The sequence below is a fragment of the Cydia splendana genome, chromosome 6 (genome assembly GCF_910591565.1).
Source record: "Cydia splendana chromosome 6, ilCydSple1.2, whole genome shotgun sequence".
Lineage (NCBI taxonomy): Eukaryota > Metazoa > Arthropoda > Insecta > Lepidoptera > Tortricidae > Cydia > Cydia splendana.
This window is the reverse complement of record NC_085965.1, coordinates 23,034,364-23,303,378: the sequence shown is the minus strand read 5'-3', so window position 1 is coordinate 23,303,378 and position 269,015 is coordinate 23,034,364. Positions and strand designations below refer to the sequence as shown.

General features: G+C 37.9%; 2 protein-coding genes and 1 non-coding gene across 3 annotated transcripts; all 3 read left to right on the top strand.

Annotated features, from left to right (window-relative positions):
- The first annotated feature begins 27,667 nt into the window (after nucleotides 1-27,667).
- LOC134791529 (uncharacterized) lies at nucleotides 27,668-31,563 on the top strand. The gene is made up of 2 exons (XM_063762576.1): nucleotides 27,668-28,727; nucleotides 31,517-31,563. The coding sequence occupies exons 1-2, from the start codon at nucleotides 27,881-27,883 to the stop codon at nucleotides 31,546-31,548; spliced, it is 879 nt and encodes a 292-aa protein (XP_063618646.1). The 5' UTR covers nucleotides 27,668-27,880; the 3' UTR covers nucleotides 31,549-31,563.
- Nucleotides 31,564-54,681: 23,118 nt separating this feature from the next.
- Nucleotides 54,682-233,594, top strand: LOC134791629 (uncharacterized). The gene is made up of 6 exons (XM_063762677.1): nucleotides 54,682-54,825; nucleotides 144,802-144,971; nucleotides 188,829-189,000; nucleotides 196,615-196,754; nucleotides 231,123-231,354; nucleotides 233,494-233,594. The coding sequence occupies exons 1-6, from the start codon at nucleotides 54,786-54,788 to the stop codon at nucleotides 233,592-233,594; spliced, it is 855 nt and encodes a 284-aa protein (XP_063618747.1). The 5' UTR covers nucleotides 54,682-54,785.
- Nucleotides 110,956-111,030, top strand: Trnat-ggu (transfer RNA threonine (anticodon GGU)). The gene has a single exon. It is a non-coding gene; the product is annotated as a tRNA-Thr (tRNA).
- Nucleotides 233,595-269,015: the final 35,421 nt, after the last annotated feature.

Below are 269,015 nucleotides of genomic sequence, written 5' to 3'. Positions count from 1 at the left end.
ATAACAATCCCATCAAAAACATTACATGTAATAAAAAGTATAAAATAAAATAAATTAATTAAAAATTAAAAAACACGTCTGCGAAAAAGCGAACTGAAATGACAAAAATAATTTTTAGTTGTGTTAGTTACTCAACTTAATGAATGTAAAAAATTATTAGAATATGAGTGTTTAGTGAAGGTTATAAACAACAAACGCAAAAGTTTTATGCTCATTTAGGATCGTGACTGTACCTGTGTATTTTATTTCAATTGCAGTCGGGGACCTTGATGTATTGACATTTTCCCATTTAAAAGGTCCCCGACTGCAATTGAAATAAAATACACAGGTACAGTCACGATCCTAAATGAGCATAAAACTTTTGCGTTTGTTGTTTATAACCTTCACTAAACACTCATATTCTAATAATTTTTTACATTCATTAAGTTGAGTAACTAACACAACTAAAAATTATTTTTGTCATTTCAGTTCGCTTTTTCGCAGACGTGTTTTTTAATTTTTAATTAATTTATTTTATTTTATACTTTTTAGAATTTTTACATTCATTAAGTTGAGTAACTAACACAACTAAAAAATATTTTTATATTTTCAGTTCGCTTTTTCGCAGTCGTGTTTTTTAATTTTTTATTTATTTAATTAATTTTGGGGTCATGATTTCGTTAATAATCATTTGAAGTCACTTTATATTACTTTTGCGAGGGCGTCCTCAGTACAAAAAGGCACGCAGAGCGCCGCATATATCGGGCTACGCCCGACTACTTTGGAACGCGTACAGTGCGCCACGAACGTCGGGCTACGCCCGACGCTTTGAGCAAGAGGGCACTGAAGGCGTCTTGGTAAGGGTACAGCGTGTCACGTATGTGGGCCTACGCCCGACACATAGTATGAGAGAGTCAAAGGCGCCTGGCTTTGGACCGAGTGCAGCGCGCCACGTACGTCGGGCTACATCCGACTCTTTTACCATTAGGGCGCCTAAGGCGCCCGGCTTTAGAACGCGTACAACGCGCCTCGTACACGCCCGACGCTTTGAGTATGAGGGCGCCGAAGGCGCCCGGCTTTGGTAAGCGTACAGCGTGTCACGTACGTCGGGCTACGCCCGACACTTTTAGTATGAGAATGTTGAGGGGACTGGCTTTGGACCGCGTGCAGCGCGCCACGTACGTCGGGCTACGCCCGACGCTTTGAGTATGTGGCCGGCTTTGGTAATCATACAGCGTGTCACGCTACGCCCGATACTTTTAATATGAGAGAGTCGAAGGCGCCTGGCTTTGGACCGCTTGCAGCGCGCCACGTACATCGGGCTACGCCAGAACCTTTAAGTGTGAGGGCGCCTCCCGGCTTTGGTATGCGTACAGCGTGTCACGTACGTCGGACTACGCCCGACGCTTTGAGCAAGAGGGCACTGAAGGCGTCTTGGTAAGGGTACAGCGTGTCACGTATGTGGGCCTACGCCCGACACATAGTATGAGAGAGTCAAAGGCGCCTGGCTTTGGACCGAGTGCAGCGCGCCACGTACGTCGGGCTACATCCGACTCTTTTACCATTAGGGCGCCTAAGGCGCCCGGCTTTAGAACGCGTACAACGCGCCTCGTACACGCCCGACGCTTTGAGTATGAGGGCGCCGAAGGCGCCCGGCTTTGGTAAGCGTACAGCGTGTCACGTACGTCGGGCTACGCCCGACACTTTTAGTATGAGAATGTTGAGGGGACTGGCTTTGGACCGCGTGCAGCGCGCCACGTACGTCGGGCTACGCCCGACGCTTTGAGTATGTGGCCGGCTTTGGTAATCATACAGCGTGTCACGCTACGCCCGATACTTTTAATATGAGAGAGTCGAAGGCGCCTGGCTTTGGACCGCTTGCAGCGCGCCACGTACATCGGGCTACGCCAGAACCTTTAAGTGTGAGGGCGCCTCCCGGCTTTGGTATGCGTACAGCGTGTCACGTACGTCGGACTACGCCCGACGCTTTGAGCAAGAGGGCACTGAAGGCGTCTTGGTAAGGGTACAGCGTGTCACGTATGTGGGCTACGCCCGACACTTAGTATGAGAGAGTCGAAGGCGCCTGGCTTTGGACCGAGTGCAGCGCGCCACGTACGTCGGGCTACATCCGACTCTTTTACCATTAGGGCGCCGAAGGCGCCCGGCTTTAGAACGCGTATAAGGCGCCTCGTACACGCCCGACGCTTTGAGTAAGAGGGCGCCTTCGGCGCCCGACACTTTTAGTATGAGAAAGTAGAAGTCGCCTGGCTTTGGACCGCGCGCAGCGCGCCACGTACGTCGGGCTACGCCCGACTCTTTTAGTATGAGGGCGCCGAAGGCGCCCGGCTTTGGAACGCGTACAGCGCGCCACGTACGTCGGGCTACGCCCGACGCTTTGAGTATGAGGCCGGCTTTGGTAATCATACAGCGTGTCACGCTACACCCAATACTTTTAATATGAGAGATTTGAAGGTGCCTGGCTTTGGACTGCGTGCAGCGCACCACGTACATCGGGCTACGCCAAAACCTTTAAGTGTGAGGGGGCTGAAGGTGCCCGGCTTTGGTATGCGTACAGCGTGTCACGTACGTCGGACTACGCCCGACACTTTTAGTATGAGAAAGTAGAAGTCGCCTGGCCTTGGACCGCGCGCAGTGCGCCACGTATGTACGTCGGGCTACGCCCGACTCTTTTAGTATGAGGGCGCCGAAGGCGCCCGGCTTTGGAACGCGTACAACGCGCCACGTATGTCGGACTACGGCCGATGCTTTGAGTATGAGGGCGCCAAAGGCGCCCGGATTTGGTAAGCGTATAGCGTGTCACGTACGTCGGGCTACGCCTGACCCTTTTAGTGTGGGGGCGTCTTTGGCGCCTGGCTTTGGACCGAGTGCATATACTTGGACAAGTTGCAGGAAGCGCACATCTTTCTTACGCTCTGAGCCGTAGGCCCTACGTGGAGCTCACCCTTCGGCCTTAAAAAAAATGTCATCATCATCATAAATGTTAAAATTAAATCAAACCATACGGTTATAATGATACTTTCACGATTTGTTCTGCCAAAGTCGGTGCAGAGTTAGCTTAGACGGACTCTGTATCGTATCGATTAATAAATAGAAGTTATATTTTAAACTTTTCGATTCCATAAGCGCAATTACGAACATGTTTTAAAAACTATGAGTAGTATGTACCTACCTAATATAATATAATTATATTTTTTTATGATCAGCGATCAAACCCTTTCCTTTTATTTTAATAAGTATCCCATTCAATAATAATATCGTCGTTGAGAATGCCAAATCCGTTATGTGCACGATTTTTGATTGACAAATAGTTACCTAGCAACAAAATACATAAGGTATTAATTAATTTGATTAAAATCGCGCACATACCGTATTTGGCATTCTCAACGACGATATTTGGTTTTATGAGATTAGCTTAATTCTCTTAACATATTTTGTCAATTCTTACTTTCTCAAAATGAAACTTAAACCCACATGTTGCATATATAGTATCAATCGGCTTTCAAAGCCCTTCATTTTGATACCCTACTCGATAGGTTTGCACGATATTTTTTTCTAAAGGTTGCGTAATATGGCGTATTAAGTCCGCCATATTGTTTTTATAATGACGTCACATAGCCTATGTTACCCGGGATGACGTAAGGATTCTAATGATGTATCATACGTCTAAATCGGTTAAGGCATTCAGAAGTTAAGGTGGAATAAAGAAACTCACATACATACAAACATGAACGCTGAAAACAATACACTCTTTTTGTTTGGGCTATGTACTACAAAAAAAGTTTTGAGATGTAATGCTAATGTGAAACCAAGTCGGTTATTTTAATCAGTGCCGGGGGTGTTAAAACCGTATCAATAAGATATCTTTAATTTGTAATACGTATAATGACTTGGCCATCGCACGGCTGCATAATGACATAAGGATCATCGTCACCTATTAAAAATAATTCTAATTGAACATAAAACTAGTATAGCGCTAATTGCAGTTTGAGCATTACACATATTTACGAGTACGGTACGAGTAAAGCATTATGTGCGATTGCCAAGTCATTACATGTATTACAGATTAAATATATCTTATTGATACGGTTTTAACACCCCCTGGCACTGATTAAAATAACCGACTTGGTTTCACATTAGCATTACATCTCAAAACTTTTTTGTAGTAGAAGCGTTGCGAGACTTGCACCTTTTTACACGACTGCCCAAACAAAAAGAGTGTATTGTTTTCAGCGTTCATGTTTGTATGTATGTGAGTTTCTTTATTCCACCTTAACTTCTGAATGCCTTAACCGATTTAGACGTATGATACATCATTAGAATCCTTACGTCATCCCGGGTAACATAGGCTATGTGACGTCATTATAAAAACAATATGGCGGACTTAATACGCCATATTACGCAACCTTTAGAAAAAAATATCGTGCAAACCTATCGAGTAGGGTATCAAAATGAAGGGCTTTGAAAGCCGATTGATACTATATATGCAACATGTGGGTTTAAGTTTCATTTTGAGAAAGTAAGAATTGACAAAATATGTTAAGAGAATTAAGCTAATCTCATAAAACCAAATATTATTATTGAATGGGATACTTATTAAAATAAAAGGAAAGGGTTTGATCGCTGATCATAAAAAAATATAATTATATTATATTAGGTAGGTACATACTACTCATAGTTTTTAAAACATGTTCGTAATTGCGCTTATGGAATCGAAAAGTTTAAAATATAACTTCTATTTATTAATCGATACGATACAGAGTCCGTCTAAGCTAACTCTGCACCGACTTTGGCAGAACAAATCGTGAAAGTATCATTATAACCGTATGGTTTGATTTAATTTTAACATTTATGATGATGATGACATTTTTTTTAAGGCCGAAGGGTGAGCTCCACGTAGGGCCTACGGCTCAGAGCGTAAGAAAGATGTGCGCTTCCTGCAACTTGTCCAAGTATATGCACTCGGTCCAAAGCCAGGCGCCAAAGACGCCCCCACACTAAAAGGGTCAGGCGTAGCCCGACGTACGTGACACGCTATACGCTTACCAAATCCGGGCGCCTTTGGCGCCCTCATACTCAAAGCATCGGCCGTAGTCCGACATACGTGGCGCGTTGTACGCGTTCCAAAGCCGGGCGCCTTCGGCGCCCTCATACTAAAAGAGTCGGGCGTAGCCCGACGTACATACGTGGCGCACTGCGCGCGGTCCAAGGCCAGGCGACTTCTACTTTCTCATACTAAAAGTGTCGGGCGTAGTCCGACGTACGTGACACGCTGTACGCATACCAAAGCCGGGCACCTTCAGCCCCCTCACACTTAAAGGTTTTGGCGTAGCCCGATGTACGTGGTGCGCTGCACGCAGTCCAAAGCCAGGCACCTTCAAATCTCTCATATTAAAAGTATTGGGTGTAGCGTGACACGCTGTATGATTACCAAAGCCGGCCTCATACTCAAAGCGTCGGGCGTAGCCCGACGTACGTGGCGCGCTGTACGCGTTCCAAAGCCGGGCGCCTTCGGCGCCCTCATACTAAAAGAGTCGGGCGTAGCCCGACGTACGTGGCGCGCTGCGCGCGGTCCAAAGCCAGGCGACTTCTACTTTCTCATACTAAAAGTGTCGGGCGCCGAAGGCGCCCTCTTACTCAAAGCGTCGGGCGTGTACGAGGCGCCTTATACGCGTTCTAAAGCCGGGCGCCTTCGGCGCCCTAATGGTAAAAGAGTCGGATGTAGCCCGACGTACGTGGCGCGCTGCACTCGGTCCAAAGCCAGGCGCCTTCGACTCTCTCATACTAAGTGTCGGGCGTAGGCCCACATACGTGACACGCTGTACCCTTACCAAGACGCCTTCAGTGCCCTCTTGCTCAAAGCGTCGGGCGTAGTCCGACGTACGTGACACGCTGTACGCATACCAAAGCCGGGATACAAAATTTTAAATTTATTTATTCTTTTAAATGGGAAAATGTCAATACATCAAGGTCCCCGACTGCAGTTGAAATAAAATACACAGGTACAGTCACGATCCTAAATGAGCATAAAACTTTTGCGTTTGTTGTTTATAACCTTCACTAAACACTCATATTCTAATAATTTTTTACATTCATTAAGTTGAGTAACTAACACAACTAAAAATTATTTTTGTCATTTCAGTTCGCTTTTTCGCAGACGTGTTTTTTAATTTTTAATTAATTTATTTTATTACATGTAATGTTTTTGATGGGATTGTTATTACCATGGGCCCAACGTTTTCTGTTCTCTTTCACGTCGCAGCAACTAGTATCATTTCTCTCTCCTCGCTCTTTTAAAAATGCCGTTTGTCAAAAAAGGACAACCATACTGTTGACAAGGTGGACTTCAAATCAAGTGTTGCCTTTCTTGATGCGCCCAGGCTGTGTATGTGTGCGTAAAAGCGTATATGTGTGCTCTTTTAGGGATGTGAAAAGTCGATTTTAATCATGTTATATATCGATAAACGCTACACAGCGGAACGAAATAGCGTTTAATTGAAGCTTCAATATCTTCGTTAAACATAAACATAATTGAAATGCTAATGGATAATGAATATATTATAATATAATAATATAATTCAATTATTGCGGAACACCTATTTTAGGACGTATTCATGTATTTTAATTAAATATCTGAACTTTCCCTTGGTTCCCTGCTGGGGCGTGACTATAAAATTGTGATCTGATAACCACAATAAAGAATAAAAGCGTTTTTGGTAATTTTAGGTATCGTTAAGCCTTTGAAGTAAAATTAAAATTGCAAGAAATGTCGATAGTTTATCGATATGACTTTATCGACATGGCTACAGCAACGTGGGCCTCATTATTAATCGTACACTAAACAAAAGTGGCAACAGTGACAGCTCGCTGAGACACCGTCTCTATACATATATTATAAGTCTATGGTTATTACTATTAGTATGGTGGGTGGAGATAAGGATAAAACTCTTTTAGGAGAATATTTGCAAAAGTGTCCAGCCGTCAGCTGTAAATAACAGTTTCAAATCTCTCCAGAGTAGCGCTAGAGTAGAGCAGAGTAGATAACGTAGGCGTTATTGACGGAGTTAAGTGCGTTGTTAATGATTTGAATTTTTTTTATCAAATATTCTATTTAGAGTTTTATGACGGTAGCTTTTTGATACATATAGATTGTTTTCCTTATACCTTCCATAGTTATTAGATTAGGTTATTTTATCTGATGTAAAATGGGTGCGCGGCAAACGCATCGAATTTAACGCTGCGTTTATTGCATTAAAACAACCGCGCGCTTAAGACTTTTCCCGAATCGTATTGCGGCCCGATTCGAACTTTAAGATACCTACGTCAAATTACGTCTAGATCAGGGGTCGGAAACCGGTATTTTCTCCATACAAAAATACCGGTATTATTACCTTCTTTTTCGTTCATTGGTTTATTGTTTCATTTTTAACGGGACAATGTAATAACAAGTTGTTACTTAAGTATTACCTACATGATTCAGTCCTACGTAAATTATATTGGGCTATTTCGTTTTTTTTAAATACTGGTTCCGAGCCCTGGTCTTGATACCAAAAGTGACGTTTTTGTTTGAAGAAACATCACTTTTGACACTGACATAGATATGTCAGACACTGACATAGATATGTCAGACACTGACATATATATATTATGTATGTTTGTTTATATGTATGTTTTATGGATTAGATAATCCATATCGTATCTAGACGTAATATTTTACTTAACTTAAAGTTCCAATTGGGCCGTTGGTTGGGCGTAAGTAAACTAATCAGCTCGGAGTAAATATCTATGGAGTAGAGACGCGCACTAATTTCTATCTGAAAAATTCTGTCGTTTTTGGCGCGGGGGACGAGGTAACGCACACAAATAATGTTAACACTAATGCATTTTTAGCATGCGTCGCTACACACGCACACGATAAAATTATCAAACACTAGCAAAAACTATATTCACACAAGTACAAGAACAAACACAGACAACCCTGTCCGTGAACGAGATGACGTCAGTTCTAAGTAAACCTAGATAGTGCGAGGGACGCGCCGATAATATTGTCGATAAAATTGACAATGAATTTTAATTTCTGATTTTATCAATTATAATAATAATACAATATCAAGTCTTTGTACCAGCATTTTACTAACTTTCAATTTTTGTATTGTTTAGATGTTATTTCTAATAGTTTGTCAATTTGTTTAGGGCGAATCTTGCAAGCTGATATAGAATGATTTTTTATTATCAGTTCATTAGTTAATATTTTACATCTTGGTTTACTTCTGAAAGCAATGCAATATACTATCGAGCATGCAGATCTGATGACAGAGATGGAACGCGGCCATAGGATGTCATTTAAGGGATATTGAGTAGGGGATAATTAGTATATATATCGGCGGTAGATCGTAAAATCGGGCATATCGAGATATTCCTAGGCATATCATGAAACACCGCCATTTAATAATCTGCCTTTTGCATTTTTTGCCACGGCTAGTGCTGCATTCTATGTGGCATTTGGAGCAGAATGCGTAGGTACTAGGTAGGTACTAAAATCATACGCTACCCAAACACGTACTATAAGTAGGCTGTCAAGCCATTTCAATGGTTATCATTTGCTAAAATTAGGACATCCTACTTATTCGATATGCCTAAATGTTGAGGTTTGAACGGTATGGCTGGTGGTCACTAGTCAGATCATGACATGCCGGCGTTTCACGATCTGCTTAGGAATATCACACCTTGAAGTTAGCACGATATGGCTGGTGGTCACTAGGCAGATCATCATCTGCCTAGGAATATCACTCCTTGAGGTTTGTACGATATGGCTGGTGTTCGCTAGGCATCATGACCATCTGTATATTATTCATTATGTTTATATCGATTTTACCGATATTGGTTTTTATGGTGTCCCATCACTAATATAGGTACGGTGATACCAGAGTAATAAATTAAAAGTGCCTATTTATGGAAAGTGACAGCCGTAAATACCTTAAATTAATAAAATATTTGACATGTTAAATAAAAATATATAGCTGGTCAAGCAAATCTTGTCAGTAAAAAAGGCGCGAAATTCAAATTTTCTATGGGACGATATCCCTTCCTGCCTACATTTTTCAAATTTGCCGCCTTTTTCTACTGACAAGATCTGCTTGACCAGCTATATGTAGAAACTAAAGGAAAAATTAATTAAAAAAAAAGAGTCTATCGGTAATTTTACGTTATTTAGGGGTTGTGCACAAATCACGCGAGATGTTTTCGACTACTTTTTGATCCCCCGTCCCCCTTTTCTTTATTCTTATAGATCTATTTATTTGATTAAATAGATTAGGTTGATATGAAACTAAGGTGTTATATAAAAATAATGTGTTACATAAATTATATGTGACGTCCCACGGGTAAAGGTACCTTATGGGGGTTGGCGCTTACGCTATTATTAACACCGCTCCAATATTATTGCGGCGCCATGCGACGTAAGCGCCGGCCGCCATAAGGTACCTTTTTCCATGGAACGTCACATATAACAAAAAGCAACGCAAATAGGGCATATTACTGCAATGTTCTGCCGCCAGAGTGTAGCACTAAGCTAGCTAGTAAATTTTCTCTTTTCTCTTTATCGCTCAAATATGTAATAGTATAACGAAATTTAAATTTTCTTGTTCCGCGGCGGACCCCCAGATTGTGATGGATTGTGGTAGTCGCGCCCCCTACGCAGAGTTTCGCATAATATTTCCTATTAGAAATTCTACTCGTACCTAATTAATATTTAGAAAGTCTTCTTTAGAATTACCCTAAAATAAATCTAATATCATATCACTGGTATCACTGTCAGATTGACAATGTTTTTTAGTTATTTGCAAAGTTAATGCACTATTTGATAATATTTAGATGTAATAGTACTTACATATGATAAGAAACGTGTTCTTTTTGTAGACTAGACGTTTCCGATCTCATTTTGCATGAGAAAACGCTGCAATTCGGCATTTTCGGCTCCTATCATTCCGCTTAGACTGACGTTTGCTGAATGGCGTATGACGTGTGGCAACTAGTTTTATATAACCTCCTTGACCGGCGGCCGCGATCTTTTTGCAGAGGGGAACGCCTGTTAATGGCCGCTCCATAGCTAATCAGCGACACAACTCAGCTGTGATAGCTCGTAAACCTTAACAGCCTAGTGTTGCCTCGCGGAACTATTTCGTCGGTACAGAGTAAATATTTGAATGTGTGTGGATTTATTGGTTTTACGGCGCGATTCGGGAAATGAATTAGAGATTCACTAGATATGAAATAGTAAATATATGTGACGTTCCACGGCAAAAGATACCATTGCCCCGGCTGAATATTGGAGCGGCGTTAATAATAGCGTAAGCGCCAGCCGCGATAGGGTACGTTTTGCCGTGGAACGTCACATATCTTTACTATTTTATATCTAGTGAATCTCTAAATCATTTCCCGAATCGCGCCGTTACTTTGCGAAATCCCAAAGTAATTCATGATAGATAGCTTTGTTTTTCCGTTAAGGTCAATGTGGCTAATTCCGTCATAGATACTTTCCGTCCACGTTTTTCTTTCGTATATACCTATGACATACTATATATTTCAGTTTAATAATTTTTCATCACACTTGCTCGAAAAATACCTTATTTCATGCAGGTGTACTGAAGGATAATTTGTTACTCGAGTCTTTATATCACTTCAGCCTACGGCTGTCGTGAATATAATATACTGTCTTGGGTGGGACTTGAACCCACGACCACCGGATCGCTAGCCTGTTGCTCTTTCATCTGAGCTACCAAGACCTTATTCAACGGAGCCCCGCCGTTTTGTCGCCTAAATAGTGTTTAGTTTTTTTTAGTTTAAGTATAAAAATGCATATATATGTTAGTCTGTAAGGTATTTGTAACATGGGCCTTGTTGCCTGATTTAAAATGTTAAATAAATAAATAAATAGCATCGTTCGCAGACGTTTCCGCTTGATACAAAATTAATTTACAGACAATGTTCACTGAATTCCCTTATAACAGCTACATCTAAAACTTCTCATACTTTGTGCCGAAGCATTGTGCCGAACTTGCCTCAAAAGGAAGTCTTCGAAAATCTCCCCTAACTCGACCGCTGTTATCTAACTTTAAATTTGCGGTTTCTTGGACCGATTCATTCAGATCTCGTAACTACTATAATTTGACACGTATAATTTTGTAACAAATATATGTTATTGGGTTTAAAATGTACTGGTTTACAAAGATACAATTTGTGTGGAACTTTGTGAATGGTGTAAGCACGAGTAAGAGTAGGTAGTTAGAGTATTATGTTCCAACATGTGTAGATTAAAATTATTTCGGGAAGTATAATGAGCATACATCGGAGTTTTTGGTGCGGGAATGTTTTACACTAGCCAAAAAATAGGTAGAAACTGTAAAACCGATACTATTTTCCCATTTCCAAGCACATTTGGAGCTTACTTTTCAAGGAAGGTTAGATATGTACCTATAGGTAGCTAATTCGCTCTTTTATTTGTTAATAACAAAGTTCTATAAAAGTCACTCACACGCTTAGTATTTCTGCAGCTGACTGTATTCAAACCTATATGTTATCTCTTATACTGAAATTATTAAATTATTTCAGTCTAAGAGGAACTAGTTACCTATTACATAAAAATTAGGTACTGTGACAATATTTCATATATACCAGCATATGATACAAATAACCTATTACATTCCAGCCATCAATGATCGTTACTCGTGGCCAATTGAGAGCAAACGGTTATAAAACTCGTTATTGGTGAAATGTACCAACCAGGGATGTTGCGGATGCAGATTTTTTGACATCCGCGGATGCGGATGCGGATGCGGATATTTAAAGCCTAACATCCGCGGATGCGGATGCGGATCTCAAGATTTGGTACTTAAAAAACGTCAAATATTGCATTTTTAGCATTTTTTATTTAAACGCTAAGTATTTGAGCAAAAATATAGGTGCGTTTTATTTAATAAACAGTAACTTGGCCGACTTTTCGGGATCTAGACGATTTCGTTATATATAATGACGAAATTACCTAGCACTTACGCCGCCGGCGCCGCCGCTAATACGTTTCTGTTACCGACTTGGTCGACATCCGCATCGATTTTATGCGGATGCGGATGCAGATGCGGATGTTGAAAACAATGCGGATGTTCCGCGGATGCGGATATTGGCAACACCCCTGATTACCAACCTATTCGTCCGTCCCCGGTGATGTATTAGTTCTGGAATATGTTAATTGTTTCACTTGGCGGATTATGGGCCACAGTATGAGCGATTTGTTCTTGTATAGCCAACAAGTAATCGCTGTCACAAGGTCGTAAATGCCGGCCCCGCATTGCTTTGTACAGCCAGGAGACAGTTGTCCCTGCTTAGGTACAGACGCTACCTAAATCATCTGTCAAGGTGTTAAACTCCTCATGGTGAGTGGTACAGAAGACTATCATGAGTTCGTGCCACTTTTAATCCCCAGCAATGCTTCTAGCAGCGTCTCTCCGGCTCATTTTAATCATTTTTAAACACTATACCCGCGCCTCGTTCTTCTCTTTTTTCGTTTTCCCGGCCACGGTCCGTTTTCTTGCTCAATCTTCTCTACTTTGCAAGGTCTTCAAATTCTTAGCGTCTGTCATTTTTGATCGATTATGCACTACATCTGCACTATTAGATCAAACAAATTGAAACATTTGATCAGAAAAGTAGCGCCGCTGTAAATGGCGCCCCGCGCGCGCAGCCAAGCAGCGTATATTCAAAACGCGTATTAATGAGCTGTGGGACTGGATTGTTCCGATGTTTGACTGATCGAGATTAAAGCCGGCGCTTGTCAGAATTTTACGGGAATCCACATTTTTGTGGGACAATAGAGGAATCTCTTGGAATTTTATTACGCGGATGGAATCTGGATTGACTGATACTCGTATTATCTAAGTATAGGTTACCATTAAAAATATTAATGTGAAAACTGAACCCAATTCAGTTCTAAGAATATTATTCGTGGATGTCAACATCACCGTCATAAAATTGAGACCAAGTTTTGTAAATAATCAGATAACTTGTCTAGATAATGTGGTTAACAGAACAATTTTAAAAATCGCAGCACCGGACGTCGCTCCGAAGTGCGGAGCAGTGTCATAGGTAACCGCTAATACTCATTAAAACCGTAGTTTGGAGGAAATTATTCAAATCGTAAAATCTTATTTTTGTCTGACTTTCAATTACACAATTACCCGATGGGATGTCAAATTTAATTTTTTTTAATACGGAACTTGGGTACATATGTAGGTATGTACTTAAGTTTTGTCTATATGCCCATGTTCAGATATCACTGATATCAGTCACCTATAAAAGTCGATAATTAGTGTATGAGGGGCCGAATAGTTATTCTTAATTGTTGGTGATATAAACTGAATACGGGGGTGGCCGGCCTTCACATTGGGGTCTGTTTAATGTGTATTTATATGCAACGCCAGTTCCTTTTCCTCGAACTTGGCTTGACACACTACCGCGCTAGTTATTTGTGAAACAATAAGGGAGTATTTCTTGGAATTCATTTGGGACCCCATTACACGTGGAATGAAATATGGAATGATTGATATTATCTATATATATCCTCCTGACTCCCACGGTTAATTATTAGTTATTAATTATTATTGCTTCGACTCCCTACTCCACAGCTATATATGGGAAGCGCTGAAAATGCAAAACGTCAAGAACAAATATATAAGAATAATCAGCAACATATACAAATGCATAACAGCAAAAATAAAACTAGAAACAGTAGGCGAGGAATTCAAACTGAAAAAAGGAGTGAGACAAGGAGACCCACTGTTACGTAAACTGTTCTCAGCAACTTTGGAACAGGTATTTAGAAACCTGAACTGGAAAGAATATGGTTTAAAAATAGATGAAAGGTTGCTGAGCCACTTGCGATTTGCTGATGATCTCATACTTCTCTCGGAAAACACAGATGACTTGCAGGAAATGCTTCACCAACTGTCTTATGAAAGCAGGAAAGTGGGACTGGAAATCAACACCGAAAAAACTAAACTTATGACAAATGGACAAAAAATTTAAATGTCAATAAACAACAACATAATAGAATATGTAAATGAATACACATATTTAGGACAGATAATTTCTCCAGAACACCAGAATGACAAGGAAACAGAAAACAGAGTGTGTATTGCATGGAAAAAATACTGGTCATGGAAAGAGGTTATGAAGAACCCGGAAATCCCACTAAAATGCAAAAGTAAACTGTTCAACTCTTGCATCCTCCCTAGCATGACATATGGTTGCCAAACGTGGGCCTTAACACAAAAAAATAGGAAATCCCTAGAAGTATGTCAACACAACATAGAGAGAAGTATTCTCAACATCAAAAAGAAAGACAAAATAAGACTAAGCACCATAAGAAAACACAAAATTAAGGGATGTATCCTATGTAACAGATAGCCTAAAATGGAAAAGGACTGGACGCATGCTTAGATAGCCAGGACAAAAATGGTCAAAAATTGTTACAACCTGGTACCCCAAAGACGGGAAAAGGAAAAGAGGCAGACCTTACCGCAGATGGGAAGACGACATTAGAGCTATCGCTGGACCAACATGGACATGGACAAGAAGAGCAACTAACAGAGAGGAATGGAAGGTCTTAGGGGAGGCCTATGCCGGGAGGCAAGTCGACCGATGTCAACTCTAACAAAAACAACAAAAAGAAAAACAAATAATAATAATAATAGTGTAATATGTTTGACTAGTATTACTAATTTGACAAATATTCAATAACATGACAAAACTGTGCCATTTAAAAATTTAAGGTCGAAATAAAAGGCTATTTTATTTTATTATATTTTATTTTATTAATTCAAAGATTCAAAGATTTATTTGTGTATAAATTATTATTGCTTCATTGTAATTTAATTTAAACCATTTTCTATAGAAGCAGAGTTACATTTCTTCGGTTTCGTTCGATCTCAAAACAAAGGAAATTCAACTGTATCTTTAATTTACACTACTTAAGGATGACTCACGTTGGACCGGGCCGTGTCCGGGCCGGAGCTTCCGGGGCTTACTTTTAAGACATACTTAACGTGATGCTTTCCATAGAAAACGATGCGCCGGAAGCACCCGGCCCGGACACGGCCCGGTCTAACGTGAGTCATTCTTTATACTTATAGATTTCAAATTCAATTGCCGATTTTCTTGTATGGTAAGCGTTAGGATGCTATTTCAAGTGTTGAGTTGCTTATTTTATATTCGAATATAGGTTAGGTAATGGAGACATTGTATTGTCTCAGAGCCAGACCAAGAAAATTCAGCGGGAAAGGAAAAGTTGTATCACTTGTTAGATCGATATCTTTCAACGCGTGAATAATGGTTTACGAAGGGTTTCCTTTGAAAAACGTATATTGTTAAGGAAAACGTGGTTTTTAAGACCTTTTAGAAAATAGGCACCGAAACCCTAATTTGTGATGTTTCCGTACCGAAATCCTTAGGGAGTTGGGGATGGCAAACGAGTTTTTAAATGCAAGAGTTAGAACAGCTGTTTTCCGCGACAAAATGTTTTAGATTGTTTGGATAAAACCTTGGCTTAACCAAAGAGAATTTGAAATAGAGAGTTACTGTCTTGGTAAATTGTGTAGCTACAGTATATTTGAAAATGAAAATGAAAATTTATTAATAACATTAGGTTACAAGTCAAAGATTACATAAAATTTGAAATATCATTGTAGGTAGATATAATACGTAAATTACACTTATTAATTATTAATACTTATGTCTCGTAGTATACATGTTTATTTATTACAATTAATTTTATTTAAATAAGTACATAATCAATTTTGCATGAAAGATATTCATCAATGTCATAAAAATGTCACAAGCATTTAATGTCAGGTGGCAACTTAATTTAAATATTTCTACACACATAGCAGGGCAGTTTTTGTTAAAAATAGCAGTGTATATGCGGGGGCCAAGCACATAGGCCGATCGTCCGCTTTTTGCTAACTTATGTGGCACAGATACCAGGCAGCCCGCGTTCCTGTTACTACGCAGATGGCAATTAGGATTTACCTGTTTCACAGTAAATTTGTTTGAGTTGGTGTGAGTGAATATAGCTATTTGTTGAATAAGTACACAGGGTAGTGTCAATATACTGTATTCTGTGAAGGTGGTGTCAAAATTTTGCTCAGTGTACAACCAACCAAATATTCTACAAATTCAAAATGTATTCTGTAAGTAGGCCTCTTAGGGCTCTTTTACAAGTTAATAAAACATTTACAATGGGACCATACAGTGACATAAAAAATACATAGGAACATTACAATGTGCAACAGTCAATAAGTACCTGGGTAAACACTAAATACAGTAGGTATAAAAAACTTAAAATAAATAATCACTACAATATAACAGAGATGTATAAGTCTAGATATGGTTAACCAGTAACCTTGGTCTGAAAATGTACTTAATATCATGACAGGCACGTGCCTCTCAATGCCTTATTATTAAGATTAAAATAAATACATTCCAGCAACGTACCAACTTCCCGGAATCCCGAATTATGATTAGTACCCGGAAATCCCGGAATCGCAAAATCACCATGATTCCGTGTCGCTGAATAAAAATACTCTTGACGATTTCCTTTGAAAATGTAGTTGTATCATTTACTTTTTTCGAAAAACTCCCTTTAGGTTATTTCTACTCAGAATCGCGAGTGCTATCTATTTTAAAAGAAAACAAAAGGTCCGAAATAAATCAGTTTTGTGACGCATTTTTGAAACTGATAACAAAAATTTGTACGAAATACTGGGGACATGTTTTTCTTTATTTTAATGAATAATCGTCGTGGTTCTGAGTCGAAATAACCCAAAAGATGCTAGTTTTTCGAACATGGTACACTTTTTCCTGATCCCCAAGATACTACAATGGAAAAAGGTGACATTCTGATACCAACTGAAGCTATCTTTGCTGCAATGCTGCATTTCTCTGCTCTGTCAAATGTCTTTAACACAATTAATATCAATTTATAAGCTTTCCAGTGATGTCAAAATGAGATCAACATATGATCGTATATCGCTCCAGAGCAAAGGGAAAAGTAAATAAAACGGCTCTCAATTGTTTCCCAAAAAGTTTTAAGTCATAATGTATTGTTTGGCCGCATTTTCGTTAGTCATAATTTATTTATCTATAGGATAACCTTACGAAAATCCTGAAAAGTTAACGGTTTCAGTTTTATGACTAATGATAATATGACAAACAATACATTATGTCTTAAAATTTTATGGGAAACGTAGGGTCCCCAAATAAAACAACTCAAACGAAAGTTTACCCTTATCACAAGTTATTTGTCCCACGTAACTTGTAACTTCGTTATAGGGCTATTACAAGACCATTATAGGACTATTAAAGCGAAGACAGCTAAAGTTTTTACAAGACGTTAAAATATGGATATCTGAAATTTTAACGCTATAATGGAGTCAAAGCAAATCTTTCAATTCAATCAAGTTGGGAGTTGGAACTTTATCTAATTCAACTTGCAAATGACAAGTAAGGCGACGCATTACAGAAAAATCCGCACGTTTATTTATAACAAGTATTTTTGTTGAAAATTTAATTTTCGATACTAGTTTTATGGCCGACTGTACTTTTTCGCAACCATTTTTTTTTTTAATTCTAAAAAAGAGTACTTAGATGTTAGATTAAAAAACGAATTTGAAATGATAATAAGTACCTTATGTAGAAGTTTCGTATGTGCAACTGTACAGTTAGCATTGAAAAGTAGCGTGTCAGAGTATGCTTCTCTACCCGGACGCTTTCTCGGATAGCTTAATGTATTTATATATCGGTAACCTAGTTCACACTCTTACTAATTAAGGCGAAAATTTTGTTGTAGAGTTAGACTAAGAAAAGTCTACAGCGATTTTGATAGCCCACGCAGTGCTTCAAGTGTTATTTTAAACGTCAAACGTCTATGAAATTATGACGTATAATTAACACTCGCACTGTGTGGGCTATCAAAACCGCTGCACACTTTTCTTGGTCTAACTCTAACTAGTTGGACGAAATGCGTTTTGGACGAAATGCGAATTGAAATATCATTTCGACGAACTGCGTATTGGACGTACAGCTAACAAATCAATAACATAGTGCACAAATAAGAGGTCTTTATTACAACCAAATTCTTATTTTAAAATAAGCAAAACACAAAATCAGATTATAAATACAAATAAACAGATTATCTATCTATCTATCTACAAAATAAACGCGCAACTATAAACGCGGCGTTTTCCCCGCCCTTCCCGTATATCCAAACCCCAGTGATTAGCAGAGTACACTCAGCCTGATTCCGAGTTTGTCTTGTTTCTCGGCTGGTTGACTGTACTCGGAACCTTTAATTTGCTCAGTGTACCCGCGCAGAGTGACATGAATATGTAATTTTCAAACCTCGTTATTACGTAGGCAAAACTGTCTACCATAGGAAACCTTCACTGTTGTTGCCCAACTTCGCCCAAGTAAAATTTTCAAACAATTCTACCAAGAAATATATTATATCCACTGAATTCACAATAAATAAAACTGCGTAATAACTATTAAATTAAAAATGTAAAAAACCCATACGCCATATGCCAACAATAGTGTGTAATGTGTATTTAAGGGCTGTAAACAAGAGTTTAGCTCATTCCATCTCAGTATGCTGGCATACTATAACGCCGTTTACGCGCAAGTGTGATGAAAAATCAATTTCATGCCAAAAATGCCTTACATCATTATTGAAAAGGGCTGATACTCTTCAAACCGCCGGATCAATTTCTATGAAACGTAGCTAAGAAGCACCGCTATCACGTAAAACCGTAATCGGTTCGTCCGTTGGAGAGCTACAATGCCACAGACAGACAGACAGTCATTAGCGTCAAACATATAACATCTCTCTTTTTGCGTCAAAGGGTAAAAATAATTTTTAAAGTAAAAAAACTAAACATTCATGAAAATTAATGGTTAGTTTTTGGTTATTTTTTACTGAAGTTGGGGACAACCCCCAACTTCCCCTTATCATTTTTTTTCAATCACGTAAATGTCATCATACCAGTAGCTAGCTTATCTTATCTTTCAGAGAAGCTTTGTGCTTCTAATGGGCAAGTACATTCCGGTCTAAGACAAAAAAACCAAGATAAATAAAAAGTAAAAGTTGGAAGCAAATGAGGCACGTAACGGATAGAGCGGTTACAACTGCTAAGTGTGGCGATTGGCTCTTAAGGGTCTCATATATCCTCCAACTTTTGAGAGGATAACAACCGATTGTACACTGTCAGTCAAATATACTACTGTAGGGCTAAGATGGTCGGCTCTTTATCATTTGTCACCATGCCTGTCATGTTCTAACAAACATGTAAGTGCGAAAGTGACGCGTGGCATGACAGGTGATAAAAATGCGACCATGATACCGCTGCTGGACAAAGATCTTGACTAAGAAATACATTGACTTATACATTACTTCGTAAAGACGGGCCTTACGGGCACTAAGAATGGTGCCAGTACAGCGGTGTCGAGCACTAGTACGTTAGTACGTTTACCATTGAACTGGAGAAACCAATTGCAAATGAAAATACACCGTTTTGAAGCCACTGTAACTAAACAGTCTGTAGCCATATCGCCCCAACCGGCGATTAAGAAAGAATATTACTAATAAAATAAAGAGTTCCCCAGTTATCGCCCAAGTTGGTAATCCGCTCGAACTTGCCGAGGCGTGAGCGAACTTCGGAAAAATGCCATTTTATGGCGGGTTTATGTCTGTTTCGATGGCTTTTAAGTGTTTTATAGCGTGTAAATTGGATTATGAACATATGTTTTACGGACGGTCGCTTAAGACCGTCTGTAACCGTAACAGTTGGTATAATGTTCCTGTCCTGGTTTTAAAGGCTATGAGTTATGTTATGGGAATTTAGGTCAGTCTGGGGAAATTATCAATTCAATTATTGCTCTACATTAACAGACATTGCCCTTTGACAGCCCTAGATTGACAGACAAACCAGACACATCTTCTAGACACATACCTACAAGTAGAAAAGTCACAAGTAACTACATATACGAATAGCTACGGGCAAAAAGAATAGATAGTATAGAGGGGTCCTGTCATTGTAAATTTTGTAGTCACTGTAAATTTACTGCCATCTATCGACACACGACTAAAACTCAAAATGAAAACGTATAAAGTTATCAAAAAATGTATATATATGGATAAATGATTTTATTATTTTTATATCATTTTGATCCATGTTCATTCACTGATATCTATGTGTTAAAATTGTTAAATATGAAACGGTGTCGTCACGCCATCTAGCCGAGGATAGGCTAAAGGTATGTGCGGCATCTATTCGAGAATGACTTTTACTTGAATTCCGAGGCACGTTTTTTCCTTAGACTTTATTCGTCTTATACGAAGTTACATATGTCTTTGCTACGGGTAAACGATCTCCAGAAAAAAACTATACGTATATCTCTAATTTATTTACAAGCTAGCTAATAATTAATGTACAGCCGGAAAGTTTACATAATTGCTAAGTTACATTGAAAATATAAAAAAAGTACTCATAGCTTTGTATGGAAATTGAAATTTTCGTGGAGCGCGAGACATGGAGCTGCGTCCATCGCTGAGTGGGGGTCCTTTATAACGTCCATCTGATCTATGTCTTGTTGTAATTAACTGGTTTGGTTTGACGTAAATAAATATATTTCCTTTATTTCTTTCTTTCTTTCTTTCTTTCATCGACGCATCAGTGCGGAATCCTAGCGGTCCGTATTGTAATTTCTCGGTCACAATGCGTCACATTTCGAAAGCAGTGTAATACCGCCTTTAACCAACTTTGCTCACCCGTAAAAAATCTCCGCAAAAGGGTCCCTCGATAAATCATACGCGGGTCCTTTCGACCGTTTTGTCTGTTTGTCTGTCCTGATTTATGTCCAATCTACGTTTCAATGGCTTGTTATTTATATAATCGTATTTCTGTGATTGTGGTTTCCCGGTATTTCTGTAGGAGGATATTTTTATGGAGATTTTGCTGGATGAATTTTAATTGTTTTGACACACGACAAGAGTAAAGAGGGTTGCCAATTAAGAGTCACGTGAACCTAGCCGCCGCCATACAATCTCAATCATCATCTTTATGTTAATATAATATTTGCTGCGACTTATTTTCCAAAAGTGTTTTTCAATAAAAAGACTCGTCAAGATTGCTTATTTACCCTTTTTCTAATGCTTAAAAAACGTAAGTATAGTTTGTAATACAATATTTGTATTTATCTCGAGTGAATAGGGTATTTTCCTACTAGTCAAATCAGTTACTTTTTTAGAACTGTCAAAACGATTTGCTAATATGGAATCTATATGAAACATTACATCGTGACGTCACGGTCAACTCACCTACTTTTTATATTTCTATCCGATTTATTAAATAGAACTTGTGTTTAAAAATAACTCCTATCTGTGTTTTTCTAATAATTATCTGGTGCTTTATTTCATGCATGGTGTAAAATAATTTATTTTAAATACAGTATAATACCCTATTCGCTTTCTTTTCTGTTAATAATGTACCTTACGCTGTTAGTTCAAAATTATAACATAATATTTTTCAACAGTTCAATTAGTGTAATAACCAATAGAATAACAGAAACTCTTTTGAAGCACTTTTCTCAATATCAGTCGGAATCAATACGAAGGCGCTCTGAAAGTACAGTCATGCACGAAACAAAAGTTTATTTAATATGGCGGACGAGTCAAAGCGAGGGAATTCCGAGTCTCTTTGAGACGCCCGCGGAGGGTACTTGTGGAGAAAAGTGCATTGGTTTTATGTTGGATGTTCCTTGGAGTTATTGTGATGTTGTAGTGGCCTTTCATGCTTCGAGTACCTGCTACGTTGACGTATACACTTCAGTTACATTTATTATCTTGGTAAATAATGATTATAAGTGTTTTGTTAGTTACTTTAATTCAATTCCCCCCGCAAAAATGGTAGAACGATTTGTACAGTAAGATATCGTTTGGGCTCCTCCCTTCCGACGTGTCGGAAGCCGATGTTGCTCGAAGATGCCTAGGGATCATATTATTGTCACTGGAACAGGGTACGAAATGGTACTGAAATTTAATTCCTTGACAGTAGGTACATCATCATCATCATAATTTAAGAGCCTGGCTCTTGTCGGTAGAATAGACGCCAGTTCTCGTAGTCCTCGGCCAAGTTCTTTAAGTCCCTGTAAGAGACGACATTTGCTTGGTCTTTTTCCATGGTCGTACCTGTTTCTTATTTTATCGTAATTAAATTTAGGCATGTTATTATGCACTGCTAAACAAAATAAATTAAAGATAATATATTAAACTTGAATGTGTTTCTAATTTAGTGTCTTCCAGCCTCCGGTTCTGATGATATATTTACACTCTTAACGTTTTTATCACAACGGCAAAGGCAGTCACTTTACTCAAACAATTCCCGACTAAAAAAACACTGGTGAACGCAAGCGTACAACTGAACATCGCCCGCCCCGGGACCAGAGCAAAATTGTTATGTAAAAGATGACAGCGCTTCTGTGCGCGCCTGTACTTTGCAGTAGTGCAGCTGCAGCGTATTTTCGTAACACTAGATGTGCTCGTGTGAAAAAGTACTGGGAATAGTGGGAATATTTTAACAATTGACAGGGAAATGCCTCGGTTGAGTTTCTTTGTTAAATATTGTTGTATAGTCTACATCCAAAGTAGGTTCAGAGTACGCGTCAAAAGGAAGGGATATAATTTTTCTCAAAAATGGACGGCAAAGTCGACTTTGCCGTTTAAAAAATACGTCGCGAAGCGCGTAGTTTATGGTCAGTCAAAAATTAAAAAGTTAAAAACATTGCAGTCTCGATTTTGGGACTGCAATGTTGCATACAAATTCCATTATTTGTCGAGTTCCAAACTTTTTAAAAGTTGAAATGGCCATATCAAATGAAGGCACAGGCCCATTAAACAGCCAAACAGATGATTAGTACCGCGACTATTTAGCTGTCTCAAATAGGTTGGCGTATTTTCGGCAGAAAAATACACTTCTATTTTTTTATTAAAAAAATAAAAAGGCGGCAAAGCTAATTTTTTCAATTGTTTCTACTTTTTTCTGTGAAAATATATACGTAAGAACGTTGCTTTTGTAAAATATTTCTATGATATTTATATTTCTTGCACCATTTTTGAGAAAAGCACTATATATGACTCGGCTGGAAGGCTACTTGCTGGCTTCGGATTCAATTAAACGGACTCCCAAGGTCGTCCGTTTAAAACGAATCCTCAGCCTGCAAGTAGCTACTTCCGAACCTCGACAATAATGTACTAATGTATCTAGTAGATTAATTAGACTGTGAGATACATTTCTATTTTGGAAAAGTATATTTGACAACATGCCTGGCCTAATCGGTAGTGACCCTGCCTATGAAGCCGATGGTCCTGGGTTCAAAAAATTTGCTCCCGAGTCATGGGGCCCGATTCGGATTTTGAAATAGACACCTTTTAGACATCACCAAGATACGATAACGATATGTTTAAGATCTAACCTGTCAAATTTGACATTTGCGCGAGTCTGGAGATACTGTTGAACGATTTCCATAGGATGTTACTAAGAGATCCAATTCACATCTAATAGATATCTTACTCTATCTAACGTAAAAGTGACATTGGTTGCCCGAATTGCGCTGCAAAAGAGAACTAGTTGATATCTAAACTATAACGTATCTAGAATGGATCTAGTACGTGTCGTCTCTTCTGAATATCTTGAAGTTCGAATACGGCAGATGGGTGTTTTCTATATATTTATATATTATATAACATCAATATTATCCTCATCCTCGCGTTTTGCCACGGCTTATGGGAGCGTAGGCACTAGTTTTAACGAAAGCGACTGCCATCTGACCTTCCAACCCAGAGGGTAAACTAGGCCTTATTAGGATTAGTCCAGTTTCCTCACGATGTTTTCTTTCACCGAAAAGCGACTGGTAAATATCAAATGATATTTCGTATAAAGGAAACCGAGAGGAGGAGGAGAGGGAGGGAGGTTCGTGGTTTCGGAGGTCGTGGGTTCAAATCCTGGCTCGTACCAATGAGTTTTTCGGAACTTAAGTCTCTTAAGGAAGGAAAACATCGTGAGGAAACCTGCATACATCCGCGAAGAAATTCAAAAGGTGTATGTGAAGTTCCCAACATGAGGCCATCGTGGGGACTATAGCGTAAACCCTCTCGTGTTTGAGAGGAGGCCTGTGCCCAGCAGTGGGACGTATATAGGCAATTTTTTATTTATTTATTATTATTTCGTACAGAAGTTCCGAAAAACTCATTGGTACGAGCCGGGGTTTGAACCCGCGACCTCCGGATTGCAATAATCGCACGCTCTTGCCGCTAGGCCACCATCGCTTCTATGTCAATATCAATAACAATATCAATTTATGATAAAAATATAGTGTAGGTAAGTAATTGGCCTTCGAGTTGAAACGCTCAAAAAATAATTTACCTCGTCCTAATGACTATCATACAATATACATAGTAACAACCACAACCTAAACAGGGCATTAAGGATGACTCACGTTAGACCGGGCCGTGTCCGGGCCGGAGCTTCCAGCGCTTACTTTTCTATGACATGACAGGCGATCACGTGATGCTTTCCATAGAAAACGAAGCGCCGGAAGCTCCGGCCCGGTCCCGGCCCGGTCTAGCGTGAGTCATCCTTTATGTATCCACCTCGTCCTAATGACTATCATAGAACACAAACAGTGCATTATCCTCGTTAACCCCCAAGTTGAAAACCCAAAAATCCTAACTATTTAGGCAAAGCAACTAAATCCCGAACACTTGGAAGTTGAATCCAACCCGAGTTAGAACCCGAACTAACTCGCTGCGAAGTTTCTATCGCAGCATACGCATAGTTTGAATGCGCTGAAGAATTGTTTGGAAACAAAAACTCAATGCCAATATAATACCAATTCAAAGAAAATTTATCAAGGCTCAGTACAGTCAAGGAATTGATTCCTGTGTCACTTTGTACCTTGCCACAGTGGGAATAGGATGCCAGCTAGTAAATTCATATTCTTTTTTCGAACTGTCAAAACTGTCTATGAAAACAGAACAATTGACGTCACGGTCAAGTCGCCTACTTTTTTCCTTCTAACCGATTTATCAAATAGAAATTGTGTCAAAAGATAACTGCTGGGTTCGTTTTTCTAATAATTTTCTGGTGCTTTATTTCGTGCATGGCGTGAAATAATTAGTTTTTTAAACATGTAACACCCCCATTTAGTATTAATCTTTAGTAGGGATCTCATAGGATTATCACGGTGACAAGGTATGAAGTGCAATAGGGCGTTTCTCAGAGATGACCTTCGGTGCCTGACTTCGGTGCCAAATTTTTTTTTTAACTTATTTGATATGCGACTTTATTTCCTAAAATCTAGCCTTAATATAAAAAATATTGGTAGTGGAGGCCTCCATTAGAACCTTATAGTTTTTAAGATATTTGAGATTTAAATAACACCGAAATCATGTGCAGGCACTGAAATCAATTGGCGTCACCGAATTCAATAATGCATACACAAAAATCACATTTCAATTTTATATCTCAACCATATTACATTTTAATCATATTTTTCATTCTTATTTGATTATAAGCGATGTAACAAGGCTAATGATGTCGAAAGCTTACATAAATGTAATAGATATAGACCCAAGATTTTAAAGTAATCTAATTACGGCTTGTAAAACAACATCTCTAGAAGATATCCCACACTATTTGACTGTCCTCATATAATGAAATGAAATGTAATGGGTTTATACCTTAATAAATAAAATTTTTATTTTTATTTATTTATTTATTTATAATAGGGTGATGGGCGATGTATGGTCCTGGAACGAGTTTCAGACATGACGACCACAAATTCGCACATTAGTGCCATAAAGGAGAAGGTGTTTGTTTCACACAATCCGACCGCACACGCATCAAAAAGAAACTTATGTTACCTACACCCGATAAACAAGAAACTTTTGATCAATGCTCAAAAAATATATAAAGCAATGTGATGCAATACGGAAAACAAGTATTTTTGAATAACAGAGTTTTAAAGCGTGAACTCCACCAATTTAAAACTATTTGAAGTGGTCGACTAATGCCTGAAGATCTAATTACCCGTTAATTATTTGAGGGTGCTGGAGATCTCCAGCACCCTCAAACACTTGAGCTAATTTGTAACTCCTATATTTAGACATAAAGACATAAGACATTGAGGATTGTTAAAACATTTGCTATGTTCAATTTGGGTCTATGTCTAGGTCTCATTGCCTTTGAAGCGATCTCGACATTAGAAGGCCACTTTATTTTTAATCCCTTGTTCTGATCATCCTGTCCCTTGGGTGTGCATAGTACTTACATACACAAGTTATTGTAAAAGAAGTGGGATCTAAGTGACTGCATTCATTTAACATGCCTGACACGTTTAAAGGTATCGAGGTGTAGGGCCTCAGGTGATACAGAGGACAATTAACATAATTTACTTCATTGGTTTGAAGAGAATATCAAGACAGAGAACGAAACATTGGGTCTTCAAGTTTCAACACACGTCTGGTTTAAAAAACTACTCATAGTAAACTAGTGATCTTTTGTACCTATTATGACTTAATTTATTTACAAACATAATTTTACGTTTATACCATGTATCTTGCACTTTTTAAGTGTGATAAATTAGTACAACAAACTAGGTTACAAAGCAGGATTTGAATTCAGTGATCACTTTTTTGATATCGGTGGTCAAAAAATCCACCGAATCCAAGGAAATCAACAGCAGCGATGTCAAAATTAATCGCTTTTTAGCAATTACAGAAATAGCATGAGTGATACAGAGGAGATGTAATAATGATGGATTTACGTACTTTCGAGGATTTCTTAATCACTTGCATAACGATAAATGCACTAAAACTTTCGGAGTAAATTGCACCACCGATCTCAAAAAAACATAGAACCAAACCCACCGAAGGACGGTGAAACCTTTAAAAAATCACTTTATTATACTGTGACTGTACCTCTGCTCTATTCAACGGTTAAGGCACAACTAAAGCATATTATGTTTGAGACACTGAGTTCCTGGTTTACAACTTTGAAGGAGTACCGACATGTTTTGCAAATTACACCGAAATCAGGCACTAGCCCGGGACACATCGTAAATTTGGTTTTATTCAATGAGTTGAGCAAACACATTATTGTGATATAAAGAATATGATAAGTTAACTAATACCCTGTGCGTGAATACCCATAATAACTCCGATCTAATGCCCCATCTTGAGTAATAATTTTTTGTTTCATAAAATCTGGGTGCGGGACACTCCCACCGAACATCATTTTGGGCATTTGAATTTTTTTTTCTTGTATTATATAAATAATAAATAAATAATTTGATAGTGCCCCAGACAGAATATAGGCTGAAGATCATGCCTAAATTAATTCAGATTTATTGAACAGTAAATTCAATCATTTATTGCCCCGGACACGTAAAAATGGCCCTCCTGCGAAATGCCCAATAGACTGTTAGAATTTGACAGCCATGTCCCGATCCTAAAATGTGCTCCAGACGCGGTTTTCTGGCATCCTTGGAAGTCATAGGGTCAAAAATCTCTTCTTCTTTTGCCTGTGTTAGGTTTAAGATATCGGGTAGATGAGATTTTCACGCCAGCCGGTTGCACCCGGCAACAGCCTTGTCAGTCGGAATATAGCTATACGATAAACGGCCGTGTCTCATTTCTTGGCACCCTTTTCCCTCCAAAATAACAGTGGCGACGACTTAACGGACTTTACGCGTGTGTTGGTTTTATTCGGTGTTATTATTAATCATGGCTAAAATGTCTGTTGGATTTTTGAGTGTGTTCAATCACGAAGAACAGGAGTGGTTATTATATAAGGGCCGCCTTGAACAATGGTTTATAGCAAATGACATTAGTGAGGACACGGACAAATCGGGCGCAAAACGTCGGGCTATTTTATTAAGTAGCTTAGCAGAGCCGACGTACCGACTCGTAAAAAATCTCGCGCTCCCTGCCGAGGTGGGATCGCTCGAGTTAGCAAAGTTAACGGGACTTCTCGACGGCCATTTTAAAACTGGAAAGTGCGGGTTCGCGGAACGTTTCAAATTTTATAGTGCCGTGCAATCATCGGGCGAGTCGTTAGCGGATTGGGCGGCGCGAGTTCGTGGTTTATCATTGCATTGCAATTTCGTGGCGGCGAGTTTAGAAGACACGCTGCGAGATCGGTTCGTGCTGGGCATGACTGGAGGCCCGGAGCGGGACCGGCTATTCAGAGAACCTCTGGAAGACTTCACACTAGCGAAGGCACTGCAGTTAGCGGAGAGCATCCGCTGCGCGAGAGAAGGTGCGCAGCAGGCGAAGGTGCGCGACGCAGCGGACGTGCACAAGGTGACAGCGCGGGCGGCCGGGCCGCAGCAGCAAGCCAACGCGACTCGGCAGAACGGGGTTCCGCAGGCGAGCACCACGCGGGATCAAAAGGGTTCTGTACAGTGTTCAGTGTGCGGATACTTTAACCATGAGGGCAAGAAGTGTAGATTTAGAAATGCGTCGTGCAAGTTGTGCGGTGTTAAAGGGCATTTAATGCGCGTTTGTAACTCGAAGAATGTCCCATCTAATCACCATTTCCTACAATGTTGCACGGATGAAGCCGATGAGGGTGAGTATTTAATATATAATATTCGTACAAATCGAGGAGAACCAATGTTGGTGTCGGTAACGGTGGATAATGTTCAGTTAACATGTGAATTAGACACTGGGTCTGCAGTGACAGCAGTTAATGAATCCGTGTATTTTAAACATTTTTCGAATCATCCTTTACGTAAAAGTCATAAAATACTTCGTAGTTATAATCACGGTATAATCGGGTTGGCTGGAGTGATAACGCTGCCTTTTGTTTACAATAATCAAACCGAATTTATAGAAGTCCATGTAGTAACAGATGGCGGACCTCCGTTGCTAGGGAGGGACTTCTGCTCAAAGTTCCACTTAGAGGTAACTTCGAGGGTAAATGCGTGTAACTGGGATGAATGTGATAAAATTTTGACAAATTATTCGCATTTATTTTCCGATAAATTGGGTTGCTGCAAAGACGTGGAAGTAAAATTACATTTAAAACCGGATGCGATTCCGATTTTTAAAAAAGCTAGATCGGTGCCGTTTGCAATTCGACCAAAACTCGAGCTAGAATTAAATCGCTTATTGGAGTTAGGTATAATTGAACCCGCCACCTCTTCAGATTTCGCGAGCCCCATTGTCCCCGTATTAAAACAGGACGGTAGCATTCGGTTGTGTGCGGATTACTCTGCTACTCTTAACAAACAGCTGATTATAGAAAAATATCCCTTGCCACGTATTGACGAGTTATTTTCGAAACTTCACGGCGGACTGCAATTCACAAAGTTAGATTTATCGGGAGCGTATAACCAGATTAAATTGCACCCCGACTCACAACCTCTGACCTGCATCAATACACACAAAGGCTTATACATGTATAAGCGATTAATTTTTGGATTATCCAGTGCTCCGTCTATTTTTCAGCGCACCTTAGAGAAAATTCTATCGGGAATAGATGGTGTACTCCAATTTCTGGACGATATTCTGATTACGGGAAAAACTAAGGATGAGCACATTGCTAGACTACGGGAAGTATTTAAGCGACTTGAGAACGCGGGATTAGTTCTTAAAAAGGAAAAATTTAGTTTCTTTCAAGATTCCGTATCTTACTTAGGTTATATAATCGACAGGCACGGATTACATAAGTCACCTGAAAAAGTAAAAGCAATCTTAAATGCGAAACAACCAAGAAATGTTACTGAATTGAAATCATTTTTAGGGTTGGTGAACTACTATAGGGGATTCATAAAAAACGCATCTACTATATTACATCCGTTACATGGACTGCTACAAAAAAATGTTAAATGGCAGTGGCTTCGGGAGCAGGAGGACGCGTTTGTTGCTATAAAAAATGCACTGGCAGCGGATAACACGCTTGCGCATTTTAACCCGGATGCACGAATAATTTTGACAGTGGATGCGTCACCCTTTGGACTTGGGTCCATCTTATCACAAGTGGGGGATGATGGAGTTGAGCAACCCATATCCTTTATGTCTAGAAGTTTAAATGCCGCGGAAAAACGTTATAGTCAAATCGAAAAAGAGGCAACTGCAATCGTTTTCAGTATCACGAAATACCACCAATACCTGTATGGCAGAGCAACACCATTTATTTTACGAACGGACCATAAGCCCCTTTTATCAATTTTTAATCCCGCGAAAGGGATACCGGAAGTGACCGCAAATAGACTTCAGCGGTATGCCCTATTCTTGGCCGCATATAATTACACTATCGAGTACGTTAGCAGTGCGCACAACACGGCAGATTTTCTTAGTCGCTCCATGGCGATGACGTCATCATTGCAATCTGAGCGAAGCGGCGAGGCGGTCGCGCCAGGGGCGGCCGAAACTGATCGCGCATCCTATATTCATTTCGTAGCAGGAACCGGTTCGCCGCCCGCTTCCGTTTGTGACGTACGCCGCGCTACAGAAACAGACTCTGTTTTATCACGAGTAGTAGGTTATGTTTTAAACGGATGGCCAAATAAAATAACAGATAAAGCGATTAAACCATATTTTGACTGTAGGATCGAACTCTCAGTGGAAAACGGTTGTGTAATGAGGGGCGCTAGATTAATAGTTCCGCAAACCCTAAGAAGCCAAGTTATAACGGATTTGCATCGAGGCCATTTAGGTGTCGCTAAAATGAAGGCAGCAGCGCGTGATCGGTTCTGGTGGCCCGGGCAGAGCGCGTGCATAGAACGCGCGGCCGCCGCGTGCGCAGTATGCACGCAGCTACGCCCCGCACCCCGCCGCGCCCCGCTTACGCCCTGGGAGTTTCCACCTGATTTTTTTTATAGAGTACACCTCGATTTTGCAGGCCCGATTAATAATAATATGTTTTTGATAGCTGTCGATGCTTATTCAAAATGGGTTGAGGTTTTCGATGTTAGCAACGGTTTCGGTTCGGGAGTTGTCATAAATTGTTTATGTGAATTGATGTCTAGGTTCGGGTTAATAAACACAATTTGCACAGATAACGGCACATCGTTCACATCAACAGAATTCGCAGCGTTTTGTAATACGAATGGTATTTCTCATGTCACAATTCCTCCATACAACCCGGCAAGTAACGGTCAGGCGGAAAGTTATGTGAAGATATTTAAAAAAGCTTTGAAAGCCATTCTTCTGAGTGGTGTTCAAAAAAAGGAGCTAAAAATGAAAATACACGAATTTTTGTTTCAGTATCGAAATTCCAAACATTCATCCACTAACCGATCACCGGCGGAGGTTTTGTTCGGTAGGAACCTACGATGTAGATTGGACTTAATGAATCCAGTACCGCGGGGTTCATCCGATGCAGCATTGTATGAAACCGTTCGGAAAAATCAGTGTTCTCAGATGCAGCAGTACCGTGGCAGTAGGAACATTAATTTTAAGCCGAATGACGTTGTTATAGTGAAAGTGTACCAGGGACAAAGAGCATTTTGGTCTAAAGCGTTGGTGAAGAAACAATTAGGGAGATCGACGTATTTAGTTCAATGTGAACAATCGGACCGCTTAATAAAAAGACATAAAAATCAAATGTACAAGTATATGGGGGAGGAAGATGCCATAGGGCAATCTGAACCGGAAAACCAAGATGTTGCCCGCCCGGGGCAAAAACCCTTCGCCCCCGATAACATGCCAGCTATAGTTATAGACGCTGCTCCATCACATACTCCTCAAGTGACAGCGGTACCATCAGCTGTGGCGGCCCCAACGGCGCTCGGTAACCTGCCCGCTCCAGCTGCGACACCATCAGCGTCATCGACCACGACAGAGTTAGAGGAATGGACCGATTGTCCAGAACAACAGGAACCTTGTATAAGCGATTCTGTCAAGGTCCCCACGCCGCCACTACCGGCAACGGAGACGGCGCTTGATGAATCCGCGGGACAAAACGTGGCCGCAGGAAAGACCAAACGCGCACGGAACCTGGTGGATTATAGACAATTTTTCTAATTTCAGTTCTTTTGGTTGTAAAAACTACTGGTGGAGGGATGTTAGGTTTAAGATATCGGGTAGATGAGATTTTCACGCCAGCCGGTTGCACCCGGCAACAGCCTTGTCAGTCGGAATATAGCTATACGATAAACGGCCGTGTCTCATTTCTTGGCACCCTTTTCCCTCCAAAATAACAGCCTGGCTCCTTCCCATTTACTTGGGGTCGGCCCTTCTAATCATGCGTCGCCAGGCCGGTCGGTCCTGGGTCGTCTCTGGTCTTAGATTTCCATTCTTCATATCTTTTCTTACAACTGCCATCCAGGTTGTCAGGGGTCTCCCTGGTCCCCGAGCTGCAACAGCCATATCCAGGACTTTTTTGGTCATGTGTTCTGTTGGTCGTCGCATCACATGGCCATACCACCTTAATCGGCTCTCTATGAGTTTTTCTGGGATAGGTTTCACCTTGAAACTGCCTCTTATATAAGAGGAAGTCATAGGGTCAAAAATCCCATCTAAGTAAATATTTTTTGTATTGATCGGTATCTCAGCATTACGGACATACTTAATAAATTGGTATACACATTGCTGGACAGAACTTTAAATGTCCGATCTTCATCGATCGGACATTTAAAGTTGTATAGGCTTCATTAGTGCTAGCACGTAGGATAGGGACAGCGCACAATCTAATTCGATGACGATATTATTTTGATATGTCAAATCAACATTTGAGAATGAGACTCAGTTTTTGGGAGGATTTCCAATAGTTATGCGTTGTGTGTTAAGAGGAAATGCGCTTTCGAGTTTCGTTTGCACATAACCCTAAATATAGAGCTTTGGCCTTTACAAATTTTTTTTTAACCCCCGGCGCAAAAAGAGGGGTGTTTTATGTTTGACGCCAATGTCTGTCGGTCTGTCTGTCTGTCCGTCCGTCCGTCTGTCCGTCTGTCCGTCTGTCCGTCTGTCCGTCTGTCCGTCTGTCCGTCTGTCCGTCTGTCCGTCTGTCCGTCTGTCCGTCTGTCCGTCTGTCCGTCTGTCCGTCTGTCCGTCTGTCCGTCTGTCCGTCTGTCCGTCTGTCCGTCTGTCCGTCTGTCCGTCTGTCCGTCTGTCCGTCTGTCCGTCTGTCCGTCTGTCCGTCTGTCCGTCTGTCCGTCTGTCCGTCTGTCCGTCTGTCCGTCTGTCCGTCTGTCCGTCTGTCCGTCTGTCCGTCTGTCCGTCTGTCCGTCTGTCCGTCTGTCCGTCTGTCCGGCTGTCCGTCTGTCCGTCTGTCCGTCTGTCCGTCTGTCCGTCTGTCCGTCTGTCCGTCTGTCCGTCTGTCCGTCTGTCCGTCTGTCCGTCTGTCCGTCTGTCTGTCCGTCTGTCTGTCACCAAGCTGTATCGTCATCGTCGTGATGACAGTTGAAATTTTCACAGATGATGTATTTCTGTTGCCGCTATAACAACAAAGACTAAAAACAAAATAAAATAAATATTTAAGGGGGGCTCCCATACAACAAACGTGATTATTTTGCCGTTATTTGCGTAATGGTACAGAACCCTTTGTGCGCGAGTCCGACTCGCACTTGGCCGGTTTTTCTAATCAATCAAACAAATCAAACTGAAATAAAATCACACAGGCTATACTTACAGCCAGGAATTTTGCAGGCTCACAAACGTGATTTTTCCCGGGATTAACCGAAGCTGCGATAACGGCTCTCGCCGGTAAGCTCTCTACGCGAAAAATGCGCAAAATGTGTTGTTTTCATGCTATGTGATGTGAAAGAACGCAATGAGTATGAATTTGCGTTTGTTTACATTTATATATTTTTTCTCAATTAGCAGAGCGCCGGTGGCCTAGCGGTAAAAGCGTGCGACTTTCAATCCGGAGGTCGCGGGTTCAAACCCCGGCTCGTACCAATGAGCCTACGTCAAATCATGGAATTAGTTGTCAAGCGGACCCCAGGATCCCATGAGCCGTGGCAAAATGCCGGGATAACGCAAGGAAGAAGAAGATATATTTGAAGAGTTGAAAAAAAGCAAACCAAGTTAATTTAATAGCCTACTATACCTTTTACCTTAGGTACTCTGAACCTGCTTTATTAATTAAAAGCTATTATAATTTCCCTCATTGACAAAATCTAAACACAATGTAATTTCTTTCATTGATAAATTGTTGCTCCCATTGATAAATTATAAACTCAAACATATCAGTTTTCGAAGCAGGAAAACGGCTGCATTTTACTTTCACAACCTCCAAACGCTAAGTAAATTCAAAGCAGAGTTTCGTTACAATTACCAATCGCAAAATAAATCATTCCGCCCCAACGGAGCAAATAAAATGAGCGGGTAAAGGTACCATTCGGTAACAGACTGCAACAGCATAACTGCTGTAGTATTCAATCAATCAACCAAAGCATTTATTTTCAGGCAACTAAGGCCCATAGATACATACCTTACAAAGTAACATAATATATACAATAAAAAAAGCAGCGCGACGTTACTGCGGTTAATGTAACATTCCATTTCTTACCGCAGCTGCACTACTAGTACGAACGCGTCGGTGTTATTGTCAATTTCCATAGTAAAATAAATGGTAGTGCTGCTGTCGTTGGAAATGGACTGTCACCTTAAGGGTAACATTCCATTTCTGACCGCAGCTGCACTACTGGTACTGAACGCGTCGGTGTTATTGTCAATTTACATAGTAAAATGAACAGTAGTGCAGCTGTCGTTGGAAATTGCCTGTCACCTTTACTGTTGCGACATTCCTGCTGCGCCCATTACGCGGGCGATTTATCTGTCAATTTGATTGATGAAATGAGTGACGTTCGCCGCCGCAATTACTGCACTCATTTTATCGCGGTGCAGTAAAGTCGCAATAATGCTGCAGCTGCCAGTCTGAACGTCACCTTAAGGGTAACATTCCAATTCTGACCGCAGCTGTACTACTAGTACAAATGCGTCGGTGTTATTGTCAATTTCCATAGTAAAATAAATGGTAGTGCTGCTGCCGTCGGAAATGGACTGTCACCTTATCGGATTATAAACAATGCTTAGCTCAATCCTACCCAAATTCATTTTATTATTAAATCCAATCATTTATTCAGTGAACAAGTCGAGCACGGCCAACTCTTTTAGCCGATGAAAGGGACGGAGTTATACGATTATATCTGTGTCCTTTTCTATTGGCGCCGAGGTTTTAGGAAAGGGGGGAGTCGGGTAATCACTGACGTATTCAAAAAGGTTGACGCAATCATGAGTTGATCTTGAATATATTGCTTCTTTTCTTAGAAGCCTGGATAAAAGTAGCCATCTGGAAAATGGAAAAACGCTAAGGACCCTCTTTTTGAATGGCACATTGTCAAAATTAGTACCGAAGTGAGGTCGCGCTAGCTTACTTGAAAACTATTTACTTGGCAGCTAAATAAACTAAATAACTGCATTCCCATTGCCAGGGAGGATAATAGCAAAAAAAATTACCCTCCCATAGAATATGGACCAATAAATTTTTTTTCGCGATTTTGGGGTTGGTCCCATAGTAAAAGTTGCTCAGTATAATCCCAAAACCTCCCTGGCAATGGGAATGCACTTATTTTTTAGCCACCCTGTATATTGATTTGTATATTATTGCCTGTAAAATGAAAAGTAAGAATTTTCATTTACTTATTGAATTTAAAATTGAGACGGGAAACAAAGTTTACCGCGAGTAATGGGCTCAATTTTTAAACCTAAATATTTTAGTTATCATTCAATGTTCAGAATTGTCCGACTTTCCCCTAGATTAGGAAGCGGTGCCACTGGCTTGGAAATTATATCGTTTAACTCGAAAAGAAGCACTGTTCAGTGATTTTTGCGGATTGCAGATTTGCATCGGTTTTCGGTTTTCGAACGGACGTGTTTGTCTATGGATGTGAACGGGAAAAGCGTATTTTAGTTGGAAAATGCCGTCGCTTGCGTTTATGTGTGACGCATAAAGAGATAAATAGTAGTTTGTGTTACAAGGGATCAAAATGATATATTTCCGTCAAGGGCGCACATTGAATCCTGAGCGTAATGAGGGACTCAAGTGTTAACGCCCAAGACGAAATAATTTTGATACCGTGTGACACATACTGCTTTTCACATCAACTATGAGGAAAATAAAAAAATAAATAAATGAGGAAATTATCATGTATCAAAACACTATTTAAGCTAAAAAAATTGTATGTAAAAATGAAAAAAGAAAATGTGTCCTAGAACAGAAAGGTACAACTTTGATCCCTCCTAGCAGGGAAGAAAAGTGCCAATTTGATCCCTCCTAGCGGGGAAGAAAAAGCCCTTTTCCGAATAGGTGCTGTGAAAAGATAGTTTATTTTCCAAGTAGGCATATTACAATGCGCTTATGAACGTCAAAAAAATCCCCGGGTCGGAATATCGCGCGCCAGCAAATGTGTTCAAGATTTTGAATTTCACTACTCAGTGGTCCAAAAGACACTTTCCTTATACTGTGATATCGGTGAACCTTGCAATAAGGGTTACAGGATTGAAATACTCTCAATTTTATTTCAAAATCGCTTGAAGGAAAATGTTAGAATATAAATTTTAAGCCACGCCGACAGTGCCAAGATAAAACGGGGCGAGTTTCGGCACAGATAAGGAATTCGGAAGGAAGTTTTAAGATTCTTTGTGGTATTTGATATCCTTACAATATTTTATGTTGGTTGGTTGGTTGGTTGGTTATGGTAGGTTGGTTGTATGAGTTGTAGGTCGGATGAAGGTGGTTCGCTTTCCATGCAAACAACAATTGTGTTATATTAAGTAATTACACACTATTACTACATAAATATGTGCGCATCTATCTACTTTCGAATGTTTATATATATGTTTGCGCTAAATTGATAGTAAAACTTTGTTTTATACAGAAATCATGCAAATAAAAGTTTTATTTTTTATCAATGCAATACCAAAATAACGTTTTTGGTTTATGCTTTTTTAACCTAAAAAAGCATAAACCAAAGTAGGCTATAGTTTGGTTTATGCTTTTAAAGGTTAAGTAATATATTTAAGGTCAATATACATATTCTGAATCAAACAAAACCCAATGACAGAGCACCATAAAGAGCTACTTGATTCCTTGTATGTTCAGCGAAAATCAACTGGCCCCAAACCGCAGGGACTTAGACTTACCATAGTTTATTATAATCTTATTGTAGTTATTTCACCCGCAGTTTATGTAAATTTATTCGAGTGTTCTTCCATAATTTACTCCTTCTTCTTCCTCGCGTTATCCCGGCATTTAGCCACGGCTCATGGGAGCCTGGGGTCCGCTTGACAACTAATCCCATGATTTGACGTAGGCACTAGTTTTTACGAAAGCGACTGCCATCTGACCTTCCAACCCAGAGGGTAAACTAGGCCTTATTGGGATTAGTCCGGTTTCCTCACGATGTTTTCCTTCACCGAAAAGCGACTGGTAAATATCAAATGATATTTCGTACATAAGTTCCGAAAAACTCATTGGTACGAGCCATGCAGGGTTTGAACCCGCGACCTCCAGATTGCAAGTCGCACGCTCTTACCGCTAGGCCACCAGCGCTTCTCCGCTAGCGCGCTTCTTCCATAATTTACTAATATAAACTAAACTTTGAATTTATAAATCAGTAGGTAGGTTAACCCCTACCCCTAATATAAATTTCATTGGTGTTTTCTATGTATATAAGTATGTATTTATCTATATAAGTATGTATATCGTCGCCTAGCACCCATAGTACAAGCTTTGCTTAGTTTGGGGCTAGGTTGATCTGTGTAAGATGTCCCCAATATTTATTTATTTATTTATTTATTTATTTATTTATTTATTATTTATTTATTCGATAGTGTGACGTGACGTACGCGTTTGCGTTATTCATTTTGTATGGGATTTAGAGTTTCCAACACGTTCCGCTTGGCGCGCTGTTTAAAATCCCATACAAAAATAGACATAACGCAAACGCGAACGCTCGTCATGCTATCGAATGAAATTTACACTAGGGCAGTGTTTTTCGAACTTTATGGTGGCCCTTTATGACTACTAAAATTTTTTCGCGACCCCCATACTACGTTTCTACGTTTTTCTATGTAGTACATATAACAAAGGAACCACAGACCAGTGTTTGGAACGCACCTTTCTATCATTCACTTAGTTACATATGCGTTTTGGAACGCACTCTATATTTATTTTTATAGGATGGTAGATTCTGTTTCACAACCTACCCATTATTTTTTTATCACGGGAGCAAAAATCCGTAGATAAGCGATTTGGATATTATTAAGTAAATAACAAAAATGGATAAATATAAAGTTAATGGATTTAAAGTAAAAATTGAGTTATGGACAACAGTATGCAGTTTGATTATTTCCTTTGCATGGCTAAAATTATTTAAGATATATCATCATATCTCTCAGCCTCATAATTTTATCATCAACCCCTAGTGTCTAGGGGTTCAGTAAAGTATGTCACCGAGAGACGCGTAACGAACGCTCCACTTCATTATAACGATCGACGATGTTTGGTTGCAACACTTTACATTTTGCCGATTCATAAAATAAAACATGCCACGGTGGCCGATTCTGGTTGAACCATTCGATATGGTTGTTAACTTATTTTGATATGACCTCGTGTCAGCGCATGCCGCTGCGCCAAGCCGCGCTGCAAGCGGCTTAGCGCTGTGGCATTTTAAGGTGACAGTCCATTTCCAACGACAGCAGCACTACCATTCATTCTACTATGGAAATTGAAAATAACACCGACGCTTTCGTACTGCTATGGTCAGAAATGGAATGTTACCCTAACGCTGACTGGTCCTCACTTAATAATGAGACGACGGATATGGCATTTCGCTCGTATTTATTGGTGCGCGTTATATGCTGGCTCTGGATAGCGGTAGGCTCGTGAATATCGAAATTCGCAAATTGCGAGGGTCTTTCTGTTTTACTCCAATGAAGGCGTAATTACAGTGACAGAGAAAGATGCCCGCAATTTGCGAACTTCTATTTTCGCGGTTATAGCCCCGATGATCTATTGTGGTCCGCGGCCGCTGCAGAGGATCATTGAGTGCGCCGACTTCTGGCCGTAGAGTGTCGCGTTTCGGAGGTTCCGGGGCAAATTGTCGAATCCGGTACAAGACCAGACGATTCAACGAAGCCACACCGTTCGGTCGTTAGTTTTAATTTTATGAAATTTTTATTAATGTTAGTATACATATAAGGTATTTGTAATGTGGGCCTTGTTGGCTGAATCAAAATTCAAATAATAATGAATAATACACCTAGTCAGCGGCGAGTCACCGCCTGCCTCGATGACGGTGTTAACATTGTTATGGCAGGTGTCCGGACCTCTTTTACAATAGCCCAGTCTCATTGTCCACCCAAACATCAATCCATAGACCGGTATACTGTTCACTTTTTCTACAATAGTCCCAATGCCTGTTGCGACCGGTTCATTGGGTGTCTATTGTTGCGCCTGTGAACGGGTTCCAGCAAGCGTTCTACATGACATTAAAGCTCTCCAATGGGCCTCTTCGTGTTGGATCTATATCCCCACCAAGTTTGGCTTCGCAAGTCACATTAGAGCGTTCCATCTTCCTAATTAAAACATTTGGAGGGGTCGCCATCGTCGGACACGGCGAGGAGGACTATATATAAATATATATCCCCACGCAAGCCTATCAAAAGACCGGGATTTATAAGTCCGTGAAATCTAAGGAGATACAAATAATACAACTCACGGTCTGAAATCAAAACCATATCAAATCGTTATATCAGAATCAGCCTCCATGTCTTGATTGGAGTGGTACTCTATTTGCTGTGGGAAAAATATACTGAGTTTCTCAATTGGATTGGAATAGCAGATATTATAACGGGTGTAAAATCTAGTCACTGGAATCGCAATCAGAATATAGATAATACTAATTTATGCAACTGATACATGATAACTGTGGCCTTTAAGAAAAATATGTTCTTCCACTTCTAAATATTTTCCATTCTCCATGGTATTTTAGCACGTTATTGACACAATGTAAGACTAGGTTTTTCTTTTTTCAAAATTTTCTATAAAAAATAAATTAAATACTTAGTGAAACCTAACACAATAAATCAAAATCAAAAATTTGTTAAGATTTAGTGGACACCGTTTTCTCCCGAAATGGAAATAGTATGAAAAGAGTACCTATTGTCTGTAGCTATTCTTCCCTCTTAAAACAAGCGTGTGGTTTTCGAAACTAGAGTGAGTTTCATAAAAAGTTATTGTAATGCTGTCTACGGTTTCTGAACGAATTTGAGAGTATTTCGTGAGGATATAAATATAGTTGGCCAAGCAGATCTTGTCAGTAGAAAAAGGCGGCAAATTTGAAAAATGTAGGTGCGAAGGGATATCGTCTCATAGAAAATTTGAATTTCGCGCCTTTTTCTACTGACATGATTTGCTTGACCATCTATAAAATAAAAATAAAAAGCGTTTTAATTCCTTAAAAAAAATGAAGTACCTACATAAATATGCATTCATTATTGGTTATTTTCACAACAAATAAATTATCACTTATATCATTTGTCAATATAATTAAAATTAAATTAATTTAAAATTAAAATAATTTAAAATTTGAGAGGATATAGGTGTAGATAAATATTGTAACAATATTTATCTACACCTAGGAAATATAAATAAATATATAATATGGAGAAGATCGTCTACAAGTGCTTTCAACGGTTTTAAGTTTTGAATGTAGAAATAAAAATTTCCAAGCCCCTTTTCACCTCTAGTCTATTACGCCTTAAAGGGGCCCACTGATTAACAGTCCGCCGGACGGTATCGGCCTGTCAGTTAGAACAAAATTTTGACAGTTCCAACAACTGACAGGCCGATACCGTCCGGCGGACTGTTAATCAGTGGGCCCCTTTATCTACCCATATCTGTTTCAGGTCACTTACAATAAGTACTCATGTTAATAAGCTAATTCATTAACGAAAATTAAATTGCAAGTAATTATGAAAATGAACAGGAAATTTAGGAGCTAAAATTACTAAAAGCATTAACAAAATTAGGTAGGTGCCTACTGTTTATTTTCCTTTAACGATATCATTCAATAGAGAACTAAGGCCACGCCTTGAAATGAGCGGTGCTAGTGTTATGAAAACTAGCCTTTAAGGCATCATATCAAGAGGCTTAGATTGATAGAAAATAGTTTCTGCCCGCTATTTCGTCTGCGTGTAACTAAAATACTTAAACGAGGTCAAATCGTAAAAACTCATATTTAATTACACAAACGGGTCTACCGCGATATAATTCTTTCCGTGACCACAGCTGGTGCAACTCAGCTGAAACGTCGGAATTAAAGGTAAAAATAATGAAATTATATCGCGGTAGACCCGTTTGTGTAATTAAATATGTGTACAAAACGCGAGAGTTTAAAGTGTTATATCGTAAAAACTCAGCCTCCCATTCGCAAACAAAACAAAATTAAAAGACGTCTTCAAATCAAATCAAATCAAATCAAAAATATACTTTATTCATGTAGGCCTAGCAACAAGCTCTTATGAATCGTAATTAATCTTAATCTAATTATCAGAGCAATTTATTGATGTTAATATTATTCCATAATAAAATTGGATTATTATACATATCAAATTTAACACTAAGAATTTCACAAAAGGATCGTCAAACATTTAAAAGATTGTATAAAAAATACTAGTCTAGAATTTCTAGAATAAAATCTAAATGTCAAAAAAAAAGCATAAGTAACAAAAGAAGTAGATAGTATTACATCGGAATATCCATTTCCTCATCAATAATCAAATATATCTAATAAATAAATAATCATTTCGAATAACAATTAATCCCACGTTGTAATATCATTCATGTAGTCTTGTGTGGTATAATAAGCTTTAGAAATAAGTTTACGCTTTACATAATTCTTAAATTTATTAATAGATAATTCAGTAATATGGTTTGGAAGTTTATTATAAAATCTTACACAATTACCCATGAATGATTTTTTAATTTTATGGAGCCGAGTGAAGGGCACTGCGAGCTTATGTTTATTTCTAGTATTAATATTATGAATTTCACAATTTTTCCTAAAATTTACAATATTTTTATGTACATACAGAATATTCTCATAAATGTATTGACAGTGCACTGTCATTATGTCAATTTCCTTAAATTTATCTCTAAGTGAGTCTCTATGGTTCATTTTGTATATTGCTCGAATAGCCCTCTTCTGCAGAACAAAAATGGTATTTATCTCTGAAGCACCGCCCCACAGTAAAATACCATATGCCATAATGCTATGGAAGTAACTAAAATATACTAATCGAGCTGTTTTCACGTCAGTTAACTGACGGATTTTGCTCACTGCAAAAGCTGCAGAGCTCAGTCTATTCGAAAGAGTAGCAATATGGGGACCCCACTGGAGTTTAGAATCTAAAGTTATACCAAGAAAAACTGTACTATCAACTAATTCCAATTCCTCATCCTTCACAATGACACTTGTTTGCACATGCCTTACGTTACTACTAGTGACAAACTTAATACATTTAGTCTTTTTCTCATTTAACAATAAATTATTAACATTGAACCAATTTACTACTTTTGAAATGGCATTGTTTACATCATTGTAAGCTTGTTGCTGTCGTTTGACTTTGAAAATAAGTGAGGTGTCGTCTGCAAACAATACTATATCATGGTGGGTCTTAACAAGGAATGGCAAGTCATTTATGTAGATAAGGAACAGGAAAGGCCCCAATATTGACCCCTGTGGTACACCCATAGAGACCAATGACCCAGGTGATCGCTGTCCATTCACATCGACCCTTTGTATTCTACCATTTAAGTAGGACTTAAGTAAATTCAGTGCCGATCCTCTAACTCCGTAATAATGAAGTTTCCTGATTAATGTTTCATGACAAACACAGTCGAAGGCCTTAGATAAATCACAGAAGACACCTAAAGCATCTCGTGACTCCTCCCAGGCATCGAAAATATGCTTAATTAGCTCAACACCGGCATCGGTTGTTGAGCGACCCCGTGTAAAACCAAACTGCTTATTATGCATCAAATTATTAACGTTAAAATGTCGTACTAATTGAGAAAGAACTAATTTTTCAAAAATCTTGCTAAATGTTGGTAGCACAGATATCGGTCTAAAGTTAGTGGGGTCAGAGCTGCTACCAGATTTAAATAAAGGAATTACTTTACTATGTTTCATTAGATCAGGAAACTCGCCGCAATCAACACTGTTGTTAAATATAACTACCAAGTCAGGCGCTACAATTTCTACTAAGGATTTGACAGCATGGACAGAGACTCCCCAGAGGTCATTAGTTTTTTTGACATTAATTGATTTAAACGCCTTTATTACATCTGAGGTACAAACATGTTCAAAATGAAGGTCTCCACAACACTCTGGAGCGTTATGTTTTAATAATGTAACAGCAGATGAGGGTGATGAATTTAAATCCTTAGTTGTGGATACTGGTACCTCGGTGAAAAATTTTTCAAATTCTGTAGCTACTTCTAAATTGGAATCTATAATTTTGTTATCAATGTTTAGTTTAAGCTCTTTAATTGTGTGTTTAGAGCGACCAGTCTCCACATTTATAACTTTCCAGGTTGCTTTAACAATGTCGGAACTACTTTTTATTTTCTGACTTAGATAATTTCGCTTAGCTATATGACAATCTACTTTAAACTTCTTCGAATACTCCTTCACATGTTCTTTAAATTCATCACTCTGATTAAACCGCCGTTCCTCATATAAGGCATACAGTTCACGTCTTCTTTGATGTAAGTCCGCAGTAGCCCACTCACTAAAAACTGATGCACCACTAACTACGACCGATTTTGAGGTGAATATCGCATTATAATGATCCATAAAAGTGTGAAAGAATGAATTATACATACTATTAGGACTCATATCGGAAGACAAAAAGGGTAGCGCCTGAACTAAACTTAGCTTCATTCTTTCCACGCGGTCCGAGGTTACTGGTACAAAAGTTATTTGTTTTCTCATGGTATTTTTCCTTAATGCCTCAAATACCATTAATTGACCTAAGTGGTCTGATTCTAAATTGCTGATAACTTTTTTAGCAATAGGAAAAATATCTGTGAAAATATTATCTATACAGGTTGCACTAGTAGCAGTCACTCTAGTGGGCTCCATAAACATGTGGTTGAGATTACAAGATTTAAAAAGATTCAATAATCTACAAGACATTGTTGAATTTTCCATAATATTTACATTAAAGTCGCCGCATATAAGCAATTTCTTACTAGAAGATGATATTTTAAGTAGGGCAGATTCCATTATGTTTTCAAATAATTCAAAATTACTTAATGGCGGCCTATACACACAGACAACAATAAATTGCTCTAATTCTACTGCACTTAGTTCTATAGTCCGTTCAACAGACATGGATACAATGTCCTTACGTTCCTTAAATTTTAACTGACTATTTAATATAATTAATGACCCACCATGTATGGAACTAAGTCTGGTGAACGAACTTCCCGCCTGGTGATTATTAAATTGGGGCATTAATTCATTATTATTTAACCAATGTTCAGTAAGACATAAAATATCAATATTAAAATCATTCAAAAAAAGTTCTATCTGTAAATTTTTTCCTCTAATACATTGAATATTTTGATGCACCAGGTGGATATACTTTCCATGTTTGCAGTATTTTTCATTATATTTATTTAAAACTAAATTGCCAGAGACAGAATCTTTTGTCTTAACACCTAGTTTAAATCTATTAAATCATTGGTTATGACTGGAACCAATTCCATGTTCATACTGGGCTGCTCAATAGGAGCAGAATTGTCTGCCAAATTCTTGGCAGAAATGTCAAGTAAATATGATAGCGATAAAGCTATTTGTCTTTTGTAATAATTTGAAAGGCAACACTTGCCTTTAGTCAAAAACACCATAGGCATATGGTATTTACTAACAAAATTGTTAGTGTCAATTATGCTAAACTTACTACTATATGTACAAAGATTATATAGAGATATATTTAACTTATGTCTAGTGGTATTTTCTGCCTCTGACATTTGCTCACAATAGGGGAATGTGAAGAAAATAATTTCATGCACTGCAAGCGAGTTTAACTGTTCTTTTACGAAATATCATTAAATTTTAAACTACAATAATGTAACTAAAACAAATCGCATTATCTTCAAAATATTCTCTATTAGCTTCAATACACATACACAAACGTAGGTCTAAATTTTAAAATTCTGTTATTTATTTGGGAAACAAACATCTTTAAGACTTGAATGACTACACATCGGTAACTCGTGGCATTTAGGTAGCACTTAAAATATTAGTGATGAGCACACATCGGTAACTCGTGGCACTTGACAGTTTCTAACAGACTAGTGATGTGACAATGTTCTTCCTATACGAGTCGAGAAAAAGAAACCACTAAAAAAGGAATTAATTAAACTAATCTTTTAAGTGCTACCTAAATGCCACGAGTTACCGATGTGTAGTGATGATTTACGCTGGAACGGTCCGGGCCCGGGCCACGGCGTCTGACATTTCGTTTACTATGACGGGTGATCGGTGAATCTTTCCATATAAAATTAAAGTGTCGGACGCTCGAACCCGGACCGCGGACCCGGACATCGTGAGTCATACTTAAAGCGTAGATCCTCAAGAAGTTTTGTCGAAAATTGAAAATTTTAATAAATTATCTAGTTCGGCTATATAGGTCGCAACACAGCGCGGATTAGGAGATAGAAAAAGGTGAAAAATTAGGGGACGCATCGGCGGAGATTACGGCGCGCTTAGAGCGCGTCATTTATCAACTTCATCTGGGACACCCCGCCGCGCGGGTGGTCCAAGCTGACGCGAACAGTAGTCACTAAATAATATTTAAAAACTGGTATCGCAGACGTGGGTGTGAAGGCCGCCAAGCTCAAATGGGATTGGGCGGGACACATCTGTAGGATGCACCCGGACAGATGGGCCAAAATAGCGATCGAATGGGCACCACAGGCCCTCGAGGCACTCGAGGCAGAGGCAGACCAAAAACGAGATGGCGAAACGACCTGGACTCATTTTGTGGCGACTGGCGGGAACATGCACTAAGCCGTGACGAGTGGCCGAAGACTGGGGAGGCCTTTGCCCAGCAGTGGGACACAATAGGCTATTAAAAAAAATTGGGGACAATCTTACTAACAAAGAAAACGTTATATGAGCCAAGTAAAATCCATACTAATATTATAAATGCGAAAATGTGTCTGTCTGTCTGTTACCTCTTCACGCTTAAGCCGCTGAACGGATTTAGTTTAAATTTGGCATAGATAGACAGTGGAAGAAAAATATTTGAGCCCTACATGATGGAAAGAAGAAGAAGATACCTATAGATAGTTTGAGCCCCGGGGACGGACATAGGATAGTGTTTATGTCCGAAAACAATCCTAAAGATGGTGAAAAGGGGGGTGGAAATGACAAAATAAATGAATTGCCTGTATGCAATTAAGCATGTTATGCTCAAAATTATTGCCATTAAATTTTATCCAGGAGTTATACTTAGTCTAACTGCTGCTGGAACTGATTTATACTAGCTTTTGCTAGTATTTAAATATTTGGAGACAATCTTACCAACCAAGAAAAAGTTATATAAGCCAAGGAAAGGAGCATGTAGGGGCCGTGTCGTACCAGTCGAATAGCGTATTTTGTCAACTTAATACGCGTTCCCTGTCTCTTGCACCACACCCCAAAGCGTTGGCAGTGACGCACCAGTAGCGTCCGATATCCGACCTAAATAAAAAAAAGGACTATTTCAACTTATTATTCAGGCATTCCGTAGCTTTCATTACGAATTCCTCACGATCTGAACCAATTGGATTCAGAACCAATTTCAAGTTTGAAGTTGCTAACTGCTATATCAAATTGAAATGTTTGTTGTTTTCAAGAAAAAACTATGCAGTGTGGGAAAAAATATGGGCCCTGGAGGGAAAGTGCCTAAAACCTTAAGATAGCTCATTTTACTTAAAGGAAACATTCTTTTATTTTTAAAAAGAAACATAACTGCATTCAAAGATTTTATAAAACTCGCTTGTTTTTTATTTTTCGTTATAAATTTTTTCCACACTGTATATTAAAACCAGCTTGAGATGATTCTGATGTGGGGTTTTTGGTTTCTAGACCTTTTCTCGAGGCACGAGAATTCGCGACCAGAATTTCTCGAGTTTCTCGCACATTTCCAGAACTTTTTAATTTTTGAAAAAAAAAATACGATGTTTTTCTTAATTTTGTTCCTTATTACTAACAAGACTATTTACTAGTAGGTGCTAGATTTTCGCTTCATTTCGCATGCACCAATCAGCGTGAACGGTCTTCAAGGTCGTTTCAAAACAACAAAACATATTGTTAAATCTGAATTAGCCCCAGGATCACTGCTTACATACTATGTAATACATAGTGCATAGTCGGAAATGCTGGTTTCAATTTTATTATTAGAAATATCTGTAAATTCAAGTTAAATCGAAGTTTACAAATAAAATACCAAATTACAAAATTATTTATTTAAAGAAATACACATAAAATATGATGCAAGGGCCATCCCTTGCATCATATTTTAGCTATTTTAGCTACCCTGTAAGCAAAAATATACCCGTGTTGGGTAACACCGCTCTTCGCTATGTAATTAATGTACTTAGGTATACAATTAAACTAGACTAATCTTAAATTCCAGGAATCAGTCCGTACGACTAAATTACCTGGGTTCAGTGAAACGTGCATTTACCTAAGACCCCGTACACATTTGCTTGTAAGTTTCCAAACTCGCTTGACAAGTTTCCTATTCCGTTTGTGCAAACTTAACCTAATTAAGTGTTCCTTTGAAGTGGATTACTGCTCCGAACGTCGTTGGAGAAAAACTTGTACAAAAACTAGACTATTTTGTTACTAGTTACTAGGTAATATCATAGGGAAATATAGCAAGAATAGAGTGCTCACTCCATACATCAGTTTTGGTACCAAAACGACTATTATTTTCGCAATCGACATCTAGCATCGAGTAGCGGAATTATCAAAACCGCTACTCGATACTAGAATTCTCAAGTGTCTCACGAAAATTGTATTGAACAACAATTTACAACTAATATTGAAAGCAAAAGTCGTTGAAAATAGAGTTCCGGTTAATCCGGTTATAATATTAGCTGAAAATCGTTGAGCATTAGACTTTTCGGTCGGTGCAACATCTATTGTCAAGTAGCAGTACTGATAATTCCGCTACTCGATGCTAGATGTCGACTACGAAAATAATAGTCGTTTTGTAAAACTGAAGTATTTAGTGAGCACTCTATGTATTTTTTTCTCTATGGTAATATAAACATGGTGAGAGGGTTTACATCGAGAACATTTTTTTAAACCCCGTCGCATTAAAAGGGTATTTAACCCCCCCATATAAAAAGAGGGGTACTATTAAATGTTTGGCGCCAATGTCTATACCTGTATGTGGCATCGTAGCTCTCTAACGGATGGACCGATTTCGATGCGGTTTTTTTACAAGAAAGCGAGTTTCCTTGCGGATGCGGATGGGTGGGTGGGGTATCAGCTCATTGCCAAAATGATATAAGGCATTTTGGCATAAAGAGTAGCCTGGGATTTTGGCATAAAGAAGTAGCCTGGGGTTTTGGCATAAAGAGTAGCCTGGGATTTCTTATATTTTTAATTCAATAGTTATTTCAGTAAGGGGCTTGAAATTTCCTACGTTGTTATAGACAATCAGGCCTATTCGGATTTCGAGATAATCACAAGATCTTGAGACGATTTAGAAATCAACTAGATCAACATTAGATATCGACTAGATATGACTTGGATATCTAAGTCATAACTTGTGTAAATCGTTCAAGAGGACCTCCAGAATCGCGGAAACGTCAAATTTGACATAGCTATCTTACAAATATCTTTAAATTATCCCATAGTCTAATAAAACATGGTCTTCTATTCCCAGAGTGACACAGGCCTACGTCACAATAACATGGCCGCTATATATAGCGCTATCGCATATTATCATATAGCGCTGTCGCATGATGACGTAGGCTTGTGTCAGTTAGGTGACCTAGAAAAGACGGGAATGGAGTACCAGGCGGAGTATATTATTATACCATGAATTATCCGTATCGTAACTTGTTGAAGTCTAGTAGAAATCTAATTCATTTTCCGAATCGAGCCGAATGTCAGAAAAATTATTAACAAATTATTATGAACCCTTTTGTTATCTTTTGCTACATAAAGGTGACATTCCATTTCCCACTGCAGCTGCAATACTGTTCATTTTACTATGGAAATTGACAATGACAGCGACGCGTTCAGTACTGGTAGTGCAGCTGCGGTTAGAAATGGAATGTTACCATAATGTTCTATGCTCATGTAGAATATGTATATACATACAACCAACATACAAATCCACGCGTAGGTACGAAACGAATTACTTAAATATACCTACCTATATTACATATGTAAATAGTTAAATACATACATAGAAAACATTAATAACTCTGAAACAACTAGGCTAGGGGGCGGTTAATTTCAGTAACATTTAGGAGTCTGTTTCTGTATATGCGCTCATAATATACCTATATCCGGTGTGATGTCAAGATAGCGCCGAGATATGTTGGTCGGCTGCATATCTTACGTATACAGGGTGAATAGGAAGGCTGTTTTTCAGTTGTTTCCCTATTCAACTAGGGAACAAAAAAATTATGAAATATTTTTTGATTCGTAAGTCGTTTTTTTTCTAAGTAGTTACAATACTATAGGTATACTTAGGTTAGGGCATACTGAAAATTCCTGGCCACTAAAAAAATAAGTCGTCTCATATATCAGAATCCAGAAACTTTCAGTATGGCCGTATAAATTATAAACTTAACTAGATATCATAAACTAAAGAAAAAGCCTCGTAAGCTGAAGACGCGGGTTCGATTCCCGCCTCGGCCAGGTGGACTTGCTTCCCTATTCTTCTCAAATACTTCTTTACTATTTTTTTTCTATTTATTTCACTATTCAATTTAGTTACACAGCATTACACTATACTACCAAGGCACTGCGAAACTATTTAACAAATGAAAATACAAAGAAACAAAATAGTTACCCAATACAAATAAAATAAACCCGAAGTGCGAGTTGGGCTCGCGCCCTAAGGGTTCCGTACTTCTCACATTTTTGGGGTTGATATCAAATATTTTTTATTACTTACCCTTTACAAAATGTCATTAAATATTTAAATGACAATAATTTAACTAAAACGAAACGTATATTATCTTCAAAATATTCTCCTAGCTTTGATACAAGATCGCAAAATTATCGCATCAGTAAAAAAATATGTCACGTATTTCTGGGCCACCCTGTAGTGTATGCCGCATATGTAGTGTATCTGTAATGAGACTGCAGGCGACGCATAATGCACATCTGCATATAAAGTGCATGCGGTAGGCTAATAGGTTAGTATTTTTACTTTCAAAGGAATACTTACTTGTTTCTGTTTGTTTTATGTTATGCTCCGCTTCGTATTATGTTCGTAGAAATTATTTGTATTATTGGAATAAAGAAAACAAAATAGATTGACATATACTCGTATCGTAATGTACTACTGCCAATATTGCCATACCTCCCATACAACGCTTGTGTTGTGGGTACTCAGACAACGATAAATATAATAATACAAATACTTTAATACATAGAAAACATCCATGACTCAGGAACAAATATCTGTGCTCATTACACAAATAAATGCCCTTACCGGGATTCGAACCCGGGACCATCGGCTTCACAGGTCACTACCCACTAGGCCAGGCCGGTCGTCGGTTATAGCGATAGCGGTACAGCCTGAAATTCGGGAATCAGCTGCAAATGGTGTTAAAGGTATGGAAATCGGCACGATTAATCTTTAGGCCATTTGAATCAATTTGACCCGTAGCACCATAAAAAAAAAAACAAACGGAAAGGAGTTATGACGTCATCTTTTTTTTTGGATGGAAAATAAAAAAAAATTGTTCAGAAACCCATCGTGTGTGGTATTAAATAAAAGGGCATTTTGAGCCGGTTCTAAAAATATATCACATTATTATATTTCCGTCACTTGCATTCAATTAAAATAAAAATAATTTTCAAAACATACCAAGTTTGGGCTCCTCCAGATACGAAACCGTTGCATTATTTTTTGTAAAATATACCTCAAGTAATACCCAATATCCTCATATTTAACCCCAAGAAATTAATTTCGAAAATATTTAGTTTAGGAAATATAATAATGTGATATATTTTTAGAACCGGCTCAAAATGCCCTTTCATTTAATACCACACACGATAGGTTTCTGAACAATTTTAATTTATTTTCCATACAAAAAAAAGATGACGTCATAACTCCTTTCCGTTTTTTTTTTTGGTGCTACGGGTCAAATTGATTCAAATGGCCTAAAGATTAATCGTACCGATTTTCATACCTTTAACACCATTTGCAGCTGATTTTGGTCAATAGCTAGTACTATTATTAGGTAACGAAACTGATATGATGGAGTGAACACTCTACTGGGGTAGAGAACACGTAGTAAACACGGAAAGTCTGACTAGACGTGACGTGGTAAGGGGCCCACTGATTAACAGTCCGCCGGACGGTATCGGCCTGTCAGTTAGAACAAGATTTTGACAGTTCCGAACAACTGACAGGCCGATACCGTCCGGCGGACTGTTAATCAGTGGCAAGCATTACGTGATTTAAGGTAAAAACACTAAAAAACAATGAAATCATATCGCGGTAGACCCGTTCGTGTAGTTAAATATGTGTACAAAACGCGAGAGTTAAAAGTGTTATTAAATATGAGTTAAAAGTGTTATTAAATATGAGTTAAAAGTGTTATTAAATATGAGTTAAAAGTGTTGTGTTATATATACTTTTATACAATTTAATGTGTATTGGCCATAGCAATCCCTCTTGGTTTGTTTTTTGTTAAGATTTTTATTATAATAAATCTATTTTATTATAATAAAAATCTTAACAAAAAACAAACGAGGAGCTTTTAAAATTTGTGTGGAACTTGTTTTTCGCTCCTCTTCTAATTTTCAATAGATAATAAAAAAAACTAATAGAGCATACGTAGCTATAGTTAATAAACATCTAATTTTATAGAAAAAAAATAGAGACTACGTTTGTAATGGAGAACCGTTCCTCCCATTTCCACTAAAGCTATCGAAAAAGAAGAAAAATATTATTTATGATGGTACAGTCACCTGCTATAATATGTTACACAACAAAACGAAGGCCGCAAAAATATCTGACACGAATTTATTTGTAGACCCGTAAGAGCGTGTCACATATTTTTGCGGCCTTCGTAGAGGAACATATAATTGCAGGTGACTGTACTACGCAATATCTATTGACTACTGAAATATTTATTAGTCCTCGACTCGATCAGAAAATACTTCAAGTAAAATTCTTACAATTGTAATCAGTTTCTTGGTGATGTTCGGGAAAGTTATGTTTATAAACAGACATAGGATTCTATGGGGCAGAATTTATTGACAGCTTGGGAGTTCCTGTATGTATATTATTTGTAGTAAAATTTTATTTTTACCAACAAAACTTGGAGCGATCACTAGTCCATGAGAGAAGCATCGATAATTGAGTTTATCGATATAAGAACTCCCTAGCTGTCAATAAATTCTGCCCCATAGAATCCCATGTCTGTTTATAAATAATATATATTTATAAATAATATATCCTTTTTGGAACGATCTGAGCCTTAATAGAATATACTAAGGGCCCGATTCGAACAATCCTTCTAAGAGATCACAGCGATACGATACCGACCTGTCAGTGTCAAAAGTGACGTTTTTTAGTCGAATAAATGACACTTTTGACACTGACAGGTCGGTACCGTATCGCTATGACTTATTATAAGCATTGTTGGAATCGGGCCGGTAGACTTGAGGTAAATTTTTTATTTAACTTATTTTTCTAAACTATTAAAACTGTGACAAACCAGTGAGAATAATTAGTGAAAATTATAATCATAATTATGTACATTTATTTTTGCGTTGCAAATGTACACTCGCAACGTAAAATTATTACTTATGCCATACTTATACATTTTTATGCCATACTTATACTTATACATTTTATCACTTATGCCACGGATGCCAAAATCAGAATATGAAATGAATTTAATATAATTCAAATTAGGAGGATATATGTATCTAGTTCCGTTATGTATCTAATTTGCGTATTGAATATATAAATTGATTAATAGTAAGTACTTGAACTGTTTGGACCCAAATTGAATTGCCCTCTGTCTGACAAAATAAAATATTACTCAACTTTAATAGGGTATTTTCCTACTAGTCAAATCAGTTACTTTTTTAGAACTGTCAAAACGATTTGCTAATATGGAATTTATATGAAACATTACATCGTGAAGTCACGGTCAACTCACCTACTTTCTATCCGATTTATTAAATAGAACTTGTGTTTAAAAATAACTTCTATCTGTGTTTTTCTAATAATTATCTGGTGCTTTATTTCATGCATGGTGTAAAATAATTTATTTTAAATACAGTATAATACCCTATTATGTCCCGAACCGCTCAAAGGCAAATGAACGTTCAGAAACCACGTTACAACATATTTAATTACACAAACGATACAACAACCTCCAATTACCCAAGTAATGCGAAACTAAAAATAAACAGGGCTTTATTAAAAATGTCATAGGTACAGAACGCACGCGCGCCGGCCGGCGAGAAGTAGCTATATAGTTGCCAGCGGGGAGAAATTACCCGGGTTTGGGGTAAATTATGCTTTACGAATTGCTTACATTTACACACATGGTCAAAATAATTGAACAGTTTGTTTAGTCAAGTAGATAATATAATCTTAATAAACTATAGACTACACTATATAACACTAATGTTTTAAACAACATATAAATTGAGAAGATTTAAAAGGAGGATTTTTGAATATATAATTTATTTGCTAACGCAACAATTGAAATTATTATATTGCTTTTTTTAACATTATATACATTACATTTATTAGTAAAACATAAAATATTAAAATCACACACGAAGAACTAACCGTAGGTACAAGAATGTACTAATACAATAATTTGTTTTAGTTCTTCAACTTTTACAAATTTAAAGATGATAAAAGTTGCTTATTTATATTTTGATCGTCAGATATTTTCTTGTATTTTTTTTACGAATTTCATGTTATATTTTTACACGACTGCCCAAAAAAAGAGTGTATTGTTTTCAGCGTTCATGTTTGTATGTATATATGTGAGTTTCTTTTTCTGAATTTATTTTCGTGATGCACATTTAAAATGTTCTGATTTTTTTCTGCTTTTATTGTCTGTCCATGTTTCGTCACGGATCGATATCTTTCTATATTAATCTTACTAGAAATGTATATCAGAAGATTGTCTTCAAGTTCAAAAATCATATACCTCTAATTAACAAGGCAACTCATTAAAATATTTCGTTTTGTCCGGGAAAAACCATCAACTTAACTGGCAACACCATCCATATCTTATCACAACCAAGCTCAGTGTAGCCCGGTCTCTACAGGGGTGCGCGCGTCACTGCCCCACAGTCGCGAGTGTAAACCTGTTCGGAAATGTGAGTAAGCGTGGTAACTTTGTGCTTCGGGTTTCAGTGATGTGGGTGAAGTGAACATGAAAATGGTAGTGGTTTTGTTATTGGGGATGTTTCTGGGTGAGTTTTAGATTAAGTTTATTAAGGGCTGTATATAGGTAATAAAATTAAAATGCAGTTTAAGTTTCTCGGTTAGCAAAAAAAGTATTCCCAGAAACAGTTGATTTGTTTTTGAATTAGGAACTCTTAGTTACTCTATTAAAGTTCTAAGTAGATTGTAGAAATGTACTAGTTACACTAAGAAAAGTCTGCAACGATTTTGATAGTACACGCAGTGCAAGTGTTATTTAAAACGTCCAACCTTTTTGAAATTATAGACGTATAAATTACACTTGCACTGCGTGTGCAAAATCGTTGCAGACTTGTCTTGGTCTAACTCTATCATTTGTATGTGAGGTCTTAGATGGAAAGACTTTAATTTTTATCATAAATAATAGGTACATCAACTAATTATACTTATTTTTTTATGCATATAAAATATAAAAATATGGATAGGTACAGTCCAGAAATTTTATTTCTCTGCCACTTTGTGCCTAGTCATAGTAACAATTAAATAAATTTTTGTGGGGGCCCATCTTGTGAGGGCGAGTCACCGTCTGCCGGAAATAAAATTGCATACCGTTTTATTAGGCAGGCATCCGGTTTTTTACCCCATAGCTCAGTTCTTAGTCCATCCTTTTCACCCAATAACCTAGTTCATTTTAGATTCCATCAACTCTCAATAGTCCTTACACCCTGGCGGGTGCTGCCTCTGCGTGCCTCCCATGACACGGGCAAGGGCAGCCTCCGCTCGGTGTACCCCTTACATTTCATTAAAGTGTCAAAAGGGCCTCTACGTGTTGGCTTCGGCTCCGCGCACGCCTCCCAAAGGTCCGGAACACCATTGTTCCGTGATGGGAAAGACATACAAATAAATTAATAAATATTAAAAATCTTACACAAATCGTGCTAGTCCCATCGTAATAACTAATAAATAATATGGCTTGTGTTGTGGGTACTATACCCCGATTTTTTCAGATTATAAACTTTATAACCTCAAAAGTAGTGGTAATATTTTCTTTAAAATTAAATCTTAGTAAGTATGCACTGAATTATAGTGTCGTTTACATATTATTGTACTGCAATATTAGGTATCGGTTAGTAATTGCTGCATATACCGGATGTCTATTGTAACACGAGCAAATAATTAAAATATATATTGTACTCCTCAAACGATAAAACTTTTGTTCTCCTTTTAATACAAATTAAATATTATTTTCAATGTGGACTATTATCAGTATAATTGACGTTGCTTACACATACAGATACACATAACAAAATTCGCGATACCTTGCGCCTTACAAAAAGCTTATTAATTTAATCGTATGGCATGCATGATTAGGCAATCAGAGTACAGCTTTGAGGTTGTTAAGCCAGGCAACTACGTCGGGTGCCAGGGCATCCAGATCCTCAACTGGGCCAGGATAGGAGTGAAGAAAGCTTTAGCGTGTATTAAAAATCAAAATAAAAGTTGTTTAAAAGTCGCTGAACAAATGTGGGTCAGTTTGAGGAGTACAGTCTACAGTTTAGTTTAATGCTCCTGTTACAGGCCACACCCGGCGACCACAGCGAACGAAGCTATGAGGGTTTGAACATGAGACCCAACTGTTTGAAAAAACCGGGCAAGTGTGAGTCGGACTCGCGCACGAAGGGTTCCGTACCATAATGCAAAAAAAAAACGAAAAAAAAAAAAAAAAGGTCACCCATCCAAGTACTGACCACTCCCGACGTTGCTTAACTTTGGTCAAAAATCACGTTTGTTGTATGGGAGCCCCATTTAAAGCTTTATTTTATTCTGTTTTTAGTATTTGTTGTTATAGCGGCAACAGAAATACATCATCTGTGAAAATTTCAACTGTCTAGCTATCACGGTTCGTGAGATACAGCCTGGTGACAGACGGACAGACGGACGGACGGACGGACGGACAGCGGAGTCTTAGTAATAGGGTCCCGTTTTTACCCTTTGGGTACGGAACCCTAATCAAAATAAAAGTTATGTTTAAAAGTCGCTGAACAAATGTGGGTCAGTTTGAGAAGTACAGTTTAGTTTAATGCTCCTGTTACAGGCCACACCGAACGAAGCTATGAGGGTTTGAAAATGAGACCCAACTGTTTGAAAAAAGGTAGTGCCCTGCCTTTTTAGGGTTCCGTACCCAAAGGGTAAAACGGGACCCTATTACTAAGACTTCGCTGTCCGTCCGTCCGTCCGTCCGTCCGTCTGTCACCAGGCTGTATCTCACGAACCGTGATAGCTAGACAGTTGAAATTTTCACAGATGATGTATTTCTGTTGCCGCTATAACAACAAATACTAAAAACAGAATAAAATAAAGATTTAAATGGGGCTCCCATACAACAAACGTGATTTTTGACCAAAGTTAAGCAACGTCGGGAGTGGTCAGTATTTGGATGGGTGACCGTTTTTTTTTTGCTTTTTTTTTTTGTTTTTTTTTTTTTTGCATTATGGTACGGAACCCTTCGTGCGCGAGTCCGACTCGCACTTGCCCGGTTTTTTTTTAGTTCGCTTAGATATATTGACACACACACTCAACAGTTAAGGTGACAGTCCATTTCCAACGACAGCAGCACTACCATTCATTTTACTATGGAAATTGACAATAACACCGACGCGTTCGTACTAGTAGTGCAGCTGCGGTCAGAAATGGAATGTTACCCTTACCTACCTACTGTAAAACTAACCCAACTATATTCCTAGGGCCGTCTTAAACTATGCTGGGGCCCTTGGACACATAAGAATTTGGGGCCCTTTTGGAAAGTAAAGAAAGCGAATTAAACTAACATTTTTCTACAATGATCTTCTATATATTATGCGTAATCAAATATACTGTGTGTCCCTTGGGGCCCCCCGAGGATGGGGGCCCTGGGCACGGGGCCCGTGTGCCCTTATGGTAAAGACGGTACTGTATATTCCAATACTATAACCACAGCTATAACCATGGTCCACTAGTTTCATACGTAATTAAATATCAAAAAATAACATTTGTTTTCGTTTTGCCTGAGTTATTTCTCTCATTTATGTAAATATTTTGACTCATTAATGAAGAAAATTGATATTATACAGCGCCTGCGTCACGACCGCAGCAGTTATGTCGCGACAGTAAAGGTGACAGTCCATTTCCAACGACAGCTGCACTACTGTTCATTTTACTATGGAAATTGACAATAACACTGACGCGATCAGTACCAGTAGTGCAGCTGCGGTCAGAAATGGAATGTTACCCTAAAGCAGTTGCAGTTGCCATCCGAACGTCACCTTTTGATTAACGATCGTACAGGAAAATCACTTAGCTAAGGTATATAGCAAGGTAAGCTCAAATTAAAAATAATATCGTCATCTTCACACAACATTTACCCGTTACCCAAAAAAGCAAAGTCTGATATATTCACAAAATAACATAAACCAATACAAACAACAAACTTCATTTGTAGCAAAATAGAAACTTTCCCAAGTGTAAACAGATTTGCCGCAGGCACCAAACTAATTTCCTATTTCTTTCACACATTCGTATTTTACATGATTGAATCACTGTAAAATCGATTCTGCTTCCAAATAAACAAAGATCATTTCAATATAACAATGAGGGATAGATACGACAATTCAAAAGTAATCGGCCAATTTTCTGTCACTTTTGCCTTTCTTTATTTTCAACTCTATATCTAATTTCACAAGGTACAATTTCCTGCGAATCCTTGAAAGTAGTTGGCTAATATAGTGCTACGAGAAAGCTACAACATGTGCTACGCGCGTAGCACTACGGTGTAGCTTCATTGAAATATAATGAAGCGACACGAAATAATTAACGTATGGAAACTTGTGAATAGGGAATGCAAATCGGTTACTTTCGGTTATTTTTTGTATGGAAATTATCGGTTATTGACCGAAACCGCGGTTATTTCCATACAAAAAATAACCGATTTGCATTCCCTACTTGTGAAACTGAGAGCTTCATCTACTTAAATGGGCCATTTTATTTAAAGTTGTCCCCTACACTTTTTTTTTTAATTTGTGAAATTTTATGTTATTTCTACTCAGAATCACGAGCTCTTTCTATCCTAATAGGAGAAAAAAAGTGTTCCAAGGTTTTTATTTCCATTCCGTTACCATTTTTCATAGACTTTGTATAGCGGTCACGGAATGGAAAGATCGGAAATTGTATGTAAATTTTGGGACACTTTCTATCTCCTATTAGGATCAAACGAGCTCATGATTCTGAGTAGAAATAACATACAAAATCCCAAATTTGAAATAAAAGTGTATGGGACAACTTTAAATAAAATGGCCCCAAATATAAAATTAATTCAGTGGAATTTAAGAGGGTTTTTCAAATAAACGATTGAACGTACTCCAGATTACTTTAAACGTACGAGTAAATACAGCCTACTAATTGTTAGGAATTGACATAAATTGTAATATATCAAGGAAATTAACTGCGGTAGCGCAGTCCCCTCGACAACATCACAACAGTGAAGGTGACGTTAGGGATTTTAACTGCAGCGGCATTAAGGTGACAGTCCATTTCCAACGACAGCTGCACTACTACTGTTCATTTTACTATGGAAATTGACAATAACACCGACGCGTTCAGTACCAGTGGTGCAGCTGCGGTCAGAAATGGAATGTTACCCTTAAGGTAACAGTCCATTTCGAACGACAGCTGCACTACTGTTGCGACGTTACTGTCATTAATTGTCTTGTCATTAATTTTACTATGGAAATTGACAATAACATCGACGTGTCGGAGCAGTAGTGCAGTTGCGGTCAGAAATGGAATGTCACCTGCATTAGCAATGGAATGTCCCTTACTGTAGCGGCGTCAATGTTGCTGCCGCTGTGTCTGTCAAATGATAAAATGAGTGAAGTTCGTCGCTGGAATATCTGCCGCGATTACGATGTTCATTCCGTCACTCACTTCATCAAGGAAATTGACAAATTCAGCGATGGCAACAATGACGCCACCACAGTAAGGGTAACATTCCATTTCTGACCGCAGCTGCACTACTAATACGTACGCGTCGGTGTTATTGTCAATTTCCATAGATAGTTAAATGAATGGTAGTGCTGCTGTCGTTGGAAATGGACTGTCACCTTAATTCAGCTGCAGTTGACATCCAAATGTCACCATAAACGAATAAGCAACGCAGAGCTCGGGTTTAGGTATATTATGTTAAACAGAATGCAGATTTCACACTTAAATCACAGAGAATTATGCTAAACAAAACATTTTCCCGAACACGTAACGTATTTAACACATAACTTAACCTCTATGAGTGAAATTAAAAAGTTGCAACTCGTTATTCAGTCGCGGATCGTTACCCTGGCAACTTTTATAACGGAACCCTTTTAGTACAGAGCAATTAACCTATTTCCCTCTTTGGGAGAGGGGGAGGGGAGTTGTGTACGTGCATATGGTTGTAAACAGAAGTTTTACGTCTTTTGGGAACGATTGCGATGAGGAAGTTACAGACAGGTCGATTCGAACGTGAACTGAGATCAAACTGGTATTAGAATGATATTGGCATCATATCAGTTACCTGCCGTTCGCGTGGATGTCTTCCTCGCACTAATATTTGTGCGGACAAGCGAGCAAAATGAACGTCCGAATAGCAATGAACTGATATGATTCTAATATCGGTTAGATGTCAGTGACGTTCGAATGCCTGATTTACTTATACCTATCTGCAGTTAAATTATGAACTTAGTACCTACCTACCTCGTAAAGATAAATTTAAAGATAAAAGTTATTATTGCACAAACAAAAAGAAAAGTTACACAGAGATATTAATAGGCTAATTCACCAGTAACTGGCCACTGTTAGTAATTGGCCACCCTAAACTAAAAATGAATTCTATTCACCTATAAACAGGTTTCAATAACTGGCCAGCCTTCAATAACTAGCCACCTTATACTAAAATTAGTTCTGTTTAGGGTGGCCAATTACTAAGAGAGTTACTATGAGTGTGAGTAAATAAGATGCAAGATGTTAAAGGCCAGTTACTGGCGGATTACCCTAGTAGGTATTAATAGCAATGCGCATAGCAGTGCGTATGGGTCAAACAGATCACTGTGTTATGTCTTTCCTGTAGACATACACAAGAGTTAAGGGCTATAAAGGTTAATTTTCTCATTTAACCCTTATCCACGTGAAAAGGTCCTCCTTTTATTTAAAGAACTATGATAAAATCATTACTTACATGCCCACAAGCTGTTAACTATTGCCCACAGGAGAGAAAACTAAGGTGTAATCGCGAACAGTACATTTTTCTCTCCCGTTTATAGCCCTTAACTCTTGTGTATGTCTACAGGAAAGACATAACACAGTGATCTGTTTGACCCGTATACAGAAATTGCAGAGGTCCCCGCAATAGGCCACGCCTGTATCGCGGGAGACCAGTTTACTATATTGTGCCATGCTTTTAAGCTACATAATATATAAAAGAGAAATACAAAATAATTTCATTATTAGTACAAGCTTCGAAAAAGCTTAGTAAGTTCGTAATGAATAGAAAAACATCTCAGTTAATTATATTTTAATCAAATCATGTTGCTTTGTCTAGAGAATAGATTCTGGACCAAAATTAGTGAAACAGAGGATTCGGTTTAACAATTCAAATGTAGATAGACAAGACAAGCCTAGACAGGCCATGTCTCATTAAAATACAGTAAGCTTAAGGTTTAAGCTCAGAGAGGGATTCGTTTTTTATTTTTATTTAGTAGGTAATAGAAATATACTTAGTATGATTTTATCCCAACTGATTCTTACGCCTCAGACCCTAGTCTGTTAGACAAAAGCCAATCTGCCCGATTCGAACTTTAAGATACGTCAATTAATATATCTAGGAACGATATGGATTAGATGTGTCTGTGTCAAAAGTGACGTTTTTGTTTGAAGAGATTGAGATTGAGATTGAGATATTTATTTATAAAATCATAAATAATTTTACACGTCACAAAGCTATCTAGACACGCGGTAGCGTGTCCAGCCAAGTTCAAAGAAAAAGGAACTGGCGACGCAGCAACCGTGTGTAATATTACACGAACCATTTCGAGCTACTTTTGACCCCTTTACAACTTGAAACCTACTTAACCTACACTAATGAAATTTGGCACATGTATTCAAGCCCCTTAGCTTGTCCAAAATACAAAATTTCATAAACGTAGCTCAAACAGTTACTGATAAATTAACGTTTAAAAACCGGCATTTTTGTGACTGACTGACATATAGATCATAAACCTAACCCACTTCCAGATGACCTAGAAACTTGAAATTTGGCATCAAGGTAGACTATTAGGTGTATATAGAGGGAAAAATCTGAAAAGTGGAAATTATTGATATTTCGATGGAAAAAAAATAATTAATACTTATAGACCAAAAACCTAACCCACTTCTAGATCACTTAGAAACTTGATATTTGGCACCAAGGTAGACTATTGGGTGTATATAGAGGAAAAAATCTGAAAACTGGAAATTATTGATATTTCGAGGGAAAAAAAATAATTAATAGTTTTAGACCAAAAACCTAACCCACTTCTAGATCACTTCGAAACTTGATATTTGGCATCAAGGTAGACTATTAGGTGTATATAGAGGGAAAAATCCGAAAACTGGAAATTATTGAGAATTAGATGGAAAAAATAATAATTAATACTTATAGACCAAAAATCTAACCCACTTCTAGATCACTTAGAAACTGGATATTTGGCATCAAGGTAGACTATTAGGTGTATATAGAGGGAAAAATCTGAAAAATGGAAATTATTGATATTTCGATGGAAAAAAAAAGAATTAATACTTATAGACCAAAAACCTAACCCACTTCTAGATGACTTAGAAACTTGATATTTGGCATCAAGGTAGACTATTAGGTGTATATAGAGGGAAAAATCTGAAAACTGGAAATTACCGAGATTTAGATGGAAAAAATAATAATTAATACTTATAGACCAAAACTCTAACCCACTTCTAGATCACTTAGAAACCTGATATTTGGCATTAAGGTAGACTATTAGGTGTATATAGAGGGAAAAATCTGAAAAATGGAAATTATTGATATTTCGATGGAAAAAAAAGAATTAATACTTATAGACCAAAAACCTAACCCACTTCTAGATGACTTAGAAACTTGATATTTGGCATCAAGGTAGACTATTAAGTGTATATAGAGGGAAAAATCTGAAAACTGGAAATTATTGATATTTCGATGGAAAATAAAATTAATACTTATAGACCAAAAACCTAACCCCTCTTCAAGATCACTTAGAAACTTGATATTTGGCATCAAAGTAGACTATTAGGTGTATATATAGGGAAAAATCTGAAAACTGGAAATTATTGGTAATTTGATGGAAAAAACATAATTAATACTTATAGACCAAAAACCTAACCCACTTCTAGATGACTTAGAAACTTGATATTTGGCATCAAGGTAGACTATTAGGTTTATATAGAGGGAAAAATCTGAAAACTGGAAATTATTGATATTTACATGTAAAAAAATTAATTAGGTAATACTTATAAACCAAAAACCTAACCCACTTCTAGATCACTTAGAAACTTGATATTTGGCATGAAGCTAGACTATTAGGCGTATAAAAAAGAAAAAAAATCTGAAAACTGAAACTTTTTAACAATTGACCGCTCGTTAGCTAGGGTCTCCTTTTCAGCTTAGGCAAACTGCTTTTATGATGAATACCTACTATAGTAATTTCTGTACAAAAAGTAATGATATCCCAACAAAAACATAAATGTGAAATGAGAGCCAAGTTTAATATTAAGAATATGTGTCGTTGTTGACTCGCTGACAAAAGAATTGAGATCTATAGGGGTGCCAAGTTCTGTGTTGTGTAGAAAATCCTGAAATTATAAAGGAGTTGTCTTGGCTAGTTTTTACGTATAGGCTACTTTTCTAAAATTTGGTTTGTTGGTAAAAACTAGCCAAGTCAAATCCTTTATAATTTCAGGATTTTCTACACAACACAGAACTTGGCACCCCTATAGATCTCAATTCTTTTGTCAGCGAGTCAACAACGACACATATTCTTAATATTAAACTTGGCTCTCATTTCACATTTATGTTTTTGTTGGGTATACATTACTTAATTATCAATTTATCACTAGATTAAATTATTAAGTAGTTACATTTGAGTTCAGTTCTTATAAATAAATAATATCATTTTTAGAGATCAGCAGTTCTCGACATAAATTCACTTATAGTGTAACAAGCTAAACCAGTTAACATTTTCTTAAGTTTACTAACAAATATTGCCTCACTAGCTGAGTTAATGACCTCTTTCGGAAGTGTGTTATACATTTTTACACCCATGACACCGAGTGACTTCCGAGCCTTGGCCAGTCGGCAGCGCGGGACCAGCAGGAAGAAACGTCCTATTTGACATTGACATATCTAATCCATTTCGTTTCAAGATCTATTAATTGACGTATCTTAAAGTTCGAATCGGGCCGTATGTTTCTTTTATTCACAGGTTTAATGGAAGATTTCATTTTTATGCGAATGAGAATCGTTTGACATCTTTCCAATAAAATAATGAATGTAGCAAAGAGTTTGATCCACTGCGAGTAATTTATATAATTTCACTAGCGACCCGCCCCGACTTCGCACGGGTAAACCTTAACAATTTATACACGTAAACCTTCCTCTAGAATCACTGATAGGTGAAAACCTGAAAACAGCATGAAAATCCGTTCAGTAGTTTTTAAGTTTATCGCGAACATGGAGACGCGGCGCGGCGGGGAACTTTGTTATATTATAAGAATTTGCTTTATAATGTTGGGTTATTACCGGGTTGATGATGAAAACTATTACTTGTACCAATATTTTAACATTATTCATTTGTTACAAACATTATAACAACCAATTTACAATCAATTATTCAAGACGTCTTCACTCTAACTTGTCCGTACTCGAACTGGCCACTTGTCACTGCTATACCGGCCTTTTTATAACAATTCAAAATGGCGGGAACCAGTGACAAGTATGAGTCAATTGATACTCTTTTATAAGCTAATCATAAATAAAAGTGAGAATGATCAAAATATAAGCTATTAATAAATAATGATCCTTACAGCTCGGCCATCCTGTTCGAGGCGAGACCCTTCGCCAAACCTTAATATAAAATAGTTAAAATGATAAAAATAAAGACCAATTTATGAAAATAATGAATCAAAATGTATACATTAAAACAAACCAAGATTCACTGATCCAATATTACTATGTAAATGATATTTATGCACATAATATGCATATTAAATAATAATAAGTAACAACAGAAAATAAAATTACAAACACGTAATACTCATGTGCACTCATGATTTCACGATATACATATACTATTAATAAGATTATAATTATAATGTGTAATATTGTTAATTATTAGGCATTAATAAAATGATAATTAATGATAATTAAGAAATAGGTGGCCGATACCAAAACATAATATTATTAATCGTTCAAATTATGGTTTTCGAAGAATTTTTACAGGTCTGTTATCAAGGTTAAAGAAACTATATGTCAACATAGAAACGAATAAATTTAATTAGTTCGGCCTGCAGAAATATATTAAACAATAGAAAATTCATACGATAAGCGTAATAGACGGTACACTATGTTTCATTATCTGTAAGATTACGCAATCTAGCATTATAAAATTTTCTTTAACACTTGTTAAATTTCAATAATTATGATCAAGAAATATAATATAATATACGTACACAACACCATTCACTTTTGCACGTAAATATTCAAACCGCTATACATGGATCACTTCCCCAACAGAAGATAGTTGCGTCACCGCGGGTTGCGCCGTCTGCCTAACCGACGCCACGTTCTCATTAACTGCAATGGTGCCACCGACCACGCAAGTTCTGCCCACTGCGATAGTGCCATCGACAAATCTGAAGCTATCCTGGATGAAGATGCCGCCAACCACGCTGATGCTGCGCAACACGGGGCACCGGATCTCGTGCCGCTACTAGCCGCAGCTTCGCGTGCCATGATGCCAGCATTTGAAGACTCTGCGGTGTAGTCAACGATCGTTACGTACTTCTGCGTAGAAGCACCTTAGTTCTGCTAAGGAACAGGAATATCATTACCCTGGCCATCTCACCTAGGCACTCTTGGGTCGGAAGTGATTCCACACCCCGACCCTCTCACCTGGGCACTCCTGGGTGGTAATGGAATACCAAACCCTGGCCCTTTCACCTGGACGCTCCTGGGTCGTTCTGAAACTTTCAAGACTTTTTTTTTAGATATATGAAATTAAAACTTCCTTTTTTTTAATTATTATTGAATACTCGTTTTTTTGTTTCATTGATTTATTTAATCGTTATATCGATTTAAGCATGTTATGAATTTATTGTTTCACGTTTCAATTATTTTAGTACATAAACGACATGGCTACCAAATTGTACCTAATTTGTATTAATTATTATAATATTTGTAAATAAAATAGTCCACAATTCACTATATCATGTATTGCGCAATAAGGTTTAATAATGAAAATAGGACATAAGTGTCACATCTCTATAAAGAATGCATGGTTCTGATTTTATATCTTCGGGCCCAGCCCGTAGTTGACATGAATGCAATCATAATTATGCCGAGATATAAAAACATCTTGATAATAATAATGTGACAGATTATGTTTTTTTTTTCTTTTTTTTTTTGGGCTACTGATTATCTGATGATATAATATGTTGATTTAAATTAACACAAACTTTTGATATTACTTCGAACGTTACCTGTTGCCAACGATTTTTTTTTATTAAGATATTATGACTGAATTCGTTTGAAGAGTCTAATTGATAAGAAATTAATCTTATTGTAGAGGTAGTTCTATTGTCCTTTAACCTGCTATTATCAACAGTCAAAGTTTTATATTTTAATATGAATGCGACCGACTAATCCTCATTTGAACTGCTTACACGCCTTAGGTCATAAATATAGCCATTAAAGATCCATCAAGTAGGTATAAGAACATAAACTAAGTAACCGTTAGGTTTTGTAAATTTGAATGAACGAATGAATAATTTTATTACAGAAGTTCATAACTTCATTACAAGAACAAATTCCTCATCACATAAAATGGATTTAAACATCAGACATAAACTAGTTAATTAATTATTCCACATGAATGATGAACATCTACATTGCGATTTATTTTTAAAAGTATTTGGTCATTATAACAATACTCTTAGCGAATCTAGATCGAATAATAGTCATGTTACAAAGTGACTAAGAAATACTATGTTTTTTTTCAACAGGTTTTATCTGAACCAACAAGTTTATTATTTTAGTTGAGTTTGAATACCAAATATTTAATTTCCAGCTATAGTCGTGTTTTTTTTTAAGGAAACTAAAGTCTAATAGGTATTACGGTGCATTTGTTATCCTAATTCCTTATTCGGACATATCTAAAGAATTAATGATAATACTAATTAAATCAGATTCGACAATTAATGCATGTAATTATGTATGTATGCTTGGAGTATGTTTATTATTAAAATTATTCTGGCTATACGAAAATAAGACTTATTAATAAATTAATTCGTTAGTCACAAGGAAAATATTATTACTGTTATAATTCACGTATAAAACCCTGGACACAATAAAGTGTGGGTATATAGAATACAGTTTATCTTGCATATTATTTATAATACTATTTTACTAGATCGAGATATTCGTATTATCGTAATTAAGGACCGTTTTCTGAAGCCTCATTAAATAAAAACTATATATTTAATTTTTGTAAGTTTATAACTTGTATTGAAATTGACATTCAAATAAATGGGACTTTCTTATGAATTATCGATTATCGAACACGGTATTAGAATATAAAAATATGTAAATTCACATATGCATAATAATCATGTTTAATTGTCAAGTAATATTGAACAGTTTGACAGTATATTAAAAGCGAAGCACCTTATCAATTATTATTTTATATATAAAAGTTCATAATGATGTTGTACTATGGTGATTGAAATAATGGAAGAAATGACTTCCCGTGTAAATTTAAAAGCTTTACTTATGAATTAAACATAACAACATTTTATTTCTTTTGCAGAGAATTTACCGTATATTCCTCAGTAATACACATTGGTTTTATATATATTTTACATTATGAATGTCTAATCTCTATGGCTCACGCGCCCAGCCAAGTTCAAGTTGATAAGAAAACAGGTATCATTAATCTACGCGTGTATCGATTTCCATTACATGTAATTTTATATTTACGAACGAGCGATAATCGTTGTTTCCTTTATTAATCAAGTGTCGGTTTCTAATTCCTTCGTCTCTTTTTTTTAATTTGTGAATATAAAAGTATTATTAAAATCTTAGGATTTTAGCAACTCGTGTATAACACACATAATATGATATTTCATACCGTTTTAATCTAAACTGCACTCAGATGAGAACTCAACATATTAGTAATAGACGTGTAGAAATTTTATTAATTTTTCCTTGCTTATTATTATTACTGTTTATTATGTTTTTATGATTAAATTATACTGATATATGGTTGACTAATTATTTTAAATTGTTGTAAATATATTTATGAAAGTTGGAATAAAAGTCTAGCGCATTCATCCACGCGCGTCAAAGTTTCACACGTTCATCCACGTGCGTTAAAGTCTCGCACGTTCATCAACGTGCATTAAAGTCTCACACGTCCATCCACGTGCGTTGTATATTGTGTATACCTACACAAACACATCGATTCCACAAGATTAAGATGGCGCTTCCTATCTACTGATACTAGCGTCTGGACATACGTCATCGACTCTTTACATGAAAACCACTCAACGTATAGCTATGTATAGCTCTGACTACATATGACTCTACATATGACTCTACATATGACTCTACATATGACTCTACATATGACTCTACATATGACTCTACATATGACTCTACATATGACTCTACATATGACTCTACATATGACTCTACATATGACTCTACATATGACTCTACATATGACTCTACATATGACTCTACATATGACTCTACATATGACTCTACATATGACTCTACATATGACTCTACATATGACTCTACATATGACTCTACATATGACTCTACATATGACTCTACATATGACTCTACATATGACTCTACATATGACTCTACATATGACTCTACATATGACTCTACATATGACTCTACATATGACTCTACATATGACTCTACATATGACTACATATGACTCTACATATGACTCTACATATGACTCTACATATGACTCTACATATGACTCTACATATGACTCTACATATGACTCTACATATGACTCTACATATGACTACATATTACGCATAAGCGTAGTTTCCAACTTTACAGTACTACACGCAACTTTCAAAGATATCCACAGAATACACTATTATTCCAAATTAAGGTCTTTTGTTTTTCATTTAGGTAAGTATGATTTACTACTATTACAGAAACAAACAAAAATAATAAAATGTAGCAAACGTTACTGTCAGATAAAACACTGAAATTATGATTCACATGCTATAAATAAAGGGGTATAAATAAGGGGGGAGCTTCTAAATGTTTAAAGTATGCGTATCTCGCAATCAAATATTATATCAAATAGTTAAGCATATCGATTTTCCATCGACCTCGTATTTCTCCATGATCATCATGGTAACACACATAGATTTATATACATTGATTAAGTACTCGTGCCAAAATTACTGGCCCTTACAAGGGTGTTATGATAAAGCTGATTACATTAGTTAGTCATAAAATTTAGACATGATGACATAAAGTTATACAGTCTAAACAAAATGCGACCTGTTATTAAATTGAATCCATTGAGATTCAAGTTCACGATATCTAGTATGTGTAAATTGACACAAAAAATACTTTAATGCTCTACGCACAAAGTTACGAGTTACGTATCTTGAGGAGTGGGCAATAGAAAAACAATAGAAGCATATTACATAAGTACATCGTGTATTCAACAAACGACATACGCTCCATAACCTGGAGATTTAATATAGATGTATGTCCATACCAGAGTTGGGCAAAATTAGTTAAATTTAAAAAAATGAGACTGGTAACGTTAGTTTTAATAACGGCAACTTATTTTGTAAAATTTATCATGAGTTTACCAATTAGCTTGAATTCGATATGACACACTTATGATTTTATCATCGATCATGGTTTGAAAATATTTTAATTATTCGAGCAGATGGTTATTATGGTTACTCAAACTAACGTTTTAGTTGATACAGTTAAAATAAGGTTCGTTTTACGACCGCTACTTTATTCCTTATTAAATCATGTGACTAAGCTTTATTTTAGTTTAATCACAGATTGCAATCATAAGTGCCCAACTCTGATTCATACTATTATTACGTTTAACATCCAACATGTCATAGAGGTGTTGTATTTCCATACAAGAAGGGAGATAATTATAAACACGTGTTCTAGTCATTTAGCTTCATCGAGGCTAGGCTTTTTAAGTAATGCTGCGTTGGATAGCGTCGCTGAATGAAAACCGGTATCAGTATAAAACCACTAGGTTAAAAAAAACATATTAATAGCTAATAGCATTAAGTACACAAGTTACATAACGTAACCCTGCATTATGGTTTCCAATTTGAACTTAGATCGACACGTCATTTTCTTTTCTTGTGCGCATTGATTCGCAATATTATGAATAAACTTACATAGTGATCAGAATAATTTTAAAGTGGAGTTCCGAAAGCTCATATATTATAATGCCCAACATTCTAATAAAAGCAATCTCTTAGATATGCATTCGTAACAATACTAAGTTATACACTGACGCAAATTGCGTTTAAAAACTTCGTACTAGAGGCATTGCTAATACAAATGCATCAGGGGTTTACTTCAGAGGTATTCAATTGGCAAGATTTTATTTTTAGTTTACTCATCGGTTTCACATTTCCAGTGTATTCATACAATTTTAGTAACGCAAACTGACCTCAAAAGGTCGTATCGTAAATCTTAATGTACATAAAACAATATCCGACTATAGTCGCAAAACGCAACAAAACTAAATAATGAGTCCTTAGCCTGAGCTTGATATAATCGATGTGGTACACCATCATACAATCGAGTTTGATAAGATAGAAGTATTGTGATTTCTTAGAATTAATCATTATAATAAGAGTAGGTAGTTATATATTAAGGTTAATTTTGAACGGTACCTTGCCGTCATCACAACTTTATTCTTAAGTATAAAAAGGGTAGTTGGAAAAATTAAGGTGTGATGGTGGGGAGTTACCGTTGGCGGTTGAGCCGTAGGCCGTTGGCGGCAGTTGGTGATCATCAGTGCTAGCGTAAGCGTTAAAAAAGAAAGATTAGTAATTAACTAGTGCTAATAGTTTGTAACCTTAATCTGTTGTGATCTGAAATATAAAAATCATTCAGACGAGTGAGGAGTTTTATTACAAGTCAGAAGTGGGCGTGAGCTTGCGTTGCTCGCCATGCCGGACGGAAAAAGTGAGTAACTTTGGATCTATTATTCTTTCATTTGAAATGAAATGACAGCAAACAATTTCATCGCAAGGTTAGGTGTACACGAAAAAGATTGAAATTACATGACACGAAGCAATCACTTTATTAACTATAAAGTAACGCAACTAGTCGTATAGAATTAATTTGTCAGTGTACCTACCTATATGCGATGGATTGTTTGTCCAGTTATAGAGTGAATTAACAGTCATATGTAGATGTATTGTTTATGAGTGCGGCCATGTGGGTGTGCTGCCAGAGAGCGTTAACAGCCATGTAGGTGTGCTGTTAATGTGTGCGGCCATGTAGGTGTGCTGCCAGAGAGAGTTAATAGCCATGTAGGTGTGCTGTTACGAGTGCGGCCATGTAGGTGTGCTGCCAGAGAGCGTTAATAGCCATGTAGGTGTGCTGTTAATGTGTGCGGCCATGTAGGTGTGCTGCCAGAGAGAGTTAATAGCCATGTAGGTGTGCTGTTACGAGTGCGGCCATGTAGGTGTGCTGCCAGAGAGCGTTAATAGCCATGTAGGTGTGTTGTTAATGTGTGCGGCCATGTAGGTGTGCTGCCAGAGAGAGTTAATAGCCATGTAGGTGTGCTGTTAATGTGTGCGGCCATGTAGGTGTGCTGCCAGAGAGAGTTAATAGCCATGTAGGTGTGCTGTTACGAGTGCGGCCATGTAGGTGTGCTGCCAGAGAGAGTTAATAGCCATGTAGGTGTGCTGTTTATGTGAGCGACCATGTAAGTGTGCTAAGTCTAAAGAGTATAGAGTTTAAAGAGTCTAAAGAGTTTAAAGAGTCTAAAGAGTTTAGAGTCTAAAGAGTCTAAAGAGTTTAAAGAGTCTAAAGAGTCTAAAGAGTCTAAAGAGTCTAAAGAGCCTAAAGAGTCTAAAGAGTCTAAAGTGTCTAAAGAGTCTAAAGAGTCTAAAGAGTCTAAAAGAGTCTAAAAGAGTCTAAAGTGTCTAAAGTGTCTAAAGAGTCTAAAGAGTCTAAAGAGTCTAAAGAGTCTAAAGTGTCTAAAGAGTCTAAAGAGTGTAAAGAGTCTAAAGAGTCTAAATAGTCTAATGAGTCTAATGAGTCTAATGAGTCTAATGAGTCTAATGCGTCTAATGAGTCTAATGAGTCTAGAGTCTAATGAGTCTAATGAGTCTAATGAGTCTAATGAGTCTAATGAGTCTAATGAGTCTAATGAGTCTAATGAGTCTAATGAGTCTAATGAGTCTAATGAGTCTAATGAGTCGAATGAGTCTAATGAGTCTAATGAGTCTAATGAGTCTAATGAGTCTAATGAGTCTAATGAGTCTAATGAGTCTAATGAGTCTAATGAGTCTAATGAGTCTAATGAGTCTAATGAGTCTAATGAGTCTAATGAGTCTAATGAGTCTAATGAGTAATGAGTCTAATGAGTCTAATGAGTCTAATGAGTCTAATGAGTCTAATGAGTCTAATGAGTCTAATGAGTCTAATGAGTCTAATGAGTCTAATGAGTCTAATGAGTCTAATGAGTCTAATGAGTCTAATGAGTCTAAAATGTCTGAATAGCCTAAAGAGTCAAGTCTAAAGAGAGATGAGTTAAAGAGATGAGCGATTGGATGTTTAGACCCATAAGTTTAGGGAGTGGGTTTGAGTAAAGAGCATAAAATGCGCTTGACGTGTTTCAGATGATGACGAAAGTCCCACGCCGAGGCGCGCCAAGCGTAAGCACAGGAGAAAGAGGTCCACGACACCAGAACACGCTGGCAAAGCTTCTGACGAGGAGCAGAGTTACACGCCGAAGCGCCCCAGACGTAAGCGCAGGAGAAGGAGGTCCATGACACCAGATGAAGCTGGCGAAACTTCTGGTAAGAGGAGCCGAACGGGAGTAACTGCAGATGAACTATTGAAGATAGTTACTGCGCTTCAAGGAGTACCAAGTAAGACCACTTCTAATAATAATGTTGTTCCGGAGTTCGACCCTAACAACAAAGCTCAAGACGTCGAACGATGGATTAAGAAGGTAAACGAGTGCGCCGAGATTTATTCTTGGGATGAGAAGCAAATAATACATTATGCGCTCCAGAAGTTACGTGGATTGGCAAAAAGTTGGTACGAGTCCCTGCCATCCCTCAGCTATTCGTGGGAGGTCTGGCAGAGTAAATTAAAAAAAGCTTTCCCGAATGATGTCAATTATGGCAAACTATTAGATGAAATGTTAAACCGAAGATCTCGCACGGACGAAACTCTCAGAGATTATTTTTATGAGAAACTTGCGTTATTGAGTCGGTGCGAGATTGTCGGTCGGAAGGCAGTTGATTGTATAATCTACGGAATCAATGACAGCTCAGTTAGAAATGGGGCCCAAGCCCTCAAATGTGAGGAACCGGAGGACCTGTTAAATTATTTAGCATCACAACAGCCCTCGCAATCTAAAGACGCATCACGGGGCCCGTCAGCTTCAAATTCATCAAAGAGACGGGACTTTCGTAGTAATCCTTCTGACAAAAGCTCTGCTAGTAACAGGGGAGTAGACTCCACTTGTTATAATTGTCATGAGCGTGGCCATGTTTACCTGAATTGTCCCAAGCCAATCGTTAAGTGCGGCAAATGCCACAGGCATAATGACGAGAATTGCTCTAGGAGACCATTACAAACGCAACCCCGTAATACCAGAAGCTCTAGCAGTCAGCCTACTGACAAAAAGGTCTTGAAAGTATCAGTAGATGTTGATGAGGTCGAAAGAAGAGCATCCTTTGACATAAAAACATCAGAAGGTTGTTCTAACACTTCTAACCATGCTAACCATTTTAATGATAGTGTAGATGATTCCGCAAACGAGAAGTTTCATAAGACTATTTGCGTTAATGGACAAATGTTAGGCGCTTACATTGACTTCGGTTGTGCGCGTAGTCTAATTCGGTATACAGATGCGGTCGCGTTGGGATTAATAAAAAGTGGAAGCACATCGTTGCCCACCTTAAGAGGTTTTGGTCATTCGGCAGTCGTGCCTAAAGCGGAGGCTACTGTTCATGTTAGGATTGACGAAGTTGAGATGGAGTTGAATGTTTTGGTTGTGGATGACGCGTATTTGGAAGATTCGCTGATGATCGGAAGGGACTTTACAGAAAAGCCATGTGTAACAGCATTGAAAAACAATAAGCAATTGTTCCTTTATCATACTCCCTCTGAACTTTCCGAAAATCAAAATCAGGCTATCGGTCTTTATATCTTAAAAGATGCTACAGTAGTAAAGGGAGGTTTATTGGAGGTATACACTAAAGATAATTACACTGGCAATGTTTACTCGGACGGTGGAACCAGGATGAGTCCCAATCAAGAATATCACCTACATCAGGGTTATTATGAGGTGAAGGAGAGTAGAGCAGTAGTATTTGTAACTTCGTTAACTAAAGCGCCACTCAACTTTAGGGCAGGGACATTGATAGCGAGAGTCAATCCAATTACAGAAGTTAAGACTTTGGTCGTTCAGTCTGAATACAATGAAAGGGAAATGAAGCCGATTGAGCAATCTGAAATTAGAGTAGGCAAAGGGGTCGATGAGGAAACTCGCGAGAGACTTCATCAACTCCTCCAAAAATATAGATCTTGTTTTGCCCAAAACCTTAACGAGCTAGGACGTGCTAAAGATGCTAATATGAATATAGATTTACATGACAAGACTCCGGTAGTGTATAGGCCCTATCGAATGTCGCATCCTGAGCGTCAAAAGGTGAGGGATATTGTGGATGAACTGGTTAAAAATGATATTGCACAGGAGTCGAACTCAAATTACGCTAGTCCAATATTACTGGTTCAGAAAAAGAATGGAGAGTCTAGGCTCTGTGTCGACTACAGAGCTCTCAATAATAAAACCATCAAAGACAAATATCCCCTACCTTTAATTGACGATCAGTTGTCGAATTTGAGTGGAAATAAATATTTCATTACGTTGGATCTAGCTTCCGGCTATTATCAGATCCCAGTAGGAGAAGATAGTCGACATTTGACGGCCTTTGTCACCCCGGACGGGCATTATGAATTTAAACGGATGCCCTTCGGGTTGGCAAACGCGCCAGCCGTTTTTCAAAAAATGATGAATGGGTTATTGGGTTCGCGGAGGTTTAAGAGCGCTTTAGCATATATGGACGACCTTCTAATTCCGTCAGTGTCAATTAATGAAGGATTTGAAAGACTAGAGGACGTATTGAAGCTTATTCAAGATGCTGGTCTAACCCTTAAACTATCAAAATGCAGTTTCTTTGATACGAGTATCGAATATTTAGGTTACGAGATCTCAGCTGAGGGTATAAGACCGAGCGAAAAGAAAATATTGGCAGTGCGGGATTTTCCTGCGCCTCGTAATATCCATGAGATTCGGCAATTTCTGGGTTTAGCGAGCTATTTCCGTCGCTTTGTAAAGGGTTTTGGCGAAATCGCAAGACCTCTGACTATTTTGCTGAAAAAGGATGTACAGTGGCAGTGGGGGGACAATGAAGTCAAATCCTTCGAGACTTTAAAGGAATGTTTAATTAGACGTCCTCTACTGGCACTGTACAACCCGGAACTAGATACTGAGGTGCATACTGATGCTAGCTCGCTAGGATTGGGAGGCATACTGATGCAGTGGCAGTTGAGTCCCAGGGTATTGAAACCCGTGGCATACTTTAGTCGGCAGACCACGCCCGAGGAACGTCATTTCCACTCATATGAATTAGAGACCTTGGCGGTGGTCTGCTCTTTAAAAAAATTCCGATCTTATCTTCTGGGACTCAACTTCACAGTGTACACGGACTGTAATGCGCTTCGAACGACCCTTACGAAGCGTGATTTGATTCCGAGGATTGCGCGCTGGTGGCTTACCATAAGTGAATATAACTTTAATATTGAATACCGACCCGGATGTCGAATGAGTCATGTGGACGCTTTGAGCCGCAATCCTCCACAAAACAAAGGGACGATACCATCGGCCAATGTTTTACACATAAGTACTGATAATTGGATTTTGTCATTACAAATGGCTGATTCTAGGCTAGAGAGAATCTTTAAAATTTTAAAACCAAGCTTAGATAAAGAGGTTTCTGATGTCAAGAACAACTTTGTTGTTAAGAACCATGCGTTACACAGAAAAACGGAACAGGGTTTACGTTTGGTAGTTCCTAAAGATGCTAGGTGGCAAATCTGCAGGGCGAACCACGATGATGTGGGTCACTTCGGATGTGCTAAAACGTTGGAACGCATTCAGAACCGTTATTGGTTCCCTAAATTAAGACGTTTTGTGAAGAAATACGTTGCGTCTTGTATCGACTGCGCGTATAATAAAGATAATGCAGCTCGAACCAATACTGGCTTGTTGCATCCGATAGAGAAGGTGGCACAGCCGTTCCACACTCTGCATCTGGACCATTTAGGGCCATTCGTTAAGAGTAAAGCTGGCAATTGCTACATTTTAACTATCGTAGACGGTTTTACTAAATATGTCTTCGCTAGACCAGTCAAAGACACAAAGACAAATAACGTAGTCAAGGTATTGGATAGTTTATTTAATGACTTCATGATACCTCGTAGGATTATTTCGGATCGTGGGACTGCGTTTACTTCAGGCCAATTTAAAGAGTTTTGTGCCAGCAAAGGGATCAAACATGTACTTAACGCAGTCGCTTGTCCTAGGGCAAACGGACAAGCCGAGCGATTTAATCAAACGATTATTACTGCTCTATCTACACAGAATTTTGAAAGTGATGAACGTGATTGGGACAAGCGACTGGGTCAAGTACAATGGGGTATTAATAATACCATTAATGCTTCAACAAAAAAGAGTCCGTCTGAACTCCTCTTTGGTGTTAAGTCGAACTGTCCCATCGATAACAAATTGTCAACTGACAATGATGCCGTGGAAATTATTGATGAGTTAGCGTCAGCTACAAATGTCAGAGGTACTGGGTATGACGTAATAGTTCGTGACCCTTTGGTAGATGACGTCTTAGATGAAGGTCAAGGGATCACTTCGTCTTCTTGTGTTAGTGCTTCCGGTAATATCGATGAATCTGCCTCCTCGCTGACAGAAACTAACAGACGCGTCGATGAGATTAGGCTAGAGTCTTCAAAGAATATTAAACACAGTCAAGAACGCCAAAAAGAATTGTATGATTCAAAGAGAAAGCCAGCGGTTTCGTACTCTGTCGGTGATTTGGTGAAACTTACTAAAACCAGCTTCTGTAACAATGGAAAAAGTAAGAAGCTCTTGCCTAAGTTTATCGGCCCGTACAAAGTCACTAGTTGTTTAGGTAATGATCGCTACAGAGTTTCTAACGTACCAGGGTTTAACACAACGAAATATGATAGTGTGATTGCATCTGACCGAATGCGTCCTTGGATTAGTGTGCAGGCACTGCAGGTTAATAGGTCATCTGGTTCTGAGTCATCGGACTCTGACGAGTCAATCTCAGAACAATAAAAAAAAAAAAAAAAAAAAAACTATGTATGGAATAATTAGTATTAAGTTAAACAAATATTGTATTCAGATATTGTGTGTAATTCTGATTAAGTCAAGTATCAGTTGAGAAGTGTTGTGATTTAGCGTGCTCCGGAGATAGCACGCAGTCGGATGACCGAGTGTTGTGATTTCTTAGAATTAATCATTATAATAAGAGTAGGTAGTTATATATTAAGGTTAATTTTGAACGGTACCTTGCCGTCATCACAACTTTATTCTTAAGTATAAAAAGGGTAGTTGGAAAAATTAAGGTGTGATGGTGGGGAGTTACCGTTGGCGGTTGAGCCGTAGGCCGTTGGCGGCAGTTGGTGATCATCAGTGCTAGCGTAAGCGTTAAAAAAGAAAGATTAGTAATTAACTAGTGCTAATAGTTTGTAACCTTAATCTGTTGTGATCTGAAATATAAAAATCATCCAGACGAGTGAGGAGTTTTATTACAGAAGCATTATAATGACATTTGATCTAATTTTCACTAACTCATATGTAATATTTAAAAACGCTTAAATGACAACTGTAAATTTTAAATTTCGTATTTTTATTATAAGCGAGACTACCTGTCATCCGTTCGTACGTTCTTTCTACACATACATATACCAAAATTGGGCAAATCATCATCATTATCTTGTACAGTATATTTAATGACGGTAGGTTATGAAACCAATTTTATTTAAAATAAAAGGGAGTTAATAAAAATATAAAAAACTGACTTACCATAATTTAATACACTTTCCGATAAACATTGTTTACTCACTGATACAAACGAAAAAGAAAAGAAAACCTTACGTTCGTGCGGCGTGGCAAAAATCCTATCGATTTTTGTTGGATCCAACTTCTGAGTTGTTGGGTTATTACCGGGTTGATGATGAAAACTATTACTTGTACCAATATTTTAACTTTATTCATTTGTTACAAACATTATAACAACCAATTTACAATCAATTATTCAAGACGTCTTCACTCTAACTTGTCCGTACTCGAACTGGCCACTTGTCACTGCTATACCGGCCTTTTTATAACAATTCAAAATGGCGGGAACCAGTGACAAGTATGAGTCAATTGATACTCTTTTATAAGCTAATCATAAATAAAAGTGAGAATGATCAAAATATAAGCTATTAATAAATAATGATCCTTACAATAAAGGGGCCCACTGACTAACAGGCCGCCGGACGATATCGGCCTGTCAGTTAGAACAAAAATTTGACAGTCCCGAACAACTGCCCGGCCGATATCGTCCGGCGGACTGTTAGTCAGTGGTCGGCTTTAAGGTGTAGAAAGAATAAAATAAGTATCAAATCCAGTTGAAATTATGAATGTCTGAATACCTTTCCAGTAGTTTGCGAAAGCCAACACGTTTCTAGTTATCCGTAGATTATTTTCCCTCGGGAACCTTTATTTATCCGGGATAAGGCCGATACCTGCCTCGTTGGGATTCGTGCTGACTAGAACTTCGCCAAACTATGTGTTACACACATTATTCAGTAGGGCGATTCTCAGTCTTTGATTTGTTATTGATGTTTGTCTTTGATTTGTTACCGTAAAAGTGTATAACTTTGCCCTTTAACATAACTTTGCCCACCGCGTCACAGTTCAGTAAAAGCAAAGACATATGTAACTTCGTATAAGATGAATAAAGTCTCAGGAAAAAACGTGCCTCGGAAATCAAGAAAAAGTAATTCTCGGATAGATGACGCACACACCTTTGGCCTATGCTCGGCTAGATGGCGTGACGACACCGTTTCATATTTAACAATTTTAACACATAGATATCAGTGAATAAACATGGGTCAAAATGATATAAAAATAATAAAATCATTTATCCATATATGTACATTTTTTTGATAATTTTATAGGTTTTCATTTTGAGTTTTAGTCGTCTGTCGATAGATGGCAGTAAATTTACTGTGACTACAAAATTTACTATGACAGGACCCCTCTATACTATCTATTCTCTTTGGTAAAAGCGAAATAACTTAAAAGTAGTAGTACACTTTTTTCACTTTCTTCGGAAAGTGTATCTGTAACTACTTACTTTTAATTTATTTCGCTTTTACTGAACTGTGAAGCGGTGGGCAAAGTTATTTCATTTCATTTATTGCATAGTCATGAACATAAATTACATAATAAGATGTTACATACATTGTAAAAGTCAACAAAAGATAAATTAAATAACATTCCATACATTAAGTTTTTAGCAATAGTCAAAGTAATATAAAAACATTTCATGCAATAATTTAAAATTCAATGTCACAATAAATAATAATAAAATAAGAATTATAAATGCTATACTTGTTTATATAAAGCAATGATGTCAAATATTAATAATCGAATTTAAGCTGTGTGTTATGTTAATAGGGCAAAGTTTTATACTTTTACGGTATATATCTACATATGTATATGAGATGTAGTATTACCCAAGCATTTAGGGTAAAGCCTGAAAATTAGATCAACTTTAATTTGTAGGTATTCGGCGTTTACCCGTATACCCTCCCAGTGTTGGGTAGACCTAGATGGTCTACCCAACACTGGGAGGGTAATCTAAGAATTGATGATGCAACACCTAACATTACCCACAGCCAGTGTTGGGTAAAGTGTCATTCTATGAAACTTGCTAACTATGTAAACAAAAGTCACTAGTAAATTCATCATTCAGAGACAATTTCAATATGGCGGTTTGTTTACATAGTTAGCAAGTTCCATAGAATGACACGTTAGACCTAGATGTGTACGAGTAAACGCTGAATACAGATTAAAATATTTCTGAGTATACCCAAAAGGCTCGGGTAATACTAGTTATAACAAGGGTTACCTTGTTATCAAGTGAGTTGAGTTATCAAGTGAGTTTAATCAACCTTTTCTAACTTTACCAGTAACATATACATATACAGCTCGTTGTAATCGAGATTATTTTTCTGTCATCGAGTGATTTAAGTAATCCTTACATATTCTGTCCTATCCCTGTCCATATAGGTACATATTCACTATTCATAGTGAATAACCATTCAGAGATTCACCCAACTATACACAACGTGTAAATACATGTAGATGGATTAACTTCCTTTACGTAAAGCTCGTCGGAGATAACTAATCAACTTGTTCACTATTCATAGAAGGCAGATGTTTTGTCTGTGATAATTATGTACATGTACTACTTACTTGCTTAAAGGGGCCCACTGACTAACAGTCCGCCGGACGGTATCGGCCTGTCAGTTGTTCGGAACTGTCAAAATTTTGTTCTAACTGACAGGCCGATACCGTCCGGCGGACTGTTAATCAGTGGGCCCCTTAAGCGCTGGTGGCCTAATAGCGGTAAGAGCGTGTGACTTTCAATCCGGTTCAAACCCCGGCTCGTACCAATGTGTTTTTCAGAACTTATGTACCTTCGAAATATCATTTGATATTTACCAGTCGCTTTTCGGTGAAGGAAAACATCGTGAGGAAACCGGACTCATCCCAATAAGGTCTAGTTTACCCTCTGATTTGGAAGGTCAGATGGCAGTCGCTTTCGTAAAATGTAGTGCAGATCGGTATCATATCGCAGTGATATCTTATAAGGATTGTTCGAATTGGGCCGTAAGACGTGCGAACCATCTACATAGCTAAGAACCTCCGCAAGAAAACACGCTTTCACGTCATAAACGCATCAAATTCGGTCCATCCGTTGAGCTACGATGCCATAGACAGACAGACATTGGCGTCAAAGATTAGATTAGATTAGATATATTTATTTCTTAAATAAAAATACCCTAACCTAGGTATTGTCGAATGTCAAGAACAAGAAAAGACAAAAAAAAACCCCGAGGGGTGTTTTTGCGTCGGAAGTTAAATAAAACTTTGTATACAATGAATTCTCAGACCAGACCGCTAGTCCGATTTACATTTTAAAATGTCCCCTTACCGTCTTTCAAGCACTGCTCTATAAATTATTCTCTGTGCTCTTTAAACTATTTTCTTATTTATATCACAGACCTAACGCTGGCCTTTAGCTGACCAGTAAAAGGCTGAACTCCGATTACCGTAAAATGGGGTGAGTAGGGATTGCGCGGAGAGTCGGGTTATGAATGGGGAGAGAAGGGATGACAGGGGGGTGAGATGGTTTTTAAAGGCTAACTGCTACTGGCTCGTTGGGTGGACGACATCCGGAAAATTGCGGGTCACTTCTGGATGAGATTAACTCAGGACCGGGAATAGAAGAGAGGCCTATGCTCAGCAGTGGGCGATAAAGGGCTGATATGATGATGATGATGATGAACTGCTACTGGAGCTATAGTAATATTCATAATAAAAAAATCGATTCAACAACGTTTCAAAATCACCTTTTGTATGAAATCTCACCCCAACTACGAGGGACTACGGGGTGAGGAGGGATTTTGTGTTTATCGTTTAAGTTATGAAATGGAACTAACCTAAAATCATAAAAAAAAATACAAACGGCCGGAACATTTATTAATAAAATTAAGTTTGCATAAAATGGATAAATAAAATGTTATCGAGGTTTGAATGTCAGTTTTGTCCCTACTCACCCCATTTTACGGTATTGTATTTGGACCATTTTGTGTTGATCACAGTTCTGGAATGTATAAGATTCCCTGTTAATTATCAAATTTATCTATGATCTATTATAACCATCATTGTCGCTAATAAATGTATTTCTACATTGAGATTATTACTAATAGAGATGCCATACCAAACAATGAAATTGTCGCAATTGCAACCTGTACCACGCGACCAAAACGTCGTAAGCGCCGTACAATTCATGGCGCTTACGCGTTTAGGTCGCGAGACTCACGCTCCGCTTCTATGGTTTGTTGTCAAAACAACATCAACTCATGGCGCATAATACTGGTTCTGTGTGCCGGTTCTATACGTTAGTAATAATAGTTCAATGTATTTATATTTATATTTCCGTAACCATTGCAACTTGCAAGCAAAAAGTTGATTTTATTAATACAAATAAACACTTTATTAATGATTTCAAAGTCTCATTATACCTACTCGTACTAGTTAGGGTTCCGTACACAAAGAGTAAAAACGGGACCCTATTACTAAGACTCCACTGTTCGTCCGTCTGTCTGTAACCGCTGTATCTCACGAACCGTGATAGCTAAATAGTTGAAAATTTCACAGACGATGTATTTCTGTTGCCGTTATAACAACAAATACTAAAAAGTACGGAACCCTAGGTGGGCGAGTCCGACTCGCACTTGTCCATTTTTTTTATGAGGCTAAAGGCTAGGTAAGTGTAAATGATAGCCATGCATTTTGGTTACTGCATTTTACTGCTGCTGATGCAGATTTTGTCCAAAGAAGGTCTTAAGTCCGTTTAAATCTAATATATTTTAATACCTTTTTGGTACTTAACTTGCGAGTCGTCTCTTGGCAACTGAGAGAGTTATGCTAATCGGGAAGTTAAGTGCCACTTTGAAAGTCATAACGAAAATAAACAAAATATATTGTCGAGATTGCAAATAATAGGAAGGGAAGGCTAGGCGTCGCTATATAAATTTTCTTGGCTTTAATAAGTTTAGATTTTACTTCTAGTCATCAAAAAGGTTAAACTCAGTGCCTATAACCTGTCAAAGTGTCCAGAAATAGGATTTACGGCTCAGGAAACGAGAACATAATTTTCACGATTCACGATACGCCTAGGAATTTCATGATCTGGCGGATATTACGAACGGCCGCCGACATATCGATAACTCAGATAAGCTCATTTATATGTCCACGATATTTTCGCGGATCTCAACAACGGGACACGACGGTACCATAAATCTTTGTCACCCGTCAATATGTTGCGATCCAACCATATATCAATATGACGTATCTACAAAGAACGTGCTTGGCTGTTACGCCCTTTGATAAATATATGGTATAGTTTCACGTTCGTTTTCTATCGCAACGTCGTATCTTATGCACTTTCAATTGAAATTGTGCTTTATTAGGTTAGAAATAGCGTACACATTACAATAGGGTAAGGGATATTCGAAATTGGGAAAATAAGTGCATAATATTCGCAATCCAGGGCGCTTGGTTACAAATATTAAAATTTTTATTTTGAACTCTAAAAGTATGACGTTACGGTTAAGTTTTGAGTGAAGATTTTTGAAGTATGTCTTTTTTTGGTGGAATATTATGATATGGGGTGCTCATATCAAGTTGGCATTTGGTGACGGTCACGATTGCTCGCCTATATACAGGGTGATTTGGGAGACGTGATCTGTGCGAATAAGCCGCAATAGGAAATTCAATTGGAAACTATTCAAGTGTAGGTATACAAGTTTCTAGGATAATGATAATCATTCTTTAATTTATGAATCGTAATAAAGCATCAAGTATTACAAAAATATTTATTTTTGAAGATTGGAATTACAGTGAAAAATGTGCGTCGGAGCTGACACACACACATTTTTTTACGTTTTGGTCACTCTACCACTACAAAATATGCTATGATAGCATAGTGTCAAAAGTCACGAGTAATCATCTTTTGAAATCGGATATCTGCCGTTGGTCATCCTGTATATAGTTACCCAGTAGGTACTTTCAGAGTGTAATTTGATACTGATTTAATTTCCAATCACTGAATGTATTATTAAAACTATAATAGGATTTAATATGCTGCTGATTTGATATTGATGTCATTGCGCCGTGCTCTAATAATACTAACATTGTTTGAAACCTAATGAATTTACGAACTAATATAATTAGAGTTTATAATAATTTCACGCTAAGTTTTCAAGCCGCTTATAGGCCTAAATGGGGTAAAATACCCAATAATTGGGTCTTATAGCAAAATATAACTAATATGTAGTTAAAACAACTTGTTGAAATTCTAATATACGTATGTATATGACATACGTATATTAGAATTTCAACAAGTTGTTTTTTAATTTTTCAGTGGGTTATAAATATTAAAAATATGTAAAAATTTTGGATATATCTTGGGTAAAGATGCAGTAGTTAAGATTCTTAACGACTGTAATGAAATTAATTTTTTTACCGTGTTAAACCAATTTCCATATTTGAATTTGCACTTAAGAATCTTACCCAAACAATACATTAATATAATATAAGCGTGATTCTGTTTTTGATTTCTCGTTCTGAAACTGTTATGTGTCTGTCAGCTGTCAAAAGTGACGTCTGTGGGCTTTCGCTGTACAAAGTTACGCCTTCCGCTCTACGGAATATTACGCTATTTACGGCTCTATTCGGGAAATGAATTAGAGATTCACTAGACATGAAATAGTAAAGATAATTGTGACGTTCCACGGCAAAAGGTACCTTATGGCAGCTGGCGCTTACGTCGCATAGCGCCGCAATAATATTGGAGCGGCGTTAATAATAGTGTAAGCGCCAACCGCCATAAGGTACCTTTACCCGTGGGACGTCAGATATTATCTTTACTATATAGTATCTAGTTAATCTCTAATTCATTTCCCGAATCGCGCCGCTAGTTGTTATGTAAGTACAACTATGGTCCAGTTTTTAACGTTTATTCTTAACGAGCCTGTCGTATATAGCTAGGAATCATGCATGTTTTACTGTAATCTTTTACGTTTAAGTTGTAATAATTTTACTTTTGTGTGTGTATATTATGTTAATGAATTGCGTGGAATGTTATGTACCTAGTTACAAGTCTAGGATCCCTGTTCCTTTCATACGTGTTAATAATTAATGAGATTGGCAGAAATAAATAAAACTGACTCTCCAAGATACACCACTAGTTGGTGAAAAAGTACCTTATTATTTTAGTTATCTTTCTGGTACCTTGTTGTACATTTTGCTGCATTTGTCACCCTCTTTTCACTTTCTCTTCTCATCTACTCAAAGGTTAACTGGAAGAGATCCCTCAAAGGGATAAGTTCGCCTTTGTACTTCTTACTAATTGTATGTTATTTTTGATATGTCTTTTTGTACAATAAAGAGTTTACTACTACTACTACTAGTACCTACGGCCGGACATTTCCCTATATAAACCCGAGCCGTTTGTAGCTTATTCAGAGTTCAGAGACATCAGAGAGCTTCACTTACTCACTAGCCTGAACACTCTCCAGTAAATAAACTTAAATATGTGTTTTTATTTCACATAAACACATATCCTGGTAAATTGGCGGTAAAAGCGGACTTCGAGGCAACACAGCGGCCAGCGCATTCCAGAGGGCAGTTTATACGCTTCACGACGAACATTACATTTAAAAAGCTACAGTCTACGCTCCACAGAGCCTTTATGATTTGTACTCGTTACATTTATTTTGGTGCTTAGATATCGTCACTACTTTGAAAAAATCTCGTATCTCAAACTGCTTCTCAAAGTTGAAAGGCAGTAACTCTGTATGCATCCCATACATAGATAACACATTTTTCTTACATTGACAGAACAAGATACGAGTCTATATTAAATAATCAGCATAATTTAAAAAATACTTATACATATTTTACTAGAACTTGAATTTGGATCATAGTTGTAAGTTATGGTCTAAAGTTACCTGATTTTACGGTACTTAGCTCTTTTGCCCACCGTTTGAAAAGAGAGCCATTGCAAGGTGGAATGTAGCAATGAAATCAGTTATTACTGAATTTTACAGCGTCAAAATAAATTTAAAAATAAAACAGGTACCTATATAATTCTAATTTATTTTAATTTTAATGTAAATTAGTTAATTTAATGTTAATCTTAATTTTAATATAATAAGTCAATGTAATATGATCCTAAGTTGGTCGAAATAAACGATTTTATTATTATTATATCCAGCTACTAGTACACTTACCCCCATTAATCCTATTGAAGGCGCTGATCGGATAAAAGTAACTTTTATAGTAACTGTTATACCTCCCGCGGCCAGACTTTGTTATTATTTTAGTTGCCTTAATTCCTCTCTCCGAGACCTACGAGTATATCGGAAAGTCTGAGCTAGCTTTCTGTAAGTACTGGAACTAGGTTCGTGAATTTCAGAATAACTTGGGAGCGGAAACTATGAAATTGGTATTTTGTAATGCATAATTAAATTGTTCATACCGGCTTTGTCTTATGTACATATAAGTGTGTTTGTTTAGTTAGTTTACGTTCTTTTGCATGTAGGTACAGTCACCTGCAATACTATGTTACACAACGAAGGCCGCAAAAATATCTGACACGGGCTTATTTGTAGAGTCATAAGAGCGTGTCACATATTTTTGCGGCCTTCGTTGTGTAACATATTATTGCAGGTGACTGTACAATCAGCAACACTCTTAACTATTCATCGGTGGACCTTATGCGTTTTGTAATCACTACACATTATAAAACAAAGTCCCCCGCCGCGTCTTCTGTTGTGTGTATGTATGGGCCAGATTCGGATTTTGAAATAGACATCTATTAGATATCTTTTAGACATCACCAGCCGGCGTATTATGGATGGCTTTATCCAACTTTATCCACGTGATAAAATAACTGTCATTTTCAAAAATCAGCTGAAAGTATACTTTTTATCTCTGCCTTAAGTTGCCATTTTATATATTGTATATATGTAAGTATAAATATGTATTATGTATATATATATTGTATATTTATTTGTGTATTAGGTTTTGTTGTAATACTAATATAAGTAGTTTTGTAATATGTGTGTTTGTGTTTAATAGTCTCCATATTTTGCTCCGTGCACTACCTGTTGACTTTTGTTTGAGTTCTACATTTCCTGCTACCCAAAGGTTGTCTGGAAGAGATCGCTCTTTAGCGATAAGACCGCCTGTTGTTACCTGGTTCTATTTTTCCGTTAAAATTTCTTTGTAGTTTTACATGTATGTAAAATGTATAATTATTGGTGCAATAAAGAATATTTACTTACTTACTTACTTACTGTCACTTTTTAACACCGTGGGATAGAAAGTGACGGACACCGTTTTATCACGCTTTCACGTAGACAAGAACCACCATCATATCCGTACAGGATACGATAACGATATGTTTAAGATCTAACCTGTCAAATTTGACATTTGCGCGATTCTGGAGATACCATTGAACGATTTCCACAGGATATGACTTAGAGATCCAATTCACATCTAATAGATATCTTACTCTCTCTAACGTAAAAGTGACATTGGTTGCCCGAATTGCGCTGCAAAAGGGAACTAGTTGATATCTAAACTATAACGTATCTAGAATGGATCTAGTACGTGTCGTCTCTTGTGAATATCTTGAAGTTCGAATACGGCAGTATGTTCGCGATAATCTCGAAAACTACTGAACGGATCGGAACGGATTTTCACCTATCTATTGAGGAAGATTTAAGTGATTAATTTGTTAAGGTCTTGTATAACCTGTGCAAAGCCGGGGCGGGTCGCGTCACTAGTTTTAAACAAGGTAATAAGGTTTACGAACTGTCAGTTAACAGTTATAATATTGGCAATAATACTATGTTATCGAGTACCAACGAATGTCAGACTTTGAGTCTCATTTCTGACTTTTATTTTCCTTAATGCAGTTGGTCTCATATAAAAATATAGGTACCTAATCCTCAAAAAAAACGAGTAGCTAGATCAGTGCCCCAAAAAACGGGACCGTTACAAAAAGCAATTTTGAAAAATGACCAAAAAATTAATCGGCAAAAAAGTCATATATCAATGCACACCAATTTTCGTGTGAATCGGTTAAAAAAATGCGATCTGCGGGCTCAGCACGGTTCCATTTTTATCGACTATCACTATGCGCGTCCCTTTCGCACTTACATATTTGTCAGAACGTGACAGGCATGGTGACAAGGGATAAAAACGCGACCGTGCTAAGCCGCCTGGAGTTGAAATCAAAGTTATATTTGAAGTAATAACAGTTTTTGGTGCAAACTAAACTAATTTAAACAATTTATTTTTTTGAAACAAAGAATTTTGTATCTGTATTTCATTCATATATGTAGAGTAAAGGTTTATTAAACTAACTAGAACATAAACAAACATAACTATACTGGCACAGGAATGCACAAATATTAATACAACTCGCAGACTCTCGGTCCAGCCAAGTCCCTTGGGCAACTATTTAACTTAATTATTGTTCTAAAACTGCACCCGACGACAATGAACGCGTCGCAGTGTAAGGAAATTTCCATACAGAGTGATCCGGTTTTATTGCTTTTGGGTGTAGTCGGCGGTATTGTTTGTTTGGAGAACGTATTTGACAATTGAGTTTATAATCACTGTTAGGGCCGGTACAGACGGACTGCAAAGTCTGCAACCCGACTGCAATTTGTATGGGAACTGCACACCGACTGCACGCAACTGCAACGTCTGCAGTTCCCATACAAGTTGCAGTCAGCAGTTGACGATTCGATTGTAGAAACGAGTCGTCAATGACAGCTAACTGATATGATTCCAATAGGGACCGTGCGCGTTGGAGTGTCTGCCATCTTGTGGCCTGAATCGGAAACATATGTGCACATGTACATTGCCAAAGCAAGTGCTACCATCTACCGTTCTCGTCGGTACGTTTCCTTGTGTATAGTAGGTTCTGCCATCTTGTGGGCTACATCGGAAGCATAAACGACACATTTACGCCTCGCGCTAAAAATCTGACGGCTCCTATGCTGCCCCCTATAGTTCATGCAAGGGGCCTATATCATTCTAATATCAGTTTAATGTGAGTGCACGTTTGAATAGGCCTTTAGGGTATTGACATTATGCACTGGTACAGACGGACTGCAACCCGACTGCAACTTGTATGGAAACTGCACGCCGACTGCACGCCAACTGCAACGCCGGCGTGAGTTCCCATACAAATTGCAGTCGTATTGCAGTCCGTCTGTATCGGCCCTAAATGCGAATGTACTTAAAGGCGAATTTAGGGTACGTATTTTTGTCAACCCTTGTTTTCAACTAACTGACACATTGATAACGGGCCTTGCTAAACTACATTTTGATTCAGTCCTATGAAGGCCTCATTCTCAAATACTTATTTGATGTTTCAAAATTATTTTAAAATTCTATTGGTTTTGGCGCTTACTCGTTCTTTCTTAGTTTTAACTAAAGTTACTTGTAAAAAAGCTATGAATCAAGCAGCACACAAAACACACTCTAATACACACCTTAAAGTTCGGAATCACATATTACTAAGACGGCATAGAATTGGCACAGTAAACCAGTATTTTGCGCCATTAGTTGATGTTGTTTTGACAACAAACCATAGAAGCGGAGCGTGATACTCGCAACCTAAACGCGTAAGCGCCATGAATTTTACGGTGCTTACGACGTATTGGGCGCGTGTTATTTGTCATTGCGACAATTACATTGTTTGGTATGGCTTCTCTATAGTAATAATAATAACTCAATGGTGACGCCACCAATAAGAAGGTTAGGTATCTTGTGGATTGATGATCCCCGTGTCTCCCTGGCGTGTTTGAAAATTGACTGAACTAAATTAATAACTAACTAACTATTTTGCCTCAGCGATCCAAATAGAATCTTGGCCTCCGAAACGAGAGCATGCCACCTGTCCCGATCCTGCGCAAACTAAATTAATAACTAGAATAAATCTAAATTAATTAAAAATTAAAAAACACGACTGCGAAAAAGCGAACTGAAAAGACAAAAATAATTTTTAGTTGTGTTAGTTACTCAACTTAATGAATGTAAAAAATTATTAGAATATGAGTGTTTAGTGAAGGTTATAAACAACAAACGCAAAAGTTTTATGCTCATTTAGGATCGTGACTGTACCTGTGTATTTTATTTCAATTGCAGTCGGGGACCTTGATGTATTGACATTTTCCCATTTAAAAGGTCCCCGACTGCAATTGAAATAAAATACACAGGTACAGTCACGATCCTAAATGAGCATAAAACTTTTGCGTTTGTTGTTTATAACCTTCACTAAACACTCATATTCTAATAATTTTTTACATTCATTAAGTTGAGTAACTAACACAACTAAAAATTATTTTTGTCTTTTCAGTTCGCTTTTTCGCAGTCGTGTTTTTTAATTTTTAATTAATTTATTTTATTTTATACTTTTTAGAATTTTTACATTCATTAAGTTGAGTAACTAACACAACTAAAAAATATTTTTATCTTTTCAGTTCGCTTTTTCGCAGTCGTGTTTTTTAATTTTTTATTTATTTAATTAATTTTGGGGTCATGATTTCGTTAATAATCATTTGAAGTCACTTTATATTACTTTTGCGAGGGCGTCCTCAGTACAGAAAGGCACGCAGAGCGCCGCATATATCGGGCTACGCCCGACTACCTACTTCGGAACGCGTACAGTGCGCCACGAACGTCGGGCTACGCCCGACGCTTTGAGCAAGAGGGCACTGAAGGCGTCTTGGTAAGGGTACAGCGTGTCACGTATGTGGGCCTACGCCCGACACTTAGTATGAGAGAGTCAAAGGCGCCTGGCTTTGGACCGAGTGCAGCGCGCCACGTACGTCGGGCTACATCCGACTCTTTTACCATTAGGGCGCCTAAGGCGCCCGGCTTTAGAACGCGTACAACGCGCCTCGTACACGCCCGACGCTTTGAGTATGAGGGCGCCGAAGGCGCCCGGCTTTGGTAAGCGTACAGCGTGTCACGTACGTCGGGCTACGCCCGACACTTTTAGTATGAGAATGTTGAGGGGACTGGCTTTGGACCGCGTGCAGCGCGCCACGTACGTCGGGCTACGCCCGACGCTTTGAGTATGAGGCCGGCATTGGTAATCATACAGCGTGTCACGCTACACCCAATACTTTTAATATGAGAGATTTGAAGGTGCCTGGCTTTGGACTGCGTGCAGCGCGCCACGTACATCGGGCTACGCCAAAACCTTTAAGTGTGAGGGGGCAGAAGGTGCCCGGCTTTGGTATGCGTACAGCGTGTCACGTACGTCGGACTACGCCCGACACTTTTAGTATGAGAAAGTAGAAGTCGCCTGGCCTTGGACCGCGCGCAGTGCGCCACGTATGTACGTCGGGCTACGCCCGACTCTTTTAGTATGAGGGCGCCGAAGGCGCCCGGCTTTGGAACGCGTACAACGCGCCACGTATGTCGGGCTACGGCCGATGCTTTGAGTATGAGGGCGCCAAAGGCGCCCGGCTTTGGTAAGCGTATAGCGTGTCACGTACGTCGGGCTACGCCTGACCCTTTTAGTGTGGGGGCGTCTTTGGCGCCTGGCTTTGGACCGAGTGCATATACTTGGACAAGTTGCAGGAAGCGCACATCTTTCTTACGCTCTGAGCCGTAGGCCCTACGTGGAGCTCACCCTTCGGCCTTAAAAAAAATGACATCATCATCATAAATGTTAAAATTAAATCAAACCATACGGTTATAATGATACTTTCACGATTTGTTCTGCCAAAGTCGGTGCAGAGTTAGCTTAGACGGACTCTGTATCGTATCGATTAATAAATAGAAGTTCTATTTTAAACTTTTCGATTCCATAAGCGCAATTACGAACATGTTTTAAAAACTATGAGTAGTATGTACCTACCTAATATAATATAATTATATTTTTTTATGATCAGCGATCAAACCCTTTCCTTTTATTTTAATAAGTATCCCATTCAATAATAATATTTGGTTTTATGAGATTAGCTTCTCTTAACATATTTTGTCAATTCTTACTTTCTCAAAATGAAACTTAAACCCACATGTTGCATATATAGTATCAATCGGCTTTCAAAGCCCTTCATTTTGATACCCTACTCGATAGGTTTGCACGATATTTTTTTCTAAAGGTTGCGTAATATGGCGTATTAAGTCCGCCATATTGTTTTTATAATGACGTCACATAGCCTATGTTACCCGGGATGACGTAAGGATTCTAATGATGTATCATATGTCTAAATCGGTTAAGGCATTCAGAAGTTAAGGTGGAATAAAGAAACTCACATACATACAAACATGAACGCTGAAAACAATACACTCTTTTTTTGGGCAGTCGTGTAATAAAATAGGCCCTTGAGACATTGTACCAAGGACGCTGGCGGCATTTCCTCGGTGTATCGCAATGCTGATACGTTGTGCAAGGAAGCCGCCAGCTCTTCGGTCACCAGTTACGTCAGCCAGACGCTTCGCGGTTTCTGCAAACAACACATTTTTTTATCACCCACGAGTTTCGTAGGTAGTATAAACACATGAAGTTTCTGAATAAAGTCCTGGTTTACTCAAAGTAATGAGGTCTTGACCCTCTTTCCCTTTCTTTTCAAACAAAGTTAAAAGAATCAGAGCGGCGCAAAGGAGCTGTTAAATTGAATATTGGAAAAGGCTTTCACACTGCCTTGGTTAACACTGTTTTATTGACATTTATAGGCTAACTTTGTCCTTTGAGACTTTGAAATATTAGTAACATTCTTGGTATATGTTACCAATATGGAATGGAAGAAATGGTCATCGCGCGGGTTTTTACCTTTTAGGGGATATTCATAAATTACGTCATTTCAAATTAGGGGAGGGGGGGTCTGGACATCGGATAGCATGACGTAGGAGGAAACTGGGTCATTCGAAGCATGATTTTTGGGAGATTTTAGGGGAGGGGGGGTCAAAATTCGTCAAAAAACGATGACGTAATTTATGGACAGCCCCTTATCTCAATTACTCAGATTACTCAGAAAACATACTTTTGTTAAAATTTTGGCTAGTGAGATGCCTGGGCTGTAGGTACCACTAGCTCAATGGGCCTTAATTCCATTCGGAGGAGGTAGAGCATACCTACATATCCGTTGTGTATGAAGTTCTATTACTTGAGTATCTCAAACTTCCAAATTAGCCGAGAACCTTCTGCACTTTAGTACCAGTACACTTATTGTGACTGCCCCAACTTTGAGTGTCCCAGACTATTTCGAACTGTCCACAACTTCATGCAATATCAGTAAACTGGAGGCTGATTCAAATTTAATGATTTCTTACGGTTTTGATCTCATTCTGATACGATCTTAAAGATCGCTAACGCATGCGACATGATAGCTATAAAGTATTAAAAGAAAACTATTATTGTTTAGAAATTTTGCCTTAAACTAACATATTAATAAATAAATAATAAGTAAACCTACAGTAAGTATACAATATATTCATATTCATATTCATTTATTCATAAAATTACAAACTTTACATGTCAAAATGGTTATTAATTAATTAGGTCAATTTCAATTAAATTACAATTCATTACATCCCATATACCTACAGTTTAAATTTAAAAGTTGAAAAACTACTGTCTCGGGTGAGACTTGAACTCACGGCCTCACCCAAGACAGTAGTTTTCCACTTTTAAATTTATTCTAAGCTTAAGCTTATTAATAGCATAGTTCGCAGACGTTTCTGCTTCTTAAAAATTAAAATTACCTACAGTTTGTTCTGTAATCTGTATAGTTTAGTTTATTTATTTATTTATTTTATTTATTATTTATTATGAATTTACACAATATATTATTTATAGTTTAGTTTAGTTTTATTTTATAAGGTACATAAATAGAATTGAGAGCGCACTATTTGCCAACAAATTGTCTTCAGTTTGGCGAAAATATTGTACACCTAGTCCTAAGTGATTTTTTTAAATATATTTTTTTTTTGTTCTGTTTTGAACTGCCATCAGTCGGTAACGACTATAATCAGTTTTGCTGTATATAGGTATTAAAATTGGGTTTTGGAGACCATCGTCTCACTTAACCTATACTTTCATATTGCACGATGTGCTTCCTTTTAAGTCTTTGCACTGTTTCAGTCTTGTCGAGTAATTTTGAAGCCAGTGGATTAGGATGCCTTGCCAGGCGCTCAATGTAATTCTTAGTGAATTTTTTGATCTCTTCCTTTATGGTGGGCATATTGAGATAGTCGTGTACTTCATCGTTACTAGTGAACCAGGGTGCATTGGCAATCACGCGAAGGATGGCGTTCTGTGCTCTTTGAAGACACATTATGTTACTGTCGCTAGCAATTCCCCATAGTTGGATCCCATAGGTCCAGATGGGTTTAATTATTGCGTTGTATAGGAGTAATTTATTGTCCGCTGAGAGGGTTGAGGTGCGTCCCATTAGCCAGTAAAGATTTTTGTATTTTAGAATCATTTTAAATAAATAAATGAAAAATAAATCGTGAAAGTCGTGCGTGAGCGCGCCAATCACCAAGACGTTCGTCAGGGTCGTATCAAAACCACCTTTAAACCGTAACAAATTGTAATATCAGAATTAATCTCCATTGCATTATCTGCGAACTTCCTGCTATTGTACCCCTTAATTACTGCAACCCATTCTTGATTGTGAAGTTTGAAGTCGGAGTTTCGAAATTTCTGGAACTCTGCCGATAAAACTGAGTGCTCTGATTGGCTGTTCGGGTGAAGGCGAGTCGAGGACTGCCATTCGCCAGTGTTACTCGACCTTTTCCTCTGCTTAGCGCTTAGTTGATTAATAGCTTATGGACACACGCCAGTTAAAAATAAATAAAAAATATCGGTACTGACAGATGTAACGAAAATTCATGTCATAATTTCCATACTCTACACTTCTGTTGCTGTTTTCTTTATGTATTGTTTTTTTATTGAGGTGTGCAATAAAAAGTATTTGTATTGTAATGTTCATTGTTATAGTTTTGATTTGCATTTTATATAAACGACTGTCACTTGTTTAGGCTCCCAGTTGACTGTAACGTAAAATCGGGATACTTTAACCTAACTAATGGTATCTTTGGCCCGCATGAAATTCACATAATTAAAGAATAACCCTCAGTTTAGTTGGGTTCGTAACATATATAAGGAAAATCACATATAGGGATTATAGGGGTTTAATAAAACATATAAAAACGATGATGATTAGATAAAAGCAACCATAATGACAATGTGGCATTATGTCAAAGCAATAATACATATACTGTGCATTGTATCGCAAAATATAAGGCTACCCATCAGGGCCAATGTAACCCACTTTATCGGTTCGTATGTTAACACTATGCTATGTTTAACGGCCTCCTAGCCTAGTCGGTAGTGACCCTGCTTACGAAGCAGGAGGTCCCGGGTTCGAATCCTGGTAAGGGCATTTATTTGTGTGTTTATCACAAATATTTGTACCTGAGTTATGGATGTTTTCTATGTATATAAGTATCATATATACCTATGTATTATATATATCGTCGTCTAGTACCCGCAACACAAGCCTTATTGAGCTTACTGTGAGACTAGGTCGATCTGTGTAAAATTGTCCTGTAATATTTTTTTTTTTTTATTTATGCTGGAAATTACACCAGACACAAAAAGAACAATGGTATTGAGCGATGGCGTTTAGTGTCCACCAAGGTGTTAGGCTCTACTTTTACTGCCGGCGTATTATGGGTGGCTTTATCCATCTTTATCCACGTGATAAAATAACTGTCACTTTTTAACACCGTGGGATAGAAAGTGACGGACACTGTTTTATCACGCTGTCGCGTATACAAGAACGACCATCATATCCGTACTGGTTAGTACGAGTATTGTACGTAATGTGGTAGGGAATAACACGTGTTGTAAACAAAGAAGTCTTAACTGTGGGTCCGTAAGGCGGTTACGATCTTTTAGATGCGACACCCTACGAACATGTGTAGTCTCAAATAATGTACTTGATTTTTAAGTTTTGGAGTACTTTCTATCCTTTACGGGTCTGGGTCGGTCTTGTCTACGTGACAGCGGGATAAAACGGTATCCGTTACTTTCAATCGCGCTCTGTTAAAAAGTGACGGATAATTTTGTCACTTGGATAAAGCCATCCATAATAGGCCTGCTGGATTGCTAGATCATAAACAACATGGCGTCCATTGCGTGCATATGTTTGATAAACTGAGATATTTGTTATCATCACGTGACAAGTTTTTATTACAGTTTAACTGCCCCTAAATTTTGTTTTAATTATCCTTTCACGAATAATCTTGACATAAAATTCTGTTACGTTTTTTCATGCACTTGTAAGCTTTATATATATATTTTTGATCAGCATTTCAATTGGATTTTTTATGTTATTTCTACTCGGAATAATAAACTCTTCGAAAAAGTGTCCAAAGATTTTTCCTCATCGTTACCTTCCTTGTAGAATTTGTATGGCTGTAAAGGAATGGAATGACGGAATATGAATAGAAAAATTGGGACATTTGTTTCCGACAATAACGTTGCGTTTTTTTGTAAAGATATTTTTGTCCTTTAAATTGCTTCTCAGTTCAGAGTGGTATGAAATGTAAGCTCTCATAAGTTGACATTTTAAGTTGTACAAAGAAACATCACGAATTCCCATCGATTTTGTATTTAAAAAATAAGGAAAATGTCTACAGCAATCACCTTCATCGTAAAAATTGCGGGGAAAATTTTCCACAAACATGAGCGAAGCTCTTGAAAGGTTTCTAATTCTGAGCTTTGCGTTTGGTCCGCTCGAGCACAGATCTCTACTTACTAGATAAAGTAACAGAGACTTATTATAAGTTATATTTACATGGCTTACAAGGTTGAATCTCAGACATTGTTGCATTGCTTTTTATTGCTTTCAAATTCAAATTGAGAAGTTCAATGTTGTACTTGAAAATTTGACGTACTATACGTATTCCTTAATCTTTTCTACATGTTCCCAATTCTTGTCACTACGTTTACTTTGTACCTATTCCATTTTATAAATTTGCCTGAAAATCATTGATATGCACTATACATAATATATGGCGAGATTTTGACTGAAACTATGACCCTCAAAACAAACTTAATTTTATACCAATATCGCTTTTGACGGAGTATTTTGTAAAATACTCCGTCATACGACATAAAAAAATATATTTGTGGTGACAGCGAATCTTAGTAAATTCTTCATAATACGCGGTCTATGGGAGAAAGTCGCTAGTCTATCGCACCGAGCGTTTGAATACGAAGCAATAATATTAAAGTTCTTTGCGAATGCTCGATGTCGCATGCATTTCTTGTATAAAAGTCATGAATAGCGCTGAAAATTCTCGAATGCCTTTGGGAGTTTTCAAAATAAATGCATTGCTGTTTTTGAATGCACGAGATTAAAATGTGAGGATGCCAATATTGTGCTAAAAACTTTGACAGAGAATTTAATAGAAAATACAAATACTGACTTAACTGCTGTGGTGCAACGACCCGAATTGGATCTTTGTCTCCTACACCAAAGACCGCCATGCTACCTACTCTGTCCAAAGGCGTCGAGTTTGCTTAGGTCTTTTTGCACTTCGTCTCACCGGCGATTTCTAGGGCGTCTAGATGGTCTTCGGCCAGTCGGTACTCCAAAATACGCCCTTCAAACAAGACAAAGAACGTAAACAAATGGAGTCCTGGGAATCCAAAGCATTAGGGCTGATTTAGACGGCGCGCGGACTTACATGCGATTTTAGTTACATTGCGGATTGTTGGTTACGTCCAATTCAACCGACTGATCAAACCGCAATGTAATGAGACTCGCATCGTCTAAATGAGCCCGTCACGAGGGACCGACAAAGAAGACCTTTAACTGGGTACAGCTGCGGAATAAGTAACAAATATCTACTATACGAGTACAAATGCTTTGGCCTTATCTGGGATTGAATTTAGGCACATATATCACGTCCGCGAGTGATTTAGTAAAATTTATGCGTCAAATAAATTCAATTTTCAACTGGGATTCGGAAACGGTCGACGTTAAATCTACTATGACATAAATCGACAGCGATACATTTAATATTTAATCATTTAAGGGGTCAGTAGGTAAGTATTAAGTACTTTTCCCCTTGCTTGTCCCTTGAAAACCCTCTGCGGCATGGGTCGAATTTTCACGAGTATTATGAAATCTCTTAAAGGCTTACGGCACCCTTTGAACAACCCTACCCTGTGATACCCTATGGTATATCCTAATCATTTTAGGTGATTCCGAACTTTGTGTTTTTTTGTTGTTATATTAATAGCAGCGCCATCTCTCTCGCCGCGCTATACCGAAATCACCCCCATGCTCCTTTGTTTGAGCTATTAAAATGTATACCTAAGTTAATCAGTTTTTCGCTAGCTCTTATAGTAATAAAAAAATCGAAATAAGTCAAACGTATAGTCATAACTAGCTATGGTTAATAACTGATATAATTTCAATATTTGAATATTTATTTTATAATATCAATATTAAAGAAGGAAAACGGGGATACAGTTTGTATGGAAACGAGATCGTTCATTATCGTTTTACGATTAACGGCCTGATTCTAATTTTAATATGCATCAAAAATTTGATCTAGATACGATATAGATCGGATCTCTCATTGTCAAAAGTGACATTCTGCCCAATTCGAACTTTGAGATACGTCAATTAATAGATCTAGGAACGATATGGATTAGATATGTCAGTGTCAAATGTGACGTTTCTTCAAACAAAAACGTCACTTTTGACACTGACACATATAGTCCATATCGTTTCTAGATCTATTAATTGACGTATCTTAAAGTTCGAATAGGTACGGCAGACTATTGCTTGAAGGATTCACGAAGAATTTGAAACTAGAATCAGACCGTGTGTTCTTATATGTATATCTGAATCGTATAATGAAACTCCTACCTGCGACCCTCAAACTCTCTAATTGAATATTCGATCTAATCTATTCTGTCCGGTTTTAGCCAACAATGGCAAAATGAATTATGGAAAGCCAATCAAGCTTTAATAACTAGGTCAACTTTGCCAAGCGATTCATCATAGTGCCTCATTTAATTACTTCACAACTTTGCCTACTAGCTCTCATAATTAATTCCGTGCAATTTACTTTCGTTATTTGTGCGGGTACAATGAGCCCTTAGGCAGGGTGTATACTTATTTTTAGGATTCCGTAACCAAATGGTAAAAACGGAACCCTATTACTAAGACTGTCCGTATGTATGTCTATCTGTCTGTCTGTCTGACACCAGGCTGCATATCTCATGAACCGTGATAGAATGCCGTTTTTTGCTCGATATTACGGAGTGATACGGAACCCTTCGTGCGCGAGTCCGACTCGCAGTTGGCCGGTTTATTTTTTATTTATTTATTTAGGTTTGCCAACAGATGCAATAGGTACAAAAAAGGCCATAATACTGTAGCAGCAATGCTGGTGTAGTTTGAAACCGAACGATACCTTAATGTGCGTCCAGATCCAGCGAATGCTCCGAGAATACGCTCTTTAGTTCGTTTTTGATTGCGCGCTTTTTGCGAGTCTTGCATGCCGTTCTCCTTTTTGTATAGAGAATATTCTCGTTCGAGTATATTTCCTAAAATAAACGGAGATTGTTTTCGAGACTGGTACATCTCTAAAGATAGACCAAGAAAAGTCTGCAGCGATATTGATAGCCCACGCAGTGCAAGTGTTATTTTAAACGTTCTATGAAATTATGACGTATAAACAACACTTGCACTGCGTGGGCTATCAAATTTGCTGCAGACTTTTCTTGGTCTATTAACTCTATGGATGCGTAAATTAGGTGTGAAATGAGTGCGAGTCGTCACTGTCAAATTGTTACACTTTATTGGTTACGAGATGCATTGCATATCATGTCTTGACATGATATGGACCCCGATTCAGACCTGGATGATCGCCTTGGACCTCCAAGCCCAGCTTGACACGAATCTCATGCACGATTTTCACTTGATTTCGCATGCACCGATTAGCGTGAGCGATTTTCAAGGTCATATCCAAATAAGATCAAAACTATATGTAACAAGTTATTAAAACTAAAATGAGTCCATCAAGGTCACACCATTGCAATACCAAAACTAACTAATTGTAATATCTGAATACGCTCCCTACCCATGAAACCACAGCCTTTGTTTGTACCTACTAATTAAATTCTATGTTTATGTTTCCCGTTTGCGTTTGTGTTACCACTTTTCTTTAAGTTCTTGTTTAGTTTACAATTAAAACCAACTGCGATTGCCATTTTAATGATAGTTTGATTTTTCTACTTTTTAAGGTCCCTTTAGTTATACAGGATGGCCAAAAAATAAGTGCATTCCCGTTGCCAGAGAGGTTTTGGGATTATATTGAGCAAGTTTTACTATGGGACCAACCCGAATTCGCGAAAAAAGAAGTACCTTCCCATAGAAAATGGACCAGCCAAAATGTATGAAACATCCAAATTACTTTTTTACGATTTCAGGGTTGGTCCCATACTAAAAGTTGCTCATTATAATCCCAAAACCTCCCTGGCAACGGGAATGCACTTATTTTTGGCCTCCCTGTATAATATACATATTATAATAATATTATAGTTACGAGACCAAATCAAAAGTTAAAGTTGCAGCCAAAAGCTTCAATGAAATCAATTTCCTTGACTTTACAAGTTTACATGCATGTTATTATGATGTAACTTGACTGGTTCCAATATATCGGCTTAATTATTTACAAGGCAATTTTCCCTTCACATAAATAAAGTAGAAGTTACTTAGAATCGGTCTACAAATATTTAACGAGCCTATGTGGTATCGTAATGGGCACCATGAATTATACAGGCGAATATAATGGGGTGTTTTCCAGAAGCATATCAACATTTTGCGAGGGCAATTATAAGGCCTACCGAGTAACTTTTACAATGGGACTAAAATTGCAAAAAAAGGCTTATCCATGGAAAACATCGGTATTGATTGGATCAGCTATAATGAATGAAACAGCATTTTTTAAGATATCTGATTGGCCATACTCGATTACGAAAATAGAAAATAAATCTTGTTTGATAATTATGAAAGAAACAGCGAATAATAATTCCTCTTAAATACATAGCCACTTATGAAATCGTAACTACGAAAATAGACTAAAGGGTAAAAGCAGTTTTACCTATAAATTTATTATATTATATCCATATCCCATAATATGGCTAGCTACTAATTGAAACAAGACGTTTAAGGGAGACCGAGGTGAGTTGTGACAGAGGAGAGTTTTGTTGTGAAGTAGTCGATTTTTACAAGCTTTTATTTAGTTTCACCTGACCGTTGTCTGTAATCAAATCTTGCAAGTTAAATTTGATCCACTCCCCGGTTTCCGATTGAGCTGAAATTTTGCATACATACGTAAGTCGGGTGACAATGCAATATTATGGTGTCATCGAGCTGATCTGATGATGGAGACCAGAGGTGACCATAGGAAGTCTGTGATGAAACAACGCAACCTAATTGTGTTAGGGGTTTTTAGAATTGTCTCGATGAGTATTAGTTGTCTGTCGTAAGAAAAGTACAGTCAGCGATAAAAGCTTGTACCAAAAATGAAATTTTTGCCGAAAACTTATTTAGAATCTATTGACTAATAACCAGCTCGCAATAGCGCGTGTTGTTAGTTCAAGTTACTAGCTAACAAACGCGCACTGTTGCGACCTCGGTATTAGTTAACAGGTGGATGGACTGTGTGAGAGATGATATGAAACGAACGCAAGTGAATGATGAGATGACGGGCGACAGAGAGGTGTGGAAGAGAAAGACATAGCTGCGACGACCCCAAGTGAATGGGACACAGGGACAAGGGCAAGAGAATGATGATGAACATTATGCTCTACAAGCACACTTTTGGCATTGACGAAACCATCACGATGGAAGCCATTTCGTTGGTGCGAATGAAAAAACTGTCATGTATTTTTAAGCTACTTCTCAGGAGACAAAAAAAAACTGTTTGTTTTCCTGTTTGTAATATATATTTGTTGCACCTGTATTGTTTTTAATAGATCAATGGTTTGTACATGATACTCACGAAGAAAATAAACAGTTTAGTTCGTAATATTTTACAATAAGTATTAATTATTTTAACCAGAATTTTGCTACATAGTGTCTTAAATTTGGTTCACTTAAAATCGTCATGTGTAAAGTTTACACATAGCGATTTGTTGCCAAAGTAACGTAGTACGAGAAATGATATCGTAATCCACTCTACAATAAATCGCCATGTGCAACATTATCGCCATGACCCTCGACGGAAAACAAGGCATTTAATTTCGTTATGTGCTAAAAAAATCACATAGCTATTTTTTTGTACAAATGTTGTTCTGTGTTCACATAGCGCAATTAGTTATTTTCAAAACTAATACAGATATAAAAAATAATATTATTGTGGATAAAAAAAAGGAAATTAAATATGCCAAAATCAAAAAATCTAAAAAAAAACAAATAGCGATTTTTTTATTCGCACCGACGATTTGTCAAAAGAAGTAGAAATCCAAAGAAATACTTGCCGTTATACAAATAATGCATAGCTAATTTGACTGGTTACTACTTCTATCACTTTTGCTGACTGTACCTTTACCTGAGGGCCTACTGCGAACGACGTTCGACGTGTTGTCTCCCTGTCACACTTACGTACGAATTCACAAGTGCGACAGAGAGGCAATACATCGAACGTGGTTCGCGGTAGGCCATTTTACGTGTTCGCGTGGCTCCCCCTATAAAATTCCTGTATGATTCACGACTGTAAATAATAGTGGTGTGGGTAGGGTTTTTATTGTAGGAGTTTCCGTTTCCGGGTTATGTCATTTTATTATATCTATTTATCAGGAGTCCAATTCTGTTTCAAAAATTTGATGTGGTTTTGATATTATTTGATTGTTACAACAAATAACAACAAATTTGTTAAGTAATTACTTAAACATCGTCATTGCGAAATAATAACGTCGATGGCGATTTAATAATCACATTCGAATTTCAAACACCTCTGAAAAATAAAGGATTTTAATTCGACCTCATTTCTGGTATCAGTATCACAGTGCAATTCGAGTATTAGATCTATTTCTAATATGATACTGATCTGTCAGTGTTAAAAGTGACATTTCTTAAACCAAAAACGTCACTTTTGACACTGACAGATTTAATAACTAAAACTCGAGTTGGCGCGTCAGTCGAGTTGGCGGTCGTAACATGCGGTTCCTAAACACAACCTTAGAGAAATATAGTAAGAATAGAGTGCTTACTCCATACATCAGTTTTGGTACCAAAACGACTATTATTTTCGTAGTAGGAATTATCAGTACCGCTACTCGATACTAGATGTCTCTCGTGTGGCGACTCACGAATTGTATTGAACAACAATTTACAACTAATATTAGAAGCAGAAGGAGTTAAAATAGAGTTCCGGTTATAATATTAGCTAAAAATTGTTGAGAATTAGACTTTTCGGTTGCCGCAACATCTTTGCGTCAACCGTTCATCGTTCCGTCAAGTAGCAGTACTGATAATTCTGCTATTAGATGCTAGATGTCGACTACGAAAATAATAGTTGTTTTGGTACCAAAACTGATGTATGGAGTGAGCACTCTATGTACTTTTTTTTCTATGACACAACATAGAGAGTTTATAATGATTGTTGGCATAATTACGCATTAAAACACTCGTGTGATGTTTTTAAACTCACACTCGTATTTTAATGCCTTTCATTATGTGGCAGTCACATAAACTACTATAAAACGGAATCGGCCATCAGGTAAGGGATCGTTTGAACGGCCGTGTTTATTGGCGAAGCACTTTTCCAATGTCCTTGGGAATTTGTGTTCCGTGAAAACTTTGTGGGCGAATGGTTTTTATTTCTGAGGTTATTCAAGGGTGTTTTTTGTGTATATTCGTTTATTTTGTCAATGCACACATACTTTCATTACATGTCAAAAATATTCTGAAGTCACCGTCTCACGGCACATATGCTGGTCGATGCGGCGGCAGGAGCGGCCGAATAAATAATGAAAACCGGACAAGTGCGAGTTGGACTCGCCCACCGAGGGTTCCGTCCCTTTTAGTATTTTTTGTTATTGCGGCAACAGAAATACCTCTGAAAATTTCAACTGTCTAGCTATCACGGTTCATGAGATACAGCCTGGTGACAGACAGTCGGACAGACTCTGACAGACTGACAGACGGATAGTGGAGTCTTAATAATAGGGCCTCGTTTTACCCTTTGGGTACGGAACCCTAAAAATGACCAAATCTAGAGGTCTCGGCGCCGAATACAATTTCGTACCTTTTGGCGTAGAGACCCTTGGCCCGTGGGATCCAAGTGCCCTTAAGCTTATTGGGGAACTTTCCAAAAGGTTAGGTTAGGTGTCCGCAGAGCTGGCACTTGGCAGTTTCCTCGCTCAAAGAATAATAATTAGTCTTGCAATACAGCGAGGAAATGCTGCCAGCATCTACGGGACCATGCATTAGCATAATTGTTTATTTTTAGATTTAGGTTTTAAGTTTAATGGTTTAAATGTAATTGAAATATGTGTTAAATTAGTATGCAAATAAATTTTTGAAGATTAAATAATAGAAAAAAATTCAATTGTTACATTTATACGTTTTTCACTGCATAAATGTTTTATTGTTATAACCTTTATTAATAAAAATATCTGGAACGGTACTCATTTCTTAAATTCTGATATGGTTTTGATGTTAATATATTCGTCTATACTTGTCGATGCGCACAAAATTCACTGCGACTCGTGTTATAAGGCATCTCGCACGCTCTTATTAGTAACAACAATAACACATCAAATAACAATAATTATTTATTTATATAACAAATAAAAAATAATATTATAGAAATTTACAGACTATATAGGGTCGATAGGTACCCGTGTAAATGTGCCTAGCACGCTGCTGGCGTTGCGTCTTTGAACAGCCAGCGAAATATGCTGGACTAAAATATGCGCCTCCAGGTTTGAATATTTATCAAATTGATATTGTAAGAATAATAATAAGCGTAGAATTGTCCTCTTCAACACGCGTATTTCAATATAATCTCAATAAGTCATCGTCAAATGGGTCCCTCACACTTGTCCCGGTTTATTTAGGGTACTTATCGTAATTCCATTCGAATGGCTCGGCACTTGAGCAGGGCTCGACTTGATACACGCACAAAGGGCTTGAGATCGAGTATTCCGGTTGCCGTGACAATTGGGACAATGTCTGGAGATAAGAGTGGGGCTCTAATAATACTAAAGAACCTATTTATTCTCAATGATTATTTATAACTCAAGATATGTTATAGTCGTTCCAAAAGTGAAGCGCTTACCTTGTGACAAATTGCACAAGTTACCTTGAGTCTCACTAGGCAAGCGAGAAATGTGCCAAGAGCTCCCTCTCACCGAAAGAGAAAGAGACGAGTTCATGTTTAACAATGAGTATGACAAAGATGAATGGAATGCGAGAATTAATCAAAAGTAACACATTTTTTCGTAGGTATAGAAATAAATATGGAAATATTTTTTCACGCCACTGTTCGGAAATGTGGCAATAGATGGTCTAAAACCAAGCTGGAAAGTAGGCAATAGCTGTAGCACCTGAACCACCACTACTACAATGTTTCATTGTTATCATCATCTGTCATTGGTAATGGCTCGCTACAGCAATGAGTATTATTAAAAACATAAAAATCAATAAAAGGTCTTTTGTGGCGCAACTTTTTCCTTTAAAAATAAAATTAGGTTATTTCAAGGACCAATTTCTTGTTTAAAAAAAAATACGTCAAAACCATTCATTCATTCAGTCAGTTCATTCGGTTCACGCTTAAGGCGTTTTTTACTTTTGTAGCTGTTTGTGGTTTTTTACCATAAACGCTTCTAAAGGCCGTAACACACTATCGCACCGCACCGCGACCTTGGTGCGATATCTCTTTCTCGCTCTCACTTATGGGTGCGACGCACCAAGGTCGCGGTGCGGTGCGATAGTGTGTTACCACTTTTAGTTTAGTTTAGAGTCGGTATGAAGCAAACAACAGAAAAACGCCTCTTAAAAGTGATAAAAAAAGTAAAAAAGGCGGGATCGGAAAATACTGAATTGGATAGTGTAAATTGTGTTTGACTAAAAAATACAAGAAACACGTATCTACGCTCGCTATAAAAATTTGTTCTTCTAGTGAAGAAAATTATATTCTTACGCTGACGCCTACCGAAATTCAAGAGACAACACAGGCAGTGGCTAGTAATTTGCTAGCAGAGAAATCGCGGGCAAATACTTATAGTTATGCAAATGTTTTCTTATTTCCTCGCAGTAGTCGTGAAAAGCACTATGTGATGCCTCGGCCGGAAACGCTAAAGATGGACTCGTATTATTTGAGGGCCTCCACTAACGTGCCGGCCCTCAAACTCACTCGTCCATCTTTTAGCGGTTTTCCGTCCTCTCCTACAATGTACTATTGTGCTCCTCATGTATAAGTATAACCTATCTATAGTCATATAATGTCATTGTTTATTCTACAATTATTGTTGAGATTTAGAGAATGCGTCGCGAGTAGGTATCTAGGTATACAGTATTTGTTCGCAAGGCTCGCATAAAGTATGCAATCTTCAGCAAACATGCGTGCGCAGACGTTGTGCATTCATTTTTGAAGTGAAAACTTCTTTAGCGGCGCTGTGCACTTTTTGTGATGGGGAAAAAATGTTAAACTCGCGACAGGTCATGTGACCGACAGATTCGTAACACGTAAGACGGACACGTGACCTGATCGAAAAACTATTACAATGTCATTGAGTTTTCACTTCTGCCGGCACTCCCGGAGTGCAACCCGTTGTTTTTTTTCTTAACCTGTTAGTTAAGATTACTGTATTACTTACTAGATATTTAAGATTATCAATCTCTCCTTCACGGGACAGGCATTGCCTAGTGTGGAGGTCAGTAAAAACTGTATCCAAGTGAATATTTTTCGGAAACAAAGTATTTTTTTTATATTCTCCCACTGCTGGTTAAACGCTTCTCTCCTTGATGCCCAGAACTCCAGTTGGTTTACTTGTTCCGGCCAGTTACTTATTGCTGAAAGTAAATAAGTCTACCAAGTAGAGTCTACTAAGAGCCACTTGCCCCATCCCACTAACCCGGGGTTAACCGGTTAAACCTGGAGTTACCATGGTTACCAGTACAATATGACAATGGGGTAACGGGACTAACGGGATACCTAAGTGATTTAGGCGAGGGATTTGTTGAGCAAAATTTTCAGAGTAATTGAGATAAAAGGTAAAAGCCCGTGTGATGGTCCAGTCTTTGCAAGTTTCGCGCAACGCGTCCACGCCATATCTTTTGTCTCTTTCTAATACGCCCCCCCCCCTCCCTAATCTCTCTACGTTCTCTCTTAAGGACAGTTATTTTCTTACCCCCTTATTCATAAACGCTCTACAAACCTCAATTAGCTAATAATCGTTTGTCCTTTGACTATTTTTTTTATTTATGTATTTGATTTGAACATTTCGACTTATGTATTTGACAGAAAGGGATAAAACATAATTTAACTAAATGAGTACCGTAAAGTTTTATGAATAAGGGGTTATTCATTTACACTTCATACAAATGTATTTTCAAAGGGCCTAAACGCGGCACAATAAGGTTATGATTATGACATCTCGAGGCGAGAATTCCCAATATCACCATTTCTGCACGGAACCTCTAAATGGGGTATTGTACGTAAGAGGCTTTTATCTATATCGGATAGACCAAAATGAAAATTGGGTTACGAAGTCTCAGGAGAACATTGTGACTTATTTTATGAAGTGCCTTATGAAGTGTCTTCGCTGGATTCTAAGGCACTTTTGCGTGAAATCTAGACTTGTATGTAACTAACCTTATTACTATCAGCTATATTAAATAAAATTGCAAACTTTAATTTGAATCAAACTCACTTTAAGGAGGTCCTCTACAAAAAATAATTTAGGCAACTAGAGTCAGCCCAAGATAAGTCTGCAACGATTTTGATAGCACACGCAGTGCAAGTGTTATTTTTACGTCATAATTTCATAGAAGTTTGACGATTAAAATAACACTTGCACTGCGTGAGATATCAAAATCGTTGCACTTATCTTAATCTAACTCTAGCTCTATCAAATGTAAAAAAAGTTTCGTTTTTATGGCCACATTCAAGATATTGCATGTAATATTCAATATATTGAAAGGTTAAAGAAGCTATTTGCATTTATTTAGCATCATTTCGCAACGTTTTGTAATTTATCGGGCCATTACGCGTCATATCACATTACCTATTTAGCATCATTCCCCTTTTTGTATCGTTTACCGTCATATTACATTGTTTCGCATAGTTGCGTTTCATTTTTTCTCTGTTTTCGCGTCATTTCACCTAATTTTCTGTTTTGCTAAGCGTCTTATCACTACGTTTTATATTGTTGCAGATATAGGTACAGTCAGATCCAATGGTAGCATTCAAAATTATCTGCTACAGTCGAATTGTTCTACATATAGAGATATTTGGCCCGATTCCAACTTTAACATAATATGTCAAATACTACGTCTAGATGCGATATGGATTAGATACAGATTTAATGTATTTTAATGTTCGAAACGGGCCGTTTATGTGTTTTAGTTAAGCTGTTAGATAATGGTACCTAGATACTTTTGATTCGTAGTTTGCTCCGCTATTTTTGATTCTGAGTAAGGAGTGAGTGAGTGAGTTATCTATTTGTACCTACCATATTTAATCACCGCGTCTTTGGTAGCATATTTAATAATTTTAATTTTAATTTTATTTTATTGTAATTTTATGGAAGTTCTTTCTGGAATAAACAATTTCATTTCATATTTATTTGTTAAGGCAAATATACATGCTTTCCCCTTCCACGCAGTTTTACATGGCCAACACTGGAAAGTGACCATTTTTCACTGACACTGGAAAGTGACCGTCCACAGTGGAGACATATTGTGCAGACGCAGGTGCGTGAATTTGAAGCCAGGCGACGCACAGAGCTCGACGTTAAGCGTGACGAGCTAAAGGCCAGACCACCTGTGGCCATCACGTATAATTACGTCGGAGGGGTGCTGACATGCAGCGAATGTGGCCGCACATTTGCTGCAGAGATTGGCTACGTCAGTCACCTGAGAGCGCACCAGCGACGCTCTCAGCTGTAGCAAAGCAGTCGCTGTAGCCGAAAACGGCTAGGAGATGATGATGATGATTTAATCACCGCGTCTTTGGTAGCATATTTAATAATTTTAATTTTAATTTTATTTTATTGTAATTTTATGGAAGTTCTTTCTGGAATAAACAATTTCATTTCATATTTATTTGTTAAGGCAAATATACATGCTTTCCCCTTCCACGCAGTTTTACATGGCCAACACTGGAAAGTGACCCTTTTTCGTTGCTTTCATGTGTACTTGTGGGGCGATTGTAATATCCCACAGTCCCGGGGGAACCGTAACTTTTATTCAAATAATGGTGCGTCGACGTAAAGAGCAATTTGATGCCCGCCGCTACTTCAAAACCGTCGTATGTGCCTTTATAACCTATTCTAATATGGACCTTATGCTATAGGTAAGAAGGTACACAATCAAATGGATACACTTTTGCAGTTACGATAGTTATAGGGTGTTACACACGAAAGTGGAAGTTTGTAAGGGTTTAGGAATTTTGTGATCTTCCCTTTAGTTAGCTGAGAAATACTTTGACCTCTCAAACTACGAGTATATACTGACCTGGGGCCCATTTCTCGAACGATATTAGCTTCGAGCAACACCGGCTTCCGACACATCGGAAGGGAGGGGCCCAAGTGATATCTCACCGTACAAATCTTTCTGAAATTTTTCGCGGGGGGAAAGGTGCACACAGTCGCACTTCTCACACACTTACATACAAAATCCAATCTGTAATGACGACACAAATACATAGAAAATGACACACGTCAAAGACAAATCTTGCAAACCTCGATCTCTTTTTGTGTACGGACGAGTGACAATTAAGTGTCACAACACGCACACTAACACATTTTCGTTGAAGTATGTTATTGTATTCTGAGAGATGAGAAGTCGGATTTGTCGCTCGACCGATCCGCAATTTGTACTGGGCGAGCAAAATCGATAAATCCAACAATTACATGAGCCTAAAATATAATAATTGTGTTTGAATGTAATTAAACGTATGATATGTAAAAAAAATATTACATGTGAAATGTAACACTTTCTTTTTGTAAATTTGATGTCCCCGACCTCTTTTTATAACAAAAAACCGAGCAAACAGGCATTTTTGTGCAGCAGTGTTCACGCGCGCGTCTGGACTCGGTCTAGTGAAAAATCCAAGTGCAACTAGTTTTATTACCCGCGCTAGATTAGATTGACGCGCTAATCTTGTACCTCGGCAGAGGGGAAATAGTGCGAATGCCGCCTCCCTTCCGTGTTGCTCGAAGGATATTAGTCTAATATTATTAGTGTGTTGCCATGGTAACTATCATACGACTTGACAGTTAGTGGACTAAATGGGCCCCTGAACAATTTTTTTATCAAGTAGAAACGTCTGCGAGCGATACTACGAGTACATTTTTTTTATATTACATCTTACATCTGGTAAGCCTCCGTAGCTCAATTGGCAGTAGCGATTGGACCGGTGTTCCAATGGTCGCAAGTTCGAGTCTTGCCGGAGGTATCATTTTTAATTTTTTCCTTTAATATAAAAAATCATACCTAATGACCTGGTTATGGTTGATTATAGTTCAGTAGTTTTTATTTTAACGTCCTCCTCCAATCTCCTTCGTGGGTCACTACTGACCCTAAATTTTGAAACTTTCAGTCTTGTATTTTTATTATCATACCCATTAATGTTTTAAGTGTCAAAGTTATTGTGATAAATTGCTCATTTTCTATTTATTGAACTAGATTTTGCTATAAAATTGAACATAATTGTCATCATCTCTATTCTAAAATAAACAACAATGATATTAACAAAAAAATTAATCCTTCAATGATATTGGAAAACAAGCCAATCTTCATTGATATTTATTAAGCCTGAATTTCGGTAAATTGATAAAATAAATAATGCTAAGAATAAGTGGAATAAGCCGAAAAAGACTGACCGAAAAATTGCGAGGAAATCAAACATGAATCGACTTAAATATCTACCACAAACAGATTAGTTGAATGACATGGTTGATTTGGAGATGGTTCGGTTTAATAAAATAATACAAGTAAACGGAGATTACGTTACGACTTAGACAACTTCATTAATAACTGGCCGGAATAAGCTCAAAACCGGGAGTCGTGGAAATCAAGGGGATATGCCTTTGGCCAGCAGTGGGACACTATAAAGGGCAACTATATATATAACTATAAAAAAAACACATTAAAGTATAAGCCTATAGTAAAGCCATACTTAATAAAAATACTATAGTTCGTTTTTTTAGCATTAGAAAGAAGGTAAGCGATCTTGACATGTCTTTTAATTGAAAAATGCTGTTTAAAAATCAGTAACTATTACTTATGAAAGCAGAAGAATATAAAGTCATCCTATTAGATTCATAATTGTTACATATTTACCGTGACTTACTTTTAAAACGTGTTTTTCAATAAAAAGACACATCAAGATTGTTTACCTTATTTCTAATGCTAAAAAAACGAACTATACAACGTTTAGACGGTTCGCTCTTTTATGATACCTATACAGGGTGGCTAAAAAATAAGTGCATTCCCGTTGCCAGAGAGGTTTTGGGATTATACTGAGCAACTTTTACTGCGGCTACATTTGGGCTGGTCTATTTTCTATGGGAGGGTAAATGTTTTTTTCGAGATTTCGGAGTTGATCCCATAGTAAAAGTAGCTAAGTTTAATTCAAAAACCTCCCTGGCAACGGGAATGCACTTATTTTCTAGCCATCCTGTATAGGAGGCAAACGAGAAGATGAATCGCCTGATGGTAAGCAATAACCATCGCCCGCGGACACCCGCAACAGCAGACCTACACCTACACTGCCTTAGCAGTGTCAAACTAAATGACATATGTGCTAACGTCTGCGTAACGTACTTTCTATACCATCTTGCTCGCACTAATAGGTATGCGAGTACGAACAAGATGCATAGAAAGTAAGTTACGCACTCGCTAGCGAATGTCAGTGTCAAACTGATGGTAGCCGTACAGATGTAGTGGATAATTATTTTTCATCATACGATAAAAAAATACTTTCAAGAACTTTCTACTTGAACTTCAAAAATACTTTGAAAATACTTTCAAGGAAACTTACGAACGCGTCTTGCTATTTCAGTCAGTCTCGGTACAAAAAGTACTGACAATGACTGAACTAGCATGACAAATACGAACGTTTCCAAGGAAATATAATAGAAAACAATTATGCAATACATCTCTACTGTTATATAGTCTAGCTATGCGAGGTAGGAAATTAAAATAGATAAAATCAAAATCAAAATCAACATTTATTCAGCAAATAGGCCACAAGGGCACTGTTACACGTCAAGATTGAATTTACATACAAGCAATAGTAGATTGTTAACCAAGGGTTGAAAGGCACCCATTTCTGTCGAGGTAGTTTGGCGCTCGAACGCAGTGAGAGCGCCAATAGTCCGAGACGGAAATGGTGCCTTTCACCCGAGTTAAACACTCTACTTTTCATATCGAATGCGAGGAAACCAAACAAGACAAGGCAATTTCGCAAAATCACTAATTGAAGTACTTACCTAATAGACCTACGGCCATCATTTTTTTCCTTAGGACTTACTTGCAATCGGAGACTTTACATGTGTGAATATTCACCCCTAGCGAAAATCATTTAGATTGCAATATTCACGAAAACACACATTTTTAACAAACTGCAGTAATTTTAAAATTATTTGTTCATTAAAGTATGAAAATCAGCGGGATTGCCTCTTACTTTTTAATTTTATACTTTTTCGTTCTAAAAGCCGCAACAGACCACCGGACCGCACCGCGACCTTGGTGCGCCGCATTACGTAATAACATAATAAAAGTATTTTAAATATTAAATAACAATTTAATTAATAATATAAGACATTTTTATCTTGTATTTTATTTTATTTTCATGAATATAGTGCTAAATAACTTTAAAAACCAATTTAATATCGTACACACGTTTAACTGTGGCTGTATAAGATTTTGCCTTTGCTCATTTACGCAAGTGTGAGGTTTAAAAAACATTTTTGGTGTATTCCTTTTGGTTCCCGCCTTATGAAATCGAGTAAATAGAATTCAACGAAAGAAATCAAGAATAATTTGTTTTTAAGAATTTACTTACCTACATCATTTTTTATAAAAAAAAGGATCAACGTGGGATTAGTAAAATTAAACAATTACCAATTGTTCCAGGCGAAGAAATAAAGACACTATTTTTTTCCATTTTGTTTCCACACAGTTGTTCGTGGGACGGGGACGCAGAGGAGTACACCACTTTTCTGCACTAGAGCATAAACGTATCACTTTCTGCGTACCTTTTAGAACAACAACGACCCATTTTCAGAGCATGAGATATGAAAAAATAATAACAAGACATTAACAATTTTATAAAATACAACTAACGTATTACAATTACTTAGAGATGTATATGGTCTATTAATGTCGAATTACATAAAAAATACAGATACAAAACACAAAAAAAATCTTTAATATTTAGAGGTGTAAATGTCTATAAGTGTCAGAACTATAAGATTATATAGTTTATCAAATTATCCTTAGAGATGTATAAGGTTCTCCAAGAGTCAATATCCTGTATAATTAACACATTAATTAAGAGAAAAGAAACATAGAGCAGAGTGAGGCGTCTCACTGTAATTAATTAATAAAAATAAAGTTACTAAATAAAATAGTTACTAAGTATAAAGAACATGGATATGTGAGAGTCATATTACACCAGTCCAGTCACCTTGGACAGTCGAATAGATCCGGGCTTAGAACTGGCCGTCGCTCGTGTTGAATAATTGATCAGCAGGTCAGCACTATAAGAGGCGGGAGACCAGAAATAAAAGATAAGAAAAGAAAACAAACTGTCTGTCCTTTCCTTTGTTGAGAAAATATAGTTATTTGGTGGGAAATTGAGACTTGATTACGTCAATGAATAAATTGAATAAAGTCAGTCCATGAAAATTCTGCAGCGGATTTGATAGCCCGTGTGCACGTGTTATTTTAAACGTCAAACTTCTATGAAATTATGACGCATAAATGACATTTGCACTGCGTGGGCTATCAAATCCGCTGCAGACTTTTGTTGGTCCGACTCTAGGTATTATCTTCTCACAGTTTTCTCATCTTTTGAGTACAAATAGCTTAATTTGGCATTCATAAATTAAAAAGTTTCGTAAACTAAACGTTTACTGGAGTAAGGTACCTGCGCCAAAGAAGGCCCATCGTTATATTTTATTTTCCTTGTTTAACTTGCAGTTTTCTCTATAATATTAGTTTTGAAAGTATGAACCAGACCTTTGGCGTCGTTAGAGCATGATTCCTACCGGCTTGTCTAATTTTATGTCAGCTGAGAACTTTTTCTACTACGGCTCTAAATATAAGAAAATGAAAGCCAAATTATCTCATCAGGGCTTGCCTGATGCCTTCTAAAATTTTTGAGGGGCCACCACATTCTGCCCAGGGCACCAAGCCAAGGTAATAATTGTACATTGACTAACGCCGAAAGAGAAGAAATGTATCGGGGTGACAGGTGCTTATCAAAGCCACGTGACCATTCCCATACATTTTTATAAGTTTCGATTGGCGTTTTGCTATCATCGATTGTCATTTTGGCTAGGCTCTAAAGTACCTATACCAAACCTTAAAATTGTTCACTCCAAACTTCAATTCTTTCGGTAGGCAGTATTAACGCCCTTGAAATGACATTCTCATAAATCTAGAAAGTTCTCATTACGCGTCTGACGCGGTTCCGTTGTTTTATTCAAGAGCTTTAGAGCCCGCAGACTACACGGACACTGTATTACGGAGTTGAATTGTATACATTTTATACAAATACTAGCGACCCTCCCCTGGTTCGCACGGGCTACACAAAACCTTAACAAATTATTCAAGAATCACTCTATTGATAAGTGAAAACCGCATGTAAATCAGTTCAGTAGTTTTTGAGTTTATTGCGAACATACATTACACACAAACAGACAGACGCAGCGAGAGAGTTTTATTTATAACGATAAAGTATTGCTTTAATTGCTTTCGTTCGTAACAAATCGACCTGTTTCATTTGTCATTTTAGTTTAGTTTGCGAAGCTGCCGCATGGCGCTAGCTGTAATATCAGGCGTAATGTACGGCCAAGATGAGTTTGACCTGATAATATAACAGCTATTTTGTACGGAGTAATACCATACATAATAATTTATTGTAATGTACTAATCTCTTCTAATGTTACTATCTTTGTCTTTTGTATTCTTATTACTATTATTTCTTTTTTGTATATATTAATTTTGTTGTTATTCTTTATGTATAAGTATTAATAATTTTCTTGTTATTCATGTTACCTGTCGTGATTGTTTCACCGGATGGTCTTATCGGAAGATCAGCGCTGGAAGTCGCCAGCAACATGCTGAGGTGAGACCATTTCGTGGCACTCTCTCCTTTTTTATGTTTTCTCTGTTCAGTTTTAAGTTTTTATTTTGTGTTTGTGCTCACGAATAAAATTATTTATATTATATTCTATTCTATAAGGTGTAAATGATAACAACCCATGTTTACAATTAGAACTCGATTTTTGTAGATTTTATTAGGGTTAAATGACTTCAAGTGTTCGATTCAAATTTAACAGTTGTTATGACTTTTAACTTGTTTCGATACCTTGAGGATACGAAAACAATGCAAAACATATTTAAATATTAATTTAGCAAAAAATTAACTTTGTTAAAAGATGTTGTCGCTGATTGTACTTTTCTTTCCACAGCCAAGTAATCGAGATCGAGACAATTCTAACAAATCCAAACACAATTACTCTGCGTTGTTTTATCACGTATATTTCATCATATCACGTATAATTCAAACGCAAAATGAGAAGATTACGTCCCAACAAAAGCTGATAGAAAACCAAAAGACGGTACTCGACGATTTATTCTCCCGTCTTGATAGAGCTGGCGTGTCTATGAGTGTGTCTGCACCAGTACCAGTGCAACCAGTTCCGGTAACAATCAAGAGCGGCAAAGATATACCGGCCAATACAACTAGTAGGAAGAGCATAACGCTAGCCAACTCGACGAATGTCACCGATCGTGCCCGAAGAGCAGCTGGTCGTGCAACCAAGACGCCCGTCAGTAATATGCACCAGGTAAAACAAAAACCAAATACGCCAGCAGCGAGTGCGAAACAGACAACAACATCGCCCCTACCTGCACCCGTGCACCAGGAGATCACATCTGAATCACCAGTGACAACACAAAAAGAGCTCGTGGTCGGGCCACAAAACAGGCCTGATCGAGCGGTCAGCGCAAATAATACACATGAACGACTGACGTCTCCAAATACCGACTTTAATGTTGAGACAATAATCGAACAAAAATGTACTGACACCGACGAAGACTTAAATGGTAAATGGCAACAACCCCGTCGTAAAAATCGAAAATCCAAACCCTCAGTAATAATTGGAATCGGCAAGAAAGATAACATCTTACAACCTGCAGAGAGGTGTAAGTACATTCAGGCTTGGAATTTCCAACCAGACACCACTTCCGACCAAATTACCGAATTTTTAAATACCATTCATGAGTCGAAGGAGTATACAGTTGAAAAGAGAGACATACGAACCAATAGGCATGCGGCATTTATAATAGGTTTTCCAGAACGCATGTATGAGCGCTTAAAGTCGCCAACTTCGTGGCCACACGGAATACGTTTTACGGACTGGTTTCTCGTCAGACCCCGCGGGCAGCGGGGCGCGAGCGACCAACGGCCCGCCATACCAGGCCAGTCACTGCGCGACAGCGCCCGCGATAACAACACACTCACAGGATGATACCAACAACGCACCGATTATTGTATGCCATCAGAACGTGCAATCACTTAATAATAAGGTAGATAAGTTAGAAGTGTTGCTTAGTAACGACTTAAAATGTGACGTGCTCGCCATTACCGAACATTGGCTATCGGACGTAAATCTAAAGTGTATTCACTTAGACAAATACCTTCTGGTATCATCTTTTAGTCGTAAACATTCGATTCACGGCGGGTCATGCCTGTTTGTAAATAGTAATATCAAAGCTGTTAACGTACCTGAACTCGAGGACATGTCTAAAGAATTAATATGTGAAATATCAGCGATTAATTTGTTAGATTTTAATTTAATTATAATTTGTTTGTACCGAACAAATTTAGTTGATACGAAAGACTTTTTGACCCACCTCGAACGTGTGCTCGAAAAAGCCAACGAATTTAATCAAAATTTTATTGTAGTCGGAGACATGAACATCAATTGTATTGGGGAAAAGACCCCTGACTTAAAATATCTAGACGAGGTTTTGACGTCCCAGGACTGTAGGAACGAAATAACATTCCCAACTCGAGTTAGCCACAAATCAGCTACCGCACTCGATCACGCTTATACGAATGTAGGAGTAGGGTCAGTAACGGCGTCCCCGGTAGTGACAAATATCGGTGACCATTATGCGGTCCGGTTAGAAGTAACAGGTCAGCACAGAGTACCTTCAGCACAAACGCGCCTAACTAGAGATTATTCGCAATCTAACCGCGTTAATTTCTTTGTCACGATGGGTAGCATAGACTGGACAAAATTATTATTTACTAATATTTCGGCCGAAACATTATCAAACCAGCTGTGCACTATCTTGACGGAGAGAATTAAAATATGCTTTCCTCAAAAAAGGAAAACACATAGAAAAAACAGCGAGTCTTGGATTACTCAAGATATCTTAAATACCAAATCGCTATTGTTCGACTGTATTAAATTAGAGAGTATATTTCCATCCAACGACGCTCTAAAAAATCGTATCGATATTTTAAATACGAAATATAACTATGATCTCAGACAATGCAAGACTCGGTTCTATTGTGATCAGATGGCTAGGACACAAAATACGAGCAAAGCTATGTGGGAGGTCGTCAATAAAGAGAGAGGCAAAACTAAACGTTCTGCCGTGGACTTTACTGAGCTTGTTGAGGCTGCGGATGGTACAAAATATAACACAAAAAAGGATGTGGTCGACGCCATGAATACTAGATTCGTGGGCGCGGCGTTGGCTTGTGGAGCGCCTCGCGCTGACCTTGGGCGCGCGTGCGCTCAGCTGAGCGCGGTGCGTGCTCCCGCGGATTCCTCCATGAGACTCGCAGCATTTACTCCCGAAGAAGTCCGCAATATTATCTCTAAGCGCATACAACACAAAACCACAAAAGACTTCTACGGTATATCCACGGAACTACTTGACTCGATAGGCGACATCATATCACCTGCACTATCACATCTTTTTAACATCTGCATGAAAGAAGGCTGCTTTCCCAAGTCTTTGAAAATAAGTAAAATATCCCCGATATTCAAAGGTAAGGGTAAGAAGGAAAACATTGATGGGTACAGACCGGTTGCTGTTATACCCACGATAGCTAAGGTGCTAGAAAACGGTCTATGCTGCCGACTAACAGCGTTCCTTAGCTCAACAAATGTTCTGTCGGAGCGTCAATACGCATACAGACCTGGACGTTGTACTGCTGACTTAGCGCGCATGGTTGTGCGAAAAGTAATCGGTGCTTTGGAGAGCAAACAACAGGTAGCTATGATTTGCTGCGACCTCTCCAAAGCATTTGACGTAGCAGATCACAGCGTAATCGCCGCCAAACTACTCCACTACGGCGTATGTGGTAAAGCGCACAGCCTCTTCGTGGACATCCTGCACGGTCGATCTCAAATCGTGGTCGGGGACGGAGGGCAAGCCAGGTCTGACCCATTAACCACATCAATAGGTGTAGCGCAAGGATCGTCTGTGTCCAACATCTTATTTTCATTACTTCTTAATGATTTACCTGAAGCCGTTCCAGCAGCCGACGTCCTAATGTATGCGGACGACGTAGCCGGCATCGTCATCGCTCCTAACTCTGATGCTCTTCAATCTAGCCTCAATGACGCAGCAAACCAGTTGTCCAAGTGGTTTGGATTGAACGGATTGGCCCTCAATCTCACTAAAACCCACTTCCTCCACTTCCACGTGGGAGGCCGGACACCGATGCCACTAAGGGTCCAAGCCAGTGGTGTAGCCGTGGAGCAAGTGGCAGTCACCACTTTCTTGGGGTTCACGATTGACCAAAAACTAACATGGGCCAGTCATATTGACACGTTGTGCGGTAAGTTAGGTGGAGCATGCTTCGCACTGGGCAGGCTCGCGCGTGTCGTACCACGGCATGTCGTGAGAGCCAGCTACTTCGCGACGGTTCACTCGCTGCTGCAGTACGGTGCGGAATTATGGGGGCGCGCGGCGGACTGGCAGCGAGCATTTAGGCTACAAAAAAGAGCCGTGCGTTCGGTAGTGCAGGTGGCCCAAGATACCTCGGCGAAGCCTTATTTTAAAGAATTAGGTATTCTAACTTTACCCTCAATTCTAATATACCAGATAGCAATCTACGTACACATGAACCAATCTGGATATAAAACACGCGCGGACTCCGGTCGCCCTTTACGGAACCCAAGCAGACTGCTTCCGGTACAAAGAAGACTCGCACGGTCGAATAAGGTAACACACGTAATGGGTCCAACTATTTACAATAGGCTACCTGAGACAGTCACCTCCGCTCCTTCATTGATTAGTTTTAAGTCAAAACTAAAATGTTGGCTTCTTGAGCACACGTTTTATAGTTACGACGAATTTATAAATGTTTAGTTCATTATTTTAACTATTTTATTTTATTAACCCATTTACAGTTAATAAATAAATTGTATTATGATTTGACCTGTTATATTGGAAATATAATAAATAATATGACTATGACTATGACTATAGTTCCCAAAGCCACCTCCTGTCTCCATCAGATCAGCTCGATGGTACCATAATATTGCATTGTTACCCAATTTAAATATAGGGTGTGGCCTGTAATATGAGCAAAAAATTAAACTGTAGGCTGTACTCCTCATGCTGACCAACATTTGTACAGCTACTTTTAAAAATAACTTGTGGTTTGGTTTTTAATACACTTTAAAGTTTATTCTAAGACGCAATGTATTGCGAATTTTGTTATGTTTAAGGCGTGACAAGCAACGTCAATCACAATGATATGGCGTGGCGATGGCGTCCATTGAAGATAATATTTATTTTGTATGAAAAATAGGGAGTCTAAAATACTTCATAATTTTTAAAAGTTGTTGAACAAAAGTGTCACCGTTTGAGGAGTACAATCTATGTTTGAATTATTTGCTCATGTTACAGGCCACACCCACCTATGCAAAATTTCAATCGGCAATCGGGATGTGGGTCAAATGTAGCTCCCACACAAAATCACATACAAACCTTACCTTACCTAGAGTAAGCATGTAAAAACCTTACCTAGGGTGCCGCCAATAGGGCAATTCCAATTCTATTTATAATGACCAACTTTTATTGCAGAATGGACTCCTCGGTTTAATCATTGACTATGTTTTGCAAATAAACAATGTCTATTATTGTTTAGTTATGTCAATAAACAATGTTCGTGTATTTTGTTAAAATAAACTCTGTTTCGCCGAGTTAAAAGCTTGCAAATTTTACAACTATATATTTATATTGGTAACTGGTCGATACATATATAATTATTTAGTGGGTTCAGCCAGCAGACTTTTTAGGGTTCCGTACCCAAAGGGTAAAACGGGACCCTATTACTAAAACTCCCCTGTCCGTCCGTCCGTCCGTCCGTCCGTCTGTCACCAGGCTGTATCTTACGAACCGTCATAGCTAGACAGTTGAAATTTTCACAGATAATGTATTTCTGTTGCCGCTATAACAACAAATACTAAAAACAGAATAAAATAAAGATTTAAGTGGGGCTCCCATACAACAAACGTGATTTTTGACCGAAGTTAAGCAACGTCGGGCGGGGTCAGTACTTGGATGGGTGACCGTTTTTATAGATAATGGTACGGAACCCTCCGTGTGCGAGTCCGACTCGCACTTGGCCGGTTTTTAAATAAGTCGTAGGTAACGATTTTTCAGATCATAATACGGTTGCCATAAAATATGAAGAGTAATCTGGAGTCCTTTCTCTAGTATTAACTTCATTGATTTGAGACCATGAGGGCCTACTCGACGTGTTGCCTCTCTGTCGCACTTGTAAATTCGTACGTAAGTGTGACAGGGAGACAACATGTCGAACGTGGTTCGCGGTAGGCCCTCTGATTAAACAACGTTAGGTCAATAGAAAAAAATCTGACATACCTAGGTTTAAAAATTGTAAGGTAACGGCGGCTATTAACGCGGGTATCAAAATCGACGTCTAACACCGCGGTGTTTACAAATACGCATTTTGCAAGCAAACAGATCTATTCCCTAAGAAATAAAGCATACACAAAACAAGCTCATTCATTGGTCTATCGTGCCCAATAGTGTGAATTTGTGTAAGTGTAACAAAAAACTCGCGATTCGTCAGTTTGTGCGACGGCGGCGCAAGAACCGATTATTCCATACAGACGCGTGACGCCACAGGTAAGGGCACTCCAATCTTACTTAGTGTTTTACGTAATAGTTATGGCAAATAAACTAGTGCAATGCCTTTTAAGAGGTTGTGTATTGTTTTCTACACGATTTTGAATTACTTTTAACTTAGTTTATAACCGGTAAATACGTTTAAAATGGAAAATAAAATACAGCGGTGATAGGCGCCAATTACTTCTGTGGTAAGTAATTCCGTGGTATGCCACGGTAATAGAAAAAGTGGTAGTTTTGTTATTTACTCTTTAGTTTTGGTACAAATTATCAGTTTTATAATTTCTTTTATTTATTCCAATATTGATCTATTCACGCTATTAAAGAGCTATTTCCGTGGTATGGAAAGTATTCAACTAACCCTTAATTATTAAGAAAAACTTCAGCACCGATTTCCTTGTTTCTATGGGAACCCTTAATCTGTCAACTTTTTTTTATTTTGAGATAAAACCTAAAATTTACTTGCCGGTTATATGATTTTGTCTTTACAAGAAGCTTGTAATATACGTGTTTGATTTGATTTGAAAAACCATCTGTGTTTTATTCTTTTTATGGATCGGAATTAGGTTTAATCAAACTCCAAATTAAGCCTATTACCGATGGTATGATCAGATTACCCTCGGTGATAGAATGTATAGAAATCTATTACCGACCCAGAGAAATATCGAATGGGTCGGTAATAGGCTCTTAAAGAGTTATCTATTACCGAGTGACTGTTTGGTATTGTATTTTTGGTATTTTTAAACATACTCCTATAGTTTTATTTTTTATTTTTGTATCATTATTAAACTTAATGACACAAAAAGAATATACAGAACCCACGTCGTTATTATTGTTTTAACCCTCGGTATTAGGTTTCGAATTTTGAGTTTGGTTTCTATTAACGAGTGCAGAAAAATCATGCCAATTGTACCCTCGGTAATGAAAGCTCAATTCGCGATAATAGAATCACAGCCTGTCCCTTGCCACGGTAATAGAAGATTTGGTCATTTTGGCTTCAAAAAATATTTTAATACATATAATAACCGAAAATGAATCCAAAAACGTGTGAAACGGAAAGTTCATTAAATGCTCTGATGAAAAAAAAATATTCCTGGCTGTTAGACAGCATTGATACCCTTAATTTTTGGATCTCTTTTGAAAAGTTCCTTAACTACCACGGTAATAGGTGCCTTTACCTTAACTAGTTTTAACATGAAAATTGCTTCTAAAACTGCGTAATGATAGCTTTGATTGAGCTCATCGACTTTATTTTGTTAAAAATAACTAAAAATGCTATATTCACTTTAAAGTACGTTGTACGTCATCTTTTTAGGGTTCCGATTCCGTACCCAAAGGGTAAAAACGGGACCCTATTACTAATACTCCGCTGTCCGTCTGTCCGTCTGTCTGTCTGTCACCAGGCTGTATCTCATGAACCTTGATAGCTGGGCAGTTGAAATTTTCACAGATGATGTATTTCTATTGCTGCTATAACAACAAATACTAAAAACAGAATAAAATAAATATTTACGTGGGGCTCCCATAAATCAAACGTGATTTTTTGCCGTTTATTGCATAATGGTACGGAACCCTTTGTGCGCGATTCCGACTCCGATCTTTCGGATAGAATGTAAGCATTCAACGTGAGTATATAACTAAAACAAAGAAAATTAATTATAAAGAAACATCCCTAATGCCGACAGCAGATTGGGGTCGTCCAATAATGATTAATTTTCTTCTCTAATCAACCACGTCCCTCTAATCCCGGCCCTATAACCTTCCCTAAAGCAACAAGCTTCTAGAGATGCCGTGAATATTCGGAAACTACTCGGCGTTCGGCCACTTTTTCCGATATTCGGTATTTGAGTGAAGATAACTTTGCCCACTGCGTCAATATGTGGTAGGAACGGTGATGCGGTGGGCAAAGTTATGTTAAAGGGAAAAGTTTTATACTTTTACGGTACCGAACACTTATTGCTACCTACTTATAGATATCTATGTATTAAAACATAATTATAATACTGATGATAGTGTAATTGGCCTGTAAAGGAGTATCCAGATGAGTAAATTTTTCGCCAATCTGATTAAATTGTCCGATCGAATCAGGCCGTGCGGACGTAAACGCCAATTTGGCTCGCCGAATTCAGCCGCCGATTATGACCGATAAAATGGAGTGCGGACGCAAGAATACCAATTTATGACACTCTAATATCACCATAAATCTAAAATTGGTGATTAAATTGAAAATTGATGCCAATTTAATTTCTGATTAAATCGGTCGATTTGATCACCACGTCTAGAATCCACTTAAGTCAAATGTGTTAAATCGCGTTCTTCTTCACTTTTTTCAGAAAGTGTATCTGTAACTACTTTTAAGTTATTTCGCTTTTACTGAACTGTGACGCTGTGGGCAAAGTTATGTTAAAGGGCAAAGTTTTATACATTTACGGTACTGTCGAAATATAAAAGATAGTAAATGTATACATTTGTAGGGGAACAATTTTCATATGTTACACATTTTTTGCCTAATATTTGGCGTTTTGGCCGAGAGCCACAGCCGATCTTCGGGGCATCTCTATTCATTACTTATTTAATATTTACCTGGGCCTATCAGCACACCGGGACTTATCGGGCTTACCCAGCCTCGGTCTAAGCTTGGACTTGATAGTCTGGGAGTGATTTGCTGTTTCCATGGATACGTAATCCGCCGTAGGGAAGAGAATGGGCTTCTGAATATTAAATTGTATGAATTTAAATTTGTCGCTGCTGGCCTAGCGGTAAGAGCGTGCGACTTGCAATCCGGAGGTCGTGGGTTCAGCCCCGGCTCGTAACAATGAGTTTTTCAGAAGTTATGTACGAAATATCATTTGATATTTACCAGTCGCTCCTCGGTGAAGGAAAACATAGTCAGGAAACCGGACTAATCCTAATAAGGCCTAGTTTACCCTCTGGGTTGGAAGGTCAGCTGGCAGTCGTTTTCATAAAAACTAGTGCCTACGTCAATTCCTGGGATTAGTTGTCAAGCGGACCCCAGGCTGTTATGAGCCGTGGTAAAAATGCCAGGACAGCGCGTTTATATATAGTTTATCGCGAACATACATACATACAAATAGACACGGCGGGGGACTTTATTTTATAAGGTGTAGTGATGTTTTTTTTTTCCCTACCTAATATATCCATACTATGCGAGGTGATTAGGTAGGTTAATCAACTTTTAATATGCGAGTTATTTGAAAAACATTTGCTGTTTCATACCTATCAGCTGTAAAAATGTTATGTACGTTATACCAAAGAGAATAAAGTCTATAGAGACGGATTGTCAAAGTAAATTATGTAGCCACTGTAAATTTACTGCCATCTTTCGACAGAACATAAAACTGTTAGAACGCCATTTGACTTTGATCCTTATTCTTTCAGTGATATGTGTTAACTTATAAATATTAATATTCACGCCATCTACTCGACTATAGGCCAAAGGTATAGTTCCATGTTTTCGAGCGATGGCGCCACAACCTTCAGCCTATGCTCGAGTAGATGGCGTGAATATTAATATTTAAAAAGTTAACACATATCAGTTAACGAATAAGTATCAAAATCAAATGGCGTTCAAACAGGTTTAATCTTCTGACGAAAGGTGGCAGTAAATGAACTGTAGCTACATAATTTACCATGACAGTAACTCTCTTCTTCAAATCCTCTTTGGTTATACTAAGGTAATTTTTTTTTCGCGCTTTCGCGCTTTTTCACTCACTTGCTTTTGGTAACTGTAGCTACCAGCTGTCACCCTTATTTTATTATAATAATAGAGGTCACTGAAAAATATCAATCATGTGAGTGGTTAAGACCATAGAAAGTCGTGTAGTGTGACCCACATTTACAGAATGAACCATAAATATTGCAGAATATGGTAAAGGTTTAATTATATTTTATTGAAAAGGTATGAAACATCCTTTACAATCACAGTAATTTTGAATAATTTACAAATAACATTATGTCACTTTTAAGAAGAAGAAATACATTTATTTTAACGCCACATCATAGTACATCGTACTTTTCTCCTTAGTTACATTTAATTAAATTTGGCTACAAATATAATGCCAGCCATTAAATTTTAATGAAGTAATTAATTTATATGTCACTTTCTCGAATTGACGTCCATTAATTCGATAGCTCCGCGCTAACGTCCAGGATATGAATTCACAATGTTCATTTAGAATTCTGTTTTGGGGACTGTCGTATCATGTTTCAGTAATAACTTGTCTTCTTAGTAAATTAATGCAATCATTACGTTATTTGTACTATATTTTAAAAGCAAAGCAATAAAAACCGGCCATCCGGACTCGCGCACGAAGGGTTCCGTACCATTACGCAAAAAACGGCAAAAAAATCACGTTTGTTGTATGGGAGCCCCACTTAAATATTTATTTTATTCTGTTTTTAGTATTTGTTGTTATAGCGGCAACAGAAATATTTCAACTGCCACGGTTCATGAGATACAGCCTGGTGACAGACAGACGGATGGACAGACGGACAGCGGAGTCTTAGTAATAGGGTCCCGTTTTTACCCTTTGGGTACGGAACCCTAAAAGAAACAAAGCGGAACGAGTTTATACAGTCGCCATCAGATATATCCGAGCGGCCAAGGTGCTTACAAATATCTGAACACGCCTGTATTGTCAAGGCGCTAGAGTGCGTGTTTAGATATTTATGAGCACCTCGACCGCTCCGATGTATTTGATGGCGACTGTAGCTAAAGGTATCGTTCGGATTCAGACTGCATCAGCATTACTGCAGCAGTATTGTATTACTAAGTTGTACACCGTGTTTTTATTGAATTCCGTTAACTTCGGGGTATGGTTAAATACGTTTAACAGAACTAAATGGCATAGTTAATTTAAAAAAAAAAAAATTTTTTTTGTAGTTTATTTTGAAAAAAAAAATTAAGTTTAAAAAGTAATTAAATGTACCTAGCATATAGCGTTGTTGTAACACGGGCATTACATTTAACTCAACCAAACAATTGAAATCTGTGACATATCAATGTCATTTCGAACATCGATCGACCGAGATTGTACTTAAGTTTAGTAGCAAATGTATGAACTCATTCTAAACACTAATCAATACGTAAACTGGCCCTAAGGCAAGTGTACGCGCTTGTAGAGGCATTATAGGAAAAAAATAAGTTATTGATTATCTCCGAAATGGAGTTAATTAGAATATCGGTGTCTTTGAGAAAGTTACTTGATTTAAGCTCAGGAATGCACCCTTGAAATTAACGGAAATAAAAAAAAACACGGTGTATAATAAGAATAAAATATTTATAATAATAATAATAATAACCCCGCGGGGGCAGCTTGTGGCGAGCTGACGGTGAGTGGCGACACCGCGGACCCCTATTCCAGAGGGCACTTTCATCTGGCTCTCGCCTCTGTGCTTGCCTTGATTGGCCGGCCAGAGTGGAGTCGCAAGAGCGGGACCTATGCTCCAGGTTGGAAGTGTAAAATGTCATAACGCCGGCGGCCTGCTGAACGGATTACCGGGATCTGGCTACCGCAGACTCACCTCTCGACAACCTCACAGCCACTCCAAAGTGTTGCCCTGTTGTCGCACTGTGCGTGCGGCCATTGCGGGGCCCACTCAGTGAGTTGGCGAGTCACCACCTGTCTTATACAATTTTGAGACTGATTGTCACGGCAGGTGTCCGCTAGTCTCCTCCCATAGCCCTATATCCAGTCCATCCAACATTCAAATCAAATAGCCTATGACCTTAGTTTCCATCGCAGCACAAAAGTGCTGCACTGCAATAGTCTTTGCACCTGGTGGGGACCATCTCCGGATGTATCACATTGTGCGTTCGGGTATGGTATCCGCCACGTGTATCACTTGCTTTTAGATTAAATGTCTTAAAGGGCCTCTGCGCTGTTGGCTTCGGCCCCACGTACGCCTCCCAAAGGTCCGGGACCCCATGGTCCCGAGATATGGAACAGACATACAAATAATAATAATTTAGCCTATATACGTCCCACTGCTGGGCACAGGCCTCCTCTCAAGCATGAATAAAATATTTACGTATGGAATAGTTTTTTACGATACAAGTGTGAAAAATAGGAATAACCTATTCGCACATGTATCGTACAATGTTTTACAGTACATATGGCCCTTTAAATTCTCGACGTAGTTACATAATGTGCTTATTATAGAACCGGTGTCGTAATCTAGCACCAGATGTACTGTAAATGTAAGTAGGTATATAGTATATAAATTGACTACGGATTTAAAAAAAGTAATAGTACATTACTGCAGAGGCCGTGAAGTAAGGGATTGCGGTAGACGGCCGAGTCATAGACAAGGACGGATAAAGCGAGTCTTGCAATCTCTGTTCCGGCCAAGGCTTGTATAGTGCTTTTCTCAAACATTGTAAGAAAATATTATAATTCAAATAACTATTAAGTAATCAAGTAATAATAATACTTTAAACTAGTAGAATCATATAGGTAAACAAACCAAAAGTATACAGCTAAGATACGCGACTAGCCGCGATACATTCATACTGGTACGCGCCCCGGCCGCGGCCCGGCGGGTTGGTCAACGACACCTTCTCGTAACTCATGAGGCCCTGGTACTTGCTCCTTGCTAAATTCAATTTTTAAACAGTTTTTTTCTTGATTTTAGCCACCGTAGCCTATGGAGACTAACAAGTAACGCTAAGCGGTTTTCGTAGTCTATCGATGTTCCTATATTATGGGTGTCACATGTGCGTTTCTGACTTATGAAGCAATTTTGCCTACAATACAACCTAAAATATATTTACAGTACATATGGTCCTTTTTTCCCGCACTAGTGCGTAAAATAGCACTTTTCATGCGATGTCAAAAGTTTAAAGGGCCATATGTACTGTAAAACGTTGTACGATACACGTGCGAATAGGTAATTCGCAACTCGTGTCGATTTAAAACACTCCCTTCGGTCGTGTTTTAATTTATCGCCACTCGTTTCGAATTTCCTCTTTTCCGCACTTGTATCGCAAATAACTATTTTATGTTTTTATTTTAATGTCGCAATCGCAACAGAGATAGTGGTCGTTGCCTGTATGTATATTTCCTTTGTCAGTCTAATCTTAGTGAGCACATTTTAAAAAGTTAGAGCAGCGGACAATAAATAAATGAGCAACTTCATGTCTTCATTTCGTAACATTAACGCATACATTTTGGAGTATGTTTGAGAAAAGGTAATTTTCCTTAGTCTTAAATATTAAATTTAATCTTAATCAAAATGGTGCTCAAAAACAAAAATTCGGATGATTTTTTGATATATCTTTCCTTTGTATTGCCCATTATTGAAAATATTGAAGTTAAATAATTTAAACTTAAAAAAATATTCGTGAACAATTTGCATATGCACAGTTTGTGTACCTACTCAGATCGGTAATTGAAATGAATGTATTTCAATTTTATCGACATATATGTCGTTCAGTTGAAATTTTTCATGCGTAAATGAACACAAAAAGGATATTCGTTAGTCTAAAATAATATGAAAAATTGATAACAGTTATTTCAACATAATAACCGTTGCGAGTAAGCAAAAAAAGCGCTGGTGGCCTAGCGGTAAGAGCGTGCGACTTCCAATCCGGAGGTCGCGGGTTCAAACCCCGGCTCGTACCAATGAGTTTTTCGGAACTTATGTACGAAATTATCATTTGATATTTACCAGTCGCTTTTCGGTGAAGGAAAACATCGTGAGGAAACCGGACTAATCCCGATAAGACCTAGTTTCCCCTCTGGGTTGGAAGGTCAGATGGCAGTCGCTTTCGTAAAAACTAGTGCCTACGTCAAATCATGGGATTAGTTGTCAAGCGGACCCCAGGCTCCCATGAGCCGTGGCAAAATGCCGGGATAACGCGAGGAAGAAGAACCGTTTGCATAATATTTTTATCATCAAACCATATTAAATATACATATTAAGAGTGTGAGACACAATCTTAATATGTATATTTAATATGGTTTGATGATAAAAATATTATGCATCCTTTTTGCACAAGTATAAAATATATTATGCTTCGTAAAGAAGAAACTTATTCTAAGAGTTATTCGTTCAAAGTTTAGTTTCATTATTTAGTTGTCAATTCGACTCACAATGTTTAATTGTTCTTTACCGTAAACTCAGGTAACTTTAGTCCACAACTTACAACTATGGTCCAAATTCAAGTTCTAGTAAAATTTGTATAAATATTTTTCAAATTATTTTGAGTAAGTATCTAAAAAGTAAAAGCATTAGTATAGGTGTCTAAGCTCCAGAATAGATACCTATATCGAGTACAAAAAAGGCTCGTTAATAATCATCGTTAAAAACTGGACCATAGCTTTATTAAAGGACTATAGTTACCTGAGTTTGCGGAACTTAGTATTTTCTATTCCTGTTTATTTTCTCGTAGGTTTCATTTTAATTGGCACACAACCATCCACGCTCGTATGCCTAAATAGCTCGCACGAATACAAAACACTACACCCTTATTCAACATTCACACAAAAGGCTAAGGTATGTAATTGCTATTCGGGCGCGTAAACCGTATTCAGAATTTAACTGCGCCTACACCTAAAACAAACCATACTCCGGCGATAAAAGACGTTATATTCATTGAATACTCATACTTACATGAGATCTTTTAGAATGGAGTATTCAGGTCAGCCAGTCTCATTATAGGGCTTGTACATAGAGTCTACCACTAAACATTTCTCTTCCGTATTACTTAAACCTAACGGTTCTGTTTGCAGTAAACAGTGTCTATCTGAATAGTATTACTCTGATTTTCGCTGTAGTCGTTAATACGGCTTTATACTATGGGGCAGCCATCAAGTCGATGAGGTCCCCATTTGGGTTATACGGTTCGAACATCTGTGTCTACCCTAATACAATCGGCCCGATAATCGGCGCTGGGAGTTTAGAGTGATGATAAAATCGATAGATCTGGTCATGTGAGAATTATTAGTTTGTAGGATTAGGTATAGTTTGTTGGAAAACGTTATAAAAATGTGTAATTTGTATTTCTGAGACCAATACATGTATACTATTACTATTCCTCGTAGTATTAAAAAATGATAAAAAATCATTTGTAAAATACAATAAATCAGATATTTATTGACAAATTTTAATATATACAATTAAGGTAACATTTTGATAGTGACTGACTTAGCATTGTTACTATTGCAGTGTCACTACAGCAGATTTCAGTGTTACTTTTTTTGAATTGCGTTCCTCTTATTACCGCATTGCTGTCGCGATTAGAACGCTCAATCCGTCACTTTTTTTATTAAGAACATTTAAAATGACATTGCTTGCAATAAACGCTGCAACAATGCTGCTGTAGTCGCAATCTAAATGTTACCTTTATTTAATAAGTAATCATATTAGAGTCAGACCAAGTTAACTATGTATGGCATTTGCAATAACAAACAACAACAAATGTGGCAATTTCATCTGTAATGTGAAATTTGAATAATAATTAATAATTTTCGAATGACACCCCAAAGTTAGCTATTCTTCATTTCATAGTAGGTTTCTACGTAGCTTCTAGAGTTATATTGCAGCACCTGCCTCTAGTCAAACAAGCTCGTTGCGGCGCAATCGAGTTAGCACATCTCTAGGGCGGCAATGGGCACAGATCCATTGTCAATTACAGCAACGAACCCGCACGAGTTAACAAGCTTGTGCAGTTCGGAGCTATTTTGACAGATGTTAGGTCGGTGGATTTTGATTGGAGATTGGAACAGATGTAGTGAACAATCCTGTGCCATCATATTTTCTCGGAAACGTTCGTTTCGGTCATGCTACTTCATTCAACTTTTTGAACTGAGACTGACTGAAACAGCATAACACGTACAGCAGCATAACGAAATCTAATGGTAAATTCGCAAATTACAAAGTTAGGATAGAAGATGTAAATTATTTTATATACATAAGAATATTATTATTAATAAAAATAAGTACCTCTAAGCAATAAAAAAAAGTATTCGAACTCAAAAGTAATTTAAAAGTCACTTTTTTAAAACACTGTTTTATTGAAAACGCGAGTTAAATTGTACATAAACGGAAAAAATTGCAACATAAATATTATACTTAAAATATGGCCTCTCTGCCGGAGGAGTCTGCGCCGGTCCACCAACGTGGGCTCCCGATGATGCAGATTCGGTACAGAGTAAAACACGTCGAGCGATTTTCGACTTAAAGTACGTGCGCGACCCGTTTTTAATATGTTATATATATATATATATATATATATATATATATATATATGGTCTATTACGCGTTTAGAGTAGCGGGCACAGCTAATATAAAGTATAGTACCTACTATAGAATCATGCACAATGGTATGAGCACTGTTTTATTTGTAAAGTCATAAGAGAAAGTCATATTTCTACGCATTTCATGGTGCAAGATTATGATATTACTAAGCCGGTATTCATGCCGGTTACTCCCTTCCGTCTGTGTCTACAAACATGATTAATTGCTCATACATCCCTCTTTATTAAAGTTTTAATAATGCCTTGTTATGTTCCCCGCCGAGAGCGTCCCACGTATATTACTGTTTCTGAAATTGCATATCATTTAACAAAGCTTCGTCTATATAAAGCGCGCTGACATTTCAAAACAATGTAACCACTTTAAAGGTAGAATTATATTCAATATTGATACTTAATAGTACCTAATAGAGGTTTATTGCTTTTGAATATAGGTCCAAAAGGTACCTATAAAAGGACAAAAAAAGGAAAAAGGAAATGAAGGAAGGGGTAAAGTGACTTTTGATTAGAGGTGATAAAACGTAGTTTTTCATTGGACGATTACTATTAAAATTATTTCATGCTTATTGCCATGGCTCACGGGAGCCTGGGGTCTGCTTGCCGCTTAGTAACTAATCCCCAGTCCAGAATTAGCGTTAACACTAGTTTTCAAAGTGTGTAACAAAAAAAAATGACAGTTTAGTACACTATTAATGTAATTTTTATACATTATTAGAAACCCGCCACGGTGTTAACAATTCTTTCTAGGTACCTGTACAGTTGTAGGATGTAGGTTTTATAATGTAATGAGTGGCTGTGTTCGAAGTTATAGTAATTTTAAACATCTTATTGAGTAACATTTATTGGCGTTTTGATTTTTTCTTTATTATTTTCTCTTTTGTAATTGTATTCGACTCGCAATTCATCATCAAAATGAAGTAAATAATGTTACGGGAAAATTTAATAGAAATGGAGCTAAGTAAGCTCTATAAGAAATGATAAATAACACATTTACGTTATCTACTGAATTACTAATGCCCAAGAGCAATCTTTTAAGCCAACTTGAACGTACACTTGATGTCAAAACTATATCTAAATAATGTCACAGTTGGTTATCATTCGCGCGTTTATTTCGCCCAGATTTGTATTAGCGCGAACAAGGCGTACGGGCCAGTGATAACTAACTGACATCACTCAGATATCGTATCTGCCAGTTAAAAAATAATCCGTTTTCTTACCGCACCAACTAGTCCGTGACTCACATAAATCATGCAACAAAGCTTAGAGTCATTTTCGACGCGCGTTCCTACTAATCGGTATTCGCAGGACGCAGGACATTTGTCCCTTGTGTCCGGGGCAGCTGGCGCATCTAGCCCGGATTAACTTGACAGCCTTAATACTTTGTTACAACATAATATGTTAGTGGATAACAAAATATTAATGTCGTTGGCAAGTTAGACAAATAGGAGGTTTTAAGGGGCCCACTGATTAAGAGCGGTTTCGCACTACGTCCGATCCGAATTCGATCCGAACCCGTGAAAATGTGGCCCGTTGTAGCCGTAGAACTATTTCTATGGTAAGTTACGCACTAGATCCGATCTCCGTCATCCGATTTCTTTCCGTCATTCTAGAATCTCCATTCCGGAGAAGATTTTTGACGGACCGAAGTAGCCTTAGTATTACTCGCGCATTGCGTCCGAGTTAAAGCCGAGCTGCGTACGAGAGGCAGCGGGGCGGGCGGGGTATGCGGCTGGGTGACGTGAAGCGGCAGGCATCCAGTGTATTAGTTCAGTGTATAGGACTAGTGCGTAAGCGAATATCCTAATTCGGTCCGAGTTAAACCCATATTTTCACGGGTTCGGATAGGACTAGTGCGTAAGCGAATATCCGAATTCGGTCCGAGTTTTCTAGACCCATATTTTCACGGGTTCGGATCGGATTCGGATCGGACGTAGTGTGAAACCGCTCTAACAGTCAGCCGGACGGTATCGGCCTATCAGTTAGAACAAAATTTTGACAGGCCGATACCGTCCGTCTGTTATTCAGTTACCTCTATTTGGATCGTCATTTATATAAAATAATGAGCGACTAATGTTTCCAATATATTTTAAAGAGTTAGGTTAACGTTTTAATATAAATTACAATAATGTATTAGAATATTATATTGCTGGCATAAATAGCAGCAGGAGCAATTATGTAAAAATCATACTTAATAAAAAATATCTTATTTCGGATCTAGTTTTCTTACTTAGTCTTAGTTACCTGCATATACATATTCAGACATATTATAAGAACAGTTACAAACTAGAATTATTAATAAAATTAATTTTGCAGATCCCTTCGCCGGATCAAAAGTAAAAGTTTTGTAGACTTGTCTAAAGATGTCAACGTCAAAATCTTTTATAAGATTCGAGCGCTTTTATGTAACGTCTCGCAAAAACGGGAAATATTCTACTTTAAAGTGTAAGATTTTTTAAATTCAGACTCAAATATGATAAGACTCGAGGACTTGGCTCCTACCATACTTTACTTTACTACCATAATTTACTACAATACACTAGCTTTACTTGAATTTACAACCTCATCATATTTACACCATCACTTTGGATTCTGTGCCAAACCTAAGCCTAATGCCTTAAACATTGACCTTTGAGAGATTTGTTGATGCCTCTAATCAACCCGCGCGTGGCCCAAACGGTGATTGAATACAAAATAGCCAGGTGCCTTATTCCAGACTTAACCTGTCGCGCGATGCCGCTGATTTAACAAGCTTTTATTTAACTGGCCCTGTTAGTATGTTGGTGTAGGTCAAATCTTGGAAGCTAATTTTGACCCACGTACAAAAAGTTACAAGTAGTTTTTACGAATTGGCCTCTCCTCTATAAGAGACATATTAGTATAAATAAATAAATAAACTAGAAATTTACTCCAGTTTTCCGTTTTCGCATAATTTAGAATGAGCTCCATGAAGGAACAGTTAGAAACTTAAAGCTTTAGCAGCATTTGCAGGAGTATGGTTTTACGGAATAAGGGAGAGAAAGGTGAGATGACTTAGTAATGAGAGCTTAACGTATTGCTTACGGACCCCACGGCCATTATTTAGGCTAGGAGGAGGGAAAATGGGCGGGATGGGACTATGTGTTTGTTTGTTTTATTAAACTAGGTGTTGGTAAAGTTAATGGGATATTTTGATTTTTAAGTGTTCCGTCACGCGTTGAGTAATTCGGATTACCGAAGTTAGGGATCAGTGCATACTGTATACAGATCACAGCTGGGAATAGACTTCACCAGAAAAAACTGTCGAAAAGAAATCTCTCCTCATCGCCTCCGCGAAAATAGAAATTATATTATGTTATCACATACGTCAATCGAGAGCTATTTAAATGCAGAGGTACAAATCCCAAGTACCCCCTACGTAGCAATAAATACGCAGATAGATTAGTAGCAGAGCGTCACAGACTAGCGAAGTCGGCGAAATCGGTCTATTGTCTCGGACCATTAGTATTTAACCGCCTCCCGGAATGCGTCAGAAATGCAACTTCCACCGCCGGTTTTAAATCTAAATTAAACAAGTGGCTCCTTACTAATATGTTTTACGACTATAATGAATTTTTTGACATGCCACTTAGCTTATAATATAATGATAAATTGTGAATTTTAATGTAACACATAAACAATAATAAATCTTAAATATATAGTAAAATGAATGTAATATAATGATATAAATGTATACGTAATTAATTTCCAAATTGTAAATTTGTCTGATGTCTAAAAAATCCTAATTTACCATGTTTGTGTATGTAGGTGAAAAATATATACTAAATGTACTATTTAACTAAACAGACTTGTAACCATTGTTACCAATAAACTTTCATTTTCATTTTCATTTTCATTTTCATTCATTTTCATTTTCATTTTCATTTTCATTTTCATTTTCATTTTCATTTTCATTTTCATTTATGTGCCTATTCAAGAGAGAGAGAGAGAGAGAGGCAAATTGACGAACGAATGAACGAAAGAAAAAAGAGTATTGTCTTGAAAGTGGTTTGCGGTAGGCCCTATGTTGAGAAATTAAATTGCAGCATATCTGTTGGGTTACTGTGACTTAGTAAGAAAAAAAGAAAGAACGAACGAAAGGAAGAAAGAAAGAAAAAAGGAAAAAGAGAGAGAGAGAGAAAAAAAGAAAGAAAGAAAGAAACTATATTTAAAATAGATACATTAACAAATAACACACACAACGTGACACAACACAAACTAGATGCTCAAATGCTCGCTAGATGTCTCTTTGTCAAATGTAAACTAGCTAACGAAGTTTATTTCCTAAAACAATGGGGTCGAGCCGTCAAGATCAATTCAGTACTACTCTCAAACAAAAGAAAAGTGGAAGTGTTATAGTGAAAGTGCTAATAGTGAATTGGCAAAGTGAAGTGAACTTTAAAATGAAGCGTTTAAGTACCGATTTGGGACAGCCAGGTTCGAACACCCTCAGGGTCTAATTATTAATTTCAATCACCGTTCGTTTGCCAACGCACAAAGTTCAAGACACCGTTTTATCTCGACTCAGAGAAAACTAGTTTAATTGTAAACTGAAGTCTTTCTGTCAAATATTTGCCCGCTTTACAAAGAGAAAGCACTGTGATTAATGGCTCGCTTTCCATTAATTTCATATTAATTAATAAGACATTCGCTTTGTTCTGTAACTCAACAGACCAGCAAAAACGTTTCAGCGTTTAAAATTATTACTTTAGAACTGGATTTAGGTCAAATTAACGTTGAATTTACAGACTGTGTGCTGACTGACTACTTAGAATAAAAAAAAAGTATGACGCAATACACAGGGACAAATTCAGAAACGGGATAGGTCAGGCTACCGTTGGTAGGTATTGTAACAACAGAAAAAAAACCGGCGAAGTGCGAGTCGGACTCGCTCACGAAGGGTTCCGTACCATTACGAAAAAACGGCAAAAAAAATCACGTTTGTTGTATGGGAGCCCCACTTAAATATTTATATGCTAGCTAGACAGTTGAAATTTTCAGAGATGATCACTGTGATAGTCACGGTACATGAGATACAGCCTGGTGACAGACAGACGGACAGTGGAGTCTTAGTAATAGGGTCCCGTTTTTACGCTTTGGGTACGGAACCCTAAACACGCAAAAATCCCAGTTGACCTTTTAGTATTACCTCCGATGCCGACGGAATAATAATAAAGTTCGATAAAGTTAGTTTGACAGGTCCAGTAAACTTTCACAAGCTATACACCAAGGTGTGCCGACGAGTGTCAGTGCCATTGTCAAAATTTTTCTAATGAAAAAGTCGTTGGTAGGTACATTTTTTTGGACAATCTTATACAAATCGACTACCTACGGCTCGGCCATGACATTGCGAACATAGAAAATATACGTAACCCAGGAACAATGATCGTGATAGCCAAGCCGAGCCTTAATTTTTAGACCATAATTATAATTTAGAACCCATTTATGAGTCGAAAATGTTCGGTCACAGTCTACGGACACACAAACAAACTCTTAATAATGGCGATTGATAGGGATATTGACTGTATTTAAAATAAACTAGTTCACACCATGCATCAAATAAAGCACCAGAACAATATTAGAAAAACTTTGACACATATTATTTATAGACACAATTTCTATTTTATAAATCGTATAGAACTATAAAAAGTAGGTAAGTTGACCGTGACGTCTTTTGCTAGTATTTCATATTTCATATAAAGTCTATAGTGGTACTTAAATCGTTTTGGCGTTGTGGCGTGGCAGCGTTGACGTTATTTGTGTACCACAAATATGTTATTTGCCATAGGTACAGTCGAAAGTTTTAATTTATGTACCCATTTTGTACCTTGTCACAGTGACAATAGTATGAGGTCTCTAGGGACTTTCATATTGATTGTCACTGCGACAAGGTACGAAATGGGTCATAAATTAATACTTTCGACCGTACCTACTCAATAGTGCAATTGCTTGCTCAGCGCCGTCTTAAACGATGCTGGGGCCCTTGGGCACATAAGAATTTGGGGCCCTTTTGGAAAGTAAAGAAAGCTAATTAAACTAACATTTTTCGACTATGATCTTCTATTTATTATGGGTAATCAAATATACTGTTACTGTCTGTCCTTCGGGGCCCCCTGAGGATGGGGGCCCTGGGCACGGGCCCCCTGTGCCCTTATGATAAAGACGATACTGTGCTTGCTGCATGCCGTTAGTGTTTATCGGCTATGCTTAACTTTGTTTGACAGTTCCAAAGTTTGACAAGCTCCGCTAAACAAAGGTGCACCGATCCGGGTGTCAGCCACGGTCAACATGCCCGGGAAATATTGGCCGACCCGGATCATCCGGCTCTGAACCGGTAAAACACTCGACGGCAGAATATGTGGGCAGAGGGAACACTTAATAAATGATTGATTGATTCTGCTTGTGTTTCTGTTTTCTTTTATTGAGGTGTGCATTAAAGAGTAAATGTATTGTATTATATTATAGAGGTGTTTATTCATTTAGAATAGTTAAAAAACTTCATAAAATATATTATAATAAATAAATAAATATTATAGGACATTCTTACACAGATCGACTAAGTCCCACAGTAAGCTGAAGAAGGCTTATGTTGTGGGTACTCAGACAACGATAATAATATATATTTTCTTCTTCCTCGCGTTATCCCGGCATTTGCCACGGCTCATGGGAGCCTGGGGTCCGCTTGACAACTAAACCCATGATTTGACGTAGGCACTAGTTTTTACTAAAGCGACTGCCATCTGACCTTCCAACCCAGAGGGGAAACTAGGCCTTATTGGAATTAGTCCGGTTTCCTCACGATGTTTTCCTTAACCGAAAAGCGACTGGCAAATATTAAATGATATTTCGTACATAAGTTCCGCAAAACTCATTGGTACGTGCCGGGGTTTGAACCCGCGACCTCCGGATTGAAAGTCGCATGCTCCTACCGCTAGGCCACCAGCGCTTGTCCATACAACGATATATATAATATATAAATACTTATACATAGAAAACAACCATGACTCAGGAACAAATATCTGTGTCATCACACAAATAAATGCCCTTACTGGGATTCGAACCCAGGACTATCGCCTTCACAGGCAGGGTCACTACCCACTAGGCCAGACCAGTCGTCAAATATAAATTAATATTTTTGAGGACAATCTTACACAGATCGACCTAGCCCCAGACTAAGCAAAGCTTGTACTATGGGTACTAGCCGACGATATACATACTTATATAGATAAATATTCGTGATAAACACAAATAAATGTCCTTACCGAGATTCGAACCCGGAACCTCCTGCTTCGTAGGCAAGGTCACTACCGACTAAGCTAGGAGGCCATTTCATAATCCATGAGCATAAAAGATATATTATGTTGTTTTAACATCGTGAGACTAACGGCTCGATTCCGAAAATGAATCAGATTTCTACTAGACTTCAACAAGTTACGAGACGGATAATTTAATGATATTTGTAAGATAGATATGTCAAATTTGACGTTTCCGCGATTCTGGAGGTCCTCTTGAACGATTTCGACAAGTTATGACTTAGATATCCAAGTCACATTTAGTCGATATCTAATGTAGATCTAGTTGATCTCTAAATCGTCTCAAGATCTTGTGATTATCTCGAATTCCGAATAGGCCTGTTAATGTACATTAAAATGTACGTATTCGTTGCAATCTAATTTGAACCTTTGATGAACCAAATAAAGTAGCATTTCTTTTGTTTCATTGCATTTAAAACAAACGAAATTCGTTCCATTTTACTTATGGAATAAGGTTCAAATTAAAAATTGGTAAACTTTATATGATGGGTCGTACGAGGTGAAACCTAAGCTGTGTAAGGACTGGACCCTTTGCAATAAATTTAAATCCAAACTCTGTACAGGAGGAAAACATTGGTCAGAGGTTCAGAGGACCGTCATAAACGGAGATGTTTAGCATACATACCCAAAGACGTACAATATATCAGAATAGCTATAATATCGGGTGGAACAGAATGAGGGACTTTTCTGCAAACGGGGAAATTTTTTGGATACGTACTTTATTTTTCACTTATTAATCACGTTAAATGCTCGGCCACGACATTGCGCGACTGGCGGCGGCGGCGGCAACCGTAGGTTGAAGCGAGGCAGCCATCGGCCCTTTCGTTCCCATCTATGGTTGCCGCCGCTGCCGTCGCCAGTCGCGCAATGTCATGGCCGAGTAGTAAGATTTCTAACTGTTTTTGAGATACAATTTGTTAAACATTAGTGCAAAAATCTGCATGTTTCAACCCTAGCAAGTAAATCGGATGAATGACATGACATGTGTCAATTTAAAATGTTAATAACTTTGTAGGGTTGTCACTGATGTAAATTTTTTAATGATTTTGTTTTACTTTTTAATCCAGCTTTACGATTATAAATACTCGATTGTCGATCGCTTAGATAACACTATCCTTTCAGCTTAGTCTCTAGAAATGTTCCATCCTGTATAAGTCTCTACTTGACTATGTTTAAAGTGCACGTCTCTCTCCGGAGCATCTACGTCCACTAGGAGAAGATCAACAGTAACATAATTATTGTAACTAATTGAATACAACCCTTACCCTACTCATAGTTTTGTGTTCCTGCCGGTGAGTAAGGTTGTCAGAGCTCAACGAGGGTGCGGAGTGTTAGAGTTGGCAACGCGCATGTAACACCTCTGGAGTGGCAGGCGTCAATAGGCTACGGAGACTGCTTACCATCAGGCGGGCAGTATACTGGTTTTCCAACGACGTAGTATAAAAAAAACATACTCATAGTGATGTCTACAGGATGGCCAAATATCATTGAAGTAATTACCTACTTTTAGTTATAACTGAAGATTATTTCTGAAATTAGAAATAGTTCATGTCTTTTCACAGATTCTGTAAAAAAAATCATGCCTTTCCTTTTACCATTCAATCTCCCAAAATCATCGGTATGAAACCGTTGTGAATAGAACTCAATCAACTTAGAATGGCCGTTTCAATAATATAGCCTTTTCAAGTATTTTTATACATTTCCTTTAGCAATTCAGAGTGATTTCTGAGAGCAATCAATGAAGATACTCGTATCTTGAAATGTAGGGTATGGACATAGGCTTTTGTATCATTATAGGAATTTCCGAAAAGAACGGGATTTCCCGTCGAATAGAGGCCGAGATACGGATATTCTAAACGAGATAGAACTGGAACGTATAAGTAAACACAGAATTTAATTACAGTATTGAATTGTTGTTGTTAGCCGCGACCACGACCAGTGAAACCTGTGTCGAAACGTAGGTAAATAAAGGTAATTGAATAAATTTCGCGTTAGACCCGTCTATAAATGTGAGTTAGTATTGAATTGTGTGATGTGTGATGCATCTGAGGGTTGCAGGCATGTTTAAAAAAATCTCAGTTGGGTGGTATACTTGTCTGCCATGAACATGGTATAAAAAATAGGGAGTAGTCATGAAAACTGCATGAAATTATGCAAAAATGTTAAATAAAAACAATAGTGCGACATATTAAAAAAACAAAAAGTCAGAGTCTATTCTTGAACAGTTTATTGAGATATTTCGATTGGATTGAACGGCTATAATTATGTGTAAAGATGAATTAATTGATCAATCAACTAATTAATGATTAATTGATTGAATTATATATCGGCCTAGGCTAAATATGCATACATGGTCTAAATGATACTCCTATACATAATCGAAATTGAATCGAAAGTTTAAAGAGTCAAGCAGGCCATTTAAAAACTGTTTCACACTTACAAAACACACTACACACTTAACACTTTAAAACAGGTACCATAATGAGGAATAATAAAATAATTTTGAAGCACAGAATTCTAATTAAGTAAATCAGGTCGGCGTCGGCGTGGCGTTATCAGAAATTCCCTCGGAGTAATTAACAATGAAGCCGCCATTAACAGGCGTTCCCCTCTGTCGAAAATAGGCGGCCAATGGTCAACCACATGTCAACCATATGTATGGACTGACGTTTATCTGACATGACGTACCTATACATTTGTTGTGCCCCTTCCCCGCAAAAAACGGCAGACTATTTTGTACCGAAAATTTTAGACATGGCGTCTCCGTTGGTTATATCCTCTAAGGAAATTCCGTTTTAAGGATTCTAAATTTAGCTTAACGATTATTTGACCACAGAAATTTTACTTTTAAGCGCAAAAACGTTTTTGCAGGACACGGAACAAAGCGAAATACGCCTTAATTAAGAAAACTAAGGAAAAGAGAGCCATTAATTACTTTCTCTTTGTAAAGCGGTCAAATATTTGAAAGATAAGACTTCAGTTTAAAGAAAAAGTAGTTTTCTACGAGTTCGGAGGCAGCGGTGTCTTGAACTTTGTGTGTTTGATGACGGATGAAACGGATGGCGGTTGAAACACTGTACGAGCGGTATTCAGATTATACTATTTGTAGAGTTCTGATCTTGTTATGATACGGCTTTGAGTGAGTTTTGAATTTGACTTTGACTTTGACTTGCACCAATTACTAACCCGGGGTTAATTAGTTAAACCTGGCGTTACCATGGTTACCAGTACAACTTGACACGGGGTTTACGGTTTAACCGGTTAACCCCAGGTTAGTGGGATGGTGCAAGGGGCGCTAAGAGATCGGTGTTCCCAAAGGTCACAAGTTGGAGCCTATTCGAAGCGGTGAATTTTTCCATTTTTTGTTTAAATAAAAACAAAATTGTGCTTACTGTTGATACCAATACTGTGACGTCGCGTATTGGTTTTCTGTATTTTCTTGTCTGACTCCGTTCTGCTTGTCTTTCCCCCGCCACATTAATTTCGTCGCGGCAATATGTCGCAATAAACCAGCGACAACGTTGTACAGAGTAATGATTGTTATAATCCAATATAAACACAGCTCTGCTTTGGTACATTTTCACGGAAACTTACCAACGTGTCTTGCTATTTCAGTCAGTCTCGGAACAAAAAGTACTGAGGTTGACTGAAGTAGCATGACAAAAATGAACGTTTCCGAGAAATTACGATGGAAAACAATAAAATTATGCACTACATCTGTACAACTGTTGAATGTATTTAGCTGTTACATCTTCACCTTGAAAACTCCATTTTCTCTCAATAAATTAAAATTTCATTTGAATTCGCCAGCGAATAAATTCCGCGCAAGACGTAACTTATTACGCAAAACGAACAAATGTTCCGTGTAAGAGTAACTTCATAATATTTGTCTTGTCTCGGGGCACAAAAGTTTAGCGAAGGAAGTTTTATGAAGTCGAGTGGACTTATTTTTGTGGACTTGGCTCGAAAATGAATTAAGTTGCGGCGCAAAAACTAGAGGCTTATTTTACTCGGTGCTTGTATTTTCTCGCTTGCCTTGTTTTTAACGTAGCGTATACTTAATTTAAAGTAATTACCGATCTGGAAGTCGCACTAGAAATGAAGTCGCGAGCGAGAACGCAACTCATGCTAGCAGGCGGTCTAGCATAAGTTACGTTCTCGCGCACGCGCGAGAACGCGACTCATTCTAGACCACCAAGTCTGTAGTCTTACGTTAGAATTAACCTGTTTAGTAAAAATGTTTAGTACTTAGCCAGGTAACAATCAATTAATATGAATTGGTAACTACATACTCGTGCCTACATAAACAATTTCTGTCATTGAAATAAATGTGTTTACTTAGCCTAGCCTTGAGACGGTACCTAATGGGGCCAGAGGTGTGGCGTCTCGCGTCTGCTACACTTCTACTTTCTCTTATTACTTATATTTATATTGTGTGTGTGCTGTTTCTGCTGCAGTATTGCAGTGCGACATTACTGCTGACTGCATTACTGTTGTAAATGTCAAAATCGATGCTGCTGCCCGGAATTTTGATATTTGCTATAGTAATGCAATCGGCAATTATTGCCAAATAGTGCGGCAGTATTGTCGCTGCGGGCGGACCCCGAACGTTACCTTAACCTACCTACGTCATAACGCTTATAAGAGTTACTAGTAGCAAAAAGAATAGATAGTATAGAGGGGTCCTGTCATTGTAAATTTTGTAGTCACTGTAAATTTACTGCCATCTATCGACACACGACTAAAACTCAAAATGAAAACGTATAGAGTTATCAAAACATGTATATATATGGATAAATGATTTTATTATTTTTATATCATTTTGATCCATGTTCATTCACTGATATCTATGTGTTAAAATTGTTAAATATGAAACGGTGTCGTCACGCCATCTAGCCGAGGATAGGCTAAAGGTGTGTGCGGCATCTATTCGAGAATGACTTTTACTTGAATTCCGAGGCACGTTTTTTCCTTAGACTTTATTCGTCTTATACGAAGTTACATATGTCTTTGCTAGTAGGTACGAAAACAAACTAAAAAAAAAGAAAATGTTAATATTTATTTCAGACACCAGGACCCAGGTATCCATATGTAAAAAGCATGTTTTCAGCATTCAAAACTTTAAACTGTTTACTTAACTATACATTTGTAATATTGATTTGTGTTTCCATACTAAAAATGCGTTTTTCTTTGTTCCAGCTCGAACTGTGTCCCACACAATAACCTCGTTAGAGGTCCCGCGGTGGACAGACCCCAGCAAGGAGGCTGAACTCCGTTGCCAGTATACCCGGCAACGCAACGACCCTGCGTTGCACTCCGTCAAGTGGTACCGCGGCACGCACGAGATCTTCCGATATACCCCGCAAGAGGTAAGATTACGATACGTGTACGTTAGAGGGTTTTTTTTGTTTTCAGCGGGTACATAATTGACTGCGTTTGTTTTCGCGTGACTCATCCGTTGCGCTTTCGAATAAAGCATTTTAGAAGAAGAAGAAGAGGAAAAAATATTATTTTATATTGATTAAATGTGACAAATTATTAGCAGTTAAAAATTACCTTGTTGTGTAGTGTAATAGATGTAAATTCCCATCAATCCGAAAACCATTAGATTAGGTATTATTGTTTGTAAGCAGTAGGTATATAATTATATACCCAGTATCTTCTATGAGAAATTAAAAATAGTATGTCGTCAAATATTATTCATTAGCAATTATCGGTTTACATGAGCCTTTAAAAACATTTCAAAATTATATTCATAAGGTGCGGCCATTTACATCAAACATATTTCCTCACTTAAGAATTTAAGCTAAAATTTTAAGAAAACTAAACTCAAGCCCCTACAACATAGAGTTCAAAATCGACTAAAAGGCACGATTAATGTAAAATTTTGCATTTACGCCCATAAATCAACGATTTGGCTATTATTCAGTGACCGGGCGCGACGCAGGTTGCATTGTGGAACATTATCGTGGATCTGAGTTGGCATTCATGTCCCCTTCCGACCAATAGCGACTCGATTACTCAGGTTACCAACATAAGAATGGTTTTTAATTTAAGTAATTTAATTTATGTATGCCAATAGCAGTTAAACTATTAGTATGTAAAGTAATCTATCTTAAACTTGACCCGTCGAGCGACCACCATATTTATAACAAAGCCTGTGTGATTTTTACTGGTACCAAAATCAATTGAACCAGGTGAGATGGGCGGATAGTATGTCTACAGAGTATTAGCTTGAGTGTGGTGTGACGCAAGGAGGGCTTACGTCTCCCAAGCTTTTTAACCTTTATACCTATAAATAAACTGATAAACGAACTGAGTAGCACATATTCAGGCTGCTATATACATGGTGTTTGTGCCAATAATCTTAGTTATGCGGACGATATGATGCTGCTCAGTTCGTCTATCAGTGCCCTTAGGAAAGTGTTTGCGGTTTGTGAGACGTATGCTGAGACCACAGACTACCCAGACACCGCATTATGAAGCGTTCACAAAGAGCACGAGGTCACCACACATATGTACAATTTTACTTGTAAAATGCTACGAATCCAGCAGCACAATAGAGTTGTATTCTACGCTATTAGGGTTCCGTACCTCAAAAGGAAAAAACGGAACCCTTATAGGATCACTCGTGCGTCTGTCTGTCTGTCTGTCTGTCTGTCTGTCTGTCTGTCCGTCTGTCACAGCCGATTTTCTCCGGAACTACTGGACCAATCAAGTTGAAATTTGGTACACATATGTAAGTTTGTGACCCGAATACGGACATGTAACGTAAACAAATGAATTTTAAACATGGGGGCCACTTTTGGGGGGTAAATGAAAAAATGAAAAAAAAATTTTTTCAAACTATATCATGTTACATATCAAATAAAAGAGCTTATTGTAAGGATTTCAAATAATTTTTTTTTTAAATTTTCGAATCAACAGTTTAGAAGTTATTCAAGAAAATAGGCAAAAAATGACCATTCCCCCCCCCTTATCTCCGAAACTACTAGGTCTAAAATATTGAAAAAAATACATAAAATAGGTCTATACCTATAGATGACAGGAAAACCTATTAGAAATGTACAGTCAAGCGTGAGTCGGACTTAATTACAGTTTTTAATCCGACCCCTACGGAGTTTTTAAAGAGATTTCACTCACGTTTCACATAAAAAATACATTGTTAACAGTGCCGGATTACTTAGAGTAGTAGTTTTCTTAGAGTAATTGGTGATAATTTTCTGATAAGATAATCATTTTAAATATTTAACGGTCTTACCTACTTACGAGTAATTGTAAGGTCAAATTAAAAATAATGTTTAAAAAAAATGTTAAATTGAGAGCTAGCTTAAAGTTTTTTGTACTCGTCGACTTTAATGGTTGAATTAATAAAGACTTTGTAACCAATAAGCAAAACAAGCACGTGCTTAGGGCACCACGAGGCCTTGATGCGAGGCCTTCTGCCTTAATTACACTTGGGCGTGGATCCAAATCCAAGCTTTCCTCTTTCGCAGCTAGGCCTACTGCCTTTCTCACACTTCGCCAATTCAATTCCAAACTCTGCTTTCTTGCATATTTTATGCATGAAAACAACCTCGAATATCGAAGCCTAAGAAATATCGAGCCCTATGCGAAGCTAGGCTGATAGAAAACTGTCCCATCCCTTCTTCTCTCTCTCTTCTCTCTTTCTTCTTCTTCTTCTTCTCTGTATGAAATCCTGGATTCGCGCCTGGTTGGGACTAAAAGTAAAATTGCGTTTGTATATCGAAAAATTTTCGCGCTCGCTTCGCTCGCGTTTTCAATAACTTTATAAGGTATGATAAAGGTGACATTCGGGTGGCGACTGCAGCAACATTACTCTGTTGCAACGTTACTGCTGCAGTACTGTCAACTTCCGTGATAAAATGATGTGACTGATTTCCATACTAAAAGTAAAAATTTACAACTGTCTATCATATTGCGTTTTTATATCGAAAATTTTTCCGCGCTCGCTTCGCTCGCGTTTCTATTACTTTCTAAGCTATGATAAAGGTGACATTCGGGTGGCGACTGCAACAGCATTAGGTACTCTGTTGCAACATTACTGCTGCGGCACTGTCAATTTTCGTGATAAAATGATGTGACTGATTTCCATTCTCAGCTGTAACGCGGCAATGAACTTCTCTCAATTTACCAAAAAATCAATGTAATCTTGATGACCCGAGGGAGAGGGGGCACCTAGAAATCCTTAGGGCATCAACATATCTTAATCCGGCACTGATTGTTAAAAATTGTGTAATATACGGAACCCTTGGAACGCGAGTCCGACTCGCACTTGGCCGGTTTTTATACTATAATAACCCAAGAACACCCCTAAAGCTTAATAATTATAAATATTTTTAAAATACTCGAGTAGTGGTCCTGATTGTGGCCGCAACTGAAATAAGCGGTCGATCTGCCATACTAAATTTGTAAGGGAGAGCATATGTGTGGTGACCTCGATTGACTTATGTGCTCCGTCTAGTAGTTGAGGAGGTATGTGGCTGATACACATGGATTGCAGTACAACCCAAAGAAAAGTCAGGTGCTAATGTTCAAGGCTGGTACACGCCAAGCTCTGTACCCCCTGTTGTACTGCATGGAACCACACTGTCTGTTGTGGATAAAGTGAAATATCTAGGGCATAACAGAACGCAAGACCTTAATGATGACCTAGATATAGAGCGGGAGCGCATTGGCTGTAAGGTCTAACATGCTCGCCCGCAGGTTTGCTCGATGCTCAAGAGAGGTAAAAATTGTGCCTTTTAAAGCTTTCAATCAATCATTTTACTCGAGCAGCCTGTGGGTGAAGTATACGAAAAAAGCCTTAAATGCCCTGCGCGTGCAATATAATAATGCACTCAGAATGTTGTTGGGGTGCCCACATGGTGTAGCGCATCGCGCATGTTCGCCGAGGCCCATACAGACGATTTCCATGCGGTTATGCGAAAGAGAATCGTCTCGATGATGGGTCGGCTTAGGGGCAGTACTAACAGTATTCTGGAGGTCATTGCAGAGAGGCCTGAGAATCCTATCCTGGCGCATTGGATTCGCCAAGTTATAGGATTACTTAAATTTAGTTTAGGATATAGTTTAATATAGCTGGTCAAGCAGATCTTGTCAGTAAAAAATGGCGCGAAATTCAAATTTTCTATGGGACGATATCCCTTCGCGCCTACATTTTTCAAATTTGCCGCCTTTTTCTACTGACAAGATCTGCTTGACCAGCTATATATGTACATATACTCGTAGTTGTAATATTATATTAGGTGCAAAAATTAACATTAGTTCCTAAGTTATACTAACAAATATGGATGCAAATCTGAAATAAATATTTTCAATTCAATTCAATACCTACAAGTTCTACAATGAGAATCACACGGGCTAACCGCTGGCAACAATGGCTCACCCATGTTAGTCATAGACAATGGATTGCGTGTAAGTCTGTGTAAGTGCGCTGCTTGATGGAGGGTCCACACCGACCGGCTAGTTTCCTGTTGATGTGGTCCACTAAGGCCCTGGTCTCCTATTTTATGCTGTACACGGCGTCTGGCGTCAGCGTCAACGTTTTTGAACAAAAAAGACGCTGACGTCGACGTCTAAAACAGACCACAACAGTACATCTCTATAGTAAGCATCGTGACGCAGACGCTGTAAGCGGCCGATGGCGTTTATAGGAGACCAGGGCCTAATTTATTTGTTGCGCGGCAATCATGAAGAGACATTAAAGAAATGAGCAAATTATTTGAAAAACCTTTACTTGAAAACTGTATTTTTAGGAAAATGAACTCCTAAACGTATCCTACTCCTTCTTTCGAATCTAGTCGAACAAAATGTATCTATTGTCAGTCGCATCGTAATAACAAATCGATTGACACCTCATTCACTAATAAACTCAGTTTTAAGGTTATAGTTAAACATAAGTCATATACGAGTAGGTACAATACGTAATAAATAGGTACCGCTTAATTGCTTTCGGTTATGATATTTTGTCCCTGACGAATGGAGACAGACAGTATAATAATGCGTTACAGATGAAAAGAGCCTGTTTGTGCAAATTCTTATGGTCCACTTATATAATATATGTAGTTGTTGTATCAAAAATAGGTATGTGAAACTTATAACGATGTCATAGATATTCTATACTTATCTTTAACTTATTATTAGCACCAATTTATTTCTTTAACTGGTACCTAATTTTAACAATGTAGGTATTGTTTCCTTTTTACGTTCGGTCGGTTGGAACCAGTTTAATAATGAATTTTTCGCGTGCGTACAATTTGGTATGTTAACGAACGTGAAAAGTTAGCTTATTATAATTATTAAAGTATTCTAGGGCCATTATATTTTTATTTATAAGAGAGGGGAATAGAGGCGTGTTTGTGGGGTTTACTCTATTAAAACTATTTTTGTTTGTAGTGTATTTTTAGGGTTCCGTAGCCAAATGGCAAAAAACGGAACCCTTATGGATTCGTCATGTCTGTCTGTCTGTCTGTCTGTCCGTCCGTATGTCACAGCCACTTTTTTCCGAAACTATAAGAACTATACTGTTGAAACTTGGTAAGTAGATGTATTCTGTGAACCGCATTAAGATTTTCACACAAAATAGAAAAAAAAACCAATAAATTTTGGGGGTTCCATACTTAGAACTGAAACTCAATTTTTTTTTTCATCAAACCCATACGTGAATAGGTCTTCAAAAATGATATTGAGGTTTCTAATATCATTTTTTTCTAAACTGAATAGTTTGCGCGAGAGACACTTCCAAAGTGGTAAAATGTGTGTCCCCCACCCTGTAACTTCTAAAATAAGAGAATGATAAAACTAAAAAAATATTATGATGTATATTACCATGCAAACTTCCACCGAAAATTGGTTTGAACGAGATCTAGTAAGTAGTTTTTTTTAATACGTCATAAATCGTAAACCGCAATTTTATTATGTTACTTGCTGCTACCAAAGATATATGTAACTTCGTATAAGACGAATAAAGTCTAAGGAAAAAACGTGCCTCGGAATTCAAGTAAAAGTCATTCTCGAATAGATGGCGCACACACCTTTAGCCTATCCTCGGCTAGATGGCGTGACGACACCGTTTCATATTTAACAATTTTAACACATAGATATCAGTGAATGAACATGGATCAAACTGATATAAAAATAATAAAATCATTTATCCATATATATAAATTTTTTGATAACTTTATACGTTTTCATTTTGAGTTTTAGTCGTGTGTCGATAGATGGCAGTAAATTTACTGTGACTACAAAATTTACAATGACAGGACCCCTCTATACTATCTATTCTTTTTGCTGCTACGGAACCCTTCATGGGCAAGTCAGACTCGCACTTGGCCGCTTTTTTGTAACCTAATTGTCCCAACATCAGATAACTAACATGATACCAAAATAATCTCTTAAGTACACAGTGAGAAAAGGTGCTCTTAAAACACGTTCGTTTAATCAATGATAATTAATTCCATGAATACAAGATCTACGTTTAATTTTGTGTAGGTGTACATGGTTTTTTATTTTCTTCATTATTTTAATACTCCAATGGAGTATACCCCAAAACAATTTCCTTTTTTTCAATGTTATACAATTAAGGATGACTCGCGTTAGACCGGGCCGTGTCCGGGCCGGAGCTTCCGGGCCTTACTTTTCTATGACAGATGACCGTGATCACGTGATGCTTCCATAGAAAACGAAGCGCCGGCAGCTCCGGCCCGGACACGGCCCGGTCTAACGTGAGTCATCCTTTATCATGAAGCATTGTCCCACCATTTTTGCTACGGCTCATTAAGCCGGTGATCCTCTTGGCAGCCGAATTAGTGTAGGAAATCAAGCAAGTTGTTGTATGGAGGTTATTGTATAGTATGAGCCGAAACTAACATATAAATATCCAAAAAAAACCGGCCAAGTGCGAGTCTGCCTCGCGTTTCTAGGGTTCCGTACATAATTCCGACTCACGCTTGACTGCACATTTCTAATAGGTTTTCCTGTCATCTATAGATAAAGAACTATTTTGTGTATTTTTTTCAAGATTTTAGACCCAGTAGTTTCGGAGATACAGGGGGGAATGGTCATTTTTGGCTATTTGTATTTTCTTAAATAACTTCGAATCTATGTATTTTAAAATTATAAAAAAAATATGTCCATCTTTGGGTTACTAATTTTTGATCGAGTATGTTTAGATATAAGTGTTAATTACTAATAGGTTTAGTTGTATATGGTTTATGATGTAATTTGAATTGTATTGAATGGAATTAAGAAATAAATTTATTTTCTTTATTATTTACATATGTGTACCAAATTTCAACTTAATTGGTCCAGTAGTTTCCGAGAAAATAGGCTGTGACAAACAGACATACAGACGCACGAGTGATCCTATAAGGGTTCCGTTTTTTGCTTTTGAGGTACGGAACCCTAGAAACACTCCTAAGTTAGGTATATATACGTAAAAATACAAATATATTATGTTTATATAATATTTAACCGAGTAATTCCTCCGTCCAAAATTTTTTTACCAAATAAGTTATTGGCACTTCTTCTGGGATATTTTTTTTTATTTCATATAGATTGTTGCAATACGTTACATGAATATGTCCGGTGAAGACGAAAGTTTGAACGGAGCATTTTTCCATAAAAAGATATTAAAGATTTAAGACTTCAGGTATTTACCTAAATACTATTATTATTATTCTTTGGATATTTATACAATACTTTTTATTTTTTGATACCTTATTATATTGTAAAGTTTTTTCTGGCAGAGGAATTACTGCGGGGTCTACTACCTTTATTTACTACACTAAATGGAATGGAATATAATGTAACAAAATAACGTCAAAACCTGTGAGTGTCTTTGACAGACAATTTCTTTCATTTCCCTTGGGGTTTTTCCATCAATAATTAAAGCGTTAAGAACAATGCTCAAAAAAGATTCAATGATGACTCATACATAGGTACATACATATAATCACGCCTATTTCCCGGAGGGGTAGGCAGAGGCCACGGATTTCCACTTGCTACGATCCTGAAATACCTCTTTCCCTTCCTTCGCTTTCATAACATTCCTCATACACGCTCGCCGGTTTAGGGTGCTCTTGACCTGGCCTTTCTTCAGGATTTCCCCCATCTAATCAGAGAAAGTCCGCCTAGGTCTACCCCTTCCAACTCCCACTTCTACTTCTCCCTTATACACTCTCTTTATTAGCCTGCTTTCACTCATTCTTTCCACGTGTACACACCAACTCAATCTCAACATACCTCTCTCAATTTTTGTCACTACATCTTCGTTCAGTCCACACTTATCACTATCTCTATCACTTATGACTCGTATAAATACAATATTAAATTAATTTACATTTTAGTCGCCATTTTAAGCTAAAACACGTGCTACCAAAAGTACTTAATAATTCTGCCGTAATCAGTAAGCACAGTGTACAAGCGAATCAGTGGTCTCGATTTAGTATCCACGTTTAGATGCTATTCAAAAACCAACCGTAGAATGATATACACAAGGTTGATATTACGTTGTATAGTAAAAGTAATGCTTGTATAATGTTGGCTCAGTATTCAAATTGTTATTTAATTTCCCTGTACTAAATTGGAGAGTATCGGGCTACCTATGTTGATTGATTAAAAGGTGACTCACGCGTCCGGGCCGGGGCCGGGCCGGAGCTTCCGGCGCTTCGTTTTCTATGGAAAGCACCACGAGATCACTGATCAGCCGTCATAGAAAATCGGACGCCTCGGCCCGGTCTAGCGTGAGTCATCCTTAATACCTACTCATATGTAGCTGGAATAGATATTTAAGCGTCGAACCGGATTGTGATATAGGTGACGTTCGAATTCAGATTGCCCAAGCATTACCTGCATGTTTCCGCCACGGCAGACGATGTGGTGGAATATCTTCGCAAGAAGACCCGTTACGAGTTGAAAGTGTTCCAGCTGCGATCGCGACATTACGTGCACTTCAGCTCGTTTGTGGTGCGCGTGCCGCGGCCTTTGCTGGAAGCCATCGCGAGCACGGACTTCTGGCCGAAGGGTGTGATATTTCGGCGGTTCCGTGGGAATCTGCCGAATCCTACACCAGAGCAAGTGACGCCGCAACAGAAAACTGCGTCACGAAAATGATTTTTTAGTATTTAAGTTTTTTATTATTGTATATATATGTTAGTTTGTAAGGTATGTATCTATGGGCCTTAGTAGCCTGAAAATAAATGTTTTGATTGATTGATTGATTACTGCTACAGTATTGCAGCGCGACATACTTAACTGCCGCAAATGTCAAAATTCTGGTCAGCGTCGTGTTTGACATTTACGGCAGTATATTGTCGGCAGTAAGTAATGGTAACATTCCATTTCTAACCGCAGCTGCACTACCAGTACTGAACGCGTCGCTGTCATTGTCGATTTCCATAGTAAAATGAACAGTATTGCAGCTGCAGTTGGAAATGGAATGTCACTCTAATGCGCTGCAATACTGCAGCAGTACCTACTTGCTTGAGCAATCTGAAACAGAACGTCACCTTTGGGTCAAACAGATCACTGTGTTATGTCTTTCCTGTAGACATACACAAGAGTTAAGGGCTATAAAGGTTAATTTTCTTATTTAACCCTTATCCACGTGAAAAGGTCCTCCTTTTATTTAAAGAACTATGATAAAATCATTACTTACATGCCCACAAGCTGTTAACTATTGCCCACAGGAGAGAAAACTAGTGTGTTATCGCGAACAGTACATTTTTCTCTCCTGTGGGGAATAGTTAACAGCTTGTGGGCATGTAAGCAATGATTTTATCATAGTTCTCTAAATAAAAGGAGGACCTTTTCACGTGGATAAGGGTTAAATAAGAAAATTAACCTTTATAGCCCTTAACTCTTGTGTATGTATGTCTACAGGAAAGACATTGATCTGTTTGACCCCTTTATGAGTTTCTTGGAACATACCTAGGTCATGTGTGTACCTATATGCGTTTTTCGGTTAAACTAGGTTAATCTTAAATTAGCCTATTTTCCCCTCTGGGTTACAATGTGAGGTTTTTTCTGGAAAACTAGTGTTTAAGCGATGAGCTTGCTAAAACAAAACCTAGACTTCTTTAGAATGCTACTAGGAACGCGTTAAATTGACGAGAGGTATTTAAGCTTTCACATAAGTAGGAACTTGTTTTTGGTAGCCCTTGATACCTAAACAATATAGTAACCTGAAAATATCAAGCTTCACCAATCAAAATTCACCACCTCCGGCAAGACTCGAACATGCGACCTCTTGGAAAACCGGTCCAATCGCTGCTACCCACTGGGCTATTGGAGGCTTACCAGAAGCGTGCAAATTTCTATTCCTTCCCTTGCTTACATGCCTTAACACATTTATTGCCACCAGAGATATATATGAATGAATGAAAATCTTGATTTCAGGCAACTAATGGCCCATACATAAATACCTTAAAAACTAGCATACATATTATATAAAAATATATTTTAAAACTAAACACTAAATCACATTATTATGTAACTCCGTATAAGATAAATAAAGTCTAAGAAAAAAACGTGCCTCAGAAATCAAGAAAAAGTCATTCTCGAATAGATGGCGCCATACCTTTGGCCTATTTTCGGCTAGATGGCGTTGACGACACCGTTTGATATTTAACAATTTTAACACATATCAGTGAAAGAACATGGGTCAGTATGGAACAATAAAAATTAAAAATCATTTATCCGTAAACATATTTTGATTAATTTATACATTTTAAATTTTATTTTAAGTTTTAATCGTGTGTCGATAGATGGCAGTAAATGTACCGTGACTACAAAATTTACTTTGGCAATAGCCCTCTATACTATCTATTCTCTTTGATTGCCACTAAGTGCTACGGGTTGCGCTCGTAGCGGGTAGCCACGTTTTTGCCGTATGGAGCGCATAGTCGCTACGAACAGTGTACCCGACAGTCGGGTTCTTGGCCCTGAATGTGTTAAGAGTAGTTTAGTATGCGTTAGCACATTGTTTTACTGTACCGCTAGTGTAAATCTCATTCGATATCGTGACGTGACGTACGCGTTTGTTACGTGTCACTTTGTATGTGATTTTGAGTTTCCAAAACGTCCCGCTTGGCGCGCTGTTCAAAACCCCATACAAAAATGGACATAACGCAAACGCACGTCAATCTATCGAATGAAAACACTAGGTTTTGGTGAATTTTCAATATAACTTTAGACTCCGGTGCCTGTTAAGATAGAACATACTTACGGGTGTACAATACTTACGAAGTATATAATGAAATATTGTAAAACCTTGGCTTATTAAAAATATAAAGGGATAAAACACAAAAAACAGGATTATAGAAAAGTCTAATAAGGCCCTTTATTTTAACAATATTCATCATTAGATACTCTTCATCCCTTTGAAAATAGCCAAGGGCTGTCCAAAGCCCGCGAAACGACATAAAATACTCGAAGGGCCTACTAGAAGCCTCCTAGAGACCGTATTAGGGGCCCGAAGGGGTGTTATTATAAATGCTAGCCGTGAACGAGTCAAAGGCTAGAGCCCTTTCTGACACCATTGTAATTGAGAAAATTTTCTTAATTGTGAATAGCCCTTTATCTAATCCTATCTAGAAGGGAGCTTTGTGTTTCAAAATAATTTGTTTTTATTACTTACATTGCATGCTTTATTTGTTTAAAATTCAATAGGGGGTATTACTGCAATGTTCTGCCGCCAGAGTGCAGCACTAGCTCGAGTAAACCATAGAGTAACTTATACACACTGTGCTTTAAACTGTTTTTTGACAAGTTTTCACAGACAAAAAAATATGTCATTGATACATCAAGGCGGTTTGTTAACAAGGACCTACCGGGAAACGCGAAAATCGAAATTTAGTTATCTGCCTCTTTATCGCTCGAATAAGCAAGAGTGATAGAGAGGTTAGATAACGAAATTTCGATTTTCTTGTTTCGCGGTAGACCCCCAGATTGTGACGTATAGTGGAAGTGGCGCCTCCTACGCAGAGTTTCGAGTAATATTCCCTATTCAGTTTCACCGGTCCCGTTGTCTGTGTGTCTGTAATCATATCTTGCAAGTTAAGACCCACTTCCCGGTTTCCAATGAAGCTGAAAATTTGCATACATGTGTAAGTTGGGTGACAATGTACATAATATTATGGTACAGTCACCTGCAATAATATGTTACTCTTCGATCGCCGCAAAAATATGTGACACGCTCTTATGGCTCTACAAGTAAGATCGTGTCAGATATTTTTGCTGCCTTCGTTGTGTAACATATTATTGCAGGTGACTGTACCATCAAGCTGATGTGTTTGATGGAGACAGGAGTTGCCCTTGGGAACTCTGTGATAAAACAACGCAAACTAATTTTATTGTGATTGCTATCAGTTGCCTGTGGAAAGAAAAGTACAGTCAGCGATAAAAGCTTGTACCAAAAATACCCTTTTCGCCAAAAACTTACACGATTGTGATTAGCCCGGGTAACACAAACTGGTTTTCTCGAGAATCCAACCCAACTCTCTCGCAATGGGAATGACGGGCTGCTCGTGTCTTGTCAATGGGGATTCTGACAAGACGACAGCAACCGCAAAGGGTCGGGAACGCACATTTATTGGGAATAGTGATGTCTCGGGAAATATTTAAGATTTATCTATCTTCTATAAGGTATATTTAATTGCACAAATGGGTCTACCGCGATATAATTTCATTGTTTTTACCTTTAATTCCGACGTTTCAGCTGAGTTGCACCAGCTGTGGTCACGGAAAGACAGTCTTTCCGTGACCACAGCTGCAAACAATGAAATTATATCGCGGTAGACCCATTTGTGCAATTAAATATGTGTACAAAACGCGAGAGTTTAAAGTTTTATAAGGTAATTCTTTAATTTTTTAATTAGGGGCCACTTTTATTGAGACACAGACAAAATTATTAAATATATTAAGAACGGGTCACTCACGTATTTTAAATCGAAAAACGCTCGACATATTCACTGTATGCATGGCCATATTCGCTGGCCACTGTTTAATAACTGGCCACCTGGTACTAAAAATGAATTCTATTCACCTATAAACAAATTCATTTTACTATAAGGTGGCTAGTTATTGAATGATGGCCAGTTATTGAAACCTTATACTAAAATGAATTCTGTTTATAGGTGAATAGAATTCATTTTTAGTACAAGGTGGCCAGTTATTAAACAGTGGCCAGTAATTGACGAATTACCCTACATTATGAAAATAATATTTAATGAAAATATTTTAACGTGTAAGGCTACTTGTTGCGATTATGACAAGCACGACTTTCGAAAATCGTGTCGCGTTAAGCTTTATTCAAACTTTTCAACGAAAACATTTGGAAAAAACTATTTTTTACGTAATAATCGAGTTCAGTATTCCTTGGGAAATATTTATCTCGGAAATATTCAAAGACGAATGAATATTCTTACATACGGACCTACATACGTCACTACGCGGTTTATTTGGACAGTGACAAATCTTAACAGACATTGTACGTACCTACAATATACACACACAAAATCAGTGAAAACAGGACACATTATACGGAAATCTTCTTGGAAGATGGCACGTTTTCTTGGCGTTGGAGTGTACGAGTACATACACGATACGTACGAGTATTGATCAACAATTCAAACCTTCCCAGTGTGCTGTTGGGATCCTGAGTGACAGTTTACTCGTACATTTATTTGATTTATTCAAAATGGTCCGTGGTGAAATGGTAAATTGGGCATTAAAATTCAAAGTACATACATCTAAATTCAAAGTTCAAGTATACTTTATTTATGTAAGCCTAGTAACAAGCACTTATGTAAGGTATTACATCTTTTATAATGGTGAAACAAGCGTTACAATTTTGAAGTATAGGTATCCTAAATGTGGTTAGATTGAAACGAATTCCCCATTATATTCTTCTTTAATATAAAAAATGTAATTTATTCAGGTATCAAGGCATTGCAATTATAATTACTTGCCAAATATTAAATAAAAAAAAAGCCTAACAACGCATTACGAGTAATTACTCCCAGGTCAGTTGTTTTGGCCATTATTTGTTTAGGTACCTACCTAATTTTGTTATTAAAACGAAATATATATGTTGAACTGTGGAATGAGTTTCATTTATAAAACCAAACTTAAAAAATAAAATGTGATATTGAATCTCATAAATGTAATCCTGGCAAGGTCGCCATGTGAGGTGAGACGTTGAAATGATACTACTTGCTCAGAGTATACAGCTCTATAATGTCTAAAATAATATAAGTAACAGCTTATATAGTAGAACAATGTACACGTGTGAGGGTAAGGCGTAGCACATACTACAAATGTGTACGGCGATGTAACATTATCTTAAGTCAGTTAGGTTTTGATCAGTGCGTGCACAAAATTTTATTGCCAATCGCTGATAATAGTGATAATACTCGTAATTGAGTGCATAGCCAACATGCCATTCGCTTACGCTCCGTAGTGAACGAAACGAAACTGTTACTGTCGTACTAATTAATATGGAACAGTGATAGAGAGACACAAAGCATTTCGTAATCCTAGCGCAAACGATGGTCACCTTGGCTAGGCACCCTGTTCTGAATAATTCGCTGACAAAAGTTAGTTTAAAATGTGAAACACAGTATGATTATTAGGCAATTAATTATGCCCGAAACCAAAATTCCACATGAAATCCAACATGCAAATTAAATTACGTATTAACAATTAGGCATACCAGTCATTACACAATGGCTAATTAATAAAGCTTGCGGTAAAATAATTCATATTATTCATGTCATCATTTTATTAGTTGGAACATAGAGTAATATAACTAAAGAAATAGTGGTAACTGCATACATTAGTTTTCTTACCTAAACGCGTGCTATTTCGTAGTCGACATCTATCGTCAAGAAGCGGAATTTATAAGTACTGCTAGTTGACAAATAGATGTCGGGGCGAACGAAAACTTTAATGCTCAACCATTTACAGCTAATATTATAACCGGATTAACTGGAAGTCTATTTTCAACTCCTTCTGCATATTAGTTGTGTAACCGGGGATAGTCAGAAGGGTTCCTGTCACTGTGGGATCACTCACTGAAAATTGTCGTAAGGTCGCGTGCGTGCGCGGTCTCGGAAAGCAAACGGTATTGGACTGCCATTATGGCGCACGCGAGGTGATTGAGTTAGAGTGAATGTGATGAATGGTGAGTGTATGAAGATTGAGGGGTTCACAGACGTGTGTATGAGGGTGGGTCTACACGTCTGTGTGGGAACTAAGGGCTGTGCTACAGTTCTAAATTGTTTTAGTAGTACATTTTTCGTCAGTAATGTCAGTATCGACACTTTGACATCTGATGTCAAGTAGCGGTACTGATAGTTCCACTATTTGACGTTAGATGTCGAATACGAAATAACTCGCGATTTGGTAAAAAAACTGATGTATGGTGTTACCACTTTTTCTTTACTAATATTTCTCTATGGTTGGCCTGAGTAAAGATAATGTACTGTTTAGCTTTGGGCAAAATATGATACGTTGTTAATTGTTTTTGGCAAATGTTTACATGAGAGATTTGTTTAAAAGTTATTTTTGTATTTCAAGCTTCTTTATTACATGGGGGCATCCGTTTTTTTTCGTCGATATATTACAAGCTCTTTATTATTGTTTGGTTGCCTACTGTAAATAATGTTTCAATCATGAAAACCTAATAATACGATAAGGTATAGTGTTACTTGTTATTTGTTTACTATTTCAGTAATAATAATATATAATCATAGAGAAATAAGTAAGAATAGAGTGTTCACTATTTTCTCTTAAATAGAAAAAAACCAGATGACTTTTTCTTTTAAGCAATCACAGTAAGAAGTACCATTTCTTGATATTCAGCAAGACAGCAAAACAATACGACACAGTTAAATCAACCAGAAAAGGGTTTAAAATCTTTTATATTCTCTAAGTTTAGTGTACCTTTTGATCGCTAATTATAAGTGCGGAACCAATTATGCCCACAGCTGGGCGCCCGCAAACTTTGGGAACTTTACTGTTCTTTGATAACTTTAATGAATTTTTGCCGAAATCTAACCGAGAGAGATTTTTTTAGGTCACTGTGACAGCTTGCTGTTTTAGTTGTGGTCATAAAATATAAATTAATGATAACACACGGTCATAGACATAATTTACAGGTCACAAGTTACAACTATTTTACATATTCTTCATTAAAAAAAATGTGATTATTTATATTTATTATTAGTATGAATGTATAAACTCTTTATTGTACAAAACACAAATTTATGGCACAGGATAGGCAGTACAAAGGCGAACTTATCCCTTTAAGGGATAGCTTGTATTTCATTATATTCAATATTTTCCTTATAAATAAGAACATTTATCAATAAGCCGTTTTTTAATTTATCTTTATAGCTTGAAAGACTTACATACAAGAGCGTACTTCCATCTTACAGGGCGGTAACGCACTTGTCACGCACAATCGGTTACCATCAGTCGATTCGTCTGCTCAATTGCCACCTAGGTATATGATAAAAAAACCGCTCAAGTGCGAGTTGGACTTGCGTTCCAAGGGTTCCGTACATTAGCCAATTTTTAACATGTTTTTTTTATGTGGAACGAGAATAAAATGTCTTTTAAAAAAACCCTTAGGGGTCGGATCAAAAACTAAGTAATTAAGTCCGACTCACGTTTGACTGCATATTTCTAATAGGTTTTCCTTTCATCTATAGGTAAAGAACTGTTTTGTGTATTTTTCTCGAAAGTTTAGACCCAGTAGTTTCGGAGATAAAGGCCTCGGAATGATCGGACAGACAGACGCACGAGTGATCCTATAAGGGTTCCGTTTTTTCCATAATATGAGGTAGAGGAGAACCCTCAAAACGCATACATAGGTATGACGGCAAACCTATAAAATAACTTTCAAGTTATCTCAAAAAAGTTTCTATTATAATACCAATTCCATGACTTTTTTTGGCACTCTTCCTCCGGCATCCGAATTATAATAAAGTGAAAATTGGGTGTATAAATATCTGGAAAGTTATTCGAGGTGTATTCTCGCATTGGCATTGTTCCAGCTTGAGTTTAACTTGTTAAGCCAGTAAATATTGTATGTCTGATAAAGCTGATTTGATGGGAGAAACTTCCTTAATATGTAGTTCCGTGGAAAGTGTATTCTTTAGGGATTTATGGGGGGAGTATTGTTAGGGTGTTGAGTTACGTTTTTGGCGCCCAACGCGTAATATCAGATAACTATCTTATTATTGCTTCGATGAAAATTAATATAAGGTAGGAAAGTAATTTTCCATCCTACGCGAGACCAAATTGATTCATCTTGAATCTTTTTGTGCAGGTACCTACGGATGTCGTGCATAATTGTTTTCAATCCTATTTTCTCGGAATCGTTCGTATTTGTCATGCTACTTCAGTCAACCTCAGTACTTTTTGTACCGAGACGGACTGAAATAGCAAGAGTTCGTTCATACGTTTCCGAGAAAATACGATGGAAAATAATTATGCGCTACATCTGTAATATGTTGTACAGAAGTTATTTTTCAATATGATCAGGTTATAAATATGCTCACAGTTTTCGAATTACCGCTTAATTAACAAGTTATAACATCTTACTAAGTGACACGTTCGGATTCAGATTGCACCAGAATTACTGCCGTAGTATTACAGCTAGACATCACTGCAGAAAACGTTAAAATTTGTACTCATTTCTCGACAAATTGACATTTTGACGTTTCCAGCAGTGATGCAGCACGGTCGTCTGCAGCAGTGTAGCAGCGCGACAGCAATGCCGCAAATGTTAACATTACTAAATATGTTTACGTTTCCATAAATCTCGTTGTCTGAGTGCCCACAACACAAGCTTTCTTGAGCTTACCGTGGGGCTTAGTCAATTTGTGTAAAAAATGTCCTTAATATTTATATTATTTTATTTTTATATATTTATTTATAAATATTAATAAAGGAAACCACATTATTAATATTCTTTACAAATGTGTTTACGTTTTCATAAATATTAATACAGGAAACCATATATGTACTTCGAATAAAAACATCATTATGATCTCTCGTATGTGATCTTCAAATGAAAACATTTCTTTCATATCTATCTTTTTACGTATTCCCAATTCAAAGGGGAAGTACAGAAAAGTATCTCCGTAGTATACTTACACCAAACATATCGTCATATAATATTTTCTGATGTACTCGTAAATGCTAGTTCTGCGCGGGTAGCTCAGGTATTGGTGTGACGCAAGATACAGACCTCAGCGTTTTTGATACTTATTGAACTAGGTACTTGTATTATTAAGTGCCAAGAATTCAAAGGAATTTTTCGTTTACTCATAGCAAAGACATATGTAACTCCGTATAACATGAATAAAGTCTAAGGAAAAAACGTGCCTCGGAAGTCAAGAAAAAGTCATTCTCGGACAGATGGTGCATACACCTTTGGCCTATCCTCGGCTAGATGGCGGTGACGGCACCGTTTCATATTTAACAATTTTATCACATAGGTATCAGTGAATGAACATGGGTCAAAATTATATAAAAATAATAAAATCATTTATCCAAATATATTAATTTTTTGATAGTTTTATACGTTTTCATTTTGAGTTTTGGTCGTGTGTCAATAGATGGCAGTAAATTTACTGTGACTACAAAATTTACTATGATAGGACCCCTCTATACTATCTATTCTCTTTGCTCATAGTAAGTAAACAAATGATTATCGCAAGTAGGTATGTATGTAGTCGATATTAAGGGCCACTTGCATCATTCAATAACCCGGGGTTAACCGGTTAAACCTAGAGTTACCTTGGTTACCAGTACAATTTGACACTGGGTTAACGGTTTGACTGGTTATCCCCGGTTTAGTGGGATGGTGCAAGTGGCGCTTAGTTTGTTTATTTATTAATAGGACTTTTAGGAAGGATTGGAAATAAAATCAAATAAGACAAAACATGGGGAGGATCGTGCTGTGAGAAGAGCATATGTGGGGCACCCGGGCGGAAAATGTCCGTCTGGGCGTCCCAGATACCGCTGGAGTGACGAAGCCCAAAAAGACCTGTCCGCCCTCGGAATACCCAACTGGCGCGAAGTGGCGCAGAATAGGGCAGAGTGGCGCTCTCTTGTGTCAGAGGCCAAGATCCTCTTTGGGTCACTGAGCCAGTGATGTATGTATGTATGTAAGACAAAACTTGTCAAATCCACTCATCGCAGCGACTTATTAGAAAAAAACCTCTGCAAAAATAGATACCTACAAAATCTTCAGGTAATTTCCTCAGCGTATCGCTCTACACTGACACCAGGAAAGGCGTTAGCCATTCGTCACAGGATCCGGCATAATAAGCGTCGTGTCAGCGAATTTTAACACTGTTCCGTCATAATCTGAATTATACGAGGAATAAAACAGACGAGCGGATATTGCGGCGAAAATATTATTCGATCTAGTTCCGTGGAATGGAGTTAGACGATTTATTTCGTGAAATTGTATTTTTATGTAGAATTGCATTATAAGGATGTAAAGTTATGTTTTGGCGCCCAACGTGGGGCTCTAAATACTATAGGGCTTTTTTTTCTCTGCATTTTAAAAACGAAATTAAGGAACGTGAACCTTTTAAACGTACCTAACTGAAGATTTTAATTAATATTTTATCTGTCTGTCTGTTCAAATTGTTGAAAACTTTCGCAATTTCGTATTTTGCGAGTTCCTCAGAAACCGCATTTTTTACGATTGTGGAGTTTGAGAACTATTTCATCTTTAAGAATGAAATTAAATTGTAATGATTAGTACTAGGACTTTATGAATTCATGATATTACGGTAATAAAATAAAAATGTAATTTTAAGTAACTTTTTAATAAATATTACAGGCCAATTTTACACAGATCGATCTAGTCCCACAGTAAGCTCAATAAGGCTTGTTTTGTGTATACTAGATGACCATATAATATAATAGGTATATAGTAATATATAATTATTTACCTACAATAAAAAACATCGATAACCCAGGAACAAATATTGTGACGAAAACACAAAAAAATCCCTTTCCAGGATTCGAAACCAGGACCTCCTGCTGCGTAGGCCGGGTCACTGCCGACTAAGCCTAGGAGACCTTACCTTTGGTACAAGTCTCATTTTAGATAAGGGTTACGCAAGAGTGACCTCTATAAACCTATTTCGCCATAATGTTAAAAATTATACCGATCTCCATTTATGAAAATAAGCAAACCTTGAACTTATCCAAATGAAATTAAACTTTATCAACTTAATTTCAAATTGTAATAACAAGTACTAGACTGTTATGAAATAAGTTTATCTAAAGTTTCGTTTGATCTAGAACAGATTTAGACTCAATATAGATAAATTGATAAAGCAATAAGAAAGTTGCAGATAATTCTAAAAAGAGCTAGTTCTAGCCAAGACTTCATAACTCAGACAGGCCGATTATGCTTTAATAATTTGATATGGTTTTCATTTTATTTTGATACGAACTTGGGTCAATGTACTCCGCTGCACCAATCAGCGTCACTACTCCTGATCGCATTTCGTGTAGACCAATCAGCCTTAGTGAAGCCAGGTCCCGTCATCATATCAGCCAGAGGACGTCCACTGCTGGACATAGGCCTCCCCCAAAGAGTGACTCCCGCGACCTTTACCAGGTCGTCAGTCCACCTTGTGGGGGATCTACCCACGCTGCGCCTTCCGGTACGTGGTTGCCACTCGAGAACCTTTCCGCCCCAACGGCCATCGGTTCTACGGGCAATGTGCCCCGCCCACTGCCACTTAGAGAGAGAGAGAGAGAGAGAGTCTTTATTTGTGAAAACACAGGTACAATTAATGATCTTATATTACAGTTTCGTAGTCTCACCATGCTCTGCCAATAGTGGCGTACAAATACTATAATACTACTTATAAACATACAACATGCATTATTTTAAAATTTACAATTTGTAAATTAAATATTAATCATTAGAACATAGTCACAAAATTTAGAACATAATCATACTTAAGAAATAAAATTTATACATACATTTAATTTTCATTCAAATAGTCGCTTATTTTATAATAACATTTTTCGATTAATAGTGCAGTCAGTTGTTTCTTAAATTGTGATATTGGTAATGTTTTTAAACAATCAGGAATTTTATTATATATTCTGGTTGCCATTCCAAAAATACTTTTCCGCATCAATGTGGTGTTCCGTTGCTCATTGTGCAACTTCTGGTCATATTGTGATCGCGTTGGATATTTGCGGTACTCTGAGACTTTAGCGAACAAATTAGAGTTGCATTTAACAAATACTGCCATTTCTAAGATATAAATACACGGAAATGTTAAAATTTTCATTACTTTGAATAACGGAACACTGCTTTCTCCGGGTTTTTTTCCGCACATTGCTCTTACACACCGTTTTTGGGCTATAAGTACATTTTCCCTATCGACTGAGTTACCCCAGAATATAATCCCATATCGGAGTTTTGAGACTACAAGTCCATGGTAGGCCGACAGAACTGTGTCTTGATTTACTATTTTGGATAGTTTAGAAAGTGCATAAGCAGATTTGTTTAGTTGTTGACATATATCAGCAACATGAGGTTTCCAGGTAAGTTGACTATCTATTAATAAGCCTAAAAACCGTGTCGTGTCTACATTTTCAATTTTGTCATGTTTATAGTTTATGTCAATTGTATCAGTATTAATAGGATTGATACGATTGTAGAAGTGCATTACATTAGTCTTTTTAAGATTGATTATTAGATTATTATTATTTAACCACATTATAATATTATTTAATTCTGAATTAATGTCCTTTTCGTATGTAATCACTAAAGTTTAGCGTAACTAAAGTTTACTTAAGTTTAGCGTTTCGGAGGGCTACATCGGTTACTTTGGTTCTGCTGCGGATGGCCTCATTTCTGGTCCCGCTCAGGAGTCGCCTAACAGGCCAATTCGAGTTTTAGTAATTCGATCTGTTTCCTATAAGATACTGATCTTGTCAGTGTCAAAAGTGACGTTTTTGGTTGATGAAATGTCATATAGAGTCTTGAGACTTTCTCAATTTTACAGGGTCTGGGAGGACTTCTCAATAATACTTAGTATAAATTTTAGTTACCGGTTAATAGGCTTCTATTCATGTTACTTGATCTTAAATATCGCTGTCGACGTTGGCTTAATTTTATTAGAGAAATACCTACCTATTTCTTCAGACATCATTATATTTGACAGGTTAAAAGTGACAGTGAATTTGGATATATTAAAGTAATCCTTTATATATAAAAAAAATGGTTCGTCTATATTAATTATTGTTTGGAAATACTAGTGTGTTGCAGTGTTTTTAAGTTGTTTGTTTTAGCACTTAATTAAATGACTAGTTAGCCGCCCCGGCTTCGCAGGGGTTAAGAAATTATACACTTAGGTAGAGCGGTTTGCACTACGTCCGATCCGAATCCGATCCGAACCCGTGAAAATATGGTCCGTAGTAGCCGTAGAACAATTTATATGGTAAATTACGCACTAAATGCGATCTTCGTCATCCGATTTATTTCCGACATTCAACGTGTGCGGTGCGTAACTTACCATAGAAATAGTTCTACGGCTACTACAGACCATATTTTCACGGGTTCGGATCGGATTCGCATCGGACGTAGTGCGAAACCGCTCTTAAACCTTCCTCAGAATCACTTTATTGATAGGTGAAAACCGCATGAAAATCCGTTCAGTAGTTTTTGAGTTTATCGCGAACAAACATACATACGTCACCTTGACAAATAAATCGCATGTTTACTGCGGCGGCTGCAGTTAACTATAGTATAAAGTAGAAACACAACTAGAAATTAATTCATGTTTAAACCTTTAAAAATAACGAATGTCGTGGAATAGAATATTCTACTTGTTTCTAAATTATATCCGAAATGCTGGCTGTAAAATGTAAACGGCATCGGATACGAATTCTGTGACAAACATTCCATTTGCGTTAACAATTTCGTTTAAGCTTACAAGTATCATTTCAATTCGAATTCATTATAAACCTATTCACGAAGTCACTTGTCTGCTTACTGACGGTATAGTTACAATGTAAGTAGAGTGAGCTGCATAATTGCATGGAGAAATTATAAATGAATTCATTGATAAAGTCATGCACTTTTGCGGCTGATGGTACCTGCTTTGACTATAGACCGATACATAGGTATACTAGGTAGTTAGAACAAAGGTGTATAAAGTCTCTTCATTCTCTCGTTCCCTCATTCATGATGATGATGTATTTTAATATTCATTTTGTGCGGTCATAAGCCATGTGGAGTGCATGGTGACCTCTTCATAGCCGTATCTTAGGTGTCCCCTCGAGTACATCATGCGTTCGGTTGGCGACCGCATAATATATCCAAAGAATATAAGTGCACTTGTTATGACTTATGACATATTGTGGAGATCCGAGTCAAAGTATACATAAGTGGGACTTTTTTTACGAATGCTTTTATATTCTATTATTTATCTTATATTTCTTTTTATCTTGCTTTTGCTCTTTTATGATTTTATTTTAATTAAACATTGTAATAACATCTCACACTTTTTTACTCTATACTTTTTTGCTAGAAAAAAAATACTGATTGGTGATTCTAGGCTGGTGATTTTAGGCTTGAACCCCCCACACCTCACGTAATTAACAGACGTCCCACTTACACTGGCCCACCTCGAAACAGATAAACTTCGTGAACCTTCTAAATCTCTTCACTAACGCTTTTCTCATCAAATCGCAATTAAACACTTCCTTAGAAGTTTCCGAATTAAACAGGAGTTTGTTTATTGATTTAACTCTTAGATTTGTCTTCAAAAGGCCCTCGAAGTTTTGAAGGGGCTTATTCAACAATAAAAGGAATTTAGCAACCTGGTATTCGTGTTATAAGAGATACGTTGGACGTAATTCGTTATTTTGTAGTAGGTTTATAGAAACCAAGATCTACGTTTCACTTTTAGGTACCTGCTTGTTATGGTTTTGCATTGGTTTTTATACTAGGTACTTTGTCGATAGTCTTGTTGGTTAAATTAATTAAATAATTTGTTTCAAACTGTATACATTTAATTTGCATGCCACTAAAATGGTGAATTGTTCTGAGCCATGTTATTTTAAGTCCATCACATTGTACCTGACAATTAATGATTCTCGCAAATAAAAAACTTTAACTTTTAACTTCAAGCACGCCTTTCGCTTCTTCTTTTTAATGAGCAGTCAATTTCATACAGTTATTTCGTAACGTTGCTTCCATTACGTTACCTTTAACCCAATACATTTTCAATCAAGCCGAGGTACTATTTAGGTAGACGATTAATTTGTACAATCGCCTGCGCTCGCGGTGTACCAGTTAAGAAAAAATCCCTTAATCCTTGCAACCAAGCGGCTACCTGGCTACATGCAAGGCGTTCAAGCCAATATCGCTCTAAGGGTGGAACACACCGCGAGCGCAGGCGACTGTACCTATGATGAGCCTTGTCCACTGTGGCTGTGGCTAAAAAATGATAGCGATACGTTTTTAAATAAAATTTAAGACAAAGACGAAAAATAACGTAATTTTTTTTCATCATATTATAAAGGTCTGGTTAGAACAGCGAAATGCCGTACTCACCATTGCGCGTCGTACTAACTAAAGTTTGTCCTTAACTTTGACAAAGACCCAAGTAAGTAATGGCATCATAGTCGCATACATCTTTGTCGCTCTAACTTTCTCTAATATGAAGAGAAATAACAGTTCTTTTTCATGCCTTACTTGGTTTTATGAACGTACAGTGTGCGAGTAAGTCAGATGTATCACTCGCATTTATTCTATTTTCCTTTTTATGAGACAGAGGATTTGCTTCGCGGTTTTCTTGGAGAAATTCTCGGGTTCGTTCAAATATGAAGTTTTTATTTGTATGTGCGATGGTAAAGGATTTATTATATTTTTTGTGTGACTTCTATATTTCCTCAAACACGGCTTCATAAAAAGACTTCACAGGAAGGATTTCATAATAGCATATAAAAAATGTGGAACCAAAAATAGGGGGTTGGCAACGTGTGATACCTCTGGGGCTACAGGCGTCCAAATGATGCGGTTACCGCTCCGTATGAAGCGGGTGTATGCTTGTTTGCCCCCAACGTGGTATAAATAAGTAAAACCGGCCAAGTGCGAGTCGGACTCGAGCACGAAAGGTTCCGTACCATTACGCAAAAGCGGCAAAAAATCACGTTTGTTGTATGGGAGCCCCACTTACATATTTTATTTATTTATTTTGTTTTTAGTAGGTATTTGTTGTTATAGCGGCAACAGAAATACATGATCTGAGAAAATATCAACTGTCTAGCTATCACGGTTCATGAGTTACAGACAGACAGACCTGACACAGACAGCCTGGTGACAGACAGACAGACGGACGGACAGACTGACAGACTGACAGCGGAGTCTTAGTAATAAGGTCCCGTTATTTCCCTTTGGGACTTTGACTATGACTATGACTATGGAACCCTAAAAAGTGTAGTATCTGAAATGAAATATTGCTGGAACTTTTATAAGTTATTCATAAAATATATCTGGTTTTCAGAAATCTGTTAAATGGTCATATAAATGGAAGCGCAAAAACCTATATTTTATCCGTAGAACATGTGTTATTTCTTATTAGACCCACTCAGATGGCAGGTTTTGCACATAAATCTGGGTTAGTGCCTGCCAAATAAAATAAGTTCTAGAATTTAGTGCGCAAACATGGCGCGGAATAAAAACCACACTTTTAGGTGATTTATAATCGTTTCAAATATAAAACAATTTAAAAAACCAACTAAGTATCCTCTCTAACAGGCGCATCCACATCTGGCAAACGCATTGCGAATTCGTGTGTACTTTAAAATAAAAAAGACCAGACAAGTGCGAGTCGGACTCGCGCATGAAGGGTTCCGTACTATAATGAAAAAAAAAAACGGGAAAAAGATGCAAAAAAAAAAACGGTCACCCATCCAAGTACTGACCACGCCCGACGTTGCTTAACTGTGGTCAAAAATCACGTTTGTTGTATGGGAGCCCCATTTAAAACTTTATTTTATTCTGTTTTTAGTATTTGTTGTTATAGCGGCAACAGAAATACATCATCTGTGAAAATTTCAAATGTCTAGCTATCACTGTTCGTGAGATACAGCCTGGTGACAGACAGACGGACGGACGGACGGACGGACGGACGGACAGCGAAGTCTTAGTAATAGGGTCCCGTTTTACCTTTTGGGTTTTACCAGACAAGTGCGAGTCGGACTCGCACACGAAGAGTTTCGTACCATGACGCGAAAAACGGCAAAAAAATCACGTTTATTGTATGCCTCCCATGCAGCACTTAAATATTTTATTTGGTTTTCAGTATTTGTTGTTATAGCGGCAACAGAAATACATCATCTTTGAACATTTCAACTGTCTAGCTATTTATTTATTTATTTATTTTTAAACTTTATTGCACATACAAAAAGTACAACAGGCGGACTTAATGCCGTTATAGGCATTCTCTACCAGTCAACCATAGGGCGAAACAGAAAAGAGTCCATGTGGGTGCAGTGAGAAATAAACAGAAAAAAAACGTAACTTTTGAGCGAAGTAAAATATCAACATTCTAAATAAATACCTACTATATATAATTGTGTTATACCTTATGACTACGAGTACACTAAATACATACATATATATATATATATATCTATCACGGTTCATGAGATACAGCCTGGTGACAGACAGACGGACGGACAGACGAACAGTGGAGTCTTAATAATAGGGTCCCGTTTTTACCCTTCGGGTACGGAACCCTAAAAATAGTGACCTTAAATCATGAAGAATTTCGTATATTGACATGCCATTTCCTATGTTTATGCGTATAGCACGCGCATAATTATGTTGCTGTCGCAATCGCCCAGTAGCATTGACTACCGGCGTGCGATAGAGATAGGAAAGGACGTGTCAATGTACAATATTCTTCATTCTTAGCGTCCTCACTTTAATATTAAGGATCTATATCGGAATCCCTAAAGTATTTTCTCCTATCTTAGCATTCCCTAATATTGTTTGTCATAATGATTAGTTGTCCTAACACTACAAACCCTAATTTTGTTTTCCCTAACTATCCTAACTTATCCTAATGTTATTAAGCATATTTTCTTTTTTGCAAGGGTCGCAGTTCTAACCCTTTTTTTTTTTTGATGACCCAGGGGGAATCCTTTATGGATCCCACTGGCCCGGGAGAAACTCAGTGGGTATGTCCGACTTCCACAACTAACCCACTTTTGTGGCAGCAAGTTCTAAAACCTAACCATTTTTCAGAACCTTACATTATGGAAAATAATCGTTATGACAAATGATCGTTAGGGCATGTGCCCATTAGGACAAACCAGTTAGGGCAAGTGACTTTAGGACAAACGTTGTTAGGGATTCGGAATGACACCCAATATTAAAAAAAGAAAAAATACGCGTATTAGTAGTTAGTGCTTTCGCAAATAATTATATTTCTTAATAATTAAGCAACGCTACAAACATTTAATTAACTTGTACCTAATTATATAACAAGATTAACAAGTAAAGTTTTTAAGACATTACTTACACGACAAATACAACGAAATCCAGCCTACAAACTAAAGGTATAAAGTAAAACTAAAAAAGCCTTTAATCTATATTATAGGTATAAATTAATGTAGAAATTTTGAATTTTTTTTTTCGGTTTGTTACTATCTATTTTTAATAAGCCATAGAAAAGTGTGTACCTATGTACGTATAAACATGTTGCCACGCCCTAGTAGGGTCCATGACTGTACTTATTTAATTTTAAGAATAAATACCATAGTTTGCGACAAATAAATGATTAATGATTAATGGTGTTTACACGACAGAAATGAAATTATTATAAGTTTATTCGCAACTCCCGCCGCCATATTTCATCACGATAAGACAACGAAACTCGAGACATTGGCTATAAATATTTATGCCATACACGAAGTTAATCTAAGGGGAGAATTAAATTACAATAGAACTCCTAACTTCGCTCGTTTTCGCTGATAATGGTATTTTTATGCGACGCAAGGATGAAGTGGATTCCGTTTATTATTTTCTATTTCTAAAGGATCAGATGATTTTGAGAGTTAAAAGGGCGTAAGTGTGTGAAGTTATGTATTAAGTTACATCATACTTGTGTTGAGAGAGAATTTGAGTTTGAGACTAAATCCTACCAAAGCATTTCTAAGTCAAGTCGGAACTGCTTGGTTTGAAGCTATGTAAGGTCAGCATATACTAGAGGTTAGTATAGAGTGAAAACAATATTAAAATGAGCGCCCCCTTTACTAGTTAATCTTCATACATTTTTAGCGTTAAAGCAGGTTTAAATTAATGTTTCTTTGCCGTTTCTGATAGAAAATCTTTTATACTTACGTTGTTTTTTATCAAACTACGGAGCTAATTTCTATCGATTGGTTTTTCGTAAACATAATCAAAATACGCTTTTATTCAAATTATTTATTGAACTTTTTTACACGATAAAATTGAAAATGGAGGACTAAACCTCGACATTTTTTACCAATCAATCATTAGGTAAAACGGTTTTTTATTATTATTGCCGGACTGTAGACGTTGATATGAAGTAGGTATATGAAACACAAATCAAATTAAATATTATTAACAATTAATCGTTTTTCCATAATTTTCCATTTACACATATAAAAATAATAACAATACATAATAGCGAAGAGTCTCGACCAACATCTTGAGAGACTCTCGCTAGGTGGTTGGATCAAGGGTCAGATGCAGAAGGCGGTGATCTTGGACACGGCGCGGATAGTCCGCCGGTTCCTCTCTCTGCGGCCCTAACCACCGGTAGCTTGGGCCTTGCCCCGCTGCTGGCGGCACCCTAGGTTAGGTTTTTTATAATGTGTTTATATGTATTTTTTATTTTACTTTTATATTCATATTATAAATAACCTAACTTGAGATGAAAAATAAATAAAGAGAACAATACATAATATCTACGTAATACATACATAAATATGTATATAAATTCAAAATTATTTTTCTTGAACTCAATAGCGAGAAGAATATTGAACATAAAGTAAATATTCATGTAGACATCATGGCACCAGTTAGTTAATGAATTAAACAAATTAGCACTAATTAACTGTAGTTCCATAGTCAACTTAATCCACGGTACATAGTTACTAGTTATTCAGGGATCTAATTAAACACTTGTCCACTATCCGTGGCAACAGAGCGTAAGTAACGGGTGAATCCTAATAAGCCTGGTCGTTTCATTTTATTGGCGCAGTCAGTGGGATCACCGTTCCTAATGCAATGTAAAATAAACTTTATTTCGAGAGCGACAGAGATCAATTTAGTCCAAAAAAGTGTTTGTAGTCGGTAGGACTACACTATACTCAACGGACTTAAGAAAAATCTACTTTATTTCTAGAGAAATAAAGAAGATTTTACATTGTAAAAGTGTTGCCAGGTTGAATGAATGGGTGAATTAGCAGATACGTTGGCTTCGTGGTAATAGCGCAAAGTTGGATCCAAAGTTGACGAGATTACTTTGGACTGTTTTATCTGTGTAGCGATGCGAATTTGTAGTTGTTTTATTTTACTTTTTAAGGTTCCGTACCTGAAGGGTGACGATCAGAATCTTAGTACTAAGGGTCGGTTGCACCAAACCGTCTGTCACCGTTAAAGCGTTCGCTAAATTTTATTGTATGAGAAGTACGTTATGTACGTACATACTACGTTAATCAGTCCGTTAAATGTGGTTGGTGCAACTGGCCCTAAGCCTACGCTACCGTCCGTTGGTTTGTGCGCCCTATTTCAAGAGGCAAAGTTACAATGTTACGTTATAAAGTTAGGCAGTTCAAATTCTCTCATAATGTGATTTTCTATTATCACTGTAACAGCGAATAAAACTATAATATAAAATTAAAAATTTAGGGAGGCTTTTATATAAAAAGCCTGTTACTTTTTTAAGTTGAAACGGTAGGGTGAAACTTATATTTATTGAGTTTTTGATATATTATAAACTCAAATAAATGTTTAGGTATAGAGACCACATGGGTAAATATTGCCCGCTTGATGGTAAGCGACTAAAATGTTTTTAAAATTCAGTAAAAATGTTTAGTGTACGGTAGATCAACTCGCTTGCTACTTTTGAAAAGTATGGTATGCTTTAATACTGGAAGTTAAAAGCGTGACTAAAAGTGAAAGTGACTGAAATACTCGTAGTATCGACTTCGTAATACCAAAGAGAATAGATAGTATAGAGGGGTCCTGTCATAGTAAATTTTGTAGTCACAGTAAATTTAGTGCCATCTATCGACACACGACTAAAACTCAAAATGAAAACGTATAAAATTATCAAAAAAATGTATATATATGGATAAATGATTTTATTATTTTTATATCATTTTGACCCATGTTCATTCACTGATATCTATGTGTTAAAATTGTTACATATGAAACGGTGTCGTCACGCCATCTAGCCGAGCATAAGCTAAAGGTGTGTGCGCCATCTATCCGAGAATGACTTTTTCTTGATTTCTGAGCCACGTTTTTTCCTTAGACTTTATTCATCTTATACGAAGTTACATATCTCTTTGGTAATACTTTAATTTAACTGCCCCTTAGACACCCCAATTTGTGAAGACCCTCAATCTACCAACTAAATAAAGTGCTTACTGCTTAACCATAAATTGCGTCCCTAGGAACTTACCTCAGTACTAACTTACCCTATAACTTAGTATAAGAAATTTTAAGTTCAGAAACACTTCCAACTCAGTCTCAAGAGTCATCTCTTGTCCTCTTGACTTAAGAATGTTGTGCGCAATTTTAAACTTGATATTTTTGCTTTGTAACTCGCAACGATACTTTCTTAAAGTTTAATGCTACTTTGAATGTCAAAGTCGAACAATTTTCTATTTTATATGACACCAATTTTATATAACACTTTAAACTCTCTCATTTTGTACACATAATTAATGTTATTAACGGGCCTAACGCGATTGAATTTCATTATTTTACTTTATTTCCGACGTTTCAGCCAGATTGCATTAGTTAAAAAAGGTAAAATATGAAATTGAATCGCGTTAGACCCGTTAAAACATTAATTACAAATTTTATAATTCCTAGTACTATAAATATTATACTATAATTTTCTTGTCTAACCCTTATCCACGTGAAAAGGTATTCCTTTTAATTAGATAAGTATGTATCATTACCTACATGCCCGTAAGCTGTTAACTATTGTCCACAGGAGAGAAAATTTTAGAGTTTTGACGAAAACACAAGTTTCCTCTCCTGTGGACGATAGTTAACAGCTTGTGGGCATGAAGGTAATACATACATACTTCTATCGTACTATCCAAATCAAAAGGAGTACTTTTTTGTGTGGATAAGGGTTACATAAGAAAATTAACCTTTATAGCCCTTATCTTTTGGGTATGTCTACAGGAAATACGAGAACCCAGTCTTGTGTTTGACCCAAATACTTTCGATGACACTTCCGATTGGACGCACTTCTGATATTTGACAGGCAATTTTGTACGTTTCAGATATAGGTACTTATGAAAAATTAAATAACCATACCAAATTGTTAAAACAAAATCAGCCGCAGTGAAAATACCAGCCAAAGCATATTTACGTACCCTCACTTAACGTAATGAAAATTCGTTTGTTACGTGTAAGCTGAAATTAGGCTTTCAGCGCTTGGCTTTCAAATGCCTCTTTCAGATATCCCTCGTACAGATAATATGAGAGAGGATAACGTGGAGTTTATTCAGCGTGTTTAGCTGAAACGGGCTTTGTGACCAGTATAAGCTATTATAATAACAAAACTTCCGTGAGACACAGGCATATTAAAAATATTAAAAACATGTCACTCACGTATTTTAAGTCGAAAAACGCTCGACATGTTTCACTCCGTACCGAGGAGTACATCAGGAGCTTGCGTTGACGTCGAGCGTTTTTGACTTAAAAAACGCGAGTGACCCGTTTTTATTAGCGCAATTTAGGTATTTATTTTATAATTAATTATGAAATAGGAAAAATTAATCTTCTTTAGCAGCCAGTTACGAAAACCATAGTTATGAAAACGGACCAAAGGTATAAACAGCAGTAGTGATTAACGCGAAACTGTTTAAAGTAGGTATAGTATAGAATTAACCATAAAAGTACAAATTGACCTAAATGTATTTTTACAGGAAGCCTTCCAGATAAACCTAATTTAACTAAATCCATGGCGGCTGATGAGCAAAAAATTAAAACGCTTCGTTTGCTGAAACAGAAATGAGGTTTAATTTTCGCTTTATAATATAAAGGTCGATGTCCAAACAGGTTTGTTTTTATTTCAAATCATACCTTCATCAATTAAAAATTACATTTTATACCTTATGTACGTTTTTACGTAAATTATTGGATTTGAATTTAAATACGAGAGCGTTTTGTTGAATCCTTTTTTTATATTGAAAATGTTATTTTAGGGGTAAAGCATATTCTTTTGTGAGTTGAATTGATTGACTGGGGGATGAGTAAGCATTTAAAAAAAGAACGGGTAAATCAGTTAATGGCTTGTTGGGTTGTAAATTGAGCGAATATTTACTTGAAGTATATAATGTAAGATTTATTTCAGATAATATTTACAGGGAATCGTTTATTATGACTAATAAATGATACACAGATTATGTAGGTCTCATTTACGAAATCAAATAATATGTATTTTCAATAAAATAACGAATGTTTTATAATAGTTGCCATCCTATTATTAGAAATAAGATATGGACTGGTGATAGGAAATGACCAAAAAAATACCACGTAATAAAAACTTTTTACAAAAAAAAGCAAACGGACTTCAAAAAGGATGAAATAAAATATTATCCTCTTTGAAGTCTATGCGTTACCAACTGATATGTTTGAAGTCGGTGCCAAGCCAAATTTTGAAGCATACCATGATTTTGGTGCGATTCGATAAGGATGTACCTACGTTGGATTGCCTTACAAGACGACAATGAACGTACTTTCTGTAGGTACAGTCGACGTTAAAAATATGTTTACACTTTTCGCCTTATTACAAAAGAGTAAGGTGCAAAAGTGTAAATATATCTTTGACGTCGATTGTATCTAAGAACACACCTCAGAACACACGATCAAACCTTCTTGGCGCAGTCTGTACCATGTTTGTCGGCACATTAGTGGAAATCCAATGCATTTTTTTTTCGTCGTATTTTTTAAAGAGCATTTCTTACTACTAGCCACAACCGAATACAGAACCTCCTCCTTCTATGAAATTGAAGTCGGTTAAAAAAGACTCTTCCTTTTCATAATTATGTACTTTCCTTGACCTAATTAAATGAAAGCCAATGACTGCCCTCAATTCATGTTTGAGATGTGTAATTTCTTTTCCATTAAATTAAAATATCCCCCCGCCGGCTGCCTGTTGATTACCTCTGTCTTCATGTATTAATTGTGTTTCCATGTACATTTATTCTGAGGTTGTGGAATAAAGAAGATTTGTATTGTATTTAATACCCCTGTGTTCAGAGCAGGACCTGTACGGCTACCACCACTTATGACATTGACATATTAGATCGCATCTACGTAAATTACTTTTCACCACACCAGCTCGGAAAGGCTTACTTTGCACTTCAAAAACTGATAGCGAAGTTGCATTTTATTCACATGTGAGGCAAAGTAATCAAATGCAAATTTTGAGTTGTTTTCTTATGTTTGCTGGTAGAATTGACTTTTAAATGATGAATTTGGATGATAAATATTTAATAACATTCATTTGGATTTGATTCGGTTTGATTTTGTTAAAATTTTTACATTTAATATCTGCTTCGGGTTGGTGTGTAGAAAAAATTTGTGTTTCACTCGGGGGCAAATTTTGTTTAACCCTCGTGCTTTGAAACCCTCGCAACGCTTAAGATTCCATTTTTCGAACCACTCGCTACGCTCGTGGTTCAATTTTGGAATCTTTTGCTTGCTCGGGTATCAATATTAGCACGAGCGGTTAAACAACAACTTTGCCCCCTTGTAAAACAAATAACTATTTTATACATCTGGCTTGCACTAATATGCGAGTACAGACGAGATGCATAGAAAGCATGTTACTTAAAATAAGGGGCCCACTGATTAACAGTCCGCCGGACGGTATCGGCCTGTCAGTTGTTCGGAACTGTCAAAATTTTGTTCTAACTGACAGGCCGATACCGTCCAGCGGACTGTTAATCAGTGGGCGCCTTTAGTCGTGAATGAATATGTCATATCAAAACTGGTGATAGTGGTACTGAACTCACTGCACCTTAACGTAACAGAGAATATATTATTCCTCCTCCTCCATAAGTATATAAGTAGTACTCAAAGTGAAGTTCATTGTTCTAGTAGTTTGTCTTTAGGCTCTTGTACCAAGTTTTGCAGACAACCAAGCAATTATAGAATTAACGACTTATGCGAAGTTTCGTTACCCTCCTTGTGAAGGTGGTGTTGGTAAAAGGTTTGAATTCCGATAAGGGCATTTATTTGTGTGTTGAGTGTTGTATGTGCCTACTTTGCTCCTCACTGGGTAGGAAATGTAGAAATTTGGCTTGTTTTAAACATGGCGTGTTTCAATTGTCCCCGTTCTACCCTAATTAATTGTGTTCAGTTTTTTATACATGAAAACTATATCACAAACTCATTAAGTGTTACAACACGATATTTAGTTGTACTGGTCTACTTAAATCGGCATCATCATACCAACCACAATATAATAATTTTGAAATTATTTTTTAGTTATTTGTCACAAGTCCCCAATCCGCATTGGGCTAGCGTGGGGACTATAGCCCAAGCCCTCTCGCGCATGAGAGGAGGCCTGTGCCCAGCAGTGGGACGTACCTATATAGGCTGAAATGATGATGATGATGATGAATAGTTATTTACGATACAAGTGCAGAAAAGACGAAATTCGAAACGAGTAGCGATAAATTAAAACACGACTGAAGGGAGTGTTTTAAATCGACAAGAGTTGCGAATTACCTATTCGCACGTATATCGTACAACGTTTTACAGTACACTTAACCCTTTAAACTTTTGACATACGCACGGAAAGTGCTGTTTCTCGCACTAGTGCGGGAAAGTAGGACCATATGTACTGTAATAGTAGATTGTACAACAAGGGCATAAAGTGACCCATATTTACCCGAGGCAATTTTTTTGTCTGAACGAAGCGAAGACCAAAATAGTAGACGAGGGTAAAAATGGACATTTATGCCCTTGTTGTACACTCTGCTTTTCACTTCGATTGCGAGGAAAATAAAACACATTTCCACGGCAATTTACACCACGAAATTGTCGTAAAGCGAAAGAACATAATACATAACCAATTCCCGCCAACTAACTTTTTTTTTTTTTAATTCACAACATGTGGTCAGAGTTTCAGACGCTTGGTTTTCTGCCAAGTCAAACATTTCGGAGCATTTTTGAACGATAATCGACTCCTATTTTATGTGATTTACTAAATTTAATGACAGAAAATACGGATTTCTAATAAATTGTAGCAAAAATAAAATAATATAACAAGTTTTGTCATCTACAAAATTGTATTGCTCAGTAAAATTGTGCAATATGTTTTAACTGTTTGATTGTTGGGACCGATTACCTTAGTCTTAGAAGAAAATTTTACATTTATGCTCTAGAGCATACAATGCGATTTTATGTCGTCTACGCACGACATAAAGGTGCACTTTTTGAGCATGAGAAGTGAAAATTAAATTTCGAACTTTGGAGCAAAATAGACACGTTTTACTATATATTTTGTTTCTATGAAAATAGATGTTTCCATTGCATTTGTGTGTCTAAAGTATGTTTAATCACTACACCTTTGCCCCCGCCGTTTGTCTGTCTGTTTTTATGTATATTCGCGATAAACTTAAAACTCGAGACGAGACGACCGGTCTGGCCTAGTGGGTAGTGACCCTGCCTATGAAGCCGATGGTCCCGGGTTCGAATCCTGGTAAGGGCATTTATTTGTATGATGATACAGATATTTGTTCCTGAGTCATGGTTGTTTTATATGTATTTAAGTATTTATATATTATATATATCGTTGTCTGAGTACCCAGTACCCACAACACAAGCCTTCTTGAGCTTACCGTGGGGCTTAGTCAATTTGTGTAAAAATGACCTATAATATTTATATTTATTTATTTTAACTACTGAACTGATTTTCATGGGGTGATCACCAATCAATTGAGTGATTCTTGAGGAAGGTTTAAGTGTATTGTGTAACTAATTTGTTGTTTTGTGTAACCCGTGCGAAGCCGGGGCGGGTCGCTAGTTTCAGTTTGAATATCTGAATGTTTTTCACATTGATAGCTAGCGGCTCGATTCGGAAAATGAATTAGATTTCTACTAGACTTCAACAAGTTACGATACAGATAATTTAAAGATATTTGTAAGATAGATATGTCAAATTTTACGTTTCCGCGATTCTGGAGGTCCTCTTGAACGATTTCGACAAGTTATGACTTAGATATCCAAGTCACATCTAGTCGATATCTAATGTAGATCTAGTTGATCTCTAAATCGTCTCAAGATCTTGTGATTATCTCGATATCCGAATAGGCCTGTAGAAGTAATTTTATATTAGATAACTGAAGAAACTCAATTGCTTGTTTAAATAGATTTTGCCCTCATCTTATCCTGTCTAGTGGCACTTTGTCGCTGATTGCTTAAAGTCTAGACTTGTAGTTAGTGCCCACTTAGGTGTTGTTATTTAAGCACTAAAATTATTACATGGAGTGGTAGATCGAAAATAGAAATAGGTACCTATTATGATTTGATTTTGTATTGAACGAATTGTACCTACCAGACATAAATATAATGTTACCGCTTATTTTCTGTTTCAGGTAGGTACATAAAAAAATAAACTACCTTATCTACAGAGTGTCTCTGACCATGGGGCTTTAAATCCAGGGCTCGATTCTACACGCTAAACTAAGCTACTTTTATTATGGCACCAACCTCGAAATCCCGAAAAATTTTTTTACTTTTTCATACATTTTGGCTGGTCAGATGTCGACGTTTTCTATGGAAAAGCCAAAAACCATAATGTATCTAGACGTAATATTTGACGTATCTTAAACTTCGAATCGGGTCGTAACTATGCGATTGCATGTCGGTGCCTAGGTTCGCCTTAATTATTACTTGACTAACGACCTGCCCCGGCTTCGCAAAGGTTAAAAAATTATAAACCTAAGCCTTCCTCAAGAATCACTCTATTGATAGGTGAAAACCGCATGAAAATCTGTTCAATCGTTTTTGAGTTTATCGCAAACGTACAGACATACGGACGCGGCGGGGGATTTTGTTTTATAAGGTGTACCGATTACGAAAACTTCACTCGATAGAAAATTTAATCAGAAATTTTACAAGTCCTTTAACGGCTTCTTGACTACTCCAAACTCGAGTGCAGTTGATAATATGGGCCCAAGTCGACAACTCCCGTTTTATTATAATTAATTGTCTTCTTGTCACAATCAAGTGAACTCGAACACGATTCTGAAGTAAGGAACAGGGCCCCTTGGTAATCTTCACTAATATGGACCGTGCGCGTAGGAGGGTCTGCCATCTTGTGGCCTGAATCGGAAACATATGTGCACATGTACATTGCCAAAGCAAGTGCTACCATCTACCGTTCTCGTCATTATGTTTCCTTGTGCATAGCAGGTTCTGCCATCTTGTGGGCTACATCGGAAGCATAAACGACATATTTACGCCTCGCGCCAAAAATCTGACGGCTTCTATGCTGCCCCCTATACCTAGTTCATGCACGGGGCCTATATTTCGGTTTAACTTACGTGTTTTTAGTCACTCGCGTAACGTGATGAGTGAAACCGTAAAATTAGCTTAATGTTAGTATGTATGTTTCACGCACGACAGTTTAAAGTCGAATTTCTTCACTAATGTTTCAGAACAATTTTTTTTAATCCTCAGGGGCCCTTTTACTAGTCAATACAACATTTACAGTGCCATCATATAATGATATAAAAAATATATAGCAATATTTATAAATACAACAACCAATACGAGTACCTAGCTAAATATTACATTATAATAATCTTAAAATAAATGATAACTACAATATAACAGGGATCTATAGTCTAGGGTTAATGAAACATGAAATTTTGGGGACGTTAAAGGTCCCCGATTACTTGATTCGGTACGGAAAGTTTTCTATAGAATATTAAATCATAAGCTTTCCAACTCTGCCTTAGACTTTAATGGTTTCTTGCTAACTCCAAACTCAAGTGCAGTTGATTAAAACACACCCAAATAGTCGTCCCATTTCGTTGTAATTAATTGTCTCCTCCTCTGAATCCTGTTCGCGATCAAGTGGCCATCTTCACTGGAAGTTTGGGATTCGAAGTTTGTTAATTTATCAATTTGACCTTTGGGTTTGAGTTTGCATGTTGTGAAAGTTGATGTCCGTTTTGTCGATCTGTAACTTTAAGGCTTAGAACGCACTGTGATTAATTTCTTGCGGTTTCAGAATCGCTAAAAGTGTAACGTACGGCATGCTTTATAAGCGCACGCACTTGTAAAATTGAAACCGCAAGAAATTAGACTGAAACCGCAAGAAATTAGACTGAAGTCGCAAGAAATTAATCGCAATGCGTTCTAAGCTTTAAGCCACGAAAATCGTTTTGTTTACTAGATTACTCGGTAGATGTCGTTGTACATTTTACATTATTTGTGTGGAGTGTTAATGTGTAGAAGTAGAGGTATTTATACTTTAATTATTTATTTTTCTTCTTAAGCTAGGTCATTTATAATGTATGTCTTTCCCATCACGGAACAATGGTGTTCCGGACCTTTGGGAGGCGTGCGCGGAGCCGAAGCCAACACGTAGAGGCCCTTTTGACACTTTAATGAAATGTAAGGGGTACACCAAGCGGATGCTGCCCTTGCCCGTGTCATGGGACGCACGCAGAGGCAGCACCCGCCAGGGTGTAAGGGCTATTGAGAGTTGATGGAATCTAAAATGAACTAGGTTATTGGGTGAAAGCGATGGACTAAGAACTGAGCTATGGGGTAAAAAACCGGACGCCTGCCTAATAAAACGGTATGCAATTTTATTTCCGGCAGACGGTGACTCGCCCTCACAAGATGGGCCCCCACAAAAAGCGACATCTAGGATGGCTCAAGGGCAACACCGGTGTGAGCGGCTCAGGGGTGTCGAGAGGTGGTGGTGGGTTCTACCCAGTGGCTGTTAACAGCCACTGTGCCAACTCGCGTCTTATGCATATTTCACTTCCACCCCTGGAGCTTATAGCTCTAACGACTCCACTCTGGCCGGCCGTCTAAGGCAAGCCAGAGGCAGAGAATACTGTCCCACCCACCCTCCTTGCGGGTAACAGAACTCTCCAGGAGCACTCGGGTACGTGAGGTCGCTAATCCCCAACAGCTCGCCACAAGCTGCCCTGCGTTGACTGATTGCACTGGTAAAACCAGCGGGCGATGGGGTCGTCACATCCCTACGCCTATAATATTATTATGAATATTTATACCTACTTATTATTATATATTTGTATCTATGCGTTGGTTTTGTACTATTCTTTTATTTTCTTTGTTCTTATCTTGATTTTATAACATCATGATACTAGCGAGCAACGTCAAATATTTCGAAATCGATTCGCAATTTTATTTTATGGAATATAGTTCAGATTTTTTAAATAATGATTATAATATTATGATGAAAATACAGTAATATCTTCGTTTAGTATTCGATCAATAAACCCTTTTCAGAAGGTGGTTAATATAAAAAATAAATATCTGTCACCACCCACAACAATCCTATCCAGCAATAATCGAAATTGCTTCGCATCCCAAAACACAATGGACTGGCACGAATCAACTTTCACATTTCCACTTTTATAAATCTGTGGACCCTAGGGGACAAATCGGGACATTAATCATAAAGCCATTTCGTAAGACAACGTGAAACTGGAAATGGTCTTTTAGGTAAATTCCCTGAAGGTTGAAAAGTCTAGGATTTAAATGAAAGCAAGTGCTATAAAAAATGAAACAAGTTACAACCTTTTGAAAATGATAAATTAACAGTCTTTAAGCTTTATTAATGTGACAGATTACTTATGGCTTTGATGATGTTCGGGGAACACTCAGGTTTATACAAATGGAGATGATGGAGATTGTGATAGATTGAGTTTTAAAAATAGATGCCTATCTCAGGTTAGTAGATAAGATGGTAATCGATAATGTCAGTCTCTTTAGGTAGGTATAACTACATATTATAAATTTCTGCATATTTAATTGTAAAAAAAATATATATAAATTAGCAATAGGTAGTTATAGTTATTGTAAAAATAACAACTATGTAATACCTGTTTTTTTTGTTTTTTTTTTTAATTTCAGTAATCATAATGTATCTGATTTTAAACCTGAACACTCCGTTTGGAAGGAGCGGTACCTCCTGACATAATTATTGCTATACCTACTCAAACAGGAGGTATCAAAGTTACTCACTGCCCGATTCGAACTTTAAGATACGTCAATTAATAGATCTAGAAACGATATGGATTAGATATGACCCGTAATATGGTGGAAAGATTCGCTGGCTATGGATGAGGTCTTGGTGGCTCAGTTGGCAGCGCGCTGGAGTATCGATCCAGAGGCCGTGAGTTCAAGTGTCACCCAAGATAGTATTTTTTCCACTTTTAAATTTATTCTAAGCTTAGATATGTCAATATCAAAAGTGACGTTTTTGTTTGAAGAAACGTCACATGTGACACTGACATATCTAATCCATTTCGTTTCTAGATCTATTAATTGACATATCTACCTTAAAGTTCGAATCGGGCCGTCAGTAGCATGTATGTTGCTGAATCTTTACAAACCTATACAATCCTTATTATTAAATATACTTTAAATAAATCCATTATTGATACATCTCGATTGATTAACTCGCTCGTGCCCATTCGACCGAATCACAAATTATGCCTCATTATTCAGTTAAATAGGTCAGCCTATTTTGCCCAATTTCACCCAGCTGTCATTTTGGTCGTCTAGAACTAATTTATGCAATGACTATTCAAATAAGTGGGGCTCTTAAAGGCGATTAGTGGTCGATACAGGAACAGAAATGCTGGCTGCAGTCGTCATACGAATGTCACCTTTATGCAGAACTCTTAGCGCCCACTGTTATATTGTAAATGCGAATTTTAATTCGTTTGTGGAGAGCGTTCCGACTGACCATCTAGCGACCTTCACCAAGGAGGAGTTTTGGCCGAAGGGTGTCAAGCTTCGGCGGTTCCGCGGCCGGCTCCCTGACACTGCGGGGTTGCGTAATGCATCGCAGCCATAATGTGATAGGTAGTGTTTAGTTTTTTAAAGTTTAGTTTTAAAATATATTTTTATATACCTAATATGTATGCTAGTTTTAAGGTATTTATGTATGGGCCATTAGTTGCCTGAAATAAAGATTTTCATTGATTCATTCATTTCATTTCATATTTTTCTAATCACCTATTCGGAAAAGAGTTTTTTCCCTGCTAAGAGGGATCTAAGTGGCACTTTTCTTCCCTGTCACCAGGCTGTATCTCTTCAACCGTGATAGCTTCTTCTTCTTCTGTTGATGATCTATTTCTGTTGCCGCCATAACAACAAATACTAAAAACTAATTATAATAAATATTTAAGTGGGGCTCCCATACAACAAACGTGATTTTTTTTTTTTGCTGTTTTTTGCGTAATGGTACGGAACCCTTCGTGCGCGAGTCCGACTCGCACTTTAACTTAATCCTCCCATTTTTCCTCTTTGATACGTAAAAATGTGATCCTTTGATACTCGTCTCGTGGTGATCCACGAAAGACGACGACGACGACGACGACGACGACGACGAGATAATAATATGACAAAGTATCAACTTTGTCATATTATTATCTCGTTCTAGGTTGGATGAGCGCTCAAGAGCAAATCAAACAATATTATACTTTTCCATTGAACTTGGAACTTTTTTTTACCAAATCGGTGGTAATCAAGCTTTGGTTTCGTTGCACCTTAATATCATATCATTAATAACGCATGTCCTAAATTTGTTTTGAACAGGATCGGTTGAGTTATTAATCAGTTTTTTTTTCCAAAAAAAACTATTTGTATTAGTCCTAATACAAATAGATTTCTTTTACCTAATAATTAGGGTAAAAGAAAGTTAGTGTCGCAAAGATACGGGCGAGGTGTTCAAAATTACCTTAACACGCTCTAAGTCGCGTCAAGATCATTTTGAACACCTGACCCGCTTAGCAACTTCTGCTGCTGACTGTACGTTCGAACTGGTCTGAAAGCCAAACTATAGTGAAACTCGCATCAAAGCTCCGCCATGCATCTAATCAAGTTATGTGTAAACCTGCCCCAATATCCGCTGTCACCGAGTTTCACAACGACTTTGATGTTTCCATTCTCTCGATGAAGCTGAGAATTTGATGATTGAAGTTGTTGGGTCTTCCTGGTACAAATTAGATAACTAACCTACTAACATACACTGTACGTGTACAGTTAGCATCAATAGTAGCGTATGAAACAATGCGATAAAAGTATATGCTAACCTGTAATACTTTTCCAAATAGAGATAAATCTTTACAGTTTGCGTTCAAAAGTAAGTATCTGTTACAACCTGTGTCCATGGGCGGCGGTAATCGCTTACAATCAGGTGATTAGTATGCTCGTTTACCTCTTTTATCATAAAAAATCTCTTTTTGTTAAGCTGTTAGAGAATATGACATGTGAAAGATAATCTTGACGCGAACTGCCTAGGTATAACTAAGCGCCACTTGCACCATTCCACTAACCCGGGATTAGCCAGTTAAACCGTTAATCCAGTGTCAAATTGTACTGGTAACCATGGTAACTACAGGTTTAACCGTTTAACCCCCGAATTAGTAAATGATGCAAGTGGCCCTAAGTAGTTGTAGCCCTTAGAACTCTTTAACCCTATATAACAACCAATATGACTCATTAAATCGAAAAAATATTGTATTTTTAGAAGACACAATTAATAGAAACCATAAATTATTCACTCTTTGAAAAAATGTCAAATACTCCATAAAATATCTGGTATCGAATATTGGTTCCCACTTGAATATAAATTCTTACTAAGGTACAATTGATGAGATAGATATTTGTTTTCAATATTGTTTTTCCTCTTGGGCAACAAACATTTTGAAACATGTTTCGGGAATGGTATTGATATTGCTGAAATTTACTTATATGCCTACACTTAAGTACAGTCTCCTCCATATCGGAGCCGAGGTGCTCAAAAATATCTGAACCCACACTCTAGCGCCTTGACAATAGACGCGTGTTTAGATATTTGTGAGCACCTTGGCCACTTCGATATATCTGATGGCGTACAATTGCCATCAGATACAAGGTCATTTTTGGACCATTAGCCATATTGTGCGAGGTGATTAGGTAGGCCATACTGAACAACTTTTTCTATGGGACCAACTCCGAAATCACAAATTTTTTTTGGCCGTTTCATACATTTTGGTCGAGTGGATGTCGACGTTTTCTATGGGAAGGCCAAATTTTTTTTTGGGATTTCGGGGTTGGTCCCATAGAAAAATTTGTTCAGTATGACCTACCTAATCACCTCGCACAATATGGCTAACGGTCCAAAAATGACCCTGTATATCGGGCGGCCAACAGTTACCTACAGTAGCTGATCATACGATCGGCCAAAAGTGAAATATCAGGAAAGTAAATTAATAAAGAGTTTTAAGTTCTTTTTGCATCACCAGCATCTTTACCACGAGTTTGACACTGCGTATTCGCTAGCCACTGCATAAACTAACTCACAATGCATCTCCCTCGTACTGATATTGGTGCCAAGCGAGATGGACTGCGTTTGAGTTGATGCAGTCGAAAACCTTTAAAGCCGCGTAAAACTCATAATGAGGGATGAGGGTATAGAGGTTTCGAGTCCTCATGATAATTGAGGTTTCGACTTAACTCACGCTAGACCGGGCGAGGCGTCCGTCATGTCATTTTCTATGACGGTTGATCGGTGATCACGTGGTGCTTTCCATAGAAAACAAAGCTCCGGAAGCTTCGGCCCGGCCCCGGCCCGGTCTAGCGTGTCCTCCTTAATCGAGTTTCTATACACATAACTAACACCTATCATCTTTGTCCCCAGTACGAAAGCACGCAAACCTTCAACGAATCCGTGACGAACAGTTCGTGCAATCTCGAGGAGTGCCGGATCGTGGTCCGGCCGGAGCGAGGCACGGCCAAGTATACGTGTGAGGTGTCGAGTGAGGGGCCGCGGTTCGCCGTGGACCGGCGGGCTGCCAACATGACGCTAGCTGGTGAGTATAAGATTGATTTTCTACTCCAGCCTTTGAGCAACACCGGCTTCTGAGATGTCGGAAGGGAGGAGTCCAAGCGATACTTTACCGTAGAAATTTAAGGTCCCTTTTTATCGTTTTTCGTTACTAACTCTTAAACGGTGGATCGTAGCAAAAAATGTTATATTACGTAACTAATCAACATATAATGTTCTACAAAAAAGACTCAGTACTCTTCTTCGCTAGGATCAATATTTCAAAATATATTAAGGTGGGAAAAGTTACTTATAATTTGTTCTAATATCGTTTTATTTTTAGTTTTTCGTAAATAACTCGTATTTTTTTTTGCTGTGGGGTACCACAGCAAAAAAATATCTTTTACGTAAATAATCTATGTAGGTATTTAAGGTTTCTTATAAACTACGTGCTACTTTATTCGCTAGGATCAATATTAAAAAAGATAATAAAGGGAGAAAATAAATTCTAAGGTCCCCTTTTTAACACATTCGTAAATAACTCGTAAACGATGGCCAATGGCCAGATGGAATAGCAAAAAATGTTTTATTACATGAATAATTTACATAAAATTTCCTACAAAAAAGGTTATTCAAACTTTTTCGCTAGGATCGAGGTATAAAACTTAACAATAAATACGCTTAATACTGTTTTATGCAGCCCTAAATTCGCCAAAGGCGAACTTTACGAGCATAAAACGTAAAAAGTATCTATATACATTAATCACTAACGTAATAAGTTCCATGAATTTTATAAATAGAAGACTACACTGTCATATTTATATTAATGGTAACATTCCATTTCTAACCGCAGCTGCATTACTGACAATTTTACTATGGAAATTAACAATGACAGCGACGCGTTCAGTACCGGTAGTGCAGCTGCGGTTAGAAACTTAGAAATGGAATGTTGCCATAATTATCCAGTCCCTGCAGACTTCAGTGCCATCCCATCGCCCACACTATTAACTGACAGTTCATAACCCTTATTACAAAAGGCATAAGGTCCACCGGTGTACAGTTAAGAGTGTTACTGTTTGTACAAGAGTCTCATCAGTATCAATGAATGTGACGTTAATCTCGCCCCGACTCTAATAAAATGTCAGTCCGCGGCCAACTTAAGAAATAAGTTAAAATTTAAAACTTGAATACGATAACTTTGTTCGGAGACCGTCACAGTTTTTGGGTTCTGTAATTTATTGTTGCCAAAATGGGTCTTAACACATTCATTGCCACTAAGTGCTACGGGTTACGCACATTTAATAGGAAAAATTCCCTACCCTACACCTTATGTCAACAACCATAGAAACTTAGATAACTTTTTATTTAAAAAACGTTTACTTTCAATACCAATCTGAAACTACATATGTTCAATAACAAAGCTTCTGTTACTCAGATATATTCAATATGCCGATTTAAATGGGTCACTTGCGTTTCTTAAGTCGCAGTCTGCGTCGGTCAGCCAACGCTTTTAGCTCCACAGCTGAAGCTCAGTACGTGTCGAGAAATATTTGAATTGATAATGTTCCTGACAAACAAGTACCTCAATAACGCCTGTTCAGTTTTTTATCACATAGCGCAGTATTTAGTCCATCGCTTTTACAAAAAGCGAATGCGTTATTTTTAAGGTCAAGGGTAAATGCCCGCCGGCGTTTCCACCAGTTAAATTAAATGGTCAACCTCTAAACGTCGTTGACCAATTTAAATATTTAGGACATCTGGTGAACCCTGACCTTAAAGATGATGCCGATATTGAGCGTGAGCGCAGAGCGTTGTCCGTCAGAGCGAATATGATAGCCCGCAGGTTTGCTCACTGCTCAAAAGAAGTCAAAGTCAGTTTGTTCAGAGCCTACTGTACTAGTTTCTACACGAGCAGCCTGTGGGCAGACTATACGCATAAACGGTACAACGCTCTGCGCGTTCAATATAACAACGCGTACAGGGTGCTGATGGGGTTGCCCAGATTCTGTAGCGCGTCAGGGATGTTCGCGGAAGCGCGGGTAGACTGCTTCTACACCACGATGCGCAAACGAGCCACATCCATGGTGCGCAGAGTACGGGCCAGCTCCAACAGCATCCTGACCATGATTGCGGACAGGGTTGATGGCCTGTATATAAATAACTGCTGCATGATCCATGTGCGCAGGAATAAGTAGGTGGGGGGATTTTCTCTAAACTGTTTTTATTGAGAAAATCTGCTTATTTATTTATTTATTAGAAATAGTTATTGTAGTAGTTAATTAGCTAGTAAGTAAATAATTGTGTATATTATATTATAGATACTAACATTAGCCTTAAGATAAAAACTGTCACTAACACTATTGATCCAAGTTGGTCGCGAATAAATGAATTTATTATTATTATTTATTATTTACCCTTAGCTCATTTACAGCTTACGCAGCTTACGCTTAGCATCACTTTTAGCCTTAGCTCATTTACAGCTTACGCTTAGCATCACTTTTAGCCTTAGCTCATTTACAGCTTACGCTTAGCATCACTTTTAGCCTTAGCTCATTTACAGCTTACGCTTAGCATCACTTTTAGCCTTAGCTCATTTACAGCTTACGCTTAGCATCACTTTTAGCCTTAGCTCATTTACAGCTTACGCTTAGCATCACTTTTAGCCTTAGTTAATTTTAGATTCCATCCAACTCTCAATTCCATCAAGTTCCCCTGGCGGGTGCTGCTGCATGCCAAGACATTAACCCATTAGCGCCCATTGTACCCACTTGGGTACACCTGAGTTACGGCGCATGATTCCATTTTGTAGGTACTGTAACTCTATCTAACAACATTAGAAATGTGGTGGGTTTCCAAAAGTGGGTGTAGCTGCAGGCGCTAATGGGTTAAAGTGTCCGAGGGCCTCCCTCTCTCTGTTGGATTCGGCTCCACGCACTCCTCCAAAATGTCCGGAACACCATTGTTCCGTGATGTACATGTACATACTTTAAAATTTTCAAAAACTTAACTCGGAACACAACATAATAACTCGTTTGTTTCAATGGCACAAGAACCCTCCAAAGTTGAGTTAAATTTGCTCTTACCCGTCTTTTTGAAAGTTCCCGTTTTGAATTTAATTAGCGGAAACATAGCCGTAAGTTAAATTTCTATAGATTTATGAGAAGGCTTTGTATTCTCATTGCACAAGTGTGAGTGAGTCGAGGTAGACTACCTGGGAAACCGAGGTAGACTACGCGAAGAGTGACGAGCTTAAAGCCCGACCACCTGCCATAAACTACCATTTTATCGTAGGTGTGCTGACATGCGATGAGTGTGGCGTTTACTGCTAAAATAGAATACGTCAGCCACCTGAGAGCTCACGTGACAAAAACGAAGCATTAGAAAGAATTTGAAAGAAGGTAAGCGATCTTAACATGTCTTATAATTGAAAAACGCTTTTTAAAAATCAGTATATATTACTTATGAAAGCAGAAGAATATAAATGATCGCATTAGATTCATAATTCTCACATATTTGCCGTAACTTATTTTTAAAATGTGTTTTTCAATTAAAAGACACATCAAGATTGTTTACCTTATTTCTAATGCTAAAAAAACGAACTATAGCCAGTACAAACCCAGTCGCCGTGGCTGAAACCGGCCAGGACAGCATTTGTAACCTATAACATTTTTACCGTATACAATACATACAAGATTTTTCAACGATCAGGAAAATTTTGCGAGGTGAATTTAAAGGCTTGCAACTTTTATGGACCAACCTCATGCAAAATAAATTTTAGCTCTGCCATAGAAAACAAACATCTAATCAGCCAATTTTAGGTAGGTAGATAGATCGTTTTATACACTATTCCAACGTTCGTCTCGAGATTTAGAAGCGTGTGTAATCGCACTTTAGGTATCTTGGGCCCGAGCTTAGTTCACCTCAAACTAGAAGTTTTAACAATGCCTGGGATCTGAAGAATGGCAAGTTTCTTCCAGAAAAAATACAGGTTATTAAATCCAGCTCTGTGTTTAACTTTCAAGCAGTTACGAACTTGCGAATCGCCGGGGGCTATTTTTATTCTATGTCTAGCTTAAAAAAAAACAGACTGATTCTGTTTTAACACCCTGATTCAGATTTAAAAATTGGTTACGGTTGTGATCTTATTTGATGACCTTGAAGATCGTTAACGCTGATTGGTGAATTCGAAATGAAGTGAAAGTTGTCACGATCGACAAGGACGTGTCAAAACCAGATCAAAACCACATCTCGGTATAGTCGCGGACGGTCTAGAACGCAAAATGACTAGTGTAATATTTTGCCTAAGTATATCCCTTTTAGTCTACATCGCGAACGGTCTAGAACGCAAAATGAACTCTTTTTTATATCACTAGGGTAGGTTAGGTTCGTTAGTTATCTTCAAATGGCCGAAGGCCAAACAGCACAGAATAGGAGCCCCGCGACAGCGGGACTCCGTCGACATCGCTAACATAAAGATAAAACGAGTACCTAGGCATTTTGCGTTCTGGACCGTTCGCGATGTAGACTAAAAGTGATATAGGCAAAATATTTTACTAGTCATTTTGCGTTCTAGACCATCCGCGAATAACCCATCAAAACCGTGTTAATTTGTTGAATTAGTTTCGACTCCATGGTTTTAATTTCAACTTTTCTTACGACCTTGATCGTGAGTACCAATCAGGCAGAAATAGTAACCTAATCTCCGGCGTACCTATTCTGATTTAAAAAAGGAATATAATACATTTATTTAGGAATATAATTAGATTTGGATTAAATATTTATCTGATCAAAATCAGAAAACGCCTGTCTGATTGATGCACGCGAAATGTAACGAAATGTCCGTGTGAGATATTTATTGACGATCGTCAAGGTCATATCAAATATCTAATTTGTACCAAATCATTAACTCAGAACGGGCTCATTTTTAGGGTTTCGTACCCGAAGGGTAAAAACGGGACCCTATTACTAAGACTCCTCTGTCCGTCTGTCCGCCTGTCTGTCTGTCTGTCTGTCACCAGGCTGTATCTTATGAACCGTGATAGCTAGACGGTTGAAATTTTCACAGCAGATGTATTTCTGTTGCCGCTATAACAACAAATACTGGAAACAGGATAAAATAAATATTGACAACAAACCTGATTTTTTCGCCGTTTTTTGCGTGATGGTACGGGACACTTGGCCGGTTTTTTAGGGTTCCGTACCCAAAGGGTAAAAATGGGACCCTATTACTAAGACTCCGCTGTCCTTCCGTCCGTCCGTCCGTCCGTCTGTCACCAGGCTGTATCTCGTGAACCGTGATAGATAGGCAGTTGAAATTTTCACAGATGATGTATTTCTGTTGCCGCTATAACAAAAAATACTAAAAAGTACGGGACCCTCGGTGGGCGAGTCTGACACGCACTTGTCCGTTTTTTTTATGTGGCTTTAAAATGAATTTAAAAATGACGCGTATTTTTGCTGTGCAATTTTGTGAATATGCTTTGCTATTTGAAATCTCTGGTTCTCAGTTCACGTGACAAACTGAATAACAGCATTTAAAGCCAGTAAAATTGCTGCCAGACGAAAGGAATTCATTTTGTTCTAGCAAAATAATTTTCTACCGAATTCAAACATTTAATTTTGAGAGAATATTTTAGAATGCCTCATTTATGTAGCATGCAATATTGCTTGTATAAATGTTATTCTATATGCAACGAAACCTAAATACACACACGTATAACGTATATGATTAAATATGTTATAATATTATGGTAGTAAGTACACTTGAAGACAATAACCCTTCAAGTGGCGGTCAACCCGTGAATGGTCGATGCGAAAACCAGTAAACTGTCACCCACCAGTGAGTGGTTAATGAGGTGTTGACGTGTTTAGAGGTGAAATTGAACGCATTTAAGTGTAGTTACGCTCTTCTAGCGCCCAAAATTAGGTAGCGAGTTAGAGAAGGATAGCATACCATAGGAAACACAAAAACACTTGGTATAAAATTTGTAGGTGAGGACCATTGATTCGGGAGCGACCGCCTAGTCCGAGGTCAGTCTCGGTTTTTAAGAGGTTGTTTTGTAAAAGAAATTGTATCTTAGGTCCCTTTTATTTATTTAATCTTAAAGATAAAAGTCTTCCTTTGATAATTAAATAGCAATTACCTCCAATAATCAATTAGTTTAATGGTGGTAGTCATTTTTAACAAGGAAGCTGGGAAACTGTCATTCTTCCGGAGTTTGATTAGGTCTGGCCAAATGTATAAACATTAGAATAATTTGATTGCTATATTCAAATAGCCTATATAACGCTGATTCTAACAATATGTGATTTAATATACTTACTTTCAAACATAGAAAAGCTTAAAACGACGATATTGTAAAATTTTCTTAATCTGCGCTGACCACCCACCGGGGCCCCGCCACTTGACTACTTTTCGAGTTTTCGCTGGCGCCACTTGAAGGGATAAAACAATGTCGCCATCATTATATAAAACTTTCAACAACCCCTTTGAACGAACTTGTTCCAACGCGTGTATATCCTACTTTATTTTTCAGGCCAGTTAGGTGCCACTTTACTCATTTATTTTTTACTAGCTATACCGGCAGGACCTAGCTTTTCTCCCTCCAGTGTCCCCCCATTTCTAAAAATAAAGTACCGTATAGCTATTCTCAGGGCTTACATTTTATCTCTAAACTATTATACTTTTGTGTGGGTAACTACTAAAATGGGTTATTTACTGCTACTACGAGTACGATTGTAGAGTTAGACCAAGAAAAGTCTGCAGCGACTTTGATAGCACACGCAGTGTTATTTTAAACGTCAAACTTTTATGAAATTATGACGTATGAATGACACTTCCACTTCCATACGGTATTAAAATCGCTGCAGACTTTTCTTGGTCTAACTTTACACCTTCTTCAATAAAATTGACTTCAACTTTTCATATTGGACATGTCAATATGAAACAATAAGGATTACTTTCTGCTTGTGAAAGCATTGCTGCGCAAAAATTAAGTTTTCTATATGCGACGGGCGATCTCCTTGATTTTAAATTGAACAGATTTGAACGTTCCAAATGCGACTGCAATGGTAAACAACAGTAACTCAGAGGGCCTACCGCGAACCACGTTCGACGTGTTGCCTTCCTGTCACACTTACGTACGAATTTACAAGTGCGACAGAGTGAGGCAACATGTCGTTTGAGTGAACGTGTTTCGCGGTAGACCCTCAGGTTTTTTAGGACCTCGTCCGTGGCGGTATTTAGATCTTCGAATACTTTTGATATCAATACGGGATGATCGCTATTGGTCCCCGTGAAATGCACTGCGAGTTCTGCGAGGTGGTATCATAATCAGATTGTGCATGTCAGTTTACAGACGTTACAATAGTACAACAAATGAAATCCTTTATTTTCAGGCAACTATTGGCCCATAGAGAAATACCTTAAAACTGACATACATATTATACAATATATCTTAAAAACTAAAACACATACTACGGCTATGATGCATTTCGCAACCCAGCTATGTCAGGGAGCCGGCCGCGGAACCGCCGGAACTTGACACCTTTCGGCCAAAACTCCTCCTTGATGAAGGTCGCTAAACATTCAGTCGGGAGTCGTTATAATACTAGTTAAGTGTCATAATCAACCGGTTAATCTACTTTTCCCTTGTTCCAGTACTACCAGAGTACGACCCACTCATCACGGGCCTGCCGACGCTAGTGCAGACAGGCGAGCAAGCGCTCATAAACTGCACGTCAGACTATTCTCTGCCTGCAGCTACGATAGATTGGTTCGTGGATTCCGAACCACAGGAGGTAAGACATTGTTTCTTGTTAGTCTGCTAATGTTACTCTTTAGAAAGTTTTCCCAGTATGCCAATGAAAGTCAAAGTTGATGGATAATTGGATAGGCGTTAAAAACAGCATTAAATTTACGTGACTGGTCATGAGCCTGCCAACTCTAGTGCAAACAGGAGAGCAGGCAATCATAAACTGCACGTTAGCCTGTTTGCTGCCAGCAGTTACGATATATTCGTAGACTCCTAACCGCAGGAGGTAAGACTTAGTTCCTTATAACTAAATAGACTCTAAGCGTCCTGAATAAATTTATTTTCTTCTTCTTCTTCCTTATTATGAGTCTTCCAAGAAAAGTAGTAGCTGCCAAGTAGGCACACAGAGTGCACGTCAGACTACTTAGTTCTTACAGGTGGTAAGAACATAGGATCTACATCTCTTGCTCGTTGCGCTGCATAACAAACAATCCTAATGGTTGATCCACGTACGTCTCTCATCTCTGCTCATTTCAGACTCAGAAGGCAGCCTTCTTCTTCCTCGATTCCTCATGATTCCACATGAGGTAGTTATTCAGTGCACCAAAGCTCTCCATTCTGCACGATTTTCCGCCTTCCTGATAATAGGCGCCGGTGTAGCCTGGCAGGCCTTCTTTACAGTGTCCACCCAGCGGGTTGGTGGATTTCTACTATCCCGTCCTCCATCCACCCTATGAAGTAAGAAGGCAGGCTAGTGGTAGACTTTCGACGCTTGAGTCGACTTTAGAAGTGGGTCGGAAGCTACAGAGCTAATAGCATTTTTAAATTGATCCGGGCAGTACTACGAGTCTTCCAATTTTATTTTTATTGCTACTTAATTCACTGTTTCATAAAATACCTATAAAACACGGAAGAATGAACGACTTCTTTGTTTTGTGCTATAAAAGAAGCGACTGAAACTTTAGGGTTGAAGAAGCAATTCAAGAAATCAAGAAACGAAAGTCTAACATCACTACATATAATAAAACAAAGTCCCCCGCCGCGTCTGTCTGTTTGTGTGTTTGTTTCTATGTTCGCGATAAACTCAAAAACCACCAAACGGATTTTCATGCGGATTTCACCTATCAATAAAGTGGTTCTTGAGAAGGGTTTAGGTGTATAATTTGTTAACCCGTGCGAAGCCGGGGCGGGTCGCTAGTTTCTTATAATTAAATTAGTCCTGTAAATCCTGGAACTTGTTATTAAATCTGTTCGTTTCTGAAAATTGTTACTTTCAGCTCTTAATAAATGGCAATATCGAAATATTTCGTCTGAAATCTGTTTTCAGTAAAAGCAATGCTTGGAATTGTGTACGAGTATAACTGACAATAAACTTGGAGTTTAAAATGTGCTTGAACCTTTGGAAATACTTCGGCATTGCAGAATAATACCAAATTCAATTGAACAATTCTTAGCATTTCTATTTTATACCTAATATAGATAAATACGTACCTAATATAGAGAGCGCTTGTGGCCTAGCGGTAAGAGCGTGCGACTTTCAATCCGGAGGTCGCGAGTTCAAACCCTGGCTCGTACCAATGAGTTTTCGGAATTTAAGTACGAAATATCATTTGATATTTACCAATCGCTTTTCGGTGAAGGAAAACATCGTAAGGAAACCGGACTAATCCTAATAAGGCCCAGTTTTCTCTCTGGTTTGGAAGATCAGATGGCAGTCACGTTCGCTCTTAAATATTATATATTATATATTGGAAATGGGACCAAAATACGAACAATAAGGAAAATGATAAAGAACAAAAAAATACGAACAATAAGGATAAAGAAGATTTAATCGAATAGAGAACTCACTTATTTACTTATTTCTGATATCCATTCTGTACGTTTTTCCTGCAGGCTGCAATAAACTATTAATTTTACTACTTACTTGTACCTACTCCGTTGGCTCAGCGACCCAAAATGAGACTTGGCATCCGACACAAAACAGCGCCACTTTTCTCGGTCCTGTGCGATCTTTCGCCAATTCTTGACTCGAAGTTCGCGCAGATCTGCCTCCACCATGTCGCGAATCTACACGACTGTGATTCGCTCAATCCTAACCTATGGATGCGAAGCGTGGACACTGACACTCAAGGAAGAAAACATGCTGCTAGTGGCCGAGAGGAAGATCTTTCGTAAGATACTGGGACCAAAAAAAGATCGGACGGAAGCTGTTCAGTCCTTAGGAACCGTGAGATCGAAGACCTATTGGCTGAACCTAACATCATGGGGGAGACTAAAGGCCAACTCACGTTAGACCGGGCCGTGTCCGGCGCTTACTTTTCTATGGCATGACAGGAGATTACGTGATGCTTTCCATAGAAAACGATGCGCCGGAAGCTCCGGGTCGGACACGGCCCGAACTAATGTGAGTCATCCTTAAAGCTCACAGACTCCGTTGGTTGGGCCACCTTGAGAAAATGGATGAAGATCGGAAAAAGCATCAATTTTAGGTTTATTTTTATATGATATGTTAAATTTTAAAAGAATTTGCTATATCTGCTATTCCTACTATGTATTTGATATCTCGACTGCGTCGTAATCCGATTCCAATATCCCAACATTGTTGGATAAATTCCGTTCATTTCTGTAAATACGTAGTATCTCCGAGTATATTGGATTTGCAGCTATTGTACAGAATATTTTTGTGTTATTTGTTATAGGTACTATACAATATTTCTCTCATCTACTATTAAATGGTCATACGTGGCTTATTTCAAAGACAGGTCAACCATATTGTTCTTGCGCCCTGATAGATAGATAGATAGATAAAAACTTTATTCGTTTCCACAACATACATGGTACATAGATGAAAGAAGACATGCAGCTTAAAATTATCATAAAAATTAATTTACAAATCTTAAAGTAGCCCTGCAGTTTGGCAGAAGAAAAAAATCAGTATAATAGGGTTTATTTCATCTGAATAAATGATTTTTGTATGGGATTTTGAACAGCGCGCCAACCGGGACGTTTTGGAAATTGAAAATCCCATACGAATTGACACTTAACGCAAAAGCGTACATCACGTTACGCTATCAAAATAAATGTACACTAGGGGTACATGTGATTGAACCTATGCAGTCGGTAGTATGAAAGTAAGTACATACAGGGAAATAAAGACTTTCATGAAAACTATATTGAGCACATTTGGAGAAGCTTCTGCAAGAAGTTATCTCTTCGTAGTAAAATCTACAAAATCCTCCTTTTAAGACCGTCTCTTGTGACGGGCGGGCAAATACGGAGCCATACACCACACCTCGGACACTGGGGATCAAATTTGAAACAAACGCGTTCCTATATACGCACACAGTCTAAGCTCGTGTAGGTGAACGCGTACCATGCTTGTGTGAGTGAGATAAGACGTGCTAGGGTTCCCGCCATTTTGTTGTCAAGTTCGATGACCTCAATGACTCAAAACTCATTGCGCGAATTAGGACGAAATAAGAATCGTATTATGCTGTAAGGTGGGTATCTAAGCTCGATTTATACAATAGTTTCCTATTTTGAATCAGTATAAACGAAGTAACAAATTTTTTGTAAGGAAATTCAGGCCACCAAAATATTAGGTAAGTTAAAAACATGATTTTTTGTTCATAATAGATATTGTGTTGTTTTCAGTGTGATCTGATAGGATTTGTAAATATTTGTGTAATATTTGAATATTTTACGTGGCCTCCGCTCTGCGCACCGCGGCGGTGCGTCCTTGCCAGCCGGTAACTGTGAGGTAACCGAGAGCGGGTGGGCGGCACTTTCAACGGGAGGCAGGAAGTGTCCATACTGTACATTAGTACTCTTTATTATACTGTGCCTACACTGAGCACGGCCCGATTGGCACGACATGGTCTAGGCCGGTTTTTTTTATTACTTATAGCTTATGTCAAACAACAGTAAATGTAGATACTCGGTAAGGTAAACGTACTAGTGCTCGACATGCTACTTCCCAATAGATGTCACCCCTGTCACCTCTATTTACAATGACTTGAGTTTAAAGATGACATGTACTGGGACCGTGACGAGCACTAGTAAGTACGTTTACCTTATATATTAGGTCCTACAAAGATCGTTACAAGCTAAGCATTTCGATACATAATACATATAATTATATAATTCTACCTATAGCAATAATCGAATTGTTTTCTTTGTTGCTTTCCTTGTGTCTTTAGATGTAGGGGAAATGGATTGTCTTTTGGAGATGACAGGCGAACACGGTGATAAGGGCAAAAATATTCGTTGCTTAGTAAATATGTGATCATTATAATATTATGCGCTGGTGGCCTAGCGGTAAGAGCGTGCGACTTTCAATCCGGAGGTCGCGGGTTCAAACCCCGGCTCGTAACAATGAGTTTTTCGGAACTTATGTATCAGTTGATATTTACCAGTCGCTTTTCGGTGAAGGAAAACATCGTGAGGAAACCGGGCTAATCCCAATAAGGCCTAGTTTCCTTTCTGGGTTGGAAGGTCAGATGGCAGTCGCTTCCGTAAAAACTAGTACCTACGTCAATTCTTGGGATTAGTTGTCAAGCGGGTCCCAGGCTCCCATGAGCCGTGGCAAAAATGCCGGGATAACGCGAGGAAGAAGAGTAAATATGTGATCATTGATGTTGTCTTGACCTGAGTCATGGAAGATGACGCGAAGGACAAATTATCCATACTAATATTAGAAATGAGAAAATGTTTGACCCATTTCGTACCTTGTCACAGTGACAATCAATATGAAAGTCGCTAGAGATCTCATACTATTGTCACTGTGACAAGTACGGTTACCATCAGTTTGTCACTGACGTAAACGCCGTCGAGAACGTAATTTACTTTCTATACGTCCCGTTTGCACTAATATGCGAGTGCGAGCGAGATGTATAGAAAGTAAATTACGTTCTCGACGGCGTTTATGTCAGTGACAAACTGATGGTAACCGTACAGGTACAAAATGGGACATAGATTAAAACTTTCGAGTGTACCTATACGAATTGAAAATCACCCAACTTTTGGGTACTTTTACTTCAGCAAAATTCTAGGGTAAGCGTTACATTTTATTACAATCATATTACCAGCAAAACGCTAGAATTTTCGATAGCGGCATAACGCGTGGCCGTTCGACGCCAAATGGCCCGACCATGATTGCTTTGTTTCACGGAATGGCTTTAGGTCTCAACATGGCTTTTTGCTGGTAAAATTCGTAAGGGTAAACCTCCCTTGTTGCGTACCGTTTACAAAACCACTTTTAATATAAATATAATACTTGCTTTTAATGCTGACTATAACTTGTTCCTAAGGGTCGGTACAGACGGACTACAATTTGTATGGGAACTGCACGCCAACTGCAACGTAGGCGTGCAGTGTCCATGCAAGTTGCAGTCGGGTTGCAGTCCGTCTGTACCGACCCTAAGATGTGTTTTCTGACCTCTGATCTGCCACACAGCAATAAAATAATCAAATAAGTACGGTTTAATGTTCAAAAACAAAAAAAAGGGTGTATAAGTATAATACTACTACGGTGACGCAACGACCCTAAGTGAGTCCTTGCCTCCGACACCAGATCACGCCATGCCTCTCGATCTTGCGATAGCTCTCGCCAGTCGCTTTGGCCGAGGTTGGGCACTTGGGCAGGTCTTGAGCTACTACGTCGTTCCAGCGGTACCTAGGACGTCCAATCGGGCGTTACTTGGGTGTATAGCAATGGTAGTCCGAAATTCTATGACCCATTTCTGTATCCAACGTTCACATGCATAAATCTAATTTGTTTTTAATTCAAGCTGCCACATAATTCAACGCCATAATTACGCTGAATAAAAAATACAAAATAGAAACAAAACTCAACCCGGAAGCGTCAACGCACGAAATTCGTCAGGGTTGCCACCCCGGTAATTTGGCGGCCATTTTTAATTTCGACGTGACTCCGAAACGAGAAGTAGGGAAGTCAGTGGCGGCGCGTGACAGATTAATTGGTGGTAAAAGCGGAAAATAGCGGCTTTTAGCGGTTGGTTAAGCGGCTGAGTAACGGGTACACTGTAGTTCGTTCGTTAATAATGCAGTAAAATAATCATAGTCCACCGGCCGCGGCCCAACTAATGCTTCTAACCAATCAAATCGCTCCTAATTCGAAATACGCCTTCAACTAGTCACTGAATTTTATAACGAGAACGATTTGATTAAGGGCCGTGGGTAGACCGTCAGTCAATCATGATTTTATTGCATTCTTAACGCGAACGAACCATAGTTATAATTTTCAGAGGAAAGGAGTGTCGTATTGTGGTCGCCTGTCCGCACAAACGTAGTCCTCATTTTCCTCTCTGAATATTAACATTAACATTAACATTATACAATATATTTTTACGCAATTTGATGTCTATTAACCACAACTATGCCCCTTCATTGGATCTTTTTGAAAGGCAAGGAACTTTTAAATACATATTTGGAATACATTTTTCGCTCCTATAGATGGTCAAGCAAATCTTGTCAGTAGAAAAAGGCGCGATATTCAAATTTTCTATGAGACGATATCCCTTCACGCCTACATTTTTCAAATTTGCCGCCTTTTGCTACTGACAAGATCTGCTTGACCAACTATAACTCTTAGTAATAGGTATAGTCAAAACATTTAAAAAGTCAAACAAAGTGGCTATGGTTAACATACAATAAATTGTGTAAATAGTAGTTATTAAAATTACTACTTATACACCGAGATTTTTCATTCACAATTTAAAAATAATTGTGTTTTCGGCGTTGCAAACCATACATGTCATAGGTGTATTCAGATCCGACTTTCTTTGAGGAACTAAAGTCAAATGTACTCCAGCCTAATGCTCAAATAACGTACTAAAATAAAGGCTTGGAACTTTACCAACTTCGCGGGGACTTGAAACAATAGTTCAAATTAAACTGAACCAAATTTAAGTTAAAACTGCATGTGCCGTATTATATGCAAGTAGTGAGGTGACAACACCTCTTTTAAAATACGGTTTTGTATTCGTAAATGTTAACCCATATTAACCCCCTTTAACAAATAGCCTTCAAAGTGGCATAGATACGTCATTTTTGAGTTGTTGGAAATGTTGGAATTTCGATTCTATCGTAATCAATCAAATTTCAAATTTAAATGACATAAATTGCCCGGGAGCCGGTTATTGGCACTTCAAGGGATAATTATAGAGTCGGACCAAGAAAAGTGCAAGTGTTATTTATACGTCATAATTTCATAGAAGTTTGACGTTTAAAATAACACTTGCACTGCGTGGGCTATCAAATCCGCTGCAGACTTTTCTTGGTCTGACTCTAGAAATGGCTTTAATAAACTGTTTTATTACCGCATACCTAAGTAGCCATATACATGACAGTTATACCTAATATTCAATTTTATTTTAAGCTATTGAAGTTCCGATTTAAAGTTTTTTATTGAAATGTACCTACATTTACTTTTTTTCCAAAAAATAACAACTCTTGAGTTATTTGGACTCAGAATCAGGTTCATACAAAATGTAGGTATGTGAAAATCGTATCGCTATCGCTTCCTTTTTGAAACTCAAAACGAACTAACGCTCATTTACTTCTACGAACTACAAGTAAAGTTAACTTATTTATTTATTTAATTAATAAATCTTACAGCTATCATAACAGTTTCCCAATGCGATAGTGTGGGCAGGCTATTATTAGGTATATACTATAAGTACTATACTAAGCTAAGAATAACACAACACAAACAATGTAACCTTTACAAATTCACTTTCAGAACAGTTAAATACGTCAGACTTAGAACTGTATGTATCTGAGATTTGGCTACCAACTACAAACTTCCATGTGCCGTGGTAAGCATACCGGGTGTGGCCTGTAATATGAGCAAAAAATGTAACTGTAGGCTGTACTCCTCATACTGACCAACATTTGTTCAGCGACTTTTAAAAATAACTTGTGGTTTGATTTTTAATACACTTTAAAGTTTATTGTAAGACGCAATGTATTGCAAATTTTGTTATGTTTAAGGCGTGACAAGAAACGTCAATCACAATGATATGGCGTGGCAATGGCGTCCATTTAAAATAATATTTATTTTGTATGAAAAATAGGGAGTCTTAATACTTCATAATTTTTTAAAGTTGTTGAACAAAAGTGTCACCGTTTGAGGAGTACAATCTATGTTTTAATTATTTGGTCATGTTACAGGCCACACCCGGTATAATCACAAACTTTAGCCATATGTTAACTTAGTAGGTAACATTCTAATTGTAACAGCTTTGGAGCATTGCTGCATACTGTATGCTGTAAAAAATTTCAAAATGTACCCGGGATATCGACACTGTACCGTAAAATGTATCTACTTTACTTCCCACTGGGTGATTGTACTTCAAAGTTTTTATAGTAGTGACGAACATTCTACTTTTAATCGGAGTAATATACAGGATGTCCCTAAAACCAACGCCAAGACTTAAAGGGCTTATAGAACAACTGATGGGCTAAATAAGCAAAGGCCATAGTCGGTTTTCCATAGTAAGTTGGCCCTTAATCCAATTTGATTCGGGTTTTTTTTTGTGAGTACCTCTTATGGTGAAGGATATTTTTGCTGAGTATCAACATCCTACTAGTGACAGTTTTTGACTTATGATTTTTTAATTTTTTTTCTTTAATGTATTGTTTATCGGGATGTATTCAAGCGATTTGCTTATTTTTTTTTAAATAGTGTTCTTTACTTAGGTATGCATCTATACTCAAAAAACGAATACCAGTTGTTATATAAAAAAAAAAAGTTTAAAAAAATAAAACATTTTTTTATGTCGTGGTGAAGTAGTGACACCTCTAATTTTTTTTTCTAATTGTAGGCCAGACATTGGCCTACTACTTGCCTAAATATCAAAATTTTCCAAACGGTACTTCCTGTCAAAAATTAGCAATGTGTGTGGTAAGTTCTGTACTCAGTCGGTTTTTTCAATGTAGTATACAAACTGTTCGATTATGTTTCTTATCAGGTTGTCGTATTTAAGAGTAAAATGCTAATGACAACTTAATGTTTGTATACTACATTGAAAAACACCGATTGAGTGAGAACTTGACCACACACATTGCTAATTTTTGACAGGAAGTACCATTTGGAAAATTTTGATATTTAAGCAAGTAGTAAGCCAATGTCTGGCCTACGACTAGAAAAAAAAATTAAAGGTGTCACTACTTCACCACGGCATAAAACAATGTTTAAATTTTTTAAACTTTTTTTTTTCTTTTTTTTTATATGACAACTGGTATTCGTTTTTTGAGTATAGATGCATACCTAAGTAAAGAACACTATTTAGAAAAATAAGCAAATCGCTTGAATACATCCCGATAAACATTACATTAAAGAAAAAAATATAAAAAATCATAAGTCAAAAACTGTCACTAGTAGGATGTTGATTCTCAGCAAAAATATCCTTCACCATAAGAGGTACTCACAAAAAAAACCCGAATCAAATTGGTTTAAGGGCCAACTTACTATGGAAAACCGACTATGGCCTTTACCCTTTATTGAAATCTTATGTTTTTGAGATATCGGCACTTTTATAAGAATCCTGGTTATAAAAGGTCATAATGGGTCAAGGTTAAGGTTATTATGGGTCAGGGTCATGGGGTAAGGGTCCATATTATGCGAGTTTCAGGGCAATCAATATCTGGGAGACAGAAAAACTCAAAAATGCGCGTTTTCCCAGAGATAAGACCTAGCTAGATCGATGTTTCGCCCCCGAAAACCCCCATATAGCAAATTTCATCGAAATCGTTAGAGCCGTTTCCGAGATCCCCGAAATATATATATATAAATAAACAAGAATTGCTCGTTTAAAGGTAAGGTGGTGGTACTAGTGCTCGACATGCTAATGCCCAATAGATGACGCCCTGCTGTCACTTCTATTGACAATGACTTAAGTTTCAAGATGACATGTACTGGGACCGCGTCGGGCACCAGTACCACCACCTTATTAGATTAGATATCATATGACTGTAGTTTTCATGACATACTTAGTCAGTTTCGCCTCACCGTTTTTAACCGAAATGTTGGCAAAATTTTATTATAATATGCCATAAATATATTAGACATCATGGCAAAACCCAAATCCAAAATTTAAATACTCGTACTTACAAGTACAGTATTACAAGTACGGTTACCATCAGTTTGTCACTGACATAAACGCCGTCGAGAACGTAATTTACTTTCTATACGTCCCGTTTGCACTAATATGCGAGTGCGAGCGAGATGTATAGAAAGTAAATTACGTTCTCGACGGCGTTTATGTCAGTGACAAACTGATGGTAACCGTACAGTATAATACCTTCCTTTGATACGTTTGCTTATATATGTCAATAAAATATATACTTACCTGTATCTGTGAACACGGTGACGTTAAATTACTCTTTCCTTTGTAGACATCATGGTATAATAATATACTCCGCCTGGTACTCTATTCCGAGATTCGCGTATGACCTAACTGACACGGGCCTACGTCATCATGCTGTTTACAGGTTCTCAAACTTTAAAATGTGGAAGAATTTTAACCAACGTTGAAAATTATTTTAACGGCATTCTTCTTATCGTGTAAAGGTGATCCAATTTCCTAAATTATATTCGTCCAATGTTTTGCCATTAACGGCATTAATTTTAAGTTATTCATGTAGAAACATAGTAAAATAAAACAAATCTAATGTATTAAATTAAACTTTATTTATCTATACAAGACAAACGTTTAAAAAACTAATTCACAGTTACACATTAATTACCAAGCTTACGACGTGAAAAGTTTGGAAAACACTGCGACTGCTGACACTGAGCGAGAAGGAAATAACAATTAACACGCGTTCGACAAGGATGGCGGTCAGGGCATGAAGTTATCTAGATCCGAATTGTCAAATGTGACAGCGCTATCCTGTGTCGCCAGTAATGTAAACAGAATTACCCGAACGTCTGAAATTTCTTTCGTGAATCGGAAGATATTGCTAACGAATAATTAAAAATGACGTGTTATTGTAAAAATTAAGATAAAATACATTATAAATGAAAATTATAAAATTATCTATACATATAATAAAGCTGAAGACGGTCGAAAGTCTGTACATGGAAGATATTTGAAAAAAAGTTGGCTGGGGATACTTAGAATCGATAACAGAACACGTTCCAAAAGTTTTTAGAATTTTTGTCTGTTTGTCTGTTTATCTGTTTATCTGTTTGTCTGTTTATTTGAACGCGCATCACGTGAAAACGGCTGAACGGATTTTGATGAAAACTTTACTAATCTGTCGAGAAAATCCCCGGTCAGGTTATAGGCTATAAAAATTCAACCCCTAAAAGGGGGGGTAGCCACAACACTCGATTGAATTAAGTTTGCCCCTGAATCTTATGGCGCTACTTAGGAAGGAGGGGCAAACTTTTTTCAAATATGTGCTACCACTATTGAGTACCCTGGTAAACTAACAGATGGAGCTGAATTTAATACGTTGTGACATGAATAAGCCACCGAGGAAAGATTTTGCCAAATTAACTCTAAGTTTAGAAGACACGGATATCAACAAAAATAATTGAATAATTATGTTGATTTAATAAATTAATAATATATCGAAAAATGTTCACGCTCGCTTCGCTCGCGTTTTAATAACTTTCTAAGATAAGCACTACTCTGTTGCAACGTTGCTGCTGCAGCACTGTCAATTTTCGTGATAAAATGATGTGACTGACTTCCATACTAAAAGTAAACATGTACAACTGTCTAACTGTCTATCAAATTGGGTTTTTATATCGAAAAATTTTCGCGCTCGCTTCGCTCGCGTTTTCTATTACTTTCTAAGATATGGCGGCGACTGCAGCAGCATTACTCTATTGCAACGTTCCTGCTGTAGCACTGTCAATTTTCGTGATAAAATGATGTGACTGATTTCCATACTACAAGTAAAAATGTACAACTGTCTATCAAATTGCGTTTTTATATCGAAAAATTTTCGCGCTCGCTTCGCTCACTTTTTCAATAACTTTCTAATATATAGCGACTGCAGCAGCATTACTCTTTTGCAACGTTACTGCTGCAGCACTGTCAATTTTCGTGATAAAATGATGTGACTGATTTCCATACTAAAAGTAAAAATGTACAACTCTCTATCAAATTGCCTATTTATACCGAAAAAATTTCGCGCTCGCTTCGCTCGCGTTTTCGATCACTTTCTAAGATATGGCGACTGCAGCAGCATTACTCTGTTGCAACGTTACTGCTGTAGCACCGTAAATTTTCGTGATATAATGATGTGACTGATTTCCATACTAAAAGTAAAAATGTACAACTGTCTATCAAATTGCGTTTTTATATCGAAAAAATTTCGCGCTCGCTTCGCTCGCGTTTTCGATCACTTTCTAAGATATGGCGACTGCAGCAGCATTACTCTGTTGCAACTTTACTGCTGTAGCACTGTCAATTTTCGTGATATAATGATATGACTGATTTCCATACTAAAAGTAAAAATGTACAACTCTCTATCAAATTGCCTATTTATACCGAAAAAATTTCGCGCTCGCTTCGCTCGCGTATTCGATCACTTGCTAAGATATGGCGACTGAAGCAGCATTACTCTGTTGCAACGTTACTGCTGTAGCACCGTCAATTTTCGTGATATAATGATGTGACTGATTTCCATACTAAAAGTAAAAATGTACAACTGTCTATCAAATTGCGTTTTTATATCGAACAATTTTCGCGCTCGCTTCGCTCGCGTTTTTAATCAGTTTCTAATATATGGCGACTGCAGCAGCATTACTCTGTTGCAACGTTACTGCTGCAGCACTGTCAATTTCCGGATAAAATGATGTGACTGATTTCCATACTAAACGTAAAAATGTACAACTCTGTCTATCAAATTGCGTTTTTATATCGAAAAATTTTCGCGCTCGCTTCGCTCGCGTTTTCTATCACTTTCTAAGCTATGGCGACTGCAGCAGTATTACTCTGTTGCAACGTTATTGCTGAGGCACTGTCAATTTTCGTGATAAAATTATGTGACTGATTTTCATACTAAAAGTAAAAATTTACAACTGTCTATAAAATTGCGTTTTTATATCGAAAAATTTTCGCGCTCGCTTCGCTCGCGTTTTCAATCACATTCTAAGATGTGATAAAGGTGACATTCGGGTGGCGACTGCAGCAGCATTGGATACTCTGTTGCAACGTTACTGCTGCGGCACTGTCAATTGTCGTGATAAAATGATGTGATTAATTTCCATTCTCAGCTGTAATGCGGCAATGAACGTCACTCAATTTACCAAAAAAATTCAATGTAATCTTGATGACCCTAGGGAGAGGGGGCACCATGGTCTAGAAATGCTTAGGGCATCAAAATATCTTAATCCGGCACTGGTCGTTTGCGGAGTCAAATGATTTGGGACTCGCATTTTATACGCATTACCATGCATTCCCGAAAACAATCGAATCATTCCCGAAAGTCTCGCAACGCATTGAGGTTACAAGGGGCACGTGTCTTCCTCAGGAGTCTGGAGAAGACCACGGTGAGTGGCGGTCTAGCCACAGGCAGGCCGCTTCGCTTTCGCTCGCGCGCGTATACCTTAAGGCTTACTGTATCGTCCGATATACACCTCTACTACCTACTCTGTCGTTTAAATCACGTGTAAAATTTGAATAAGGGCGAAAAAACTATTGACTTTGGAGTGTAGTTTTATTTAGTGGTACCTAATTGTAAAATATTTTATCTGGACTGCAGTCCTCTAGCATATCCATCTGTCAACTTTACCTACTTCAAGTTCCGCCTCCAGGGGAGAGGAAGAGAAATTAGGATTAGAAATTAGCCGCTTACTGACAGACCGAATTCCACGCGGGCGGAGCCGCGGGCACAGCTAGTAAAGAAATATTTTAACTTATTAACCATAGGTATAATGTACCCATGTAACATGTTATGTTGAAATAAAGTGGCAATGTTATTGTGACGTAGGCCCGTGTCACTCTGGGAATAGAAGACCATGTTTTATTAGACCATGGTAGACATCAAAGTAGCAGTTGGTATTGACATTTTACAAATAGTAGGTAGGTACTTAGGTAGTCGATTTTATTTGAACAGGATAAAAACAGAGAAGGGAGGAGTTTTCATATATTTAAATACCTATGACAAATAAATAATCATGCTTCCCCAGCCTTTTTGGCGTCCACTCATAGCACGTCTGGTCTCATAGGAAATATCTTAAGGGCTTTGCCCACAAACTGTGAGATTGCGGGCTTTGAGGATGCCAAAAATGCTTTTAAAATTGCTTGCCCAGGCAAACAATTTCCAGACAACCCAAATTCACAAAGGAGTTGGGATAATGTTTACTGTGATTTAACTTACAATACTCTCCTAAACAACTGTACAGGTCCAGACCGCGCGAGGCTTTTGGCGGTCGGAGCCCGGGAAGCCGGTTACTGGCTACATGCCCATCCTTCGCCCAATACTGGTACTTTCTTGGATCCGGCCTCCCTTAGACTGGCGACTGGTTTGCGACTCGGGGTTTCGGTGTGTACGCCACACATATGCTCTTGTGGCACGGACGTGGACCGACTGGGACACCACGGATTATCTTGTCAAAAAAGTGCAGGCCGTTTTTCGAGACATGCGTCGCTTAATGACATAGTCCGTCGGTCTCTTGCCACCATCAATGTGCCTGCTCTTCTTGAGCCGACTGGCATTATCAGAGATGATGGCAAGAGGCCCGATGGAGTGTCCTTAGTTCCTTGGAGCTTGGGACGGATGTTGGTGTGGGATGCTACCTGCGTAGACAAACTGGCACCGTCCCACCTCCAACGGACTACTGTAAAAGCGGGCGGAGCGGCGGAAAGCGCCGAAATTCTAAAACGTAACAAATATAAGAGCCTCGGTAGAGAGTACCATTTTGTACCATTTGGTGTTGAAACTCTAGGTCCATGGGGTCCCAGCGCGCATAAGTTGTTCGCAGAAATCGCGAAGCGTCTGGTTGACGTAACTGGTGACCGAAGAGCTGGCGGCTACCTCGCACAACGTATCAGCATTGCGATACAGCGAGGAAATGCCGCCAGCATCCTTGGTACAATGCCTCAAGGGCCTATTTTAGATTTAAGCTAGTTATTAATTTCGTTTAGTAGTACCACTGTATATATATTGTATGTAAATAAATGTTTTATCTCTCAATAATCATGCTAAAATTTGTCTGCACGTTCCTTCTTATAATATTTTATGTTAAGTTTTTTATCATTTATATCTAATCCATATCGCATCTAGACGCAATATTTGACGTATCTTACAGTTCGAATCGGGCAATCTGTTTCATTTCTTAATGATTTAAATTTCGTGAGACATATTTTAAACTCGAGCCTGAGGAAGGACCCCCGAAGGGCCCGAAATATGTCGCCAATAGCGACTAAAAATTCAAGTTAGTGAAACCGTTGTCGTCTAAATAGTCTAAACGGATTCAAATTTCATTCGAGAAAATTCTTACTACTATTAAGACCGTGGGATACTAGAGAAAAGAGGAATATGAATGAATGAATGAATGAATGAATAAATGTATAATATTTATTTCATTATTAATAATTAATAATCCATAGGAATAGACAAGGTAATAAAAACAAAACAAATCTGGGTTTCAGAGGGATAAAAATCACAAAAAAACACAATGTACAACAAAAAGGTTCAATAACACCTCGTTAATTGATTCTCGCAATCAACAGAACAAACAAATCAATCGTACGTACACAATACAATCAACAACAAACGTTTTGCCAACACAATAGAGTACACTTTCCAATAAACATGTCAACCACTGGACCAATTTACAAATGTAGTCGGCAAAAACCTAAACAGAATTTTCTCGTACTATTTTTATGGCTGTTTGATTCGAGTCGACCAAGTTAACTCTGCAGTAATGACAAAGTGAGGGGATGTCATCATTAATATCGATTTCTATGAATACTTCTATATGACGTTTATAGTTTAATATCTGGGAGACCGGGAGACCGAGCTTTGCTCGGAAAACATATAAAACTCAAAAATGCACATTTTCCCAGAGATAAGACCTAGGCTAGATCGATTAACGAGCCCCCCATTGCCCCCGAAAACCCCCATGTAGCGGGACACAACGGGACTTACTCGCGTATATCTTAAAACTTAATTTAAGATTTACCTCCGACGTTTCGAGGACGGCGTTGTCCCCGTGGTCTCGGAGAAGACTGGCTCAAGTTGACATCAACATCTTCTAGCCGCGCGAGTTTTTCGAACTACCCGCACTTGGTCTTGTTTATTAGTTTGAACCAAAGAGAATAGATAGTATAGAGGGGTCCTGTCATGGTAAATTTTGTAGTCACAGTAAATTGACTGCCATCTATCGACACACGACTAAAACTCAAAATGAAAACGTATAAAATTATCAAAAAATTTTATATATATGGATAAATGATTTTTATTATTTCTATATCATTTTGACCCATGTTCATTCACTGATATCTATGTGTTAAAATTGTTAAATATGAAACGGTGTCGTCACGCCATCTAGCCGAGCATAGGCTAAAGGTGTGTGCGCCATCTATCCGAGAATGACTTTTTCTCGATTTCCGAGGCACGCTTTTTCCTTAGACTTTATTCATCTTATACGAAGTTAGTCTTTGGTTTGAACGTTTTGCGCACTAGGGATGTTACTCTGTCGACACACAACACTAACGATATTCGATTTATCGACTTGGATAATTAAATTCAAATTTATGGATTTGGATAACTTTAGTCGGAATAAATACATTTGTGCCAATAAAAATGTTCTAGTTTTCCGTTAAGTATGTTACGAAATTACCATACATTTTCGTACCTACCCATACAACCATTTCCAGTCGCCGTTACGACGCGGTGTTGACACATCTTGTGTCGACACCGTCTGTTTCGGTCACAATTCCAGTCGCAGAGTCGTCGCCGTGTCGACACAGTTACCAGAAATGGGGAAGGGTCGACACATGACACAAAGTGACATAAAGTGTGGTCGCCGTGTGCACACATTGTTTCGGGTTTGCGACTACTTTATGCCAAAATCATTCGTTCATTCGTTCATTTTGTTCCTGTCAAATGGAAACTGTCAGATGGAAAAATACTTAAATAAAAATAAGTGACATTAATACGCCATCTCTAAAACGGATTACAAGACGTAATTATATATTTGTCGTGTATAGCTAGTTTTTAATCATACATGTTTAGTTTTAATCGTTCTTCTATGTTAATCTATTTTTGTGTGTTTATTGTCATTATTTTTACCATGTAACTTGTGTCTAATTTTACCATGTAACTTGTGTCCATTTTTTATTAATTTTATTATGTTATGTGTATAATTTTAAGTGTAAATTGTTCCCCAATAAATTGCATACCCTTTTCCCTTAATTACGAACAATATGTAATAGACTAAGCTTATTGGATAAATAAAACAATTTCTCACTCTGCACGTAACACCCACGCCTTGAGTAGGCGTGGCCTAAAGTACCCACGGTGGGGATCGCGCCGAGCGCGCCTATATATACGCGCCCACCCTGGGTGCTTGTCACTCACTCATCAATAGCCACAGAGGCACCAGCCTCCCAACACTCTTCAAAGTTGTCTTATAAATCAACAAATGTGTTTTCATTAAACACCCTACACAGCCCCGGTAATGGTGCGGTAATCTGGAGGTAATCTGCTGTTAGCAGAGCTCGAGGTTCGTAAAGCCGCTCTAGTCGTAGCCAAAGCAGAGTCCGATACTGCCAAGTTAATGCTGCAGATTGCCCAAGTTAAGGCGCAGTCTGACGGCGGCAGTGTCGAGTCCGAGGCCGAGGTACGAACTAGAAGTTGGGTAGAACGACAAGCGACGCTACAGCGCGAGATTGCGCGTAAAAACGTAAAAATCCCGCCGCCGAAAGAGACCGCGCCGCGCGCCGCGCCCGACCGGGCCAGCAAACCGCAACCGCGATATTTAGAGGTACCACACGGTACCTACCCGCCGATGTATCACAAGCCGCCTGAGTTACCCCCGTTCGGCGGAGATATCACCGAATGGATATCGTTTAGAGCGGAGTTCGAGGACACGTCGCCCATGTTTAGTGCCGTCAATAATGTCAGTAGAATCAGACGCGCGCTTAAAGGCGAGGCCCGGACGGCCGTAAAATCGATCATGTACACTGTTCAGGATCCATACGAAATTATGGAAGCGCTAGAACGGCAATTTGGCGACCCCGAGGAAATTGTACTTACGGAGCTGCATAATATCAAACGCATGCCGCGTTTGTCGGAAGACAATGCTAATATCTCGTCGTTTGCCGCGCATATCGCGAACGCCGTCGCCACCGTAAAATCATTGCGTCAAGAAAAATATTTGCACGCGCCTGAACTAGTGAACAAAATAGTGGACAAATTAAATTTGATAGTGCGTTACGAATGGGCCAAATATAGGCAGACTAATTCGGAAACTCCCGGCTTAGCCGCTTTATCTGAGTTTCTCAACGACATTAGTACTGCAGCCAAACGCGTAAACCGCAGACCGGCTACTAGATCGCGAGCTGTAGTGAACACGGTATCTTTTGAACACGAACCTAGGCGGTCGAGCAATGCTCCCTCTAGATCTCGCGTCCCCGCGTTCTCCCGCGACTGTAGCACGGGCTCGGAGTCAGATTTCCACGAAGATTACCCACGCGAAACGGAGAGTAGATCGCGTAGTAAACATACTGTCGCACAAGTAAAACCGCGCGAAAATAACAATAAAAAAAAACCCGCGTCAACCGGAGCTAGACCCAAACAGCAGATATCGTCCGTCCCTGTCTCGCGCAGCACGTGCGCCATTTGTAAGAGCGGGAACGAGCACAAAGTCAGTGCGTGCTCAAAGTTTTTAGCCGCGACGATATCTGAGCGATGGGATCTGGTGAAGGGTGCTAGATTGTGCTACAGATGTTTGGACGTGAATCACCGTAGGCCGTTTAAGTGTAAATACGTCGCGTGCGGTGTAAATCAGTGCGAAGCCGGACACAGTAAGCTGTTACACGGACTGAACGCGGCCGCGCCCGCGAACGGTAACAGTACGCCGGCCGTATCTGTAAACAATATTAGACTCCCGCAAACGTATCTTAAAGTCATGCCTGTAGAGGTGTCGGGACCTTTAGGTACCGTACAAACCCTCGCGCTACTCGATGAAGGTGCGGCAATGACTTTAATGCTGCACGAGACAGCTGACAAAATCGCGCCTCGTGTACGCGGAGAGACGCTAGAAATTGAAGGAATAGGCGGCAGAGTCACAGACCCTGATTCGTATTCACTACAGGTCGCGATTAGGGGTTTTTGTAGCCGACATTTGGAGTTAATGGAGGTGCTCACGATAGGCGATATAGGTATAGGTTCGCAAGGCGTACCACGTGACTTAGTCGACAAGTGCGAACATTTGTCGAAAATCGCGGACGAGTTAAGTTACCCGACGTCAGTACCTACTATCGTGATAGGCCAAGATAACTGGCACCTCATCATTTCTCGGCAAGTCATAGACGGCCCGCCTAACCTTCCCGTCGCGAGTCTAACTAGATTAGGATGGGTCCTACACGGCCCAGACCGAACGCGTCGCGCCGCGGTAAATTTTGTTGGGCACGCACGGCCTAAAACCGCGGACGACGAAGCTCTAGAGCTTATGAAACAGCATTTCGACATAGAATCGTTAGGCGTTTCTCAAAAGTTGCCTCGGGCCGATCCCGACCAACGCGCGCTAGACTTATTAAAAGCCACGTGTGATAAGATACCGGGGGAGAATCGGTATCGAGCGGGCTTATTATGGCGAACTGACGACGAAAAACTCCCCGATAACCGAGCGCAAGCGTTAAAGCGGCTATTCAGTCTAGAACGTAAACTAGACCGCGACGTAAAGTTGAAAGCCGAATATACGAAACACATGAACAACTTGCTCGATAAAGGTTACGCGGAGAAAATGAACTCGCCCCCGCCCCCCGACTCACCCCGGACGTGGTACCTAGCTCATTTCCCCACATTTCACCCACAGCGCGGTAAAATGCGGTTAGTTTGGGACGCGGCTGCTACAGCATACGGACGTTCGCTAAACAGCGCGCTGTTAGCCGGCCCCGATCTGTTAGAGTCACTTTTTGGCGTATTAGTGCGGTTCCGCGAAGGTAAAATCGCGGTAATAGCCGACGTCAAAGAGATGTTTTTGCAGATCGAAATAGTAGAGCGAGATCGGGACGCGTTACGTTTCGTTTGGAGGGGGGAAGACCGTACATCTCCTCCACAAGAGTACAGAATGAAGCGGCTTATATTTGGATCGGCAGCGTCGCCGACAACCGCGTTATATGTCAAAAACGAAAACGCAAAAACGCATAGTACTGAGTTTCCGATCGCAGCTGAAAAAACAATTAAAAATACGTACATGGACGACATGTTGATCGCCCTCGACACGTCAGAGGAGCACGCCAGACGCGTAGTAAACGATATTTACGAGCTAAACATGCGCGCGTCCTTCGAACTCCGCGGGTTCGCTTCGAACCACCCTGCGGTAATTTCTGACGTAGTTAATAGCAAAGAGGAAACGTCTTTGTTAGGCGCGAGCGAGAGCGAACGTACATTAGGTTTGAAATGGAATCACAAGCGTGACACCTTAGGTTTCAACGTGAACTTTCGTAATACGCCCGAAGACGTACTTAACGGTCAGAAATTGCCAACGAAGCGACAGGTAACGAGTAGCGCGATGTCAATATTCGATCCGATCGGTTACGTAAGCCCCATATCCGTCTTAGGCAAGGCGTTAATGCAGGAAATATGGAGGACAGGAATCGGTTGGGACTCGCCTATACCCGTCTCACTCGCACCCGCCTGGCGATCGTTCATCGATAACGTACAACAATTACGAGACTTAGAGATTCCGCGACACGTGCCCGCATTTAATAGGGAGGCATATATGCATGTTTTTTGCGACGCGAGCGAAAAAATATATGCCGCGGCCGTGTATTTAGTTAGCATCAACCCCGAGGGGACTAGAACTTCCGCGTTAGTAGCCGCTAAGGCCCGCGTTTCGCCTCTCCGGGTAGTTAGCATTCCGAGGATGGAATTGCAGAGCTGCGTACTAGCTACTAGATTAGCGGAAACCATAGTCAAGGAGTCAGATTACGTAATAAAGGACAAGAATTTTTGTCTGACTCCAAAACGGCGCTCACGTGGATACGTTCGGACCCACGTAGGTATAAAACATTCGTAGCACATAGGTTAGCAGAAATCGAGAACACTACCACCCCCGCCAACTGGCGCTGGGTGCCTAGTGCAGCTAACGTGGCTGACGACGCGACTCGCGGTATACCTGCGCAATTCGGAGTGAACCACCGGTGGTTCATAGGGCCCGATTTTATACGTAAACCCGAAGAGCATTGGCCGACCGAAAAAGCGCCAACGCCCGTCGCCGATACGGGCGAAGAGCGCGTCAACAAACTCGTATGCTCAGTAGGTGTCGCGAAAAATAAGTGTGAGTACCTGCCGGAGGTAAGTAGGTTCTCAAAGTTCGTACGACTAGTTCGCGCCACCGCTAGGGTTCTGGTTGCTGCCGAGGTATTTAAAGCCTCACTGCTATCTAAGAAAACAGATACAGAAATGAATAAGGGGCATTTAAATTTAGCAGAGATATTGCTAATTCGCCGGAGTCAACATGCTGCCTTTCCAGAGGAGATTAAGCTATTGGAAACTGGGCGGCCTCTACCGAAGAAGTCTCCGCTGCATAAGATAGCAATACAACTTGATAAGAACGGAGTCATAGTGCTAAACGCTAGAATTGACAAAGACGTGCACATACCCGTTCTACACGCAAAAGAAGATTTCGTCAAGCTGCTAATACATCATTTTCATGCGCTCTTCGACCACGGCAACCACGCAACCGTCATCAACGAGTTGAAGCAGAGATATTTTATTATCGGGCTGCGCGGTAATATTCGCTATATAGCGAACAAGTGCCAATGGTGTCGGACCTATAAAGGAACCACACTCAAGGTTCCTGTAGGCGACCTCCCGCCAGAGAGGCTCCAGGCGAATCAACCGCCATTTACCGCTGCAGCCGTAGACCTGTTTGGCCCTATGCAAATCACAATAGGCCGTCGCCGCGAAAAGAGATGGGGTGTACTATACACATGCCTCACGACACGCGCTGTGCACTTAGAGCTTGCCGCCTCACTTTCGGCATCCTCTATGATACTTTCCTTGCGCAGAATGATAGCGCGACGCGGCACGCCTACAGTTCTTTACTCTGACAACGCCACCAACTTTTACGGCGCAGAGCGAGAACTGGCAGAAGCCAAGAAGACGCTGCCCGACACTTTAAAGCCATTTTTGATCGAGCGAGCCATAACCTGGAAAAAGATACCGCCCGGCAACCCTTCCGCCGGCGGTGCATGGGAACGGCTCGTAGGCAGCGTGAAAAGGTCACTAAAGGTAACACTCAAAGAGAGAGCACCTCACGAAGAAGTTCTGCATACATTACTGCTGGAAGCCGAGCACATAGTCAACTCTCGACCGTTGACACCAGTGAACCCAGACCTAGACAGCGAAGCTCTGACGCCGAACCATTTTCTCATCGGGCGATCGAGCTCAATGTCACCACTGGGCGTCTTCACAGACGCGACTATGTCACTCTCGTCATGGAAGACAGCGCAGACCTTAGCCGACCATTTTTGGAGGCGCTGGCAGCGAGAATACCGACCCAGCCTCCTCCCTCGGCCCGGTGCTCATCAGAACGTGAAGAAACTACATGTAGGCGACGTAGTCATCGTAGCGGACAGCTCCATGCCACGAGGAACATGGCCTAGAGGCGTAATCGCACAACTCTTTCCCGGCCCTGATGGCCACGTAAGAGTAGCCATTGTTCGCACCCGCGCAGGTGACGTCCGCCGCCCAGTTTCCCGGCTTATACCTGTATACTCCTCGCAATCAGACGGTGTTGACACACGTGGGGGAGATTGTCGTGTATAGCTAGTTTTTAATCATACATGTTTAGTTTTAATCGTTCTTCTATGTTAATCCATTTTTGTGTGTTTATTGTCATTATTTTTACCATGTAACTTGTGTCTAATTTTACCATGTAACTTGTGTCCATTTTTTATTAATTTTATTATGTTATGTGTATAATTTTAAGTGTAAATTGTTCCCCAATAAATTGCATACCCTTTTCCCTTAATTACGAACAATATGTAATAGACTAAGCTTATTGGATAAATAAAACAATTTCTCACTCTGCACGTAACACCCACGCCTTGAGTAGGCGTGGCCTAAAGTACCCACGGTGGGGATCGCGCCGAGCGCGCCTATATATACGCGCCCACCCTGGCCAGCCTCCCAACACTCTCCAAAGTTGTCTTATAAATCAACAAATGTGTTTTCATTAAACACCCTACACAGCCCCGGTAATGGTGCGGTAATCTGGAGGTAATCTGCAGCAGCCAGCCAGCGCGTTGCAGCCATCGTGTACGAGTTCCTGACTTCGGAATCTGCGAGCCCCACAGTAACTACGCTCGACAATATTGTTTGCATTTATATTACAATATGATTTAAATTATTATGGGGAATTAAACTGCTCGAGTGATTTGATAAACTAAGTGTAATATAATCAACGCGCCACCACATTGTTTTAGTTTAGCCGGAAATGAAATTGTTTACTTCTCAGTGCCTGTGTTCATAACTATATTATTTGAAGCATTTTTAGTACTTCGATGCGTATACTATACTTAAATAACAGAAATAACGCTTTACATACTACGAAACTTGTTAATTATGATGTATAAATATGGTTTAAGGCTGAGAAATATTGCAGTCACAAAGTAGTCGCAATGTTTCGACTTTGTGTCGACTCTGTGTTGACACATGACACGCGCTGTCAAAAGTAATAACAAAGTTACTGGTATGTTACTGGATTTGCAAAATGGCTCCTTGTGTTGATTTGTTTTCAGATATTCTCAAAGTGTAAAAATGCCGTGGTCAGAGATGGGCATTAATCGATTAACTGTTTATTCGACTAATTAATGGAATAAAAAAAGTTAATTCTCAAATTTTAATCGCGATTAGTTTAGTCGACCTAACATAGATTGAAATTGAATTAATCTGAATATTAATCGAATAAATTATCGATTAAATCTCGATTGAAAGTTGACAGGGGGCCATTTTTGTACGTAAAAATAATAGAAATGTCTTGCATGCAGATGGTAGCAAAACACTTTTTCATAAAAGTCGAGATGGGTGTCGATATATAGGTTTTAGGGAGTGCCGATTTCGAAAATAATGACCATTTTGGAATCCGAAATCCATGCACTGTATCATAAAAGTCGTCATGGATGTCGTTTTATACGTTTTAGGGGGCCCCAATTTTGAAAATGATGACCATTTTGGAATCCAAAATGGTGGCCATGCACTATGCTATAAAAGTCGTCATGGGTGTCGTTTTATAGGTTTTAGGGGGCGCAGATTTCGAAAATGATAACCATTTTGGATTCCAAGATGGCTGCCATGCACTATGTCATAAAAGTCTTCATGGATGTCGTTTTATAGGTTTTAGGGGGCCCCGATTTAGAAAATGATGACCATTTTGAAATCCAAAATGGCGGCCATGCACTATGTCATAAAAGTCGTCATGGGTGTCGTTTTATAGGTTTTGGGGGGCGCAGATTTAGAAAATGATAACCATTTTGGATTCCAAAATGGCGGCCATGCACTATGTCATAAAAGTCGTCATGGGTGTCGTTTTATAGGTTTTAGGGGGCGCAGATTTCGAAAATGATGACCATTTTGGATTCCAAGATGGCGGCCATGCACTATGTCATAAAAGTCGTCATGTATGTCGTTTTATAGGTTTTAGGGGGCCCCGCTTTCGAAAATGATGACCATTTTGGAATCCAAAATGGCGGCCATGCACTATGTCATAAAAGTCGTCATGGGTGTCGTTTTATAGGTTTTGGGGGGCGCAGATTTCGAAAATGATAACATTTTCAATTTAAAAATGGCGGCAATGCACTATGTCATAAAAGTCGTCATGGATATCGTTTTATAGGTTTTAGGGGGCGCAGATTTCGAAAATGATGACAATTTGGGATTCCAAGATGGCGGCCATGCACTATGTCATAAAAGTCGTCATGGATGTCGTTTTATAGGTTTTAGGGGGCGCAGATTTCGAAAATGATGACTATTTTGGATTCCACTTTTATGACAAAATACGTAGCCGCCATCTTGGATTATAAAATGATCATCGTTTTCGAATTCTGCACTCCCTAAAACCTATAAATCGACATCCGTGACGACGCAAGTTATCTTTATTTTCAGATCTAACAAATTGCTACAGAATACAAAGGACAAAAAAGAAGCGAGTAGGTAATGAAACAAGCAAAAATACAGATGATTCCTCGACGCAATTGGGTGATTCTTAAATTGTGTCCAGATTTTTTTTGTCATAAAAGTTTATATGACGAAACTAGTGTGTTATCGCGAACAGCACATTTTTCTCTCCTGTGGGCAATAGTTAGCAGCTTGTGGGCATGTAAGCAATGATTTTATCATAGTTCTCTAAATAAAAGGAGGACCTTTTCACGTGGATAAGGGTTAAATAAGAAAATTAACCTTTATAGCCCTTAACTCTTGTGTATGTCTACAGGAAAGACATAACACAGTGATCTGTTTGACCCATATTCCTGCCGAAGACTTTTATTTTACCTTTTCCTTCTACACAAGTTTGGCCAAGTAATAAGAATTTAGGGCTCTCAATTTTATTTTGACTTCTACAACAGTAAAGCTACGAGGCCATGTTTGGTATCGTTTTCGTATAAATTCGCAGTACCAAATTTAGTTAAGGTATCACATTGACACCATTCCGAAGTAAAAACATATAAACTTATTAAAATACTTTCTTTTAAACTCCTCTTCACGCTTAAACTGCTGAACAGTTTTAATTTAAATTTGGTACACATATATTTTGAGTCCCGAGACAGGATATAATAAGTTATCTCAAAAATCATCCTTTAAAGGTGTGAAATGAGGTGTAGGGGGGAATTTAGAATTGACTTCTTGAAGTTAATACTGTTTAAGTTTAGGTTTGAAGTCATGTTTTTTCATCATTTTTAACTAAATCAAAGATGTAGACCATCCTAAATTTCATATAAATCGGTTCAGCGGTTATTGATTTCCCATACAAATTTCCACGCCACTTTTCACACCTTCAAAAGATGATTTTGGTTATAAGATCTATCCTATGTCCTGTTCCGGGACGCAAACTATTTCTATACCAAATTTCAACGAAATCGGTTCAGCGGTTAAGCGTCAAGAAGAGTTTCAAAAAAACCGGCCAAGTGCGAGTCGGACTCGCGTATTAAGGGTTCCGTACATTAAGTCCGACTCGCGCTTGACTGCACATTTCTAATAGGTTTTCCTATCATCTATAGGTAAAGAACTATTTTGTGTATTCAGACGGACATACATACAGACGCACGAGTGATCCTATAAGGGTTCCGTTTTTTCCTTTTGAGGTACGGAACCCTAAAAAGATTTATTTTTATTTTGTGGAATGGTGTCAATGTGATATCTTAAATGGATTCAGCACCCCAGATTTATACCAAAACGATACCAAACACGGCCTAGCACCAACACTGATATAGATATATCAAGATAAAATTGAGAGCCCTAAATAAACTTTCAAGAGCGGATATCTCAAAAACTATTCAACATATCGAAAAAATTGACTGAATAAACTTGTAACAAATTAAATTAACTTTCATTTTGTATAAGTGGCCATGTCGCTGAGATGCATAGTTTCGGAGATATAATCGAAAAACTGGAAAATGGGACCTTCAAAGCCCCCTCTCTCCCCCCCGCTCAAGGGCTACGGCCGGGGACTTTTGATATGTTCACCTCCTAACTTATCAAACCGAGTTACGGAGTCAAAAATTGTGTTCCGAGCATTTCCCTCTACAACTTTTGGAGCATTCGTTGCCTGACCTAAGTAGCTTATTGAATTTCTTTAAAAACTTTTCTGTAAAAGGTTGACGGGTGTTGGGTGTTTATATGGTTTCGGTCGATTATTATCATTTGCATTGCCCATGATGACTTACTAGAATTACGAGCACACGAGACACTAATAGTAGTTTGACAAACCTTGGTTTTCAAGAGGTATTTTATATTGACATTTGCTGTCACAAATTTGCTGTCAGATTTAGTCGCAAACCGCACGCAAAGTGCACACAAATGTGTCGACACCTTGTTACGGAAAAGTGTAGACACGGCGACGACACTTTGTTTCGAAACAATTCTAGACACATTGTGTGGACTCTGTTACGACACATCTGACATTTAGTTACCACTTTGTGATTCTGCGACTGGAATGGTTATATGGGTATGGTTTGTAGTTTCAGGTGTCCATAGGCTACAGTGACCGCTTATCATTTGGTTGTATCTGACGTGACATACACTTACGTGATACACAGGCTTGACCTAGTGTGAGGGCTACTGCTAACCAAATTGTAATATTTTTGGTGAAACTGTTTTGTTAAGCCTATATGTCATGTATGCCTGGTAACGAAATAATTTTTTTGTATTTTTTTTGTATTTTTTTTTGTATAAAAACATAAATTAATAGGGAGCTCTATCTATCCACCAAATTTTATTATTAAGAAAAATCAACAAGCTTATAGCGCCACCTGCAACCGCAGATGTTAAGTTTGTAATTGTTGGTCGTGATTACGGTCAGCCGATTGAGCTCCGGTCGATTTAACCGGGAGTTCGCGTCATTGGCCAATTGGCAGCGTTAGATTTATTGGTCGTTTAGGGCTCGGAAGAAATGGACGATTTGGGACTTATGGGTCTTGTTGGGGTTTACGTCAAGGGCAATGGGTCTTTTGTATTGGGACATTTGGGACAATAGAACGTTAAGTTGTAGCGAGGTTATCTTTCGATCTTTAGAGGTAATAATAATACCGGCTATTGGAAGGCTAGCGGCCCGATTCGAACTTTAAGATACGTCAATTAATAGATCTAGAAACGATATGGATTAGATGTGTCAGTGTCATAAGTGACGTTTTTGTTAGAAGAAAGTCACATTTGACACTGACATATCTAATCCATATCGTTTCTAGGTCTACTAATTGACGTATCTTAAAGTTCGAATCGGGCCATGACGTTTTTGTTTGAAGAAACGTCACCTTTGACACTGACTTATATAATCCATATCGTATCTAGACGTAATAATATATATTTGACGTAAGTATCTAATTGTTCGAATACGGCTGTAAGTAAGGGCTCACAAAATAGGAGTACCTACACCTACGTTACCAACTTAAATTGGGACTATTTGGGAATTTTCTTCTTCGGAAACTTGGTTAAAAATGAGCGCAACCCCAATACGGTTGCCAACTTCCCATATCCAACTTGTAAACGATTCTTATCCCAGAATAATTTCATTCCGAGCTTCAAAGACATTTATATACTGGAATGGCTATTAAAAACGACAGTAATCGTCTAAAATGTGCTTTAACATGAAGATAACAAGGTTTAATTTCCGTTGGTGATGACAAACGTTCGAAAATTAGATTTTTTTGTCTTTTCTCCGAAGAATATAATGGATGGACTTGTGGCGTCTTTTTGTGAATATTGTAGAGATATAATTATGTAGGTAGGTGAAAAAGGAAAGATTTTTAGACGTCGAAGATAGGTAGGTACTTTGCCTGAAAGTTAACCCGTTTGCGTACTCGTGTTGAATTTAGTTTGGCTGCGTAATTTGTTTTTTCTGATAGTCATCAAATTCTTCTTCTTCTTCTTCCTCGCGTTATCATGGCATTTTTTGCCATAGCTCATGGGAGCCTGGGGCCCGCTTGACAACTAATCCCAAGAATTGACGTAGGCACTAATTTTTACGAAAGCGACTGCCATCTGACCGTCCAACCCAGAGGGGAAACAAGACCTTATTGGGATTAGTCTGGTTTCCTCGCGATGTTTTCCTTCACCAAAAAGCAACTGGTAAATATCTGTATGGGTGTCCATCAAGTCAAATTAAAATCACTGAATATCACAAAAGTTTATTTTGGGTTCCACAATTGTTATATTAAAACCAGGGTTAACACTGAAGGTCAATTATATCAATAAATTTAGCCAAACTGTTACAGTAATTTACAAGGGCGTTTACGGTTTGGGAACTACCGGGCAGATCGCAAGACGGGGAACAACTGGCGAGCCCCGCGCCTTACGGTTTGCATCTAGAATGCGTTGTCAGCATTCCTGTTACATTGTGTCCCTATATATCAAATGATATTTCGTACATAAGTTCCGAGAAACTCATTGGTACAAGCCGGGGCGGGTTTGAAACCGTGACCTCCGGATTGAAAGTCGCACGCTCTTACTTAAGTGTATGTATTACAATATATTAAATTTGTATGCCATATTATAAGTACATCTTTATTATTATAGTTAAATTCATTTACATCAACAATTTCGCTAGAAAAATATTCACCTACATATGTCATATAACGGTGATTTTAGTAACCAATGTTATAAAATAAATAGAAATAGAAATTATTTATCGTCAGACCACAGGTACAAATATAAAAGATGTTAATCTAGATGTTGATGTTATGATGTGTTTTAATCTAGTATTAAAATTATGGTAGAAAGGTGCATCAATAATTATAAAAGTACCTAGATTAAAACATTGGTTACTAAAATCACCGTTTTATGACATAGACATTACCAGTATCTAAATAATGGAACTGTATTATAAACCTAAATTATTTAAATATCTTAAACATTTAGAACGCTGTTCATAGTAATAAAACACTTGGCAAAGAATGCAAACCATAATGTCTTGAATGTGCTTTACTGTTAAATGCTCGCTGTGATTTACAACGCTGTGTAGAGGAAGTTAGTCCAAGAGCCAAACAACTTTTCTGTCTATCTATTCCAGTGGATTAATCAGGGTGAGTCAAGGATTATGTTAGACAAAAATGCAGGGCCCAAACCAGGAACAATACAAAATTGATTAAAATTTAAGTCATTGAATGATTTTAGTAGACTACAGTAGGTGAGTTCGAGTAAGGGAGCATATCAAATGTTTTATGTATGTATTTATTGGCAATCAGTCATATTTATCCCACCAAAAGCATTTCATTTAAAATTGGATCCAAGACGCACTAGCTTTTACTTATCAGATCTCGATTAATCCAAATTTCTTTCGGATGGTGACTCCAACAGTGTTGCTGTTGTTGCGTTAAGGATGACTCAGCTAGACCGGGCCGAGCTCGGGCCGAGGCGTCCGACATGGCATTTTATATGACGGCTAATCGGTCATCACGTTGTGCTTTCCATAGAAAACGAAGCTCCGGAAGCTCCGGCCCGACCCCGACCCGGTCTAGCGTGTCATCCATTACTAGTATGTATAGCGTCATTTGCCAGTCACTGCTTTTGTTAGAGAAACTGCGTTGCTGTCTCGATTTAAATATATTTTAATGTAAATTAAAATAATTAATTTTCAGTTCTATGAATTAATTCCAAGCAATTAGATGGTAAATGGCTTATTTTATTCAAATACGAACGAAATATGAACGAGTACGCGACTGGGTAATGTCCCCGCAAAGAAAAGGCGGCAAGGGATAAATTATCCTGGGAATCATTAAATAGCTTGAATTCTTATCAAGCTTCATTCAACTCTTACGTATAAATGTATGTTTAATTTCAGTTCCTAGAGATAGTTCAAAAAGTGTATACATATCTATGATGCTTACTATGTATTAACAGTATAAGTGTCTTGGCATTTAGCAGTAAACTTATACTTGTGTTTGTTTGAATAAAGAATAATGATTAAGCAGAGTCTTAACAAATTATATGCCGAGATAAAACCGCCGGCTCTTAGACTATAATAATTTATAGAACATCTGGTTCTAACAGTACTCTATGCACGCGAAGATCTAAGTGGCATAGGCTTTTGTGTTAAATAAGAGAACAAACGATTTCGTAATTAGGGGCTTTGTATGAGTTAGTGAAACCCAAATTAGGGACATATTGCTGTGACGCGAGTAAAGATGGATGCGACTTGTATGAAGTAGTGGGAGTGGAGGTAAGTGTGCCGAGAAAAGATGGAATATATTTTGTAGCAAATCCCGTCACTTTAGTAGTTAATTAAAATAAAGGGTTGGTAAAAATACATACCCTAACTTCGTCTTTCGTAGGGGAGCTTAGAGCATTTAATAACTGAAGTCGCCTTAAATCCGTCGAGCGCCCACCATACAACAAATTGATGCAAAGCAATTTGACCCATATTGATCTGTAGTAACACACGTCTGATACTAAGTTGCTACGACCCCAATTGAGTTAACATCACACGTGTGGCAGTAGGGCGCTCCACGGGTTAAGAGCTCACCCCTCTGCCGAAAACCTTGCACAATTGTGCAAACTTTTGTATGGACTGACATGGCTATTTATACGTTACGTAGAAATCATGTAGAAATAGCAATACACTTGACGTTCCCTCCCCCGCAAAAATCGGTAGACTGTTTTGTACAGAAAATGACAGTCATGACGTCTCCAGTTACTACATGCTCTAAGTAGGGGAGAGTCGGTTATAGAGTACCATGTTTTTAAATACTTGGTTTTTACATCGTGCTACAGCATCAAGAACCTCTAGTGTAAACTTTTTTCGATAGCATGATGTGCGTTCGCGTTTGCGTTACCTATGTCTATGTTTGTATGGGATTTTGAACAGGGCGCCAAAAGTAACGTTTTGGAAACTCAAAATCCCATACAAAATGAGACAACGCAAATGCGTACGTCACGTCACGGTATCGAATGAAATTTAGACTAGGGTTACTGTACGATTGGGCACCAACGACGAAGTAGATACTTCGGGATATACTTTTGCTAACCCAATACAGTTCGTCATTAAAAAAAGTTAGGGAACATCTTAGATTATTTCCGCGCAGAACATGATCTGTCAACTTTCACTGACCCGTATAAAAATCTACCCTGTATATTCCTTAACGTATTCTTGCTTTTACATAAATTCTTTTTGCCTTGAGAATCATAAAGCTTTGTCAACGTCTTTTATTACGTTAAGCATTACAGCGCTTTTACAAAACCTTTTAAAGCTGTAATTTTGCCTTTATGCGTTATTCTATGCATGTCTCCAGGACAATGAAAATATTTTATAAAATATCCAACAATCTCGATGATTATTTCAAAAATAAAATATAGTTAATATGAAATACAATCCGTCAATCCGTGCTAACCTCGGAATCCGTGACGTAGCGGATAAGCTGCAGGAAAGTCGCCTCCGATGGTATGGCCATATATTTACGCCGCAAACCGGTACCTAGACTACGTCGGAAATAGATGCCTCAACCTTACTGTCCAAGGCCCTAGATCACGCGGCCGCGGTAGGCCTATGAAGCGCTGGCTGGACGTCGTGACAGCGGACATGGAAGAGAACAATCTCACACCTGAGTATGCCGAAGACTGGGCAAAGTGGAGAAGATTGAGCAGGAAAGCGGACCCTGGCGCTAGGTCGGGAAAACGCTAGGTTGAAGAAGAAGAGGAGATGAAATACAATAAATTAATTGCTTATACGATACTAATTTTCTTGCAAACAATTAAGAAGACATTATTTTAGAGTAAGACCAAGCTAAGTAATGATAATCTCCTAAAAGTTTGACGTTTAAAATAACACTTGCACAGTCTGCATGGGCTATCAAAATCGCTAAATCGCTGCCAACTTAGCTTGGTCTAACTCTATTCTTAATCTCGAATTGATCGTTCTCAAAATTACAAAAAAAACCTGCAATTCTAACGAAAACTCCAAATAACTGCCTACACTTTCAGGTGAAAATGTTCAAGCCATTAGCTGTAATATCACCAAACGACAAAAATTCATTAAAATACACGAGCCTCAAAAGCGGCTAAATATAAAGCAAATGGATTCGGCCACGGAACTTATCAGCGGCGACATGAAAGGGGAATATTTGGAATCCCTCCGTCGCGCCGGAATAATTCTGGCAACGTCGCAGTGGTCAGATTTTTTCAGTAACTTGCTGGATATTACTACTAACTACTAACATTAATATATTTATTATATTTAAAAGTAGCAAACAGTAACACTACATAAAACTAAAAAAGAGGAAAGATTAAATCTAAAACTACCAACTACTTATAAATAAATAAAAACTGGCTCCAACTCGGTGCCTTGTGGTAAGGTGCCTAGAAGCCGTGCGGACGGCAATGCCAATGTGTTGCGCGCGGTAAGAGCCAGCAGCCTTCCTGTCACCTATCGCTTCCAAAATTTAATTAGTTTTCACCAAGGAACTTTACGAAAACTAGTTTTTACTGAAAAATCACAGTTAAAACTAGTTGTCACCGAGGACTTACGGAAAACTAGTTTTAACTAGTGAAAACGCGTTTTCACTGAGGTGATATTGATAACTAATTGTAATTAGGGAAAACGAGTTTTTACTAAAACGGTTGTACCCTGAAATAAGTATTAAGAGATAGTTTTTATGAGACTTGGCGCAGTCTTGGCAGGGTCATTATTATTCACATCATCGCTTATTGTTTCATTTTTACAATCTGTATACTATATCCTTGGTTAATATCCGTGTAACAGGGAAGGTGGTCAAAAATACAATGTCGTTTTCGATACCAGCTGCCGTTAGGGCGTATTTATAGCACTCTCTTTCGACACCGCTTTATCTGATGCTATTACATTTTGAGGGAGCTTTAAAATGCTGGTATAATTTTCAGTATTGTGCCTTTTTAGCTATGACTAAACCCCTAGTGTATATTTCATTCGATGGCGTGACGAGTGTTCGCGTTTGCGGTATGTCTATTTTTGTATGGGATTTTGAACAGCGCGCCAATCGGGACGTTTTGGAAACTCAGAATCCCATACAAAATGACACTTAACGCAAACGCGTGCGTAAAAACAAGATTTTTTGTTATTAAACAGCAATCGAAGGTGAAAAGGCTAGCTATTTTAGAATTTTTATATAAACGCGGGTGAATTTGAGGGTCAAGGCTAGTTTAACTTAAGCATACTTAGTTTTATAATATTTATCTTATTTTATCTGTAGGCTCCTGAATTAACTAAAGTTTTTATTGAGTGCTCTATTGAGATATAAATTTATAACAAGTTATATATATTGTTTCATGATATTTTTACCGCACCCTAATTTCCTGTAACCTCATCTGACAAGCCTCCTATCAAGGAAAGGTGTCAAAACATTTCGCTTCCCCCGAAATGGCGACAAACAGCTTTTATAAATGACCTAATTAATATACTTTTGGCAAGTATGAAGTTATTTGGAAGTCCATTAACCGGTTTTAATTTGGTTTTTTTCTTTAGTTTTCTTGTACAAAACATATATCTAACACTTCGCTTCTTCCACAGGACCCCTTAATAACGCACCCAACACACATATCCGGGCCGGACAGCGAAGGCCTGCGGGCATCATGGCGGACACTGCGCGTATATCCCGACGACTACGAAACACACCGGGGCTACCTCGCGCTGCGGTGTCGCGCGACAGTGCCGACGCGCCCGCCCAATATTAGGGCCATGTCGGTGCGGCTGTATGTCGCGACGCGCCCGCATATATCAACGTACATGTTTAGTAAGAATAGTAAGTAATATTTTCCTTAGTATTGCCGAAGGCCAAGCTGCAGGAGGTTAATGCTCAAACACAAAATAGTAGTTTAAATGCGCGCTTCCCGCAACTTTTTCGGATGGGCCGAAGGTTCGAAGTATTACAGAGAGACGCGCCTCCACGCGAGGCCGAAGGCTCAGCTGCGGGAGGAGCTGAAACACAACATCTCTCAAACACTGAATAGTCTAAGATCGAAGGCCGAGCTCCGCGTATTGTCGAAAGCCTGAAGCGCCCGAGAGAAGCGAGCTTCGACGCGAATCCCAAGACCGAGATACTTAGTTTCGAAATTAAGATACTTGGGAAAGTTGTGGGAACACTTGTCAGGCGTGCTCCGCGAAAGGCCGAAGGCCCGGAGCTCGGTTTTCGGCCTCCGTATTAAGATACTTGTACTATTATAATTTGGCACTAACCTCCCGCAGTTCAGCCTTAAGCTTCGCGTGGAGGCGCGCCTCTCCTCCAGGAGGTCTTCTGCGGCCCTACGCGGAGCTCGGCCTCTCGTACTGTGACCTTAATTTGCCAAGTATCTGATGGTACGAGAATAATGTTTTCTATACTGGGTCAAGCAGATCTTGTCAGTAGAAAAAGGCGGCAAATTTGAAAAATGTAGGCGCGAAAGGATATCATCCCATAGAAAATTTGAATTTCGCGCCTTTTTCTACTGACAAGATTTGCTTGACCATCTATAACATTGCTATGTTAGCTCACATATTCCGGGACACGAGCCTCCAGAAATGAGATTAACATCCATTATAATTAGCATCACTACCCGAAAATACATATATTTTCCGCTCTCTGGATTCGGTGATGCTATACGAGTAATATTAGAGAAAAAATAACGTGCTGATATATGATTTTATATGGGAAAAAACACTGAATAACTATGAGAGAATTTTCTGTTTCATGAGAGGAGGCCTGTGCCCAACATTGGGACGTACCTATATAGGCTGCAATTATTTAATTTATTAATTTTACTTCTAATTATTATTATTTAATTTAAATATGTAGGTAGTTGCATAACCTTATAAGTATATCTGTCGCAGTCAAATTGTAGTAAATAGGTACCGAATTTTTAACAAACGGTGTCGATAAAATAAAAGGTACCTACAAGGTAGGTAAGGTAAGTAGGTACTAGGTAAAGGTATCCGCGCGGTGGCCATATCTTCCGTCGGTAGGTTCACGCGGCGCGCCATATCATTTGTTTCCTTCTAATTTCCTGGCTTAACCCCCTCGTAACATTCCTGTATTTTCTTCTAAGTGTGCGAACTAAGTAGACGCTCGAGCGAGGCGACCAGCGGGCCGTGCGGTGTCCATATTAATTAAACAAATGCAAATGTATGCGCACTGGTCGGTCTCAGTGTACGCTACTCAAAATTCCTTGGCCGCTTGATGCTAGGTTGCACGCCCCGCCAAACTCGCCAACATTCGTCAGTAAGAGTCCCTCACATAATATATATGTCGACGCGGAATCGGCAAAATCCAATAGGAAAGAGCTTTATGTCCGCGCAATAAGAGCGAAAAAGCCGTCGATGCGTCGGCATGCGACGGCCGATCCACGTCGATGCGCGCCGATATATCGGAGACCACGGACTGGACAAATGGCGCGCGGCGCGGCAAATCAATGTATGAATGGCTTTGATTTGCCGCGCCAAGCGTCGAATGCGTCCAGTCCTAGGCCTGAAGCCGTATATTGGGTTCACTGCTAACGCTACGCTTGCAGTCGATTAAGTCGTTTATCCGCTTTGTAGCGAAAACCGCCAACAGACAACCCATCTAGACAACCCATATTACAAGCTTTTACTATTTTATCTATGTTCGGGTCAAATCTTGCAAGCTAAATTAGATTCACTCTTCCCATGACTCGATTAAGCTGAAACTTCAAATACCATAATATGTAAGTTGCTAGACAATTTAACGTACTATCGAGCTGATCTACTGATGGACTCAGGAAGTGGCCATAGGAACTCCGTGCCACCAACCTAACCAACCAACCTTGTGTTTGGGTTTGTTAGGATTGCCTTGACTCGTATTGCCTGTTGAAAGAAAAGTAAAGTCAGCATAAAAGCTCGTATCCAACATTAATTTTTCGACAAAAACTTATTTTATAAATTGTTCCAGAAGCGGCCGCGGGCTGCGCGCGTCACCGCCTCCGCTCCGAGATGATCGTGTGGACCCTACTACTGCTGGCCAGGAGACGAGTGCCTTTGCTACTAGACTAGGTTACTATATCGCACTCTCGCTAGGGAAACTTCACATTTAGAGAGAGCTTGGCAAGCGCCTCAGGGAGAAGGGGAATGACCCCCGTTCTGAGTCATGGCTTGTCCAACAGGTCTCCATCGCCACAGCGGGGTAACGCTGCTAGTGTGATGGGGACCTTTGGACCTGGCATGGCTCAGAACGGGCTTTAGTTTCTGAAGTTTTGTACATGTATATTGTTAAATGTATCCTTTGTGAGAGAAATAAAATTTTAGCCATTTATAATTCAAAATTAATAGATTCAGGCTTTGAGGATATAACCAAACGTAGACGCCATGTCTGTTATTTTCAGTACAAAATAGTCTGCCGATTTTTGTGGGGGAGGGGCACGTCACAATGTATACGTAACGTAAAAATAGCCATGTCAGATATACGTCAGTCCATACAATGTGTATGACCATTGGTCGCCTATTTTCGACAGAGGGGAACGCCTGTTAATGGCTACTCCGTTTGGTTATATGCTCTAAGGATTTAGGCGTTTCTTTGACAAAATCTATATTAATTGATACAAACATATTCTCAAGAATCAATAGTAACTAGCTGTCACTATCTGATTCTAAGTACAAAAACTATTTATTTTTTATATCGGGTTTCAATATAGGTAGACCAATTTTATTATTCTCCATTGGAGTTTTCAATCAACCATTGTCATGTTGCCTAAGCCCTTTGGGATAGTCATAGCTTTGCGCTCTTCTAGATTTTCTAGAAAAATAAGAATCTAGACTCATAAGAAGTTTTTGGCGAGAGTACAATATGTAAGTGGTTAAGTATGTAAATAAAACAGAAAGGTGTTTGCAATTGATAACTTTATGTAATAGCGGATGGTGCTGGGCCTAACATACGGTGTTGCATGAACAAGAGATTTCCTTTGGCAGGATTGGTCCTTAGGACCCAAGGATGGATTCAAGAAGTGGAGCCACCGAGATTGTTGATGTAAATTTTTAGGAGGGGGGCTCTCAACTTGATCTTCATATCTGTATCATTTAAGCTACTAGGCCAAGTTTGGTATCTTTTTCGTATAAATCGGGGGTGCCGAATTCATTTCTGATATCATAATGACACCATTCTGAAGTAAAAACACATAAAATATGAAAAAAATACTTTTTTTTTAAATTCCTCTTCACGCTTAAACTGCTGAACCAATTTAGTTAAAATTTGGTACAGAGATAGTCTGAGTCCCAGGGAATAACATAGCATACTTTTAATCTCAAAAATCATCCCTTAAGGGTGTGAAAAGGGAGGAGGAAATTTGTATGGGGATTCAATAACCGCTGAACCGATTTAGATAAAATCTGGTATAGAAATATTTGGAGTCCCGGGGAAGAACATAGCATAGTTTTTATTCCAAAAAAAATACCTTAAAAATGAAAGGTAAGGTGTAGGATTGTATGGGAAATCATTAAACGCTGAACCGATTTCGATGAAATCTATGTCTACATCTTTGATTTACTTGAAAATGATACTAAACTTGACTTAGAACCTAAACTTAAAGAATTATCAACCTCAGACGTCGCCGACGCTTAAAAACCCCCCCACCCCCCACCTGCATCGAAAATCTGGGTGGCTCCACTTCTTAAATCCATCCTTGGGTCCTAAGGACCAATCCTGCCAAAGGTCTCTTGTTCATGCAACGCCGTGGTTGACCTTTTTATGCTCTGAGCACACTCAACTATAACTTTATTTAGTAAATTATAAAATATAAAAAGAAAATTATTACAAAAATAAATGAGTAAGGGAAATATTTATTTCAATAGAAATCTATACGTAAATACTGATGAGAAAAAATATACGTAATATCTTTTACAGGCACCTTTCTCAGGTCAAACGAAGCTGTGAATATGTTTTCGAATATAAATATAACATATATGTAAATATTAACGTGATGCACTCAAGTAAATTATCACCGTAGGTAATTAATAAAATATTGTATAATTAAATTCTCGATATTGAATTTCATCTTCGTTAAAATCATTTTTACTACTATTTCTTAAAATTTGCATATCACACTTTTCACAATTATTGTGTTCATCTTTAAAATGTTCTTACTGTTGCTGTGGCAATATTTTATTATTCAAATAGGTACGATTAATTAATAATTAGCTAATGATTGATGCAATTTTCGTAAAAAAATATTGTTTATAATATTTAATGAACCATTATGAAATTATAACTTAAATCCCATTAAGTTATACAAATTGTTTGTATTGTTTAATATAAAAATGTTAGTGGTCTTTAAAAAACTTAGAAAACTATTATATTGACCGTAAGCATAAAATTTGAGATAGCTCGGCATAATATGAGTATTCAAGCCATTGGCTTTTATGCTGAATACGGAAAGTAATGAAAATGACACAATTAATTATCTAGGAGTTAATTTTGAAATTACCATTTCAAACTTGATAAAATATAAACTGCTTTAATTTAGTTAACGTATAAAGTTCATTTTAAAATATTGCGTGAAAGATGAATGAGCATTATTCGCTCGTTTTAAAACAAAACAAGGCTCATTAAGATACGTTTATTTAAGCAATTAATTTCATGTTATCCTGTCGTAATCATTCCATAATTGTATTCAAATTTGATAATAGGACAATGTGTGATTTATATTGTTTAAGGTAAACGTCCGAGTGCTCCTATGACATGTACAGTATTGTACAGTCACCTGTTATAATATGTTACACAACGAAGGCCGCGAAAATATCTGACACGATCTTTTTTGTAGAGCCATAAGATCGAGTCACATATTTTTGCGGCCTTCGAAGAGTAACATATTTATTGCACTGTACATGTCATCTTCTTAAACTTACGTCATCAGCAATGGACGTGACAACGGGGTGTCGTTTGTTGGGTGTTAGCATGTCGAGTCCTGGATACCAGGAATCAGAACCGGTTTTTGCCAAAACTTGGAATTGGAAATAACCATAATATTTCGAATTATTTTATACTTTTATTTTTATATTTTATGTAGGACACAGTTATGTTTTTAGATAACGACTTCGTATTATTAGATTGCCCAATTAGAAATGAAATAAAAAAAATTGTAAAGAACAAAAAAATACCGGTTTCGTTCCCATACAAAAAATACCGGTATCCGATCCCTGTTGGATACACATCGAACACTTAAATATGAGTAATTGTTAAATATTTAAGGGAAAATTGTACCTTTTTTAAGTAAAAATGATCGTGTAAGGTTTGGAACAATGGGGTTGTCTGCTAAAGGAATCGATAGTAACTACTTATAATAAAATATGTAGGAAATAAAAGTCTTTTAAAATCTACAATCTATATTGAAAAGTTCAGAGCCTGCCACGCAACTCGTACTACGAGTAAAACTTGTCGTGCAGAGTGTGTGCCAGTACAAAGTAAAAACGAATATTTTATTCCCTTCACACACGAAACTTTGAAAACATGAGAAATTATTATAAAGTTTATTTTAAAGTTTGCTAAGAGACGGGTGTTACTCGAAACTACACTAACTAACTAACTTTATTTTAACAAGAAAATATATTTGAATAAATATACATTAAACTTAAAAAAAAAAGAAAATACATTATTTTGGTTCTAATGTTATTTTTCTTCCCTTTTTTGCTAATATAAGCTAATACAGATTTTTAAACACTTCCTAAACCTTTTTCTTAATTAATGAATAATGTAACTTGTTTGTAATGGATCTGTAAAAAAAAAATCTTTCCTTATTTTTAGGAAACACTGAGCTTTATATTTATAAATGACTATCCATACGACTTATGAGTCATAAGTTATGACGTACATATATCTAAATATAAACATATTGATATTGTCATTTGTAAATAAGTCGTTAAATGTGCCAATTTATGTATTATATAAATAAAGTTGTTTATATTTGAAAATTGATGTTAATTATATTGGTTATTTTATAATGGCGTACTCTTAGCAGAATAATTAAATTAATACTCTTTCAGGCATAAGACCTGTAAACTATATTTTTCATTATTTATCCAAAAATGTATAAAGAGGTGACAATTTCACTTCTGTACTGGTTTACTTTCTGGTTGGTAATAAATAACTAAGATAAAAAATGTAACACTTTAAAATACCTGGTTAGTTAGTTTTGCTGGGCATTTTCCGCAAAACTAACTAACTAGGTACATATTTTAATTTTTAATTTATTAAGCTTTGTTGAATCATTATCACAGCGTTCTCGCAATAAAGTGCTATACATGGCTTCTGTAATTAAAGAAGAAGAATAAAGAATAAAATGTTTATTTTCTAATGAATATTCACAAAGGTACAGTTTTTACTGACCTCCACACTAGGCAACGCCTGTCCTGTGGAGGAGCTTGACAATTACATGTTTACAATACGTCCCCAAAAAGTCCCCGGTTCCCAATAGGCCAGTATTTATTTGCTACAATATTAGAAACACAGTCGACTGTTATATAAATCGAAGAGCAACGGAAATAAAGGATATTTATTCAATTTAATAGAATCCCGGGCAGACAATGCCGGACCAATGTCTTGCACTTGACTGCTCCATCTTGTTAGTTTAAAAAAGACATATATACCCAATATACAGGATGGGATTTCAGACGTGATACAAATAACGTAAAAGTGGATTAAGAAATTTTATTAAACTTTAATCATTCTTTGTTACTGTTGATAAATATTAAATTAGAAACAGAGCAGACATATTTATATTTATAATTAAGTTTTGCTATACTGAAGGATGTACCGACTTTTTATAATAGATAGTTACTTCAATGAATTTCCTTGAAGAAAAACAGAAACCGTTGAGACGTCAGAAAAATAGATATTACAAAAATAGGTAGTTACACAAAAATGTAATATTGTCCTCGTAAACAAAAACGATGACACTCTATCCGACATAAAGGGTATTTATTCTGTCTTCTCTCTCATTTAAACTACTATACCAAAAAGGAAATTAATTAGGTACGGTCAGAAAATAGAGCTAGACCAAGATAACTCTGCGGCGATTTTGATAGCATAATTTTTGCAAGTGTTATTAATACAAGTCATAATTTCATAGAACTTTGACGTTTTGAAATAACACCGGCACAGTCTGTGCTATCAAAATCGCTGCAGAGTTATGCTCTAACTCTATGACTTTTAGTCATACCTTCCAAATCTCCAAAAAACTCTCCTCTCCTTTTTCACTCCGTATCCATTCAACTTACGCCATTTCCAAACCTAGCATCTTACAATCCGTCTCCGCGTCTAAAACAACACGAATCCCTGCCGTTTCCCGTTCAGATAAGTCCTTTTTAAATTGGATAAGGTTCAAACACAGTTCCGTGTCGCATTGGGGATCACATTGACATCTGACGTGACCGGTGGCTGAATTGGATCAAAAACTATTCTTAAGGTAACATTTATATTGCAACAGCATTTCAGTGGGGTATTACTGCGAAAATGACTATTATCTAAGAAGTCAGCATTGAAGACTTGAATATATGTAATTTCATTGTTTTTACCTTAAATTCCGACGTTTCAACTGAGTTGCATCAGCTGTGGTCACGGAAAGACTGACGTCCCAGCAAATGTCAACGGAGATATAAATAAAACACCACACTAAACTACCCGAATAGACCCGCGGAATAGAATAGATCGCGGTAGATCCGTTTGTGTAAATTTATTCAGCAAATAGGCCACAGGGGCACTTTTACATGTCTAATTTTTACATGCAATAAAAATTACCGCTTACAATCCCTCTGGTCTATGGGTAACGGTAATCGCTTACCATCAGGCTTAATCTGCTTGTTTACCTGTATCATAAAAAACTCATTTGCAAGACCGAAGTGATCACATGCGTGTTCCGTGTACAAAGTTTTGCACGGAACACTAAAAATGCTGATGTAGGAGTAATAGATAATTGATATTTCTTGCAACAATACAGTTTGCAGTAATGCTGTTGCAATTAGAATGTAACATTTAGTAAAGGTACATGGTTGTAAAATAGGGTAAAAACGTGACGGCATCCGAAATAAAATGGACCAATCAAAAGTAGTGGGAAAATCAACGAGTTTTTTCCTCATGTTGATAATTTTAGAATCCTTTTTTAGTTGCTAATGGAATCTTCTTTTGTCTTTCACATTAAGCTAGAAGTATATCAGCATGCCAAATACGAGTATCATGCTTTCTTCCGGAAAGATAGGAATGTGTTAGCGAAATGAGCCGGTCTATTAAAAATAAAATAAAGGTTTCGTAGAAAATAAGTGGTATAATTATTAGTTCAATCTTAAAACTATGTGACTTATTTGTTTAGGTACACCTACTTGTATTTTTTTTTTTAATAAAAATAACAAACTTTTATACCTTAGAAGACATTTAGTCGAAATCAAAACAAAGGTTGCTATGTTTCAGAATACAACGTTTTGCACTTTATGAAAAAATCACGTCACAAAGAGTAGGTAATACTAAAATATACTGTTAAAACTTGGCATAAAATATGGCGTAAAGCGCGGTGCCTTGACCCACTTGTATTGTGCGTCGGAAAAACGTCGCCCGTAGAAAAGAATGGGCTCACCTGGGCACGACAAGCGTGCCAAGTCTTGTACTGTGTGATTTTAATGTCACGAGAGCAATTCAGTAATAATAAACTTTTCTTTTTAATTTGGTTTAAGTCAAAGTCAAAATCTAATTCTATAATGTCAAAAATACTTATCTACTTACTCCGTTGGCTCAGCGACCCAAAATGAGACTTGGCCTCCTATACAAAAAATACCAAAACATGTTAATCAAATATTATAATAATTAAAATCGAATTCAAATTATTCGAATAACTGACAATACAATACTAAAAACCGAGTAGGTCACATATTAGGTAATTAAAATAATAATTACTAAATCCCAAAATGCAAACATCAAAATTCCAATATATGATTTAGCAACAAGCACCTTATGAATAGTTTTAATTTACAAAATAAATATTATATTAAGCTACTTTTCACATAGGTAATTTATTAATGCAACTATTAATCTGAAAGAACCTTTATCTTAATTGCCTAATCGCCATGACCTAGTCATATTATTATAAGTAGATTGTATAAAAAATTTTGGCAATTAGACATAACCACAGATGTCATTAAATATAATATCTGGGAGACCGAGCTTTGCTCGGAAGACATATAAAAACTCAAAAATGCGCCTTATCTCATAAATAATATCTAGCTAGATCGATTTATCACCCCCGAAAACCCCCAAAACCACACCCCAAAACCGATAGAGCTGTTTCCGAGATCTACGAATTATATATACATATAAATATATAAATAAATAAATATACAAGAATTGGTCGTTTAAATGTATAACATAAATGTTTTTGAAAAAAGAAACACGAATCTATTGCCATTACCAAAATCAGCCACCGTGGATAAACGCGAAAATTCAAATTAGCGTTGCAGAGACGTTGAAAATCTGTTCCTCTTCTTTAATATCCCGAAACATTTTTTTACCGCAAACGACTTCGTAATTTTATTCCTGAACTTCAAAAGTTTTTTCAAGCTGGGAATAATTTGCGAGGCGTAGGGAATACCTCCTGTAGACACCGAAATGTGAAATACATACCGAATAAAACATCGTATAATAAAATGTAAATAACAAAACATCGCAATCACTCGTGCACTATTATACAGAATACAACTACAGGCTGCACTACAATCCGAACTGTTTAGTTGTTTTGATGATGATTTTTTCATGAATGTATACTTACCACACCGTTCTACATTATCTACAACAGTCAATTTAGTATTTGCAGCAAAAATTTACTTTTAGATAAGTGGTTTGATTTTTCATTCGAAAATTTTAAGAATAACAGTTAGAATATCCTTTTCATAAATTTGTATTTGTATAGGGTAGTTCCTGATTCACCGGATGCTTGTTTCGTCGGATTTTCGTACCTATATTCAGATTGTGACTTACTAATAATTAAATCCGGCGACACAAAAATCCAGCGAATCGGGAACTAAACCAGTAGGTATACAAATGTAATAAACGTTTAATTTTGTTATGAACATGCTCATAATACACATGATATATACTCGTAAGGAAATAAGCGGTTATTCTGTAATACTAAATTAGTATTAGTGTTTGCGTCGTGAGCGCGTGTGGTTTCATAGCGGGTTCCTGTTAACTGGCACACTAAAGAAGTTTCAATAAATATCAAAGATTCAGAGAAATTGTCTTAAAATTTCAAATTTTTCTTTAAGACAACAAATTTGATAGCATCAAATCTTTAGAAAAATGACTAGTTAAAAGAAAAAGCTCTGCGTCTAGTAAGTGATCTGTGACACACCGTGGACGAAAAATTGTGTTTGATTGTACGCGACCGAGGTAGGTCAAGAGATGTTTTCCAAATAATTCGAGTCTTGAAGAAGAGAGAATATAGTAAAAAAATGTGTTAAACAGTAATACTAGTGGCTAGAAAAAATGCAGGTTTCCTTACTACATGTCTCATAAAACCAATAAAGTACCTAATAGCATCCATTTTTAACATGGTATTTGCATAATAAACTGAACTTTTTAATATTATATCTTTTTTACAATACTATCGTTATGTTGTTGGATATTTTTAATAAGATTATACTATAAAAGTTTCTGCTAAGAGTACGCATGGGTAAAATATATTTATTGTACAGAATAAAATATCTAAATGTCATTAAATACATTCACCATGACTTTTACTATTACTTGTTGGTTTCATTTTACCTAGCTTACCTTACCCAATAATTTCGGTACCGTGAAACCTTCGTAAAACCAACTACCTGTAAAGTGTCATTCTATGGAACTTGCTAACTATGTAAACAAAAGTCACTTGTAAATTTATAATTCACAGACAATTTCAATATGGCGGTTTGTTTACATAGTTAGCAAGTTCCATAGAATGACACTTTAGTCCAAAATCTTCCAAATACCGGGTGTGGCCTGTAACACGAGCAAATGATTAAATAGATTGTACTATTTGTTCTCCTCAAGCGGAGACACTTTTGTTTAAATAACTTTTAAAATGAATGTAAATATTATCTTCAATGTACGCCATTATCATTGTGATTGGCGTTGCTTGTCACGCCTTAAATTTGCAATACATTGCGTCTTGGAATAAACTCTAAAGTGTATTAAATATCAAAACACAAGTTATTTTTAAAAGTCGCTGAACAAATGTTGGTCAGTCTGAGGAGTGCAGCCTACAGCTTGATTTTTTGCTCATGTTACAGGTCACACCCCGGTCACGGTATATGGCCCTTAATTAGAGTTCTCTAATATTTTGTTAGGTGTGACTATTATTTGAATGACGCAGTCCTTAGGCAGAATATTTTCACGAATGAGAGAATTAACTTACATAAAACAAAATAAATGGCATTGATACTTCCTTATGAATTAAACCTGTGGTGATAGTTTTAGGGCCACCGCACACTAGCGTCTCCCGAGCGTCGGCGTCTAACCAACTGTATGGCTGCTGCTCGACGCAACGTTGACGCAACTGCGCAGCGACGTCATTTTCCATAGCGCTGACTAGACGCTGACGCTCAAAAGACGCTAGTGTGGGGTGGCCCTTAATATTCGACTAGTTGATTGGTTCAACTTGCTATCGGTACAAAAAGAATTCTATAGCTCTGTTTTCCTAGGATAGCGGTGCGGTCATATAGCGGCCGTCTCCATACATAATAATACGGCTATATATGGATGGTATGAAGACGGTCGCTATAATTATGACGACACCGCTATCCTAGAAAACATGAACTTAATTTCAAAAACTCGCTGTCATTAGATGATTTTGTTGTTGTGTGCGTGACTTCAACTTTCGTGCCCATACATATACCGCCGTTGTTTACCGACCCATCAGGAAATCATCAGTCAAGTAACTGTAATAAGGACCAGGTAATCTAATTTTTACTTCGGAACACAATTATATAAGCAACGCGATACCGAAGCCAACATAATCGAATTACCTCCTGACCTGAGCGGTGTGCAGCGAAGTAATTAAAATTCGTCGAGAAACTTGAGATAACTCCCCAACGTTTCTATATATGTGAAATGGGAATACGTATGATTTATAACGAGATATTCGCTTGCCTTTTTACTTTGAGGGCGTATTCAGAATCGTGACATATTGTCGTGCCATTTTAATCTTGGTAAAAGTGGAAAGAGATTTTTCACAACCTACGACATGAAATATTCAAAAAAATCATTCATTCAGTTTCTACTCATTATCATTTTTACGAAAAATTTTAAGGAAACAAGCAAATAGGCCTTCTAGTCTAAAATTCCTTTATTTGCGTCTTTAAGATTTTGGGAACATTTACATCATAAAATGCTCGTTGGTCAATAGCGTTTCACAATAGATTATTGGCATTTTATTTTTCTTCATCAATATTTTTTCTTGTAAACAATATTAATAATTATTTAGTACAATTTGCCTATGCTTTTAATAGTGGAGAAAGTAGAAGGTTTGATTACTATAAGGGCTCAACTAGAAAACTAGGCGTCTATCTATTTCATAATGTACTTATACAGAAAAGACGCATAACGCTCATAAAAAAAGTTGTATTGCTTTATAGCAATTTATAAGTAAGGAGTAACTAGTGCCTACGCCAATTCTTGGGATTAGCTGCCAAGCCCCAATCTCCCATGAGCCGTGGCAGAATGCCGGGACAACGCGAGGCAGATGATGATAAGGGTAACATTCCATTTCTGACCGCAGCTGCACTACTAGTACGAGCGCCTCGGTGTTATTGACAATTTCCATAGTAAAATGAATGGTAGTGCTGCTGTTGTTGGAAATGGACTGTCACCTTAAGGGTAATATTCCATTTCTGACCGCAGCTGCACTACTGGTACTGAACGCGTCGGTGTCATTGTCAATTTCCATAGTAAAATAAACAGTAGTGCAGCTGTCGTTGGAAATGGACTGTCACCTTAGTAAGTAGTATCGTATTTTGTAATCTGAATATGCCTTTAGGGTTGGCGAAGGATCGGCTTTACGCAGCTTCAATTTGAAACGTGCTCGTTGTGGGTTGAATATTCCATGGAGGACAATTCTAATTTTACAATTTGATAAGGTTTGAACTGGTTTTGATATCTTGACGATCGTCTTGGTGATTATTTATTGAGAAATTTATATCAGGCAACAAGGCCCATATTACAAATACAGACTAACATACATATGTATTTTATAAACTTAAAACTAAACACTATTTAGTCGACAAAACGGCGTGGCTCCGTTGCATCGGCTGCTCTTGTGTCTTGTGTGTTGGGTTGTGTCTTGTGTCGGTTGGTTGTGTGGGTGTGATTAGGCCGCATATCAAATACGGCTTTCATATCATTTCGTATGCACTAGTCTGATCTTTGTCAACGTTATAAACTGAAATAGCTGTCGTACACTAAAGAAAGAGTGACCAAGGCCACCGGTGGCGGAGGCTGGAATCGAACCGGCGCACGGCGTCTTCAACTTATGATCCAGTTAAATTATGGGTAACATTCCATTTTGCTACCACAGCTGCACTACTAGTAGAAACGCGTTGGTGTTATTGTCAATTTCCATAGTAAAATGAATGGTAATGCTGCTGTCGTTGGAAATGGACTGTCACCTTTAGGATTACACCAAGCGTAGCTCACTCCGCGATTTCGCCGCGTCGCTACAAGTACATGCGACACTCACCAATTTTGCTGTCTAGCAGTAGTAGTTGCCGCGCACCGCTATGGAACGGACGCCTGCTCGCGCTTGCGACATCTTGCGATCATATCTGTCGTAATAGATGCGTTTTGTTAGAGAGTGAACCTTCTGTACCTAGTACTACTAGTGGCTCTGTGAGCTGTAGACCTAAGATAGATAATAAGCGTAGGTATACACTTTCATTACATACACCTCAGCTATTTGCCTACCTGCGGTATTTCCGGACCGATACGACCTCCAAACCTTCAAGAAAAGAACGTACTCCCATCTTAAAGGCAACGTACTTACAACCTCTGGTGTTGCGGGTGTCCATGGGCGGCGGTAATAGCTTACCATTAGGTGATCCGTTTGCTCGTTTGCCTCCTATAAAAATACACTTTCATTATGGAATTCTTAAGGTTTTCTTAAAAGCCGTCGCATATATTCTCTAGTCTGTACCATTTGGCTACTAGTGTTTTTAATTAAATTCTAAACTACTGTAATTATACCTAATTGCCAGCACCATCTCTAGCTTATTTCAAGGTTGTATACCTATATTGCTAAAACAGCCATGTAATTACGTTGCTTTGAATAAATATCTGAATGGAGCAAATAATTTTAGTACGAACCATGGACTAATAAAACGATTAGACTGACAATTTATATACAAAATCCCATTCCTCCGATTTTCTTTGCCATATATTGAACCATAGAGAAATAAGTAAGGATAGGAGAAATAAGGAACCATAGAGTCTGGCTAGCCAAAAATTGTTGACAGATATTTCGTTGTTGTATCACCAATTGTCTATGATAAAAAAAAGCTAAAAGTCAGTTGTCAATTTATGTTATTCATTCAAATTGTTTGCGGTTTATAAGGGCTTTATTTCAAATAATATTAATAATGTCTATACTGAGTGAGGTTCGCAAACTATTACTTAAGCTCGTAAATTATTACGACTATGTGCGAAGTCGACGTGTAGCGTTGTATAACGAAAAACTGCAATGTTTACAACTCCTAAACAAATGTAAACAAATTAGGAGGTTGGTGCTCTATAAATATTTTGATATAAGCATTTAGCACATTTGGCATCGTACTTATGTATTTTTTTTGGTGATGGATTAATATTACGGTATTATCAAGCTAGGTCTTATTTACACTATTTCATTTTTCGCCTTGTTACAATGTTAACATATGTGTTTATCTTTGACTGTACTTTACATAGTGGTAGAAATTATGTGAGCTGACTTTGAGTGCACGTCAACATATATTTAACTTATATCCTTAAGTACCTTATGTGTGCACAGAAAATCGAAAATATTTTCTAGTATCCAAACTATAATTCCTACTACCCAAAGTGTGACCAGCCCAAGGCTTTTTTGAATTTCCCAATTCAACATTTGTATAATATTTCAGTAGCCAGACTCTACATCAGTTTTCTTACTAAAACGCGGGTTGTTTCGTAGTCGACATCTAGCGTCAAGTAGTGGATTTATCAGTACTGCAACTTGACACCCGATGTCACGAGTGTCGCGACTGACGAAAAATTTATTGCTAAAACAATTGGCAACTAATATTACAAGCACAAGGAGTTCAAAATAGGGTTCCAGTTAATCTGGTCATAATATTAGCTGAAAATTGTTGAGCATTAGACATTTCGTTTGTCGCGACATCTATTGTCAAGTATGGAGTTAGCACTCTATCTTTACTTATTTCTCTATGGCTGAACGGAAGAAGTATTTTGACCAGAGGTCTAACTACTGAACAAAATGCATGGAACTGAGACCTGATTCAAAATAACTCAACTTCTGTTCAATTAATGGCGCTGTGGAACCCAAACCGAATCAGAGGTGTAATTGCCGAACTCGCTCGGGCCAATATATGTACGTACCAGTACAAGTGAAATGCACGATAACTGCAAAAACCTGAATACTGGGAGTACTCGATTTTATATTATGTAGGTACGTTGTCAGTCTTCTTGTTTTATTTGTCCATGGTGAGAACTGAATATTTTAGATGCTGTTCGAGCATTTATTTACATGAGCTTTTCTAAGGAGTGTTTACGTGACCTAATTTTTAAGAAAGTTGTTGAATTTGAAAACTAATGGCACACGTTGTTAGGTTAGTAATTTCATATTAATTCAAAAACAATTTTTATATTAATACCAAAGACAATTAGAAATAGAGAGTTACTGTCATGGTAAATTATGTAGCTACAGTACATTTACTGCCATCTTTCGACAGAAGATTAAAATTGTTAGAACGCCATTTGACTTTGATCATTAATCTTTCACTGATATGTGTTAACTTGTTAAATATTAATATTAACGCCATCTACTCAAGTGTAGGCTGAAGATTATGGCGCCATCGCACGAAAAGATTGCACCATACCTTTGGCCTAGTGTTGAGTAGATGGCGTTAATATTAATATTTAACAAGTTAACACATATCAGTGAAAGAATAAGGATCAAAGTCAAATGGCGTTCTATCAGTTTTAATCTTCTGTCGAAAGGTGGCAGTAAATTTACAGTGGCTACATAATTTACTTTGACAATCCGCCTCTAGGTATACACTCTATTCTCTTTGTTAATACCAAACTCGTTAATCTAACAACCTAGACGTTAGATCTTAAGTTCTCGACAAAAGACCTAAGGTACTTCAATACACACTAAATATACTCATGGACAAAAGAGAAACGCAAAGAAAGGTTTAATTACTGGAATACAGCCTAAGGTAAGTAATTTCAATATTAGAAATTTTACTTTTTTTTTGCTTTCCTCTAAAATCCACGAGTGTAGTTAGTCAGTCCTTGACCTCTTTCAGAAGGGCCCTCAAAAAATGCTCGACTAATTCGCCTTGTTAACGTTCTTTTCGCTTCTAAGCCCATTGCCATTGTCTTAGAGGGACGGTCCAATTTTTCTGTTCTTTTCAACACTTAAACAGTGTTTTTGGCGGCCGGCTGGTTGCACAAAACAAAACATTATTTATAAATTTATTGATAAAAATGTTTACATGATAAATAACCAATGCGTCATGAAACTTTAACAGCAACAATCACAACAACAATAATATCAGACAAATTATACACGGTGGCTAAAAAATAACTGCATTCCCGTTGCCAGGGGGGTTTTGGGATTATACTGAGCAACTTTTACTATGGAACCAACCCCGAAATCGTGAAAAAAAAAATTGATCCTCCCATAGAAAATGGACTAGCCAAAATGTATGAATCAGTCAAATTTTCTATCGCGATTTCGGGGTTGGTCCCGTAGTAAAAGTTGCTCAGTATAATCCCAAAACTGCCCTGGCAACGGGAATAACTGCATTCCCGTTGCCAGGGCAGTTTTAGTCAACCTGTATAGGAACAGTTGAGCAGCATCCAGCGCCTCACAGAATCTCAAGCATTCACTACACATACACACTGCCGTCCATCGCCACGCAAATACTCGTAGGTCGCACACAGGTGCCGATGCCATTATGACTTTATACAAGTCTAAGAGCATTACCTACCAAGCTATGAATGTCAGATACGACTACAAAGAAGAAAAAAGTAAGTGCCTTTTTTATTTTTTATGCATTTAATTATTGTTTGTTGTTCAAAGACAGCCGTTATAGAGTGCCCTATGGCATGAAGGCCGCCTTTTTACGTTACCTACCTAATTTTTTAGCAATTTGATTTCATAAATGAATAAATACCTAAATATAGAAGAGCACATGTGTTATACTTCCATCTGAAATCCGATATGGTACCCCTAGTGTTTTCATTCGATAGCGTGGCGTGACGTACACGTTTGCGTTAAGTGTAATTTTGTATGGAATTTTGAGTTTCCAAAACGTCCCGCTTTTTGCGCTGTGCAAAATCCCATACAAAAATATACATAACGCAAACGCATAACGCATCGAATAAATAACTTTACACTAGGGGTTCGGATAAAACAATGTGAAAACCCTCTCACTCGTAAATAAACGGCCCGATTAGAACTTTAAGATACGTCAGTTAATAAATCTAGAAACGATATGGATTAGATAATTATGTCAGTGTCAAATGTGACGTTTCTTCAAACAGAAACGCCACCTTTGACACTGACACATCTAATCCATATCGTTTCTAGATCTATTAATTGACGTATCTTAAAGTTCGAATCGGGCAGAAATTATACAAAGTACCTACAAATAATCAACTTATTACATCTAACTTTGATCAAAGAGAGTGTTAATTACAAAATACAGTCGTAAAGTACAGGAAAATCGTTAATTATACGACGCGAAAGAAATTACGCGGCAAATTAATCGTTTGAAACTTTATGCTCTGATTATTCTTTAATCCAGTTTACGAATAAGGATACATTTTTTTTCTACTCCCGTACCTTTATTTGTCATTTAAAGGGTCGTGCACACACCTTTAAACCCCTACCTTATGGTTGTCAAGACAAGTCTTTAGTCTATTCCCCAAAAAAGAATTTGTGCATACACGCAGTATCTTTTTGGCGATTTTACGATACTTCGTGTAATTTAATTACCACTTAAAAAATATTGGATGAAATACAGTGTTGCCAACCTTATTTTAAATGTCATCTTTGACAAATAAGTGAACCATACAGGCCTATTCGGATTTCGAGATAATCACAAGATCTTGAGACGATTTAGAAATCAACTAGATCTACATTAGATATCGACTAGATGTGACTTGGATATCTAAGTCATAACTTGTCGAAATCGTTCAAGAGGACCTCCAGAATCGCGGAAACGTTAAATTTGACATATCTATCTTACAAATATCTTTAAATTATCCGTATCGTAACTTGTTGAAGTCTAGTAGAAATCTAATTCATTTTCCGAATCGAGCCGATAGACATTTTTTTTAAATTTATTTCATTCATTCATTCTTTTCCCGTCCGTACCCCTCCATTTATGCTACTTCATGAATTAAAAATATTTGTTAAATTTACAATTTTATTTCAAAGCAAGTGCTTGGTCGTAGAAAAAGTATTGCATGCAACGTTGTTTAACCGAGTCAAAAAATACTCGTGGCGTCTTTATTAACAATTTTCAGCTTCGCCTCAAATCGTTACTCACGCCACTCGCCTTTTTTGACCTCTCTTAAACAACGGTCGCATAAAATACTAAAATGTTTGGTCACAAAGGTCACCCATGCTATGTTTTATTTATTTTTTAGTTAAGTATTAGTTTTAGTTTTGTAGGTAGTTTTAATTTTAGGTTACCTTTTATTGTAAGTTTGATATTACTAATAACTTAAAAGTATTTACAGAAACTCTTTACTTTCTTCAGAATGTGTTATGTAACTACTTTCACAGTTCAGTAAAAGTGGAATAACTTAAAAGTAGTAACAGATACACTTTCTTCGGTTACTTTGGGACTAACTTAAAAGTACATACTTTAAGTTATTTCCCTTTTACTGAACTGTGACGCGGTGGGCAAAGTTATGTTAAAGGGCAAAGTTTTATACTATTACGGTACTTATATACGCAGTGAAGCTAAATAAAAGTGCGTAAAAACAGATTTGTATGAGCAGCCTCCGTCGGACAGGCGGCTAAGTCCGTCCATTACGCACTAAACGCACTTGGACGTAATCGTGCGATTATGAGATAATGCCGCCATATTATTGTGTGGGTGTTACAAAGGCCGGTGTTATAATACGGCTCTTTTGAGCCGTTATTAATCAAACGGACTTTTTAATGTTTCTTTTGTGTATTTACAAATGGCAGTGTTATTAGACTATTTTTACAAGCTTTAATAAAATATACATTTTGTACATCTTTATATTACACTAGCGACCCGCCCCGGCTTCGCATGGGTTAGCAAATTATGCACCTAAACCTTCCTCAAGAATATCTCTATTGATAGGTGAAAACCGCATGAAAATCCGTTCAGTAGTTTTTGAGTTTATCGCGAACAAACATACAAACAGACAGACACGGCGGGGGACTTTGTTTTATAAGGTGTAACGATAGTGATTGTGATATAGTAGGGCTACTACATACTCAATTGTAAATACTCGGTAAAGCGATTATATTGCCGTCAATACGGCAGGTAATGCCTTGATCACATGTACATTATCAAGCACTAGCTGTTCATGAGTACCCGTTCACGATAGCTGCAAGCCGTGCACTGCCGCCCGCCGGGCAGATGAGTTAACCGGACCGGACTAAAAGGACGGATGAGGACTAAAAACCGGTCAAGTCGCGCACTAAGAGTTCCGTACCATTTACGCAAAAACGGCAAAAAATCACGTTTGTTGTATGGGAGCCTCACTTAAATATTTATTTTATTCTGATTTTAGTATTCGTTGTTATAGCAGCAACAAAAATATATCATCTGTGAAAATTTCAACTGTCTAGCTATCACGGTTCATGAGATACAGCCTGGTGAAAGACAGACGGACAGATAGACGGACAGTGGAGTCTTAGTAATAGGGTCCCGTTTTTACCCTTTGGGTACGAAACTCTAAAAAACGTGAGTGAAACCGTATTAAAACTATCTTACTGACGACATCAACAATAGATTTTTAAGTTTGAATGACATTTAGCTTGGTCGTTACAGTTAACAGTGTCAGGCGTGGCTCACTCCGCGATTTCGTCGCTTTGCTACAGGTAGCTAAAAGTACATCCGTTCGGCCCCAATTTTGGGGTTTGCCATAAGCCGCGCGTGGCGCTGTCGCCACCTAGCGGCCATATCTGTGTTGATCGTAACAGACGCGTTTTTAGAGAGAGTGTCTTCTGTACTAGTACTATTATTTAGTCTGTGACAGTGTGGGCGGTGGTACTGAGACGGATGAAACTTGTTTCCGAAATATTAAATTGAAAAATCAATTTGGATCTGCGGAAGTTCGATGCCTCAACTTTATAATTAAGTATGAAGAAGTTTTTGGAATAATTTACGAGGGAAACTGATTTCAAACACGGAAAATATATTTTAGGCACAAGTTTCTACCAACTGGGAATTCTAGAATCGCTGTTATAATGTAATTAGTCAATATACTAGCTATACCCGTGAGGGCTCATGTGTAAGCCTTTGCTGCGCTTTCCTCTTAGAAAATATTTACAGAAATATGGCTTGTGTAGAGAAAAATAGTTATTTATTTAGCCGTAAAAAGGTAACATTTGTATGTCATCGTAGTGCAGTCCAGTGGCAGTGGGCGGGGCACATTGCCCGTAGAACCGATGGCCACTGGGGCGGAAAGGTTCTCGAGTGGCGACCACGTGGCACGGCGCAGCGTGGGTAGACCCCCCACAAGGTGGACTGATGACCTGGTAAAGGTCGCGGGAGTCCGCTGGATGAAGGTGGCACAAGACCGGTCATTGTAGCACTCTTTGGGGGAGGCCTATGTCCAGCAGTGGACGTCCTCTGGCTGATATGATGACGATGATGTAGTACATTTAAGTGCAAAAATATGGGTGCACTCATCTTACTCATGCAAAAATATGTCCCATAGCTCTTATAGCGAATTAAAAACTATGGGACATCTTTTTGAGTAAGTTGTATGCATCCATATTTTTGCACTTGACTGTATATAAAGTCAATAAGGTTAAGTTGTGGCTGCGGGATAAATGTGGTTGGCTGGTTTACTGTATTCTATAGTAATTTAAATTGTATTTTTTCTTATTTACTCGTAATGCATGTTAATTATAAGATGTAATGTTTTGAAAAGATGTGTCCCGCCGAGTTTGTTGCCGATCCCATATTGGGATACCCTCCTCCAATTGAGGGGAAGATTTATATCCATAAATCTTCTCGAGCCAGAGGTGTAGGGTTGGAGCCGGTGTAGCTTTATTTGATGTTCATAAGCGCATTGTAATATGCCTACGTGAATAATAAACTATCTTGATCTTATCATTTGCCCTTAAACGCAATTAGCAAATGTATAAACTCACAATAAACACTAATCAGTGTAAACAGCCCCAATTTAAGGACTAGTCACACTGTCACACTTAACCGTAAACCGCACTTACCCCTTGTCGTAAAAATTAAGTCCACTCGACATGGCCATTAATAACTCGGTAACTCTTATTACAGCCGGAGTCGGCGCTGGTCCCTACAGGGTGATCCTTCATGTTTATGACGGCTTATATTTTGAGAACTGACGCGGGAGCGTGTCCAGCCAAGTTCAAAGAAAAAACCGGCCAAATGCGAGTCGGACTCGCACACGAACGTACACATACCATTACCACCAACACGTACCATTATCTATAAAAACGGTCACCCATCCAAGTACTGACCCCGCCCGACGTTGCTTAACGGTCGGTCGGCTAATCGGTCAAAAATCACGTTTGTTGTATGGGAGCCCCACTTAAATCTTTATTTTATTATGTTTTTAGTATTTGTTGTTATAGCGGCAACAGAAATACATCATCTGTGAAAATTTCAGCTGTCTAGATATCACAGATCACGAAATACAGCCTGGTGACAGACGGACGGACGGACGGACAGCGGAGTCTTAGTAATACCCTAAAAAGGAACTGGCGACGCAGCAACCGTGTGTCATTAACTATTTCGAGCTATACTTTTGACTCCTTCACAACTTGCAATCTATTTAACCTACACATATGACATTTGGCACATTTATTGAAGCTCCTACTAGCCAAGACAAATCCCTTATAATTTCAGGATTTTTTACACACCACAGAACTTGGCACCATATACATCTCAATACTTTTGTCGGCGAGTCAACCACGACACATATTTTTAATATTGAACTTGGCTCTCATTTCACATTTATGTTTTTGTTGGGATGCTTCAAAAGATCGAGCGAGGACTCCTGACTTCAATGCTTAGCTACCCGATTCCAACTTTAAGATAAGTCAATTAATAGATCCAGAAACGATATGGATTAGATGTGTCAGTGTCAAAAGTGACGATTTTGTTTGAAGAAGCGTCACATTTGACCACAGACATATCTAATCCATATCATTTTTAGATCTATTAATTGACGTATCTTAAATTTCAAATCGGGCCGAGAATAGACAGATTTTGAAACTAAAGTTGTCTCTTAATGGAAATCTTGTGTACAGTTGAGTTCACAACCATCTTTACAAGCCAACGATTCAAAGATATATACACGTCTAAAAGAGACTGACATTCAGGTCGTGTAAATACAGGGTGGCCAAAAATAAGTGCATTTCCGTTGCCAGAGAGGTTTTGGGATTATACAGAGCAACTTTTACTATTACAGGACCAAACCCGAAGTCGCGAAAAAAAAATTTGGCTGTTTCATACATTTTGGCTAGTCCATTTTCTATGGGATAGTAAATTTTTTTTCGAGACATGGGGTTGGTCCAATAGTAAAGTTGCTCAGTATAATCCCAAAACCTCCCTGACAACAGGAATGCACAAATTTTTTGGCCAACCTGTATATTTCTGTGTCTTGTAAAGTTGTTTGTGATAGAATGAAATAAAGAAAACAGTTTAAATTGGTAATGTGAGTTTTATTTTATATTAGAATCGCCATTACATATTAGCAAGAATATAATACACCGTGTTTTTATTGAATTCCGTTAACTTCGGGGTATGGTTAAGTACGTTTAAGAAAACTAAATGGCATAGTTAATTTTGAAAAAAAAAATTTTTTTTTGCTTTTTTTTTCAGAAAAATTAATATTAAAAAGTAATTAAATGTAGCATATAGCGTTGTTGTAACACGGGCATTACATTTAACTAAACCAAACAATTGAAATCTGTGACATATCAATGTCAATTCGAACATCGATCGACCGAGATTTTACTTAAGTTTAGTAGCAAATGTATGAACTCATTCTAAACACTAATCAATATGTAAACCGGCCTTAAGGCAAGTGTACAAGCTTGTAGAGGCCTTATAGGAAAAAAATAAAATATTGATTATCTTCGAAATGGAGTTAATTAGAATATCGGTGTCTTTGGGAAAGTTACTTGATTTAAGCTCAGGAATGCACCCTTGAAATTAACGGAAATAAAAAAAAACACGGTGTATAAGACACGAGTGACATAAGAGTAGAATGCCGGAAACCGGATGTAAGTTTTAAAGTACATTTCATCGACACAAATAATAAACCACCACAAAGGTGCAATTACATTGCTATATTTCTAACAGTTTGTGAACTCGACCTTACATAATGATATAAGTAATGTTTTCTTATCACACTAGCTCGTATGGGCTCTCTTTAAGGATGACTCACGCTAAACTGGGCCGGGGCCGGGCCGGAGCTTCCGCGTCATTTTCTATGGAAGGCACCACGTGATCACCGATCAGCCGTCATGGGAAATGACGTGTCGGACGCCGGCCTACCGTGAGTTATCTTTTAAGGATGGTTCACGTTAGACCGGGCCGTGTCCGGGCCGGAGCTTTCGGCGCTCACTTTTCTATGACATGACAGGCGATCACGTGATGCTTTCCATAGAAAACGATGCGCCGGAAGCTCCGGGGCGGACACGGCCCGGTCTAATGTGAGTCATCCTTTATTCGTCGAAAAGTTACATAATATTATCCACATTAGAGATTTTGAGGTTGTTTCCTCATGTTCGCTGGTAGAATTGACTTATAAGTAATGATTTTAAATAAACCGCACAGTACAAAATCTGTCTATAGTTCCATTATCTCCATTTTCAATCTTGAAGCTTAATTATTAATGATGAAAGACGATACAATACCCTTTGCGTGTCATATGGTCGTAACTCAAATATTACTGTTAAATTGTTGTTAAGCAAATTAATCATACACGTGTCCCGCGTACATTATACATATCACAAAGCCAAAACGTTCACATGACAGATTACATCCCGTAGATATCGCATTATGATCGTCAGCTTGAATCGGATCGTACCAACATATTATTAGTTTCTAAAAAAAATATCAAGGAAATCATTCCACCACACAGTTCAACAATTCAAATATATATTTGACACTTTTACGAATTTATTATTAGGTTGTAGGATGGCTCAAGTCAGGCACCCTTAGAGTTCTATTGGTAATAATTCAGAACAACATCCTAGTATCGCCATATTCCTAATATGATGATACGAGACTCACGCTGAACACAAGGTAGTATTGTCTTCATTGGTCACAGACGTTTCTGCTTGTTAAAAATTAATTTAGAATTAATTAATCAGTATTTTTTATAGGTACCTACCTAAAATTGTTTGATTTATGGCCGTCCCATGGTAAAGTATTTTAAACTACTATTTATATTACCGTAAGTCATTTGATTTTAGGCCATCCTTTGAAATTTCATCATAGACACGGTGTCAATAAAATAAGAGTTATCTTTAATTAACGATCATTATGTTCTGTCTTGCGCTGCAGTTGCAACTTTAATTTCGGCTAAGTAAGCACCCTTACCCCCAAAAATAAAAAGATTAAAAGGCTCAAAAAATTCAAACATTTAATACCTAGTCGAACCTTCATACATCAATATAACATTTTTCATATACCTTACTACGTTGACAGCTGCTGTCATCTCAGTAGATAATTTTGAAGGTTGCAAATTGTATGAAAATGTTGGCAAAAATAATATAATATCAGTGCGTCCATGAGCGACGTCATCTGAATATGCTCCCTTTAGTAGTAGATAATCTGTGATTTAATAAATGATAGATTCTTTTATACACCATCCATTATGTTACACAATTCAACCAGCCTTTTAGCCACGTGTAAACCTAATATTTATTTCCAATTTATTGAAGTAGGAACCCACGTGTTATTGTTATATCTATACGTATTGTGTTCTAAAATAAAATGAAACATTTCTTTGACGTCATTGATGTCAATAAAAGTAATATTGAAATAGTAGCTGGAAAGTCTACAATGAAATATGTAGTGTAGGAATAGTGGCAAGCAGGTTGAACAGAGAACGACATAGATAAGATAAAGATAAAAGACAAATAGGTATTCGTGAAAATCACTTATACGCACAGTCTAACATATAGATCACAAAAGCAGAAAAAAACATTAAGCGCCACTTGCACCATCCCACTAACCGGATTACCGGTGAAACCACTAACCCAGTGTCAAATTGTACTGGTAACCATGGTAACTCCAGGTTTAACCGGTTAACCCCGTTAGTGGGATTGTGCAAGTGGCGCAAAGTGTACATCACGAAATATACCTACTTTTTTTAACGAGTCTATTTACAAGGTGTCCCACTGCTGGGCAAACGTCTCTACTTATCTGTAAGATTTTTTTATTAGGTAATTTACTTATTATAGCACAATCGGATTAGGACTAATCTCGAAATCTCTAGAACAGTCCTACTAGTCCGATCATAATTATAGAACTAATCCGATTGTGCTATTATTAATTTATTGACTATAAAAGTTAGGAGCGAAAAACAGGTTCAATGTTTTTTTAATTCTACGTATCTCTGACAATAATCGAAAAATCGCAAAAAAAAAATTGTCCAGAGAGGAAAATGGGGACTACGTTTTTATGAAAAGGCGGTCTTGCGCAGTCGTCCAATTTCGTCTTTATTGCTTACCAATAATAAATATAAAAAATAATATTAATTAATCACACATCCTAACCATACCTACGAAGAAAATAAACACGAAACGATTTCCTGTTGTAAACTATTGTAAAAAGTGAAGAAAAAGATATACTATGAAATGTATGAATATACACACAGATATAAGTTATCCTAGAATATGCTACATAGTTTGTTGCCAAAAAGAAACCGCCTCTCGTGCGCCGTGCGATCAAATATTCACACCTCTGGATTTTGTTTAATATTAAAACCTCTTTACTTTATTTTATATTTGGTTCGTAGGTACCGTCGACGTCATATATATGTTTACATTTTTTGCCTTATTACAAAGGGGTAAGGTGCAAAAGTGTAAACATATTTTTGACGTCTGTACAAGACTTAGAAGATTGACTACACGTGTATTTCGCGAAGCGGTGTAGCTCGTAGGCTTTTAAAGTGAGAAGTGTTTTTATTAAACAAGTTGGTGTGAATAACTGTAGCTATTTCTACTCGTCGATTGTTTTTAAATGGGTATATAGCGTATAGGTAGGTACATAGCGCGGACGTGGCAGGCCCAGACGGATGGCGTGACGACTTAAGCTGGGTCCAGACGGTGCAGACTTGCGCTGCGCAGACTGTTGCACGGACAAAAGTATGTGCGACTCACATCGTCCACACGATACAGACATGTTAGTTGTTCTTTAAACCTCGTGGTGTGCGGACGTTTGCAATGGCAGATATCAATCGACGGCGTCATTTACTACAATTAGCTGCTCTTGTCGTTTTACTAGGAAAAACATATCTCATAAGCCTGGGTCTTCATATCCCTATTACTGTACTCTTTGGACTTAATTTTCCATACAGCTGGAAGGGACTTATATATATCTATAAATTCAACTAAGAATTCTCTCGAATATTTTCTTAAATCGTTCATTTTTATAATAAAAACAAAGCAAACTGTGAATTAATTAACCAAAATTGTCGTAAGTTGACCCAAACAAGTCTGAACATGCGTCCGCACAGTGCAGTAGTCGGCGCAAACACGCATGTCTGATACAAAAATCCACAGATGACGTTACAGACTTGAGATTTCACGTCCACACGTCCCATTTGCACCGACTTAAGTCTGTACAGACACACTGCGCAGACTAAAGTCTGTAACGTGTGGACCCACCTTTAGACACCTTCATCAGTAACTGGCTGAAAAAAGCATAAAAACGAGAGTTGTGGAGATCAAGGGCCTTTGCCCAGCAGTGGGACACTATAACGGGCTATTAAAAAAATATGTACTTACATAATAAGTGTAATATTATTAAGTTAAAAATGGATCGAAACATAGGTATTGAGCGTTTATTCAACTTATAATAATACGTGAGTAACCCGTTTAAAATAAATTGGTACGTTCGGGTCTCATATTTGAATCAAGAGTTCGTATACCAAACTCACATATTTTTTCTATGAAGCTCCAGACTCAATGCTTGCTCAATGCAACTATATGACGTCACAACAATTTGAGCACGGCGCCCTCTAGAGGTCATAAAGTCACGAACCAAAAAAATAAAAATAAGTAATGATGACGTGTTGTATATCATTTGAAAGGGCTTAATTGTTTACAATGCTAAAGACAACCATACTTTTAGAATATAATGAAATATAAGTACTTGCTTTGAAATTGTAGCATAATATGCTTACCTAAAGCTTCAGTATCGCTATGCAAGTTGCATTTAGTAAGGAAGTTTCTCCACCACCTGTTTTTGTACAGCTTGCAGTCACCACTCATTCGATAGTTCGATTCTATATTCGAGTCGATAGTTTAGTTAAACCAGCATAATTCGGTACGGCTATCATCAGAATGACAGATGCCCAATGCGATAGTGTAGCAATTTTTAGGTGCATTAATACAATTATTTCGAAGAATTATGTACATATAACATATAACAAATTATAATATAATCCGTTTCAATAGTTTTATTTCATGAGTAGGTAACTATCGCGGTAACCGAAGACAATATTAAAATACAAACAAAGTGATTTTATTGAAGTCATTTTCAGAACAATGGAATGCAATGGAATGAAAATAAAATACAATAAAACACATCAATCCGGGTAGCAACTCGAATAACTCGATTGACCGTGCGCAGTACTTTCGTCCACGAGTCCACGACGCAGCAGGCCGGTGCGCGCGCTCGGTCCGCCAGCAGCGGTGGTCGTTCGGCGTATAAGGTGCATTAGGGTAAAAATGGAGTAAATTTGAAAATCACTAATACAGACAGCACGATTCCTTGGTAAGCATTGCATTAGCGTAATGACTCACGTTAGAACGGCCCGGGTCCGAGGCATCCTTTGTTTTCTATAGAAAACGTCACGTGACCACCGGTCACCTGTCGTAGAAAATGAAGTGTTGGTTCCCTCGGCCCGGACTCTGGCCGTTTTAACGTGAATCATCCTTGAGTGTTGTGTTGTCATCTTATGAAGTGTTTTTAGTTTAACACATTCAACACCAAGAACCCGACTGTCGGGTACACTGTTCGTAGCGACTACGCGCTACATACGACGAAACCGTGGCTACGCGCTACGAGCGTAACCCGTAGCACTTAGTGGTATTGAATGTGTTAAAAGATATTTTTTGCTTTCAAAGTTATCCCTTTACAGGTGTCCATGAGCGACGGTAGTAGCTTACCACCAGGCCATTCGTCTGCTCGTTATGCCTCTCATATTATAAATAAAAACCGGCCAAGTGCGAGTCGGACTCGCCCACCGAGGGTTCCGTACTTTTAGTATTCGTTGTTATGGCGGCAACAGAATTACATAATCTGTGAAAATTCTATCACGGTTCATGAGATACAGCCTGGTGACAGACAGACGGACAGTGGACTTAGTACCCTATGTCCCGTGTTTACGCTTTGGTGTATGCTGCCACGATATGCTGGTTTGATAAGCACTCGACACATAACCAGTGAGAATAGAGGGCCAGATGTGACGTTTAATCCTTCTATAGGAACTAAGTTGGAGTTTGTCGGTGGTATGGCATAGCGAAAACTCGTAGAGCTTAAAGCAGAATGTTGGTTTTTGTATAAGATAGCTAGCACAATATCTACATATTAACCCCATTTTAATTTTTAACAAGCAGAAACGTCTGCGAACGATGTTATTAAGCTTAGAATAAATTTAAAAGTGGAAAAATTACTGGTTGGGTTGGGTTGGATCCAGGGGTCGTGAGTTCAAGTCTCACCCAAGACAGTAATTTTTCCACTTTTAAATTTATTCTTAGCTTAATTAACCCCATTATTCATAAAACTTTACGGGCCTGATTTATTTAAATTATGTTTTATCTCTATCTTTTAAATTTATAAGTTAACCCTTTACCGCATATGGGTCCAAATTTGGAACGTAATGAAATTATCCTCGTAGACTGGTATTAGCGTCATCTGTTTTACTGAACTTGTAAGAGGTAGAAACTATGAATACTACTGAACGTTTTCTGTACTCGATACAGCTTCTAACTAGTGTGTGGTCCATATGACGTTATCATCTCCACCGACGTCCGGCAATTTTACTTGCAAGTGTGAATGACTACTTTTGTAATTAGCTTTTCGTTGTTATATTTAGTGCAATAAATAAATTTCCAGCGTTGAGTATTAGAAAAATATATGCCGCGAGATTTTACGGTAAAACATGTAAGCATTTATATTTAAATTACTATGTATGATGTCGTGAAAGTTTGTTCCTGAAATGGAACACTATGCGTTACAAGCTAGAAGGATTGGACTAATATGGAACATTATGCATTAGTGATTTTTTTATCAGTTTGCCAAATATGGAACCTTATGCACCCAGGCAAGCTACTTCTTTATTTTGTTTCTATTAAGTTGGGTACGTTAGCCGCATTGTTAAAAATCTGTAGATAACCGGTGACAGCTGGTAGCTACAGATAACCAATAACGATCAAATTATTTTACTACGTCAATGACAAACAAGCATACGTTCCGCCACCACACCACCGCTACCATAGCCTAAACCTTACCAAAAATAAGTATAAAAATAATAAATAGTTTTTGAAAATGTAAGTGATTTTTTTTAAACTTACATTTTCATACATATATTGCATACAGTTCCAAATTTGACCAGTTTAATAATCGGGCTCCGGTTAGCCACTAATACATAAAGTACCAAATTTGGAACAAATTGTTATTTACTATTATTTTTAATTGGGTCGAATATAGATTTTTTTCACAATTTTTTTTATGTTACATTAACAGTGTTTTATTACATATATTTAATTCGGGGAGAATAAAAAATCCATGCGGTAAAGGGTTAAAATGACAGATTAAGACAAACGATTATTAGCTAATAGAGGTTTTTAGCACGTTGAATAAGGGGGTAAGACAGTATAAGATAATCCCATTTAAATATATAATTACATAGGTATATGCAAAAAAGGGCAAAGAAGGGCCAAATAAATATGAGAACTAGTGTCCGACCGAAACATGTTTTTTTGTCGAAACCGAAACCAAATGTTCGGCTATAGCTCTAGTTTGGACCGAAACCGAAAAATTTATAGATTTGTTAAAATCGTTGAAAAAATGTCATTTATAAATCCGTTTTTATACGCATATTAAGACTGCGTCGACCGTCCAGTGGCGCCCTCATTAGGGTAATTGTGTTTTCTAATAAACCAATCATTAATTTCTGTAATTTCTGTATACATAAATCAGTATATTATTATTGAATGTCTTTCCCATCACGGAACAATGTTGTTTCGGACCTTTGGGAGGCGTGCGCGGAGCCATAGCCAACACGTAGATGCCCTTTTGACACTTTAATGAAATGTAAGGGGTACACCGAGCGGATGCTGCCCTTGCCCGTGTCATGGGACGCACGCAGAGGCAGCACCCGCTAGGGTGTAAGGACTATTGAGAGTTGATGGAATCTAAAATGAACTAGGTTATTGGGTGAAAGCGATGGACTAAGAACTGAGCTATGGGGTAAAAAACCGGACGCCTGCCTAATAAAACGGTATGCAATTTTATTTCCGGCAGACGGTGACTCGCCCTCACAAGATGGGCCCCCACAAAAAGCGACATCTAGGATGGCTCAAGGGCAACACCGGTGTGAGCGGCTCAGGGGTGTCGAGAGGTGTGCGCCGCTTTCTACCCAGTGGCTGTTAACAGCCACTGTGCCAACTCGCGTCTTATGCATATTTCACTTCCACCCCTGGAGCTTATAGCTCTAACGACTCCACTCTGGCCTATTGATATTGTTGTCCTACTTGTTTCAAAAAAGTTAACGCATATAAAATGCGACTACTAAGTTCAATTAATAAATACCTACCTAAATAATAAATAAATATTTAGGGTCAATCTTACACAGATCGACTTAGCCCCAAACTAAGTAAAGCTTGCACTATGGGTACCTACTAGGCGAAGATATACATACGTATATAGATAAATACATACTTATATTATATATAGAAAACAGCCATGACTCAGGAACAAATATCTGTGTTCATCACACAAATAAATGCCCTTACCGGGATTAGAACGCGGGACCATCGGCTTCATAGACAGAGACAGGGTCACTACTCACTACGCCAAACCGGTCGCCAAATATAATAAAAAATAACTTTAATCGTAAACAAATTGCTTGTTGTTTATTATACATAATAAAACTTACTGCCTGAACGTGATAGGCACTAGCTAAAGCAGTAAACACTTTGTCTAGAACGCTAGACATAAACAAATAGTCCTAAACAAATCTGTCGCGAAACATAAACAATGCATTTTATCTTACGGCCCAATTCGAACAATGCTTCTAAGAGATCACTCCGGTACGACACCAATCTGTCAATGTCAAACGTGACGTTTTTGGTTGGAGAAATGTCAGTTTTGACACTGACAGTGCGTCATCGCACCGCAGTGATTCTTAGAAGCATTGTTAGAATACGACATAATACAAATAGTCTAGTTGCTTTTACCAAATGCGAAATCAAGTGAAATTCGTGCGTGAGATGCGCGCCAATCACCAAGACAATCGTCAAGGTCGTATCCAAAGCAGTTCTCCCGGCCTAGCAAGGTGACAATCGCTATCGCTTCGACAACGAATCGCTTTGTGTCTGTCTATCTGGTCTATCACTCTTTCAAATCAGTGCCACAGTGACAGTTGCGTTTCGATCGCTACGGAGCGTTAGCGATTGGCATGTTGTCTACGGGGCCTGTTCATATTCATAACAAGATTTTCGCTTGGCATAATTAAATACATAGGTACACATTAAAATAGTTTAACAATCCGTATTATGTATTTGTAAATAAATTTAAATTATTTCAATTAATATTACATAATCCCGAGTAATTTAGATGAATAATCTCCGATTCTCAATAAATCAATCTTTGGTAGGTAAGTAATTACATAATTCTGGTTTGATGTATTAACTATTAATGTAACCCATTGAAATATTTAGTTACCGGTTTAATGTTTTTCAGATGTTTTTTTTTCAAATATGAGTACACAAATCTACAAAAAAGAGTACAACGGACTTAACGCCTTAAGGTATTCTTTATCAGTCAAATCATCAATCATTTGCTATCAACAATTATTTGCTGTACTGTGACTCATTTTTAGTGTTCCGTACAAAACTTTGCTCACGGAACACTTATGGGATCACTTCGGTCTTGCAAATCAGTTAAATGCGTTTTTCTCAGAGACCGTTTGACGTAGATACCTAAAATTTGGAACAGTTGTAGTAATTAGCACCACTAATATTGTAAATAAGTCAATACCACTTATTCTAAATCGTTTTTTCAATAAAAAGATACGTCAAGACTGTTTACCCTTATTCTAATGCTTAAGAAACCTAAGTACATATATTTTTTTCATATTAAAGGAAAAACGTGGATCGGTAATAGATGTCGCTTTACGCCAACCCAAAGGCGTGCACCTACTTATACATAAGGGAAGGAATGGAAAGATTTGCGAGGTTCTGGTAGGCTTCTGTAGCTCAATTGTTTAAACGCAATGCACCGATTACAGAGGTCGTGGGTTCAAGTTCTGCCGGAAGCGTACATTTTTCATTTTTTTTTCTTTAATATAAAAATTTGTAGTATCGCTCACAGACGTATCCGCTTGTTAAAAAAATTGTGAATTATAGATTATAATATTTTGATGTCGGTGTACAAACAACAACACAACAAGTCCATCGGTGGACTTTATGCCCTTTGTAATAAGGTTTACAAACTATCAGTTAACAGTGTGGGCGATGGTATGTTCGAAGTGGCCTGCCTATCTTTGCCCTATGACATTTCAATTCATACCTGGCCCTGAGATTTAACTATAACCCTTAGTAATCCCTTTAATTCCGTTAAGATGCCCGGTCGACCGAGCCGGTTATATACCGGGCATTGTACCGTCCGGTTATTAATTCATAACCGGTATAATGGATGCCTGGATTTAGGATACTGTTATTATGCTGGTCAAATTTAGGTTTGATTTTATGAAAATAGACAAATATAATATTGAAACTAGGTGAGGTTCTATTAATTAAATCACAACCATTTAATGAATATATTAAGACGGGTCACTCACATTTATAAAGTAGATGGTTGCTCGACATGTTTCGCTCTATAACGAGGAGCATTTTCACAGAGCGCACGCGTTGGTGGTCCGACGCTGACTGCGCGCTGCAGCTCTCGGCGCGGGCGTGGGCGCCGGCGGGGGCAGGGGAGACGAGAAACTACCCTCGTTTCCGGCATTATTGTCAAATATAATATTTTAAACTTTCGCGTTTTGAACACATATTAACTCACATTTATAGACGGGTCTAACGCGAGTTTTATTCAATTACCTTGATTTACCGACGTTTCGACACAGGTTTCACTGGTCGTTGTCGCGGCTGACTGATGTCCCAGCAAAATGTCAAAACAGAGATTTGTGCAACTACCCGACGAAAAGTGTATGGAAAAGCTTGGGGTAGACATCATTGGGGTGATTTCATTTTGATGTCACAATGTAAGTTTGAATTGGCCTCGGTGGTTCGTGAACAATATTAATTTTATGCGAAGTAAATAATTTAGACAAATCTAGATAACATACATAAAAACCCGCCCTTCTGCCTAGCGGCACAAAAAATAAACATAAGAACACGGGGTGTGGCCTGTAACCTTAGAGCATTTAATAACTGGAGTGGCCATTAAGAGCTTACCCCTCTGCCGAAAATCTTGCACAATTGTGCAAACTTTTGTATGGACTGACATGGCTATTTGTACGTTACGTACAAATCATGTAGAAATAGCAATACATTTGACGTCCCCTCCCCCGCAAAAATCGACAAACTTTTGCGTTAAGAAAATGACAGCGATGACATCTCCAGTAATTAAATGATCTAAGCCTGTAACACGACCAAATAATTAAAACATAGATTGTCTCCTTAAACGGTGACACTTTTGTTCAATAACTTTTAAAAATTATGAAGTGACTTACTATTTTTCATACAAAATTTAATATTATTTTCAATGTACGCCATTATCATTGTGATTGACGTTGCTTGTCTCGGCATAAACATTCGCTGAACAAAATGTGGGTCAGTATGAGGCACAGCCTACAATTTAATTTTTTGCTCGTATTACAGGCCACACCCGGTATACCTATACTCTCAAATAACAACCCACAACCCACCAAGTCCAGAAAAGAAATCACCTTTTTACTTTTTGCTTTTTACACAGCCCTCCCTCAAAAATCTACAATGCGAACCCCTCACCCGTTCCATGTTTTCCTTTCATTAATTTTTCTTTCAACTGCCCCGGCAGACGTACAAAAGATTAATATCTAAAAAAGTTTTTAATTAAGCTTAGGTGCGCTGGCAAAATTATCTACACTTTTGAGCCGATTCTGCTGACAATTTACGATTTTTAACGAACGGCCGGCAAGAATTAGCTGGCTTATTCAAACAATTAACCAACAAACCAGAAACAAATATTTGTCATAAACACACAAATAAATGCCCTTTTTCATTTGTTTCATTTGTATGGCTGGGCCTTAGGAGGCTAGGGGTTCAGGGCGTTAGCCGCGATAGATAAAGACGCCGGTTCGAATCCGGCCTTCACCACTGGAGGGCTTCGTCACTTTTTCTTTAATTAACAGTGATCGGCACGACCCGTGATACACCGCGGGATTCAAAGAGGAAATAATAATATGGACATGACATGATTCGCAAAAATTAAGAGTTATGTATTTGTAAATAGAAGTCAGAATAAACTCATAAAATGTATCATTTTTCATTAAAGAAAATATTGATAAACTTTGGTTTTATTTTATACTGCGTAAAATATTACGTGCACTCATATAAAATATGTAATAATAAATAATAAAGGCGTAGGGATGTGACGACCCCATCGCCCGCTGGTTTTACCAGTGCAATCAGTCAACGCAGGGCAGCTTGTGGCGAGCTGTTGGGGATTAGCGACCTCACGTACCCGAGTGCTCCTGGAGAGTTCTGTTACCCGCAAGGATGGTGGTTGGGACAGGATTCTCTGCCTCTGGCTTGCCTTAGCCGGCCGGCCAGAGTGGAGTCGTTAGAGCTATAAGCTCCAGGGGTGGAAGTGAAATATGCATAAGACGCGAGTTGGCACAGTGGCTGTTAACAGCCACTGGGTAGAAAGCGGCGCACACCTCTCGACACCCCTGAGCCGCTCACACCGGTGTTTCCCTTGAGCCATCCTAGATGTCGCTTTTTGTGGGGGCCCATCTTGTGAGGGCGAGTCACCGTCTGCCGGAAATAAAATTGCATACCGTTTAAAGTCGCTACCAATAGTGTAAAAGACCCTATAACGATAAATAATACAACTATAGAATACGCCGACAGCTATATATATCTTGGTAAACAAATTTCCTTCGAGAAATCAAGACATGAGGACGAGATAGGACGCCGTATCAACATGACTTGGAAAAAATTCTGGAGCTTTAAAGAAATCTTAAAATCTAAACTTCCCCTAAAGCTCAAAAAGAAGGTAATCGATTCGTGCTTGCTACCTTGTCTGTCATATGGAGCACAAACTTGGATCTTCCAAAAGAGAACTAAAACAAAAATACGCTCTTGCCAGCGCGCTATGGAACGAAGCATCCTTGGTATTAAACTTACAGATAGATATAGAAGCGAAGATATCCGCAGGAAAACCAAACTGATAGACGCCGGACAACACGCACTACAATTAAAATGGCGATGGGCGGGACACGTAGCGCGAATCACAGACCAAAGATGGACAAAACGGGTAACCGAGTGGATGCGCCCCACTGGTAAGAGGAGCAGAGGGAAGCCAAAAGAACGCTGGATAGACGAAATTCAAAAGAAAGCTGGTAGAGACTGGATCTTGAAAGCGCAAGACAGGAAACAATGGAAACTGATGGAGGAGGCCTTTACCCTAACTGGGGCCATGTGACACTCACTCACAAAAACTATAACTATTTAATTCTTATTATAACTGTTCAATTGTTTAAATTGTATTTATTTCCTGTGTTTAATTATGTAGTTACATGGCAATAAAGGCTTTTTTATTTTATTTTATTTATTTATTTTTATTTATTAGGCAGGCGTCCGGTTTTTTACCCCATTAGCTCAGTTCTTAGTCCATCGCTTTCACCCAATAACCTAGTTCATTTTAGATTCCATCAACTCTCAATAGTCCTTACACCCTGGCGGGTGCTGCCTCTGCGTGCGTTCCATGACACGGGCAAGGGCAGCCTCCGCTCGGTGTACCCCTTACATTTCATTAAAGTGTCAAAAGGGTCTCTACGTGTTGGCTTCGGCTCCGCGCACGCCTCCCAAAGGTCCGGAACAGCATTGTTTCGTGATGGGAAAGACATACAAATAATAATAAATAAATCTTTATTGTTCAAAAAACACATACATGCTATATATGAAGTTGGAGCCCTGGAGACTGCGTTAGTTTACACTGTGTTGCAGCCCCAGTGGTTGCCCGTATTACATAATCAACTAGAATTTGAAAGAACAATTTGACCTAAATTGTAACATAAGAAGTATGGACAAATAAACTCTTTTATATAATATCTAGTTTAGGTACAAACAATAATAATATAGCGGGAGAGGCTATTCAAAAACTTGCATGCATTGGTGTGTGTGTGTGTGTTTGTGTGTGTGTGTGTGTGTGCTAAGTGTTAATGTGTATGTGTGCGCGTGCGTGTGTACTAATCCTGACACCGAAATAATCCCTGGCTTAATAGTTTCTCAGTCTCATCATATTACATACATACATCATAATTCATATTACACAACCATGTCC

What these genes read in the sequence shown, in the direction of transcription:
- LOC134791529 (XM_063762576.1), top strand. Translation starts at nt 27,881, where the DNA reads ATGGCTAAAATGTCTGTTGGATTTTTGAGTGTGTTCAATCACGAAGAA. An exon ending in CACGGATGAAGCCGATGAGG is followed by an intron (nt 28,728 to 31,516) that starts GTGAGTATTTAA and finishes CGGAAAAATCAG; the next exon opens with TGTTCTCAGATGCAGCAGTA.
- LOC134791629 (XM_063762677.1), top strand. Translation starts at nt 54,786, where the DNA reads ATGAAAATGGTAGTGGTTTTGTTATTGGGGATGTTTCTGG. An exon ending in GTTATTGGGGATGTTTCTGG is followed by an intron (nt 54,826 to 144,801) that starts GTGAGTTTTAGA and finishes TCTTTGTTCCAG; the next exon opens with CTCGAACTGTGTCCCACACA. An exon ending in TGCCAACATGACGCTAGCTG is followed by an intron (nt 189,001 to 196,614) that starts GTGAGTATAAGA and finishes CCCTTGTTCCAG; the next exon opens with TACTACCAGAGTACGACCCA.